General features: G+C 39.1%; 25 protein-coding genes, 3 long non-coding RNA genes and 2 other non-coding genes across 54 annotated transcripts; 17 read left to right on the forward strand and 13 right to left on the reverse strand.

Annotated features, from left to right (window-relative positions):
• Positions 1 to 16,652: 16,652 nt before the first annotated feature.
• Positions 16,653 to 39,894, reverse strand: LOC105692174. The gene is made up of 3 exons (XM_048657637.1): positions 39,764 to 39,894; positions 39,022 to 39,232; positions 16,653 to 20,324 (listed from the first exon to the last, which is right to left on the reverse strand). The coding sequence occupies exons 2-3, from the start codon at positions 39,091 to 39,093 to the stop codon at positions 18,639 to 18,641; spliced, it is 1,758 nt and encodes a 585-aa protein (XP_048513594.1). The 5' UTR covers positions 39,094 to 39,232; positions 39,764 to 39,894; the 3' UTR covers positions 16,653 to 18,638.
• LOC125501487 lies at positions 24,690 to 45,697 on the forward strand. Of its 6 annotated transcripts, none has more exons than XR_007279075.1 (5): positions 24,690 to 24,812; positions 33,953 to 34,154; positions 44,391 to 44,508; positions 45,084 to 45,211; positions 45,552 to 45,697. It is a non-coding gene; the product is annotated as an uncharacterized LOC125501487 (long non-coding RNA). The 6 variants fall into 6 exon arrangements; XR_007279074.1 differs by lacking the exon at positions 24,690 to 24,812 and adding an exon at positions 28,228 to 29,710; XR_007279076.1 differs by lacking the exon at positions 24,690 to 24,812 and adding an exon at positions 32,824 to 33,454.
• Positions 45,698 to 52,892: 7,195 nt separating this feature from the next.
• LOC105692138 (putative gustatory receptor 28a) lies at positions 52,893 to 68,971 on the reverse strand. 2 transcript variants are annotated; one of them, XM_048657641.1, is made up of 9 exons: positions 68,796 to 68,971; positions 56,970 to 58,119; positions 56,599 to 56,883; positions 56,450 to 56,512; positions 56,281 to 56,370; positions 54,447 to 56,122; positions 54,285 to 54,347; positions 54,138 to 54,227; positions 52,893 to 54,025 (listed from the first exon to the last, which is right to left on the reverse strand). In XM_048657641.1, the coding sequence occupies exons 2-6, from the start codon at positions 57,654 to 57,656 to the stop codon at positions 56,054 to 56,056; spliced, it is 1,194 nt and encodes a 397-aa protein (XP_048513598.1). In that variant the 5' UTR covers positions 57,657 to 58,119; positions 68,796 to 68,971; the 3' UTR covers positions 52,893 to 54,025; positions 54,138 to 54,227; positions 54,285 to 54,347; positions 54,447 to 56,053. The 2 variants fall into 2 exon arrangements, with proteins under 2 accessions (XP_048513598.1, XP_012266576.3); XM_012411153.3 differs by lacking the exon at positions 68,796 to 68,971 and having other exon boundaries at positions 56,970 to 60,421.
• LOC105692183 (RNA polymerase II degradation factor 1-like) lies at positions 59,906 to 61,422 on the forward strand. The gene is made up of 4 exons (XM_012411218.3): positions 59,906 to 60,024; positions 60,397 to 60,506; positions 60,582 to 60,929; positions 61,019 to 61,422. Exons 1-4 carry the CDS (start codon positions 60,010 to 60,012, stop codon positions 61,248 to 61,250), a joined length of 705 nt encoding a protein of 234 aa, XP_012266641.2. The 5' UTR covers positions 59,906 to 60,009; the 3' UTR covers positions 61,251 to 61,422.
• On the forward strand, positions 68,533 to 71,495 carry LOC105692180 (WAS/WASL-interacting protein family member 1-like). The gene is made up of 2 exons (XM_012411211.4): positions 68,533 to 68,692; positions 70,222 to 71,495. Exons 1-2 carry the CDS (start codon positions 68,675 to 68,677, stop codon positions 71,230 to 71,232), a joined length of 1,029 nt encoding a protein of 342 aa, XP_012266634.2. The 5' UTR covers positions 68,533 to 68,674; the 3' UTR covers positions 71,233 to 71,495.
• Positions 71,496 to 76,777: 5,282 nt separating this feature from the next.
• LOC105692179 (proteoglycan 4-like) lies at positions 76,778 to 85,011 on the forward strand. 2 transcript variants are annotated; one of them, XM_048657638.1, is made up of 3 exons: positions 76,778 to 76,922; positions 81,277 to 82,495; positions 82,585 to 85,011. In XM_048657638.1, exons 1-3 carry the CDS (start codon positions 76,905 to 76,907, stop codon positions 82,875 to 82,877), a joined length of 1,530 nt encoding a protein of 509 aa, XP_048513595.1. In that variant the 5' UTR covers positions 76,778 to 76,904; the 3' UTR covers positions 82,878 to 85,011. The 2 variants fall into 2 exon arrangements, with proteins under 2 accessions (XP_048513595.1, XP_012266633.2); XM_012411210.3 differs by having other exon boundaries at positions 81,277 to 85,011.
• A 6,924-nt stretch (positions 85,012 to 91,935) lies between these two features.
• LOC105692178 lies at positions 91,936 to 95,365 on the forward strand. Its single transcript, XM_020855944.2, has 3 exons — positions 91,936 to 92,080; positions 92,449 to 92,628; positions 92,711 to 95,365. The coding sequence occupies exons 1-3, from the start codon at positions 92,063 to 92,065 to the stop codon at positions 94,778 to 94,780; spliced, it is 2,268 nt and encodes a 755-aa protein (XP_020711603.2). The 5' UTR covers positions 91,936 to 92,062; the 3' UTR covers positions 94,781 to 95,365.
• A 1,193-nt stretch (positions 95,366 to 96,558) lies between these two features.
• LOC105692182 (carbonic anhydrase 1) lies at positions 96,559 to 104,897 on the forward strand. Of its 4 annotated transcripts, XM_012411217.4 has the most exons (6): positions 99,021 to 100,117; positions 102,551 to 102,601; positions 102,692 to 102,847; positions 103,410 to 103,633; positions 103,736 to 103,972; positions 104,063 to 104,897. In XM_012411217.4, the coding sequence occupies exons 1-6, from the start codon at positions 100,072 to 100,074 to the stop codon at positions 104,243 to 104,245; spliced, it is 897 nt and encodes a 298-aa protein (XP_012266640.2). In that variant the 5' UTR covers positions 99,021 to 100,071; the 3' UTR covers positions 104,246 to 104,897. The 4 variants fall into 4 exon arrangements, 1 of the variants encoding a protein (XP_012266640.2); XR_007279071.1 differs by lacking the exons at positions 99,021 to 100,117; positions 103,410 to 103,633; positions 103,736 to 103,972; positions 104,063 to 104,897 and adding exons at positions 96,559 to 97,463; positions 97,527 to 98,319; positions 98,865 to 98,961 and having other exon boundaries at positions 102,692 to 102,778; XR_007279069.1 differs by lacking the exons at positions 99,021 to 100,117; positions 103,410 to 103,633; positions 103,736 to 103,972; positions 104,063 to 104,897 and adding exons at positions 96,563 to 98,319; positions 98,865 to 98,961 and having other exon boundaries at positions 102,692 to 102,778.
• Positions 104,898 to 105,011: 114 nt separating this feature from the next.
• LOC105692139 (odorant receptor 4-like) lies at positions 105,012 to 108,336 on the forward strand. 2 transcript variants are annotated; one of them, XM_025746150.2, is made up of 7 exons: positions 105,012 to 105,286; positions 105,701 to 105,937; positions 106,020 to 106,083; positions 106,183 to 106,282; positions 106,350 to 106,454; positions 106,944 to 107,099; positions 107,186 to 108,336. In XM_025746150.2, the coding sequence occupies exons 1-7, from the start codon at positions 105,235 to 105,237 to the stop codon at positions 107,234 to 107,236; spliced, it is 765 nt and encodes a 254-aa protein (XP_025601935.2). In that variant the 5' UTR covers positions 105,012 to 105,234; the 3' UTR covers positions 107,237 to 108,336. The 2 variants fall into 2 exon arrangements, with proteins under 2 accessions (XP_025601935.2, XP_012266577.3); XM_012411154.3 differs by having other exon boundaries at positions 105,012 to 105,937.
• A 2,463-nt stretch (positions 108,337 to 110,799) lies between these two features.
• LOC105692140 (opsin-2-like) lies at positions 110,800 to 124,966 on the reverse strand. Of its 2 annotated transcripts, none has more exons than XM_020855945.2 (7): positions 124,403 to 124,961; positions 117,496 to 118,290; positions 116,831 to 117,004; positions 115,499 to 115,708; positions 114,562 to 114,933; positions 114,073 to 114,403; positions 110,800 to 112,363 (listed from the first exon to the last, which is right to left on the reverse strand). In XM_020855945.2, the coding sequence occupies exons 2-7, from the start codon at positions 118,194 to 118,196 to the stop codon at positions 112,172 to 112,174; spliced, it is 1,980 nt and encodes a 659-aa protein (XP_020711604.2). In that variant the 5' UTR covers positions 118,197 to 118,290; positions 124,403 to 124,961; the 3' UTR covers positions 110,800 to 112,171. The 2 variants fall into 2 exon arrangements, with proteins under 2 accessions (XP_020711604.2, XP_020711605.2); XM_020855946.2 differs by having other exon boundaries at positions 112,193 to 112,363; positions 114,050 to 114,403; positions 124,403 to 124,966.
• A 6,273-nt stretch (positions 124,967 to 131,239) lies between these two features.
• LOC105692148 (protein regulator of cytokinesis 1-like) lies at positions 131,240 to 134,585 on the reverse strand. Its single transcript, XM_012411164.4, has 7 exons — positions 134,449 to 134,585; positions 133,834 to 133,966; positions 133,634 to 133,732; positions 133,385 to 133,525; positions 133,133 to 133,249; positions 131,913 to 132,986; positions 131,240 to 131,798 (listed from the first exon to the last, which is right to left on the reverse strand). The coding sequence occupies exons 1-7, from the start codon at positions 134,466 to 134,468 to the stop codon at positions 131,409 to 131,411; spliced, it is 1,974 nt and encodes a 657-aa protein (XP_012266587.2). The 5' UTR covers positions 134,469 to 134,585; the 3' UTR covers positions 131,240 to 131,408.
• Positions 134,586 to 135,543: 958 nt separating this feature from the next.
• Positions 135,544 to 145,631, reverse strand: LOC105692186 (protein Lilipod). The gene is made up of 10 exons (XM_012411227.4): positions 145,266 to 145,631; positions 140,192 to 140,456; positions 139,866 to 139,969; positions 139,614 to 139,740; positions 139,288 to 139,356; positions 139,073 to 139,202; positions 138,598 to 138,949; positions 138,253 to 138,484; positions 137,872 to 138,028; positions 135,544 to 137,795 (listed from the first exon to the last, which is right to left on the reverse strand). The coding sequence occupies exons 1-10, from the start codon at positions 145,323 to 145,325 to the stop codon at positions 137,714 to 137,716; spliced, it is 1,578 nt and encodes a 525-aa protein (XP_012266650.1). The 5' UTR covers positions 145,326 to 145,631; the 3' UTR covers positions 135,544 to 137,713.
• A 41-nt stretch (positions 145,632 to 145,672) lies between these two features.
• Positions 145,673 to 148,203, forward strand: LOC105692192 (5-methylcytosine rRNA methyltransferase NSUN4). Of its 2 annotated transcripts, XM_012411237.3 has the most exons (9): positions 145,673 to 145,807; positions 145,934 to 146,116; positions 146,191 to 146,373; positions 146,440 to 146,797; positions 146,975 to 147,157; positions 147,225 to 147,511; positions 147,599 to 147,723; positions 147,799 to 147,936; positions 148,020 to 148,203. In XM_012411237.3, the coding sequence occupies exons 2-9, from the start codon at positions 146,030 to 146,032 to the stop codon at positions 148,159 to 148,161; spliced, it is 1,503 nt and encodes a 500-aa protein (XP_012266660.2). In that variant the 5' UTR covers positions 145,673 to 145,807; positions 145,934 to 146,029; the 3' UTR covers positions 148,162 to 148,203. The 2 variants fall into 2 exon arrangements, with proteins under 2 accessions (XP_012266660.2, XP_012266662.2); XM_012411239.3 differs by lacking the exon at positions 145,673 to 145,807 and having other exon boundaries at positions 145,982 to 146,116; positions 146,202 to 146,373.
• Positions 148,204 to 150,234: 2,031 nt separating this feature from the next.
• On the reverse strand, positions 150,235 to 156,823 carry LOC105692191 (putative inorganic phosphate cotransporter). 2 transcript variants are annotated; one of them, XM_048657639.1, is made up of 9 exons: positions 156,417 to 156,823; positions 153,375 to 153,637; positions 152,232 to 152,465; positions 152,077 to 152,164; positions 151,695 to 151,927; positions 151,453 to 151,602; positions 151,121 to 151,253; positions 150,748 to 150,989; positions 150,235 to 150,656 (listed from the first exon to the last, which is right to left on the reverse strand). In XM_048657639.1, the coding sequence occupies exons 1-9, from the start codon at positions 156,496 to 156,498 to the stop codon at positions 150,480 to 150,482; spliced, it is 1,602 nt and encodes a 533-aa protein (XP_048513596.1). In that variant the 5' UTR covers positions 156,499 to 156,823; the 3' UTR covers positions 150,235 to 150,479. The 2 variants fall into 2 exon arrangements, with proteins under 2 accessions (XP_048513596.1, XP_012266659.2); XM_012411236.3 differs by lacking the exon at positions 156,417 to 156,823 and adding an exon at positions 155,377 to 156,390.
• Positions 156,824 to 157,728: 905 nt separating this feature from the next.
• Positions 157,729 to 162,894, forward strand: LOC105692154 (xaa-Pro aminopeptidase ApepP-like). 2 transcript variants are annotated; one of them, XM_012411171.3, is made up of 13 exons: positions 157,729 to 158,020; positions 158,438 to 158,598; positions 159,558 to 159,737; positions 159,811 to 159,922; positions 159,986 to 160,099; positions 160,215 to 160,470; positions 160,539 to 160,659; positions 160,753 to 160,899; positions 161,090 to 161,303; positions 161,374 to 161,607; positions 161,725 to 161,843; positions 162,256 to 162,351; positions 162,679 to 162,894. In XM_012411171.3, exons 1-13 carry the CDS (start codon positions 157,972 to 157,974, stop codon positions 162,838 to 162,840), a joined length of 1,965 nt encoding a protein of 654 aa, XP_012266594.2. In that variant the 5' UTR covers positions 157,729 to 157,971; the 3' UTR covers positions 162,841 to 162,894. The 2 variants fall into 2 exon arrangements, with proteins under 2 accessions (XP_012266594.2, XP_048513593.1); XM_048657636.1 differs by lacking the exons at positions 157,729 to 158,020; positions 158,438 to 158,598 and adding an exon at positions 158,969 to 159,412.
• Positions 162,895 to 164,241: 1,347 nt separating this feature from the next.
• LOC105692151 (G-protein coupled receptor Mth2-like) lies at positions 164,242 to 166,593 on the forward strand. Its single transcript, XM_012411168.3, has 5 exons — positions 164,242 to 165,052; positions 165,334 to 165,412; positions 165,515 to 165,651; positions 165,756 to 165,927; positions 166,096 to 166,593. The coding sequence occupies exons 1-5, from the start codon at positions 164,317 to 164,319 to the stop codon at positions 166,340 to 166,342; spliced, it is 1,371 nt and encodes a 456-aa protein (XP_012266591.2). The 5' UTR covers positions 164,242 to 164,316; the 3' UTR covers positions 166,343 to 166,593.
• A 502-nt stretch (positions 166,594 to 167,095) lies between these two features.
• On the reverse strand, positions 167,096 to 167,279 carry LOC112694950. Its single transcript, XR_007279194.1, has one exon. It is a non-coding gene; the product is annotated as a U2 spliceosomal RNA (small nuclear RNA).
• Positions 167,280 to 174,019: 6,740 nt separating this feature from the next.
• On the reverse strand, positions 174,020 to 174,212 carry LOC125501614. Its single transcript, XR_007279193.1, has one exon. It is a non-coding gene; the product is annotated as a U2 spliceosomal RNA (small nuclear RNA).
• Positions 174,213 to 174,251: 39 nt separating this feature from the next.
• On the forward strand, positions 174,252 to 176,587 carry LOC105692162 (leukocyte receptor cluster member 1 homolog). The gene is made up of 3 exons (XM_012411186.4): positions 174,252 to 174,865; positions 175,124 to 175,223; positions 175,450 to 176,587. The coding sequence occupies exons 1-3, from the start codon at positions 174,843 to 174,845 to the stop codon at positions 176,251 to 176,253; spliced, it is 927 nt and encodes a 308-aa protein (XP_012266609.2). The 5' UTR covers positions 174,252 to 174,842; the 3' UTR covers positions 176,254 to 176,587.
• LOC105692160 (U3 small nucleolar RNA-associated protein 4 homolog) lies at positions 176,259 to 179,194 on the reverse strand. Its single transcript, XM_012411182.4, has 4 exons — positions 178,727 to 179,194; positions 177,048 to 178,584; positions 176,541 to 176,843; positions 176,259 to 176,449 (listed from the first exon to the last, which is right to left on the reverse strand). Exons 1-4 carry the CDS (start codon positions 178,828 to 178,830, stop codon positions 176,333 to 176,335), a joined length of 2,061 nt encoding a protein of 686 aa, XP_012266605.2. The 5' UTR covers positions 178,831 to 179,194; the 3' UTR covers positions 176,259 to 176,332.
• Positions 179,007 to 179,944, forward strand: LOC105692164 (chromosome transmission fidelity protein 8 homolog). The gene is made up of 2 exons (XM_012411188.4): positions 179,007 to 179,171; positions 179,557 to 179,944. The coding sequence occupies exons 1-2, from the start codon at positions 179,152 to 179,154 to the stop codon at positions 179,897 to 179,899; spliced, it is 363 nt and encodes a 120-aa protein (XP_012266611.1). The 5' UTR covers positions 179,007 to 179,151; the 3' UTR covers positions 179,900 to 179,944.
• A 201-nt stretch (positions 179,945 to 180,145) lies between these two features.
• Positions 180,146 to 181,117, reverse strand: LOC105692165 (small nuclear ribonucleoprotein F). Of its 2 annotated transcripts, XM_012411190.4 has the most exons (3): positions 180,980 to 181,117; positions 180,468 to 180,553; positions 180,146 to 180,404 (listed from the first exon to the last, which is right to left on the reverse strand). In XM_012411190.4, the coding sequence occupies exons 2-3, from the start codon at positions 180,517 to 180,519 to the stop codon at positions 180,253 to 180,255; spliced, it is 204 nt and encodes a 67-aa protein (XP_012266613.1). In that variant the 5' UTR covers positions 180,520 to 180,553; positions 180,980 to 181,117; the 3' UTR covers positions 180,146 to 180,252. The 2 variants fall into 2 exon arrangements, with proteins under 2 accessions (XP_012266613.1, XP_012266612.1); XM_012411189.4 differs by having other exon boundaries at positions 180,146 to 180,553.
• Positions 181,118 to 181,195: 78 nt separating this feature from the next.
• Positions 181,196 to 183,723, forward strand: LOC105692161 (tRNA (guanine(10)-N2)-methyltransferase homolog). Of its 2 annotated transcripts, none has more exons than XM_012411185.4 (9): positions 181,196 to 181,337; positions 181,429 to 181,494; positions 181,627 to 181,872; positions 181,968 to 182,102; positions 182,220 to 182,483; positions 182,622 to 182,760; positions 182,929 to 183,127; positions 183,295 to 183,421; positions 183,520 to 183,723. In XM_012411185.4, the coding sequence occupies exons 2-9, from the start codon at positions 181,450 to 181,452 to the stop codon at positions 183,679 to 183,681; spliced, it is 1,317 nt and encodes a 438-aa protein (XP_012266608.2). In that variant the 5' UTR covers positions 181,196 to 181,337; positions 181,429 to 181,449; the 3' UTR covers positions 183,682 to 183,723. The 2 variants fall into 2 exon arrangements, with proteins under 2 accessions (XP_012266608.2, XP_012266606.2); XM_012411183.4 differs by having other exon boundaries at positions 181,209 to 181,344.
• Positions 183,693 to 186,643, reverse strand: LOC105692163 (ER membrane protein complex subunit 2-A-like). Its single transcript, XM_012411187.4, has 7 exons — positions 186,458 to 186,643; positions 185,879 to 185,992; positions 185,531 to 185,681; positions 185,261 to 185,404; positions 185,013 to 185,169; positions 184,752 to 184,847; positions 183,693 to 184,668 (listed from the first exon to the last, which is right to left on the reverse strand). Exons 1-7 carry the CDS (start codon positions 186,489 to 186,491, stop codon positions 184,495 to 184,497), a joined length of 870 nt encoding a protein of 289 aa, XP_012266610.1. The 5' UTR covers positions 186,492 to 186,643; the 3' UTR covers positions 183,693 to 184,494.
• Positions 185,310 to 185,868, forward strand: LOC125501488. The gene is made up of 2 exons (XR_007279078.1): positions 185,310 to 185,451; positions 185,541 to 185,868. It is a non-coding gene; the product is annotated as an uncharacterized LOC125501488 (long non-coding RNA).
• A 535-nt stretch (positions 186,644 to 187,178) lies between the features above and the next one.
• On the forward strand, positions 187,179 to 195,095 carry LOC105692156. 2 transcript variants are annotated; one of them, XM_012411173.4, is made up of 2 exons: positions 187,179 to 190,230; positions 190,890 to 195,095. In XM_012411173.4, exons 1-2 carry the CDS (start codon positions 187,738 to 187,740, stop codon positions 192,540 to 192,542), a joined length of 4,146 nt encoding a protein of 1,381 aa, XP_012266596.2. In that variant the 5' UTR covers positions 187,179 to 187,737; the 3' UTR covers positions 192,543 to 195,095. The 2 variants fall into 2 exon arrangements, with proteins under 2 accessions (XP_012266596.2, XP_012266597.2); XM_012411174.4 differs by having other exon boundaries at positions 190,893 to 195,095.
• Positions 195,096 to 195,719: 624 nt separating this feature from the next.
• LOC105692158 (S-adenosylmethionine synthase-like) lies at positions 195,720 to 198,257 on the reverse strand. 2 transcript variants are annotated; one of them, XM_012411180.4, is made up of 3 exons: positions 198,038 to 198,257; positions 197,104 to 197,762; positions 195,720 to 197,028 (listed from the first exon to the last, which is right to left on the reverse strand). In XM_012411180.4, the coding sequence occupies exons 2-3, from the start codon at positions 197,671 to 197,673 to the stop codon at positions 196,462 to 196,464; spliced, it is 1,137 nt and encodes a 378-aa protein (XP_012266603.2). In that variant the 5' UTR covers positions 197,674 to 197,762; positions 198,038 to 198,257; the 3' UTR covers positions 195,720 to 196,461. The 2 variants fall into 2 exon arrangements, with proteins under 2 accessions (XP_012266603.2, XP_020711612.2); XM_020855953.2 differs by having other exon boundaries at positions 195,720 to 197,762; positions 198,038 to 198,254.
• An 87-nt stretch (positions 198,258 to 198,344) lies between these two features.
• Positions 198,345 to 202,408, forward strand: LOC105692157 (trans-Golgi network integral membrane protein 2-like). Of its 3 annotated transcripts, XM_012411177.3 has the most exons (5): positions 198,346 to 199,669; positions 199,746 to 199,778; positions 199,886 to 200,067; positions 200,549 to 200,711; positions 200,814 to 202,408. In XM_012411177.3, the coding sequence occupies exons 1-4, from the start codon at positions 198,559 to 198,561 to the stop codon at positions 200,696 to 200,698; spliced, it is 1,476 nt and encodes a 491-aa protein (XP_012266600.2). In that variant the 5' UTR covers positions 198,346 to 198,558; the 3' UTR covers positions 200,699 to 200,711; positions 200,814 to 202,408. The 3 variants fall into 3 exon arrangements, with proteins under 3 accessions (XP_012266601.2, XP_012266600.2, XP_025602322.2); XM_012411178.3 differs by having other exon boundaries at positions 198,345 to 199,651; positions 200,549 to 202,408; XM_025746537.2 differs by having other exon boundaries at positions 198,347 to 199,669; positions 200,549 to 202,408.
• LOC105692159 (all trans-polyprenyl-diphosphate synthase PDSS1) lies at positions 201,714 to 243,349 on the reverse strand. Of its 2 annotated transcripts, XM_048657640.1 has the most exons (9): positions 243,140 to 243,264; positions 224,497 to 224,559; positions 212,707 to 212,862; positions 210,462 to 210,595; positions 210,026 to 210,167; positions 206,898 to 206,987; positions 206,639 to 206,770; positions 206,310 to 206,504; positions 201,714 to 206,159 (listed from the first exon to the last, which is right to left on the reverse strand). In XM_048657640.1, the coding sequence occupies exons 3-9, from the start codon at positions 212,803 to 212,805 to the stop codon at positions 205,938 to 205,940; spliced, it is 1,014 nt and encodes a 337-aa protein (XP_048513597.1). In that variant the 5' UTR covers positions 212,806 to 212,862; positions 224,497 to 224,559; positions 243,140 to 243,264; the 3' UTR covers positions 201,714 to 205,937. The 2 variants fall into 2 exon arrangements, with proteins under 2 accessions (XP_048513597.1, XP_012266604.2); XM_012411181.4 differs by lacking the exon at positions 224,497 to 224,559 and having other exon boundaries at positions 243,140 to 243,349.
• LOC125501489 lies at positions 212,793 to 236,910 on the forward strand. Of its 3 annotated transcripts, none has more exons than XR_007279080.1 (6): positions 212,793 to 213,873; positions 216,055 to 216,125; positions 218,609 to 218,880; positions 228,724 to 229,518; positions 229,597 to 229,762; positions 229,874 to 233,874. It is a non-coding gene; the product is annotated as an uncharacterized LOC125501489 (long non-coding RNA). The 3 variants fall into 3 exon arrangements; XR_007279081.1 differs by lacking the exon at positions 229,874 to 233,874 and adding an exon at positions 234,091 to 236,910 and having other exon boundaries at positions 212,805 to 213,873; positions 229,438 to 229,518; XR_007279079.1 differs by having other exon boundaries at positions 212,807 to 213,873; positions 229,438 to 229,518.
• Positions 243,350 to 247,673: the final 4,324 nt, after the last annotated feature.

A 247,673-nucleotide genomic window follows, 5' to 3' on the forward strand; every position in this document is an offset into this window, starting at 1 on the left:
AAAAAAAATTTGGCCCAGAAATCCCCAAAGGGATTTGAACCCGTGACTTTTATCGATTTTTGGGTCAAAAATCAACATTTTATTTTCTCGGGTTTCCCATGCTATTCTCATGTATTTCGATCTCAGAAATTCGAATCTGAAAGCCAAATTGATCTATCTCTGAAATTGACCGAGTTATCCCAATTTTTTCGCATTTTTTGGCTCAAATTTGAGGATATCTCGGAGGGAAAAAATCGTAGCTCAATTTGGACAACGGATTCGTGTTCCTGAGGTCAAAATACATGAGAAAAGTGCCGTACGATCAATTCTCATCCTCTCAGATTGAAATTCCTGGGTAGGAACTACATTAAAATAGACGATAAAATGAACTTTTTATTCTTGATCCCGAAAAGCTGGAAATTGGCGATCACTCGGTCAATTTCAGAGATAGATCAATTTTTCTTTCAGAATCGGATTCCTGAGGTCAAAATACATGAGAACAGTGTCACACGATCAATTCGCAAAAAAAAAAAAATTTGGCCCAGAAATCCCCAAAGGGATTTGAACCCGTGACTTTTATCGATTTTTGGGTCAAAAATCAACATTCAATTTTCTCGGGTTTCCCATGCTATTCTCATGTATTTCGATCTCAGAAATTCGAATCTGAAAGCCAAATTGATCTATCTCTGAAATTGACCGAGTTATCCCAATTTTTTCGCATTTTTTGGCTCAAATTTGAGGATATCTCGGAGGGAAAAAATCGTAGCTCAATTTTGACAACGGATTCGTGTTTCTGAGATCGAAATACATGAGAAAAGTGCCATACGATCAATTCTTATCCTCTCAGATTGAAATTCCTGGGTAGGAACTACATTAAAATAGACGATAAAATGAACTTTTTATTCTTGATCCCGAAAAGCTGGAAATTGGCGATCACTCGGTCAATTTCAGAGATAGATCAATTTTTCTTTCAGAATCGGATTCCTGAGGTCAAAATACATGAGAACAGTGTCACACGATCAATTCGCAAGAAAAAAAAAATTTGGCCCAGAAATCCCCAAAGGGATTTGAACCCGTGACTTTTATCGATTTTTGGGTCAAAAATCAACATTTTATTTTCTCGGGTTTCCCATGCTATTCTCATGTATTTCGATCTCAGAAATTCGAATCTGAAAGCCAAATTGATCTATCTCTGAAATTGACCGAGTTATCCCAATTTTTTCGCATTTTTTGGCTCAAATTTGAGGATATCTCGGAGGGAAAAAATCGTAGCTCAATTTGGACAACGGATTCGTGTTCCTGAGGTCAAAATACATGAGAAAAGTGCCATACGATCAATTCTTATTCTCTCAGATTGAAATTCCTGGATAGGAACTACATTAAAATAGACGATAAAATGGACTTTTTATTCTTGATCCCGAAAAGCTGGAAATTGGCGATCACTCGGTCAATTTCAGAGATAGATCAATTTTTCTTTCAGAATCGGATTCCTGAGGTCAAAATACATGAGAACAGTGTCACACGATCAATTCGCAAGAAAAAAAAAATTTGGCCCAGAAATCCCCAAAGGGATTTGAACCCGTGACTTTTATCGATTTTGGGGTCAAAAATCAACATTCAATTTTCTCGGGTTTCCCATGCTATTCTCATGTATTTCGATCTCAGAAATTCGAATCTGAAAGCCAAATTGATCTATCTCTGAAATTGACCGAGTTATCCCAATTTTTTCGCATTTTTTGGCTCAAATTTGAGGATATCTCGGAGGGAAAAAATCGTAGCTCAATTTTGACAACGGATTCGTGTTTCTGAGGTCAAAATACATAAGAAAAGTGCCATACGATCAATTCTTATCCTCTCAGATTGAAATTCCTGGGTAGGAACTACATTAAAATAGACGATAAAATGAACTTTTTATTCTTGATCCCGAAAAGCTGGAAATTGGCGATCACTCGGTCAATTTCAGAGATAGATCAATTTTTCTTTCAGAATCGGATTCCTGAGGTCAAAATACATGAGAACAGTGTCACACGATCAATTCGCAAGAAAAAAAAAATTTGGCCCAGAAATCCCCAAAGGGATTTGAACCCGTGACTTTTATCGATTTTTGGGTCAAAAATCAACATTTTATTTTCTCGGGTTTCCCATGCTATTCTCATGTATTTCGATCTCAGAGATTCGAATCTGAAAGCCAAATTGATCTATCTCTGAAATTGACCGAGTTATCCCAATTTTTTCGCATTTTTTGGCTCAAATTTGAGGATATCTCGGAGGGAAAAAATCGTAGCTCAATTTGGACAACGGATTCGTGTTCCTGAGGTCAAAATACATAAGAAAAGTGCCGTACGATCAATTCTTATCCTCTCAGATTGAAATTCCTGGGTAGGAACTACATTAAAATAGACGATAAAATGAACTTTTTATTCTTGATCCCGAAAAGCTGGAAATTGGCGATCACTCGGTCAATTTCAGAGATAGATCAATTTTTCTTTCAGAATCGGATTCCTGAGGTCGAAATACATGAGAACAGTGTCACACGATCAATTCGCAAGAAAAAAAAAATTTGGCCCAGAAATCCCCAAAGGGATTTGAACCCGTGACTTTTATCGATTTTGGGGTCAAAAATCAACATTCAATTTTCTCGGGTTTCCCATGCTATTCTCATGTATTTCGATCTCAGAAATTCGAATCTGAAAGCCAAATTGATCTATCTCTGAAATTGACCGAGTTATCCCAATTTTTTCGCATTTTTCGGCTCAAATTTGAGGATATCTCGGAGGGAAAAAATCGTAGCTCAATTTTGACAACGGATTCGTGTTTCTGAGGTCAAAATACATAAGAAAAGTGCCATACGATCAATTCTTATCCTCTCAGATTGAAATTCCTGGGTAGGAACTACATTAAAATAGACGATAAAATGAACTTTTTATTCTTGATCCCGAAAAGCTGGAAATTGGCGATCACTCGGTCAATTTCAGAGATAGATCAATTTTTCTTTCAGAATCGGATTCCTGAGGTCAAAATACATGAGAACAGTGTCACACGATCAATTCGCAAGAAAAAAAAAATTTGGCCCAGAAATCCCCAAAGGGATTTGAACCCGTGACTTTTATCGATTTTTGGGTCAAAAATCAACATTTTATTTTCTCGGGTTTCCCATGCTATTCTCATGTATTTCGATCTCAGAAATTCGAATCTGAAAGCCAAATTGATCTATCTCTGAAATTGACCGAGTTATCCCAATTTTTTCGCATTTTTTGGCTCAAATTTGAGGATATCTCGGAGGGAAAAAATCGTAGCTCAATTTGGACAACGGATTCGTGTTCCTGAGGTCAAAATACATAAGAAAAGTGCCATACGATCAATTCTTATCCTCTCAGATTGAAATTCCCGGGTAGGAACTACATTAAAATAGACGATAAAATGAACTTTTTATTCTTGATCCCGAAAAGCTGGAAATTGGCGATCACTCGGTCAATTTCAGAGATAGATCAATTTTTCTTTCAGAATCGGATTCCTGAGGTCAAAATACATGAGAACAGTGTCACACGATCAATTCGCAAGAAAAAAAAAATTTGGCCCAGAAATCCCCAAAGGGATTTGAACCCGTGACTTTTATCGATTTTTGGGTCAAAAATCAACATTTTATTTTCTCGGGTTTCCCATGCTATTCTCATGTATTTCGATCTCAGAAATTCGAATCTGAAAGCCAAATTGATCTATCTCTGAAATTGACCGAGTTATCCCAATTTTTTCGCATTTTTTGGCTCAAATTTGAGGATATCTCGAAGGGAAAAAATCGTAGCTCAATTTTGACAACGGATTCGTGTTTCTGAGGTCAAAATACATAAGAAAAGTGCCATACGATCAATTCTTATCCTCTCAGATTGAAATTCCTGGATAGGAACTACATTAAAATAGACGATAAAATGGACTTTTTATTCTTGATCCCGAAAAGCTGGAAATTGGCGATCACTCGGTCAATTTCAGAGATAGATCAATTTTTCTTTCAGAATCGGATTCCTGAGGTCAAAATACATGAGAACAGTGTCACACGATCAATTCGCAAGAAAAAAAAAAATTGGCCCAGAAATCCCCAAAGGGATTTGAACCCGTGACTTTTATCGATTTTTGGGTCAAAAATCAACATTTTATTTTCTCGGGTTTCCCATGCTATTCTCATGTATTTCGATCTCAGAAATTCGAATCTGAAAGCCAAATTGATCTATCTCTGAAATTGACCGAGTTATCCCAATTTTTTCGCATTTTTTGGCTCAAATTTGAGGATATCTCGGAGGGAAAAAATCGTAGCTCAATTTGGACAACGGATTCGTGTTCCTGAGGTCAAAATACATAAGAAAAGTGCCATACGATCAATTCTTATCCTCTCAGATTGAAATTCCTGGGTAGGAACTACATTAAAATAGACGATAAAATGAACTTTTTATTCTTGATCCCGAAAAGCTGGAAATTGGCGATCACTCGGTCAATTTCAGAGATAGATCAATTTTTCTTTCAGAATCGGATTCCTGAGGTCAAAATACATGAGAACAGTGTCACACGATCAATTCGCAAGAAAAAAAAAATTTGGCCCAGAAATCCCCAAAGGGATTTGAACCCGTGACTTTTATCGATTTTTGGGTCAAAAATCAACATTTTATTTTCTCGGGTTTCCCATGCTATTCTCATGTATTTCGATCTCAGAAATTCGAATCTGAAAGCCAAATTGATCTATCTCTGAAATTGACCGAGTTATCCCAATTTTTTCGCATTTTTTGGCTCAAATTTGAGGATATCTCGGAGGGAAAAAATCGTAGCTCAATTTGGACAACGGATTCGTGTTCCTGAGGTCAAAATACATAAGAAAAGTGCCATACGATCAATTCTTATCCTCTCAGATTGAAATTCCCGGGTAGGAACTACATTAAAATAGACGATAAAATGAACTTTTTATTCTTGATCCCGAAAAGCTGGAAATTGGCGATCACTCGGTCAATTTCAGAGATAGATCAATTTTTCTTTCAGAATCGGATTCCTGAGGTCAAAATACATGAGAACAGTGTCACACGATCAATTCGCAAGAAAAAAAAAATTTGGCCCAGAAATCCCCAAAGGGATTTGAACCCGTGACTTTTATCGATTTTTGGGTCAAAAATCAACATTTTATTTTCTCGGGTTTCCCATGCTATTCTCATGTATTTCGATCTCAGAAATTCGAATCTGAAAGCCAAATTGATCTATCTCTGAAATTGACCGAGTTATCCCAATTTTTTCGCATTTTTTGGCTCAAATTTGAGGATATCTCGGAGGGAAAAAATCGTAGCTCAATTTTGACAACAGATTCGTGTTCCTGAGGTCAAAATACATAAAAAAAGTGCCATACGATCAATTCTTATCCTCTCAGATTGAAATTCCTGGGTAGGAACTACATTAAAATAGACGATAAAATGAACTTTTTATTCATGATCCCGAAAAGCTGGAAATTGGCGATCACTCGGTCAATTTCAGAGATAGATCAATTTTTCTTTCAGAATCGGATTCCTGAGGTCAAAATACATGAGAACAGTGTCACACGATCAATTCGCAAGAAAAAAAAAATTTGGCCCAGAAATCCCCAAAGGGATTTGAACCCGTGACTTTTATCGATTTTTGGGTCAAAAATCAACATTTTATTTTCTCGGGTTTCCCATGCTATTCTCATGTATTTCGATCTCAGAAATTCGAATCTGAAAGCCAAATTGATCTATCTCTGAAATTGACCGAGTTATCCCAATTTTTTCGCATTTTTTGGCTCAAATTTGAGGATATCTCGAAGGGAAAAAATCGTAGCTCAATTTTGACAACGGATTCGTGTTTCTGAGGTCAAAATACATAAGAAAAGTGCCATACGATCAATTCTTATCCTCTCAGATTGAAATTCCTGGATAGGAACTACATTAAAATAGACGATAAAATGGACTTTTTATTCTTGATCCCGAAAAGCTGGAAATTGGCGATCACTCGGTCAATTTCAGAGATAAGTCAATTTTTCTTTCAGAATCGGATTCCTGAGGTCAAAATACATGAGAACAGTGTCACACGATCAATTCGCAAGAAAAAAAAAATTTGGCCCAGAAATCCCCAAAGGGATTTGAACCCGTGACTTTTATCGATTTTTGGGTCAAAAATCAACATTTTATTTTCTCGGGTTTCCCATGCTATTCTCATGTATTTCGATCTCAGAAATTCGAATCTGAAAGCCAAATTGATCTATCTCTGAAATTGACCGAGTTATCCCAATTTTTTCGCATTTTTTGGCTCAAATTTGAGGATATCTCGGAGGAAAAAAATCGTAGCTCAATTTTGACAACGGATTCGTGTTCCTGAGGTCAAAATACATAAGAAAAGTGCCATACGATCAATTCTTATCCTCTCAGATTGAAATTCCTGGGTAGGAACTACATTAAAATAGACGATAAAATGAACTTTTTATTCTTGATCCCGAAAAGCTGGAAATTGGCGATCACTCGGTCAATTTCAGAGATAGATCAATTTTTCTTTCAGAATCGGATTCCTGAGGTCAAAATACATGAGAACAGTGTCACACGATCAATTCGCAAGAAAAAAAAAATTTGGCCCAGAAATCCCCAAAGGGATTTGAACCCGTGACTTTTATCGATTTTTGGGTCAAAAATCAACATTTTATTTTCTCGGGTTTCCCATGCTATTCTCATGTATTTCGATCTCAGAAATTCGAATCTGAAAGCCAAATTGATCTATCTCTGAAATTGACCGAGTTATCCCAATTTTTTCGCATTTTTTGGCTCAAATTTGAGGATATCTCGGAGGGAAAAAATCGTAGCTCAATTTGGACAACGGATTCGTGTTCCTGAGGTCAAAATACATAAGAAAAGTGCCATACGATCAATTCTTATTCTCTCAGATTGAAATTCCTGGATAGGAACTACATTAAAATAGACGATAAAATGGACTTTTTATTCTTGATCCCGAAAAGCTGGAAATTGGCGATCACTCGGTCAATTTCAGAGATAGATCAATTTTTCTTTCAGAATCGGATTCCTGAGGTCAAAATACATGAGAACAGTGTCACACCATCAATTCGCAAGAAAAAAAAAATTTGGCCCAGAAATCCCCAAAGGGATTTGAACCCGTGACTTTTATCGATTTTGGGGTCAAAAATCAACATTCAATTTTCTCGGGTTTCCCATGCTATTCTCATGTATTTCGATCTCAGAAATTCGAATCTGAAAGCCAAATTGATCTATCTCTGAAATTGACCGAGTTATCCCAATTTTTTCGCATTTTTTGGCTCAAATTTGAGGATATCTCGGAGGGAAAAAATCGTAGCTCAATTTTGACAACGGATTCGTGTTTCTGAGGTCAAAATACATAAGAAAAGTGCCATACGATCAATTCTTATCCTCTCAGATTGAAATTCCTGGGTAGGAACTACATTAAAATAGACGATAAAATGAACTTTTTATTCTTGATCCCGAAAAGCTGGAAATTGGCGATCACTCGGTCAATTTCAGAGATAGATCAATTTTTCTTTCAGAATCGGATTCCTGAGGTCAAAATACATGAGAACAGTGTCACACGATCAATTCGCAAGAAAAAAAAAATTTGGCCCAGAAATCCCCAAAGGGATTTGAACCCGTGACTTTTATCGATTTTTGGGTCAAAAATCAACATTTTATTTTCTCGGGTTTCCCATGCTATTCTCATGTATTTCGATCTCAGAAATTCGAATCTGAAAGCCAAATTGATCTATCTCTGAAATTGACCGAGTTATCCCAATTTTTTCGCATTTTTTGGCTCAAATTTGAGGATATCTCGGAGGGAAAAAATCGTAGCTCAATTTGGACAACGGATTCGTGTTCCTCAGGTCAAAATACATAAGAAAAGTGCCATACGATCAATTCTTATTCTCTCAGATTGAAATTCCTGGATAGGAACTACATTAAAATAGACGATAAAATGGACTTTTTATTCTTGATCCCGAAAAGCTGGAAATTGGCGATCACTCGGTCAATTTCAGAGATAGATCAATTTTTCTTTCAGAATCGGATTCCTGAGGTCAAAATACATGAGAACAGTGTCACACGATCAATTCGCAAGAAAAAAAAAATTTGGCCCAGAAATCCCCAAAGGGATTTGAACCCGTGACTTTTATCGATTTTGGGGTCAAAAATCAACATTCAATTTTCTCGGGTTTCCCATGCTATTCTCATGTATTTCGATCTCAGAAATTCGAATCTGAAAGCCAAATTGATCTATCTCTGAAATTGACCGAGTTATCCCAATTTTTTCGCATTTTTTGGCTCAAATTTGAGGATATCTCGGAGGGAAAAAATCGTAGCTCAATTTTGACAACGGATTCGTGTTTCTGAGGTCAAAATACATAAGAAAAGTGCCGTACGATCAATTCTTATCCTCTCAGATTGAAATTCCTGGGTAGGAACTACATTAAAATAGACGATAAAATGAACTTTTTATTCTTGATCCCGAAAAGCTGGAAATTGGCGATCACTCGGTCAATTTCAGAGATAGATCAATTTTTCTTTCAGAATCGGATTCCTGAGGTCGAAATACATGAGAACAGTGTCACACGATCAATTCGCAAGAAAAAAAAAATTTGGCCCAGAAATCCCCAAAGGGATTTGAACCCGTGACTTTTATCGATTTTTGGGTCAAAAATCAACATTTTATTTTCTCGGGTTTCCCATGCTATTCTCATGTATTTCGATCTCAGAAATTCGAATCTGAAAGCCAAATTGATCTATCTCTGAAATTGACCGAGTTATCCCAATTTTTTCGCATTTTTTGGCTCAAATTTGAGGATATCTCGGAGGGAAAAAATCGTAGCTCAATTTGGACAACGGATTCGTGTTCCTGAGGTCAAAATACATAAGAAGAGTGCCATACGATCAATTCTTATTCTCTCAGATTGAAATTCCTGGATAGGAACTACATTAAAATAGACGATAAAATGGACTTTTTATTCTTGATCCCGAAAAGCTGGAAATTGGCGATCACTCGGTCAATTTCAGAGATAGATCAATTTTTCTTTCAGAATCGGATTCCTGAGGTCAAAATACATGAGAACAGTGTCACACGATCAATTCGCAAGAAAAAAAAAATTTGGCCCAGAAATCCCCAAAGGGATTTGAACCCGTGACTTTTATCGATTTTGGGGTCAAAAATCAACATTCAATTTTCTCGGGTTTCCCATGCTATTCTCATGTATTTCGATCTCAGAAATTCGAATCTGAAAGCCAAATTGATCTATCTCTGAAATTGACCGAGTTATCCCAATTTTTTCGCATTTTTTGGCTCAAATTTGAGGATATCTCGGAGGGAAAAAATCGTAGCTCAATTTTGACAACGGATTCGTGTTTCTGAGGTCAAAATACATAAGAAAAGTGCCATACGATCAATTCTTATCCTCTCAGATTGAAATTCCTGGGTAGGAACTACATTAAAATAGACGATAAAATGGACTTTTTATTCTTGATCCCGAAAAGCTGGAAATTGGCGATCACTCGGTCAATTTCAGAGATAGATCAATTTTTCTTTCAGAATCGGATTCCTGAGGTCAAAATACATGAGAACAGTGTCACACGATCAATTCGCAAGAAAAAAAAAATTTGGCCCAGAAATCCCCAAAGGGATTTGAACCCGTGACTTTTATCGATTTTTGGGTCAAAAATCAACATTTTATTTTCTCGGGTTTCCCATGCTATTCTCATGTATTTCGATCTCAGAAATTCGAATCTGAAAGCCAAATTGATCTATCTCTGAAATTGACCGAGTTATCCCAATTTTTTCGCATTTTTTGGCTCAAATTTGAGGATATCTCGGAGGGAAAAAATCGTAGCTCAATTTTGACAACGGATTCGTGTTCCTGAGGTCAAAATACATGAGAAAAGTGCCATACGATCAATTCTTATCCTCTCAGATTGAAATTCCTGGGTAGGAACTACATTAAAATAGACGATAAAATGAACTTTTTACTCATGATCCCGAAAAGCTGGAAATTGGCGATCACTCGGTCAATTTCAGAGATAGATCAATTTTTCTTTCAGAATCGGATTCCTGAGGTCAAAATACATGAGAACAGTGTCACACGATCAATTCGCAAGAAAAAAAAAATTTGGCCCAGAAATCCCCAAAGGGATTTGAACCCGTGACTTTTATCGATTTTTGGGTCAAAAATCAACATTTTATTTTCTTGGGTTTCCCATGCTATTCTCATGTATTTCGATCTCAGAAATTCGAATCTGAAAGCCAAATTGATCTATCTCTGGAATTGACCGAGTTATCCCAATTTTTTCGCATTTTTTGGCTCAAATTTGAGGATATCTCGGAGGGAAAAAATCGTAGCTCAATTTTGACAACGGATTCGTGTTCCTGAGGTCAAAATACATAAGAAAAGTGCCACACGATCAATTCTTATCCTCTCAGATTGAAATTCCTGGGTAGGAACTACATTAAAATAGACGATAAAATGAACTTTTTATTCTTGATCCCGAAAAGCTGGAAATTGGCGATCACTCGGTCAATTTCAGAGATAGATCAATTTTTCTTTCAGAATCGGATTCCTGAGGTCAAAATACATGAGAACAGTGTCACACGATCAATTCGCAAGAAAAAAAAAATTTGGCCCAGAAATCCCCAAAGGGATTTGAACCCGTGACTTTTATCGATTTTTGGGTCAAAAATCAACATTTTATTTTCTCGGGTTTCCCATGCTATTCTCATGTATTTCGATCTCAGAAATTCGAATCTGAAAGCCAAATTGATCTATCTCTGAAATTGACCGAGTTATCCCAATTTTTTCGCATTTTTTGGCTCAAATTTGAGGATATCTCGGAGGGAAAAAATCGTAGCTCAATTTTGACAACGGATTCGTGTTCCTGAGGTCAAAATACATAAGAAAAGTGCCATACGATCAATTCTTATCCTCTCAGATTGAAATTCCTGGATAGGAACTACATTAAAATAGACGATAAAATGGACTTTTTATTCTTGATCCCGAAAAGCTGGAAATTGGCGATCACTCGGTCAATTTCAGAGATAGATCAATTTTTCTTTCAGAATCGGATTCCTGAGGTCAAAATACATGAAAACAGTGTCACACGATCAATTCGCAAGAAAAAAAAAAATTGGCCCAGAAATCCCCAAAGGGATTTGAACCCGTGACTTTTATCGATTTTTGGGTCAAAAATCAACATTTTATTTTCTCGGGTTTCCCATGCTATTCTCATGTATTTCGATCTCAGAAATTCGAATCTGAAAGCCAAATTGATCTATCTCTGAAATTGACCGAGTTATCCCAATTTTTTCGCATTTTTTGGCTCAAATTTGAGGATATCTCGGAGGGAAAAAATCGTAGCTCAATTTTGACAACGGATTCGTGTTCCTGAGGTCAAAATACATGAGAAAAGTGCCATACGATCAATTCTTATCCTCTCAGATTGAAATTCCTGGGTAGGAACTACATTAAAATAGACGATAAAATGAACTTTTTACTCATGATCCCGAAAAGCTGGAAATTGGCGATCACTCGGTCAATTTCAGAGATAGATCAATTTTTCTTTCAGAATCGGATTCCTGAGGTCAAAATACATGAGAACAGTGTCACACGATCAATTCGCAAGAAAAAAAAAAATTGGCCCAGAAATCCCCAAAGGGATTTGAACCCGTGACTTTTATCGATTTTTGGGTCAAAAATCAACATTTTATTTTCTCGGGTTTCCCATGCTATTCTCATGTATTTCGATCTCAGAAATTCGAATCTGAAAGCCAAATCGATCTATCTCTGAAATTGACCGAGTTATCCCAATTTTTTCGCATTTTTTGGCTCAAATTTGAGGATATCTCGGAGGGAAAAAATCGTAGCTCAATTTTGACAACGGATTCGTGTTCCTGAGGTCAAAATACATAAGAAAAGTGCCATACGATCAATTCTTATCCTTTCAGATTGAAATTCCTGGGTAGGAACTACATCAAAATAGACGATAAAATGAACTTTTTATTCTTGATCCCGAAAAGCTGGAAATTCGCGATCACTCGGTCAATTTCAGAGATAGATCAATTTTTCTTTCAGAATCGGATTCCTGAGGTCAAAATACATGAGAACAGTGTCACACGATCAATTCGCAAGAAAAAAAAAATTTGGCCCAGAAATCCCCAAAGGGATTTGAACCCGTGACTTTTATCGATTTTTGGGTCAAAAATCAACATTTTATTTTCTCGGGTTTCCCATGCTATTCTCATGTATTTCGATCTCAGAAATTCGAATCTGAAAGCCAAATCGATCTATCTCTGAAATTGACCGAGTTATCCCAATTTTTTCGCATTTTTTGGCTCAAATTTGAGGATATCTCGGAGGGAAAAAATCGTAGCTCAATTTTGACAACGGATTCGTGTTCCTGAGGTCAAAATACATAAGAAAAGTGCCATACGATCAATTCTTATCCTCTCAGATTGAAATTCCTGGGTAGGAACTACATTAAAATAGACGATAAAATGAACTTTTTATTCTTGATCCCGAAAAGCTGGAAATTCGCGATCACTCGGTCAATTTCAGAGATAGATCAATTTTTCTTTCAGAATCGGATTCCTGAGGTCAAAATACATGAGAACAGTGTCACACGATCAATTCGCAAGAAAAAAAAAAATTGGCCCAGAAATCCCCAAAGGGATTTGAACCCGTGACTTTTATCGATTTTTGGGTCAAAAATCAACATTTTATTTTCTCGGGTTTCCCATGCTATTCTCATGTATTTCGATCTCAGAAATTCGAATCTGAAAGCCAAATCGATCTATCTCTGAAATTGACCGAGTTATCCCAATTTTTTCGCATTTTTTGGCTCAAATTTGAGGATATCTCGGAGGGAAAAAATCGTAGCTCAATTTTGACAACGGATTCGTGTTCCTGAGGTCAAAATACATAAGAAAAGTGCCATACGATCAATTCTTATCCTCTCAGATTGAAATTCCTGGGTAGGAACTACATCAAAATAGACGATAAAATGAACTTTTTATTCTTGATCCCGAAAAGCTGGAAATTCGCGATCACTCGGTCAATTTCAGAGATAGATCAATTTTTCTTTCAGAATCGGATTCCTGAGGTCAAAATACATGAGAACAGTGTCACACGATCAATTCGCAAGAAAAAAAAAATTTGGCCCAGAAATCCCCAAAGGGATTTGAACCCGTGACTTTTATCGATTTTTGGGTCAAAAATCAACATTTTATTTTCTCGGGTTTCCCATGCTATTCTCATGTATTTCGATCTCAGAAATTCGAATCTGAAAGCCAAATCGATCTATCTCTGAAATTGACCGAGTTATCCCAATTTTTTCGCATTTTTTGGCTCAAATTTGAGGATATCTCGGAGGGAAAAAATCGTAGCTCAATTTTGACAACGGATTCGTGTTCCTGAGGTCAAAATACATAAGAAAAGTGCCATACGATCAATTCTTATCCTCTCAGATTGAAATTCCTGGGTAGGAACTACATTAAAATAGACGATAAAATGAACTTTTTATTCTTGATCCCGAAAAGCTGGAAATTCGCGATCACTCGGTCAATTTCAGAGATAGATCAATTTTTCTTTCAGAATCGGATTCCTGAGGTTAAATTACGTAAGAAACGCATAATCAACCCAATTGAAACCGTGATTCATTTTTTGCTCAAAAATCGAATTTTTTTTCGCTTCTTCAAGAGTAATTTCACGTATAATCAGCTCAGGAATCCAAATCCGAAAGCCAAAATCATCCACTCATGCAATCGATCGAGTAATTATTAAGTGGACAAAATTTTTCACTTGACATTCTGATGTAGTCCACTCGTTTTTTGAATAAATAATCAATCAAGTGGGCTACTTTCAGCTATAAAATTCTTTTCCAACCCACCCTAATAGGTAGACTTGATATTACTGGAAACACGTGCATAGCTATTCATGCGACGATAAGTGGTTAAATCCTTCTGCAGATCATTGATTAATCATCAACGATTATAAAGGTCAAACTGCAGAACAGCTTTCGCTCTCATATATTTATCTCATCGCCTCGCGCGTTATTCACCTTGATGATAAAGACGTTCGAATGCGTTTGAGAGAAATAAATAAAGATGTTTGTTTCATCGGTAATTATTATACCGACTACATACTCGATTCGTCTGAACGAAATCATCGATTATATCGTCACGCGTGATTCGATTTGAGAAACTACAATCAAAACTTTACCGATAATTTTTTTGGACGAGATTTTTTCTCTCTTCTCTTCATCGTTTCTGTAGGATACTGCGTCGAAGAGCTTCGATAAAATTGTAGTAGAATCTCGTTCGGAAGACTATCGATCCTGAGGAAAACAAAAAAAAAATTCAAAACGTACGGCGATAAAAATTGATAGTGAAAAAACAATGTAATCCAAGAGGATAATAGCGAACGTACAACATAAAAAAAGGCACAAAGGTACATGCAATTCCTGATGCGGTCAGATTACACGTAGGTGTAATATATTTATTTTTCTTTCAAACACACAATTGCGGTGCATTAGGTACAGTAATTTTATATAAAATCAATCAAATCACATATCCAATTATTTGAGATTATTATACTTCGAATGCGCTGCAGGGGGATATTCGGAAGCTGATTGTGAATCTACTTCGCTCAGATCGATTCGTATCATTATATCAACTTCGTATACGGGATCAATTTTATTTCCCGCATCCGTATCCCGCGTCCACGTATTCCTAAACAGAAAAAAAGAAATCTTCCATGTCTGATTCAATTTTTTTTTTTTTTCGGTATTTCCTAAAAATAGTTTATGATTTCCACCATTGACAAAAAAACTCTATCTCGATGTATCAAAATTTATGGACGGGCAGCTCAAATGTTACAAATTCCTGTCCAACGAATGATAGATCACGTGTGCGATTCAGAGGTGCCGAACGATCGCGATCGTATGAAATCTTCGAGTAGCGATCGGACTTCGTGAGTTCTGGTGCAGCGACTCCGACGTATCTGTATAACTGCGGGCGTCCGTCGTTCCACATAAAACGAAGAAGCGTAGGTATGGGCATTTATTTTCTATGTTTACGTCGTTTCTCGGTGATTTCAACGGGTGTGTATCGCACTCCGAAGACATCACGTACATAGGTGTATCGGTACGCGACGCGTATGTAGGTAGAAAACGCCTCGCAGCTATTGTCTACAAGATATATGTAGGTATGTGCGTACACGTACATCGTATACGTACGTAGTTTATGTACGATGTATACGTATACCTGCAGCGGTATAACAAGAATCTTTGTTAAAGCTACGTTGTGCAATCGACAATGATCGTTTCAGACTACTTTTTTAAATAGACGTGTGAAATCCTCCGAAATGGGATGATGCTCGGGCCACACACCACCGTACGTTGTGTGCTACGATATAGAAAGATGAGAGTAATCTCTGGCTGAGAATGTAACGATTGCGTAACAATAAAAACGAAAAGACTCGCTCATGAAAAATATTCTTCAACTTCCTTTCACGCCTCGCTGCCTTCCGAGATTATTATTACCTCTAGAAAAAAAAGAGAGAAAAAAGAAAACGAAAAAACAAAACTGTAACAAAATACCAAAACGAGACAAACAAAAAAGTCGTTCCCGCGTGCTGGTGGGCAATTCGTACGCAGTGGTCTAAACAAATTTGAAAAGTAGTGTGAGAAACTGGTGAAAATTTCATCTCGTTATTGTTTGTTCCCGAGGCAAAGTGTCGCTTGAAGTAACGTTAATTTTACCGAATTGCAATTGCAGTACCAGCAATGAAGTGTTATTTTCCTCATTCGGTTGTCGTGGATAAAATAATTATTCGTCCTATATGTATGTACACCGCACTCAGTCGCAATTATACGACGATAAAGTTTGAACTTTCGGAACGATAATAATTTTCACCGGGAAATTCGATTTGATAACGATATATTAAAAAGTCCGAACTTCTGGATTTCCTTGACCAAATTAAAACCCATACTATTATTTTTACTCAATTCTTATCGTAAAGATTATTCTAGTGTCATTATTTTCTTATTGAATATTATCGCGTTGATTTTTAAACGAAGGCCTGCGAAAACCGTGGCCTGATTGGGGTCGATCTGAATAATTAATATTTGACCGTGAATATGTATGATATTTATTTATGTACTTATTAATTACTCGATTCAATTCTGGACGACGATAATTACATCGCGTTCGTTAAGAAACCGCGTGTGTGCACACCTCGGTATGTCTCTGCGTTGTAAAGGTGCTCGCTTTTATCTGAAGATATTGAGACGACGCCCCGCGTATCGCAGCGGCAGGTAAAGCACTTTATATTCCTTATTCTTTCGCCGGATATAATTAATTCAAATTTATTGTTCAGCCAATTATTTAATTGATCTTTCGGCTTATCCTGTACGGGGAAAAAAAATCAGACGTTACCCACCGGCGGTGTGGAGATACGGGAAAAATTTCAATTAAGGTATAGTTTTGTTGAGCGATGCCGAGGTGATATTCGGATTGTTAAATTTGTTAATTTATCGTCGTACTGTGTGATTCTCGTTATTTTATTTTCACCTCAAAACTCTTCGTTTCATAATTATCTCACTCGGACTTTGGAAGGTCGATATAAATAATTGATCATTCGGTGTTGTCGTAATTGTTCCTTATTTTTTTATACATATATATTTTAATAAATTCATTATAAAACGGCATTTGAATAATGGCGAAGGCACAGCACTACATACCTTATGTATTAACACAGTAAATATTACTTACACTGCAGTACGTCTTATTTTTATGAGAATCAAAAAAAAAAGAACAGATTTCTTAAAATTTATGCGTGTTTAACATACAACATCGTCGGAATACCGTACATACATATAAAGGGTGATACCGCGTTCAGAGAAGAAAACACCGTTACGGGTACATGGGAGAATATTATGTGAGCATTATTCAGTTTATTTTTTTCGCAGCGATAAAAATGTGCGCAGCGCGACGATAATTATTAATTTCAATTATATTTTCCTTCGAAACGCCTCGCAACAGATTCGATGTACGAAAAGAAAAAAATCGTGCGAGGCAGGAAGTAGTCTTCGTTTATTTATTTTATTTCAATTAGTTATATTTTTTTCTTAATTTACCGAACAAACAAGCATCACGCCGAGCACAAGGTTATCCGAACTGCAGGAGGAACTATCTCAACGAATGAGGTAATTACGATGTAATAAACTAACTAGATACTAATTATGAAAATGCTAGGAGCTCTTTCAATAAAATATATAATTGAATCAGAGACTTTTCGTTAAACGATATATTTCCATGGCGTTTTATAAGTTGATGATGATACGTCTTAATAAACTAATTAACCTTGACCTAGGGAGGATCGCGGAATTGCTGCCGTGACAAGGAGGTTCCGCGGATAAGCGGCAGCGAAGCCCCGCTAATTATTATCATCGTTTACATGTTATTCATTCGTCCATTTATTCTTTATACTAATTAACCGAACAAGTTCAATTAGAGGCTTTGGCTACCGATTATCGATCGATCGAACCGCTTCTCTTCGTCACAGAAGCATATAAACCGCCTGTACGAATTCCGAGAGGAAAATAAACCAATCATCAATTGCGTCTCGTGCATGATATTCGGGATGATTTTCAGCGATTCGTGAAAAATATAAAAACTAGCCATCCGTGCATTTCCATTGCCGATCATCTACCTCTTTGAAAAATGAAATGAGATTGAATTAAATTAAATTCGAAAATTCCCGATACATCATTATAAGATACGATAACAACTGATGATCTCTCGAATATCGAATTTATTCGTACGTTTTCATAAATAACGAACCAATTAAATAATCATACCACTTCGACTATACGAAATACGTTTTTAACATATAGTTTCATAATTATATAGGTATTCGTTTATTACTCTAAATTTATAATTATGCCTAGTACAATAGATAAATAGAATGTGATAATGATTTCCTACCATCAGTACAAAGAAACTATAAGAAACCACGTCGTATTGTTCATTATACGTATTTTTTTTCATGATACAGGAAAAAAAAAATTCTCTTTTCTTCAAAAATGATCGAGAGGCACGCTGAATTTTCCGTATCTCCTCGAACGGATTCGCGAACAATTTCACCGGTATGAATTTTGAAAACAGCTTATCGGTTTCAGATTCATCATAGATCGACCAAAGGCGTGGTACATAAATATTTCTAACAGCTAATCAAAAATTATCGTTATTATTACAGTTATATATAACATCAAATAAAAAAAGACCCTCGATCGCTAATAATCACAAAAAGCAAAAAGACTTTGATCCTAATATTCGCCGTGTATAATTTTATACCTATACACGCGATAGGATCTTACTTAAAATTAGAGTGAGGCAGTTGAGTTGGCAAGAGCAGATGAAACTCGTTATGTTTTTTTTTTTTTTTTTTACCTATTTCTTATTTCTTATTTCTCTTTTTTTTTTTTCGAAATTCGATTTAGTTCTCCAGCTTGTTTCGACCTTGATACGGATAGACCCGTTATCATAATATAAAAATCATCGAACGACCATTCATACCGTGGAAAAACAAACGGATCGTTTTGTATCCAGAAACGCGTACTCTTCGCCTAAAGTGCGAGGAATTTCATAAGAGTGTCGTGAATTAATCGCGGATTGATGTTCCCGTCGGCCGTGTATCGTACACCGCGTAACAAACCATCGTCGTGACTCACGACTCCGTATTCACCGACGATAAATCCATCGGGGGTCCGCTCCTCGACTCTGTATTTCCGGAAGTTTCTTCCTTCTTCGACGTAGACCCGGTGCCTGTCGTCGGAATCGTGATGCGTATCGGGTGATTCGGTTATCGTTTGCGGCCCGTGAACGTTCCCGTTGGAGCTGACGCTCACCGCTTCGTCCACCTCGTAATTCTCCTCCTGCGGTTCTTCGGGAGCAACGGATTTCTGTATTTTAACGGGTCGACCATCGGCACCGTAAATCTTCGCAGGTTCCGAATAAATTTTCGCTGGTTCGGAATAAACCTTGGACGGTTCGCCGTAGATCTTCGCCGGTTCGCCGTAGACCTTCGACGGTTCGGAATAAATTTTTTCCGGTTCACCGTAGACCTCGGCCGGTTCACCGTAAACCTTGGAAGGTTCGCTGTAGACCTTTGCCGGTTCGCCGTACATCCTCGCCGGTTCCGAATAGACCTTTGCCGGTTCGCTGTAGACCTTTTCAGGCTCACCGTACACCTTGGCTGGTTCACCGTAGATCCTCGCCTGATTTCCGTACCCCTTTCCCGACTGACCGAAACCTCGGGAACCCGGTTGAGTGTACAATATGGTTTCGTAATGTCTCCCCGCTTTGCGACCTTGGTGAAGGTGTTCCGCGGGCTCGGTCGGTTCGACGTGCGTTTCGCTTACTTCGGAATTCACCTCGGGAATCTCGTGGCTCTTTTCGGCGGTTTCCGTTTCGGTAACTTCGACGGAATCGCTCATCTCCTTTCGGTGGTGTCTGTGAATCAACGGATGCGAAACGTGCCAGCTGTTCATCGGTCTGAGAGTAGTTCTTCCGCGATGCTTCCAGCTGGTCCTCGGTGATCCTTCGTCGACGGTGAACTCGCTCCTGTTGGATTCCGAGACGATATTGCTGAGTTCCTCCGTGACCAGAAGCGCCGGAAGTGGCGTGACAAAAGTGACGGAAGTCGACGTAGCGGGGGTCGTTGACGTCGTTGACGTCGTACTCGAGACGGGCAACGTAGCCGGCCTCTTTGACGCTGTCGTCATTTCGTCGCCGTCGTAATGTTCGACCCTGACTTTGTACGGCGTGGCCTCTACGGTCGATGTGACGCTGATACCGATTACCTTTTGATTTATCGGCTCCCTCGATCGACCGGATGCAGGCGGCGGTGGCTCGCTACGAGTCGTTAACACCGAACCGATTTCGCCAACGGTGGTGCTCACGTCGTCGACGGTTGAGCTCGCGCCGGCTGAATTTTCGAACGATTTTTGACTTATGGGATAAAACCGAACCCCCTCGTCGCGCGTCGCGACCGCCGGGCCCTTCGGTTTCGCGTTCGCCGTCTTCGAAGTCCTCGATATCCTGTAGATGGAAGCTTCCTGATGCTGAGATTCGGAGGCGACGTGGTCCACCGGCGGTTGCGAACCTCGTCTCGAACCCCTTCGCCTTATCGGAGGTTGCGCCATCGCTCCGTTGATGAAAACTGACAGGAATTCGGTACCGGCCAATATGTCGTTCTGTCTCGCTGGCGCCGCGCTTGTCTCCTTCCAGAGTAACGTCGACTGGAGCAAACTCTGGAAACAAAAATTTCAGCCAGGAATGAAACGATATTTTCGGAACATAAGTTTCTCCCGAACACCGCTCTGCATAGTGTCGGATCAATTCCACCGATACGAAAAAATACATTTCGAATAATCTGCTGGGGTTACATGTGCGTCGTCTCGATACCGGTTACAATGACGCCAAAAAAAATTTTCTTACGTAACGCGTGGGCGTGTGACACGTAAATACTGTACGCGATTTCCTTTGCGGGAATCACTCGCGGAAATGATTCTGTTTTTTCCCCAATTCAAGGTAACCGGGTGGAAAAATAAGAGTCAAGCTCTTCGCGCGTATGAGCTCGAAAATATTTTTTAACGATCGTACGTGCTTTTCACATTCCACTTTAAAACCGCAAAATTCATAAACCCGAGCGGGATAATCGCCTAGCGCTGTTCTTCAGCGACGAAGGTGTACCTGCGTGTAACGTATTTACAAGGATACCAAGTTGAACGCACTTGCAACAGGATGTAGCTGTGGAACTTGCGACAATCGGGCGTCAACCGATGATAATAGGCAAAGGTAGTGGTTGGTGGTCCCGTACGGTACAGTGGGACAAGATTTATTGCCAATTGGTCGACCAACCGAGACGCGAACGAGCGGCTGCCTGAACTTGATCCGAGATACTCGTCGTCGAACAAAAACTTTGTAGTTAATTGAATTTACCATCGTCAAACAATCGAACGATCCGATCCTTTCAAAGAAGTTTCGATAACAGTTGTTTCTACTCGACAATTTTTCGGACAATCGATAACGTCGTAAGAAATAGTAAGAAGGAGTTCTTTTGCAATTTTTCAATTGAAAATTCCAGAGGCGGAAAATTGGCCACGATTGGTCGAAAAATCATCTCAATCACTCATCCCGACAGGATATCCTTTTACGGTTATAACAGTTGCAGCGGAATGCGCGATGCCCACGCTGTTTCGAACCATGTCACCGTGCTATCTGCATTACGACGTTGCAGACAATCGCCTAATTAGCTCAAATTACCTCAACGAAAACTCGTTAGAAGCTAACAAATTATCTCTCGACATCTGAACGTTGTCGGTGCCAAAGAAGACAAGAAAACTCGACGTTAATCAGGGGTCTAAATGTTTTGGGCGTGACGTCTTTGACGACCACATTTGGCAGTAGGTGGTCGTTGTCCCGTGATGGAGATACGTCAGAGGCCGTCAAACGTCGAGAAGCGAAGAATCGAGTAGTGAAAAAAAATTGGCTCGTCATTTTTGTCACGGTTGAAAGATCGCTCCCGTTGAGAGTAGCGAAGATAAGATCGTCACATAATTGAATATCAATTCGGAGGCAACCTTGGCCTCCGGCAAATCGGCCTAATCCTTTTCAATTTTTTTTTTTTGTCCAACGAGCGCACGTCTATCCTACGGTCATACGGGACGGCGACAATTTTTATCCGACTTTTTTTTTGTTGTTGTCCCATCCGCTTTTTGCTCTACTTAACCAATCAGCATAGATCGAAGAGGAATAGTTTATAGCGGAATAATGATTTCGTCGAGCCGTCGAAGTAGGATCATTAGCGAAGCTTACGTTACTTTGCCCGATCGATCCAAACTGGTTGGTTAACTTCCCCGCGGTTATCCGTACGATCCAAGACAACGCACGCACGTACGTACCCATACTCGACGGTTAAATATCAATCACCGCGCGGTGATACTTCTCCGCTGCGAAATCCCCAAGCGGATGATTCTTTATCGCGGAACGCAAATTCGCCGCAAGAAAATCGAGTGTTAAAATAAAGTCCCGCCGTTCTTCTGCGCGACACACGTAGAGGATTTCAAGGTCTTGGCGCCGCGTAGGTTGCAGAAGCGGAACTCGACCGTACATAATATGAACTGATAATTTCGTCACATTTGAATACAAGAAATATGACAGAATAATAATACGAGAGCGACGGTTCCTCGAACGATCGCGCGCCCTCCCGAGTACAACGAACGGTTGGATCGGCCGAAGCGTTTCTCATTTCCGCCATGTGTTTACAACGGCCCACGAAACGATAATTTTCCATTTCGTCGCAGCGTGGACCGACGATGACTACTATAACGCGGTGTCGGAAAGTCGGAATTTTATAATCTAGACACGTCGGTGGAGCTCGATCCGTTTTATACCTGCGATCGCTATTAATAGAAGATCGCACAACGATCGGTGGTACGTACAAAGGGTACTAAAATGCCACACCGATTCAGACCACCTCCAGCGTCACCTGCATTGCAGCGAACGGCATAATTCTGGGTACCAGATCGAGAACTAGCTGCCTATCCTTTCTCTATTTCTCTATCCTTGGCCTAACTGCTGCAGCGGCAACACAATCCTGTCAGCGACAAAACGGAGAGCAGACAGCGGTCACGTATTCGCATGTATTGAGGTACAATGCCAAATGGATCTGACTTAATTTTGAATAAAGGATATCGAAGGATACCCTTTTCCACAAATTCGAGAAAACTCGCTTTCTCCGCTTTCATTTCTTCCAATCGCGTCTTTTCGTTCGAATTTTTCAGTTTTATTTATTTATTTGTTTATTTTTTTCTTTCTCTGGTCCAAGGTTAGCCGGATTACGCGTGTGAGTGTAACAACCATACATGTACTTACGAGGCGTGTATTATCATTTGATTGAACAACATAATATCCCGTAATCATATACATGTATATCAGGTTCTCAAGAATTTATAATAAAGAGAGCGAAGGGTAGAGAATGTGAAAGAAAAGATGGAGGGCGGTTGGAAAAAATTGATAATCAAGAGGGAGAGCAAGGTCAACTCGGGGTGTGGCAGGATACGTCTGTACGATTCTATGTATAATAAAGTATTTATTACCGTATGTAAAATTATTTGATAAACTTCGAACTGTCAATTACATGTACACATCGGTTTGCTGCAAGGTTACGGATCGCGGATCATTTCACACCTAATCATCATTACGATCGACAACCGCGACGTCGATTTCCATGAATTCCGGGGGTTTACGAACTTGAAAATATTTGAAAACGGGATGAGAAAAAGGCAAAACTGAAAAAACGCCAACGGAGTCGAGAATTGAATCAACGCTCGTCAATTGACCGGCTAACTTTCATTGCTTATATATACGTACTTTTATTACACAGCGGCAGCTTGCATATTACGAAGTCAGGAAAGAACCCCGTTACGCAATTATCGACTTCACTTGTGTTTCGTTGGTATGTACATCGAACACACGAACAACACGTTCGTTTGTGTCCGTGTAAAAACGGGATGTGCATTTTCACGTAACTTGAGCTTAAGAAACTGTTGGGTAACTGCAACAATTGTACGTATGCAACCGCGCAGCGAAAGGAGAAAGAAATGAAAGAGAAAAAAAGTATCGAGTAAAAGAAGAAGACGAAATTTTGGTCGAAAAATTCCACGCGTAAATCGGGTCAGTCGAGAAAAAGTATTTGGAATCTCCGTTGTCCGTCGAAGATTGTTATTTATTTATTTATTTTTTTTTTTTTCTCGTCTTCTTTTCCCGTTCGCACATCGCGAGTGTTTGTATCATACTATACGTAAATGATATCCGTGCGTGTGCGTGTGTGTTTTGCGCATTGCGTGCGGCATATGATAATGTTTTCGGTTATTTAAAATACTTTATTCGATCCGGTGGTAACGACCTGCGCAACGGTAGGAGGACCCTCCGCTTGTATCCGGACGAGGAATGAGCGTCAATTTCACTTTCGATCACCTTGTTAGAGTCGAAGACGAACACCGGTGAATATTCGACACCCGATGGAAAAGTGAGATGTTCAATTCAGCTCGTAATTGGCGATTACATTCGAAAATTATTCGTCATGAATGAGTCGCTTCGGAGTAATGATTGTGATAAATTTTCTGCGCATAGATATTATAATTGGAAAAATAATCGTTCAAGGTTCGTTTTTGTACCACGTAACGTAGAATCTGTACGTATATGCCACGGCGTCGGAACCGACCGCAAAAACGTCGCTTTTAATTACAGCGTTTTAATTTTCTCTAAGTCGTTATCTCGCGCAATTAATGTCGTTGCGAATCGATCATCCGGTCGAATGAATTATTCGCCCTTGGTGTCGTTGAATTATGTATTGTCATTTTACACGTCGCGTAATAATCGTATGGTTTAAAAATAATAGTGGAACATTCTTAGGAGGTAAATTTTGCGAAACTAGATATTCAATGTATCGTAGGGGAAAAATTATCACCTTAATTTATACACCGTGCTCGATAAATTTTACCAAAATGACAGAGATCGACCGGCGATTTCTACATTTTATAATGTAAACCAATTTCAGTGCAAATTTATTGATTTTTTTTGTTTTTTTCGTACGCTTGTTGTTTGTTTCAGAGTTGATATTCAGTGGTCTAGGACGAAATACCATAAAATTCCTTTTTCGTCGTGAGTGATCCCGGTGGAGATCCCGCGGTAGATAAGATCCTGAGGAATTTCGATTTCGTCCTTGTCCGAAGGTATGTAAAACGCAAGCAGGCGAGCAATGAAAAATAAATAAATAACTGCAATATGTATGATGTTGTCCGGCTGACGCAGCTTTTTTACGATTATCTCTCGATTACGCCTGAGCTAGTTTATTCGAGGCGGGTGAAGAGCGCGCAGCGATAGAAAAATAGTCGGTAAACAGGTGAGAAGGAGGAACTTTCGGCTTCTAAAAGTTAGATCGTACATTCGTGCGCTCGTGTATACAGACGATCCCCGCACCAACACCAATTCGCCTTTTTGCCCGCGATAATTACCTAACTTTCTCCTAAGCTCCGTTTCTTTGGTGCAGCGGTAACCGCATGCGGTAGGAGACCCGACCAGGAGCACGAAACTTTTGAAGGTTGCGTGCCTCTCGAGGCCTCGCGATCAACAAACAATTCACAACGGTTGTCCGGTCGTTGATTCGGCGTTGCCCGATGCGGACCGTACCGATTTTCAACCTTAGAACATTCGTTGGGCAATCAAACGTTACGTATTTTATCACAACGCGAGATTTTACGCAGGCTCACGTGCCTCCACGTTGTCGTTTTCTACGAAATGAAGAAAACGACGAAAAATTTATCAACATTTGCATACCGCGTGCGTGCGTACTTCGAAGACTGAAAATTTATTTTTGCAACGTGAAAGAAGTCAGCCGCAGCCGCGGCTGCGTTAACCGCCGGCTGACGTTGAAGCTTGTGCGATTGAAAAGTCAATTGAATTAAATGAGAATCGATTCGGTTTTCCACTTAGCACCGCCTCTGCAGCGGCGATTTTGAGGAGAGTGAAAATAAAATGGATATCGATATACGGAGGAAAGAAACGCCACTGTTTCCCCGTAACGAGGAGATTCGTTCGAAAGATCGATGGGTTTTCGACGCTTTGGTACGTAAAACCGTTAAGTGTGTTACCGTGTAGTTAGCACGGCTTCTGTTTCTTGTGGTACGGCGCGAATTCCCGAATAACGACTAAAATCTTTGCCGCGATCCGACGTATCGGTACTTCAATTGAGATTGAAAAAGTATAAAGAAGATCGTTCGACGATCCCGCTATGAAATATTATCGAGCACAGTTTTGTCGTCGTCCGCGTAACTCACCGGTTATAACCGTATTCCGCAACAATTGATTTCAGAAATAATGAAATTTGCTTTTAAAATCGAGAGAAAAAAAACAAACAAACAAAATTAACGGTTACTCAACCACTCGGCAGATTATAAAACTAATTCGGCGCGTATCGCGTGTATATATGTAAAACCGATCAAGTGGGCAATATCGAGTGTCCGAAAAAAACGAGATCACGGGGGCGATATCCGAAGGCCGTTGCGCAAATAATATAAATCTGTGCCCGTACACCTCGGATAAATGCCGTTCTTTTATCATTTTTTTTTTTTTAACTGTACGACAACGGAGGATAAATAAATTAATAATCGAAAAAAATCGAAAAAACGCACCACTAGCAACAACGGAGGAGCAGGATCGGGAGGATCCGCGTAAAGCCCGCGCTCGGATCTACAAAGATTCTTGAGCAACCTTTCAGCTCGGTCAAAAGGTTTCAGGATCGTGGGAGAAAGCCAGTTGGTGTACGTGCGTCGTCGTCGTGGCTTGGCGCGGCAAAGGAACGTCCACGGTCTGAGAATCCTTGAAAGAAGTTTTAATACTTCGCCACAAAATATAATGATCGACGCGAGACGACCGGCCACACGTATACCGCACAGTGTCGATCCCTCCGTATACATATTTTCATCTGACATTTTACCAGACGTTATACAATTATCAATCGGATATTTTTGTAATTTCTCGAAAATTAGCCGCCGTTTTTATTTTTATTTTTTTTTTTTTCGAACGACCGTATAAGACACCCTTGGCATAAATGTTTCGAAAAAAAAAAAAAATATAAATTATTCATTCGTCGGATGAATTTAGACCGGATACCTGGACTGCAGTCATTATTTATATTTCTACATTCGAGCTGTCGTCTTATTTTTTTTTTTTTTTTTTCAGTTTTTGCTTGTTTTCAGATTGAAACGAAGGTTTTTCAAAGATCCGAGATATCCAGATAACTAATCGATTCCACCTCAACCGATCGGGCGACTCGATCGACGATACCTACTTTATTACAGATCTTACGGTAGCCGGCGCGATTCGCCTATCTTTTATACACAGGCATAGCGAATAGCGAGGTTCGATATTACCGCGTTGTCTTGGCTGGCTAACAGCGGCAGCGTGATGGGGTTTAGTTGAATAAAAGGCCTTGTTGAAAAGCGCGAGGACTCTTCTCGAGAGAGCGATCAAGCTGTACCGAGTTGGCATTTACGTTCAGTTATGTGAAAGGCGCATATTCGTCGACGAAACACACATCCACCATGCAGAACTTACGTGCATTATTATCTCGGTGAACATCTGCTGACGCGCGTTTATCGCCGCGATATCGTACTGCGACGAGTTTGACAAAAGAGGTAAAAGAAAAAAACGAAAAAAAAAGAAAACAACAACAACACATTGCCGAGAAAAACGAAAGATATCGGAAGAAGAAAAAATAACAACGTTACGGTCGACGGTATTGTCCACCGTCTCGAGCAAATTTTCTGAAATTTTCGAGCGTTCCAAAAAAAGTCTAAATAAATCGAGTGAATAAATTCGCGAGGATCCGATAAATTTCACGTCGTTTTTGGAGGGGGGATCGAGAGAACGAAAAGAAAGAGAAAAAAAAAAATTTACGTCAAGCGGTGGGTACGTGGTATAACGATCGTATAATATCGGCGTCTGAAAAAGCGTCGCGACGCGTCGTCGCGCGGAATGTTGATAAATCATAATTAACACACCGGCGCCCAGAAACGGGGCGCGGAAAACAGGTAGTTGTACGGATATAAGTAGGTGTGCTGCGAATACGTGTTGCATCGGAGGAGAAGCCCTTATCTTTCTTCGATGCACGCTTCGGGGTGGGGCGGATCCGCAACGACGACGACGGTGCCGCCGACGACCCGGACGTGCCGGAGTCGACGCGACGATTCGAACCCCCGGCAAATTCTTTCACGGTATTTCAGACTCCCGCGGAATCGTGTAATGAAAGAGATAAGTTTGTTTTTTTTGTGTTTTTTTCTACTTCGCTTTTCTTTCTTCTTTTTTTCAGCTACCGATCGCGTTCGATTATTTTGAAATTTGAGGAACGCGCGAATATTCACAAGCTATAATCATCGAACTATGGATGCATAAAATTTTTTTGCGCCTCTTACGGTTTAATTAACCGTGATCTTACGTTCTTAGAAAGACGACGACGTCGTACGCATAGTCGAATTAACTCTTTTTCCAGACGGTCGAAGGCCGAAGATGAATAATACATGGCTCGCGTTATATGTGTACCGCATTTTTCAGCGATCTTCATCTTCGCATACGCTCCGTAGAGTTTAAGTTTAATGAGTCTCGGTAATTTATTAAGGAAACCTAAGAGCGTGATTTTTAATGTGTTTTACACGGAGTTTCGAACACTCGATTACGGCGGAATGACCAGTCCGGGTCGCGATTTTCGGCGGTGAAAATGAACGCCGCTGCGCATTAGCTGAAATCGCACGTACGTGTTCACCGCTCAATTTTCAGCAGTCTCTTTTCCCCTCATTTTTCTTCTTCTTCTTTTTTTTTTTTTTTGTTTTCCACATTTTTGACTTTTATCTCTTGTTTATACCAGACGATAAAACGTGAATAAATTATTCATCTCGTGGCGCCAGCGGCCACGCGAAGCTCATAAGTCAGTTGCGGTTTGTCCCGTCCCTCGATCCTGCGAAATCCGGATCGCCGTCTGTCGCTTCTGCATCAGGAAACCGATGTGAAAAAAAATTCACTCCGCTCGTAGCAAACCCCGCTAAAGGAAATTTTCTCAAAACGAACGCCACTAATTAACTGATTGGCTCACGGCGATTGCCGACACGTTTCGTACGTACGTACGTACCTTCGTTCTTCTATCTGCTAAATAGTCTTACGCAGTACGCGGTGTTACCAGCCACGCGATCTCCGGTTAAAACGCGGAGACCGCATTCCGACTGCATTTCGAATCGCCAGTGGATCGGCAGGAAACGTAATTTCGAAAAATTCACCACGATTCCCGTCTCCTTATTCGCCGTGTTAAATTACGTCTATTATATTTCATAACGTAGAATCGGTAGTGGATAACGAATTCCCATTTCGTTCCTTTTGTTTTTTTTTTTCTTTTTTTTCTCTCTCATTTTTTTCGTTCATTTTCTTCTTTCGGTCAAGATTCATTAATTACGCGTCGTTGAATCAGCTCGGGCATAATAATATCAGTCCGCGAAATACGTAGACTCGTATATATATATACGAGTTCGCGTGTTTCACTCTTCCTGGTACAACGCGCGCGCTGTGCACGGTGCAGAGACCCGATGCGTGAAGGTCGTTCAATGCCGTCAATCCCCGTGGCGGCGAGCTCCGCCAACGGCCAAAGCAGCGGCAGCAGCTGGCGATAGTTTCTTCATTGGACAAGTTCTCAGAGGTCCGAGCGTAAAAGCGAGTTGATTTAAAATTGCGATCTTACGCACACCCCGGGAGGGGGGGGGAAGCGTATTTAAAAGAAGAGAGAGAAATTTCACTGGACAACTTGGACTCGACGATTCTCGTAAAGTTTTCGCACCGCTGATTTACATCCGTTTCTCGATGCACGCGGTGGCGCGATGCCCGGTGCTCGACGGAAAAAACTTGCGAAAAATTAAATATCAAAAATAACAATGACGACAATAAACCAAAAACGCAATCAGCCGCACCCGTCTGAAGTTCGCGCGTGGTTTATTGCTCGGGAACGATGCAGTTCGGCTAATCCTTTTTGGGCTGTGAGTGAAAGAACCGGGATGGGAAGAAGAAGAAAAAAATAATCCACTGATTTAAGGTAAAAACCTCGGGCGGCAACATTAATCGTCGTCGCTGAAAGCGGAGGCAATTCGACGGTTCGGTTCCCCTCGTAATATGGGACCTCTTTAAAATTAATGCCGGGTACTCGCATAATTATACCTATAGTATATCCTTAACGCCGTGCAATTAAATCCGCACGGGTCTCCGGACCACGTCGGAAAATGAGGAGTGAGAAGAACGAGAAGAAACGGAAGGGAAGAACAAAATAACAACTCGAATAAATAACTACATTTTAATCTTCTCTTATATATATACATATCTACACGTACGTTATATGGGATATAATATATTATAATATACCTAAAGTTCTCGCAGAGAAGCAACGCGTAGGGGAATACGGAGGCGAATAACTCCTTTGCGTCACCAACATCTCATCTATAATAAGAATTATAATAACATATCCCGGAGTGCAACTTGGTGTACGTAACCCAGCCTAAGCCATAAACACTATGGTCAAGGCCTATAAGATTTCGCAAAGCTTCGGCAAGGATATACTCCCGATGACGGTAGAGGGTGTCTGGTACGGATAACTACACACGTACATATATATGTTCATCTCATTTTTCTTTCCTTTTCTGTTTTCCTCTCATTTTTTTCCAAACATTTCAACTACGACCTTGGCGACCTTCTCGGTATGAGAAACCGAAGCCATTATTATAGTTACCCCGGGCTTTTATTTCACCCACACGTACCGTACGAAGCGAAGGAGGCACGATCGGGATCGAGATCGGGATCGGAATTACACCTACTAGCTCTCGTCGGTTGGTGTAAAAATAGTGTGCGGGTGCAGCGCGGAGAAGAACCGCGGCATCTGAATATAAGGTAGGTGCGTGCGTGCAGCCGCCGCCGCCGCCGCGTTGCAACGTACGTACCTAGTTTATTTGATTTTATTATTCACTTTTCGTTACTCCCTTTTTCGCGATGCAGCCGGATTATAAGCGAGCGCGGTTAACCGCGAATTTATCGTCCGAGATTCGACCGGCGAGTTTTACGATCGCGAGAGTCAATCTTTCCAGAAGTCCGCACTCTCTCGCCACGTATAATATAACGTCAGCGAGAACTACTTCCACGAGGAGATACGAAGCGACCGACCTACGGACGCCGTAAAGCCCCTTGCGTCATATATTCTCGACGCCGATGACGTCCCGGCGAACATCTCGGAAGACCTCGACAAGGACGCCGATCCCCGGGTCACATCCCTCCGCGATCTCTGAACCGAACACCGCGACATCGGAAATATCCCGTTCTCTTACCAAGTTCTACATACCACGCCATTAAATTCCCCCCCCTTATCTCTTACGGCGGTCCATAATTTCAAGGAGCTACTTTGCGGACGATGAAAGAAAAAAAAAAAAAGAAAAAAAAAAAGAAACGGTCTGTTCTTTTTTATTTCATTTTAGTGATCTTTTTTCTCTTGTTCCTTCTTTGCGGAGAACGTCATCCTCCGTGCAAATCGATTTCCTATAGTCTAACCGCATGTACACATATTTTATTTATTATTCGTCGTCGCGGTTATTTTCGAACGGGGGATTTCGGTGTCCAAAGTTTCCAAGGTTTTTAATTGATTTTTCTTTTTCTTTCAATTTCTTTTTCCCCCACGATTTATTTTACTCGATTTCATTGTCTCTTTCTTTTTACTCATTCGAACGGACGATGGAATGACGTCGAGGGCAGAGCGCAAGGGCCGAGGACCATTTGTCAGCCGAGGAGCGTCCTTTTTTCGAAAATCCTCCGCAAGGGTGATTATGACGGGGACGACGACGGCGGTGGTGGTGGTGGTGGTATTTTTATTGGACGTATATATTTACGGGAGGCTCCGTTGAACGGAGGATACGGCATAACGCATGCCATTCCAGAAACCGGTAGAAATATCCCCCTTTTCCCTCCACCCCGAATCAGCCCCTTCCGAAGAAAAACGATACGCTATACATAGACTACGGGGAGATAAGCTCAGTCCTATTTATAGCGAGGGTCTTCTTTTCTTTTACCGGTGAATATGTTCGTCCACCGGACTCCTCGTATCCCCGTGCGCCACTCGATTCGTTCGGGTCCCGAGAAAAGACCTCCCCGGCGATCGCCGTTTTATCACCGACAAGATTTCAGGACTCTTTCGCGAATCTTTATTCTCGTACGTAGCAAAATGTTAAAATTCATTCAAATACCGACTACTATACTATATCGGCGAACGGTATATTTATCGCCGGTCATTACCTTCTTCCTTTTTTTTTTCATACTCCTTTTTTTGTAAACCATTTTATATTATTAGATGCGAAAGGTATATGAAAAAGAATTCGAGGGAATTCTTCGACCGTAAGGGGGTTACGAACCGCTTCTGTGGTAAAATAGAAAAATTACCTCGCCAAATCTCGTTGGAATTTTTTTTTTTTTCTTTTTTTTCAACAGATTTATGTACCCTTACATGGAGATCCATCGAGAGACGCGAATGAGAATAATTATTTTTTTCTGAGCCATGATCCCGACGATACGATCTCGTCTATCAACGAGAACAATTACGATTCTCTCCTTGTTGTAGGTATATTATATAGTCGTCTAGTCGCCGCGTGTACGCTCGGATGATTGGATCAATTTGTTTCAGTGACAAGCTAATTGTTCAATGACGGGAAACCAACCGCGTGAAGTGGGACGCCCGATAGTATTAAACGGGAAATGGCTTGTTGCCTGCGACCGGAAGTTATCATCGATTTTGGTAAACACTTCACCGTATCCCTGCTATGAAAATCAACCGTACAGAGGGTGCGACCTGATATCAATTTCTCAACCCCGGTAATCCTGACGTTTCTCGATACGGATTTTTTAATTTTTTTTTTAAGTTTCCTGAGACTTGTTTGAAAATTTTACTCCACTTTTTCGCCTCTCCCGGATGATTTACGCGCGTTTAAGATTTACGGAGATGAATAACGCCCGATCGTTGATCATCCCACCGTTCCGTTCCACACACCTGATCGATTGAATCGCATAACGGAAGATAATGACGAAGAGCTTTTGTCGGATTTACGTGAGCGATGTGGGTACAGGTAGACGTGTGCTGCGTACACAGGTATGTCCCCGAGTGGTCTTTTACACGTGTGCGTGTGTGCATATGTATATGGTTTAATATATGCGCACCGGGGAACGAGAGACGTGCGAGGTTCCTAATATGACTTTAATGATCGGTTTGCATTACGGTGCGTACGCGTTATAACATCTCGACGTGAATGGTATACCCGACCGCCGGAGATTATGTAAAGCGGAACATTCCATTTCCTAACAAAAAAATATCATCATTATTACGCCCGTCAGCTTTTGCGGTGGGCGCCAGGACTTATTTACGCTATTTTTAATAAATACCCTACTCCCTTTTTAATCGATTCACGAAACCTTGACGCCTCTTATTTTATCACTCCCGAACCGCCGCTCGCGATCATCCGCGTGACGGTACTAGGTATTGAATAATTTTCAACGTCCGTAAACACGTACATATATCACAATCGAAATTTGAATTTCAATAAAATCGCGACGCTTGCTACACATCCGTACAGCGTCCTTCGAAATAGTTTCTTCATTTTTTTTCCCCTTCGTCATTGTAATCGTCGCGTCTACCCGTGATCGATATTCACAACATCGGTTAACTCGTAATCATACGTATGTATGTACGTATGGAATAATTGACACATCGTTGACACCCGGAATCATTGTGATCCGCAAATTGCTCACGACGATGGTATTTCGGGGTATAACCGTTATTACGTCACTGCAGTTATAGTTTCGCTCGTGGGATTGGTGGAAGCAACTCAGAACCGTTGGGGGCTCGCATTTTTTGCGACATTCATTTTATACCCTTCTCTTTTCTTTTTTTTTTTTTTTTTTTTGACCCGATCGCGAGTGCGTGCGGAGAGTGTTTTCTATATTTAGATTTGAGAATCTGCGGTTCTCGGCGAAAAGGAGAAATAAAAAGATACCTAAAACGCGCCCGAGGATTATATATCCATCCCTTTGATCGCTTCATTAGAATATAACGATATATCCTTTTCTGATTTCCAGCCAAAAATAGATTTTAAAAATAGCAGAAGCGCGACTTGAATTTCTATTCTAATCGCGTTCGCGACTAATTCTAACAAATCGTCGTACGAAAAGAAAAAAATGAGAAAAAAAAATGATGGCGTGAAACTAGCGAGCGTTTTCAGTTCCCTTTTTTTTATTTTTTCTTCTTCTTCTGCAGAAACGATGTTCGTCCGTCGAGGTGTTGCCATGACGAATGGAGGATGTCCAGTTCGAGGGTATTATATATGTCGCGCTGATTTTTCTTTTGGTCCCCAACGCAAAGTCTACGCGGCTCAGTTTTATTTTCTACCGAAACATCTTTCATCCCTTTCATGCCTATGCTGCACCAGCCTCGCCACCGGCATCCTCCTATGTCCTGGGTAAGTTATACCTGAATATAACCCACATTAGACGTAGTATAATACCTGTGCGCGTTTATTGCTAGCGAAAATTTTGCGAAAAAAAAAAAAAAAAAAAAAAAACGTTGCACGTTTAAGAGAAATTCTGAAGGCGTGAATATTAATATTATTACGTTATTATAATTTTTTTAATTCATTCAACCGCGAATAACTATAAGATAAAAAAATTTGGCTGTACATCATCCTCGCACCAAATTTATCACATTTTTCATATCACTTTATCGAATTATAATTTTGGAAAATGATCGGTAGTGATGAGAATAAAATACGATCTCTTTTTTTTTTTTTTTTTTGGTTGAATGTGGATCATGATTTCACAGTCGTTGACAAGTGTAAGATTTTTTTTTTTTCCAAGTCCTGTAACGGAACGCGGTGCGGATATCGATCAGATTTGACAAAAGGTTAAACGAGTAACACTCCCCATTATATTATATCGACCGTACGCGGTATGATCGGACGGCGGGGTATTTCCGTTCGTTTGTCGAATATAATGTCATTCGCGAGTAGCGTGAGTAATCCGAGAATCATTAAGGACGTAGAATCGAATCTTGTACCCCCACGCGATTTATTAAAAATTGTCATCCACCAATGGGAACGCGACTAGTCGTCGTAGCGTTTCAAAACTACGCAGATAACTATGCGAGATTAAATTACGCGGTTCACAACACGTTGAATCCATTACATTTGTCGTAAGGGCATCGAGAGATGATCTCTGAAGAGAGAGAGAGAGAAAAAACGAGTTGGAATGAACGAGTGAACGCGAGGGAAAAGAATTGGATAGAAAAAAAAAAAAAAAGAACGAAAAGTTCGATCCCAAAAAAAAAAAAAAGGTTTTGGTGCACACGGTAGATAGGTGTAGGGCGAAATATCAGCTGAGGCAAGAGCGATCCGGAGGAGAGAGCTAAAGATGTAACGTGTAAACGATTATTACGTACACATAGGTATACGCAGAGCACCCACGCTAAATCGCTGACGCCAACGACGACGAGAAGAACGCCTGCAAGAAAATTGCGCCGGGAGCTCGGTTATATTATAATACGAATGTAGCTCCTTGTCTATTAGGTGTGGTCGCGGACTCGTAACACGAAATTATCTCGCGGACCCGCTGATGTTGAGTGCGTTCGGCCCTCCGATCGAAATTTCGTATCGTCGCGATTGCTCATTTTTCTTTCCCTACCGAATCGACAACGATTTGCGAACGACGTTGGAGAAAAATGAGAAAAATAATAGCGGTTGGTTTTTTTTTTTTTTTTTTTTTTTCTTTGGATCGGCGTATGAATTTTAAACGATCGATTCCGATTTCGCGCCACCGGCGAGTTATTATACATTTCGCGCACAGATCTTATCAAAAAAAGTTGCAACAGGTAGCTGAAAATATATACAAGCGTATGAAATGTACGGGTGATCGTTCGGATACATATCACACACGCGATACGGTTATACAGTACCAATCTGTACCTATACACCGACGTATATACCTGTAACTACCTACCTATAACCGGGTGAATGTACCCCGGAGGCAGTTTGGCGAAGGTCATCCATCCCCGAGCAATTAGAAGTCAAAAGAACGCAACGTGCGTACGTTACACGTATAATACGTGTATAGATATACGCGTACGGGAACGTGGCGGTTCAAAATTCATGCAAGGACGCGACTTTGAGTACTCACGTTTTCAGATCTATATATACATACGTACAGTCGAAGACATTCTTTTGTTCTCGTGGGACGCAAACGTACACGGTACAGATATTTTTCTTTTTTTTTTGCTCGTCAAAACTGCAAGGATCGAGCTTTTAATTACCTCGCGATCGAAGGCGCAAAAAATCGCCGTCCTTCACTGAGAGAAAAAAAAAAGAGAAAAAAAATGGTGGAAAAGTCGCGATTCGTCCGACAATTCGTTGCTCCTTCGAAGAGTTTTTCCACCCCCTGTGATGTTTCGACTTTTAAACTCACTTTTTAAGATTACCCAATTTTTTTTTTATTCACGGTCCAACCTGTGCAGCTTAAAATGGTCAAGTTCTAATTATTAGCCTCATTAAAATCATACGGGTACCTTGTACAGGAAATTCTCGCATAGACAACTCATATTTGCACGTACAATCGATCAGTAATTACGACTCGCTCGTAATTATTACCCCGATTCAGTTGTGTGTATACGAAATTATAACGATATCGGCGTCGTTCGAACGACATTCGCCGTAAATCGAAACGTGTAGGCGAGGTGGAAGCGATACCGCATATCGTGTAGTGTGCGGTATAAAGTTGTACAGATTGTCGAAGCTAAAAACTGACTTAGAGCGACTATTTTTCTTTGTTTTCTCTCACACGTCGTATGAACGTAAATTAATTCCCATTAAACGTAATAGGCGCCCGATTTAGCTGTTGGTAGTGAATGTGTACGTACCTGCCTACCTACACTAAGGTAAATTCAACGAGGAACGCACGTGCATGAGTCTTTATATTTAATTGAGCGGTAATTGCGTGTAAACGATCGAAGTATTCGCGTGTATTTTATCGTCCTACCAATAGCGATTTTTCGAAACTCTTCTCGTATGTTCAAATTAGGAAGCGTATGGAGTGCAAGGCCGCGAAGACCGGTATGTCTTCTCGAACTCTTAATTAACCTACTCGAGTTCGAGTCCCGCGTATATATATACAAGCTGCGGATCGCGCAACTTCCTCATTTTTCCAACAACGTTACCGTCGTACAGCAGGACGAACACGTTGTTATATTCCGCAGCGATTTGCACGAGACTCGTACGTACGTCGAATTTACCGATCGATCGGCAGGTGTCTGAATCAATTGAAAACGGCGTTTGAAATATGCGAAGTTTATTTCACGTCTGGTTTAAATGTTCGAATCGGCTGAAGAATGCGCAAAAAATGAACGAGTCGGTAAAAAATAGATGGAATTTCTTGATCTGCAACCGAGATAATCAAAAATTGGACCCTGCAAATTCACGGTGTACGTTTATTTCGCGCCTTCTTCTTTGGATCGGGTTTTTATGTTTTCGGGTGTCAATTTAGTCAGGGATTAGTAAAATGTTCGTACGTGCTTTAAATTAATCCGCGTGAAGTTTGTAATCAGATAAGAAACTTCATTGCCGTCGTTCCATTTCGAATGTCGACTCTCGTCGCAAATGTAACGCATTTGTAACGTCTCTGTGTTTCGCAGGAGTTGTTACAGTTACGAATTTAATCAAGTAATTATCGTCGGTGAAGAACTTTAAAATTCGGTATAATACATGGAAACGGGATAACGTCGGACGTCCAGTGTATATATAGATGTTATATATATCCTCATCCGCGATCGTTAAATTTTCAAACTATCTCTATATATGCCCATTTATTTCGTAAAAAATCGATAAAATTCCCGCATGTGTTACATTCAGAAAAAAATCTCTACTCTCTCGATTTTATTACACCTGTACATAAGATATTCGATTCCATGTGGTATTAACTCAGCTCTATTAAAAAATCCCCTCTTATCTACAATAAGTTATAAATATTCATTTTATTATAATTATAAGCGTGGATTATAATATACGTACACACGTACCCTGTCATCGTTGACACGAAATATTTTTGCGACTATCTTTGATAATTTTTTCTTTTTTTTTTCTACTTCTCGACAAAAGAGCGAATGAGATACCCGGTCCTAATCACGTTTAGTTTACTTAAAATTTCGGAAAAAAGAAAAACATTAAAAAAGGGTAGCAGCTCAATTCGATCGTTGTAATTGAAATACCGGTGAACTATGCTACCTTTTCACGTTGTACAGAAAACCGCTGCGGGTTATAACGCGGAGTAGTGTGACGGTTCGTACTTATCCACAACTTTTGCATTCGCTGGTCGTACGCTGTTCATGCTGCTGCTGCCGCTGCCGCCGCTGTCATGTGAATCGATATCTGCAAAAGTTGTCTCTAGTGTCTGTAGAATAATCTTTCGCAACGTAAGTACGATAATAAAACGTACAACGCCTGTGTTGGGTGCAGTTTAATAATCGATATATCCAACGGTGTTGGGATAGAATGTTTTATCAAACGTATAGTTTGTTTTTTCGATTTATCAAAAAATCAGCTAAAACGCATGATGTCAATTTCGGAGGCGCTGAAACTTCGATCAGCTAAATACAAGTACGGTGGTTTTTGACGATGATAACGTGGTCTGACAAAACTCGTAGATTTATTTACGGAATAATCAACGCCGCTCGAAAACCTGCTGGATAACTATCACCGACATCTGGTTCTATATATATAATTAGTTTTACGATAATGTTAAAGGGTATATAACGTAGCTATATTGTTAGATCGGTGCTTTCATTGAACCGTGAACGAGTTACGCTTATATGGTTATCACAACGACCCACCTCTGGTGAACGGAACCGCCATTTATTATATCTTGTTATTGAGTTGACTTTGACGAATAACGAGTAGTCCGATGTACGTGATATTTCGATATTTTGGAAAATCCAAAATTTTTAAATCCTCAAAATTTACACGCGACACGTACCATAAATTGAACCAGAGCACACTCTTGGTCTTCCAGATCCGATACCCAATATGTTACGTGTAATTCATACGTGGGTAATTAGCCTCCACAGCAAAAGCGCCCTAGGCTATTTTCCTGGGTGATTTTCATTGATTTATAACGATACTCTATTATTCTCGTCAAGCAAATTACGCGAATAAATTTTATCCGGACAGGCTGCAATCGTAATCGGTGCAGTCTGCGGTGCAATTAATGAATATGTATGAATTGGTTGTACACTATATAATTTAACCGAGTCAAAATCGAAATAGCTTTTAAGTATGATATAAAACTTACCGAAATAAAAAACGCCGCGATAACAGTAGTCCCCAAAGGAGTTTTACCGGAAAAAACTCCACCCGATGCCATTTCTCCAACACTACGTCACTAATCACCGCCTTTCTTTCTCTCTTTCTCTCTATTCTTCTCTCTGTCTCTCTCCGTTTTTCTCAACAGTCTTCAGATCATCTTGACCTTTAATTTTTTCGCACCTGCTGGTGATTTGCACCTATCCAAAGTGAACGATATGTTTTTTAAAGAAATACAGAAAAAAAAAAAACACTTGTCACTCGGCTCAACCGGAAAGAAAAAACGAAAACCCACGATACAAGTTTCGAATACTTTTGATACTCGATTTCTTTTTATTCCTTCAATATTAAAAAAGTACGTCAATCACCGCAATGATAATTGAAAAATTCATCTCGTTTCCATAACTTTGAAATTAATGGAATATTGGCACTTATCGAAGATTTCAAAAAATTATTGAAATAAAAAGCAAATAAATAAATTCACTGAATCGCGTGGACGCTGTTGCACAGTGGAGATACGTTGCATGTGTTTTGGAAGAAAGACTAGAGAAATACGAGGCAATAGTAATGGTAATTAATAATAACAACGATAACGATAACGTAAAACAATTAAATGGCGAGCGTTGAAATTGCAATGTAATATTTATTATTCTTGATTTTTTTTTTATTTATTTTCAAAATTCTCGAGAGAGCAAAATATTGATTGGAAATTGTGTGTTTGCGGTCCTAACCGTAGCACAGGGCTCGGACAACTGACAGCGGGTCACAGCGGAGGCACACGGTGCCGCGATATTCCCGGGCGCGTTCCCAGCTCCTGCAGAGCACGTCGTTTTCTACACGTCGTCGTCGGCCGCACAGCTGATCCACCTTGGTAACTCTTTTCTATCACTCTCCCTCTCCTTCACCTCCTCCTCCTCCTCCTCCTTCTCCGCCTCTTATTTTTTTTTTTTACAGTTTTGCTTCGTTTTCAATCTTCAAATTTGTCGATAACAGGCGGAATTCGATGAGCGAAAATCGGACGAACAGGTGTTCGCGCGGATCGTCACTAAAAATAACGACTCGAAATATCACGTGCGAAAATTTATGCGAAAATGTATATACTTGTTATCGCATCAGAGGAGTAAAAAAAGGTAGTAATAATTTTTTCCTCTCGTTCAAAACGTAATAAATTATCAAACGATTTATTTATTCGTACGTCGCGTCGTATGCGATTTGCACTCCGCACGGTTGGCGGTCTAACCGCTAGTGAACGACGCTTGAAGTTTTACGCGCGGACTAGAGGTTACGATCTTTTCACGGAGTATATATAAGTGTGCATCCTATACGGTTGTTGTACAACACACGGATGAAATTCAACGTGTTGCACATTACACGAACACGAATTCATCATCGCCGTACGTGTACCGAAGTAGCGGCAGCGAATCGCATCGTCATCTTTTGATCGTGAGTATTGCGGTTCGATTTCTCATCTCCGCCGAACCGCCGATCGCGTCTCGCCAAGTGGAAAAGTGTTGTTCTCTTCTTCTTCTTTTTTTTCGTTGCCATTCGACGCGGAGGGTCGCAACAATTTATCGACTTGTCGATTAAACCGTTTAGCAATAATTCGATGAGTCACTCAAAATTTTGTTAACTGATTTATGCTTGCGGTTATTTATTTTATCATTTTGTTTGTTCATTCGTTATTTTTTGCTTTTTTTTTTCAATTTTTCTCGTTTTCTGCTCCAACACTCGAGTCGCAGGCGTTCAGATTTTACTGAATTCATTTTCTACCCCCGGGATAATAATAGGATGCAAATGATTTCATAATGGGAAAATCGCGACTGCATACGATCCTCGTCATTTTATCCTCTGGGTATGTGGGATGCTGGGTTTTTCCAATCCGTAGAATATAATTCGCGCCCAGAGGCGAGATGAAATTATGAAATAACTTGATCTTGGACTACCGAAGATGTCATCGAACCGAAATGAGTCTCTGACATTGAAAACGGCGCCAACTGCCATAACGCTACTGATGACGTTCAGAAAAAAAGAGATCGAAGAAATCGACGAGATCTTGGAGAGAACGAGGAAAAAAAAAAAAACAAAGTTAACGAGATAAAATTTTTTGGTGTATAATATGACCGGAAATACTCGCGCGTGATTCAGTCTAACACCGCGGTGTAACGCCAAGCTCAAATTAATCGTCTGAATCGAGCGTGCGGGTGCCGAAAAATCGGTACTGTGGATCCCCCCCCAATAAATATGATCGCATTAACTGATAACGTTAACACAGCGAATTGATAAGGAGCCCCGGCAATTGGAATCCGTCGGGGGTACATCCGGTAATTGGCAACGCGACTCGCAGGTTTCGCAGCATCGATTAAGTAGGCAGTTTTTAGGGGGAGAGTCCCGTACACGAGTACGTGTATTTCTAGGTGCATCGTTGTACTTGTACGCGTTGTACAGTGGAGTACGTTCGCCGCAGGACGGTCCGGGCTCTTAATGTCCGTTCTTTTTGTTTCTCATTTTTGTTAACTTCGATTTTCTTTATTGTTAAATCGCGTCTCTTAGGGTATTCTCGTGTAAGGTACTCCCGGAGGAATTCATGATGTGCGGCGGAGGATCAGCCGCGGGCATCCCGAGCGTAGCAGCTGGGAAGAAAAATATATATATATATATACACGTATGTGCGTATAAATAAATACATGGGTGTATATTCCGTTGGCTCGAGAGGGAGAAAACCGCCGTTGAGCGTCGTCCCGCTGCCGATGCCGCTGCCGCTGGCTGCATCCCATACCGCGTTATCTTAGGGTCATTGTAAAGTTCAGCGGACACAAATCGCGTGCAAAATATAAGGAGGATACGATCGTTGAATGCAGCCGTTGATTACCATAACGAAACCTCCTGTACCGCGAGTAGAGAGATTTTTCTAGTATCCCATTCGTTCGTTTTTCTCTCATCTCTCTTTTTGGTTTGTAAGAAATTTAATCCCGCGTGCGAATAACGACGCGACGTCTCTTGAGTGCTTTTGCTTATTCTAAAAACGTACGCGAGGCTGCGTGTCGAATATTATTTCCTCGTACTCGCGGAAGATTAAGTTAGATTTTTCAGGCCTGGGAATACTCGAATTGATAAATATTATGAAAAATTTTCCACATCGTACGGATGAATTTGTTTGCGGATTTCGTTCCCTCGGTGCTGCGGGTACCGGTGAATTATTACCTCTGCAATACACGTAAATCAAGTTCATGGCGCGCTGCAGATTCTTGAAAGTTGATTAATCGCTGTCCAATTACTCGGACGAGGGGTAGTGCAATTGATGTGTGTCACAAAGTCGTATATAATTTCTTCTTTTTTTTTTTCCACTTCGTCTCTTCGGCGGAGAATTTATGCGAACTCTTAAAATATACGTATACGCCTGTAACGGTTTTCGGTGTAACTATAAACGTTACATCGATATCAAAGAATGAAAACAACAAATTATGCACGAAACGAAGAGGAAAAAAAAAAATAAAAAAAAAATAAGGAGCGTTTGCAATGATTTATTACTTACATGCAAATGACTCGAGACATGAAACGGTATTATACGTGTACCTATTGAAAAGGAAGAAGGAAGATGTAAAATAAAAAATTGACAAACTGTAGAAAAAAAAAAAAAAAAACAGAAAGAATTCATTCTCGCGACTACCTCAGTTTAGCGAAGGAATTATTATCGAAGCGAAACGCGTGCGTGGAAAGCGGTATGGGTTTATAAAGTAATAAAAAAAAAAAAAGGTAGAGGGAGCTGAAAAGGTATGCGAAGGCTATACCCGTTGCTCGATAAATATACGAGTCATTCCCGACTGAGAATTTCGTGGGGGATGACAGACAAATTACCCAGGTGGACTCTGGCTTATTTTATTACCACCCATTTAATTGCTTACCTTCATTGTACGCGGTGAAATTGCGACTATCATCGCCGTTCCGTAATGCATCTTCCCGCTGCGACAGTGCCTCGTGTATTTATTTTTCAATTGTGCGTCAATGATTCATGATGATTTTTTCACGAGCGTATGAAAAAAAAAGAAAAGCGAGGAGAAAATTGTCGGAGTTGTGAGTAGAAACGAAACGTTGAAGTTTCGTAACGGCGGGACGACAATCGAGCGAACGAGAATCGTATAGAGAAATGATAATTACATCTGTCGTTCCGTAGAAGCGGAAGGTCGGTCGACGACCCACTGAAAAAAAATGGGGGAATTCACGAAGATCGGTAACGAATGATTCTCTATCTCCGGTTCTACGAACGAGTTTTATTCTTTAATTAATCTTACATAGTGACGACGATTCGTGTCAAGGTTGTACCGAAACCGTTGGATGATTTGCCACTACCGGGAAAGTAGCAGCGTCGTCTTCCGAAATATGTATATTTCCGTTAATAACGTCAGACAGCGAGTCAGAGAAAACTACGTCCTTGTCCAAGGTCGATTACATCGATTCACTTCTCTGTAATCAAGGAATGTGGCGAACCGTTACTACTCGAGATCGTATCCGATAATAATTTATAAAGAACCGCGTTGATTGTAATCGGGGAGATTCGAAGTATTTATTTTTATTCAAATCCTGCTCGTGGGACGACACCTCCGATATGAGGAATGAAATTTACGTATGAATTAAAGTGACATTTGAATTACGACGGTGCAGCGCGATGCTCGAGACAGGAAATGACCGCAGACGTGCACCGGCAGCGGCATCAGGCTACGCCACGCGATCATTCCGATCAACGAGCTGAATCCGTGACCAATTAATCCGAGTGGCACCCCAAGCTACCGAGCGTAGGATTGGAGATTAAAATTTGAATTGCATATCATAATCACAATTAATTCATACCAAGTATATACATGTATGTAAAGCATATATGACGGCGGCGTGTCTGACTAGCGACCCCCCGAGACCCTTGACCCTTGCATGACCAACTATATGCCTTCCCGTGCATGCGATCATTCGATCATGCTTCGATACGATGTAAAATGTGCGAAGTCTGTAGTCTTTGGTGTTTTTCACCCCGAAATCCAAAAGAATCGCCCCAAAAATCAGCGAAGCCTTTGAAAAATGAAGCTCCCACACCGCCGTTCAGTTTTTCATAAAAAAAAGTTCACGGAAAATTCCGAGTAATCGCGAAATAGAAAAATCTTCGACCGATTAGTCGTCGTAATATGACACAAAGATCCGTAAACTTATCGGAGTTCAATTATTCGATCGATGATGATTAATTAACAAGTGCATTAATTCAGGCACAAAGCGGTATACGTATACTGATCGAACGAATTGCAGCCAATCACGAAACGTCCGATCGAGGCGTTTAATTTGGCACATGGTTAACAGAGTACATATGTGTTACAGGTCTTCCGTCTTGAGTTCGACGGCAGTTCGGCTTCGGCGTCAGAAGCGGCGACATCGGGAGCGACATCAAAATAAACAACGCAGGTTCCTCAGAGCGACGATGGAGAGAGAGAGAACGGTGAGCAGAACTTCACATAGAATTTAGTTGAATATGCAAACTTTCCTATATGTATTTCGATCACTTGCTCTCGACTATATCATACTAAAAACAGTCGTTAGAAATATACTAGCCCGGTATTCTGAACAGTCCTTTAAAATTCTGAGAGATGACTTTTCAATTAAATTACGCGTTTCATTCTGTTTTCCGGAATTCGAAGATAATCAATTGATCTATCTGACTGATACAAATTAGATATAGCCATTATTCGTAATCAGCTTTCTATACAAAATTTTTCTGATTTTTCGGACCGTCCATGAAATAGTTTTCAAATCGCTCGAGCGTCGGTTTTCCATTGTAGTTTGATTACGTTATTACGAGCTTCGCTGACGGATGTATTGCAAATGCACTGAATGCAGCTCCAGGAAAAATTCGTAGGGATGATTTTACAATGATTCACTCAATTTCTTTTCTCAATGAAACTTGGAATGATTTATTCATCATTTTCGTGGATACAAATACAGGATAAATATAAGCGATTGTTATATCGTGACTTTAATTGTACATGTGATATTTTTTTTCTTCCTTTCTGGTAGATGGCCATTGCGCGATGCAAGCATATCAGGACATCAACGAGTCTCTCCAAAGATCCACTCCTCTCCATCCCGTTCCGGTAGAGATGGATCTGCAACACATGAGACGTACAACTCCTTTTTTTGCGGAGGTATGTTTCATTTAATTTATTCCTTTCGAGAGTCCCTAGTACAATTCAACGTTCAAAGTCTGAGTATATAAATTGCAACCCCTTGGAAAATATTTTCAAAATCCTCATAAAATCAGATCACCCAGCTCTACCCAATAGACTCGGTAGATTCATGCACCCCCATAATAAAATTCATCAGACAAGCCAATAAGGCAAGACAATAATTTATTATCATATAACTTGGTACAATTTCTTTATAATTCAAATGTCTTATACTTATATACTGATCATAAAATAAGTCATACATTAGGTAAGTTATGTAATCAGTTGACTAATTGTATATTTGTTATTTATGTTACAGGTCGCATATCTTCCAACGTCGCAGTTATGACCCCCTGGACTTCCCCTGTTCATCAGGGGGAGTCCAGGGACCCGTCCCCTGGGACTGCGCGGCCTCCCACCGCCCCCGGGGTCCCAGGGGACCCAGTCCCCGAGGACTTGTCTCCGGGGATTCGGTATCCCCGCTGGAGGGGATGCCAAATCCCGAGGGACATGTCCTCGGGACTGGTCTTCGGGGACGCAAGTTCCCCCAGGGACACGTCCCCGGAGATGCGGTATCCCCGCTGGAGGGGATGCCGTGTCTTTGGGGGCGTGGCCTTGGGGGAATAAGCGTCCTCGAAAATCCCGGGAAAAGGAGGTCCCAAGCGGTCACTCGTTTTCTTGATTTCTCTAGAGAAACGAAAAACAAAGTGTCCGCTTGGGACCTCCTTTTCCCGGGATTTTCGAGGACGCTTATTCCCCCAAGGCCACGCCCCCAAAGACACGGCATCCCCTCCAGCGGGGATACCGCATCTCCGGGGACGTGTCCCTGGGGGAACTTGCGTCCCCGAAGACCAGTCCCGAGGACATGTCTCTCGGGATTTGGCATCCCCTACAGCGGGGATACCGAATCCCCGGAGACAAGTCCTCGGGGACTGGGTCCCCTGGGACCCCGGGGGCGGTGGGAGGCCGCGCAGTCCCAGGGGACGGGTCCCTGGACTCCCCCTGATAAACAGGGGAAGTCCAGGGGGTCATAACTGCGGCGACCGCATCTCAGAGTACCTGAAATATACGAAAAGTGCATTAATAATGAAGTAATATAAGAATATGTTATTACCAATATGATATTGTATGTCAATATATTAGTTTAATGTTATATTATATTATCTGTTAATATATTACTGCCAATGTAACGAATTAATATATTACATTGAATATATTTTTATAATGTACTCTAACTTATATATCATACTGATTTTTATGTCGTACCTGTAAACGAATTGTGCAATGCCATGCAACGCCTGCCCTTCGTGGTTGGAAGTTGAATAAGTACTGCGATGAACTAGGCACAGTGATGACTGATTGAAAGCCTGAAAGAAATGTCATACATGAAATAAAGTAGAATTGTATACCTAAACCTAAGATTTATTAATAAATTTGTTCACGATATAACGGCGAAGATTATTTCTAAACCTTTGATAAATTCCCAAATCCTATGGATAGACGAATTATGGTGTTTGAACGCGAGGACCACTATTCCGCACTTGATAACATGATGATGGAATAAGTACTAAGATGAGAGTTCATTAACGTGTGATTAGGTACACCTAATTGTTCGAAATTTGGACGACAAACAATATTCTTAGTATAAAGTTACGGCGTCAACTCCCTCCATTCTGTATATGACTGAATTTGGACACCAGATCCAGATTCCCGAGATTGCAGAATATGAGTAATCTTTCTCACCTCGAAAAAAAGGTAAGCCTATAGCCTTAGGATTTTCTCAAAATTTGAGACAAAATTCAATAATTTTTTTTATGGAGTTTCCTATGCTATTTCTATGTATTTCGATCTCAGGAATCCGAATTTAAAAGTTAAAACGATCTATCTTTAAAATTGACCGAGTTATCGCCAATTTATCGGTCAAAAATGTGAAAAATCGAGGATATCTCGATGGGATTTATTCCTAACTCAATTTAATCGACGTATTCGTATTCCTCGTGCAAAAATACACAAGAAAAGTGTCCTGCAATTGATTTTAGAAACACTTCACATTTTGACCCGAAAAAATGGTAAGCCTATAGCCTTAGGATTTTCTCAAAATTTGAGACAAAATTCAATAATTTTTTTTATGGAGTTTCCTATGCTATTCCTATGTATTTTGATCTCAGGAATCCGAATTTGAAAGTTCAAACGATCTATCTTCAAAATTGACCGAGTTATCGCCAATTTATCGGTCAAAAATGTAAAAAATCAAGAATATTTTCACGAGAGTTAGCGATCGAAGTAATTACTTATAAACTGCAGACGTACAAATTATAATTTGCTTCACATGTGAGATCATATAGAAATTAGGTACATTTCAGAATTCGATAAATAAAAGAATACATGAATGACTGAATAAATAAATGAATGAACACATCAAGTCAGAACCATCGAAATCATACAGTATCATTAATTTGATTAATTAATTCAGTTATTTATCCATTTATTCAATTGATTGAATAGTGAAAAGGGCTTCCGAAATACTAATGGATTAATCAACTGTTGAAAATACTGTCGTCAAAAATTAATTGTTTGGTTACCAAAACAGTCTGCAATTATAGACGCGAAGATTGCTTTACATCAAGACTACAAAGGCATCAGGTATCAATTTATAATTCAATGAATGAATGAATAGTTAATCAACTGAATCAATAGATGAATGAATAAATGAACACATCAATTTAGAAGTATCGTCATCATGAGAATTAATAATTATTGAGAAATATCTAAGGCTTAGCGTTTTTTCGAGGCAGCAGGCAAAGTCTTATAGAATGTCAATTCTAGTACGCTCATTGAATGCATTCTGACTCCAGAAATGCAAAGCAGACAAACCACTTCTGATCTTATTACAAGTCAAAGAATACACGATAACAATCATTTCTTACCTTATACGAATTTTTCAGCATAACGAAGGGATGGTAGTTGAAAGTTGAACCGTATCGCGAAGAACTAGGCAACTTCAATGTTTGTCCAGTATGAATCTGAAATGCGAAAATATTATGTCAGAAACCAAGTGAAATTGTAAAATTGAACCACAAATATATCAATAAAGCCGTTCATGAAATAGCAATGAAGCAGAATTTTAAACCGAAATCCCGAACATACGATGGTCACGGTAAAAAAATTATGCTCACCAGTGCTTATGGAAAAATCTCCGAGTTACGGAATTCGCGAAATTTCCAATGATATAGGTCTTTCAGTAGCTACCGATTGTCAAGCAATTTTTTAAAATACGTAGATCGAACGGAACACTCCTTCCCGAGCGAATGCGCAATTAAAACTGGACTCTGGACTCATTGTCAACAAAATATATGGCGCTGTAGTAACCGCGTACTAATCCGTTGCTAAACCTTACCCAAAAATATGTCTCTCTCTCCTCGCTAGCTTCTTCTATCTCTTTTCCAAGGATGTACGCGCTACCATCGACGTCCCTCCTGATGACCACGTCGCTTCGACTGCCGAGGCCATACTGCCGTTGCCTCGAAAAAGGAGGATCTACGTACGAGACGCTGCAATGGTCGAATACCGAATTGCACGTACGCAATTGACTTTATTGCAATCTGTTTTTCTCTAGTGCTTTCATCGAATACAAGACCTTTCAACGTCTCGTATTGCAGGCCTGGTCCAAATGTCCGATTCATACGACAACGATAATCCGCCATACACGTATGTCAATTCATTTGCAAATCAAAAACTAGCGGACGTGAATACATTCTCCGTCGAAGGTAAGAGGATGCTCGTTAGCGAGTGCAACGTCATCATTTTCGATCTGGTCCCTTTCAGTGAGTGAATGCGTCTGTCAACTCCGTGGAACGTCAGACGCTCCGAGAGTACTGAAAAAATTGAGATATCTCAATCAGCATTAGTTCGAGCTTCGTTCATCCGACTGGTTTGGGTTCCCCGCCCGTGAAATCACGTCAGAATTCACCCGATCTTAGCCTCACAGATTTTTTCCGATGTGTCGGAGTAGAAATTGAAAATTGTTCGCGTGTTCGCTGTTAAAGTAGCATTTTCCAATGAAATCACACGTTCTCATCGCACGGACATAGAATAATGATCGTCCCGTACGTTCAAACTCATAATGCGTACGAGCGACATGTTTCTCTGGTTAAAAAAACAAAAAAAAAAAATTACGATCGTTTCAGATTCCGGTATGCAAGGGTAACTGCTTCGATCCATCTCTCGAACCGTATCAAATTCTACAATAAGAATATAACGGAAGAAAAGTGTAAACCTGAATAAATTTATCAGCTATCCACTTATACATCACGCACATACCGATAAATGTATATGTATATAATATCGTACTTAAGGCGAGGAGAATTTCCACCGCGCTACACATTTTATAAATCGTAGATCGATACAAACGGACTGCAGATATCGATGGTACACGTGAATTCGTAGGTAATTTTATTCGCTGTATTTTTTCGTAGTCCTTCGACGTTCGGCGGAATCGGTGAATCAACCACAAGATATAAAACCGAAAGAGATTCTCGTATCTCGACAGTCCGCGGAATTAAAATCGCCCGGTGGAACGTGGTAGCGCTGTATTTATTGCGGAATTTTTCAAATTTCCATTCAACTTGTCAGCAACTCCCTAAGAAATAGCGATAAATAATTGTACAATATCATTTAATAAAGAATACTTGATCATTCGCGTGGACGTTCCAACCGGCGTACACCGTAGTCATTGGCGCTTTGACCAGATATTTAATTTACATATTAACGTCAATACTCGATGATAAAACCGAGCGGGTGGGCGCCGCACTTTTTACAAGGTGGGCTGGATAATCTCGCAAGGACCCGGGAATCGGATATGGGATTTTAATTCGCTCCGAGTATGCGTTCAGTTTTTTCCCCGTCACGTTTTACCAGCCTGTTCGTATGAAATCTGCAGGGATCTCCGATCATCGTCATTTTTAATGATCGACTAAAAACGAGTTAGGGAAAAGAAAAAATTTCTATGTTCAGGAAATTCTTTGCTCTCAATAACGCGCAATTCGAATATGGCGCGGATAGGGTCGAAAAGTAAGAAGAAAACCAAAGCACTGAGATCCGAAGAGGAATTTAAGAGAAGAAAAAAGTCAGGCAAAAAGAAAAAAACAAAAACTAAGGTATACAGAAGAATAAGAAGAAACCTTTGGCTCCGCACTTCGTAGCTTTATCCCTTCTTGAAAGGATATAATCCTCCCGCAATATCCACGACGTGTATGAGTCGTACTTATACGCTTGGTCGTACGGCAAAGTACAGAGATATGATTTATTAAAGCCTTGACGTTACCGCAGTGGTTTTTTAATACAAACTTAATAAAATATACTTGAGGTCAGTGGTTCAAACGTGATAATGTAATAAGTAAATTCTTCGTTACGACTGATGCGCTATCGAAATCTCATTACAATTTTATAAAAAACTTCACGACAATGTCATACGACATTGGTATTATCGAATTAATGTCAATGCTGCCGGTTAACCCGCGTTGCAATACCTACCGTGTACCTTCGAGAGAGAGAGAAAAAAAATTTCTATGTATGTCAGTGCTGGACGTTGACGTTTCATTTTTCGCATCACGGAAGTTTTCCACCAGTTTCACGAACACTGTAAGGATATAAGAAGAAAAATAAAGCAACGCGAAAGAGGATACGAAATATCAACGCATCGGAATTCATCGTAACTATAGTAGTATAATTGAAGACAGACAAAAGAAAAAAAAGGAAATTGAAGAAAATAATTTTCAATTTATTTATCGCAAGGGTGAGAGATAACGATACTTGAACAGGGCAGACAAAGCATCGGGATTATTTATATCAGGTGTATTATAATGCGTACAAGGTATTCAATTACAGGTGCAGCTTAATTGTTACAACAATATTTAAGTGGGCAACGACAGCGGAGTACAGCGATTACCATTCGATTTTGATATACGACGTATATTATACTTGTACATATTGTTATAATATACCAGTTTGATTGCGATGCTAACCATCTGAATTGAACCGGTTCAATAAAATAACGTCGACGTTAATTTTTCTATTTCTTTTCATTTCTTTCTTCACTCGTCACCTTCTACTCGTACTTTCGATCGAATCGAATTAAAGACAAAAAAATAAAATAATAATAACCACGACAATTTCCAGACGTACGCTGAAACTTCGTACCGCAAAGTGGACAATAGGATCTCAAGCTCCGCTGGCACGACAGCCGGAATGAATCGCGAGACAACAAGCTGCAAGTTTTCAGCTCGGTAGTTGAAGAGGTTGAAACGTTACGCGAGAAATGAACATGGCAACAAAATAAATTGCTGCTGCGGACCATCGTGCAGGGTCACAAATTCCGGACTCTTTGTCCGAGTAAATAATCCGGAGACGATTAATAAACGAGACCCGTTAGCCGAGGCGCCAGGCAGCCAACCGACTCGGGCTGCGTCGAAGCGACCGTCGAAAAAAGATTGTCGTCGTGAAGACGCGTTTATGTGTCATCGTGTCAAATAGCTTATGGCGCCCGTGTAAATCTTTTGGCGCGTGAATTATCGCGCGTACCTATACGCGGCGTATAGGTACCGGCGATCCGATAGAAACGATTTCATTATTTTATTTCTATACTTTTACTTTTTATTTTTCTCCCCTTCAATCGGTGTCCGTTATACATTCCAGAGGCGAACGTGCGGGCATTCTCGATGAAGAATTTTTCATCTCCACCGACGAACAAAATCGAACTCCGAAAGCGATGAAAACGATATCGAAATCTCTCGCGCAAGCAGATATACGCGATACGGAAATTTTGCGGCGAACAGGCGGAGCGCGTATAATACGACTTGAAAAAATGATAATCGATGATCCGTTAATCGATCGAATCAATTACCTGTAGATTCCGCGTTGTTCTTTTCGCTTTTCCCCCAAAGTTCTGCGCCGAAGAACATGTAGGTGGTGACGTAGGATATTAACTGCATGATTTGAAGAAAATGAAATGAAATTATATCACTCTTGTTTCATAACGTTCAAAGATTTGTGGAAAACGCTACTTACGGTGGTGACCAGACCCGAATCGATAGAAAAAAAATCACCCACTGTAAACTTGAGCCTCCTGTGGCAAAGGCGAATCGAGTAGTCGTGCAACTGTAAAAAGTATTATTATTTTTGACGTATGTATTTTTTTTTTTTTCTAAATTTATTTATCTGAATACCATTCTATGAAAATCCTTGCTGTTTATCTCGATCGCGTGCAGATACGTAGCGAATTTGTTCGCCTGGAAACGAATAAGCGTGAGTGTGAAGAGAAAATAATTTCTATCGTCATTATTTTTACTTGAATCTGATAAAATTACCGGTCGACTCACCTCTGTAGCGGCGTAATCGCAATTGATGGTGAGTATCCAAAATTTGACGATGTAGAATCCGAGATTGAGAATCGATAGCGCAATTCTCACTCCGAGTAAACTGGATAGAAGAAAAGCCATCGAATATGCACCGACGAATGCGTAAATGAAGAATATCACATTCACCAAAACCGACCAATACAACAACCACGAAAAATTGGCGTTAACATTCTCCGTTATTTCGCAAAATTCCTGATGTACGTCGTATAGGTTTTTGATTTTTGACATCGTTAAAAGTTCCCCAGAATCCTGCCCGACCTGCAATGCAATTTCAAGTGAGCCACGTTCGATTTATCCCATCTGTCTGAAAATTTCAAAATCGAACTTCGTTACACGGAATGCCTCTTCGGTGTCCCTCGCTGCGGAAACGACACGCGAAATTCCTTCGTCGTTCAAGAATTCTTGATTCCTCGATATATTTTTCAAAAGTTTATTTATCCATAAAAATCTTTGATAAAGTGTAAACATTATCGTCGAAAGAACAATCTCGCCGATCAGGAGAATTATACCAGGTAGACATTTACTCGCCACACTGCATAATATCATGTAAAACGGTTTACCCACGTTCGAACCCATCGATTCTGTTATCAATTCGGTGAGAACAATAGCTGCGAACGACGAACCGAGAAACAATAAGAGCAGTACAATCTGCCGGCGAAATACGACGTGATTTTCAATATTAACACCTAAATTTTTCAATTTCACGTCCAACCTTGCCGTTTCGTTTATCGCGTCGTCCAGCGCCTTGGCGCCGGCTGCCACCCAGAAAATATTCGTTCCTACGCAAGCACCGAATGCAACGCCGTAAGCTATGATGTAAAACGCAACAAAGGAACCGCTGTAATCCACAACCATCGCCAACCGGTCGTGGATCGATATCGAGAACATCGATAGGAAAATAATCAAACTACCCGAAGAGTATAAAATGCGATAAGTATATTTCCAACTGACGTTTGGCACGCCAACAATCCAAGATGACAAGAGAATGGGACGAAGGGATCTCCTCAGTGCTCCCGATTCGACCGATTTTACAGCCATGTTTTTTTAAACTAAATACGCTCGTCGACTGAAGCGATAGCGGCCTTTTAACGGGTACCTGTGCGGCCCATGGAACACCCCTTTTTGATTGACAAATGCTGATGTACGCTAATGGTTCGGCCGATGATTGTTAACGTTAATTTGGTGCGACGGTTCGTGCCGATATCGATTGCAAGACTTTGTTCAATATCGTAATCATGGGCACATCAATCTCGCGTGAACGGGGTGAGAGAAAAATAAAAAATATCGCGATAAAACGATCGCCGGGTGCAAACTATTTTCCAGTTGTTTGAGGTAACTGCAACATAACTGCAACGTATTTCGCAACGGTGCTGAATAGCTGTGGAAAGAAAAAATATTCAATAACGATATTGAATCGATAAATTAACGAGATCGTTGTTGTTCCGCTCATTTGAATTATCATTTCGTTACAATAGTTTTATTTCACTCACCAAAATTACCAAGGATTGATCGACGGTCAACATATTGCCGACAGTGATACGCAATTTTCGCAGTAAATTATGCACAGATTGTTCCTGCAACTATCGAAATAATGTTTCAATCGTCGTTCGAACGCGATTATTTGATTCGTCGAGTACCTGACTGTGGTGTACAGCGTCGAAGATCGGTATACGATACAGTAAAGTGCCTAGTTTGTTTGCCTGTAATTACAGAATCGAATAAATGAATTCAAAAATAACGAAAAACGAAAAATCTGGTTATGCGAATACGTATAAAATCGGCGAACTTTATGCGCTTACTTCGTTGCATGTGTTGCAGCATGATAAGATGATAAACAGAAAGGTCACGGTGTTTTGGATTGGCCCCAAAACCGAAAACACCAAGCATCTGAAACATTGGCCCTGCAATAACTTGAGAATTTGGAAGGAGTGGAGCAAGAAAAACGAGGCAATTATTGGCAGCGACATGCATAAATGCAACGAAAATATGAAGTTGAATTCTTCAGCCGCTGTCATCAGTCGTTTGTGAATTCGGCAAACTCGATCAATTTTTTCAAATAAAAAGTGCGCTGACAAATTCTGCAAAAAATATGTACGTATGAGGATTGCTCATTTCGGTTGAAAAATTTACGAGTATAATTCATGAATCGATCGTCTCAACTAACATCTCGTCGAGTTTTCGCTCGTTGATATTGAACATCCTCTTGTACTCCGATTTTACGAGCACCCCGGTAAGTAGTGCGAACGTTTCTTCGCGTCTTGTATTCCGGATTTGAAATTCGCCGCAATACTTCATTTATATTCTCAAATCTCATACGAAGCGCGTGAAGTAAATTTAGGTACACGAGATCGGAAGATAGTAATTGAAACTGTTGCAGCACCATAATAATCGGCAAATTAACAATTGGAACGTGTTTCGAACTTTCTTCGGCGGAATCTCGAATTTCCAACCATTGACCTTTCTCGTCATAAGCAATTCCATAGGTAATCACAACACTAAGAGACAACATCGTAAAACCGACAACGGAAATCAACTGTCGCCGTACAAATTTTGAATGATCAGCTTCTACACCAAAATTTTTCAACTCTTCGTCCAGTTTGGTCAATTCAATGATCATCTTTTCCCTTAGTCGAGCTCCTTTGAATTCCCATAAGAAGACAGAGCCTGAACGCATTATCATTCGTTCGTACCAAATAATCGTTGCGGTGGTAAAGAATATCTTTTCAAAAATTCCTGTTACAGGTATTGTCTCGTTCGCTGACTCGAAGAAAAATAAATATAAATCAGCGATCACGATTATCGTTTGTACTAGAATTCTCCATCGACGTTTCACCGTCAGAGGAAATCCTCCGAAAAAGCAACACAGCACTGAAATTGGCCAAAAAGATTCGCGAACTGTTTTCGGTTTAAAAAGACTCATGGCGACTCGACAGCTACGATTGACCTTTCACTCCGTCATCCCTAAGCTTTTCAGGCACTGGTTTCCATTTTCCGATCGACTCCGCAAATATTATTTGTTCCAGCGACTGCGTACGAGTCGAGAAATTGATCGATGGACATTAAACAAATATGGTGAAATGAACTAATGAGTATGTTCGGAAACACCGCGGCATTTATGTAGCGATATATCGTCAAATCATCTGGAACAGAACGAACAATCCTGTATGCATTTGGAAAATTTTTATTAAGAATTTCCAAAATGAAAATTAAATGTTCTACTTTTTTGCGTGGTTTTTCGTTTGTCACGCATTGAAGTGGCCCCGAATGCGATAATACTTAATCCTGGTCAGGATTCAAGAATGTTCAATCAATTTATTGATTCAGAAACATTTATTTGATCGAATTCACTCTGTACAGTTGCTGGACTTCGTTGAGAGTATTGGAACGTGATATAACGGAGACGCTTTTAAGCTGCATTTTCGGCATCGTTAAACTGGATCAAGACTATCGCGAATTGGATGGAGTTGTAAAGAATCTGTGTACAGAAGAGATGAAAAAATATCACAATTCATCACGATTATTTTCGTGTTCAAGAGAATTGAAAAAATAATCTCATTTCATAAATTTCGCCAATTTACCATAGTTACAATTGACATTCTCAATTTTGTTTTTTCCCCTCATATTTTTGCTTACCGTACTAGCCAATGCGCGATCCATGGTAAAAATTCCGCAAGCAGTGAGTCTCAATCGTGTTTGCATAAAGTAAATGGAACGTCGGTGAAACTAAAAAGGGCATAAAAATGACGTGTCATTGCGATTTTTGATGACATTCATAGTAATTACTATATTGGAATGCTCAAACCTGTTCAAGCACCACAGGATCGTGAGTCGGAACTTTAAACAATGACGAGCCTATTTTATTCGCCTGTAATCAAGGTGAAAATAAAAATGATAATCAAAGAAATCAGACTTGGGGGAAATATACCTACGCTGGTAGAAAAAAGAACGAACCTCTTCGCAAACTTTTGAACATTGCCTAATGATGTACCAAAGTTTGGAAGCTGTGAAAATGGCCCCCATCATTGTCGAAGTTAAATCGACATAATTTTTATCTCGAGAAGTTGTGATCGAGGAGAACTTTGCACGATCCAGCATCAATTGAAACAAATCAATGATGACAGTTCCCAATAAGATCAGGGAAAATGTTTTGTTCAAATCGTTGGTGATTTTCGTCAATCTCCGATGAATTCTGCAAACTCCGTCAACCTTATCCATCAGAATGCGGCTCGACAAGTGCTAAAAGTAGGGAATATAAATCGAACGAAAAAAAACGAATTTCACATATCAATGTAGTATCATGTTCACGGAACATGTGTACTCACTTTTGTTCGATTCCCCAAATTATTTGCAACCCGAAAACTGCTACGAGTTGTGATGAATATGTATTCCTCGTTTTTCTTGTCAGATTTCTCAATGTCTTCAAAAATTTCATTGGCAAATTTAAATCTGTCGAACAATGCTTCCAACATGGACGTTACGACCAGGATATTCATCAGGATGAACATATGCTGCAGGCTACGTAAGAAGGAAATAATTTCACCCCAGTTGAGTACCGGTGAAACACTCAGGTCCGCAAATAACCAGATTATGAACTTGACATTCCTTATGAAGAAGAATAAAATCAAGCACGTCAAAATCGTCGTCAACTGTCCGAACATAAATTTTCGATACGTCAATTTTACGCCGTATCGTTTCAACTCTTCGTCAATTTCCGTAACTTCGAGTATCATTTTTTCTATGAAATTAGCGCCTTTCAACTCCCATGTCCAGATCGATAACAACGACATAACAGTCATACGATCAATCCAAAAAACTGGAATATAGTCCGACAAGATCGTCTGTACCGAGGCGCGGCAGACATAGGTACACAAAGTAAAAAAGCTCAGCATCAGTGCGTTTAAAATTCTCCGCACGGGATTCGCCTTTAAATTTGTCAACGGAGTTATTCGAATCATTGCCAAAATCGGCCACATGCTAATCCGGAACGTACTCGGCTGGAGCACACCCATCACCGAAAACTGATCTTTACGCCTTGGTTTTCAACGCTGGAATGTTCCCCCAAATATCACCTTATTCCTACAATACTTCAGCCGAACTAAATCGATTGACGCAAAACTTTCACGATTATTTCTTCAACGGTTTTTTTTTTCTTTTTTTATTTCCTTCGCACACACAATTAATTCCACCTACCTACTGTAATGTTATCAATTTTCCGAAAGGCCGAAAAAAATGTTGAATTTCGAAGACCGAATGTTTCCTTTTATTTATTCTTATTGCGAATATTCGAAACACTGTACATGATCTTGAATCCTAGCAGGCGCCTTACTGCAGACAGCCGAACATTCAAAAGTGACGGGCTGTAAGCATATTAATAACTTACGTTATACGATATTTTGACGTTGTCATCCTGATTCTCGCGTCGACTTATTTTATGAATCGTTAGCAGGTCGATGTTTGAAATGCAGATTTTACCTGCAACAAGATACAAGGTCAGAAAAACTTAGGAAGAATTGAGGTATCTCGAGGGCACGAGATTCTACAGATCACACGATTCAATGACGGAACTTTATTGCGACAATCCAAAAGACTTATTATACGGAAGAGTGAATATCATTGAGATACGAAATGATGATCTCATCTGCTGATCTAAAACCATTAAATTAAACTCGTTAATCCAATGAGTCTTTTTTAAATCATTCGATACTCAATCTGGCATGTTCTTCATTTTTATGTTTCTCATTCTATTCTCGGTGTAAACCAGGCGGACATGTGTTCAATTATTCAAAGTGATTGTACGAAATTTCGAACCCAAGTTTTGGACGAACGATACGCACCTGTTTTTCGCGATGACTGTAAGTTTTACTTTAAATTCAAAAAGCGATCTTCAAAAGATCTCAAATCTTTTACCTCGGATCAGTAATACCTTAAATAGCTTATACTGAACTGTTGTAATAAAACTAGGTTTTTGGATTTGATTTTTTTACTTTTTCTTTCTGTTATAATGCACGTCTTTGAAATACGCACATCTAGATTTCTGAGTAACGAAAAACAGAAGGAAAAGAAGAAGAAAAAATAGAGGAAGTGAGGCAAACATATACGTAATGAAAAATGAATGATAAATATTGTTCGAAAACTGTACAAACAAAATGGACCTAATTTCCCCGAATTCCATTTTTCATGGGTAGAAGGGTCTTGTTATTTACTCAATAAATCCATACTTCACGAAAAATCAAAGTATTTCTATTTCCCTCCGAAAACGAACATAAAATCAATTAGTCGCGGGCCTCATGTATTCATCAGAGTATCTCTAACGATGCGGGTAACGAACAAAAAAAAAAAAAAAAATGAATAAATAAAAACGACGCTATGTTATAAAAACTGGGACGTTACCAATGTCATGCGGATGGCAGTGACCGAATCGGGAGCGATTTCGCTTTCAATGGATTGTCTTCAAGGCCGAAATCTCCTGCAAAGTCACCGCGAAGTAATTTCCAGGATAAATCGAGCTAGTATGCAAAAAGTAGAAAAAAGGGTAAAAAGAATCCAATTTACGATGTCTGAAAAAATTCTGTTTGCCAAATGTTTTGCACAATCCATCCGTAACGGGAAATAACGTTATTAGTAAATCAGAACGCCTCGAGTCGTTGGATTTTTCTCAAGAGTGCAGCGCGGCCTTGCTAAGAATGTAAATGTTCTGTGTACTATACCGTGTTATACGTCATGCCATGTATTACACGCCATAGAAATTCGGTCGTGTTTCAACTTATGTAATTTAACTTGAGGCAGGAACCGCGGACTCGTTGCCACCTACCTCCGATCTTATGTGATTAAATATTCAAATCTCACGCGGGACATAAAGCCACCAAAGTTTCGGCTACTTCAATTGCAATGTACCGCCTGTTTTCAAAGAGAGAAAATGAAAGTCCCGAATTCGCGTGCGCACATTACAAGTTCTCGGATCGTTCGATCGTTCAATAATCCGGGATATCTTCCGCACCGCGAATTCCCACCCTGTGAAAATTACGAAAACCAAAAAAAAAAAAGGAATTCGATTTCAGCTTCGAACCCCGTTCGTTGTTCGAACTTCAAGGGATTCCGCAGTCCCTTCTAGCCGCTGGATTTACAAAATCTCGGCAAATATTTTCATGCGGTGTTAAAAATTGAGAGGAGAAAAATCTCCGTTGGTGCCGCCGTGAATCGATGGTGTTTTGAAATCCTACGCCGTGAATTGCTGAAGAAGAGGTGGCGAAGAGGTGGACGCTACATGATGGGTGTGACCGAATGGCAGAGCTACCAGTATATAAGCAGAGCCGCGGAACGCGCGCCGAGAACAACTGACGAGAAGTGAACCTGAACGCAGACATGGATCATTTTTTAGTGAGTGATTTTGATTCAGAGAAAACTTCAATTAAAAATTAAATTCAGAAAAATCGGTTACACCTCACACTCTGCACTGGTTAAAAAAATAAATATCATTATCTATCTATCGCGTCTGGATATCATTGAAGGGATATTGAAATTTGGGCTTTCACTTTTTTTTCTTATTCTCCAAAAATCAGGCATTAATTTTTTTTTTATTCACAGTGATTTGTACCGCGCTTTCCGATCTCCCGTATAATTTTATTCCTTTGTCTTAGCCAAGGACTATACGATCAACGCCCACTTTCCTATGCGGTATAAAAAAAATAATAGATGTACGTATAACATTCACCTTGTCGATTGACGATTTTTTTTTCATTCTTCGCACAGGTACCGTTCCTCCTGTTCCTCCTGTGTTCCGTGGCACGTGCAGTCAATGGCCAACACGATCAAAATTACCAGAAAACGACACCTGTGCCGATACTCAAACAGATCGACAGGTTTGACGAAAATCTTTTTAATTTTACCTGTAGCTCGATTGAAAGGGTATCCTCATCATTTTTTTTCCTCCTCAGGCACAACGAAGACGGAAGTTACAGTTACGGCTACGAGGCAGCGGATGGCTCGTTTAAAATAGAGTCGAAATATCCGACCGGAGAAGTTTACGGGAAATACGGATTCGTCGATGACACCGGAAAAATTAGGGAAGTCGAATACGGCGCTTCTCACCGGGGTTTCGAACCCGCCGGTACCGACATCAACGTACCTCCGTCGACCGTTCAGGGGAACAGCGTGGCCAATCCCAATGATCCGGAGGACGACGGTCAGTACAGAGAAGATCCATCGATTTATCACACCGATCCGAAATACACGAACGGAGAATATTACAGACCGATATCCAAACGACCGAGTAACCAAATAAGGTACGCGTCATGTTCTTCCATATTGTAATTCGGTATTTCTTTATTTTTCGAACCAATTTCGACGCTCACTCGCTTCTCTGATCCTCCAGACCGAACAGCGCACCTGCTACACCCTACGATTTATCGGCACTTCCGGTACCAATGCGATCGCAGTATCAACCGACTTACCAACAGCAATACCAGCCCCAGTATCAGCCCCAGCAATATCAGCAGGAATATCGATATCAGGATCAAGTACGGTACCAACAACCGCTTCAGTATCAAACACCCCAATCCCAACCCCAAATTCAAAGGAATTACGTTAATAACTACGGGCAGTAAAATTGCTCCGTCGAATATACCGTTGTACATATATTTGAATAATTTTTACATTCACGAGTTTCTGTGATCTTTTTTCATTTCACGATATATAAATATTTGTTTTTTTTCTTTTTTCAACCGCATTATCGTATTTGAAATAAATAATCTCAAAGGGACTCCGAGCCTCATTCTTTATTTCACATGGACGAAAAAAAGAGGAAGTTTATTTCCGAAAAAACAGCAAAAAAAAAATTGATCGTTCGACGATCAATATTCGATTACAGATCGATGGACGACGGATGGACGAAATGCGATTACGCAAGGGATACACGGCCGGTGGAAAGAACATCGTTTATTTCCACCCAGAGAAACGAGATCTCGGCTCTCGAAGATTTCACAAAAATACATAGCCTTGCTCGGCGCACTGCACTATACCTTTGTGTCTAGCACCGCGAAGAAACCAGAAATAAGCAAGGCCAGGATTCGCGTGCCGCGCCCTGGAATTCCGCTGTGGTTATAGGTACATTGCGAATGTAATACACATCCGAGTGAAACGTGGGGTAGGTACGAACTTTGCGCGTTTTACACGAATTATTGCACGCGTGAATATTCATTGATTCACCTCGACAGTTTTCCCCTTTTTCCATCGGCCATCCAAACCCAAGAAAATTCGGGCAACGACGACGCGGTGTTACCTCGTTATCAAACGACGGAACTTAAGTTTTCCAGTCTCACGAGACGCGAGGGAAAAAAAAAAGGTAGAAGAAAATGCGGAACGTGAATCCTTTTAATTTCGTTCTTCCGAATACGCAAAATATACGTTAGACGTGTACAAGTACGGTATAATATTCAGAACGCATTATTACATATTACATGGTTAAAGTCACGGGCCACCGCCCTTACCTTTCACTCTGTATATCGTGTAGGTAATACGTATCTACCTAGATGCACATAATATGGTGATCGCATTGTCGCCTGAGGTAGAGCAGACAATTTCCCAACTTTCTCGAAGGTCGCGATCGGTGAATTTAAGGGCAAATCTGTACGCAGGTGAAAATTAGCTGCTAATTTCCACCGAGGATTTCGCTGTAACTGTCGCACCCGATGAGACGCGAATCGATGTTCTCGAACGAAAACGCGTAACGTTCAACGAAATACGCTCTTGGAGAAAAAGAAATATGTACATATAAATCGCTTTCAGAATCTGGAGCGCAACCGCCAACTACTGACAAAAATCGTGATGTAAAGCTGCTTTCATTTAATTCACTCGCTTATTGTTAGTCTCGCAATAACAAGCGCGATGACTTTCCTATTTTATTATTCCCCTATGAATAACCTGTGCTTGACGGAGCGATTAGATGTACACAGGTATTTAGGTATAACGCATGACTGTGCACAAGATCCTTATTCGCATCGACCGAAAGCAGGTTACAACGAATATAGGAAGTGAACGAATGAGAAATAAGAAATTAAAAAAAAATAAAGGTAGAAAAAATTATGTAACGTAATTTCGGTAATTGTATCGCGTCGCCCGGTATCCCAAATTTGAAACAAAAAAATCTTCAATTCACCGTTGACGTAAGTATACCTGAACCTACCACCCTGCATACCTTTATGACAGCTGCCATGATTTCTTGCGCAATTAATATACAGACATATTTACGTGACATCGAACTTTGGGACCCGGGGAATTTCGTCGGGACTCAAGATACGAAGAACAAAATAAATGATGCTCAACATATAGCCGCGTCACGTGAGAATTCGCTCGGTTATAATCGATATTCGTTATACCGATTGACGGGTGTACGAAGATGAAAAATTTATCGGCACATTTATACGCGTGTAATAGAATTCTCTATGACCGTGTTATATCGTACTGTACGATGTTGTTGGATTTTCTCATTTCCCTCATTTTCCTTTATTCGGTATGAAATAGTATCTTGCGCACGGTTCGGGAATTCCAAATGTTATTTTTGAATCAACGGCCGGTGAACCGAGAAGCTCCGTGTCACGTCCTAGGAGGAATCACGTAACGGTATAGTCAGAGGGTGGCATTTCGTGTGAACCTGATACAAAAATATAGATACATATCTCCGCTTATACATATATATATATATATATATACATATGTATAAAATACATAACGCGTATTACATAAAAATAGAAAGTGGAGTAACGCGACGGTTATGAGGAGGCCCAGACCGACCCATAGAGAACCTATATCGTCGTGTATCGCGATGAATATATACGTGTCTACGTTATATGGATACGCGAGCACATAGACGTAAATAATTTCAAGCGAGTAGATCTATATGAGTAAATGTCAGGGTTGCCGATACTCGGGCTTTCCAGAGCAATTCCGTGCGTAGTCCCGGTCGTTGATGGAAAGGCGTAAGAAATTACGAAGAATCGGAAAGGCTGTATGTTTCAAATTTTTCGAAAAACCAGAAGACCCGAAATTCGGTGCTTAACGTGGACCCGAAATACGGCAGCTGGGAGGCAGCAGACGGCACTTGACGTTGCGAACGCGCGACACTTTTGGAAAAGAAAAAAAGGAACGAATCCTTCCCACTCCGGATATGACCAAAGGCGTGGCAACACACGTCCTTGCTAGACTCGATTATGGAGAAGTCTCTCTAGGAAGTAAATCCGAGTTTAGTTATTGCTAATAAGAGTAAAGATCATTCCCTTTCATTCCTCTCGTCTCAATGTCATTGCGAGGTCCGCCTTACACTGGAATTATTACGTGTATACTTAGGTACATGTAACATGCGGCATTAATGTATACGAAACATTCCATGTGTTCATTCCGTCAGGTTATCTGACTCCCGACTATTTTTCCTCTGGCTTATTTTCTCTTTCAAATTTCATCTCGATTTTTAGGTCTCACACGTCTACGCGGCAGAACCTTAGAATGGCTCAACGAATTTTCAGGTGTCCGTTAGGATATGGTGAGGAAATTTTTTTTTTATTCTCTTAGCATGGGGGCAGAATTTATACCTTTCAAAAAAAGAAAATTTTTATAATGTGAAAAAGATTTTTTACTTGATATTTTGAGATAGCCCACTCGTTTTGTGAATAAATAAGTAATCCAGTGGGGTACTTCCAGCAAAGAAAATTTTTCCACCTAATGATTACTCGATCAATTGCATGAGTAGATGATTTTGGCTTTCAGATTTGGATTCCTGAGCTGATTATACGTGAAATTACTCTTGAAGAACCAAAAATAAATTCGATTTTTGAGCATGAAATAAATCATCATTTTAATTGAGTTTAATATGCTTTTCTCACGTATTTTGATCTCAGGAATCCGAATCTGAAAGAAAAATTGATCTATCTCTAAAATTGACCGAGTTATCGCCAATTTTCAGCTTTTTGGGGTCAAAAATAAAAAATTGATTTTTTGGTGTATCTGAATGTAATTTGAGCTCAGGAATACGAATCCGGAAGAAAAATTAATCTATCTTCAAGAATAATCGAGTTATCCTCAATTTTCCGCATTTTTTGGCATAAATTTGAGGATATCTCGAAGGGAAAAAATCGTAGCTCAATTTGGACAACGGATTCGTGTTCCTGAGGTCAAAATACATAAGAAAAGTGCCATACGATCAATTTTAAAAAATAAAAATTTTCGGCCAAAATTTGAGATTTTTCCAAGGGGTACCCCTTACGATTTTTTCAAATTTTGACCAAAAATTTTTATTTTTCAAAATTGATCGTATGGCACTTTTCTTATGTATTTTGACCTCAGGAACACGAATCCGTTGTCCAAATTGAGCTACGATTTTTTCCCTTCGAGAGATCCTCAAATTTATGCCAAAAAATGCGATAATTCGACGATAACTCGGTCATTTTTGCAGATAGATCAATTTCTCTTCCAGATTCAGATTCCTGAGCTCAAATTCCATTTAAATAGACTAGAAAATCAATTTTTTATTTTTGACCCCAAAAAGCTGAAAATTGGCGATAACTCGGTCAATTTTAGAGATAGATCAATTTTTCTTCCAGGTTCGGATTCCTGAGATCAAAATACGTGAGAAAAGCATATTAAATTCAATTAAAATAATGATTTATATTTTGCTCAAAAATCGAATTTATTTTTGGTTCTTCAAGAGTAATTTCACGTATAATCAGCTCAGGAATCCAAATCTGAAAGCCAAAATCATCTACTCATGCAATCGATCGAGTAATCATCATTTATTCGCTGTTGGGAGCAGAAAAATTATAAGACATATCGATTGGTTTTAGTCGTAGACCCACTTTGATTTATCGCAATTCCTGCGTGGGTCGAAATATTCGAATTTTTCGGTCTACAAGAACGGAGTATCCAGCCCGAGCTTATCTGGAGTCAGGTAGCCACGGGCACGCGGTTTGTTGTGGGGCGTCACCTCTGCACAGCCCCCAAGGTGACGTCTCACAACAAAGCGCTACACTGCTGGCTACCTGACTCCAGCAAAGCTCGGGCTCCCCGACTCAACTTCAATTTCAAGTCAAAAGAAGAGCATGTAATTTTTTGATTTTATACTTGAAACACAAAAATAATAGGAAAAGAATTTTGAACAGTGAACGAGTAAAAAACAATCACAATCGACAATTTGTAGATAATAGAAAATATCAAGTCAAAAATATTTTCCACATCTGAAAAATTTTCTTTTTTTACAAGGTACAAATACTGCCCCCATGCTAAGAGAATAAAAAAAAAAAATTCTTCAACCCACCCTAGTGTCCGTTCCTTGTTTCTCAAGACGGACGTGAAAAATCGCTAATTTTCAAAATACCCCCCAGAAAAAAAGTTCCAGTCAAGTCGGTTGCTGCAGATCATCACAAAGATCGCAAGACGACTACACGCTTTTTACCAGATGATCCAGTTTCACCTTCGTTCACCAAACTGAATATCGTTCGATACGTACCTACGTGTAAAGTATAGATACGTTCGTGTGAGCGATTCTATTTATTTATAGCCTCGCCGCAAATGAACCTGCTATGGAATCTGCTGTACACTATCCCTTTTCCTATACATCATTAGCCATTATAGAGGCCACCCGGAAAAAAGGAACGGGTTATGAGCTGCATCGTGAGATTTCTTTTTTTATTTTTCTGTCAACATACACTCGACAAGATCTGTATTCATGATAATTTGAAAAGAGAGAAGAAGAAAAGAAAAAAATTGATTTCCTTAGAATTAAAATCAAAGTATGATTTTATTGAGATTAACGTTACGTATAGTTACGAATATACGGCGTGATCTGAATACCTGGCGATCGACTTAATTTTTCTGCGTCAACTTTCATTTTTCTGATCGGCGTATATAATATTCATATGTACGTACGTACAGGCTATGTATTTTCATACCCGCGGCCGTACGCGTAACGTGTGATTTTATAAAGTGGGGTTTAATTTACCCCCCCGAGTATGTGTGTACGTTACATGTATCTTTATAAACCCGGCGTGGTTTCATTCGGCGGGCGCGCCTCTATACGATAAACTGTATCCCGCAGCAGACTGACCGAGCGAATATAAGTATACTTTGAGACTCTTGTTTCTGCAAACCGGAATAATTCGGATCAAGGTCGCCCACGTTATGTGTTCCTTGCTCGACGAAACACTCGTGTTGGACACGTGATTGAAAAGTGTATAGTTTGATTGAAATTTATCTATTCAATAATAAGTTACGTATTATCTTATATAATTTGCGACGATTAATTTTCAATTTCTACCCCGAGGTTTCAGCTGTTATCCGATGACAATTTCACCTCCTCATCGGCGATCGACTCGAGCCAGCGATAATCCTTTGAAATCCCACGCGCGGTATGATGAATAAAAAAATGATGACACGCTCCGCATTGATTAACCGATACGAATCAATCGGATTTGTGTACACGTGGGTGAGAATTTCGGAAGAATATAGGAAATAAATTTCTGGACCGAATGCAGAGTTTAAAATTCACAGCGCGAAGCCGCACTTGTTCGTCGCGAGGGTTCCAGAACCTGACCTAGCGACCTTTGCCGGTTATAAAGTTAAGTTACTCTGCCCGTAAGCTGGACCGTGCTGCAAAGCGGAGTCTGGAATAACGCCCGTTCGTTTTTATCAGTATCCTTTCTCTTTCTTGGGTCCGCTTATTACAGATCCACGGTAGCGGCACAATCAAAGTCGTTTTTCACACAGATATAGGTACACCGGCGGGGCTCCGACTCGATAAAAAATACCCCGTACAAATGTGTATGTATTCTCGTCGAAATGGAAAGAAGAAAAAATAATTAAACAAGTGTTTCTAAAGCGAACAAAAACCGCCAACGGAGATGCTTTTTTCGATCAGGGTACGCAGCACAGGCTTCGCGGAAATTTAAGTTTTCACCGATCCAAATGGGACGGTAAAACGGAAACGTTTGAGAATATGAAATTGACGATAACGACGCGAAATGTCAATTAGCCAGGTGCTCTCGTTCGGTGTGCGTAAAACCGGAAGCGATTCTTCTTATGGAGCAGTTGTAGCGAGCCGAAGAACAAACGCGGTGAATCGAACGGTTCAAAATCAAGTTTGTTATATCACTAGGCAAATGCGGCAACGCCTACCCGCACCGAACCAATTGACTTCCGCTTAGGAGCCGATGACCTTTGCTGTTGAAATGGTACCCGACACGCTGATAAAGACGTGCGGAGAACGACTTTGATCCCGTTTCCCCTCAACTTTTTCTCCAATCCATCGCCCCACGAGATCATCCTCGGCGTTTTAACGAGAAAACTATCTTAACGACGTGAACACGCTCCAGAAAATTCAATCGATGATTAACTACCTTATTTTCCTCGGGGATTAATTGTCGGTGTAATTATGCAGTTTTAATTAAGGGCTCGACTTCGAGCGCACGGTGAAGCACCGTCGTCGGAGAAACCCGGAAGAAATTAGACGGGTTCATCCCAGCCAGGTAGAAACCAAAAAAAAAAAAGAAGCTCATTGAAGATACCACATCGGAAAAAGATCAATCTTGGTTCCTTTAGGTTTTTCTTTTTTTTTTGCAGGAATTTCCCCCGACATCGTTTTGTCCTTTTTTATGGTGTAAAATCCGAAGGAATTATTTCTGCGTTATAAAATACCGAGGGGGGGGGGAGGGGAAATTTTGCCGAGGGGAAAAAACAGATCAAGTAGGACCTCGGGTTGTTACGAGGTGACAAGGTAACCGGCGCTGCAAAATCAGGAGTCGTTCGAACAGACAGTGAAAGTCCCCGGGCCCGTCGGGGATGGCGGGAATGGCGGGGGTCGAGGGAACCAGCTAGGGTATATATGAGGAGACCCCGACCGATTGTAGGCTGATATAACTTCGGCCTGGCTGCCGATAAACGGAAATAGAGAAGAAAAAAAAATAAAAAACAATTGGAAAATATTCATAATAATTAACGAATTGACGAGGTTACGATAAAACTTAACAGACGTAACACCGGACACAAGATGCGGGCCCTTTTGACGGTACGTATTTCGAGTGATATCCGTCTCTCCCGCACATGGAATCAGAACGAAAAATCGTGATCTGCATAGTGACAATTATATCGATGTGCAAATGTTTCGTTACCGTATAAATTATATACAGTGAATAAATTGTGATGCAGTGCACCACATGCAGTGTGGAATACACGCGGACGATAAGCAGTTCCGGTGATGAAACTGGATTTTCGATAACGTCGATGACTTAGCTCTCGAAATCCAAATTGGTTTTTTCTTCTTCCCTCGCCTCGTTCTCTCTCATTTTCACGGTGGTAGAGGTTTTCGGAATTCTTCGACCGGGCGATACCACGCAGTTCCGAATACAAACTGAAAAGTAATGAAAATAAATTGTACCTAAGGTATTTCATTTCCAATTTGTCGCGGTCTTGCGCACGGACTTGCGTAACGTAATTCACTTTTACATTTTACTGCACGCGCGCGATTCTTACACACCGAGATATTTTCTCCTTCGTTAATACGTGCTCGGGAGAAAATGCCGTTTTTGTCTATTTAATTATTTCGCGTTTTTCTATTTCTACCGAACAGGGCACAGTCTATCGTGTAACAATTCGTGGTCCGCCCGTCTACCATTTTGTGCAGGTTTAATACGTACAAGATTTTTCAAAATGAGGTGAATTGCGGTAAATCGTCTTCGGGATGCTGGTAAAATGATCGATCGTCGAGTGAATCTTCATCGTGTGACCTTTGAAATTGAGGACGCGAAGTACTACTCGATATAGGAAGAAATAGTTTTTACCCACCGTACTTCTATTATTTCAATGGAGGTTGGAACAAAAGAAAATATCGACATTTCAAATGAACGGGGTAAATTTTCAATTAATTCTTTCGCGTAACCTGTAAAAAAAAAATTTTCAAGTGTCGAGCGATTGAAAAAGGAAATTTCAACAAACGTCGATATGTTGACGCGTTTGTGCTGTCCGAAAAATGTCAGCATCGCGTCTTTTCTCTGGGAATTTTTATCCCCGACGTCAACGATCGTCTACAGCGCCGAACTTCTGCTATTTTACCTCATCCTCAAAGGTGTCAGAAATTTTTGGTTCGAAGACTTGACGAACGAACGTCGTAAAATCGCCGCAGCTTGCCCGAGGTCTCAACAAGGTCGGGAAGATTGCGGGGTCCCGATAGCGCCAAAAATTTGCTGCAGAACGTCGCTGCAGGAACCAACTACCCTTGGGATTCATCCCTCGAACGCGATCAACTCTACAACGACCTATAAAACTCCCCTCCAATCGTCCGTCTACTCCGGTACTCCCGGAAGCGCTCGGGGACCGCTGTCGATGGCTTCCTCTCAGGGTCACGCGTTGGCCAACGGTTTAACGAGAAATCGCGATTGACGCGGGGTTGTTTTAGATTTGCGTAAATATTATATAATAGGATAAGTCGAGGAACACTGGTTGTCCCGAGAATCCTTGGATATTCAGCATATTATGCAACAGGCCTATGAATAAGCGGTGACTCTGATTCGATGAAATTTAACAATAACGAACTTTCAGATACTGGCGGTGACCTTGGCTGTTACGGTATCCGGGCAGCAGTACCAACAATCAGCAAACTCGGGTTACAGTGATGCGGAATACGCCGATTACGAATCCCCGAGACCGGTCCACCCGTCTCCGAGGAGCTACGCGACTTCTCAAGCTCCGGCTCAACGCGCACCGGCTCCTTCCGCCCCGAAGCCGACACCTGTTGCCATTCTCAAGCAAATAAACAGGCACAACGAAGACGGCTCTTACACCTACGGTTTCGAAGGTGGCGACGGATCGTTCAAAATCGAAACGAAATTGCCCACCGGCGAGGTCAAGGGTAAATACGGTTTCGTGGACGACACCGGAAAAGTTCGCGTCGTCGAATACGGCGCGAACAAATACGGTTTCCAACCGTCCGGCGAGGGTATAACCGTCGCACCGCCGACTCTGGTCGACGAAACCACCAACAAAGATGGACTTCACAACACCAATACCAACTACCAGGACTACGGAGACTACCAACAACCGGCCCCTGCTCCGCCTCGTCCTCAGCACAGACCGGCGCCACCCGCGCCCGCGCCCCTGCGCCCCCAAGAAAATTACGAACGTGCTCAGTACGCACCTCAATCTCAACCCGAATACCACAGAGCCGCGCAAACCCAGGCGATCTACACCCCGCAGCAGAACATAAGGGCCAGGATTCCCGCCGGACCTCCGGCCCAGAGTCCCATTTTTTCACCGGCGGCGCAATCCGCCCCCCCGCTCAACATTCCCCATAGTCGTCAGGAGCTCGGTTACGCCGGTCAGAGACCTGCGCCCGTACATCAATCACAGGCTTACGACGAACCCGAACCGATACGTCCCCAATACAATCAGCAAGGACCCGTTCAGTTTTCGCCGGCGCCGCAAAATCCACCAAGACCGCAATTGCAGGCGAGAAGTCAGGGCGGAGGTATTCTCGATCAGTTGGCCAGAGATTACGCACTTCCTCAGGGCGGAGCCGCCCCTCTCCACGACATCAGTTTTGGTTACTATTAAATAAGAGAAAATTTCAAACTATTTGCGTGATAAAATTAATGTTATCGAGAGTTTGTCGAAGGTCTGACGATGAGATGCTAAGCTATGGTTATACCTTTCGTTGAAGAACGGTTTTCGGGAGATTTTTAAGTCAGACTCACATCACTCAGCTGACGATCACTTTTGTATTCCTAATGTCAAAGCCACGATCGCTACAATTCGTCGTTACGGGTTATCGTAGCGATGAAAATAAATCTAAATAAAATGGAAAATATACAATTAAATAACCGTATCGTTGTACATCACCCGCTCAATTATTGGCCAAGAGAGAAAAATTTGAAACGGATCACCTGCGTACCGAAACATTCGAGGTGCGAAATTTTCTTCAAGCGTTTCACGATCGGCAACGCCGAAAAAAAATTCCTTCCTTTCGTCGTGGAGTTTCGACGAAGAGAATCGGAGCGTTGAATATCATCTGCGACGTTATCTCTGATCCTCGAAATTATATTTTTTTGTTTCTGTACATCTCAATGAAAATTTCAACGTACTTCCAAGAATGGAACGAGGAGAGAAATTACGTAAGTTCAACTCTCGGGGGATTAATTAAAAGTTGTGTTTGATCTAAATATGCGGTCTAACATATGTTGCGTTTCAGTATTTACACATGAGATAGCAGCGAAAGCTGTTCGTTATATGTGTACGTACGACACTCGCATGGTTTCGCTATTATCTTATAAGAGCATTTCTATACTGCCTATATTCCACTAAATCTCCTCTCTATTTTATTCGATCGCTTCTAAGTCCGACCCGAAACGTGTGGAGAGGGTAAAAACAATTCCACACACATCCCACATCTCGGTACTTTCGATTTCCGATAGAATTTTACTCGGCGGCTGATCATCGAGGAAAATTTAAGTACAAGTTACGCGCTATCTCGATGTGATTTATAAGCGGCCACGGATCACCTCGTAACTCATTCCAGGCTTTGCGAACACCTATACAGTTCGAAGAGATTTTTTTTACCTAGGAAAATAGTGGGGTCTGAATATGTTACGAATACGAGAAAGGTCTTTGCATGGGTGTGGCCAGACGGCTGAGAGTCGAGTAGCGACTCGAGTCGAGAAATACAAATGCAATAATCCGAACCACATACCGTAAATTAAATAAAAGATAACACTTCGGGCCAAGCCAGATTTCGCCTACGCGTCAGTGGATAAAATTTTAGGAAATTTTTTGCCGGGCGAATAAAAATTTCGTACACGAGGAATCTTACTTCTTGAAAAATTATATGTATATCACGTTCGACGCCAGAGCTCCTGAAGAACAACTACCGTGTTTGCAAGAACGTATCGTCGGTTGCCCGTTTTTAAACAATGCTGGACTTGTCCTTAATTTTTCACAAAGGCGAAACAGAAATCTAAGAGATTTTTAAGTCTCGGTGACGCAAGTTGATTCGTTAACGTGTTCGTGAAACAATACGAGTGTGTATAAATGTAGAATAAGAGCTGTGACGTACGGTTTCCCACGAATAAAATGTCGTTGCACCATGACGAAGGTAATGCGACCTCGCGTTGCAGGATATTTCTCTAGACGTTTACTTTTCGAGTAGATTGTTACAACCTAGGTACCTAAAACCTGAATAACGAAGAGTTAAAATCTCTCACGCTTTACATCGTAAAAATAATAAAAGTTTCAAGTTCTCATTGGTGGGATAAATTAGTTAATTAAGAATTTTAAGCAGACTGCATATCGTTGCGACATCATTTTTACGAATAGAAATGTTTTTTTATTTTTCTACTCCCAAACATCCAACGTGGCTCCTCGATCGCAACGATTCTGCGTTATTATTGCATGAAATGAAAGAAGAAGAAAAAAAATCTCTCAATTTTCAAATCAAAAGTTTTCGAATTGCTAGGAACGTTCGAGTACGATAAACAGATTTTCTGAAGCGGCAGACGACGCGGTCGTCAATCTTCTTTCTCCTTATCACTTTACTTTTTCACTCTCACGTTCATTTTCTCGAATCCGCAAAATCCGCGGGGGGATTCCAAGTTTTCCCGACGGTGTGACGAGGTATACGCAACGTGTCAAAAATTTGTTGACACTTTGCTTTGGTTTGCTTCGCCAGCCGTACACACAGAGGGGTACGTTCCACAGACGTGTTCAGTGTGAGAAATTCTGTCGCAGTTCGGTAACGGATTTATATGATTTATATAGATAGCATACATAATATGCCGATCTCGTACGCTCCAAGGATCACGTCTTCTCAATATCTTCTCCAGGGGAGATTTATACCGTGTAATAAATTACGTGTAACAATCGGTAAATCTAGTTCCGGTATATTGTTCGAAACAAATTCGCCAACTTCATTACACGTCGTTCAAAAATATCACGTACTCTACGTACGATTGATAACGGGGTAAATTTTACGAAAAAAAATTTCCATCGATGTCCGCCGCTGCTCAAACTGTAATTTCAACGATGCAACGTAATAGAATTCTTGGCGTCGGCCGTTCGCGCTTACACAGGTATGTACGCGTATATCCCGGAACAATTAGTCTTGGCAGTAGATTTTTTTCGATGCAAATGGCGTGAATTTAAATTATCAAATTTGCAATAACGCTTCGAGTTGCTATCCGGAAATGAATGCGAACGAAGAAAAAATGGTCAACGCAAGCGTTCTGATTCTTGCCCTCTGACCGGTTGCAGTTTATCGAGATTCCTTTTTTTTGTTCCCCACGATTACCGAATCGGTTACATAAATTATTGCAACGATTTATTTCCTTGAAAATATAAACGTTCGATAGAGTGTTTGAAATAGAATATCCGGGTCGCGGTGAAAAAAAAAAAATTAGACAAATTTTTACAGAGCGTTCTTCACAGGTACATACGAGGAGATCGACTACATCTTGTTCAACCTTGACCTCGAATTAGCTAGTGACTGTAATAAATTATTGACTATGTATGGGCGAGAAGAGTGAAAAAAATTACGTGCAAAGATGGAGTACAAGTACGGGGTCAAAATTTATGGCCGAGGCCGAAAACTGAAATTAAAATCTAGCCAATTAGTATAGTAATTATATCAAGAGCTGATTAAGCTATAAATGATGAATTCGAACGTGGTTGACTTTATGGCGATATTTCACACACCCGTTCACCGCAATGTGAACCTGAGAATGGGTGTGATATAAAATTCCGTAACAAAAATTTTCAGTTTTTTGTATTAACAGGAAACGTGTAACGCGCATGTGATTTATACATTTTACTTTCTCATTAAAAATAAGAGAAAGAATAATGATATTAACGCCTTCTATTAATAATCTCGTTATGTGTAATTCTCACGTAATGTCGAATGTTTCTCCTCTTTTGAAAAAAAAAAATGAAAAAGTTACAACTATCTACAACAAAATGATTAATAGATCATTTCTTACTCCCACAACATGAATTAGATACTGCGAAAGGTCGGGTGTCTCTTCTATTCCATTTTTGCTTCAATTATTCGAGTCATTTATATCTATTTTCCATTTCCACGGCGTTTATATAGGTCAGGAAGACATGTTTCCTCTTCTCACGTACCGTGGAGAAGAGTGAAAAACGTGAATGAAAATGAAAGAAGAAAAGGAAAAAAAATCTATACGCACGTATCTCGTTTTCTTTTATCATCACGTCTTGAGTAATACTTGAAAAATTTCACGACGTTATCGAACGTGATATTCCCGATACCGAATCGATTCGGCGTGTGTGTGCGCGTGTGCACTGAAAGGAAATGTGTGTACGCTGTCGTGAATTTTCTATGGGATATACACTAGACGCCACATTATGTCACCGGAAGATCGACTAGAGAGACTGTATATAAAATTATACGATCGTGAGAGGAGTTTCCGAGCATCTCCACTTCTGAACCATACATACAGATGTACGTTATAATATACCTTCGTACGTTCATATTATATTATATATATATATATATATATACATAAGTTATAACGTAGGTATGTACGTAGCCGTACAGCAGCCACGGGCGCAACGCAGTAACGGCAGTCCATTCATATCGAATTCCCATTGACGGGATGGCTGGAGTCGTGATTTAAGATGAACCGATCGCTTCGCAGCCGTGAGCTCATAGTGTAGGAGCATCCCAGTGAAAGCATTTGTAATGTAGAAGATAAGATCAGCCTTTTCATCTCCCGCTTATAACGATCCCCCGTACACGTAGTTGATTCTAGTAAATTACAGGATTTACTAATCACTGAACTTACTTACTAATTGACCAACCGACGATGATCCGGCGCACGTTTCTTGTGCAATATCTATTTTCTTCCTGCAACAAAAAGCCAAATGAACAAAAGGACAAACAAAAAAATTGACCCGTAATTGCGGTATATCGTGGAGGTTCGTTATGGGGTTGATCTAACGAGTCGCGAGTAGGGTGAAAAATTGCATTTTTTTCGTTTTCTTTTTATTGCGTGAATTTTTACATCCGCGTCAAAAATCGACGATGGGAGCGAATTTGTCGCGACGTATATATGGGTGTCCGATGAGTGGCAGGAATTATAATCGATCGAAAGTAAAAGCCTCGCGTTCTGTGCGCTAGTACAATGTAAAAACAATGGGCGAAATATGTGTCATGTACGCGTAGACGGGATGGGTGGATGACGGTTTCGCGGTATTTATTCGAATCGTTGCGAAACATGAGACGTTTTTAGCGACACGCCCGTCCCTAATAGAGAGAGAGAGAATATAAAACGAAATGAGAACAATAAAAAAAAAAAAAACGATATTCGCACTCCATAAATAATACGAAAATACACGCGCTATAGGTACGACATAATAAATCTGATCCGGGTTAAACGTGGGCATATAAAACAAGCGCGCGATGGCCACCGCGCGAGATGTAAAGTAATGTATGAGAAAAAACCTTGAAAGGTCGACACGCGTGATATTGTGTATGTACGAGTAAACCCGTGTACGTACACCTCTTATTACCGAGTCGCTAGACGACACACCTATACCATTTTTCTCACGATCCTGACTTCGATTATAATATAGAATATTGACATCCGTTCTCGAATCTTTTTACCATAGTTACACCGCACGAATTATACCTTCGTCGAGACGATGTCGTGTAAAATTACCGTATGATGTATGGACCGCATATTTCATCTGAATCACTGTCCGAATTTTCCGAAGTTTCAATTTTTTTCTCGTTAGAAATTGAATGCCAGAATCAGGAATTATTAATTAAAAATTTTTCAATGCCAGCTTTTCAAAATTGTTCTCCGAAAATCTCTCGGCTCGCAGGACATTCTTTTTCGAACATTCTCGAGGTGAAAAAATGTTCGAACAAATTTTTCTACCTAATTTCTGAAACGAGATGAAATTTGTCCTTTTTTATAAAAAAAAAAAAAAAATCAGCCGTTATCGCGGTTACGATTCCGCGGGGAGTAATGGAAGTGAAATAAGCTGGAGGGCAAAGGAGGGAAGGTGCGACGGCGACTCTGGTCATGGAGGAAGGTAAGACGGAAGGTAAAGGAAGGCACGAGTGCTCGAGTAGTCGTAAACCCCTCCACATGGACCCCACTCGAGGTAAAACTCTCCTGTAAGTTATAAAGGACCAGGTTCGCGACTACCCGCTTGCACTTACTCAGTGAAACTCTCAGATAACCCGCGGTTGCTACACCACATTTTTCACCATGAGGATTATTCTACTGGTGAGTACGACTTTTCCGCTACTTAATTACACGCTCACTTGATAAGGAGAAAAAAAACGAAATTCAATTATCATCATCGTCATCGTAGTCTATCGCCTACGTTGCACACTCACATTTGAATATTATACTTTTCTTCACGCGTTCTTTTCATTCCTCCAAACACATGAAAATCGTTTATTCCATTTTATTAATTCAGTCCATTTGTCCCATCAATGAAGGGACTTTTCTCTCCTACGCCACGTCTTGAATTTATTGGAAAAAATGTGATTTAAGCAATCACGACTGAAAGAAAAGCTCGAGACCTTTACGTTCTGATTCATTTTTATTTTATTTTGTTTGTTTCGTTATCAATAATATTTTATTTCATAAATATCGCACTCGTTGAAAGGTTAATGAGATACTTTTATCGCAGAATTTGAGAAAATAATGATCGATCTCTTTCATTTCTTACACGCTACTCCTGACAACGGATGTCCCATGTATATATATAATATACACACACACATATATACACAGGTATATATACCTCTTCACAATTGAATCGAATAGAAATTGTAACGTTGAAACGGGATCTGGTTGTCCATTGATATATTTATTCACTAGCTTTCGGAACGCGAGGCCTCCGTATCCGGTGGAAAGAAAGTTGTATACAATTATAAATTATTCGACTGTTTATTATAATGTATTAATTAATACGATCGGGATTCGGGTGCGTTGTACGTGGGTTCGAGTCGAAAACTCCAATCATCGTCTGTGTATCATTCCGGCGTGAATTATGCATTAGACGTAAAATTATTATAAAATAAAATCTGTGACAATGACGTAATTTCAAAACACGGCGACATCGTCAACGCTGAACCGACTCGTTGAATACATCAAAATCGACTCGATAATTCTGATACGAGGTGAACGCGATCCGAACGATAACGGATCGTAGAAACGCGCGTCGCTCGCGGGCAACGCTCTTGGAAATCGTCGCGTCGTACCGATAAATCGCGGAAAAATTGAAGTCACCGTTGTACGTGGTATACGTTATACTCACGGTACGTCGTTTGTTCATAGAAGGCCTAGTTTCATCTTAGAAACCAACGGACGGAGAAAAGTGAAACATTCCCTGCGAAAGCGACTCTAATATCACGAAGAGTGGCTACCTTCTGGCGTATACCTGTATCGAAGGATCGGACTCCGCTCGAATATGATCGCGTTTAACTCGTATTTTTTGTTCGCTCATGACTCTACCCTACATACCTCGACTTATTCGGCTGGTCCTGCCGCTTTCTTCGAAATTTCTCATCACTCGCACTCGAAAATTTTGCATAAACTACACGAGAACGCTTGGCGATACACGATCGACCTACCGCCTTCGCGATTTTACTTTGAAATTTTTACGTTCGGTAAACGATTAATGTTTATATTTATATTATGTCAGTTGCATAGTATTTCGATACAGTTACTCACTACGGTTGATCTTATACTAGATCTTTATGCCCAGGGCAAGATTGGGTCAATGAATAGCCGGTAATGATCCATTATCATTACACCATTGTAACAGAGATAGTGATCGATGATCGCTCGTTAAAAAAATGAGAAAGGATTTTGTAATTATTTTTCATTCCTCTGACCCACGATCGAATTCCCACTGCTCAAAGATTCATGGAAATAATTGTATCGATGTGGGCTTAAAAATTATTCGATTGAGGAAGGTATTTTATACCGTTCGAAATCGATCCCTACGAACAGGTGATTCTGTTACAAGATGGAATGTCATACAGCGATGCGTGCATAGGAATGCGAATTTTTACGGTATCTCGCCGCCATCGGTGATGCGGAATCTGGTATCGAAGTCGGTCGCGAATCACCTTGATCTCGATTTAAGTTTACCTCCGCAGATCGACGCGACGCTTAATTATTATTTTTAAATAAAATTCTCGGCTTCACGCTTCATAAGTAAATAAATCCACACGGTTGTTTCGAACGGCTCCCTGCGGTTTGTCGGAAGAATAAACAATCCGCGTACAGCCGCGATTATTTCCATCGTAACAATCACTTTCTTCGCTGAAAACCTCATAGAACGCATTCCAGTTTCTCTCATCTTCGCGGTTTTCATCACTTTCCATCACGTTGTTTTTTTTTTTTTTTCTCTTTTTCTTTTTGCATTTCTTTTCAGTTTTTTTTTTTTTCTTCTACTCGCTTCGTTGGGTACCGTTGTATCGATTATTGAACCCACCGTCTCATTTGTATGGAAATAAAAATCGCCAAGCCGAACGTGCTGATTGAATCATATAATCACTCATTCATTCCGCTGGCTATTTTTTTCCTTCTACAATATGCATAGATTTTTTCATAGAAAAAAAAAAAAAAAAAAAAAGAGTGGAAAAAAAAAATTACCTCACCGAAGGCTGTGATCGACCATCGCTTGCGCACGAAATAAAATTGAACTTCGTTAGAAGCGTGATGATTTAGCGGGGGCGGAGAAATGTTTTGGAAAGTCAAAGCCGAGGCGTACCGGTTGATTAATTTTATACGTTGTGGATAATTGAAGTAACGATGAATTAAAAGTTTCCGTGAAATATTATGAGCGGGATAATTGCGATGCGGACGAGCGAACGATCTCGACCCTATAAAACCCAAAGCACGTGGGGTGTTACTACAGCGGCGAACGTGTTATACTAACGTCATGACAACAAAACCCACGATCCGCGGTGTTTCGTAACACGTAATACCGATCTGACTCACAACTAGACTCTCGCTTGTAATTCCTTTGCATACCTCCGCGGTCTAAATAACAACGAGCATAACCGCGAGCCTTGAATACATAAATATTCATTGAAATTTCACTGCCCCGAAACATTTGTCGATCAGCTGATCGATTTATAACGCGCCGGTATATCTATCTAGGAAAATCGGCACAACGATAACTCTGACTGATATTTTTGAGCCGGTGTTACGATCGATCGATTCCATTGGTCCGGACCACCCGGGTCGTGAAATAATTCAAATGATCGATTGGATCGTCGTCGTAGTGGGCGTAGAGATGGGTAGTTCATTACCAATCTGACGTAGGGGGAAACTTTTGGTATTAGCTGATTTTTCGATCGACTCGATTAATTTTCAAGGCTGATCTCATCCGCGGTTCATATCCTCTCTCTACTTTTGCTCGATGGGACTGTGAGCCGGCCGATCGGGTCAGTTTCGGAGGGCCGATCTGCTTCAAGGCGTGCTCGGTTCCGTCTTACTTTCATTTCTCCGTCCTTGCAGTCGACCTGCACAGACTTCCAAGTGTTACTTCCAGAGAATATTCCAGAACCAATTCTTCATCGGCTGGATTATACGGTTGCGAACGTTGTTTTTTCCTTTTTTTTTAATCTTAAAAGTGCGCAGTGGCAATCAACTGCTCAGCTTTTACAATTCTACGCTCGTTCGACCCGATCGCGGTACAATTGTGGTGCAATTACGATCGCAATGGAATAACCGATGCTTTTTCTACTTTTGTAACAACGCGATAGCCGCGGCGATTAATTTCAACGGGAGATTTACGGCGTATCTTAGAAATTTACGGGCGGAATATTCGTCCGAATAAAAAACTGTGTACAGATAACCGAAAAGTAATCGCTCACGTGACAAAACTTGGAATCATCTCGAAGTGATTGAATTTTTTTTCAGGCGTTAGCGCGATCCCGGATATCAGATTTGATTGATTAGACTCGGTTTGCCCGCTCGCAATGACTCGCCGATGTTAAAAAGCTCGCGAAGGACAAACGCGAGTGTCAAGATCTCCTCCAGAGGCAACAACCGAATAGTTGGGAATAATTTGTTTGAGGTAAAAATGCTACCGGCCGATTGCGAGCGTGAGGCGAATCGGAGTAGGTGAAATTATCATGAATATAAATCGACGGCGGAATAATCGCTGAATTATTCGATTGGCCCACCGTGTTGCGGGTAATTGTGTAGAATATAATACGTCGTTTAAGCGATTCGCAGGAGTTTACGGTTCAAGGCGAGCAGCTAGTGCGCTGAATCCAAATCTCACGCCAACTTCGTGCCCTGCCCGGATTCGGGTCAGCCGAGCAACTTTGTTACGTAATTCTTAGAACTAGCGCAGGGCGTTCCCACCGCAGGAAGTACACCGGTCTACGGAGTTGCAAGTATAAGTCCGTTCCGTCGGTCGTGTTGGTATTTATTGGCGAGGTTCGAATCCATTCAATCATATCGGCACGTATGCAAAACTTTGGACGAAAATTGAAACTCTCTTACATGGACGTGATTCAAACGCGCCGGAAGCAGCTCACGTTATTCCTTCTCTCCTTTCCGTAACTCTGCGTCCGAAAATAACAAACTTTTGAAATTTCTCCAGGTGATACCGGTCTGCCTTTTCGTTTTGGCGGAAGCCAGAAGAGCCCAGCAAATACGTCCACGCGTAGAGCAGCCTCAAGTCTACTACGTTGACGAGGACGATCAAGGAGCCGAAGAGGAGGAATCCCCCGTCGTTTATCAACCGAGAACTCGAGCGCTTCCCTCCCCACGTTCGAAGGATACGAACGCCTCGAAACCTCCGCCGGTTCAAACGATCCGCAACTACAACAAGGTGAACGACGACGGTTCGTTTACATTCGGTTACGAAGCGGCGGACGGTTCCTTCAAGGAAGAAACTCGGGGAACGGATTGCGTAGTTCGAGGAAAGTACGGCTACGTGGATCCGGACGGTAACAAAAGGGAGTTCACGTACGTTTCCGGCAATCCGTGCGACCCGAATGCGCCGAAAGAGGACGACGACGAACCGGCCCGCGCTCAACAAGAAGAAGATGTATCCGGACCGGCGAATTACCCCTCGGTGCGACCGGTGCCTCGTCCCGTCAGACCGACTTACACCGCGCCCACCACCAGAGCCCCGACGACGGTATTTCAATCGCAGTACGAAATCGCTGACGATGACGAGAGCCAGGAACTGGCGGACGTTCGCCCCCGACCTGCCCAACCGCATCGTCGTCCTTCGGTAGTGACGATTCCCAGGCGTCAGCAGTACAATTCGCAAACTCCCGCAACTCCGAGCCAAAGTAGCGCATCTGTTTATCAGTCGGCCGCTTCCAGATATCCGACCCAAACCACTCCGTCGCCGGCTTACAGGACGTCACCTGCCTCTCCGTCGACTATTTATAGAGCATTCGAAGCCTCGACCACCCCGAGTCCTCGACCTCAGACGTATCGTCCTCCTTTTGTTCCATCGGTTTCCATAACTCCGCGACCTCACGCCGCTCAGGTTGCCGCGCAGTACGCGCCGCCAAGCCAGACGGAACGACCCGGTGTTATTTTCGCCTCGGCGAGTCCTTCGCACTTGGTCAATCATCGTACAACGAGCACGGTCTCACCGTCGCCGGTTTCAGCCTCGCCTTCAGCGACGAGTCTCGATTTTGCGGCTGAATTAGAGCGGTACGTTAACACCGTCGGCATTAGCCCGAGGCCGGTCAGACCTACGAGACCGTCTCCTCCCCCTCAACAAGCGGCGAAAGTAAAGACGTCCGCACCGGCGACCGACCCGATCTATCAATCGGAACTCGTTTATGACCCGTCAACCGGTCAGTACAATACACAACTTTATCAGACTTTACCTCAAACGCTAGGCGACTTTAGTTTGAGTCACAAACTACAACCGTTCGTATCTCAGCCCGCACACGTCCAAAGACAGCAACAACATCATCTCCAACAGCTTCAGCAAGAACAGGATCCGCGTCAGTCGGCGGCTTCCGTTTACAGACAACAAACGCCCGCAAGTTCCGCCGCCCCCCAGCCCCAAGAGGCAATTTTCAGACAGCAGCAGTCGCAGATCTTTCAACAGTCCCAGCAACTTTACGCCCAACAGCAACGAAGACAGCAGCAACCCCATCGGTTTCAACTTCTAGAATCCCAGCAAGGTTCTCAACCCTTCTATTACATCTCGCCGTCCCGGTCGTCGAGTAACGACAACTCGTCACCTCTGTCCGTAGGACAAATCGATCAGTTCTTACGCGGGGCCAGCAACTCCTTTTAGTCGATATTTCGTGAACTCAGCTTTTTGTCACGCGACAAAAATTATTACGGAGAGTCAGAGCCAACCTTCGTCTTTCGATCCAGTTGTCGATTCGTCATCGCAATTTCAAACACCCTAAATAGCGTGAACAAAAAAAAAAAAGAAAAAGGAAAAAAAAAAAGGGAAAATTCGTTCGACGCGTTCTTCCGCGAACCTTAATTCGAAATATCTCACATTAGAACATATAACGGTGAAAGCTTACCTGACGCAATATCATCGCGGGTTGGCGTTCGAACTCGTATTTCCTTATAATACCTATACCATTAGAACGATTAAATTATCTCGTCTAACGAGTCCCCCTTGTCTTCGCGTCGTCAACACTTTGCCTACGACTCACCCCGTCCGAGCTGACGTAATTTCATGCGTGATTGAAAATACTGAGAATGAGAAAAAAAAAATGGAGTCAGAAGAAAGAAGAATGAAAAACGTTTTGTAATTCTCGCACGGAATTCATCCCCTCGTGCGGTGGAAACCGAGTCCGCTGACCGTTGTCCGCGCGTTTGCGGTACGCGATCTGCGGTTACCGCGTTAGCTTCCCCGCGGAAATTCTTGCGCGCCGATGAATGGGAGAAAAAATGAAAGAAAGAAAAAAAAAAAATTGTATAAATAAAGAAATAAAAATTTACACACGACGAGATGAATGAATAATCGAATGCATTACGAAGCAGAGTCACGCTTGTTAAACTCCCGACAAAGTCCGTTTAATTACTGCGTTAATATGAATTTTAACTGTTTTTCTTTTTTTTAATTTTTTACCAAAAATATCACGATCAACCGAATTGATAAACTTTGCAACGCGCGTCGAAATTCAGATGCAGTCGTACCCACGTCCGTAATAATTTTATTCGAAACAAGCGAAATTTCAAAATAAAAAAATTGAATGTAATAAAATTGGAGAAAAGAGTTGCTAGAATAGTAATCGTCGTTATTGTATAATTATTCTAAAGATACCGTAAGGTACACGGGTGTACGGATGTAGGTCACGGTTGTTGCCTCAGGATCACACCTACGAATGAAAAACTTCTTTGAAAAGAATAACGATGATATTACAAAAGCACACTCCAACTTTTGCACACCTCCGACTTCGATTTAATCTCACCGTATTAACTTCCAAAGTCTCGTAAAACAAAAAAAAAAAAAACTCGCGCGGTGCGCGATACAACGTACGTTACGCAACAATTTGCAAATGATCAAAGTCTTTATATTTGAGTGAACAAACGCACGGTTATAAAGAACCACCGCCTATAATACCCACGGTAAATTGCAATCACTTTCATTGGCGTGGCTCGGCCAAGTCTACTCGTGAAACAACATTCTAATATATCGCTATTTCAACTCGTGGTACCGTACGTAGTACATAGATATGTGCATATTTTTAAATACACAACTGCACGCGTTGCATCGAGTCACTTTCCTGACCGGGGCCGAGTTTTCCTCCGATAAAATGTATCGGCTATTTATGCGGAATGGATGTAGTCGCAGTAGAGTTATACGAGATCACTTTCCGTTACGTTAGTTTTCACCCGTAGCTGATCGATCGGGTGGAAAGTTTTTTCTTCCGCTTTGCCTCAGTTTTTCTTTTCTTGTCTTCTCTGTTCTTTTTTTTTTTTTTTTTGGTTTTTTTCCCCCCCGCTTCGTATCAAATTTGCAATAATTATCCGGACTTTTTGATCACATTTACTTTACGTGGTATACCGATAGAATTTATTCGACGATTGTCGATGAAAAGAAAAAAAAAAATGTTGTAAATATTATACCTACGTGTAAAATGATAAAGTGTACGTAATAATTAAGTTAGTTGTATGGATATTATATTATCGATCGTAACGTAGCGACAACGAAACTCAATTAATTTTAACCTTTTGAGAAAAAAACGAAAACGAACACGTCTTAATGATAACGATAAAATAAATACGAACGATATTTTTACGTATGAAACATTTAGTTATTATTTTTATACCGTTTATATAAAATATATATATATTGAATATTGTATACGATCGATGAATAAAGTGTTATCAAAAATTTGGCGAACGTTTAATAAATACAAGGTATATTGTCATGTATACTATACATCATGCATTGTTTGTGATTCGTTTTAATTTGCATGTTTAATGTACCGGAAAACATCAATAATCCGTTATAAAGTTCCGTAGATAATTATGGATATTTTAAAAATGGCCCGGTGGCGAACCGCCGTCCGAGACAAATATTGTAAATTCCATATGCTTCGGCTTAATGATGAATGAACGGATAAAAAAAAGCGGACGAAAATCACATGTGCGTGCGGACTATGGGCAGCCGGAGTTGAAAAAGGTAAGACGGGGCTTACGAGTGCAGGAAGTTACTTCCGTGTATAATAGTAAATTAAAAAAATAAGAAAGTTGAACGGTATAATGTTTGTGCCTGCATACCTATAGTTACTTAAGACTAACGAGCCGGAGAGCCTACGGTCAGCTGATAATCGGACACCTTGTAATTTCTTATTAGGGACGGGCGTTGCCCTGATTATTAACCGCACTACTTTCCTCGAGCTCGTTCAAAATAAAAGTGAAACTCTTCCTCCGATACGTAGAATACCAAACGTACAATGTGTGTATACGACAAGGTTCACCGACGTCTCTCAAGTGTAATAAAATTGAAGAAAAAGAAACGAAAGGAAACGAATGAGACGAGAAAAAAGAAAATTTTCAAATAAATTTACAGGCCTAAATTTCGTACGTAAATATTTGTATGAAATTTTCTTTTTCTTCAATCAACAATTTTCGATATTCATAAAACAAGACGTCAGCTGTTTCGTGACAAAAAAAAAAATTCTCGGGGATCTATACGCGTGTAGTGGGGTGATAGATAATTAGTGATATATAATTGTTCGAGAGAAATATATCGTCTGGAAAAAATTGACGTCACCTGAACCGTGCAGGTTGAAAGCAAGAGAAAACAAAGGACGAAAAAAAAGGGAAAGAATGTTTCTGAATAAATAAATAAATAAATAAATAAATAGATCAAAATGGTAATGATTAAACTCCTCGTGTAGTTGAGATGAAGTTAATTTATGCGGTGAAAATATTCAAATTTATTCTACTCCAGTTCGTGTCAAGCCAGAGCAAAAGATACGAGTGAAAAGAATTAAAACTAGTCAAACGGCGCGACAAAATAAGCAGATCGTAGTAGCTACTTGATATGCATACCTCCGTAAATACATACGTGTATATAGATAAGTAGAATATCGAGTTCAGACACACTGTCAGACACGTCCACTAAATCTTTAATTTCATAAAATTATCAATATGAGGAAATAGAAATCGAGACAAAAATAAATGAAGTACGAGTTCGCTGAAATCTAAAAACTTTCATCCCCAACTGACCCCGACCTTGCGAAAATTTGCTAAAGCGGATGTACCAAAATTTATATCGCACAGACACAGCGGTCGGATCAATCGCAGACTCCGCATAAAAATGCCTGTCCTATATGGATGTTAGAATTTAAAATATCGCGGCGTTTTTTTATCGTGAAAAATGACTCGATCGTTTCGAGAAACTTTCGACAGGTTATTCTTTTGTAGGGATACACATTTTTTCATCTCCATCGAATATAATATTCAAACGGAGAATTCAATCATCTCTGACAGCGTTCAACGGCGCTCGTCGAATAGATTCGCATAGAAGTGATTCAAGTATAATAAATAAACCTTGACATTGAAGAAGATACGTGTACATAAAATATATATGTATACATAGCTTGTGCATCAAATGTAGGCCAATATGCATCGCGGCATGCGCTGGTATCTTTCAGACCCGCTCTACGGCAGACATCGCATAATTTCTGTTGAACCTCATCCACTTTGCGCAATTTCATTTACAAGCGAAAGCTGCATATATGTACGTACAGCGGAGGTGGCTTAGGTAGGTACGTATATATATATATATATAAAACGTCAGCTTTCTAAACTTCTGTCCCATTCCGTCAGCTGATATTATAAACTCTCAACCGAACCGATCGTCAAGTGCCATTCGTCTTCACACAGCCATCGGCACTGCACGCGTATATTTTTTTTCGTACATCTATCCAGACAAAATCGAGTTCGCTCCGCGTCACATCCCTTTGAAAGATCATGAAAGCTGATAGTTGATTTCAGATTAACTTCGCGAAGCATTTATCGCGAGGTTCTCGAGTACGCCCTCTTTCCTCCACCGGAAGACACATACCGTACCGAAGCATCTTATCGTTGATCACGTTCACCGCGACCGAATCGATACTCTCTCTCTATTGTCACGGAATATATATACACCGAACCGAGGAAGTCGAGGAACAATTTTTGAACCACCGGATACCGACGTTTCAAAAAAAAAAATCCACCCTCGTACCTACGGACGATTTCCTTCAGAACACACGCGGAGTAGGAGAGTAAAATTTTCTCTCCAAAGTTTCGACGAGATTGGAAATTACGGAGACGGTTTATCGCACCTCGGTGTAAAATTTTGCTCACTTTTTTTTTTCGTCTCTCTCTTTTTAAATTATGGACATATTCACGGGAATGATATCCATGGAGTTTTTTCCCAACGGTCTTAAATAACTCTTGATAAATTGGCTGCTGCAGTTGGTTTGGGGCACGAGATGAGTTTCCGTTGTATGAGGAGGATGTCTTTTTCGCGGGCTAGGTTCATTCGACGGTATTAAACGGTGCCTATATCGGGTGAAATTGTCGCGACGTAAGGATACCTTGTATATTGCTGAAGTTAATACCGGGTACAGTGCGGACAGTTCTCTACGCAATATCCTCCGTCGCTCTGCTCATTTTTGCTATTTCTGCAGCCACCGTTAGTTATGTTACATCCACTGTAGGTCCGTAGGTAAATGTTGTAACGGAAGTGAACGCTACTTTTCACCAAGACCGAGAGAGAAATAAAACATCTGCGTGCATTCGCATGTGATTTGTGAATGTATGACCTGAATATAACATATTCGTATAAAGTTACTCACACGCATTTATGAGATGAAAACATTTTTTGCACCAAGACCTCGATAAAATATTCCTGAAATCCCTGCAGCGGAGAATCTATTAATAGTTCAAGTTAGTTAAACTCCGCCGTTCACGGGTAGTAGATGTATTGGAAATTAAGTTGTTACCGAGCAGTCGATGCTAGCAGAACTAATTGCAAGTTAATTAATTAGTGTCCTCCATCAGCCGGCAAACAACCCTGAGAAAATAAATGGAAGAGTATCAAACGCTGAATTTGAGGAAATGGATTGGAGTGCATCTGTCTTAAAAAATTGTGCGGAAATGGATTCTCGAATTAAGTCCCTTCCTCGTAACTTGAAAGAATAAGAGAAAAAAAAAACGAAAGACTAATTTAGAATCCTGAGAATTATCGGGACACAATTTTTCCGAGACGAAAATCTGTATAAACCCGAAAAGACAGAGTTCTTTAAACATTTACACAACAATTTATCGTTCGCCGCACTCTAGGCAACTTAATTTTCAACGATGAAATGCGGTATAGCGTATCTCTGGTTCGCTCTACTTACAATTAATTAGGTAAATAATTTCGACCGCCTCTCCGTAACTTGTTCATCGGAGATGCTTGTAAACAGAGTAATGATATTTCCCGAAGAGTAATCAAAGCCGTTCGAAGCAATAAGTATAAGTTTTAATCAGGAAACCGGTCAAATAGACCTGGCAATTAGGTGTTCGAATCAAACGTACGTTGAAAAAATTTCAACCGTGTGAATCGAATCATTATTATCCAAAGATAGACCCTGACGAACGTGAGGTTTGAAACGGTCGTTTGAATATAAAAATCCCCGTCTCTGATAACGAAGACTACTTCAAAGGTCCCCACTTCGACTATTTCAATCAGAAATCCGACAAACTATCGAGAATAGTTCTCACTATTAATCAATGATAATAATCGAACGCCCTCGAGGCGTCAAATGATAATTCGGCGAAGGTTCGAAGCGTTAAAATTTTTATCGAGTGGCAAATTCCGGGCGCTGCAGCGAGATGGTTCATTTTTTGTGGGCCGAGGTGTTTCTCACGAGATGCAAATTTTCGAGTCTACTATCTCAAGCGGAGATCGGTAACCTTAGAAGACTTTTGTCTCGATTATTTGGTTTTATCTTTTACGTATCATACTCAATCGGTATAGAAGGTGTAAAGTCCTTCTCACGCAACTTCGTAACTTGAAACATACCTATGTATGTACTATATACATATATTTCATAGCGTACCTTCATTTAAGACCTTCGTACAAAATTTTGTTGCAAATAAACACTTGTTCGGATAAAAATAAAAAAAAAAATATTACGTAAATCTCATCAGCCTGGCGCGGTCCACCTTTTACTGAAACATTTACACGTTTCTTTTTTCCTTTTTTTTTTAATTCTTCTCTTTTCCTGAAATGAAAATGAAGACATTATAATGACACGCAGTATGGTATACGTTTATGCCTTCTATGCACTACGTACGTACGTACGTACGTAGGTAAATTATACCCATTGGTACATCGCAGATTTGGAGAACCCTGGAAATGTAGTAATATACGAGTTACATGAAACGTGAAGAGAAGTATTCCAGTTCCCATGCAAAAGAACGAGAATGTCGGTCGCTGTCGTATTTTATGAGTACTCCGTGTACGTATACGTATATGAACAAACGAATGTACGTAATTAAATAGGTGTGCCGCCTTAGCTCTGCTCCAGTAATAATAATGCATCATATTTTGCGGTTCACGATAAACGAAATCGAGATCGTAGTGGGAGATGAAGAAAAAAGGGATCACAATATTCAAACGCGACGATTGAAGTACCTCGCCAACAAATATTTGCTAAATTATATAATTGACTAATTTTCACTCGGGCTCGATGTCTCACACCGACGCGAAAGAAGAAAGGAAAAATAATTGAATCGTATAAATTACTAATTAGCAGAAAAATTCATCGCCCTTCCACAACGCCTCCGATCGTAATATTCTGCCCACTTTCGAGAACGCTCCAAGTTGAAGTAGTGTAAATAATTCGTTCTCAAGAACCGACAAAGAAAAGATCTCTCAATTCTTTTTGTACCATAAAAATACGCGTTTCCCCACCACCTGTTTACTGCACACAACGCAAAACTTACGACTAAATAATACCCGTAATGACAGAGCACAGAAAACGCGACGCGAATTTCTCTCCTATACGTGTACAGGAAGGACGTAGACCTAGGAAGTGAATAAAAAGTAGAAATGGAGGAAAACATACGAGGAAAAAAACAAGGAGTTGAATCCCGCCTCATTCCGAATATATCAAACGACAATTGAATCGTGTGAACTTTGTTTCATAATTGAAAATAATATACACAAACGAAATTAAAATCTCGCTTGCGCGTATGATGTTTTCCTTTCTTCCACTTTTAACGAATAAGAGTACGAAAATTTTCCTATTCAACCGGATACCAGAAATTATTCCAGCGATTGCAATGATACGACACTCGATACGAAAATCCCAACTTGGTTCGCAGTTACCAAAATGTCGAAAACAAATCTCCTCGTTTCCCGGTGAGTTAAGTCGTAAAATTAACGATGTTTTTTTTTTTTTTTTTTGTTCGAAAACAATCGTCGGTTAAGAATCGAAAGACGAATCCTTGGACACAATACCGGCCGCAAACAGGAAGTTGGAACAAGAGCAGTGTGCGACTAGATTGAACGATGGCACCGGCGTAACTTATTAGTCGAAGAAGAAAAACTTAACGTACATTATAAAAGGACAATGGTCTCAAAATGTACGTTATACCTGGATTACTGACGTGCGGATGGTACCGTGTAATATGTATCGAGTATCAGGTATCAGACGAGATGCTGCACAGGTGGTGTGCGGCACGCGGTAAGCGGGTACGCACATGCATACCCGTACAGTTGATGTATCTGCCATAGGCGAGATCAAAACAGATAATGAAATGCGAAGGAAATTGCGTGATATAATAATTGTCCTGTGGGAGTACCACCACCGCTTAGGGGGCTCACTCGGTTCGAAGTTTCTTAGTACATACTTTATGCCACAATAAGATTGTTGCACACTATGGGAACTATTGTTACAGATTTTACAGTCTACTACTGTTCTACTACTCAACTTCTTTCGTTCACTCCCACGTGTGGCTTTCACTTGTACCCGCAAAACCGTACGAACTTTTATACGCGCTGTACACATCTCGATACCGACAAAAATATCGTACGTACGTATGTTTTTTTTTTTTCAAAATACGGTTTTACGCTCTCTGATCGAATAGAAAATAGCGGGGAAAAGTATGCCCGGCCAGGGACGATCATTATGCGATAAAAATCTAGGGGTGCTGAAAAATAATTGGAGAACAGCTTCCTTTGCCCTTAAAAATAAGGCACCTGATAAGATGTTCGTCGCCGGTGCTCGCCGATATGCAAATCATAGTATTGAAGCGCGATCTCTTGACCTATCGGTAAAGAGAGCGGCCACGTTTCTCTGAGGAATAATGGGTCACACGCGTACACCTGGTTTCGGGGTTGCTCGCGAAAAACGAGTATTCGAATTTTTAACGCCGTTGCGTTTTCCGAAACGTAATCCCTTCCTCGAGCTTCCGAGGTGAGAACGTGCCGAATAAGGTCTTTGGACCACATCCCTTGGAAAGTGAGTATTCTTTGGTACCGCCGAGCGTTCGAGTCGGAGCCGCCCTTCGAAGGCTGGTTGACTTTCATTGAAGAATTTCTGTGCCGTTGGGAATTAAACCGCACCCTATACGTTTGAGAACGCAATTCGAGAAGCTCATTTAGCCCGAGTCAGATTACTCATTAGCGGTTAAAAATAATGAAGGTAAATCTGAAAGGGCGAATTCCATTATTCTGCACTTTCCTTAGAACACACGTTTTAGGTCAACGGTTCCCCGGGCGTTTCGTCTTAATTGGCAACTGTTTGGGGGTCATCAAGGTCGCGCTTCTCGAACTGAGGGGGGAAACCCGTCTTTGTCTACGCAGGGTGAGTGGCGGAAACCATTGTGTCACTCTATATAACCAGCTACGAGAGACTCGGCACGCCATTGTCAACACCAGCCGCTTTCGCGGTAACATGGGTTCTATTTGCAAGGTGGGTTCAGCCGATCAGGTTCTCATTTTTTCATTCCCATTCGATTCGATTCGATTCGATCTCGTTTTCTAATTTTTCCACAATTTGAAAAAATATCATCGCGTGTGTCCGCGCGCCAGTGCTCGACTTCAAGTTTTGTTATGCTTCGGCGGACAGCTGACCACCACCTGGAATAATTTTGATGGCCCAGAAAAATGTGATTTACCGCATTCCCAAAAAAATGTTCTGAACCGAAATCGTCGTCTCGAGATGGTCAGATCGAACATACACATGTGTCGAGTGTGCGAATACACGTTTTGCTGATCGATCGAATCGGTGATCGAAATTCAATTGTAAGGAAGAAAGTGAAATTTCTATTTTTATTTAAGATGACACCATGGCTGGTGGCAATTTTTTGCCTGGTAACCGCTGGCTGCACAAACCCAATGGATCAGCAAACATCCGAGACTACGCACGACCAACAAGTTGCTATCCTCAAGCAGATCAGAAAAGTTAACGACGACGGATCTTACACTTTTGGTTACGAGGCTGGCGACGGTTCCTTCAAGGTATGTTCTTCGACGCGATTTTTCCTACCCGTCACCTTTTGTCGATCGATCACTGTAACCGCTCGGATCCGACATTCCTCAGGTCGAGAGTCGCGACGTTTTAGGTAACATCAAGGGCACCTTCGGCTTCGTCGACGCCGAAGGAGAAATCAAGAGGGTGTCTTACTCTTCGTCGAACGGGACCGGCTTCAAGGCCACCACCGTATCGCCCCTTCAAGAGCAGATCTCGGTCGTCCAAAGCATCCCGAGATCCGAGGAAACTTCCACCACGAGAAAACCAAGCGTAGTGTACGCGACGGAAGCGAGCGCCAGATCCTCGGTGGTCCAGTCCATACCCAGGTTGAGAAAAACCACGACAACTTCGACCACCACGACGAGTACGACCACCACGACCGAGGCACCGTCCTCGAAACCTACCGCTTACTACGGACACTTCATAAAATCGTCGCAGACCAAAAGCAGACCTCGTTTCGGTATTCACGCTCCGCATCAACGAGCTTCGCCACTCGTCGTCGAAGAGGATCCACCGGAGGACGAGGACTCGCAGATCAACAGTCCGGTGAGCGAGGAAAAAAATCCATCGACCTATCGTAGGCTGATTCATGTGAAACGGCCCACCGAATCCGAGCGTTCTCTGAGACCGATAACCGAGGAATTCGACGACAACGACGAACGCGTAAAGATCACCACCGGGAATACATTGCGCCGTCAGTTGAACGAGGACACCACGAAATCGGAAAGCGCTTCGGAGGCGGTCGACGAACACGCGGACGTTTACGGAGGCGCTCTGTCGAGTTCCCGGCCACTTTTTACCAGCAGCGTACCACCCAGAGTGATCCAAAGGGTGGCGGGACTCCGCGTGGAGCGGCCAAAAACGATCTACGTGAATCAGGATAATTTGGGACCCGCCAGATTCGAGCAAGGTCAAAAATTCGAAAGTCACAGGGCGTACGAAGCGGACGCGAAGACTTCCCAAGAGGAGAGAAACGCCCAGGAACAGCAGATACTCTTCAGGTCGTCGCAACGCGGTCAAGTGTCCGGCGCTCAATCCACTCGCGACTTTGCCAGACCGAGTCCCGAGCCGATCTACTTGAGGGAGAATTCGGACGGGCAGCAATTCCTGAGGGAGGTGCCGCCCGAAGGAATAATCGTCGAGGCGAGACGCGCGGGCGACGACGAGGATCCCTCGAATTCCTTCAGACCGGTTCCTCTCGGGAGAATCGTTTTTCGCCCCCTGCCGCGGGAGCATCCCCTTTACCAGGCGGCCTCGGAGGTCGCCCAAAATAGATACCTCTCCGAGTCGACGGCTCCGGAACACCTGACCGCGCAACGCAATCAGGTGAATCCGAATTACATCAGAGCGCATCCGCCGAGGCCCGTGCCTCGTCCGATTCCCTACCCCGAAGACGACGCTCGGGGCGATCAAGTGCTCGATCACGTGAACCAACGAGTACCGGAAGATGCCGATTATCCGTCCGCTCAAGATTACCCCTACAGAACGTCGAATATCGCGTTGCCACCGGAACCGGCGAACCCGATCTCTCCACCTCTGAGCCGAAGAGATTTCCAAATTCTTTTACGCCGTTTATTAATCAGCCAGTACGGCGCCAGGGCTCTCGCCTATCCGCGAACTTACCTCGAAGACGCTCTTTACGATCAGCAGTCGTATCCGACTTATCAAAACGATTATCAAACGCCGGCGCCCGTAAGGCAGAGCGTTCACAGAGGTGGGTATGATTCGTCGTTACCGGTTCAATACGGAGAACGTTTGGCTATGCAATCGGCGCCTCTGAGACGTCCGGCTTATTCGCGGACACTGAATCCAATTTACCAGCAAAATCGTTACGAGGATTACCAGGAGCCCGCGGGTTATGCGAAACGTGTTTACAGGCAAAAGTTTTACCCTCAGGAACCGAGCGCTCCCGACAGCGAAGAAGTACTACCACCGCCCGTGAGAGAAGCACTTCTTCTGCGAATGCTGCAACTCGCCATTAATCCGGATCGTCATCTGATGACACCGGCGATCATGAGCGCAACCGCTGCGACCGCCCCGGGATCTTACAGATACAGGAAAATGGGACCGGTCAGAAGTGTTCAGATAATCAGCGACGAAGGGGACGAAGAAAAAGAGATTGTCGGAAAAAAGGTATGACGGGGCGGGAATCCTTCAATGGGATCTCGTGTTTGCGTGAACTCATCATCCCGAGGACAACGATACAGAGGTGATCAACCGATTGATCGATTGACCGGAGTATACCTATGCTTCGAAAGTACCACCAAAGTATTTCGAAATACACACACGCCCGTTATTTTCAGATGATTTTTCTCAGCCCCAAATCATCCTTTCGTTAAAGAGTTGAAGCGTATTTTCTCGTTTTCTTTGGCCACCGTTCATTTATTGCTAAATCTATTCATATTTATCGTATAGTTCACGTGTAATGATAAAAGAAAATGTAACATTTTTTTGTTTTTTTACAACTCTGTAGTAAGTAGGTCTCGCGGTAAATCTACATCAAACCAACAATTATTGACTCTGCATTGGCAATGACGAATGATAGATACGATAATATCACTGAATCTTTTTTAAAAGTAATTGGTAAGAATGTTAATTAATACAATTACCGCTGATACACTGTAATATAGGTATATAAGAGCGTTTCCTGCATTCACAATAACGAAATCAGATCCATGTAAATAATACGTTGTGAAGCGTTATGTAAACTAGCTCATGTTTGAAATAAAAAAAAAAATGAGAGAGATGCTAGAATGAGGAATAAAGAGTGAAGTAAAAAAAAAAAGAAAAAAAAAAAAACCAACGAACAATTTATATATAATAAAATAAAAGTAAGATGAAAGATAACTGGGTTGTGCTGTGAGAATTAATTTCATAATACCGCAACTTACGTATGGTTTCGCTCACGCTCTCAGCTGCATTATATACACGTAGAAATATGTATAGCGAAACTGACAATCAGGGGAGAGAATAATAATTAGGTTCGCATGCGTATGTGTACATTGTACGTACACGGGTACATGCGGTACGGCGTTGATTCTTACAGGTGAATTACGAAATACCTGGTAAAATTAACACCGGACAGTTCATGCTCCTGTACACTGCGCACGTCGTTGTGAAAAGTGCTAGTATAGAATGAGTCCGATGAAAATGTAAGTAAAGTGATATTGAAGAGAGAAAAACGACGGAGACCGTGAGATTTTTACCCGCCCGCATTGTATGAGGTACGAAGACAAATAACCGATTGTTCTCGTCATGTCACCTGCATAATTGAACCACCGGGACGCGGAGAAATAGAGAAGAATAAAAATATTCTATCACACTTTGTGCAACACGTCGGTTTCGTTCGAACTGAATTTTTTTTTTTTTTTTTAGTTGTTTTTTTGAATCACGAATTTAAAAACCTGGGAAATATCGTTCGAAATCGAAGATCGAAGTGTCAAATTACTTGAGGAATTATCGCGAAACCGCATTGGTTTGTTCGCGGCCCAACGGGAATATTTTTTTATTCATCTATTTTGTTTTTTTTTATACGTTGCCCAATAATCGGACCTATTTGAATACGGCAGAATTGATTAGTCGAATTCATCGTGGCGAAATATAGTTACGGTATACCCTTCGCGATTTCAGACGCGTCGAATTGCGACAGATTTTTATCAGATTCGTCGGTACGAGTAAAACGATTGTATTGACATCGTTTAACCCTGTAATAGGATAAAAGGATTTGAAATAATCGCCGAATGAAACCCTGTAGACTTTGAAATTATATACCAATTACAAGACTCGTCTGTACGAATATCCCTCTGGTCCGGGTCTCGCTACGACTTTATTACGAGTTGCCGTGTAATCATCTTAAAGATTCAAAAATAGAACGGCTAGGACGAGGAGAATAAAGTCGAAACTCCGTGAATTTCGTATTTCGTCTGTATTCGCGGCTACTCGCGAAATATTTCCATCATTTTCGCGAGTGTCTTATCTCGGATGTTCGGGGCAACGAAATGTCGAGAGTACGAATCGCTCCGCGATTTGATAAAATCGTGAAGGGTTTTGAAGATCAGTGAAGCGGTCTCGTCGAACGTACATAAGGAAGTCGACGAGAGGGGAAGAGAACTCTACGGCAATATCAAGCGTGGACAGAAATAGAAAAGCGTTGAACGCTGCTAGAAATCTCGTTGTCCGACCTGCACCAGTTTTCGAGTGGCCTGGAACCGAGAACGGGGCGCGCGTTCTCTTATCACGTCCTCCTTCACGGAGTTTCGTAATCCCGATTGATAATCCGGTGGTCAAAAATGACTCGCGGTGCGACGAGATCGTCGTTGAGGAGTCGAGATTCATCGAGCACTTCGACGGGTCCAGATCCCAGAGAACAAGTGAAGGACTGTTGCCGAAAATTGGTAGCTTTCATGTGTACGCAAGTTGGAGTCGGCGGACTTGTCGTCGGTTACGCGGTTGTCGGCGCGGTCGGTTTCATACAAATTGAAACCAAAGAGGAATACCCACATTACACGAAAGCGAAAGCTGCTATCAAAGAATGCGCCGATCATCTGTGGACGAGAACCGCCGGCGACATGCGAATTAATATCCTCAACCGTACGGCGTTTATTCAAGAAACGGAAGCGGTCCTCGTGGATTATCAACGAAAACTGGTCGACATCGTCAAAGAAGGTTACGACGGGCGGAGGGTCGAAGACGTGTGGACGTTTTCGGCGGCCCTGATGTTCTGTCTGTCGATATTCACAATGATCGGATACGGTAACACCGTCCCGAGAAGCACGTGGGGTAGATGGGCAACGGTGATGTACGCCGTTCTCGGTATACCTTTGTACGTTCTCTACTTTATGAATATGGGCAAAGTTTTGGCTCAAACGTTCCGATGGTTGTACAGATGGATACACGAGTGTACCGGAAGACAGAGACCGGGAGGTCAGAGAATAATCGTCCCATCAACGGCGTGCCTCTGGGTAATTTGCGGTTACGTTTTAGCGGGGGCGATTACATTTGCGGAATGGGAAAATTGGGGGTATCTCGACAGTATTTACTTCTGTGTTACCTCGTTGTGCAAGATCGGAATAGGAGATTTCGTACCTGGAGCTAAAGGGTTCGAGTCAAAGGACGGTAGCCAAACAAAACTCGTCATTAATTTCGTCTATCTTCTGCTGGGCATGGGACTTATCGCTATGTGTTACAACCTCATGCGCGAAGACGTTAGGGAGAAGGCCATCGAACTCAAAGTATTCCTTGCCAGGATCGTGGAGGACATTAGAATACGATTTTTGGCCTGTTGCCACGTACCCGTAGCCGACCGCGAATTAAACTGACCAACGATATCGATTCGTTAATCGTTCTGGTCATCACAAGCTTCCTGAATTCCACGAGACGTTCGTTTATTCTCATCGTTTCTATCGAACTGCCGAAATTGAACAATGTACTTTTGTGAACTCTGAAAAGTGACGAACCGTGCCTCTGCTCGATAAAATACCTCGAGAGAGTATATTTCTCAATCCTCTATTCGTCAGATCTCGCATTTTGTATTAACTTTCAGCAATTACAGACTCGTCATCGATCACCGAATCAACGCGATGATAGGTGACGTCGAGGTACTCTATCTGGAGTTGCCTTGACCCGACGCAAGCTCACAATCTCATCTACTCCAAATTACCTCAACGGAAAAAACTCAAGTTCGTATAAACAGGCTAAGTTGGATTAGTTCGAGGGGGTGAAAAAATTAACCCTCTAACAAGATGATTAGTCCCGCTCGGCGCTCTTCAACATCGCGATACGTGTCGCGCTAATTATTTTTTAACTCGGTAACAAACTTTTTATCATTCGTTGCTGACAAATGAAATAATAACAACAACGATAATGATCCTCACCCCGTTATTCGTTTAATTAATTAATCGAATAACGGGCCCCTTGGAATTCATATGGTTGGGCCACGTAATCGCAGGTGAATTTCTAACATCACCACCCCGATTTCTTATTCCACATCTCTCGCGCGACCCCGTTCGGCTATATTGAAATATATTTATAGCTCAAACGTAAGCTTCGGTTCCACCGACAACGCGAAAAGCAGTCGGTCTCTTTCGTTCGTTCCACGTGGGACGAATAAAATGACATCTGTCGGTGGTCCGAGAATCGATGGGGATATAAATTGGAATAATCAGTTATCGAAGTATATGAAATATGAAATTTATTCTCCCTGTACACCGAACATATTTTCCAGGTTCGAGCGAATTGGAAATCAAGAGAAAAATCGGATCTGCGATGATATTTCCGCAACGGATTACTACCGTGCAATTCAAAACATGATTCTTCACTCCGTAAGTATCTTACACGCGTACTTCGTATATTTAATAACGTAAAACAAACTCACAACTGTATCGTCGAGGGTTTTAGAGTTCGAATAATCACTCGCGGTGGAGAATGAAGAACGCGCGATGGTACGTGCTCTGAATGTCAAATATAACGGTGTCAATGTCAAACTATTAACCCAGAACGAACGAGGGAGGGAAGTACCTGCAGCTTTAAAGCGGGGACGTCCATGCAGAGCGCAGCCCACCGCCTGAAGCAACCGTTCGATGTATAATACGGTCCTCGGAACGAGTAAATATTTGCGAACCTGTGGGCGACGTCGCAAGCAAAATCATTTGTTAAAAATTTTTCGCAACGGATGACACCTATGTTGCAAACTACTCGTATAGATTTCAGACCGTTATTCGGCGAAGATCTCGTTCGGAAGATTGGAGGAGACAAAAAAAAAAAACAATCAAAAAAATCCGACACCATATTTTTATCGTTTGATTTATATCACGTGGCGGATGGAAACGAAGGAGCTCGATTTGTCGTCGGATGAATAGCGATTTTCGGCGGTGAATTTTGAATTTATTTATTTTTATTTTTATCGTTATATCTGGCACAACGCGGCATATTCGACCACTCGGCTGTTGCAACGATTATAAACTTCTTAAAGTTCACGTACCGTGACTGTTGCAGATAAAATTATCGCAAAGTGGAGGTTTTTTTGTTTTTTTTTTCTCTTTTTCTTTTCGAGTGTTGTCATGACGGGGACCAACGTTTAAATGAGATCGAGGTAGCAATTTATAAACCTGCAGGGTAGGAGTTTACACTACTTGCACGTACGGCTCACACCAACGTTAATGAATATTTCTATGTAGATTGCCAATGGACGAGGCAATTGGTCGGTCTATACTCTATAGTAACTTTATAAACCGTCGGAACCGGGGTACGAGTTAAATCCAGAGCGAGGAAGTGATCTTCTGTAATCTCTGTAGCGGCCAACATTATTTGTGGGAGTATCAGTCGCGAACTCGTCGTCGCCCCGGTGGCATCACATCATTACTTCCATAATAACACCTTGGCGAAGTAATTAACGTTCAAGTTCATTAAAAGTCTTGTATATAACTAACAACATGAAGCTCTTCGTTTTCGCCGCAATGTGCTCTCTACTCGACGGAGGTAAATCTACGAATATTTATCATCCCTTGATAATCCTCGATCGCCTTTGCTTTTTTCCCATCTTTTCTTATTTTCTTATTATTAGCGACAAAAATTTTCACACGTTCGTCAATCGTTCGGTCGATTGTTAAATTTTTATTCTCAAACGTTCGGTTGGCTGCACTCGACAGTTTTTCTTTTTTCTCTCAAATTTGTCGCGATTGCGGTGCAAAGAATTTTTACGTCTAGCTGCAGGTATAAATAACTTATTTTTCTTTCTTCATCTCGTCGCGTACTCGACTTTTCAAGATGTACGAGTGCAGTGCTCCGACAATTTTTTCATTTTCTCGTGGCATTTTTCTTCAGTTTTACTTTGCGAAATTTGGATCGTTCAGCAACGGGCCAAGGTATTCGAACCGTGTGAATTACTAACCGGATCGTTTGGATGATCGAGTGTTAAAATTTCTTTTGAAATCCCCAGACGTCCATCTTCATTCATATGGTATAATGATGTAACGAGTGGAATAGGGGATCGTCTAATACCACCATGAAAGTACGGGTGTAACTGGTGACCGCCCGATCGGAACAACGTGCCCGCCTAATTATATTATACCCGTAGAAATTAGGGCTGGGAACGGAATGAAAGGAAGAACGGCTACTCGTGTTATACGCGTGATTCGATTTTGGAAAATACTAATATCTGTTTGTTTCAACGCTGACGACGATTGCAAAAATAACACAACATCCGCACTCGAGATTCGTTCGACAAAGTTTTGACGAAAGTCACGTACGCGCAGTGGTGTCTCCTACAACTTCTCGAGATAATGAAACGTATCGTGTTTCCTCCGTGTGAAGCAAAAAGTCACGAGAATGGAAAAAAAGTGAACGAATGAACAGAAATCTGGATTTTGCGAGGGCGCCTAGATGATTTTTGCGGACCTCGTTATGTCAATTTTCAAATTTTGAAACAAAGAAAGAGTAGTGAACTCTATTTTTTCTCCAATTAGACCGATAAAACAATAGCGCGGTTCGCACACCGGCGTACTCTTCGCATACGTAACGTCCACTCTCGGTACATAAAAAAAAAAAAAAAAAAAAAAACGAAAAGAAAAACAATTATCCTCAAACGTGCCGAAAAGCCGTTATCTGCAGGCTCGCAATAGTTTCGCAAGTTCAAACAATCAACGGCCATCATTTCCTGAACGATAAATGTTTCTTTTTGAAGCTAATCTGTGTACACGTTCGTGACCAGAAGGGCGCGTAATTGTTACAACAATAAATCATACGAATGTCTACGCAGGACGCGTAACGAGCAATAATCAATTGGTGTGTGCAAAAATAAATTGTCGAGTATCTCACCTACTTGAAATAATAAATGGCAACCATCTGCAGAGGCCGAATGTACTAGCGCACTCGCTCGTGTACGATGCTATAACTTAAACGATTCCGATTACTGAACGATAAAGATTTTTCGAATAAATAGCTCGAAACACATTGATCGAATTATAGTCTTAAAAACGTGAAAAACTTAATCTATGAACCCGGAAATCTTTATCCTCCTGCTGTGAATACTATTCAACAGGTGGTTCGCGCATTCGTCGTATAAACGTGGATGTAACAATTCATCTAATTTCCGTTTATTTCGTTATCGCAGTAATTTTTTCAGCTACGAGAAAAGAGCAGACTTCGTCTAGAAAACGACAAAATGACAAGTCGATGATAAAAAAGAAACCATAACAGTTTCATCGGATCACAATCGTTGAAACTGTTCGAGCGAACCGACGGACGGCTTTCAAAGAGCAGATTAAACTCGATTGCCTTTCTTCAAAGGCGAGCGTCGATTTTAGCAGCAAGCCAAACTTGCGAGTACGATAATTGCAGCTGTTTAATCCGAGAGCCAAAAACCGACACGCTCATATTTCACGAATCAAGTTGGCATGGAATCCGCTAGTCTAATTGGAGAATCAATCACTAAATTCAGTTCACTTCAAAATCATAAATGAACGAGTATCGTAACGACGAGACCGGCATTTAGGAAATTAATCGTGGGTAGAGAGATGGAAAATTTCAAGCCGCAGACAATCGAGCACCTGAAAATTGAATAAAAGCCGCGACCGAGCTACCCAGTAACGCTGGTCTTCGATCGGTCGTCGATTAAACTCGGATCCTAATCGCCGTTTGATTTTTAAACGACGATCGAATGCTACAAGCTGAGATTATTCGTGGTATTGAGTTACATCGAGTATCATCTGTTAGCCCGAGGGTCGAAAAAGTGCGCCTGAGTGACCGGAAATATACACGAGAAGGGGAATGTCTGAATATAATGCCTCGACGCCACATAAATCGATCCGACGGAATATCATTCAATTACAGGAGAATTAATCGTTGATTAAATTTCATTTATTTATTTATTTGTTTTTTTTTTCTCTCACCGCAGTGATATTTATTTTGCAGCAAGATTCGCGGCACATGCGGCTGACGTTTGGGGCTACGAGGGTAAATACGGTAAAGCGTTTTCCTCACTTTGAATTATCCCTATGCTTCGTTTGCGGTGATATCGATGTTTTCTATTTGCGTTATTTTTTTCATTCATAGGTCCTGATTCGTGGGAGGGATTGTGCAACACGGGGGAATACCAATCGCCGATCGACATTGTTACCGATGACGCTGTAAAAACGGATTTGTCATCCTTGAAATTCACCAAATATGATTTCGCATTCAGAGCGGACGTTATAAACACGGGCCACGGAAGTGAGTGAAAAAAAGTTGATGCTATATCATTTTCGTTATCTGAGATTAACGATGAGAAAATATTTGGACGATATTCGATTCGTCTCAAACTAATCGATCGCCTGATAAGAAAATTGTCCCGCGTCAGATGCATAAAATATGGGGATAAATTTGGTTGCTCGAGATATAGCCCCGCCCGCGGTCCACAATCTAGTGGATCTACAGTGGCTATTATCCCGACCAGCGTAATCCTTATTATCCTCTACTACACAGATATACATTCGGAATACCCCATCACGTTTATGGGTCCCAGATGCCGTCCTATCGCTGCTAAAACGCCGTTGAAAATCCCCCCGTTTTACACCTACGTATCACGCATCTGTATCTCCAGCATTTTCGCGCGTGGATGTAAAAAATTAAGTTAAAAATAATGCCACAATTATACGACGGAAGGATTAGCCGGAGCTACATTCGAGATACACGTCGTTAACTCACCCTCTACCCCACAGTAAAACCTCTACGCGACACTGACGTTGCTTCGTATTATTTTCATCGAAGATTTAATTCCGGGATTTTTTTTCAGTTCAAATCGTGACGGTAGGGATACCGATTCCTTTGAAAGGGGGCAGTTTGCCGTACACCTATTACCTCGAACAAATGCACTTTCACTGGGGTGCCGAGCACACGATAAACGGGGAACAAGATGCACTCGAACTTCATTTCGTTCACTACGCGAGACAATACGACAACGTCACTTACGCCTCGGAATTTAAAAACGGGGTTGCTGTGGTCGCTGTACTTTTCGAGGTGAGATTAATGTACGTTAAAATTATTCAACGAATTTATCGAACCAGTTGGGATTTATTATGGGTAGTTTTTATTTTGTTCCGAATTTCAATGTCCTTCCAGATCAGCAACGAGGACAACGATTATTTGGAACAAATAATCGACGCGGTACAAGATGTTTCTTTAATAAATTCTAACGTGACGAGAAGAACGTTGGCCAGTAAATTGATACCATCTTTATTGCTGCCAAAAGATCACACTTCGTATTACAGATATTACGGCTCACTGACGACACCGAGTTGTCAAGAAGCTGTGATATGGACGATATTGAGCAACAAATTGTCGATCTCCGTATCACAGGTAACAATAACTGAGAATTCGTTCTTCTTCTTTCGCGCAGTCGCAACGTTTCTATTCACAATTAACGGGGATTTATTTCTCCTTTCGCAGATTGAAATTTTCAAAAAAGTCAGAAGCTTCAACGAGACCCTCGCTTACAACAACAGGCCTATTCAGAAACTTGGACATCGAACGGTTTACCATCACTTGGAGGGATATTCGTCGGCTCAAAATCCCCTGCCGGGATCGTTTCTTATGTTCCTAACCGTCCTGTCGATACTCACGCAAATATAAAATAAGAACCACGGTTCGAGCAACACGTTACTCCGGAGATAAATCGTCGCCGGTAAAATAATCGCGTTCTTGGATACACCGCGGTGTTCGCGAACCATTGAACATTGGGGACTTGCCCATAAAAGACGGAATTTCTAGTCGGGCGTGAATTATTTTTACAAGAAATTTATACGTAGGATATTTTAGGAAGGCGGGAGAAAAAGATACACCCCTTTTACCAGGGACGAGTGAGACTGCTTTTCGAATAAATTTAAAATTAGATTAAACGATTTTTGAGAATAATAAATGGCATTGATCATTCGACATTCATGAAAAGCAGCATGTGGACACGATTACTTTGCACATAGTGTAAGTACATAGATGCGAATATATAGATATAATATAAACAGTAGCAATACCATTAAAATATTGTGAAAGATCTGAAAGTAATTTCAATCGCGTATCGTTAGATTTTAGAATTGAAAAATTAGGAGAAAAAAAATTGAACTAATTTCCTCCGTGCCATGTAATTATGTATGATGAAATTTCTTTGCATTTACAGATGTAAAAGTATTGTATCATAATTAGCGTTATTTTTATTGTTACTGTTATTTTTTTTGTTACACCACACCGTGTAGAAATTGAAAAAATAAACTTACATTTGTTGAAAAAACTTCAGCTGGGTATATTTTTATCGATCAAGGTACGCAGGTATAAAGTGCAGACAGCTGGATGTAAATCTGTACGACAAAGAAGTCTAAAAAATGCATAAACAGTGTATTTTTCCTACGTAGAATTATTTGCGGCAGTTACAAGCAATATTAAAAGGACTCCATTCACGAGACGATTAATATTTCAATATTCTGTTTGTAAATGGAATTACCAATGAAAGAGGAAAAAAGCTTTATAGGAATGACGATGAGAGAAAAAAAAAATAGCGAGTAGGTATATAAAAGATATTTTGCACGCTACAAATCACAGCTGCTGTTCTGAAAATCATCGGTCCGATCATGCGTTCTTACGGTCTTGGTGAAACTAACAGTGTCATGAATTTTCTCTCCGGTAATTTTTTCCCCATGAAATTGAACGGTGACATTAATCCGGTTTTGAAATATATTTCCATGTGTTTCTCATGGATTATCATGATAATCTATACCACCTCGAGTATCGTCGCGGTTATTTTACTACCGCGTAAAATCGTGATGCAAAGTAACACCGTAGCATTAACGGTGGACATCGAAGCGATTTTGATCGTGGTCTATATAAATATAAGACTGTCATTTCTGAAACGTTTGGTAAATAAAATGCAGGAAATTCTAATCGAAAATTATAAAATGGAAGACGCTATTTCGCGTACTTTAGATCCGATAAGTAAACCCATTAATATTTATTTAGTGTGCAGTACAGTTTCCGTAATTGTTTGGTCCGGTAAATCTATTCTGAAATTATTTAATCAGGAGCGATTCACCTACACAGATTTTGTCGTACCGGGCTACTACCCGTTCGAACCTTTCACGAAAACTTCGTTCGCCCTTTACACCGTAATTTCCGCAATGGGTGGCTTTTATACGGTCGTTAAAAAATCCGCTATCGATGTCTACGTTATTTACATTATTGCCATACTGACTTCTCACTACAAATATTTGAAAGATGATCTGGCTGACATATTGGATATCACCGAAACCAAAGGTGGAGAAAATCCGACGAATCACGGTGAGAATATTGCATACCCGATAAATATTTAAAGTACCTTGGATACCCACGATAAGCAATTGTTGTTCGAAAAATTTGACAGAACAGGAAAAAATGGTTAAAAAACGACTAGTCGTGTGGATACGACAACATCAAGCTGTCCAGGAGTGAGTATGAGAAAGGAAGACACATTTCGGATTACGATATGCCTGATCATTGCTCGATTTTTAATTTTTTTCATTCCACTTATTTATTTTACTTTTTAGGGTCGGTCGGATGTTCAGAAACCTTGTTTCCCTCAACGTACTTTTGACCTACGTGAATTGCAGTTTTCGATTCTGTTTTTTGGGATACATGATAATCAAGGTGATTTTTCGTGATTGAAACTGAAAATTTTTCTACGTAATTTTTTAATTTCGTAAGAATTTTTCAGATGCAATTAGAGTTTTTTGAAAAATTGCTCCTCATGATGTACACCGGAGGAGTGTTGATTCAGCTGTACTTACTCTGCTACTGCGTCCAGGAGTTATTAGACGCGGTATTATAATTACGATGCAAAAATAAATAGATAACTAAATAAGTGCAATTAATTGTATGCGATTACCTAATACCCATGTGAGTGGGCGGGCGGCGCGCGATGCACTCTGCAAATGTACTCCTAAAATGCGGTTTGATCGGCGCACTGATGAATGAAAACTTCACGAGTGAAGTAAATATTGATAATTAGCGATAATTAAACTTATACTAGCCGACACTCTACTTCGGTTCATTAATTATTAAACGGAAGCGACATGCCCTTCTGTCAATAGAAATTAATTCCCCTGCATTTAATCAGGTCCACCACTGCGAACAGGATGTAGGGGGTGATCTGACGTAAGGTTCGGAAAATTGTTCAAAGAAAATATCAAACAACCATTTTATGCCGTACGGTTTTCGGTAACCGCATCTCAGTTAATTGCGCATTCCATACGAATACCGTGAGTGAAACTTGGCGATTTTAATGAAAAAAGATTTTCAATTTCAACAGAGCTGCTCGGTTACTTCCAAAGCATTCCGCGGACAGTGGTACACGCATGGTACGTCGACTAAAAAAATCTTCAGCATCATCATCATGGCGGATAATATTGAAAAAAGATTTTCCGCATTCGGAACGTTCGACTTGTCATTGTCAACGATCACGCAGGTACGTTATTATCTGCATTCGACGAACTTCGATATCAAATTTTTCATGTAACTTGACTGTAATTCAATTCTTCATTTTCTCCACAGGTTATCAACAACGGTTACTCCGCCTGTTTGTTTCTACTGAATGTAGAATAGCGAAAGAATTAATGATGTTTCAATTGAAATTTTAGCAATAAAATAGATCCGATACACCCAACTGTATGTAGACATCATCAGATGTGATTAGAGTAACATGTAAGGGAGATAGAATGACAGAAAAAGATAACGTTTCGTTTCGTCTCCGTCAGAATTTTCCGTTAGCACAATCTCGATAGAAATATTTCCGAAATCTTTTGCGAATAAAGACCGTGCACGGTAGAATCACCCTGAATGGAAAAAGTTAAAGATTTGTATATATCAAAGTACAGTCGCGGCGATACAGGTATAATAAGCGGGCACGATGAAGTATCACGACTTGGTTACTATTACGTAAAATTCAACGTTTCCGATATACCTGTATCGGAGTATCTCGAGCTGAACCTCGACGAGTTTTCTCGGGTTCCAAAGGAAATGAAGAACTGAACGTGGGGGAAGTTTCCCTCACAAAGATAAAATTGCTTTCTTCAGCTCTCTCTGTTTCTCTACGTTACAACACGTTATGAGTATACATATACGCGCGGACCTACTCCAAATATATCTTTCGTTATAATCGTTAAACCTCATCCCCCCAAGAAACTTTTCTTCAAATATTTTACTACCACAGAACTTTCGGAGTTTAACCTTAACCGACCAGTATCTCTGTATGATCGGAAGCTCCGAATAAGACGACCGTGTTCAACTTGAAAAGCGATTATCCTGTTTGCTAAATAGGTCAAATAATTTCCGAATCCATCGATATAATGGTTGTCCGATAAATTATACCGGTAATATTTTAGCATCAATTTTTTGATGGAAATGATTGTTTGTCACAATTATCATCAATTCCAATTACCTTTATTATCGGGTATGATTATTCTCGTCAGCGAAGTTACTTACACCAAATTATACGACACGATTATCGAAATGAAGAATTAATTGATTTTCATATGTGATACATACTTTTTTTTTTTTAATAATTATTTCTCTTCTTTTCTTCGTTCCAGAAGTTTTACCTCATTTACTGCACATTTATAACATTAACGTACACGAAAATTATAAATACACATTTCAATGATTCAATTACTAAAAATTGTTTTCATTTTTTTTTTTTTTCGTCACATAATTAATATTAGATCACATCAACGCTATTTACTGTAAATATATGTATATATATATATTGGGGTAGGTTGGAAAAAAAATGTTTTTCTTTATTTTCTTAGCATGGGGGCAGAATTTGTATCTTATAAAAGAAGAAAATTTTTTCCACCTAATGATTACTCGATCGATTGCATGAGTAGATGATTTTGGCTTTCAGATTTGGATTCCTGAGCTGATTATACGTGAGATTACTCTTGAAGAACCAAAAATAAATTCGATTTTCGAGCAAAAAATAAATCATTATTTTGATTGAGTTTAATATGCTTTTCTTACGTATTTTGACCTCAGGAATCCGAAATTGAAAGAAAAATTGATCTATCTCCAAAATTGACCGAGTTATCGCCAATTTTCAGCTTTTTGGGGTCAAAAATAAAAAATTGATTTTTTGGTGTATCTGAATGTAATTTGAGCTCAGGAATACGAATCCGAAAGAAAAATTGGTCTATCATCAAAAATGACCGTGTTATTGCCGAATTATCGCATTTTTTGGCATAAATTTGAGGATATCTCGAAGGGAAAAAATCGTAGCTCAATTTGGACACCGGATTCGTGTTCCTGAGGTCAAAATACGTAAGAAAAGTGCCATACGATCAATTTTAAAAAATAAAAATTTTAGGTCAAAATTTGAAAAAATCGTAAGGGGTACCCCTTGGAAAAATCTCAAATTTTGACCAAAAATTTTTATTTTTTAAAATTGATCGTATGGCACTTTTCTTATGTATTTTGACCTCAGGAACACGAATCCGTTGTCCAAATTGAGCTGCGATTTTTTCCCTTCAAGATATCCTCAAATTTATGCCAAAAAATGCGATAATTCGGTAATAACTCGGTCATTTTCGAAGATAGACCAATTTTTCTTTCGGATTCGTATTTCTGAGCTCAAATTACATTTAGATACACCAAAAAATCAATTTTTTATTTTTGACCCCAAAAAGCTGAAAATTGGCGATAACTCGGTCAATTTTAGAGATAGATCAATTTTTCTTCCAGATTCGGATTCCTGAGATCAAAATACGTAAGAAAAGCATAATAAACCCAATTAAAACAATGATTTATGTTTTGCTCAAAAATCGAATGTTTTTTTGGTTTTTCAAGAGTAATCTCACGTATAATCAGCTCAGGAATCCAAATCTGAAAGCCAAAATCATCTACTCATGCAATCGATCGAGTAATAATCAATTATTCGCTGTTGGGAGCAGAAAAATTATAAGACATATTGATTGGTTTTACTCGTATACTCACTTTGATGCGTCGCAATTCCTGCATGCGTCGAAATATTCGAATTTCTCGGTGTATGAGGGAGCCCGAGTTTTGCTGGAGTCAGGTAGCCACGGGCACGCGGTTTGTTGTGGGGCGTCACCTCTGCTCAGCCCCCAAGGTGACGTCTCACAACAAAGCGCTACGCTGCTGGCTACCCGACTCCACCAAAGCTCGGGCTCCCCGACTCAACTTCAATTTTAAGTCAAAAGAAAAGCATGTAATTTTTTAATTTTATACTTGAATTACAAAAATAATAGGAAACAATTTTTGAACAGTGAACGAGTAAAAAACAATCACAATGGACAATTTTTAGATATTTTCTATGATTTTTGTCCAAAAAAAGAATTTTTTAGTTCGAAGTACCTCACTTGATTAATTATTTATTTAAAAAACGAGTGGGCTACCTCAAAATATCAAGTAAAAAATGTTTTCCACATTTGAAATTTTTTTTTTATAAGGTACAAATTCTGCCCCTATGCTAAGAAAATAAAGAAAAATAAATTTTTTTAACCCACCCTAATGTATATATATATATTATATATATATTTATGTATGTAACTACATATATATAATATAAATCTCTCTTTTTTGCATTCATTGATTATAATAATATATAATTTGTTCTGCGAGGGGAAAAAATATATCAATATAATATATATATATTTACTGTATTTTTATCTATATTTTAATAATTTTTCGTTAAAATTTGAATTCACATTTTGATCACGACTAGATACACGACTTAACACTTCATATCTAATAAAGAGACCGTAATTTGCTCAATTCTTTTACGACGCACATATTTTTCTATTTATGTTCCATATTTACCGTATAATATACCTCCAATCAAACGCAATTTTGTTTAGTCGTTATTAATAAAGCAATAAATTTTCACTTTGCATATTCTTTTAAATAACCAACACTGATGGATATTTTGACGAGGTTTTCGTTCCTTTTCTTTTCTTCTAATATTGGTCCTTCATTCAGCATTTTTTATTACACGAGAGAAAAAAATTAAATCAAGAAAAATTGATTGCAAAATATTTTATTCGTTCTCTAAAGGAGTATTTTTTTTTTTTCAAACCTTTTTCCGTATATGGTACTCTGTTTCTGTTTTCTCTTCATATTTATTATTCAATATTCAAATAAAATACCAAAATCTTTGAACGAAATATTTATTACGGACTAGTACGCTGCAGCGAGATCGTTGACGTAATAAATTTACTTCTAGCATCACTTTTAGAAGTAATGAAAAATAATTCTATCATATAAAATACTCATCACGATTGTACGTACGTATACATAATATTGAACTGCAGCTAACTATATCTATGTTACAACAACGGAAACGCGAAAGAAAATGGCGAAGTCACACTACAGATACGATAATAATTATACGTTACATATCAGACTACGTAAACTACCATCGATATCATAGATTTTACATATAAAAATATATCCCTGTAACCCGGGTACAAACGAAACAAGGTGTCACATTCGCAAAATACGCATTAGAATATTTTTTCAAACCCCACACATCCCGCAGCCATTGAGAAAAGTGTTAACAACAAATTATATTCTATAAAAATATTTTCGACATCATTTCGTTAAGGTTTTTACATTAACAAAACATACCTGAACAACAACTGCGCTTCCAAAGCCGAGAAAAATCCGAACACATCGCCCCATGTCTGACAACGCTTGAAAATTCTCCAGGTACGCCCGAAATATAGACGAGATCCTCGACGTATTCCGGCACATCGCGACCACTACGGTCTAACTCTTAGAGAGGTATGAGCGAGGGTATGAGGCATCGGCTCAGAACACTGTTTACATTTTCGCCTGGAACAAAGGGAAACGACAGAAAAGCAAAACAATCAACGGTACAGGTCACAGATTCATTCGCCACCATTCCTAATCCGCACAAATATTCCAATGCGTCTTTTTTCTAAATGGACACCCCGTACAATACACGATATATTAATACACCGAGGGCATAGTCTGCACGATAATTATTATTTCTTAATTAGGTATCTGTTTCTTTTGTTAGTTACTCTTCTCTTCTACGAATTAAATTATACATTCATTGAAACTTACATTCGTACGCGTTGCGTTTTGAATCATTTTTTTTTTTTTTTTTAATATTATTACTTTTCTCGCGTCATCGAGATTGCGACCGACTTATTATATTTATTATACACCTGGTTTCAGGGCGAGGAAAAAATAATTTGGACTTATTCTTATCGGTAATAAACAAAAAAAAATGATCGACCAACGATAAGATCAATTATCGAATTATAATGAGGTACTTCGCAGCAGGAAATCTATGTACATGAATGTACGCCATTTCAATAACCCTTATTTGTGCAATAAAATGGGGAGGATAGGAGGAGGAGGAGGAGGAGGTAGGAGGGGTATACTTGCTGATAAAATGACGTAAGTTGAAAGCAGATTCGGAATAGAAGTTGAGAATGATCGTCGTCGTGTTACGTTGCAGTATGTCTGAACGGTTTTTGCAGGGAATTGATTCAGCGATCAGTAACAGACCACGTCGGCTACCCCCCCTGTTTCTTCTCTGCTTACTCCTCCTATTCTTTCTCCTCCTCTGGATTGATATGAGCAGCTCGTTGTCTTCACGGATGAACAATTAGTCGTGTCCCTCCACATCGATATGGAACGACGCGAAGCCGTTGATATTATTTCGATCCTCTCCAGGCACTGAATTTCCTGACGATGAAAAAAATACAAAATACTCGATCATATATACGAGAATTTTTCATCTCGTTATACCTATGATATCATTATTATTAATTTCTATTTTTTTGTAATGGACATATTAGCTCACTTTCAACGGTTTAATTATTTCCTGATTTCATTTACACGTCGGATACTGTTGAGGTGAAATAAAAATTATCGGCGAAGGTGTCTCGAAAAAGTATGGAGAATTCATCCGTTCGCCTTGTGATCTTTTAGTTCCAAAATTTAAGGATGCTGTCTCTACGTACGATATGTATAAGTGCATTTTCATACGACGGTCAGTATGACCGAAATATTTTCAGTTTGATATTATTTTACACGAGATGATCAATCAATTATATGCTGTTACAAAAAGGTTATACTATTGACAGAAATGATGCAACTGTTTCAAAAATTGATGCATACGCGACTATATGAGATGAAGTTTAGCAGATGTTTGAAAGCTGGGTTATTTCAACAATTTTTTAAGCGGGTATGACAAGTAGTGATCACAATGATTAATTTTATGGTATTCAGTTGATAGGGATGATAACATTCAGATGTTATATCGCTTACAAACCAATGCGTGCAAAATTATAATTTATAAAGGAAGTGCTAAAAAGGCGCGTTAAAAATTCATTATATATACAGCTACGAGCTGGGTTTCTTCTATCGCATTATATAGTATAATAGCGTCGTTTAAGTAAATATGGAATTATAATTAAGGAAATAATTGCGAACTTATGTATACATATATACAAAAATATCGAACGTTCACGTGCAATATTAGATAATCAGATTAGATCGAGATCGCATTATAAATTTAATATGTATACGTATACACGAATTTTGCAACAGAATTTACTATCGAAATTATCAGAGATGAAAAAACATTGCAACAAAAAATTTCACTACAAAAATTACACTCTGTTTTACAAATTACGTTCCTTTGGCGATCGAAGAATTTGAATAAAAAGAGCAGAAAAAAAGGCAAATTGTTTTTTTTTTTTACAAAATTTTGATGTCATTTCCTCGATAATACGAGACTTACTTTAACGAGGATGCACGACACGTCCCAATGATATCCAGTGCTGCGTGATATCGATTACAGTTTTAAAGTGATTCCATATTTATATTTTGTATACGATTAAAAAAATGTATTTCTAATCAAATTCTGCCCGTCCGTCCGTGAGTATACCGTACGCGTGAAAAATTTAGAAAAAGTAAATTACCCATGTCGTTTAAAAACTGTTTCTAGATTTTCTAGTTATTGATTGATTATCAATTATGCGAGTATGTGTATCGATCATTACGTACTATACTGTATGATTCTATGTATAATGTATACGAATATTTAATTTTTGGATTTAATTTCTGTGCAAACCTAATCTAACACAGATACACACCACTGGCAAACTTACATACAAGGAAATGCCGAAAGAAGAGAAACCAACAAAAAAAGAAAAAGAAAAGTGTAAAGTCGTTCTATAAATGATCAGTTTTTTTTTTTTTCGACTGCACATGTAAATCGGAGTGAGAATAACTGAAATAAGAAAATGATTAATAAAGGGGGAAATATCTCGAGGTATTTCGGATCGAATAAATAACGAGAGAAAATTAAAAAATTCAGTAATAACACGAAGATATTTTCATTTTGTCAAGTTGGAAGCGAGCTACCGGCTATTTATCGTTAAGACAACCTCTTCGACGCCGTTGTCCAGGTCGTCCTGCACCCGAGAAACTCGTGGGCCAACGATAGGGCGCCGATGTTGAGGACTCCACTGCCTGGCGGAACGTTTGCGACGACTCCGTTTTGTCAGGTGATGGAGTTCGCTCCTGAAGCGTGGATGAGTTACGGCGTAAACGTACGGATCCAGACAGGATGCAGTCTTGCAGAATAACGCCGGTACCATACTAGCGAGCGGCGTGACCAAGTGACTCTGACCCGAGACCCCGAGGAGAGCGACTACCGCGTAAGGAGACCACGAAACGAACCACATACCGATAATACCGATCACAACGAACGCCAATCTGCGAACAAACACAACGATTTGATGCACAGGGGTTTATCGCCTTTGCTTCCCCCTCTTTTTTTCTTTTTTTTTTTCTCTATTATCTTCCGTCGCAGGTGCGGGGTAACGATTATTCGATTTCTCTGTAATTCTATGTGAATGACAAAACGCACCCACCTAAGTTCCGTACGTCTTTTCTCCTCCTCCCGACAGTGCTTGTTCGAAGTTTCGGCAACTTGATCGCCAATGTTCATGTGACGCGCGGCCATCACAACGCGGAGGATACCGAGGTAGCAAAACGATATGAGACAAAACGGCAGGACCCAAGCGGCAACGAAGAAACACAAAATGAAGGCTTTCACCCTTGGGTCGTGTGTGAGATAGTCAAAGCTGCAACTGGTCAAATAACCTTCGGGCTTGTAACCTCCTAGGCTCGGAATTAACAGAGGTAGTCCCGCAAATGTTGCCCCGTAAACCCAGGTCAAGGCGACCGTAATTCGTGCCCTGGCGTATGTCGTACGTCTGAATGGCTCGGCTACCACGTTGTACCTGATAAAAAGGGATTTAATTTATCTGAAAATTTTATCGCCACGTTCCGCCACGTGGAAAAGTTTTTCAACAATGGAAAAATAACCCACGGAGAATCGTGATGAATTTCCCAAAACTTTGCTCACGGGCATTCAAACTATTTTACTTCATCTTTTATCTTTTTATTCTCTCCTCCGTATCTACTTATCATTTGATTTACAATAGACATCGCAAAGTTATTGTCTCGATTGGTCCGATGTTTGTTCGATCATTTGTTCGTTCGATTATTTATTTTCCTTTGGGAATCTTTTTTTTTTTTTTAACTATAAATAAAAAGAAAAAATGGAAGATCCTGAGGTTCTTATCAATTTTGAGACTTTCTTTGCAGTTATCAAAGGAATATAAATGTTTTCGACTGATTGGAAATTTTTCTACGACGCGGATACTCAAACGAAATTCGTGATGAAATGATCATTGAAATTGCGTACAGATAAAAACGAATGGAAGTCAGAATTTCCTCCGATTAGATTTTTCAATACTCCATTTTAAACAATAATATCTTGAGAGGAAATGAATTTTATTTCACCTGTCGGCTGCTATGCTGGCTAGAGTTACTATAGATACGGTGCCAGTCATACCTCCCAGGAAGCCATAGACTTGACAAGCAAAATTTCCGAGTGCTGGACCCATGTAGATACTGTTGTATATAAATACTGGCATTTTACATAGTAGAATGAGATCGCTTATCGCCAAATTCATTACCAGAATATTGGCGGGAGTTCGCAGAGGACGGCACCTGATGATATCCAAAATATGCATAAATTTTTAGGACTTCGTGTACATTGAAATTAAGTATACGTATAACGACTTAAACGCAATGTGCATGTCCATGTATATTGTACAGATTCACCGCTGTGTATATAAATTGAAACGGGTATAACACATCCCATACTACACAATACACAATTGGAACGTTTCGGTTATTGGAGGATCGATTTGATAATAATTGAATCGCTGATAATATCAGATTCAAACTCAGCGAACGCGAGCGTTAATTGTGCCGCGAATTTAAGACGGCGATACAGATGAAATACATATTTTGAACTGGCAGGTAACGGACATAATCGTACTTTGTTATCGATAAAATTTCAATCTCGAGATGAATGGACAACTAATTTCCCCCGATGGAAACGTTATACGAGGGTACAGAATAACAATAACTGCACAACCATTCGCTTGAACATTTATTCGGCAATTCATTAAAATTTATCAAATTATTTCGGCGCAACTCGTTCGACGAATATAACAGCGTGTTTCGAAAATCGCGAGGTTTTATTGTCACAGCCCGAGAGGATGGAATAAATGAAATCAATGAAAATCGTACACGAGCGAGATTCGCGTCGCCGTTGCATTATAATACTTATCGGAGAATTTTCAATGACATTATAAAAAAAAAAAAAACTAAGGTCTTTTACCGTTCGAACATACTTCCGCAATAAACTGTATCATACCTAAATCTTCTTCAACAGAAACGTCTGGAGTTTTTCACGAGTTTAAAAGGCGCCTCGCAGATCCCATGTAAAATATACGAGAAAAATCCCGCAATCCCATGGGTTTCGTATAGATATCTATGTCGTATTTGCTGCAACGGACCTTGCCGAATATATATATCTATAAATCCTAAACTGTGCATATAGAGATTTCGCGTACGTGTCGCCCGGGTTTATCCGTATATTGTCATACGACATCTGCACCTATACACGTATTGATTGGACGGAATCCATTGCTTTTCTTCTTTTACGGGTTTTTTTTTTTTTTTTTTTTTTTTTTTCTGGATCTTCTCCTACACCCATACAATTTACATACCCATACGTATACCTAGGTAATCTCATTTGTATAGTAAGCTCTGAAAACTCACCGCAAAAACATGTAAATGGCAAAAGTATTGCCGAACACACCGAATACCATTATGACAGCGTAAAGGACCGCCAGGGTGTAATGTGCGGCTGGAGACGGCGGCGGAAATTTTAACCAGTGGGCGTTGAATGTGGCGAAATTTTGAGGCAGCCAAAGATGAACGGGCCACGATAATCTGATCGAATGGATTCAATAATCTAATTTACAAAATTGGAAAATCCATGATCGATGAGCAGAGAGAATATATGAAATAAGTAAAGTCTAGTGTACGTCCGTGTTTTTCTCTTTTTCTTTTTTGGATTCGCGGATATTTCACGTAGGGTAGATATTTGATGATTTAGTTCTCTGGGAGAACGAGTTTTGAGATAATAAAGCCTTGCGATTTCTATGCTGATTCCTTCAGGCAAGAACGACATTCTGCGGTATACGGGGAACCGTATGACCTTCTTTTGACCAATGTGATTCGTTTTGAGCGGAGATTTTGATCCGCGTATATACGCCCGTGGCGTATGCTTTACAATTCAAAAAGTTGAAAAAATATTTTTTGTAACAAGTGGCTCGTTTAACGTGGAGTGTCCCACGTGCACAATTTGATGTGAAGTTTATCGTGATGAAATATTGGGAATAATGAATTTAAATTATAATAAGATTGATCGAATTCCTTACCTGAACTGGGCGATGACGTCGTCGAGACAGTTAAGAGTATCGATAGATTGGTAAGTACAATTTTCGTTGACAATCGTCTGCGATTGATTGTCGCGAGTTTCGATATTATTTGTATTCTCCAAGTTCAATGCTCCGCTTGATTTTGACTCGTTAGATTCCCGCGACTGAATGGAAAGATCGTCGCGATCCCAGGAGCACAAATCCTGACTGGGATCGATATTGTGACGATGATAAATGCCGATTTGCAGTCTTTTTTCTATCCTCTGATTTTTCCTTCGATTTTTCACGTCCAGCTGAGCGTGTCTCGCAACACCGGGAACGTTCAGATTGACCGATTCCGGCAGCAATCGCGTTATCTTGCTGATAAATTCTTCGGTCTTCGAATATATACTTGTTTTTTCCAACGATATGTTTTTCGGCAGTATCTTCACGGCGTTGAAACATGGCGATGAGTTTCTAACGCCACCCGACCACACGCACGAAAAATTCAGATTGAAATGCATCTCCTGATAACTACGACCCGATGAGGACGACGACGACGACGAAGAAGAAGAAGAAGAAGAAGAAGATTGCAGGTTGTCCTCCATCAGAAAGGGTTGCCTCTTTTCCGTCACATGTTTTTGACATAACGCCGGCGCAATTAATGTCATTTGCATTATTGGCGCCAAAATTATCATCAAAAGCAACCAAAGCGAAGGCATATGGATACTTATTGACCAAGGCAGGCTACATTCACTTTTCCGGTATTCTACATCGAATCTTGATCAGCGCTGCAGTCTCCGGTGCCCGAGTTATCTGAAAAAGAAAAAAACAGACGCACAAAAAGCATGAAAAAAAAAGGAACGAACTATCATTTTCCTCGGTGGAAACATCGATTTTGTACGTATTTAACGGTGGGGCGAAAATTTTCAAAGAAAATTCGCCTGGTTGAAACTAACGTGTAACTTGATTAAAATCAGTAATATTCAAAGCGGTGACAGCAGCGCTTTGCGATTTCGTGATAATAGCTGACGAGCGCCAAATTTTATCTACCACCCGAAACTACGGTGCAGGGAAATTCAGTTTCACGTAGAGTGTGTGTACACACGAGTATGTGTACCGAACAACCGACAATGCGACCAAAAGGACGTCTCCTTTGACACCGAATAATCGTTGAGAAAATTGAAACCACCCATCAGTGATTGTACTAATCACCTGCGCCGTCAGCGGTGGCAGCAGCGAAAGATCGAATACTGCAAAATTGGAACGATGAAGAATGTTCGACGTTAGTCGAAGAAGTGACGACAAAAAATCCTGTTGCAGAAATGACGCGCGTGTCGAAACTAGAGAGAAAAAAAAAAAAGGAAAATGAATTGAACGTAATAGAAGAGAGAAAGAAGAAACAATAAATGGAAATAGGTACACCGAACTTTTCGCAACGTCGACAAAATCTGATTCACATGCCGCATTTTAAATCAACTTCATCTGATTCAGGCATCTACGCCATGGTACTTTGCATGATAAATTTCTCGTACGTTTTGTTTCCTCAAAAGTTTATCTCGACGCAGCTTAGGTATTTCTCGTTTCGTTTCTAATTTTTTTTCACCGTAATCGACCGCGAGAAAACTCTGTCCAGATCTACAATGAGGTTTCAATAATAAATGTTATTGAAATTACAAGGAATAGGTAAATTGAAAAGTTCTAGTCTACGAGCGTGAAAACAAAGACACGAAAATCCGGACGAAAGTGAAATTTATCTGCAATAAATAGGGGGAAGATTGGACGAAAGGGATGTTGAGTTCGTGCGAGGATAAAAAATGATATCTAGCCGCCCGGAGGTGTCAAAGACACCGGTTACCTTATACGGGAAGTATATTTATGCTCGCCGATTTCATACGCAATTTATTTCGTATTGGATAAAAATAATTAACGAAATGTTAGATATCAATTACTTGAAAAAATAATTCCCTCAAAGAGTGAAATTGGTGTACGATCGTTTATGTGCAACAGCAGTTTAGTTATAGTCACAGTTATTGTACCGTACGCGAATAGAATAGACGCAGTAAAATTTGCTGCAGGTGCGGAAGTGAGAGAAATAAACAATTATAAAGCGTTGTTAAATGAGAAATAATGAATAACGTCGCAGTTGTTCAAACCCTATGTAATACCTAGAATCTCCTCCAGTTCTTTCTCAAATATTTACATAGCATTGAATTTCGAATCACGAATTTCATTTGGCGTATCGTATTCTGCAACCAAATGGAAGGATCGCGAATTGTTATTCGCATTTTCCTACCATAGAATTTTCGGAAAGACGGAGAAAGATCGATTACCCGACGAATTTTTTTCTCAAAAGCAGAAAAAGGAAATACGCGGAGCCTAGATTTCATCCAAATTAATTAGAAGAAAACAAAAAATAAACAATTTTTCTCAAACTTGACAAAGATTATTTTTAATTCTGACAAGCTACGCAAATCCGATTCCCTCGTACGCAACGATCACGATGCCGCTGACGTTGTTTCATTTCTCGTTGATATCTGCCATCGCTCGGAGCAGAGAAGAGAAATAAAACACATATGATACGCAAAGGTACATTCGTGTAACGAAATGCTGGAATAATGGCCTGGCATTTCACGACTGCGAAAAATGGAGGAAAGGTCGAAGGGTAAGAAAAAGAGAGGAATCTGGTCCGGTAATACTTCAAGGTACACATATTAGTACGTAAAAAGAATTCACCGCGGAGTTCTTCTCGTCGATAAATAAATTCGAATAATATTTGCTGTACATTAAAGTTGAACATTGAAGCACGCCTACGTCGTTACGTTTCGTGCACACCCACTATTGGAATAGTTGAAAGATATGCAAAGTTTGTGATATTTCCGAAAGGAATATTGATACAGGCGAGAGATTCGAATAGAGGCGACGTATTTATGAATGATAAATCAGAAACTCATCGAATCTCCGACTGCCGAAGATTCAGGTTGTTGGAAAAAAAATCATCCACAAGAAACCCGTTCACATGATTTGGAAGATGAAATAACAATGGACCCTGTTCAATTTTCCGATTTCTGAATAGGTATTTCTCATAGGGTGTTCACTCGCGAATCCCTTTCTGTTTTGCTCCTTAATACTCCACCACGTGTCCCTCCAGATATAATAAAAGTTTGCCAATTTTGTCACCGTAATGGGGCTGTACTGATTTTGTAAAAGTATATCGTACCTATGTGAGGGGTGGTATGTGCGTTGAAATTTCCACTTCGATGTCGTTTTACCAGATATTGTGAGGCATCGAATCGGGTAAATTGTGCAATTCAGGGAGATTTGATCATTTTTTTTTTCTTCTATTTTTTGTTTCAAGAGAATACCGAACACTGTGAAAGAATTTCCTTTATAGTTTATGTATGCAAAAACCCCTTGAACGATAAATGTAAAATTTAGTCATCCAGCTATACATCGAACTGTTGAAATTGAATTGTGTGTGATATGCTTTCAAGTTCTCATCACGCTGATTCTTTTTTTTTCGAATAAAATTCCACACCTGCTCCTTCTACTCAAATTAAAGTGGGCATTTTATGTCTGGTTATAGTTGCGCTGGACAAATTCCACATCAGATGTTTGTAATATTACACCCCGCCTCAGTCTTTTAATTGTTCTCGTTTGAAAATTAACAATTGCTGATAAATTTAATTATGCTTCTTTTCGATTCTTTTTTTTGTCAATGTCTAGATCAAAGAACGACACTCGCAATTACAATTTCTATCCCGATTTACAGCGCGAAATTATAAACATTATAAATCTTCGTGTATCACAATTAATTATACATCAATTTATCGAGAAACGTACATCTTTGTCGCGAATTAATTGGAAGACATTAATTAATATCGTACGAAGTATATCTAAACATATTCAAATTTGATGAGGTTGCGTAAGAAATTTTTTTTGAAAAAAAAAAAAAAAAGAAAAAAAAATTCTCCCAGAGTAAAGATGTTTTTTTATTTTCGTCGATTTATTTCAAGCATCTTTGCATTTCATCGGTAACTGATAATACGTGATAAAAATTGGAACATGGTACATCCTGTGACTACTAATTTATCGATAATTGTGAAATCCATCTGGTCGCATGGAAAATCATCCAATATCCCTTACAATTTATAGTTGTATACCTATATGCATGGAGCATCGTAGCAAAGAAAATGAAGAAGGGAATATCTGCAGGATATGTATTTCTACGAGAATAGAAAGAAAAGGATGTCGTTAGTCGAGGGAACTGAACAAATAGATGTGAGCCGGTAGTCGCGTAGTCGCGCAGTCTTCGACAGCAAAACTACTCTTGACCCAAATATCGTCAGTCCCTGCACAGATCAAAATTAGAAGAGGAAGTCCTCCGATTAAAACGAGAATGAATTAAGCCTCATGATTCATAATTAAAAACGGAAGCTCCACGAGTTCCATTTCCTTGATTCTAATTTACGCACAGAAATTACTTCATTTAGTCATCTACTTTTCTTCATTCTTATTCGGTTACCCCGAGCAAAATCAGCATGACTACCGTGCAAGAATCCTTCCGCACTTGAGGACGCCGATGAGAACACGCGCCATAACATCTTCTCCTCAATTTATAATTCATAATCATCGTCAGGAGTTCAGGGTCGCTCGCTAACAAATATTGAAAAATAACAGCTTAGAACAGAAGAGAGCTTCGGATCACGTGTAATACAATTAATATTCCCGTTTCTCTCGAAGCAGCAGAAAAAAAAAATTCAAATGTCAAACACCTGCCACTTGAATATATCAGGGAACTTTTTTAATTCAAAAAAAAAGCGAGTGTCTTCAAAACCGCGTTGGTACAGAAAAATTATGCTGATCACCCGGCGGAAGAATATCTGAAATCAGGAGCTGCGAAGCACTCAACTTTTAAATGACAAAAGCTGTCCTCAACCTCGTAGGACGAGCGGTTCTAAGGCTCTTAAATATTTCGACCGTCAAAACGGACCTTAAGTTCTCGAAATAAGTGTTACGTGAAATTGAATTAGAACACACAAAAGAATAAATAGACAACTCTCCGCAGGTGTTGTTTCGTTCGTCTCCATTTTGAGGGAAATGTAAGAGGAAAGCGAAAAGAAAACTGGAAAAGGTATTATGGCAAATCTACTAGATGCAATTCAGTTTTTTTTTTTTTTTACTCGCTCAAAGATGTGGAGACGAGTCGTAATGGGCTTTAGATCTCATCTCGTCGTTGTATTGTGGTCATTAATGGGATAACTGGGCAGTTTCGTAACCGATAACGTCTGCAAGCTCTCTGCCGCTGTACAACTATATATCTCGTAAATCAGTTCAGCTAATGTAACAAACATACCATTACCATGTAATTGCATATATGTATACGTATATGTATATGGAAGGCAAATAGTTCTTACGTATTTGCATGTATTCCCTTTAAGTTTTTCTATCATACACAAGTAACGTTGCCATCCAACTGTATTTGTTTCCAAGATTTCTAATCTTCGTAAAAGTTGAGAAAGCCTCAAGAAAAAAGCTGAGAAATAAACGAAAAAGAGAAAAAAAAAAAAAAAAAAAAGGACGAAGGATATTCGTAAGTATATGGTTCTGAATGAAAGAAATAAACGAGAATGAGGTTTTTTCCTCAGAAATGAACGACTGTCGGCATTCGCGTTGTACGTTCTATTTTTGCGTTTTTCATTTGGATATATATCATGCAAAATGCTGCGAATAAAAATCCAAAAATATACAGCTCTATTCTTCCAAGCAATTATAGCTGCATCAAACGTTGGAAGAAAAAAAAAAATCATTAAAAAATAGAAATCGGCGAGGGATTACGTTTGGCATTTCGCGACACCCTCTACGTCCCTCCTATCGCGAATCGTAACGTGTGCCCACTATATTACAACCTTACGTAATATTGGAACCAATGAATTATAGGCACCGTAGAATTCGTTGATTCGAACGGCCCCTATATGTATATGAGGATACCGGCTATAGGCCCGTATACGATTTCATCACGACGTCTGCAAATACCAGAGTATCGTCGGTAAATTAATTTGAAAAAAAATATTATCGATCCCCAGGTGAAAATGTATGTGAAAAGTGAACAATTATGAAAAATTGTATAATTGGGATGTACTTGGACCTGCGGGAATGACGAATAAATGAATAAATGAATAAATAAAATCACACGCAAAACGAAATCTACATATATATAGGAGATAAAATCGGACTAGGGATGCTGCAGTAGCCATTGGCAGTAGCGTCGCGTCGTGTGATTCGCGCGGGAATACTAGATATCTAGGGCAGGCGTCAATGACAGTTCCGATTGATCTGGAGCACCTATAGAGCGTAAACTGGTGAAAAACGTTTGAAGACTCGTAAAGCAAAAAGGGAAAAATGTGCTGATTCAGTTCAACCCTGAATCGGAGCAATCAAAACCATTCAGTCTTCAGAAATTCAGAAATGAAGAGACTTACTTTATAAGTACCCACTTTAGTTCTGAGCGACTGTATACTATCTACTTTCAGTTTCTCTGAAACCCACTCTCGAGCAGCCGAGTGATTGGTTCTTTTAATTTCAATTATTCTTTATTTCATTTTCGTTTCTGTTTTTCGTGCACTTGTGTGCTCCTCTTCGTCATACGACACACTCGTAAAAGACAATCGGTTACGAACAGCGGCTGATATTTCATATTTTATCGACTGATATAATTCGAGATGAATGTGGATCTTGTGATTATCGTTCAACATTTTTCATCGATCAGAAGTTGTTTGTTCGAAGGACGTTATATTGCAACACGAGCTGCAGCGACAGAATCTGTCTGTAGCGATGCAACAGCGTCCGCGAGACAATCCGTACTTCTTCAGCCTTGCACTACAAGTCGATAACTATACTTACAATATAACGATTATCGGAAACGTACCTCAGCGTATAATTGCATTCCTGAGAATTGACCCAATCAACACACGATTAATTAAATACGTATATTGCGTATATACGTAATATCACAATACTTTAATACTCGGAAGAACAAATATACCGTCTCTCTGTACATATGAATATTTATTCATCAATCTATTTATTTGTTTAATTTTATCCTCGTCCGTTGAGCCCGATTTCCTTTCTTTTTCTTATCAATTTTTATTCGAATTTTCCCCTTATCAATTTCTAATAAATTGTATCACCCTCTGTGCACATGCGATTAGAAAATTCACTGAATAATATCGCGATGTCGTTGTAGCGAATCGTGATTTAGTTACAGAATATACGATTCAGTCATCAGATTGTCATCGTAGCTTATTATCAATGAATGAATGAATGTGACTCTACTTTGGAGCACGTGATAAAAGCTCGACGCGGCGAGGATACGGCGCGGCAGCAACTGACTGCTTTTGAACCAAAGAGCGAACTGATTCTCCCCGTTGGGCGCTCGCTTCTCCTCAGAAGGGTGGTGGTGGTGAACTAGGCTTTGGAGAATAAAGTTTACTGGTGGGAGTTACACACGTCCAAGTCCACCTGAGAGAACAAAAAATGAAAGGAAAAATGAGAGAAAAGAATTAAAAAGAAAAAATGTATATATATATCAACGGTAGTTAGGCCCGGAAAAAGGGAGAATAAAGGAGATTTTTTTGCCTTATTTTCTTATTTTTTCCTCAATGTGCAACCCTAGACCGCCACTGCCCTAGATTTCCCTGTTCATAAATATGAATGTGAAATATTAGATGTGCAATTCTTCATCTGTGCTCGTATAGGTATATCCTAACGTATATACAGTATGCGTAGTTTGTTGATGCGCGTCATCGTAAACCATGGAATGGAAAATGTCCAGCGATTGTTCGCGATTAGGTACCACCTACCTTTGGGACCCTCAGGGTTTTCAGCTTTTCAATCGCACGTTACATCATATGCGATGCCATTATTTTTTTTCATACATGAAACTCAACGGTGAGGATATATTCTTCTCTATTATAATTGTTGCGAACGTTGATTATTCAACTACTCGTGAGTCGCGTTCGACGAGAGATAGATGATTGAGAAAAAATAAACACTCACGAGGCTTAATTCAAAATTTTGATTGGTGGGAGAAAATCATCGTCTGCTTCCCTGTGTAAGCTTTTCAAAGGGCAATGGAATGGAGAGGAAGAATCTGGGGGTAGGGATAAAAAAAATAAATTGAAGAAGATTGCGAAACAAACCCTTCGGGCTTATGAGTTGTGTATCTGTGGATGTATACGAGGTAACGGGGCACGGTATGGTTACAGGTAAACAGAAAAAATAAAAACGGGGCAATACCGTGAATTTATATGACTGAATCAACAACGTCGAATCGAAGTACGAAATTCAGTTTTTGAAAATTTTCAAAAGCTCTGTTCACTTCATCTACCCTATTCTCGACTGATTTTAAGAAAAAATCTCATTTCATTCTCATCTAGTATAGATCAACCTACGACATTATTATGGAATTTTGTAGTTATTTGTTGAAACAAGCAAAAGTGCTTTTAATCCCAATAACTCTGTTATTTTCTCATCTTCATCGTTCTGCCCTAGTCTCCCCTAGGCCCTAAATTCAAACCTCTCCTAATTGACGTTCATGTTGAATACTTACTCGTTTCACGCGCTACTGCTGCAGAAAAAACGGACCTTATGTCCGTAAATTCGGGAGCAAATGTGACACGAGATTGACAATTTTCTTACGTTTTTTTTGTTCATAATAAATAATTTAAGACCGACGGTTTTGCTTTTCTCTTTACTTTCAGAACGCGAAACATAAATTCTGGTAAACGAGAGACTTTTTCGTTTTCACTTCAAATGTAAGAGAACAATTTGAAATAAAATTACATAACACCGAGTGTTAGATCGATTGATGCTGAATTTCAAACTTCGAATGTGTTACTCGTATTAATGTAGCGGAAGTTGAAGAGGAAAAAAAAAGGAAATAAAAATGTGGTTTGATTGAATTGAACGATGATAAAAAAGAAGGCAAAAAAGTAAGGAAGGAAGGAAGTGAAAAAAAACGGGTGGATGTAGAGATACGTATACCTGCAGATTCATGTATCTCTCTTTAAGAGCTTCGTACGGAACGATGTAATTCCAAATTTTATATCTGCATCTTAAATTTGAAAGGAATTATTCAAGTGCATCGATAAAATGGGTGCTGTCAAAATATTCATGTCCTGCAAAGGACGAGTTTCATATGCTCCACGAAATCAGAATTACTTTTAGTAACCATTGAACATCTACCATCTGACAGCGGCAGCTATGTATTCGCATAATAAGGTATATAATTCGAGGGCCAACAACCATAAGAGCGTATCCCGCCTAAATCAACAGATTAAATTTTTTCTCAAACCCCATTACTCTGAACGAAATCTGTTGTGAATTAACAGTTTTAGATTATTTTTTATTTCACTATTCGTTCATTAATCTGTTTTCAATTTTAATACGCCTCTCCGACAAATATTACCTACGCAGAAGTTCCGTACGGCAATCGTCCTAGAAATCAATGCAGATAAAATAAAAAAGTATTTTTGACAGTATTCCCTATTTTTGTCTTAGACGGACACACGCCGTTCGAAATCGCGTATAGGAAAGTGATAGGTGTATTACCTGGCGAATCATTTCTGATCGAGTAATTCTTTTTTTTTTTTGTTCTCGCAACTTCGGCCTTCTACTTTAATCCGCAATATACCCTATCATACATGGTTTCTGTTGAAGATAATTGAATTATTTTTACTTTTTTGATTCGATCCGATTGTAACCCCTTTGGCATGTAGAGCTCGTTAATATGTATATCAGGGCCATCGCCATTGTCCGGTATTCTGTTCAAGGGTATTACAGATATAATTATTACTGATTAAAACCGTATACGAGCCTGATACGCATAAATATATACTTGAACGAAAAATTAATCATCCCCGAACGTGGGGTATCGAGAAAATTGAAAAAGAAAATGTAACGATACGGGAGGGTTGCGATAAATATGTAGGGATACGCTATATGCCTAAAGATTTTTACGTATGTACGTACAATGTACATGATACATATATTGAACGAAGTTAAATTCTCAACTGTAATCGAATTTGAACTACAAATTCGAATAGGTATCGACTACGTATATACGAGTCGTAGAATTATGTACGGTAACCTTGCATAGTACATAATAGGTATATAATATCAATAGGAAAACTAATACCCTGCGAACTTCATGCGCAGATCACGTTATAAAGTTGAACACGAATACCTGTGTACATGAAATGAACGAATTCTATAACTCTATAGGCTTCCTTCAGGCATATTCTCGGATGAAGGTCTTCCCCAATATTCATGATAAATTTTCATACTTACTAATGGAAACATTTCCCATTCCGCATATCACATCGAATTCTGTACCTACAGCAGCTACATAGGTAGTTCAAAATTTTCATTTTGTCGTTAAAAAAGGAGAAACATCGCTAATAGTTACCTAGGATCCCAATCAATCTGTTGCGATTAGTTTTTATCGTAACGTTGGGAGTTTTATTTATTTGGCAACTATAGAATTACTTTGAACCCGTTGGGGAATTTCAAAAAGAAGAATATCCGAATAAAATCACTTTTCATATTCCTCAATAGACCTGTAAAATCTAACCACCCGTTATTATCGGTACTCCACGAAGTTGCAAGTATATTAGAAATATGAAATTGCTCTTACGTAATCTAAAATATTGATTTAGCTTCTTTTTTTTATATCGGGTACTATACCCTATTGACGAGAGCTTGAAATCTTTTTAAGTGTGCCGTACAACCATGGGCTCTCGTATTATACAATCAAATATAATAATAGCTCTCCTGTGCTTTATTCTACATATCATGCATATTCGAATAAATGGGGTACTTTCATAGTTAGATTCAATTCCATTGAGTATATTCTTAATAAATCCCAGGTGGAGTAAAATAAATTATACAAGAAAATATTTTAACGAAATGGAAATTAATAGCTGTTCAATGTTAGGAACGATTTTTTCAAAGCATCCGCATATATACACATTTATTGAAAAAAGTGTGAATTACTATGATAAATAATTAAAAAAAAAAAAAGTTCATTTATGATTTTTATGTTCTGACCTGAATCGGAAGAGTAAAGTTCTCACCTCGTCGTCGGACATTTTAAGATCGCCATTTAGCGACGGAATAAATAACGAGACAAAGCGAATGACCCTTGACCTCTGGTCAAGATATTCTCTAGCGTCGCTTTATTAAAACGAGAATCTAGCTGCAGCTAAAAATTCCCGCGCTTCTCTACATACCTATACAATGTTCTTTTTTTATGAAGAGGCTTTAGCTGCCAATTAAAGTTCATCCTCAAAATTGCGGAAAAAAAGTTATTATCTGCAGGATGAATTTTTTTTTTTTAGCCTCTGATTGTGGGATTAAAATCTTGCTTTAAATTTTACGAACCTGTAGCAGAATCAGCGGCAGCAGCAGCGGCAGCGGCAACAACGATAAATGGAAGGTATCGGATGAACGGAGTTTTCGGAGATTATTTGAACAATTAGCATTCACACAAGGGATATTGAAACTTGGCATGAATTGTGAGTCACGAATTTTGGCTGAAATTGAGGGTAACAAATTCCGGGAAAAGATTTTCATGACATTTCCAGGTTTCCCAGGTGTTTACCCCCTCCCCCAGGATTGACGTCAATCAGGAGTGAAGGGTAATAATGAAAGGCAACAAAACATTCAAAATTAATTAATCGAAAATGCCAGGTGCCTTTGCTGACGCTGGCCTTTGTTCCACTTACAATTAAATTTTGTTACGGCCGAGATGACGAATGTTCTGAATACCTCTCAGAGAACAATAAAGTTTTTAACTATAATCATAATCTATGTCCACAATCCAAAAACAAAAATTCAGGTCCGAATTGATCATCGAAATCATTCACATTCGAGGATTCGAGGACTTTATGCTGTTGAAACCTAAAGGAATTGAATATAAATATCATATAACATAAATTGAAATGTAAGTTGCGAATTGGATTTACATTTATTCTAAAACTCGCAATAATCAACTGCACTTGTAATGCGCAATTCGATATCGGCGATCCTTATATCGTTGGAGTTCGATGATGGTCCTTCCACTAAAAAGTCACTTGACCTCGAAAAGCCGGATGTTAGATAATTTTAACCTGCTGACACTTATAGCCTTGGAAGGCTACACAGCAAAATATGCGGAGGCGAATGTTCCGAAGGGAAATCACGAGATGCATTTAGTTCTGAGGGGAGAGAGGTTGTAGTTGAGTAAGGCTTTCGCAAAGTATCCAAATTGTTACGTAACTTGCTGGCTCTGTGAACATGAACGAACGTCTTCACCGACTCTCCATCTGCGGATCCATACTCATTTGTATCCACTTGATCTACTCACTTCCGCGGAGCATTCTGGGGTGTGCTCGTAGGAGTTGTTATTGAAAGATCGATAGTATTATAGTTAAAACAATGAGCAATTTTTACATCTCTTATTTGAACGATTTACAAACAGAAAAAAAAAGTTATCATGGAACCTTTTAATGATGAATTTCCGGATTCTCGAACGGCAGTTAATTCTCAAAAAAGTCAAAAATAATTCAATCGATAATTGCTTTTCAAACTTGTCTTCAACGCTCAGCGAAAATAGAAACCAATTGTGAAATCGTTTCGTAAAGTTCACCCCGCAAGAATCTAACTACCCGTGCAAAAAATTTATTCACACAAAATTCTAAAAATTTGTAACGGACCGGAATATTCAAGGATTCCTCTAGTTATTAATAAATCCATGCTAATTGGTCCCATATATTTTATGATTACGTGCACATTATGTATAACATGTGACAGCAAACCCCGAAGATACACTACTTTCCTTTGATGAATGGGGGATTAGAATAAAAAAAAAAAAAACCAACGGCAGTGTACGTCGAAAATAAAAACGTTTGATCCCCGATCCTAATATAGTTGCGTAATGAAGGTTTTTTTTTTCGTTTCTGGTTCTGTTACAAGGATGTTCGATGAAGTTATCTAACATGGACTTATCAATAATTCGCGGTAGTTGGGTAAGTTTATAGTATAGTAAGGGCTATAATCTATTGCCTAAGGAATCCCGTATAAACTGTTGTACGCAGCAAAATAATTTCGGGATTTCCTGGCATCTCCGTTTTATCACGAAACAACGGAGATTAGAATGAACTCGACCGTTTCCATTTTACCTATACACCTATTAAGGGAAAGTATCGAAATAAAAGACGCAAATAGAGTATACGAGGTGCTTTTGTGTTTGGTAACAAAAGGACCGCTTTTCACTTCGCCTTTTGCTTTGAAAATATATAAAGTAGATTCGCGAGTCAAGTAGTTTTTAACAATGTGAGGTTTCCTTTCTCCGCCAAAATCAGTATATCGAAAGATATGTTCCGAACATTTAAGAAAAAGTATGCCAGAAAATATTTTGACCTCTTGACCCAATATTTGCAGAGTTCTGAGTTTTCAGGTCACATAAATGTGCCGAATGGTAAAAGACCCATTAACGAAACTCATCATCTAAAAGCCGACGATAGTATAAAAAATATTGTCTCATCTCGGGAATACGTACAACGTGCTCATCGCACTGGAAAAAAATGAATCATATCCAGCAGGATCTGAAACGGTGTCGTATGTACACCATAGCTATGAACAGCAACAACTCTTTGTCGGAACAGTTGCATCTTGGGACAGGAATAATTGTGAAATGATCTACAACTGAAAATGTAAGCCATATTTCAGTTTTGTACCACATTTAATGTAACGTTAATAATAAGAAATACAAGAAATATAATATATTATAGAGATACGTGGCGTACGCTATTTACTATGATACATCAGAAATTAAGTTAGTATTGGTTCGAAGATAAAAATATTCTGTTCAGCGTATGAAGTTTTCAGGGTTATCAAAATATGACGGGCAAAGTGCCCGGGGTTACAGGTACGAGACGTGACCCCGGTACTGCTCTAGGGCTACGCGATGACGCGCGGGGAGTTTGTGCTAATTTATTGGGTGAAGCCCTACGGGGGGTATTAGCTGCCGAAAGATTTTTTCTTAATGGTTTCATTGGCGTTTTTATACGATTAGCTGTTGTTCTGACCTTGTGGCTTTGACTTTTGATTCCTTGCTGAGGAAGTACCGAGCTGCGCAACTCATCTCTGTTTTCCAGGTGCTCCTGAAATTCTCCATATGATGTAACACTCGTGCTAGAACTTGCAGGCGCTTGCTCGTTAGCTTCATTATCCTGATCCGAGCTTCGGTTTTTCGATGACTGTGTAATTATTCTTCTGGGAAGCTGTGAATGAAATTCATTGACTCTTAGCTACTATTATTTCATTCGGAATGTGAAGAAATATCTAATAAAAAGAACTCCCTAAAATCTATTAATTAATTGAATGAAATTTCATACCCTGCCATTGCCTCGTTTTATTTTTGATCCACTAACGGTTGGACGGTTCGATTCGCTGCTTCCATTACGTCTCTTTCTTGAACGATTGAATGGTGTGAGTTCAGTCTGTTGGTTTCGTTGGATAGAGTTTCCTGGAGATGGACGTCTTATGCTCATTGCCGATGGTGTTCGCTTAGATACACTCAACGGTGTTCGTTTACCAGTTATAGACCGGTCCCTCGCTTGCTTCCTAGCCATAACCATAGACTGCTTAGCCGCAGCGTACTCGGTCCACGAGCGTTTCAAGGCTTCAGCCAATGGGACTCCATGAGTCATGAAAGTTTTACCATTTTTCATAGCATAGGCTTCCAGCATGTCTTGTAACTGTTCCTCAATTTTCGGCAGCTTTTTTTGTATAACTTTGCGCTCTTTTTCTTCAGCGAGAAGCTGACCACCACGATTGTGAAAACGGTTTGGGTCAGTAGCGCGCTCGTCTAAGCTGCTCATTTTCTGCCATAAGAGATCTCGCTCCTCCAGTAGTTGAAATATTGCTTTGTTTTCATCGTAGTATTTTTGCAGCTTGTCAGCCTCCATTTCATGAAGGGTTAGCAGATCCTCTGTGAAAGTTTGATGCTGCATAAGCTGAAAAGCACGACGTTCCTCTGCACCTAGTTGACATTGATCCCACAATGCCTCTATTCGACAACGAATCTTTTTAACATATTTGGCAATATTTTCACTTCTTTTCTGTTTGCACCTTTTAATTTCCTCATCAAAAGCCTTCAATGTATTGACATTATACCCTGTGTAAGTTTCAAGAAAGCGTTGGCATTTTTCTGACGATTCCTCCAAATATATCCACAAATCTTGTAGCTGTTTTTTCTTCTCCTCAGCCTCTTGTTGCGAATCAAGAATTTGCTGTTTCAGATGATCGTGCAATTCTCTAAGCCTCGTCATATTCGCGTTGTTTAGAATAAAATTTTCCCCATTGTTGTAGACAAGATTCTCAAAATCTGTCAATGGCTGCAGACGCAGTTCATCCATCATCTCAATGATTATTCTTTGAGACTCTTTAAATGTTAGATGCAGACGCGTCTGATCAAGAAAAATATAAATCACAATCAGCACACTTTGCAGAGTAAATGACAAATTTCCTCAGACCATACAGACAAGATTAATTAATGTTACTATAGACTCTAGTTCATTCAATAAAAGCAACAGCATTGACTACCACTTCTTACCTTTTCAGCCTCTTGTATATCCAAATATAATTTGAAATTCTTCAGTTCCACTTCGCTGGGAATTTCATCTTTGAAACCAAAGGGTTGTTTACCAAGAACCTTGCAAAGTTTATATTCCTGCAAAATATTTGAAAACAAAGATTCTAAGTAACAAATAATTACCAAGTTAAAAATAGTTACTTCACTATAACAGTATTCATCAGATATCTGGAATAAAGTGGTTATGATAATAAAATATTGAGTACTGCTTACTTTGTCCAGAAGTTCTTCAGCAAAACTCAAACGTTGTTGTTTTAATAACCGCAGCTTCTGTAAGTGATTTAGAATGGTCGCTTTTGCTTCAAGGTAGGGCATTTCTTCATTCCCTATCTTTAGCTTCTCAGCATTCAAAATCTGAAATCATATGGATATAAAACGACTAGAACAATGTAAAATATTAGATGAGATGATAAATGTCATCACTACATTATATAAATATTAAAAATAAAATAAGGAACGAACCTCTGCAAGATCAGCCGCCTCTTTCATCAACTCCTGTACTTCCTGCAGTAATTCATTTCTGGAGTCCTGTGCTTCAGTTTTCATTTCACGAATCAAGTCCTGAGAAAGTATACAACAATTGTTCAATGAAAATTCAAATAAGTCCCTAATACTTTTTAGTTTGAATACATTGATGATAGCTCAAAAATATGAAAAATTACCTGGACGTGAATAGCAACCTGTTCAAAGCGGGATGCTTTGGATTCTGGACTGAGGCCCATCTGATCCCAAATTTTATAGACTTCAGACATGAATTCTTTGACAGATTCATTTATCTTTTCAGCCACAGGCAACCTACAAATTTAAGGCAATGTGACGCGATCATACATTATGCCATTGACTGCTATTTATGTTTTCAATCTAAAAGAAAGTTGGTCCCACAAAAAAATCCAACCCTCTAAGAGTACAACATATCGATACGTATATTAGCAAATCAGATTCTTTCTTCTCAATTATTTTCTAACTTTTTTCAGAGAAATTGGATTTTTCATAATGGCAATTTTACTATTGGTCGCCACAGGTGGTTTAACGATTATTATCCTTTGATCCCTACTTTGTAAGACGTCAAGGACAGCCGCATAGCGTCCACAAAATCATTTTAAGAAATACTGATATTTTATTTTAGATATTTCAGTAATTAGAGGTAGAATTGATGAAAATATGTGAAGCATCAAGAAGATGGATGATAATGACGCCCTAATGTTAGAGAGGACGTCTCCAGTCCAGGAGATTTTTATTGAAAAATAACAAGCATGCATGTGGAGGCTTGATCTTACCAGCATTGGGAATCAGCCATCGTACTATCTCAGTGAAGGATAAATTTAAAACAATAACATAGAATAATAAAATATCTCTTTCACAATATAAACACTATAAACACTGTAAAACCTTTGAACAAACTTCTCGTAAAGTCTTCGACATTCACTTATATTTTGACAACCATCTAACTCACATTACATTCGCACCGTTACTGTCTGACATCGTTGACATGGCCGCGTAGGTACAAACGTATTTCTTTTGAATTAAGAGACCATACCCATTGGCCGTACTACCAATTCGACAGCCAACCCTGACTGATCACAACTATTTTCAGCGCTGAAATTAGTCGTACGCTTCTGCCATCTAGCGCCTCTGCCTAAATTTCCTGCTTTCGAAAATGTTAACAATTGTTTTATCTGCCTTGTTCCTCATGTATGTATAACGTATTTACACTACGAAACGCCTACGAACAGTTGGAAATACGACTCAAAAGTGTATGTCAGAGGTATCGAGTTGTACAAATAAATTCACTAGTTCAAACAGTTGTAAGTATTATTATATCTTTTCAATGTTAATAAGCACATTATAATACACCTGTAGACAGGATACACTTCACATCAAAATATCAAACTGTAAGGCTCCTTAAATTCCGTCGATATACATAGGTATATTTAAGGCTTTATGAGTATGCTACATTCAAAAACTATGTTGAAAGATAACTTACTTCCAACAACTGATAGGTATTGTCATGCCTGGCAAAGATAGTATGGTGTCTGCTTACTTACATGTATACGGTACATAGTTAATTTATGTTTAACAATATAACTGAACAATATATGCATAAACTCAAAGCAATATGTGTTGATGTCTTTATAGCCTACTCAATACAATACAGGATATAGAAATCTTTCATTCATTCTTCACGTGCAAGGATGCCAGTAATTGCATCAGTTCAACAAAAGCTTGTCAACTTGGCCGTCAGCAATCTATTGTAGTTTGATCAAGATTTGATTACGCAGATAATATTGCGAAAAATCATTAATACAAGACAAATAAGCGCGATGTTCTTGTTACTATTTAATTCGATACGTTTTTTCTCATGTTTGTTTTTCTTATTGAATCGTATTTTTCGAACTTAGAACTAATGAATCAGACTTTTCAATAACATTTTGAATGGGCAGAAAAGTACCAATCAATATATCTATCGCCAAATGAAATACACATGCAAATGGATATCAGGGTTATAGATAAAAAATGCGTAAAAATGCTAATATAACTTACACCAAAAGACAAGTATTACTTACTTGTCTTTTGTTAACACTAGTGATAACAAGCAGCCATAAATTTGCTCATCTCACAGACTCGATGCGTTTCATAATCCCAACTACTTTATGCCTAAAAAGTATTTTACCCTTCACAAAACTAGGTTTGGAAATTTAAATTTTTTATAACAGACTTAGCTAAAGCCTGAACCAGATTGAATCGTAATCCCTTTAAGTATATTACATAATCTAAGTCACAGCCCGTTCCAACGTATATCGTTTCAAAATTATTATCAACTGTTTTCGTATCCAGAATATTATTTCTTTCATAGATTCAAACAATTATTATGTTTACGGAAAAAAGTATCTAAGATTCGAAATATCAACTAAAATTCAATGTATACAATCCAACAAATTCTTCACGAATCATTAAAGTTAGTAGATTGATGAGTCTTCGCTGCATGAGCGCCTGATGTATCATTGTCTTGACAAGATACTTATCACATAAAATGTTGCCAAATCCTATACAAAATGTACATAACTTAAATAATCTCAGAACTTATAAAGCCGGCATCAGAAGGTCTCTTCAAAAAGTAAGAGTCGCAGTAACGCTATGTTTCTGAGTTCAGTGTAAATTCAATTAAAGTCGTTTATGTTAAAACATATTTATTTAATAAATAAGTGATTCCAAAATGGCAATACTCATCATTTATGTACAAATTAGTTTTACATAGCATTCGTACTTCTTGAATCATCAAAGAGAAACCCTCTGGAATCGAGCTGCTATATTATAGTAGTCATATCTGCATTTAATATGTCGTGCAGTAAACTCGATAACTCTCGTTACATCCAAATATACAAAATCGGCCCCATAACAGCAGGGCTTTAGATTGTTCAAATAAAATCATACATCGCATAAGATCATGTTAGTGCCAAAGTTGCAAAACGAAAATTGGGAAGTGAAATACCACTCTAGCGAGAGTTAAAAACTTTGTCGTGATTTAGGAATCAACAGAATAAGAGTGTAGTTATGCATTACTAGAAATGATGTTAAAACTTAACAACGTGGCAATGAAAATGACGTAGAATATAACCGACTCGAACTTATCACAATTATAACTAAGTGCCCGTGATAACGAACTGCTTTGGATGAAAAATAAACCAATTTTCAACATGAATGTACCATACTTGAATGTCAGGATATTATCCACACTCGACATGTTGGATTGAGTATAATTTTATAATGCATATAACGCACAATTATTTCGATCTTTTCTTTTTTTGTCCAAGTACGGGTATTGATGTTGATATCGAGCTGGTTTACTTTCGAAAACACAAAGATGATTGGCCGATAACTTGTAGCTGAAAATTGTAATTTTCTGCTAAATAACAATCCCTGTTGATAGTTTGTCTTTTTTTGGTCTCATTGTATCTACATACCTATGGTATGAAAAAATAAATAAACGAGTTTATCAATTAGTTATGATAATTTCTGTGACACAAATGAATAATAAATATCAAGATGTCACTTTAAAAACCTATAAATATAAATACTTATATATTTATGTTTATTCATAAATTAGATCTACTTGAATAGGTTTAATATTTGATGGTTCTTTTTATTCAACAAGTCTCTGACACGACAAATAGATTAACCTGCACTCAAATCGAATGTAGAATGACAGAATTTTTCGACAGTACGAATATGATTTTGAAATTACTCTCTCATTCTCTGCTCTTAAAAGGTTCCTGAGCACATACATGTAAACTAATTTGAGTGCTTGATCAAATATTCATCGTGGTTGAACATGAACTGAATGAATACCTAACTATTCGATATGATAGCTCAAAATAGTATACATATATTCGCGATGATATAGAGGATGGAAAAAGTCAAATAGAATAGCGAAAGACCAATAGAGCAGGAGATAAATCTGCTGCTTCAAAAGAGGTGCGTGACTTCATCTGTTAGCTATTCAGAGTATACCTAGCCTTTCGATTTCTTATAAATAATATCAGTCTAGTCCTCCTTAGTAGAAAACATGCTCAAAACTCCTTTTCTTCCTTCACGTTTGAATATTCCTAGAAAACTGCTACGTAGTCTACAAGAAAGAAGAAAAATTAATTAAAACAAAGTGGCTTGAATATGGGGTAATATAGAAAAAGGATACTACTTGCCTTGTGTATATCTCCTTACGTACAGTTGCTGTGAACTTGGTGGCAAGGCAAGCAATTGCAGCTATTGCAAATATCAAGTTGTAAAACAACACTAATTTGAAATTTCCCAGCCACTCAATCCGCCCAAAATCTCCAAGTAGATCAAAGTTAGTCATTCCTGTGTAAAATTACAATCTCTTTAAATATTTTTCCATATTGCAAATGTAGTATTGCTATTGAAAAAAGTAAGAATAAAAATTATAAATTGGAAATTTCGGGTTGTCAAAAAAAAGGAGCAGTAGAAAGATAGATTAGGTACTGGAGAGACTCAGATAAACAAATGGAAGAATGCTAAACTTGATGAAAAAAAGATTGCTGATATTTCAAGTACCATAAACTCACCAAGAATTCTTGACAGTAGCGGTAGCGCAGAGCTTAGTACAAGTAGCAGCGCACAATTTGCAATGAGGTGAGTCAATGGGGTGGAATGAAAATGTGGTCGAACTCTTCGAACTCCCGGAAGAGAGTAAAGTCCTATAGCACTTGTAGCAGCTAAATATAGGATCACTGCCACTTCCACCGTGGCTCCTATGGGGCCTAACTTTGACAGAGAACTGATCCCTAGCGTAAATTGCTGTAAACAATCGACCAAAATTTTCGTACTCGCAATCAATTATCACTACTCACTGTAAGAGTGGTTGAAATATCAGCGATTTTAGACTGAGAAATTATCATCTTTCAACTTACCCTCGTGCTCAGAGGTAAGGCCTTGATGCCGATAAGTAGTTCTAAAGTATTTTGAACAGCAAGTAAAGCTGTTGCAGTAGATAGTAGCAACAGTGCGAGCATTGCTAGTGGATACAACAAGGTTCTGCGGACCCACCACGTTCGCCTCTGTTCATCTAATAGTTTTCTTCTCTGTTGAATGTATTCCAATCTCTGTGTAAGTCCGCGTTGTAACGCTCCATTCTTAAGACACATAAGTCCTGGATTTGCTATCGGTAATTCTTCTTCGTCTTCAACAATCGTCCCGCAAGTTGGCGGAGACATCGGTGCAGGCGAAACATAGGATTTACCCGTCGCTGTTGCGTGTTGCAGTCTGGAAGTATGAATAAATTTTTGTCGTAATTTTACTAGATAATCGAATATTTGAATCCACTTTAGATTTGAGTAATCACGAGGAAAAAAGGTCTGAAAACGGAAGCTACAGTTCAATACTGACCTTCGTTTGATACAATCTTCTTCTAACTTGTAGGCGAAAAATTCTTCATCCAAATTCTTAAGGAACTGAGGTTTAACGAGAAACGAACCAACAACTCCAAATAATTGGACGAATCCCACTGGGGTGCACACTATAGAAATAGGTAAAATACAATTAATAAATGACCTAATACTAGAATAAAATCGTTACGTTAATTTCGCACTTAAAATACTCACGCAAGAGCATAACCACTCCAACAAAAGACACGCAGGAGTACAAAAACGGTAAGTAATAACTCCATAAATCTGTAAAGACCACAGTTCATGTATTAAATCTATAAAATCTATAATTGATATTACGTGTGATATTCAATTGCTTGTCAAATTCAATTGACATAGATATTGCAAATTAGTATCTACTTCAAAATTTGTGAAATAAAAATTGAGGTCAACAGCTGCATTAACTTTTCGGTGTATCCGTAGACATGTAAACAGAATTGTGGACAGTCTAGTGGAAGACATAGTTCGATAATTGGTTGGCTTATTTTATAGAATATGCTTACTGAGCAGCGTGTGAAGACTTGACTTGTCATGGTCAATGAGAGCAGACAAGACATAGGTCATCCCGAGAACCAGTGCCCCAAGCAGGCACAATACTGTTACTGTTTCATAAACTCTAGCCATCACCCCCTGTAGAAAATTGAAACAAATATAAATACGTTCGTTACTCGAATGGAAAAATACGTCTAGAAGATTAAATCAAATCTGTTTGTTAATGGCGATATATTAAATAACTAGATCCAACCATACATTACCTTTCTATGCCCGACAAATCCTTCGGATTCTGTGAAGAGATAAGCAAAGGGCAGGAACACGAACAGAGATAGATTCGAAAAAAGGAACACATGGTTCCAAAGTCCTGCAACACGAAAAAATATCATTGCAAGAACCAAACAGAGCTGTAACATGTTAAAGAAATACCCAACACGACAAACAATACTTTATTTACTTGCAAATATGGTTTCGAAATATCTCTGCGATAATTGAACAACGTGGTATTCTTAAATTTCTGAATTGATCGACATGCTGTGATTGACGACTCTCATTCGTATATGATAGAACGTATGATCGGTAATTTTACCTTGTATCAGAGAGCTATTGAGCCATTTAACGTAATAGCTATTTGGATAAAGTATGAGGACTTCATTGCTAGCAATGGAGACGGGCAAAAGCAGCGTTGCTCCGACTGAAACCGCCAATGCGACCGTACATAGCCATAGACTGATCCTATAGACCGTTGCCTCATCTTCGTCAACCAGAAAATAATCTTCTCGATCCCTCCGCCTGAACCTCGCTATCAGTGCATAGCTCGAAATATATAGCAAAAGAAAGAGCAGGAGGAATATCTGTAAAATGAGAAAATTTTGTTAACAAAAAAACAAATATACTTTTACTTCCCTGAAAATGAAATTGAACATGGATCAGCACGGACGATAATTTTCATCGCACATTTCACGCGCAGCAATCAAATAAATTTTCAAATGCAAAAAAGGAGTTTTTTAACTGTACTTCGTATACGCACCTAACTTTTGGTTTACAACTACGCTTACGTGTTCGTGCAAGACGTGGTTAAAGGATAAGCAATAACCGAAAACAAACTGTACATTATACTCCGTTTACTCGTATGACGTAGATGTGTCTTGAGCAACCTACCTGGCGGTTGCGAGCTCATGATAAAGTAATGTAAACTGCAGCCGTATGAGCATCCAATCCGATATGCTATACACCGTTATATTTACGTATACATACGTAGGCGACAGAAACTTAAATCAATCTAACAACCGCAGAATCGTAGAAATTAACTAACGTTCAAACAATCACGAAATTCATGTATAATTGATGAGTTAAAACTGACGCTAAACCGAAAGAATATCATTTTAATTTTTTTGGCTGTACGAAAATTTCAATAGAGCTCAGTTAACAATTGTTCATACAACAAAATGATAGCCCGTAATTGAATCTTGAAAAATTATCTTGTTTATTTGGCAAACGCTTGTGTCGCCTTCCCGATAATAATATTCTCTTATTATCATTATAAATACTTGTTTTGTCTCCTTTTCTTGCGACAAATTATTTCTCTGGCTGATATAAGGATTCATCCGTTTGCGCCGATATTGCTTCAAGATATTTTTGAAGGTTGAAAGAACATTCATGCCAGTGACGTGGTTAATTGATATGGTCCGTTTAGGAGATATGCACGACCGAGCGAATCCTCTCTTACATTAAACTATTACGTATGCGAATTCTAATACACCATGCACTATAATACAAATGCGCTGATCGCATCACGGTTCTGCTCTTTCGTGTGCATTGAAAAAAGATGAAAGAAAGAACAGGGTAAATTAAGTTACAAAAAAAACAAACCCAGCACCACCTCACATTGCATAATTTCAAGGGCGAAACTTTCGTATGTTGAACGATTATTGGATTTCGGTATTAAAATTTACTCTAACAGCAGTGCACGCGCGCGCGGCATTGCGTTGTGGCATTACTTTGAGATTTTCTAAAGGCTTTGATTTTTTTCAATTTTGAGGTAAAAAATGGAAATATTTTTCTTCGGTGTATTCTAATGTAATTTGAGCTCAAGACTCTGAACCTGCTATCTAACTATCGAAATGCTCGAATTATTGCCAATCTTTCGCTTTTCGGAGAGGAAAAACTGAGATATCTCAATTGGTTTTTGTCGTAGTCTAATTCAGTCGATAGATTTGTGGAGCTGAGTCTGTTCTTGAAGGTTTGAATATCTAGAGATCGAGTATTTTTCATTTAAAAATAGAACTTTTCTTAACCCTCCTACGAATTATAAAACCACTGAACTTTTTTGATTTCAACATTCATTGCTGCCAAAATAGCATTCCTGGTAGATAGAAGCATTTCTATCATTTCCTAGTTTTACGTTTCGCATGCTTCTCTGATCTACTACAAGCTGTAGTCTCGTTTATTGTCTGTGGAAAATGGTAAAAAGAGTGATCTTTGCAGCCGATCTCTCGGTCCAGTCATCAATTACCAGGCCTTCGATAATAAGTAAAGTAAAGTAGATCGCCGATGTAGTGTGCGTATTTAATAGGACTTCTGCCAAGTAGCAATGTCAGTAACATTGAATACTTGAACTCAATCGCTGTGTACAGGTTGCAGAGTACGAAACTATTATAAATGCAGCGAAAATGCCAGCTCAGGTCATCCGCACGCCACCATCCAAAGTATTCTGTCTTTAGCTTTGCCAAGTTCTTCGACGAGATAAATCCTAGAAAGCGCATTGGAGTCAAAATAAAAAAACAACTTCGGGTCGCCATACCCTTTCAGACTGTTCTAACGACGTTCAGCAGAGATCAAGTCGAAAATAGATTCGACGAAGCTTCTTAATTCAATCTTCGAATCCGTTGTATGTACAAGCATAATTATATTGCTGTAACACGAAGGGTTCGACTACACAATGATTTTTTTTTTACAGTTGTAGGCAGAAAATAATCGAACATACGATGCGACCAAAAATATAATTTCGATCGTTATTTCAGCATGGCATCGAGGGCGTTCAGGTATATCGGCCATATGTGGGTTTCATTATCAACAATCGGAGAGCAATTTGTGTTATCAGCATTATGATATCCCATTTTCCTACACGTGTTTCGATAGCCGTTAAATGCGTTGGACGATCTATAAATATATACACATACAAATATGCATATTCGTGTATAACGCCGCTTGCAGCTGCATGTGCCAATTAAATATTACCTTATCAGAATCACTGAGAGAGGGGACCATTACGGGGATTTCCTGAAGTTCAAACGCAGTAATTTTAACACCTAATTGCTTGAATTGCAATCTATCCGAATTATTTATCGATACGAACTCTCCTAAATTTCTTTTGAATTAGAGGGGGAATCAGTAAAAATGCGAACCCCTGCGACCTCCACAGCTTTTAACTTTTTCATCAAGTGCGACATCCTCTGCTTGAATTAGATACATGTATGCAACACGCTCGTATCTGTAGAAGACTCTATTCCATACCATTTCACCAAACCGTGAACTAAAATAATATTATAATATGTATACTAAACTGTTAGCAATTTATCTGATACACTAAAACGATGGAATAACATGCGAAGGTGAAGGCTAATAAAGCAGAAATACCGTTATAAATTGGAGAGCTACGAAATTGCAATAATAGTAATAACAACCTAATCGATTCAAGGTGATAGTACGATTACAATTAAAAAAAAAGGAAAAAACTATCACAGGTTCATCGCTCCATAAACATTTTGATAATTTGCCAAAAGTTGCCTGACTGAATCTATTCTCGGAACAATCGGCAGAATTCAAGATAGAATTTCAAATTGATCAACGCTAATTTCGAACTTTGAAAAAGTTGTTCGCAATGGACTACGAACTGACCAACCTTTCGATTACGCAGACGGAAATGGTTTGACAGTAGTCTGAAGATGTGTTGGGTTCATTTTATCTTATTTTTTTTTTTTTTGTTACATATTAGCATCATACGGTTTCGAGTCTACGTGTTATCGTAATGTCAAACAATAAATATTTTACACAAAAGCGATATGTCAGTGACGAAAGCAAAGATAGTCGTTATAAAGTGCGTCGCGATTATTTTTTTCGATCATTTGAATGGTGAAATGCACTGTAACTGATGAGACTCCCAAATTTCTTAAAATCCGAGGACGTCTATTTTTTTCAATGTGAAAGGACAAGCACACTTTTCTTCGACCTCAGTATACGTAAATATAAAAGTGCATTGTTTCAGGCAAGGTGTGACATTCGCTTTACAGTTACGTGTAAAAATTCGTAGCACAGAAAAAGAGGTATGCACAACGGTGAAAGAAATGCAGATGAAAACATTGCCTGAAGAAAAGGAAAAGCGATGAATAATAGCGATATAAGATATATCTGACATTTTTCTCTTTCTGTATGATGTTCTACTTGATAGAATAAATGTGATAAGGATTTTGAACGTGTCTTATCACGAAACTATTTGCTACCTAAAGTTGTACCTCAATATGAGTATTTTAAGGTCAGTTATGTAGAACAACAGATTGAAGAATAAGTCAGTTTTTGATTAGCAAAGTCATGCCCTTGATCTGACTAATGGCTGTCTCATAAAATCCACGTGGCAAAAGTATTGGTTGCAGGAAAAAAAGATCTTCGGTTCCTTAAAAGTGTAAATTCCAATAATAAACTGGTAAAGATGCATACTGTGTTTCATCGTCGACAAACTCCTTTAGCAAGACTCAATGGCAACTGTTAAAGAATTAACAACTGTTTCAAGGATGAGATATTGATTTCATACAACAATCATACACGATATAGGTACTTTTTTATGATGGAACACGTTGAAATTTCACTTGTAAAAATAAATAAGTTGGATATGTATTGCACTAGAATGTGTATACAAATTTATAAAACTATCTTGTATCATTACACATGTCTCTTTCATACGCTTATCTAGATTTTAGCTTTCACAGTAGTGAGGTTTTGCAGAGACAAATAATATGTCGGGTCACCTCACACTCAGAAATAAATTTTTTTTTGCGACTGTCATCCAGAAGAACGCAAGACTTATTTGTGATAATGAAATACAAATTTTCTCTCACTATATCAAACATTAGATACCAAGTTTTTTCTTTGTCGAATTGAATTGGGAATGTTTCTGGAGTCAACAAGTGATGTCTTTGCATGTTTAATTAGTTGCGAACTTTTTAGTATGTATTTTCTGGTAGAATTTGTAATGCATAATGGCACAAACTTTTGGGCATTTCATGTGAGACCCGAACAGCCCAAAAACACAGAAGACATTGCTAGATCTACTACAATTGGTAGTTCACAGAATTTATAAAGAGAACTACTTCTTGCAGCAGGAAATGTCATACAAACTATTTAGTGTTGAACATCTTTAATAAGATTTCTGACTTATTGAAGAGAAAAAGAGGGCGACGACCCTTTTAGAATCTCAATGCCCTGTTTCCTCTTCAGAGGGTAAGAACCTAGGGGCATTGTGCAGCGACAGTGACAGATGTATTTTAATTTTTCTAAATCTCATCGTCCAACGATCTTTCTACTACAAAATTCTAGAATTGTCTACTTTTCAGTAAATCCATGAAAGCACACGCGAGTTGAAAGTTATAATAACTAATTGCCCTTACGATATTTTCTCGTACTGTGTTGTGGAATAACTGTTCCCTCAGGTCCGCCTCATCTTCCATTTTCACCTGTTTGTCAGTATATTTATTTCGGTTGAATTTACGGCCATAGGAGACACAGACATTGTAAACCTAAATATTTCTTGGAGACAGCACGCACCATGCGAGCTTCTGGAGAGCCGAACTCATTTAATTTTTATATATTCAATTGATTGAGCTACACTTTATCATAAACACATAGCTGATATAGTATCAGTATAGTTTTAACTGTTGTTTCTATCATGTAAATTAAATAACTGCGTTCCAACACGGTTCTGTTTATGCGAAATGACGACGTGACAAATACAGACCAAACCCAGAAGCCTTCGCGCGACGAACTGCCAGACCATTGCCGCTGTCAGCGCCAAAGTGTCCGAATGTGGTAATCGACAAGTCAATAATTCTCTTTATTCTGATTGGTCAAGGACAACCAAAATAGCAGCCTACCAGTAGCGAAATAATATACCATCGATACCATTCCAATTCCGATATTTGCTAGTAGCGCTGTGAGTAATATTGTGTCTCTATCACACTATTGGACTTACTGCAAGCTCTGTCTCTTTCCCTCTAGATTTTCAGCGCTTGCAGCTGATACCAGAATAAGGAATAATTGAATTTTTGTTGCGTTTCAGGTTATGAAGCCTGAAGCCGCAGGGGAAGACGTAGCCAAACAATAAAGTTTTGATGTCTTGAATTAATTGCAGTAGTAATTCGACGTGTCAGTTAAAATGTTGATTACACAGATTACCAAGCGATTAAAATTACAGGCAATCGTCAGGATACCTGTAAGATGCAAACACGCAGACGATCATTGGGTAGGTATCGCTGGTGAATAACCTCATAACTTGAAAATCTTATTGCTACTAGTAATAGGTAATTCATATCTCAGTCCGTAATTAGAAATAAAAAAACGTCAACGGGAAAAGCTTTGGAGCATTTCGACGATTTCTACCAAACTGTCTATGGAAATACTTGGCATGATATTAGGACTGCATTGCTGGCTCCAGATAGAAAGTATATGGCGTTGGTTAATAACTTCAGTGATACAGAAAAAATCAGCGAAACTTTACAGGTTCGTCTTTGAGGCTTGTCAAATCTATAAAATCTATAGTTCTACTAAAATCTTTCTCTCCATTAGAACACAGGCGCTATTAACTTAAGGACTCTTTACTATGCTCAACAAAAGTTATTAAAACCACGACATACACGGAATAGAGAAAGACGAAAGGCTGTTGTTTCAAAAGAGGAAACTGAGGACTTGACTATCTGTGAAGACCAGTCTCAGAATCAGTCCTTAGCACAAGTTTCAGATTCAGATTCTGATGATGAAACTAATAATGGTGATGGAACCCCCAACACAAAGCAGCAGATGAACTTATTGTCAATAGCAGACAGCAAAAGTGAAAAAGACTTGGATGAAGATCGAATTATTGATCCCAATAAGGATCTAGTTTTCAGTTCCTTATACCAATATATTCCTGCTACCAAATTGAAAGGTGAGTTACGACCACTACTCTTACCTACCTGAAACTTGAAATTGTTTCACTAGTAATGCCTTAAGTAATTCACTTGTACTTCATGTAGAACTGGCTTTCAATATTTGTAGAATGATCTAAAGTTACTGCAAATTAGTAGTTATAATGATGGATCACTTCATTATGTTTCGAATTTAGGTATGGAGGATTATATCCTGGAGTCGGAACAATTCGACCGATTCAGGGATAGTTCCAATCTTACAGTAAAAGTAGAAAAAGAACGGAAGTTGAGGTTCCCAAAATTCCTAAATATCTACACTTATGAAGAAGAAAACGATACCAGATTCAAATCTCCAAGAAAAGGGAGCACGGGTGTTCTGGGTAAGCCATTATTGTTATTAATCGTGAAACTGACACTGCCACCACTTGATCATTCACTTTTTTCTAGACTACTATCTGCTAGACGGTGGCTCCATTCTGCCGGTGTTGGCATTGGATCTCCAGGCCCATGATGACGTTTTAGACATGTGTGCTGCACCCGGTGGAAAAACTCTAGCAGTATTACAAACTCTTCTGCCATCCACAGTGGTCGCTAATGACAATAAACAATCCCGAACTTCCAGATTACAGAGCGTGTTCGATCAGTATCTGAATGGGATGGCTTTCTCACCAGCTCAGTTGTCAATATCTTTGGCTGATGCGAGAGATATTACTGACCAAGATGTGTACAATAAGGTGAGTTACAAAGAACTAGACAACTTTCGATCCTTGTTTCACATCATCACTGAATGAATGAAATCTATGATTTTCTTTCACTTACAGATTTTAGTCGATGTACCTTGTACAACAGACAGACACTCTTTGCATGAAGATGACAACAACATCTTCAAAAGCTCTAGGATTAAAGAAAGATTACAGCTCCCAGAATTACAAGCGGAGATTCTTTTGTACGTTTAATTGCTTTGCGAACAAAGTCAAAAAATTCACGTGTATTGGATTCATATAAAAATTTTTGCTAACAGAAATGCTCTGAAGATCGTACGGCCGGGTGGTACAGTCGTTTACTCAACTTGTTCTTTGAGTCCCATACAAAACGATGGTGTTGTACAGATGGCTCTCAAAAAATCTTATGAAGAAACAAATTCCACCTTTGTAGTCAGGTAAGATACATTCCATTATCCTGACTATTCATTCTTAATAGTCTTGGAGATATGTCTTAAACCTGATTGATTTGTTGTTGTAGAAACATGTCCGCATCGCTGCAACCACTGAAGTATATTTTTAATTTCTCCAAACTTGGTCTGAAATATGGGCAAGTCGTCGTACCTTCTCTCGGCAACAATTTTGGACCCATGTATTTTTGTAAAATAATAAAGGTAGAATAATAAAGGTGAGGGAACTCGGTTACGACTCACATTATTTATTGACAAGACTCATTCAAATATGAACCCTACCACAACTTATAGAACAAATAAAGACAGTACTTGTAGTATGTCCGAATTAAAACTGACGGAGTTTGTAATTTGCTATGTTATGCATACAACTAAACAGGTCGAGTAGGATCATGTGTCAACAATGACTTATGAACAGATAGTTAATTAGTCTCTTGATTGAATGAACTATAAAACTAACGATTAGTAGAATAAATATAAACTTGGACATTAGGGTGGGTCGGAAATTTTTTTTTTTATTTTCTTAGCATGGGGGCAGAATTTGTACGTGATAAAAAAAGACAATTTTTCAAATGTGGAAAATATTTTTGACTTGATATTTTCTATTATCTGAAAATTGTCGATTGTGATTGTTTTTTACTCGTTCACTGTTCAAAATTTTCTTCCTATTATTTTTCTAATTCAAGTATAAAATCAAAAAATTACATGCTCTTTTTCTGACTTGAAATTAAAGTCGAGTCGGGGAGCCCGAGCTTTGCTGGAGTCAGGTAGCCAGCAGGGTAGCGCTTTGTTGTGAGACGTCACCTTCGGGGTTGAGCAGAGGTGACGCCCCACAACAAACCGCGCGCCCGTGGCTACCTGACTCCAGTTTAGCTCTCTTGTAGACCGAGTAATTCGAATATTTCGACCCATGCATGGATTGCGACGAATCAAAGTGGGTCTACGACTAAAACCAAGCGATATGTCTTAATTTTTCTGCTCCCAACAGCGAATAATTGATGATCACTCGATTGATTTTCGAGCAAAAAATAAATCATTGTTTTAATTGAGTTTAATATGCTTTTCTTACGTATTTTGGCCTCAGGAATCCGAATTTGAAAGAAAAATTGATCTGTCTCTAAAATTGACCGAGTTATCGCCGATTTTCAGCTTTTTGGGGTCAAAAATTAAAAATTGATTTTTTAGTCTATCCTAATGTAATTTGAGCTCAGGAATCCGAATCCGGAAGAAAAATTGATCTATCTTTAAAAATGACCGAGTTATCCCCATTTTTTCGCGATTTTTGGTACAAATTCGAGGATATCTCGAAGGGAAAAAATCGTAGCTCAATTTGGACAACGGATTCGTGTTCCTGAGGTCAAAATACATAAGAAAAGTGCCATACGATCAATTTTAAAAAATAAAAATTTTTGGCCAAAATTTGAGATTTTTCCAAGGGGTACCCCTTACGATTTTTTCAAATTTTGACCAAAAATTTTTATTCTTTAAAATTGATCGTATGGCACTTTTCTTATGTATTTTGACCTCAGGAACACGAATCCGTTGTCCAAATTGAGCTACGATTTTTTTCCTTCGAGATATCCTCGAATTTGTACCAAAAATCGCGAAAAAATGGGGATAACTCGGTCATTTTTAAAGATAGATCAATTTTTCTTCCGGATTCGGATTCCTGAGCTCAAATTACATTAGGATAGACTAAAAAATCAATTTTTAATTTTTGACCCCAAAAAGCTGAAAATCGGCGATAACTCGGTCAATTTTAGAGACAGATCAATTTTTCTTTCAAATTCGGATTCCTGAGGCCAAAATACGTAAGAAAAGCATATTAAACTCAATTAAAACAATGATTTATTTTTTGCTCGAAAATCAATCGAGTGATCATCAATTATTCGCTGTTGGGAGCAGAAAAATTAAGACATATCGCTTGGTTTTAGTCGTAGACCCACTTTGATTCGTCGCAATCCATGCATGGGTCGAAATATTCGAATTACTCGGTCTACAAGAGAGCTAAACTGGAGTCAGGTAGCCACGGGCGCGCGGTTTGTTGTGGGGCGTCACCTCTGCTCAACCCCGAAGGTGACGTCTCACAACAAAGCGCTACCCTGCTGGCTACCTGACTCCAGCAAAGCTCGGGCTCCCCGACTCGACTTTAATTTCAAGTCAGAAAAAGAGCATGTAATTTTTTGATTTTATACTTGAATTAGAAAAATAATAGGAAGAAAATTTTGAACAGTGAACGAGTAAAAAACAATCACAATCGACAATTTTTAGATAATAGAAAATATCAAGTCAAAAATATTTTCCACATTTGAAAAATTGTCTTTTTTTATCACGTACAAATTCTGCCCCCATGCTAAGAAAATAAAAAAAAAAAATTCCGACCCATCCTACTACTTATAAAAATATTTGATTCGGCTAAACTGTGTTCAATAAACATCTGTTAACTTAAAGCTAAGATCAGTTCGCAGGCTACTATACCTATTGATACATGTGATTTTTGTTTGACTCACAGCATTTTTACCATGACTCAATCATTCAGCATGTCTTTCTTTTAGTGGAACAGTTTGATCCGGTGATTCTTCATCGATTACTCCCGATTCATTCCAAGGCTGTTCCTCCGCGCTTCCAAATATCGTGTAAGCCAAAATCTCCACTATATACAGTCCTACCGTCACAAAAAAGATAATTCTCCATGCTTCGATGGTTTGCTGGAAATATAAATATGTATATAGTTTTACTACGCTCAATTACTGTCCGAATTGACAATGTTGATAATAAAAAATTGATACAAATACTCACGTTGCCTTCAGTCAATTTCCCAACAAATATCGGAACTATAAATCCTGGTATGGTCGCGAATGTATTTGTGATAGCGACCAGAGTTCCAGCAAAGTTTGGAGCAATATCAATATGATTAGAAAGAAAACCGCAGTACATTCCACCTATGCAAGTTACCCCAATCGTCATCAAAACGACGGCCAAGTTCCGGTTGCATCCAACGTAACAGACGCCAATCAAACATATCATAGGAACAAATGATGCTGTAAAATAAACATCATGATTAAGTGACAAAACGTATAAATTTTTGACACTATCATAGAATTTTTCAAGCTTCTCAGATCACCGCAAGACCTGAATAGAAATTCGATTATTTATGGCAATCGGTGCTCACCGAACAGTGTCGCTATTTTTCGCGATACGGAAATCGAAATCCAATGTTTGGACTGCATAATGGCCAGAGTTTTACTGAGTATCATTGTAAAGAACCACATACAGAGGAACGGCATTGCAGAAAGAGCAGCATTCTGTAAGACGAATATTACAATAAAATAGAAGAGAATTTCACAATTATTCAGCTTTAAAAAATCAGAAATCAATTGATTTATGAATAATTGTGGGAGACCGAAGGAGCGGTAAATTCCATCAACAATTTAGGCACCCTTTCAAGTTTCTCTCAACAAGTGATAATTCAACAACAGAAATACTCATTACTATTACAATTACCTCATTCATATTAAATTTGAGAATCTGATTCATAAAAGTTGGTAACTCCGTTAACAACATATACCATCCAAAGTTGCTGCAAACGTGTGATACCAAGATCGCCAAAAACGGAAGTGACGTTATAACTTGTCTCCAAGGTACTGGTGGTTTCTGTAAGCCAAACACGTTATGCATACGAACATGGTTGAAAAAAAAAACCTACAGATTCGTTTGGTCCAAGTTCACTACGAAATCTACTCCACCTTTTTGGTCCCTGCTTTGCTCTGACTCTGACCCAATGAGGTGGCTATATAATCCTTTTCCCCTTGAGTGATAAATCTGGTCTGCGATTCCGGAGAGTCCTGTACAATAAACGCCCAGCCGATGCACCAAATAAGAGATAGAGCTCCTTCTATATAAAATACCGAAGCCCATCCAAGATTGGCAGCCAGTACGCCAGACAGAAGGATCGAAATGACAGTGCCTAGGGCAGTACCTATGAAGAAATTATGGATGCATTAGTAGCTTTTTTACTTCGGAACTCGGCCGAAGAAAGAATTCTTGTACCGATCTCTTAAGATTCTAGATCGTAATTTGCCAGCGCGCGGGTATCTATCTTTCGACGTCGCAGCATTAGGTATGTACCTGCGTAAACGATTGACGAAAGAATGCTCCTTTCCTCAGGAGGTGCCCATTTCGAAATCATCACGTGCATCGCGGGAAATGTGACACCCTGAAATCAAGAGATTATAATAACGTTGCAGGGGAAATATTGAATAATTTTCCATATGATTATTCACCCCTCCAAGGCCTTGGGCAAATCGCATTATGATGAATAACGAAACGTGTAGTTGTGCGGCCAGCGGGGAAAGAACGGACGCCACGGCGTTGAGGATGACCGATCCATTCATGACCCATCTTGCTGAGAAAAGTTCGGCAACTCGACCACCGGGTAACTGCGTAATGATATAGCCCCAAAAGTACGCGGATAGAATGAGGCCTTGCAGTGATTCGTTCCAGGGAAAAGGACCATCCTGTGATCAATGAGCCAATCGTTCTGATTAGGTGGTTTCTATTTAGAGAATGCGGTCTCCCAATCAGTCGAAGATTTGGGGTTTCGCCAATCTCTGTCTCCTTTATTGATCATTTCGACAATAACAATATGTTCGTACACGCGTTTCCAAATATAAAGTAGTAGCCACTTGCTCAACGAACCAACATAAGAAAGTACATAAGATAATTTTAAGACTCCTGGAAATCACAAAATAAGCTCTTGGATAAAATTATAGCTGTATAAATTTTTCGCCGGTGAAAATTTATTAATCTAGGTCGGTATTCTCATTTTACGATTTACGGTATTAAAAATAGGATCACTCAGAAAAACGATAAGCACGAGCTAATGTTATCTCCCACGCATCAGAATCGTTTGAAAATAATTTTTATCACCATTCGAATTTTTTTGGCAACCGTACCCTTTGTGTCGCATATGCAGCACATTCGATTGAATTTGATTTTTTTTATGACAGTGAAAATATTTAGGCTTCAATTTTGAAACCCTGTATGCTGTACGTCATATGAAAGTTTATCTCATGACTACGTATTATACGATTTTATATAATTATCATCTTGGTGTCACGCACGGATAACCCGCGAGATGAGCACAAAAAAAGAAAAATGATCAGAGCGACACAGAATCCAAGTCAATGCACATAAATATCCGAGGAATACGACGATACATGTAGCTACAGATCGTAGGTATTCTTGTACCGCACGTTGTATGCAACATTTGTCCAAAAAAGCTAAGGCAATGTGCCAAATTGTAGTATTTCATTTGGAAAAATTGGTTGAAAAAAAATTCAAGTATCACGAGAACTGTATTGAGTCGAAAGAAATGATCAGCTCTTTCAAATTTTTACCAATGAATGGTATAAAAATATACTTACGACATTCGTCTCTGCGGTATGCTTGCTGGTAACTCCTTCGGTATCACAAACGGGTGGTGCAGGGGTAGCAAATATCAGGGTCCCATTTGTTAGATGAGTCGTGAGTTTGGAGGGAGCAATTTTGATAGCTGTATGATTGACCATCGCTACGATAGCGACGCTCACGTTGACCTTAAACCCATAGACGATAGCTAGGCCGACCGATCCCATTATCGCCATCAAGTATCGGGCCGGCAGAAGACACTTTGCAGCCGCGCCATTTGCTAGAGAGATTTTCAATGGATTCGATCATTAAATCAGAACGAAAAGTTTGATGTAATATTTACTCATCGAAAAAAGTGCCAATAAATGAAATATTTATATCATTGACTGATAAAAATATTCACAAATCTTGAACCGATTCGGAGATGGTCAACATTTTGGTCAAGTCGATTTCAGTATGAGTATGATCCAAGATGTACATGTATAATTGTATACTATATCTTTCAGCCAATTATAATACCCGCGGTCAATGCCTTGCAATGGAATAGATTTTATTTCTAGGACCGCCCTGGTACTCGACACGTTTTTATAGCTGCTGTTGAATTAAACTATCGACCTGTCTCCGTCAAATTGTTGCTACGTATTCACAGAAGATTTATGGCCCGGTTCCACTTTTGTGATCATTCATTCGACGTCATTGGGTGATTTGAAAATAAAAAAACTGCTACTTTTTCACGAGTTTTTTCGATGAACTCACGTACCCGTTGCTGATTTTCAAGTGTCACTTAGTCTTAGGGGAAAACTAGCTAAATTTGCATGTTCATGTGCTGTTGCATGTACAATTATCTCAACCAGATACGTATAAGTGTACGTATCATTTACACAGCTCGCTGGAGCCTGAGCTAATTCTCCATTTCTTCGGCAACCAACGTTAACACAGGTACGCATCTGCTGATGAAATCAAAGGATGAGTGAACAAACTATGAGCAATATAACGAGTGACAGTGAAACGTGTGCGTGCATTAGCATTCATAGAATTATAAATGACTCGGAGAGCTGGCAATCTACATGTATGCAAAGAGTAATGAGACGTATTATCATTAATTACGTTATTTAAATGATAAGATTATCGCATTATATCGAGAGTTCCGATTCGTATTCGCGTTTTTTTTTGCATAAACGTTCTAATTTGGTAGCGAGGATATATCTATCGTCGTGAAGCATTTGGAACTTTTTCGTATTGGGACGTTGCATTAAAATTGAAAGATTTCCCAGCTAATGGTACGAATGTCACGTGCGTATACAACATAAGGTGCGGCATTTTATATCACAATCGTAACTTTCACAAATACTTGCAACTCGATAATCAGAGAAACAGCGTGCAAGTAAATTAGCTAATATATTTACTTGCTTTCAAGTGACCGTATAGGTTCACGAACCCACTTACTGGATCCTCTCACTCTTTAGATCATCCTATATTATTGTGGCTCGCTTCGTGAATGAGTACAGAGAATCCCGCGGTTCATTTTTGACGAAATGCAAGAACGTCCTTGACCCAAGGTCGGAGTTCTTGAACCCATATCGGAACAGTAGGAAGTATAATATTTTTGACTCTGCATTTCGCGCTTTTACAGACGAAGACATCAATTAACGTGTTTGGGTTGATAGGTGCTCAAAAAAATTTTCAACGTTTCGTGGACCGAGGCATCCCCAAGGACGAACGAGGTCAAAGTCGATGGGCGTGGGTCAGAGTGGCGGGAAAATGTCCTATGCATAACTTCATCGATTCGTACAGTATTTACCAATTAAATGTTTTTTTTGCACAACGTTAAGATTGTCAAAAAAAACCCTCACCACCATGACACGTTGTGCGTTTCTGATTGATGTTTAAAAAACTTTCGGTTCTAAGGAATCACAAGGACACCCAAGGTCGACGCTTATATGAACTCGAACGGATCAGATTATCCCTTCAAAATTTGATTAAAAAAAAAAAAATAATAAAAAAAAATCGTGGACTTACCACTACGATCAACCGCTTCCACTGCCATGGTTGATTTAATCCACAGGTTAATTTTAAGCCGTTGGGCACGAACTGGATTCGTTTCACCCACGTACCGGACTAATAATAAACAGCGCGTGAATTCGAAAGATATGCAAAAAATCAAGATCTAGAGGCGATTGCACCGATAGTTTTTTAACATAATAGTCGCGAGATGATCCACGCAGCTTCCGAACACGTGTACGCGCCAAGGCAGACTGACAGATTCTGCAACAGCGGAGTTCAGATCAGCTCCAGAGTTGAAAAGCTCGCGCGATTCCTCAAGGGTTGACGCTCCTCGCGAAACTGTGGATGTGTCGGCGTTTGTACGGGGTTTGCATCAGCAAAACTTGAACGCTCGCTTCTATCTATAAATGCGCTGCCACCACCATCGTCCGCGAATCTCGGTTGCCTGATCTCCGGTTGATTTTCATGTACATGTACCTGTTGGAGGATGCGGGTTACAAGTGCACGTACAAGACCGTATGTCAACCCCGTAAAGTTTAGCCGAATCTGCGCCGAAGCAGGCATCGATCTTCACAATCCTTTGAACCCATTCTCAGTGGCTCTCAGTTTATTGTTTCCCAGAACTATTTTTCACCACGTGCTCTACATACAACCGCAAGCTCACGGTTGGATCCATTTATAAATCATTACACGGGAAAATGTGCGTTCGATACGGACATAGGCGTTCGTTTATTATAGATGGTTTGATTTCTTGCGAACTCTCGTTACATCACCGCTCCAAATAAAACGATAGAATTATTAATAACTATGTTGGTTTGAAATTATTTCGTTATCGCTTCTCGATGCAAAATTTGATATTGAAGTATTTACATTTGCTGTCTTGTTAAGCGATGTTAATTTACTTCTGCTAAATTTTAATCGGAGCTAAACATTTATCACGTTTCTAAAAATCATCCGACGAGATAACCGGCGGTCTTTTTAGATTAGACATACGTAAGCAATGTTTCTTCTTCGTGAATATTGTTGCAGTCTTATCGCTAAAAAAGTATACGTACAGAGGCATTGATCTTTTTCGATCAACGAAAATCGTGCTCCTCGAAACGATGGAGATTCACTTTTTCTTTTTGTCGAAGACATAATCACCGTTGAATTTTTCCAAATTTCTTTTCATTCACTTCGTTTTTTTTTAATCGTCCATACGACAAACTTCCGCACACTGTGACAACAACACCCGGTACTTGCGATATCAGAAATGTTGTAATCATGGCGGAGGATATTTGCTATCTTTTCTCATCGTTCGAGGATGGAGAACATTCTCGCCCATCGGTTAACAATTTCACAAGCTCTGCAAGGAGATCATCGGCCGCGTAATGTAAAAATTTTAACTGAATTATCACCGTCATCGTCGTTCTTAGCTGCGTTTGACTAGTCTGCCGAAAATATCTGTAGCTACGTGAATTTGAGAACAACTAATCGACCGTTACGTTCTTTCGGGTGCGCATGACTTTCCTCACGTATGTGGGAAGCGGTCGAGGTACCGAGCCAAGTCTGCTCACGTGCACCGCAAAACCGCGAAAAGGTCGAAATGCATGTGTATACTTGTACGTGGAGAACAAGTCCGGAAGTGGCTCAGCGAGACTAATTGAGAGTAGAGTATAGCGTGTACACACGTTCGTTTGACAAGCATTTTGAAGAATTACCTATCGAAACTTCATTGATACGGATGTAAAGAATTCATGAATGGGGACCAGAACACCGCATAGTCCGATGATTTTTATCGACCACTATGTCATTTCAGAAATACGTAATTGGGAGTGCAGAAATCGTTACGAGATGTTGCAAAATTTTACGCGCAAGTTGGGAACAATTTCATCAGACACCTGATGCAACGACATCGACCGACGACCTTTCCGCCTGCGAGCAACTTATCTACATCACAGTAAAGTCAATTGGAACAACTGTTTCCAGGGTCTAAACAATAGTAAATGACTTGTGGCGCTAAACTTTACAGATAATAGGGGGTAGCCATACAGAGCTGCATTTTAATTCAATTCGACCATGAAGAGAGTTGAAAAGAAAGCGACGTACTTGAAACGGAGGTGATCTTTATAAACGTTGAAATCCAAAACTTTATGCATGTGATGACATCAACGGCCGACAGTGCTCTCATTCAAAAAGTAACGATCACGATTAAAACAAAATCGAGTTTGAATCGATATTTTTTTTCTCGGTTTTTCTATTTGAACGTCATTGAGTTCGGACGATGACTTGGAGACTGCAATATCTCGTCACCCATAATGAATAGATAGAAAATCTAATGACGGGGATCCAGCGCGAGCGTCCACAAAGTCTATTCGCGTTATACGCGGAGGTTTACGGTGGTGCTATAATAGCCCACCGCCTGACATTTCCGACATAGATTTCAGACGGCTTCTCGCGATGATGAGATTGCATTGGTGTCCAAGTATTAACCGGCGGTTTATTTAGAAGTTGATTGTCGTCGCGGACGGGTGCGGCTCTCAAATTTCAACGGAAATCGGCCGCAACACGTACGGCATTTGATGTCATAAAAATAGTGTTCACCTTAGGAAGAGGTAGAAATCGAACACCATGGAACGGGTCATCCTCGTCTTCGGGATCATCTCTACTTTTCTAGCTGGTACGTCAACGTCGAGTGTTAACGAGAATCATTTTTAATAGCCCGTAGTGTTCAATAATAGTTGGGTATACAAATAATCGTGACATGTTATCGCGCTCGTTCATCCCACACCGACGATGCACGGGTGCCAATTAATTCGTTCATTTAATACAATGATAGAAATAAAAATAACAACTCCATCGCGATTATGCTTCATACGAGATCACTCCCCCTTCTTCCACCATAACGTAGACAAATTATTTCGCTACACTCACTTTCCTTCATTCCTATGATAGTAAAAAATCCCAAGTTCCCTGATATTTGTCGTTGTCATACCATCGAACAAAGAATAGTAATCAACCAGCAGCGAAATTGCAATCGATATTACTGTAATAACATTAAATTTGAGGTGAACTACAGCCGTATTGTGATCGTCAGGTGTCCCTGTGGAAACCCACCCCGTCAAACATCAAAGTTCCGCCGAATCGAATGGTCGAATCACTCCAGACGTTGCGAGTCGAAGACTCGAGCTGCTTAGGGAGCAAATGGTTTTGCATGAGGTGGATGCCTACATAGTCCCCACAGCTGATGTTCATCAGGTATTTGACAGATGTTATATAGCAGGGGAGTAGTAATGATGATTATTCTATCGATCAACGTGATCAATAACTATTCGTTCGACCTTGTATCACGACTTTATGTCGACTAATGAATAATTGACAACGCTAGATCGCAATCGGCGCTCGAGCGATTCCATTGCTATTGCAATGCAGTTGTCGATTTTGATCAACCGAACGGAATTTCGTATTTCTTATCAAAGAGTTCAAGATCTGTACATACCTGCTCTAGTTTCACTGACCAATGACTAGTTACTCTTCACTACAGATAAGATACGCCTTGGAGATATGGTGGATCAACGATTATTCGATTTAAGTAACCCGCTGATACGTGTCCGGCGTAGGATTAACATGTTATCCAGAGAAACTCGAGAAGACCTTTGTGCACATTCCTCAAAAACTGTCTAATTATTAACTATCAATGAAAAAAAAATATCATCTGATCATTCTCGTTGAATTCACCTCAGGGGTGAATCCGCAGTTGTGGATGCGTTACGCCCGTCTGATTTTGAGCAGTTGAGATGAAACTCAACCGTAGCATTGAACATGTCATAAACCATATTGAAACAATGTCAAGGCTTCGCTCGGTGACGTAGGGTGTTCAAAGTTAACGAACCATAATGCGTTTCGCATAAACAATTCGGGCTATTATATCTAGCTGTTCATTGTCATCGCACTGATAGTTCCGAAAAGTCTTTACACCTCTAATTGATTTAGTACCGCGTTTGCGGACGTAACTTGACTCGTTGATCGCGAAGACGTCCTTCAAAATTTGTACAAAGGTCGTCGTTCGAAGGTTCGAAAAATGCAAGACATGCACCTTATTCTTAAATATGAAAATCTTCGATAAAATCATACTTACATCATCTTTGTCAGCATGCTTGAAAAAATTCGAGTAGATCAACTGGACCAAATCTTTCACGTCTAATAATTTTCCGTAGACCGAGTACATCGCGGAAAGAGACGAGCGTAGAAGATGGATAACTGGATTCACTGGAAGTGCAGGTACGGCTGTGGTAACCTTGCAAAGTGCGGCTTTATGGACGGATAGTAGATACTTCGAAGAAGCTACTTTACAGCTCTCCGACGATTGGATACTAATGCGAAGCGGGCAGCCCTCTGTACGATAACTATACCTCCGTCTCGTCATTAAAAATTCTTGAGCACTACTTAAGGACCTGCTTTGACTTTCAGACGCCTACACTGCAGGTCTGGTTGACGACCGTTTTAGCGGCAAATGCAAGGGTCGGAGTTGATCCTGAAATCATAACGTATTCTCAGTGGACTTCGTGGTCTACGCTACTTAGTAAGCCGTACTTCGTATATTATAGGATTGGATCCGTGTAGATATCATCCTTTTTTCTTTCAGACGCCAGCAGTATTAATTTAGTCGCTTTGGATATCAACTTGATCGATGTTATCTGGGATGATCAGCCCGAATATCTGAGCGGACCGGTGTTTGAGCATCCCATAGAATTTGCTGGTCAGTGAGTTGAGGGTTTTCGTGATAAAACGACTGTAGCTTGATTTTTTATACAAATCGATGAATCAATGGCTAAATTATCTAATTGATTAGCATCTATCTATTCATTCCTTAGGTATGACACGTGTGGAGAAACTTGCGATGGCAAGAGCGGCTATGGTAACTGCCGGCGTTGATCTTTACGTGGTAACGGCTCTGGATGAAGTCGCATGGGTGACGAATTTAAGGAGTTCCGATATCCCTTGTACCCCCGTATTTCGTTCCTACCTTCTAATCACAAATGAAACGGCTACTGTTTACATTCCGTCGCCTGAGACCAGACTGAAGGTCGATAACGCTTCCTCCGACGGAGAAGACAGCTTCCCAATAACGTGAGTAAAGTATCATGATTAAAGCAGCTCGAGTCTTATGCGCTTTCGACGAACAATTTGTAATGCAGGGTGGCAAATTACGAGGACTTTTGGACCGACTTGGCGGCTGCCGGTGAACTTGCTGAAAGCATTTTACTACCTGGACCGTACAGCTACGCGTTAGGGATCAGTTACAGAGTGCACAGTACGGTTAGTTGCTCGTTTTGAGTTTGTTGGATTTTTCGGCCCCCAAATTCTGTAAATAACCGATTAATATCAACACGCCATTCCTGCTCGTTCAAGGTACCTTCGAACAAGATAAAAATCCTCACATCACCGATACTGTTGGTCAAAGATCGCAAAACTCAAGTCGAAGCGGATGGTTTGCGGAATGCACATCTCAAAGACGCCGTGGCACTTTGTCAATTTTTGGCCAATTTGGAGGCAGCGGTAAGTTTTCCAAACCGTAATAAAAAATAATCCTTCAAATCACAACAGTTTCCATTGAAAAAAAAAACAACCGAAAGCTGTAGCTTGTCGCATCCTCCGACTCCTTCGTCTAATTTTCCACGTTTTCGGCTCTCTACCATCGCCACGAATTCTAAAAAAAATTGAACCCCCTCACCTTACCGCTAAACAGATAAAACGTTCTGAAGAATACGATGAGCTGAGGGCCGTCGAGGAGCTTTCATCCCTGAGGGCAGCCCAAGAATACAATTTTGGAGACAGCTTCACAACCATTGCCGCTTACGGAGCAAACTCCGCTCTTCCTCACTACTCTCCTACTAACGAAACGAACGCAATTATTGGTACCAACGGTACCTTCATGTTGGACTCTGGAGGACAGTATTACGGTATGCAATTTGAGACGAAATGAAAATCTGATAAAAATTCTTAGACTAACGTCGAAATCGTACGGTACAGATGGAACGACAGACGTGACGAGGACGATGCATTATGGCGTACCGACGCAAGAGCATCGTGACACTTACACGGCTCTTTTGGCCGGTTGCATCGAGTTGGCTCGGCTGATATTTCCCGTTGGTGCAAGTTATACCACAACCGATCTCTTGGTACGCTCGCAGCTTCATAGACTCGGAAGGAACTACGGGCACGGAAGTACGCACGGGATAGGTCACTTCCTATCGGTACACGAAGGTACGAAGTTTCCACTAGATTCCTGTCTGCGAATGTGTCATATTTATCAATTGATGCCGGTCAAATGCACTCTCGCAATACATGAATTGCTGTCATTTATGTATGTTTTTTGCACAGCTTGGAATACGACTTACGATGTGAATTTCTTCGGATCCCAAGAACCAGGATACTACAAGGAGGGTTCCTGGGGAATGCGGCTGGAGAACATCGTCGCCGTAGTCAACGCCAACACTACGGTATGACTGAAACTTGGTTGGTTGCACGTTTGTCGGCATCATTTTCTTGCTCCAATAGTTGGTCAATGAGTGTTAAAAACTTCTACATTTCGCAAGATGAGAGGAGGTTTGAAATAAAATTCTCAATCCGTTTCAAAGCGTATAATCTTGAGATATCACGGCGATTTCAAATATTATGGGGGATTTTATGAAAGAAAAAGAAATTCTGAACCATATCCACAGATGACGTTATTAATTCCTGTATTGTTCATTGAACGTGACGCCAATCGTCAATCGCGGTTGAAGTTATGAATGTGCAGGAAGCACTTATAATCATTCGCGACCTTGACTAGTTCCGTTGCGTAATAATCCTTTCTTGATACACTCAGTGCTTCCCTCTTTACTGATTTTCTATGATTTTCTCACGTTGCAGTATGAGGCCGAAGACACATTCCTAACGTTCGAAACGGTAACTCTGGTACCTTACGCTAGAAATTTGATCGATGAAACGAAGCTAAGTGACGACCAGGTAAATGCAGGAGATTATGCCTTTTTTCTAAAGATATGTTGCTTTAACTTCGTTCAAGTTTGATTGCAATAATTGATAATCTCAAGCAATATCGATCTATCCTCACATTTTCTGCGTAAGAACAAAAATATTAGCGAAAATATACGATCCCCTGAAGTCTTCTAAAGAAGTCTTCGGATATCGGTAACGTAATATAATGCAGTGAAACATGCTGTATTTAAACTCACGTGAGAACACGAATGCATGGTTGAACGTACTGTGATTACGATCAATTGATTATCTGTCTTTCCGGTTCTCAAGATAATTAATGAAGACGAATTCTTGCAGTTATCATGGCTGAACCAATACCACGCAAAAGTAAGGGAAAAGGTGGGTGCAGAGCTCCTGCGACAAGGCCACACCTCCACTTACGACTGGCTGATAGAACAGACGACACCAATTAAGCGCAGGGTAGTCCATCGAAGGGTCAATATCGTTGCGGTTCCGTGATGGAAAAAAATACGAAAACAATAAAACGAAAAAAAATTGTGAAGTATTACCTCATCCGCTCGTTCTACACCAATTTTCCAAAGTTTTGCAACCTTCACGTTTTATTCCAATAAAATCCTCGATTCTTCGGGACACACATTCTCTGCGTAGTCGTGGAAATTTTTCCCAGAACACTTCGTCGACCTCACAATCAGATGGCAGGAAGTTTTTTTCACGCGAACAGGTAGAGATACACGTCTCATTGCGGAGACTTCCCTGGTTTTCGTCGGGACATAGATATATGGTCTGGATAAACGCATCGAGGATTAGGATTTTTCATTCCGTCAAACGTGGAAAAATTGAATCAATTCGACTCATGCATAGCATGTGATATTAGTACCCGTTGGTGCCTTTCACTACAAAAAAAAAGAGATAATTATTCGTTATTCAATCCCCACACCTTGAAGAGGCGAAGAGGTCTGGGGGGAGCACGTCGCCCTTCCCGTAGTTAAACCGGTTAAACTACAAAAATTATCATAGCACAGATATATTGATCGAAGTAATTATATGAGCAGAGTATCAAGTAAAGTTAAAACAGGCGATACTTCAACAATAACTTTACTAAATGAGGATTGTGCATATCCTCTGAAAAATCCGTGATGCATTTGCTATAATTTGCGTACATACCGGTAACCCCTGATATTTATGCACGCACAATCGTCAACTAAGATTCTCAATGACCAGCTGGTACCCGTATCGAGTTGGTTTGCTTCGAAGAAGTCGCACGCATCGTGAAACCCCGATCTGCTATGACACCGACATGTCAAGGATTAGAAATTACTTGTTATTGCGAACTCACAACCAGTGACAGACTCCAACGGTCAATGACTTCGCGGTAGATGATTATAAGCCGAAGTGCGATTGATTTCACGAAGCGCAAAAATTTTATACACCTCTGAATTCGAATTTGAAATACAATTCACCGAATATTTCGGAGTGCCGAAAAACTGTAGAGAAAGTCGACAGTTGGTCTCGGACGGCCTTACCCTCGAGCTCTTTGACCCCCGCAGAGGGGCTATTTTAAGGCGAAAGCGTTAGTATCTGCAATTCGCATTCTGACAACGCCTCAACGGGATAAGTTCATGCCGATTGGATGTTTAAAAATAATATGAAGAAAACCCACGATCCGAATGATTCTAAAAACCGGTTCCAGAATGTAACGTAAATCTCATTATAATAACAAAGCAGTTGTGTTCCTTATCTTTTTTTTCGAAACGACCAGGAATCCCCCACGATTACATGTACGACAAGTTGTACCTATAGCCTCGTATCCAAGAATAGCGGAATGAATTTTCTTTTTTTTTTTTCGTGATTCATAAAACCACAGTCGCTCATCTGCCGCAAAATCACGAATACAAATACAATCTAGCAAAGGCGGGGAAAGGAAGCGTTCGCTCCATACAATTTCCTTCAGTTCAATAGCGAAGATCGTTGAAAATGGTTGCACCTGAGGGTTTAGTGGTACTCATTCACGTCTATACTCTGTTGTCGTCAAAACTGATGGTCGACAACTCCGACGGAAAATGTCCAGTTGGTGCCGCGGTAAACATCACGGGAACGACAGGAGAGAACGGATCCGATCAGAGGCACGATACCGTGTGGTCTGAAAACGGCTCAACCTTTGAATGTCCCTGCGATTTCAAAACGTGTCTACCCCTATGTTGTCCCTTCGGTTTTGCGGGCCATGGGCAATACTGTGTAAAGGACAATACGACGGCGTTGATGTCAAGCCCCGAGGATTCTATGGGTCTGAGTGAACAAGGGGTGGACAAAGTTCACCCTTTTCTCCACGACCCTTGCGAATCGAATGCGGCCGATCACATAGCGGTGCAGTTATTCAACGTCTCTAAAAACGGATCGATTTACCTGCCACTATGGGATCAGCAGGTCGGGCCTGGAATCTCTTGCCTATTCCGGGAATCTGGAGCGCCAACGTATTCGGCAAAAGTTTGCGTTACGATATACCCGGTCGTATGGAAACTAGTTTGCTTCAACATTGCTTTTTTATTCGCACTGGCCACCTTCATCGTCTATTCCATAGTGCCAGAGCTAAGAAACGCACGGGGGTTGATCTTCCGACATTATTTAGCCGCGTTCTTCGGGTGCATGATTGCTCCGCAAATTGGAGTTAGATTCGTACTGAGGCTCAGCGCCGTCTGGAGCATTGTATATGGTAATTTGATTAATACTTGTCATTAGTATAATTATGTGCACTAGCATTTACCCAGTTACTGGTATATACTAGTTACTAGTAAACACTAGTATACTAACTAGGCGACGAAATGAGCTGTTATATCCGCTGCTTTTATAGATGCCCTGCCTAGATCAAATAGACAAAATCGAAATTTGTACACGTATGAAAATTCAGTCAACGTTAGGTATAGACAAACCATTGCTGCGGTCGAACGACTCGAACGCGCTCAAGGTGATCAACGTTATTTAACTGTGTTTCAGGAACTGTGGCAATTTATAGTTGTTTAACTTGTGCTTTCTGGATGAATGTCATGAGTTTCGATATCTGGTGGACGTTCCGGTGAGTTCAAACTTAATATTCTTTGAACAATTGATTGTGCGGTGAAGACGCACGTAAATAGGTCGTGTAATTAATGTCCATTTCTCACCTTCTCATTTCCAGGGGCTTCAAACCCGTTCAGGCAAATACTAAAGAAGACGACCGGAAAAAAATGCGATGGTATATGGTCTACGCTTGGATAGGGCCAGCAGTTCTAGCAGCAATGTTTTGCATCGTCGCGTCCCTCGCGGATTTACATGGCAAGTTCTGCATATGAAAACCATGATTAGAAAACCATGGTTAATTCGTGATCAATAGTTGTGGGACCTAAAATCTTTTGATTATCAATTTTTTTTACTTCTAGGTGAAACGGAGAGAGTTGTCACCCTGTGGTTCATATTTGGGCCGATTGCTGTTATCGCCACTATAAACTCTATCTTGTACATCACGACAGCCATATCAATAAAAAATCGTAAAAAGGACACGAAGCAATTTCAGGATGGCGTGAATAAACATCACCGGGAAAATGAACAATGGTACATTTGATATCATTAAAATATGATTAAAGCACGAGTCATTAGGAAATGCTTCCTGGAAAGCTCGTTGAATTTTCATTGAAAAAAATGATTGATATAGCTGTTTTCGAAACGCTATTGCTCATCAGCACTGCAGTATACTGAATTATCATAACATTTTTATTTCAGGTTCAACTTGTACCTTAAATTGTTCATCATAATGGGAAGTCAAATGATTTTATTGGCAACTTCGATAATAGCAAACAGTCACAAGTTGGCTTCGTTTAGTGTCGTTCTGCAGGTGATACAGTGCATATGCATATTTATAATATTCGTATGGAAAGACGATGTAAAACGTTCGCTCCACAAACGGTTCGTTGCAATTTTTGACAAACTTCGTTTGTGTCTTCGATGTGGACCGGCGGCGACTACATGAATACAGTGAACACCATGAACAAGTATTCAAGGGATTTCATTCGCTCACTGATCCACATCATGGAAGCATGTAATTTTAACGAGGTATTAGACTAATAACAATGATGTAATACAGGCTATCTAACTATAGAATTACATCTGACTTAACACTCGATTTTATTTTGTAAACTAAATATTAGCATGAACATGTTGAACAAGGCAGATTCAATGCACGAATCAAAAATATTTGAATAAAACATTTTTTAAATTGTATTCCAGATGAATCGTTCACCTGAAGTCGTTTGCACCGTGCGCAACGCTACACATCATTTTTCTAACTTTATGCGGAATGAAGCTAGATAATGATGAATGCGAACGAATTAAAAAGTATTGATGATGTGTCATACTCATACGTGACTTGTCAAATAGTTTTTATTATTGAGCCTAATTGCAGAAAGCTTCTCCCTATTTCCCAGTTCGCGAGTATACGAAAGTTTTCCAACCTTTCGATATAATCGGATTTCGGTTAATCGCCGCTCAATAGGGTAATTCTCCGAATAATTGAACTGAATTTAAGATGTCCAGAGTACAGGAGCTATAATTAGGGGTTGGGGGCCCCGAAGGAATGGGATGGGTGATATATCACACGCTCGACGTACGTGTTCAGGTGACTCGGTGGAATCGCATCAGGCTGAACGTACGGTCACATTTTCCTTAGCTCTTTGGTTCAAAATGTTGTATTTCGATACTTATTTAATTAATTATGATTGATTAAGATTATTGGGCCGTACACGGCGGCACTGCAATGCCGAGACAACCCGTGACAGAGCCGGAGCAAGCCCCTGACACTCCGTCGACTTCCAAAAATCAGATTAATATTCTGGCTCCCCAATGGGGAGCGTATCAGATATTAAGCTGATAAGAACAGATAAAAGGCGTTTATTTCTCTCAACAAATGTTCCCCCGGGCGTACACTGCATGCCCGGGGGTATCAGTACAGTCTGTGTCGCCTTTTTGGCGAGGGCTAATTAAGTCTATATAAAAAGATATTTTCGGGGGCCAGATCCGGTTGGGTACTTTGGCTTTTGAAGCGTCATTTTTAAAATTGTCAAATGTTAAAAAAAACCAGATCTGGACCCTCGCCTCAATTGAATAATTTCTAAAAATAATAGTGTAGGGCCGCAATGGCCCTAAGTCGAAAGTTTAAAATAGGTTTAAAAGTAAATAAATAGATAAATAAATAAAAATATAAATAAAAAAATGGATAAATAGACAAATATACATAAAACACGTTAAAATAATGCCGAGGGAGGCTGCTCAGGTGCGTTTGCAGGGGCTTCGTCATTAATTCTGTATTGTCGCACACCTGAAACGTGTTCTACGTATATATCGCGGCTCCACTTGATGGTTTCCGACACGATTAATCTTCTCATCAGTCCAGCATATTTTTTCCCTATTCTAAGCATGTTTAAAACCATCTCGTTCTTTGGATCCCACGAGCCGAGAGCGCCGACGACGATCGCAGAGACCGCCACCTTGTAGCCGTCACCGTGCAGGGCGTCGGCGAGGGGCTTATATTTTTCTATCTTTCTGCCCCTCGCCTCCTCGAATGCTTTATATGTATTTTCAAATGGCACGGTGACGTCTACGATGACGATGCTCTTTGAGGGCTCGTGCCTGACCACAATGTCAGGGCGGAGAGCCCCCAGATCGCCGTCGACCCCCTCGACTCTCTTGTTAATCCTCATAGTCCCTGGGAGACGGCAAGCCTTAGCTACTCGTTCGACAACGGCATCGTGTCTCAGTTGCCAAGCCGCCGAGTGCGGCCGGCAGTGGCAAAGGACATGAGGAAGGGATTCCAGGCCCCCCCCGCAGCGCCGGCAACGCTTATCACCGTCTCCCCAGCGTCTCGCCCCGTTAAGGGGGAGAACGTCCAGGCGGGCGCGGTGGATGAAGCGCCAATCGGCGAAGCGGGTAAAGTTGCCGCCGCGAAGAAAGTGATTTGACACATTCGTCAGCGACGACACCCGGAATACCTTCCCCTGGTCCGGTTTTCGTTTTAGTTTTAGTGAGTAATATTCGACCGCTGCCAGCCGCAATCGGCGGATGACCTGGTCACGTGAGTCCGGAGATACCGTTGTCTCCCTTTCGCGCGAGCCCCTCATCGTCACCACCAGCTCTTGTCGGGTTTCTAAAAATTTCCATTTCACGGCGAGCCTGTCCTCGGACCGCCGCGCCGCGTTTCTCGCTCTTGACCAGAGCGAGGCGATGTCCCCCCCGTCTCTGGCGAACTCTCCCTCCAGCGAACCGGAGAGATAGGTCGCCAGATCCGCGGCGGAAGGGTTTCGCCCGATCTTCCTGGCGACCGCCGCCTCCAGGGAAGACCAGGCTAGACCCCGCACCACCTCGTCCTCTACGGTCAGGAGGCGGAAGGCGTGCCCTATTGTTAGTATATCCCCCAGATCGGCGAGCGGGAGAAGCCCACATCCCCCCCGGCTGGGAGGGAGGAAGACAATCTCCGCGCTCGCCCTCTGGGGTAGGTGCATCCATTTTTTTGCTAATCTTTTAATAAGCCTATCCGCCTCCTTGAGCGGTCCCTTCTCAACGTGTGCTCCCCTCAGCAGAAAGCCCAGTCGCGGCAACAAGAATGTCGCGACTGTTTCGGCTTTCTGCCAAGGGGTGAGAAGGGACTCGTCGACGGCCCGGAGATCCCGGACAAGCTCGTCGATCGTCAAAAGCGGTGTTTGTTTAATTTGGAAGCCGGTGGGGACTCCGAGGTGCTGATAAGACTCACCGGCTGCCAGGGCTCTTATCTCTGTGTCTTGTATTTTGAATCGTGTCGGAACCACCCTGCGCGTTCCCCTGCAATCTTGGTGTAATGTCGCGCATTTTGCAGGGTTGAAGTGGAGCCCGATGCCGTTCGCTGCTGATTCCACTCGTCTCAAAAGCTCTTCCATTCCTTCAGCAGCGTCGGCAATGAGAACGAGGTCGTCGGCGTAAGCTAATATGTTGTGCCGATGGCCCTGCAGTGTATAACCTGCATCACTGGAAGCGGCCGCCCGAAGGACCGGTTCCTCCGCAAGGTTAAACACTACAGGGCTCATCGGACACCCTTGCTTAACCCCCGCATTCATTATTATAGGGTCGGTGAGGCCATCGACGGTGCGCACCCGGGTGGAGCAGCCATCGTACATGCTCTCCACTATGTTGCGTATGGCGAGTGGGAGCCCGGCCTCCTCCAGAGCACGGTGGATGGATGCGTGGGGGACCGAACCAAACGCGTTGGTCAGGTCCAACCACGCCACCACCACCTGACGGCCCCTCCTGCGAGCGTCGTTCAGGACTTCCTGCAGCACGAAGTTGTGTTCAAAACACCCCTCACATGGCAGGAAGCCCTTCTGAGCCGTACTAAGACGCTTATTGCGGATCGTCCACTTGAGCAGACGGTCAGCAAGAACAGCGGCAAAGAGTTTCGGAGTCGTGTCACCTAGGGCCAGCGGACGCCAGTTCGAGAGATCGTCCCGATCGCCTTTCTTATGAATCAGGACCGTGTTGGACGACTTCCAGATATCCGGGATCGCCTCCAGACGTCTACAGGCGTTGAATAGAGAGGTGAGCAACCGACAGTCTGGGTCAGCCCCCCTCAGATCACGGTAGGTCAGACCGTCCGGCCCCGGCGCAGTGTTGGACATGCGCCTGAGCCGGAGGCCGACCTCCATCACCGAGAACGGCTGAAGCAGACTGCCGGTGCTACCCTCGTCTGGAGCCCCGTAACGGGGAGGCGGAGGTCGCACTCCCAGGTTCCCCGCCGGACTGTACATTGCCACGAAGTGCTCCATGATCCGCCCCTTCGACACTTGACAGTGCTGGGACGGACCCTGAAGCACCTCCTGGACTGCACGCCGGCGGTTCCCCCTGTAGAGTTTTTGCAGTCTTGCGGCCTCCGCCACGCGATCCCGTATATCCGGAAGAGTCCTCTCCGGTCCCTCTTGTTGCGGTAGTTGTTGTTGCCTTTGATGTTGTTGCTGGCGATCGGGGCGATCCCTCGAACCACGCCCGGGTCCAGCTCCACGACCCCTACGCTCTCCACCGCCACCCCCACCTCCCGATCTACCCCCCTCACCGCGCACCCGTTCCGCCCCAAGGCCTTGGAGGAAAGCTGCAGCTTGCGCCGCAGCCTCCTCCAGCTCTTCAATACAAACAACCGCCTCCGCCATACCAATCAGTAACTCCCGCTCGTCCGGCAGCACTTCCGTAGTTTGCCGGGTGGCAGGCTGCCGGCGGCGGGACTGATCGGCAGGCGTCAGCGGTTGTTGCCTTGGGGTCGGTGAACGGCGAGAGACAGCAGACGATCCGTGACTACTCGCAGGTTGGGTCGCCCGCTCCGCGGAGGCAAGACTCCCACCCCCCACAGCTTGTCCGGGTGCGCCCCGTCGATGCCCTCGACCTCCCCTAATTCCCTTCCCTCGCAAGTTGAAAAACCCTCCCCTTGAATTGCTCTTATTTCCCCCGGATGATGATCGACGACCTCGTTCTCCCGTAGAACACGCTTCAGGCGGATCTGAAATTACATTGTTCTCATTAAGCGTGCCGTCTAATGTTAAAATACTAAATCTATTATTTTCAATTATACTACTATTATTACTGTCGATACTATTGTTATTGTTCTGGCAGTTGTCAGTAAATAAAAATCGGCTCCCTGCGAACCGCCCTGAGCTTCGCCGCGACGTCGTGGGAGACTCTCTGTTTGTGTTGTTACTCCTCCGGAGCGCCCGGGCGGTGTCGGGAGACAGTCGAGGCCTCGCTGGTGCTTGAGGAGGCGGCGGCGGCGTCCCCTCGTCTTCCGAGTCCTCGGCCGGCGACGCGGGCCCGCTGGGATGTCGTCTGCGGACCCGCCCGTTGACTTCCTGCCACGGCGTGCTGCTGTTGGTGTTGCTGCTGCTGGTCTGCTGTTGCTGAGGAGGGGCCGCCCTGGATGGCCCCGCTACGCCGACGACCGCCGGAGGGGGGAGGACTCGCGCCGCTGGTGGTGATGGTGGTGACGCGGCGCTCCTCTCGTTGCCTCCCCCCTGGACCCTGGAGGTGGTAATGGGTCCCCGTGATGTCGTTGTCGTGACGGTCGTCGTTGTGAGGGTCACAGGCAAAGTTGGGGATCCGAGCAGTCCGCTCGCCGGGGCCCTCAGCTCTTCGCTGATGGTTAGCAGGATGGCTGGGCCCCGGCTCTCCCTCGTAGGAGGGCTGTGGGGGCCTCCCGCCATCCCCGGCGGGAGCGACGCTGCTCTTAATGCCGGCCACAGCCCTCTGCGTGCTGCTGCGGCATCCCCGTCGGCCTGCGACGGCCTCGTGGCACCCATCGTGACGGCGGCATAGGATGGTGGGGCCGCCGTCTCTTCTGACCCCGGCACTAGTCCCCTGGTGGTGTTGGTGGGTGTTGTCGTCTTCGGTGCCGGGGTCTCCCTCGCTGAAGTGGAGCCAGGCGTTGGCACCGCTGTCCCTCTGCTCATCGCTGCCCGGCGGGTGGTCGGCCGGGCATCCACCGGCACGCTGCTGGCGCGTCTGCTCCTCGTCATGGGGCCCTCGTAGATGTTATTTGGGCCCCTCGCCGGTGGATCGGGGTTCCTCTCCGCGGTGCTCGTCGGCCCGGCTGCTGAGGTGGTGATGGTGGGTGCCACCGTAGCGGGTGCTGCTGATGTTGTTGCTGCTGTCTGCGTGGGGGCGGCCCTCCTGGGCCGTGGCAGAAGTTCCTCCGTCGCTGGGGGTGTTGGTTGCGACGGAGTTGTCGCCGGCGTCGTCGTCGGGGTCCTGGTTGTTGGCGCGGAGCTTGAGGTGTTGGTCGCTCCGCGCCTGGCTGCTGCTGTCGGTGGTGGTGGTATTGTGGCAGCAGCCCTTCTCCTGGTAACCGCCGCCCCTGTTGCGCTGGTGGTCGGCTGCTCTCTCTGGGCCTCGACTGTTCCTCGACCCCGTCCCTGCGTCGCGGCTTCGTTATTTGTGTTTCTAGAATTAATAAAATTATCGAGCCTCCCTCGGCCCGAAGTATTAGCACCAGCCACACTTGCCCCCGTTCTCCTCGCACTCAGACCTGCTCCCGGGGCGCATGGAGGGTTATTATTATTGTTTTCATGCGCGGCGGCGTGATGTGTCTTCACCGCCTTCAGAGGATACCTCCCATCGCCGGTGAAGCCACACACGCCGCACTGGTGTTTAACTGTATGCCCCGGGTGATGTTTCTTAGCGTGTTTTAGCAGGTCCGAGTGCGATTTGAATACTCCGCCCGTCCTTCGCCCTTGATTATTTTCAAAACATTCTGGGCACCTGAATTCCTGCGGGAACGGAAATTTAATTATTATTTGAATAGTCATTTTGTACGTTTGTTTTTGTCAGGGACCTACTGAACTGGTCTAATTACCTAGTCTAAATTAATAAATAAAATAATAAATAAATAAATAAATACCTAACACTAAAGGGTGTAAAAAGCCCTGTAATTATCAATAAATAAAAATAAGGGTGTAAAATGCCCAGTCAGTCGAATACCTAAATCTACGCCTTATATACTAAAGTAAATAGTAAAATAGGGTGTAGAAAGCCCAGTCAACAATACCAATTAATTAAATAAAAAGAAAAAAGTGAGGTGTAAAAAGCCTACTAAATTATCAATCAATTAAAACTTACTAACTAAACGATGAAGGTAACGTAACAGGATTTTAAATAAACGAATAAATAAATAAATGAATAGAATAAGTCAAATAAATATCACAATAAAACTGTCGAGACTGGCATCGAATCAGCATATGGTGAGTAGCGCATTAGCAGAAGTAAGAAAATGAAAATTTGAAAAATAGCGGAGACAGCTGTAGTGGGCATTTAAAGCGGGCATTTAAAAAAGAGAGAGAAGATAGAGAAGAGAGACAGCGATAGTAGGTGTCACCTCTGCCGCCTTCGGGCGACGACAGAGGGGGCGGAGGGCTCGCGGACTGCCGCACCTCGGCTCGCAACTCGCGCCACTTGCTTCGGCCGCAGCCCGCGAGGGGGCGCATCGAGTCCGCCGCTCCGGACGGCTGATTTGCACGCAGATGCTTTTCAACCGCCTTCGCGAGCGGACGCGCTGACGGATGGATCCCGCGACATCAGGTATAATAAATTATCCTTCAGACCGCGGGACTTACGCTCCCCCAGCTCATCGATCCACCGCGCTATGTAGAGCGGCTCCCCCCAATCAACGAATTGATTGGCGAGAGTCGCTCCGGTTCACGCGGCTTCACAAATCCTCAAGGTCACGCGTTCGGGATGGGAAAACGTGGCCATAATTTCAGACCACGCTGCTACGGGGGGGGGGGGTGCATGCTTTTCCTTTGACAGGTGACCACGTGACGCCTCCGAAAGAAGATGGCGACGACACGCTAACGGGCACCTGTCGCCGGGGGTGACAGCGCTAGGTGAAGAAAGAAAGATGGCGCTGACTCACCGCTTCATCTCCGCACAGTCTCCTATCCTGTTACCAGTCAGTAAGTCCCTCTGTCAGTAATTGTTGTGGGGGTCTCGTGAGTGTGGCTGGGCGTCGGTACTAAAATCGCTCCTCGGTCCGTTTTTCGTCGTTTGTCGTCGGTCGGTAAAAGTCTGATTTTCGGAAGTTTCGGGTCGTCTCGGCTGGAAAAATTAAAAAGAAGAAAAATAAATAAATGTTGTATTATGTTTAATTAGAGATTATTGGGCCGTACACGGCGGCACTGCAATGCCGAGACAACCCGTGACAGAGCCGGAGCAAGCCCCCGACACTCCGTCGACTTCCAAAAATCAGATTAATATTCTGGCTCCCCAATGGGGAGCGTATCAGATATTAAGCTGATAAGAACAGATACTACACTTTGATCTTAGCCAAAAGGCCGAGAAGCGATGCTAAACGTCGCTTTTAATGCAGTACTTAAAGTCTTAAAAACGCAATTTCACTTGCGAGAAACACCTACCGCGTAGCGGTGAAAATTCGGACTTTCGGTGTCACGCGTGCGCCTCTTGCAGTACTGCCGTGCATTCTTCACTAGCTGCTCGATCAGCTGTTGTATTCTTTAATAAACTGATAGCACAGAATAAGTACCAGTAGACTTTGAATGATGACAAATTAACGTTTACGAATCGCTTATTGAAAAACCGAATCGCAACCAACGGTTACTTGCAAAATAGCATGAAATTTTCTACTCTTCGTACGACATATTGAACTCTAAAGCTAGATAACAGTAATAGCATATTGCAATTCTACTAATAAATCTAATTGTAAGGTCTAATGTGAAGTGTATCTGATGTAACCTGAGAGCGAGAAGAGTAGCTGGAAAAACGTACGAAATCGAAAAAACCAGAGTACCTTACTTTTATCAATAAATAAAAATCGAATCTGCAGAATCAAACAAGAAATATACAAACAGTAAAACAGTTTATAAAAGAAAAAGTCGCCTCCAGTGAGTAATCACCTGGGAACTTAGCTCCAACTAAGTGGCACCAAATAAAAAGAAGAATATTTAGTCTTTATTAAGATGAATATCTTACCTAAAAAGCGGTGAGTAAACTAACAATTATCTTAAACCACTAGATTGTTATCAAGTTCAATTTGAAAGCTCAATGTGAGATGAGCATATTCTCAATCAGTGCAAGAGATTTCTCAAAAAAAGTGTCTCATACTCTATTTCTAAAATCTCATATGGAATTTGTGTTTTAAAAGAATAGCAGAAACAAAAAAAAATTAAACACTATGGTCTTATATTTATATCATGTCAACTCCAATGGCAAATCTAAATTGAACTGCTATCTATTTTAGGTGGCACGTGCGCACCAAAGATAACATTGCAAGAGTACGCCGAGATGAAGCCAAAGCTGCAGAAGAAGAAAAAGCTATAAAAGCCAGAATACAAAAAGCGGTGAGAAACTCCTAGTTCAATATTCCTCATGTAAACCAGTTTATGTGTGATGATCCGAATTCATAGCACTGAATGACCAAACACTTAACTACAGCTGATTACCATATTATTAGCAAATGTGGTTTTTTTGGCCATAATTCATAATATTCAGTGTATGAGACCATAGCTCATTTCCTTAGTCTCAAACAGATGAGAGCTTCATATTCCTTCTGAATTTTTTTTTTAGGAGACTGAAGCTAGAACAAATCTCTTGAGAAATCGTGCCCGACTGAAGTACGATGGTAGAGAATTGTCCACTGGTGACAATGAAACAGCAGATGAAAGATTATCTAGCTCAGAGGTTCCCTTGGAGCATGTCAATTTTTTTATTGATGTCCAAGATGGAAAAACTGATTACAGTAAACCAAATGCTGACCATGAGGTTGAAAAGAAGGCTGAACAGGAGAAGTATGAAAAGCAAATTGGGTATTTGACTTATTTAGGACAAGACACCAATGAAGCAACAGGAAACAAAAGTTGGTACAATGAACTTCCCAAGAGGCTCACAGACTCGGATACATATGTCGAGGCTACAGCTAAAACGAAATTTTTGAACGATCCACTTAACGATGTTAGGAAATATTTAAAAATCATTGGTTCAACTTCATCGACATCATCTACAAAAAACAGTCAATCAATAATCAAAGGGCCAGAATCTGCAAAACGAAAATATGATACCAGTGGTCAAGAGCCTTCTGATATCAAAGAACCAAAGAAGCGTAAAAAACGTAGGGAAAAATTAAGAAAACAAAAAAAGTCTAGAATTGAACACCTTGATACAAGCATGAATTTGGAAAAACTAAGATCAGAGAGATTAAAACGAGAAACCAATGAAAGATTCAAGGAACAAGCATTACTCGCTAAGTTGAATAAGGATCCTATTAAAAAGCCTACAGAGAGAGTTCAAGTGCCTACTATACGACAAAAATATAATTCACAGTTCAATCCTGAAATCGCTAGGCAAAATGCAGAACGGATACACAAATGGTAAAAAAATTTCACTTGATTTCATTTTTATTGTGATTCTTAAATGTTTACAGGAATTTCTGGAATTTCATTTAATAAAAATATTACATTCCAAATCGCTTCCGTTTGAGCGATGGTGGTAGTTTTTCCACCAGTGCAACTGGGTTTACCTCTACTGCTACCATTTCATCATCAACCAGCCAGTCCAAGAGTAGCAAATTCTAAAAAAAACATCAGAATAAGAATATGGTATCTTTCGCAATAATTTTGACATCTATTTTATATTTGCATGAGTTGGGTCATGAAATTCACCTTGTACTTTTTAATAATGTGGAATCCCTCTTGGGATGAATAATGCATTTCTGGGTAACTGTTTTCCAAAGAGTCCCCACTTTCCAACTTTGGTATTTTGGTTTCCGCCGTGGGCAATGTCTTTCTCTTATCAATGACACAAATAACAGTGTTGTCATGCATTATGATAATATTTTCATTTCTTGGGTCAAACGTTACGTGACTGACAGGAATGGCGCGTGATAGCCACTGCTTTGGTAAGCGTTCTTCCAAGTTCAATGAGAATGGGGTGTATCTCCTTTTCACTATATCATATTCGACGATCTGCAACAACATGATATTAAGGAATATAATTGCTTAAGGCGTCAGAATGTTTTCTGCCCAATTCCATTGGTTTTTCATGATTGTAATACCGATACCTGTATTGGCTCATTGCCTTGTGCTGAAGTATTGTTCATGTCTCTTGACATACAATATTTTACTGTCATGCTAATGTTGTGAACTTTCACTTAATGAGATCAGACTTACCTTATGATCACAATATACGATAACGACATTCAAAGTTTTTTCTTGTACAGCAATAGCAGTTGGAGGACAATGATATTTCGGTAGTACTATCATTTTAGTTTTCTCCAGATTCTTGTCAATGCTATATACAACAATATTTCCTCTGTAGTCAGCGCATACCAGATATTTGCCATTTGGGGAGTAGCAGATCAAGTTGACATTATCAACGAGTTCTTTTTCAACTGATATGACTCCTTCATAACTCAAATTTCCATTCTCATTCTTCATAAATATAATCCTCATTGTATCGTCTTCCGTTTTGTTACCATCCACAAGCACAAGACGTGAATCATCTGGACTGAATAACATTTTATGTGCTTTCTGCAGAGGCAGAGCTACCTCATATCTGGTGAGGATAGGTTCATTGTCTTTGATTTGAAAACCAAATATCTTGATACAAGAATTTGTCGAGTAAGCTATAATTCTGGAATCGCTAGTAACAGCATAAGAAATGATACTGTCACTAGCTTTAGTTTTCAATTGCAGCAAACTGACTGGCTCTTCATGGAGCTGGTGTATTGTTCCTGGACGACAGTTCGTCTGCGTTTTCTTATTGACTGACCCCAGTTTCCACAGTTCGAGGTAATTGCGATATCTTAAAAGTATGCATTTGGATCTCCTGCTCACTAGTACACAAGGGAACTGCAGAAAAGGTGGATATTTGACAACGGTTTTTGGCGGATAAGATGACATTACCAAATGTCCATCGACTCCTGCAGAGTATAACTTGCCATTAGCTTCTACCAGTGCTCTAACATCGTGCTCGTGCAATCTCCTTTCTATACCTTTCACCCACTTACAGTTAAACTTGACTGTGATTTTTGAGTAGCTGCAAATTGTGGGGTCAACTCCAGAACAATATACAGTATTCATGTCATCACTCATACTAACTGCAAGAATATCAGCTTCATGGCTTTCATGGGATTCAATCAAGGTCCCCATTGCAGGGTCCCAAAAAGAGAGAATCCCTCTTGAATCTCCAGATACAACAATGTTCTCATCGGTCACTGCTAAACACCAGACTATTGTTTCTTTGCTTGTCACTTTTCTAGATGTAGTCATTCTGTGAACGGCGTGTCCTGAAATAGCATTCCAAACACGAATTGTGTCAATTGATCCAGTGAATATCATCTGCTCAGTGATGTCCCATCGTATGCATAATATTCGCCCTTCTTGTTTATCAAAAATTTTGTCATATATCAGATAATCGTCTGAGATGCTAAAGGTATTTATGTAACCATCTTCTGTACCAACTGCTATATAGGTCTTTGATTTATTCACATCCATACACCATGCCGCTCCGCCAGTCACAGGAACTTCATATTTTGGCACCAAACTTCCCAAGTCATACTCTATCACCATTCCTACAAGCCCAGTAGAAAATAATCGCTCGTTCACCCATAGTACAGACTCCACAGAACTCTCTGGGTGTGCAACTATCGTCCTTTCGAGAAACGGTGCCTCTTGTACATTCCATATCTCGATTGAGTTGTCATTTCTGAAACATGACAAGGCATAATGGAATTGACAAAGTTTCAGTCGCGTAGTGCAACAATTTTTATTTACTTTAGGCATGATTGATTTACAAGAACTCTTTAATAATATTCGATAATTTCAAATGAAAGGTTTAACGAGCTAACCTGCAAAGGACAAGGCGAGCGCTCTTCCGCTCATAGGACAAGCAGATAATGGCCTTTGGCTCAATATTGTACAGCTTGAAATTGTGAATTCTACATGTCGACATGATTCCTCAGTAGTCAGTCAAAGTAACTGATTAATTATTCCAGATATAGATAACAAAATCAACAATTCGTCGGCAACATGTTGCACTACTCTACTCCTAGCAGTTAGCACGTGCTTGTCACCACATGGTTTGTCAGTATTAACGCTACCTATCGACCGATCTGTCACCAATTGGGATGTTTGGTTTCCATTGGAATTAATCATGAATTGGTTAAATTAGTTAGCGAAGAGGCGAACGGCAAACCTGCTCTTTATTGTCAGAATTCAACAGTTGATAGAAAGTTGTTATTGTATACATAGTTCTAGCAATCGGAAAAGAAGAATGATCATACGCATTAAAAAGTTAGAAAAACTGCTGGGTAATATCATCTAGCCTGAGTTTAGATTCAGTAGACCTACGATTAGGCGTTTTTCGGTCAAACTATTCTTGGAATAATAGAATCGTTCAACCCTTAGGAGAAAATAGGGCATCTGCTCTAACTTCTGACTGCATGGAGGGTCCAATTAAAATTAGCAGAATGATAGATTTATAGCATTCTTAACAGCAACAAACTTGTGCAGTGCAGATGTTTACTTTTCTCCAACTTTGCAGTGAAAAAAAACAGGGAAAACTACGCTTTGCAGTGCAGCCCTAGTTGGCAACACTATCATTTATCGCATACAAATCATTCAGATTTTGAACTATATTAAACAAATTATACAACATTTTTTCTTTTTTTTTTTTCAGAAATGGTTTTGACTCAAACGAGTGGGCAATTATTGAGCTCCAAGGTGAGCTGCAATCTCGCTCCAATCAAGCACTCAATGACCAATTCATTGGTGACTTGCATTTTAAAAAAAATGGGACACCTATTCTGATGATTGGCCACCACATTCTATATGGGAAGGAGGTGAATCTAGAAAAGCCTTACGCAGTGTTACAAAAAGTCTTTGACACTGACACCTACAAGGTTGAGAATTCAGGCTTACCAAGTCCTCCAAAACAGGTGTGTTACATCGCAAAAGCTATGGTAACAAAGAAATTAGTATTCCGGGTAAGGCCCAAGCCGATTATAGATGGATTGGAATAGTGTTATAAGAAATTGCGGCAAATAAATTGAACCTTGCTGTAATAAGTATGTCTAGCGATATTTGTCAAATTGTTCCTCTTGAAGATTCTTTCTTACGATCACAAACTGCAATGTCATAAATATGATACCCTATGTGCAATGCTAAGCATGACAATAAGTCTGCGTGAGAATTTGGATTAAAAGTGTGATGATGGAAAAAAAAATATTACGTATGATCGAGGTAGGTACAAGGCAATGGGCTAGATATTTTTTTTAAAAATTCGATTTAATGATGAAGAGACAGAGGTCATAGTTACTTATTCTATGAAGACAGAAAATGGTTCAGGTAGGGAGATAAATTACAGGAAAATATATTAATCCTTCATTTCTCCTTCTTCATCTTCCTCTTCGACACCTCTGATGTACATGACATTATTGCACCGGATGAGAACTTCTCCAAGGCTTCCTGTGCAATTACCATCAACGTGTTCCTCTGTGTTCGCTAGCTGTAGATTCATGTAACCATCTACCGATACCAAATAGCCTTTGTATTCGTGTCCCCATTTCAGTTTAACTATAACTGGCTTACCAGTCAATCCATTGAGGAATGGTTTTGGGTTTATTGGCATTGCTGCAGCCATTGTTCAGGTATGATGGTAACAGTAAGTGCAGAACCTAGAATCACAAAACATGTAACCGAAAACTTATAGGAACTTCATCAAATAAGGATGATTCAAATAGCTGCTTGTTGCATTGAGATGACAGTTGAGAAAATATTATAAATTATTTTAATACATTAACACAATTGTTGATTATTATTACTTGACGGTTAATTTTTAGCATTAATGTAAAAAACTTTATTGTTTCTGTAATTGAACAGAAAAAAAAATGGGAATCTGTTCAATTACAGAAATAAAAACATGCAAATAATAAACCAATATCAACGTGCCAGAAACCGTTTTTGTGCTACATATTATTGCCACAAACGTTAGGGCTGCATAAGTTAGGTTACCAAGAAAATTGTTTTCAATGCTAATAAGCAATACCGAAAGATCAATGCACAGATATAATTGCGTTATTCTCAGTCCACTCGAATTTTACCTGTAAATTATGTATAGTTGGGTATCTCTGGAAATCTTAGTGGTTTTATTTTAAGCTTTTTCTGCTTGATTCAATTCAAATTCACGATGCCAACAAATTACCATGGCCGACAAACCACCCTACTACCAGTATTTTAATGCCCTTCACCATCTGCGTCTTTGCGTCTGCCTGTAAACTAGATTGGATACAAAGTAGACGACTCTTTGGTTTTCTCATCACTTATTTGCGGGAAGGAATGGCGTTTTTTAGACTTCATGAATCGTAGGCTGTGTCGTAGGGCTATAATGAACGTGTTTAAAATGAGTAGAAAGTGTAAAAAGTATTTATTATGGTTCGCCCACGAGCACGTAGATTTTAGGTTAGCGGTAAGAAGTGTATTACACTTTATGATGCATGAAACAAATTTTCAACTTGAAATTATAATTTTAATTTCACACTATGTTTGACAGGAAATCGAGTCTATTCTTGACATGTATGATATTAGTTTAAAGACTATTGTCAGACCTGAAAACAACGTAAGTAGATAAATTCATGATTGGGATTACATACCTTTCTAATAATTTGCAGCTGAATGAAATACTCGTGGTATGTTCTTTTGGTTCGCTGATTTACTATTTATCCAGCTTTCTTATATCTGGTTGATTTAGCCATATTGGATTGTCGAGTCAATTTCTGAAGCAGCTATAAAGAAGATTGCTAGCAGATCGATATCGCTTCGCTCGTGCATAGAATTATGGGGAAACGGTGGTAATCAACAAGATTTTCATAAATCTGTCAAATTGTATCCTCAGGAAAACATGACGCCATATCTTAATCCTGAGAAATCATTCAAAGTTATTGTCGAAACGTTTTGCAAACACTTCACACAAGATGAAAAAATTAAGAAAATTGAGGTAATGCGTTACATTAGGAGAGTTATATCTTAAGTGATTTGCGCATGAATCTTTGAGTCCATAAGTTTTCATTTAAAATTATCATTGTTTTACAGTCCTTTAGCTATCTTCCAACAGAGGGTCCTGTGAATTTAAAGAATCCCGACACTACATTGATGTATATTGAATATTATGGACTTGATCCAAATACGATTCCAGAGAAGCCTTATCAATATTTCTTTGGCAGACTGGTATGGTTCCGAGTTGCCACTTGCATATACTTACATAAGGAATATATAGTATAACAATTAATAAATAATAAAATTAAGGAATCATTATATTTTTCACCTCCAATTGTTTTTGTTCAGATTGCAGATGGTCAGAGACAATTAATACGTAAATTATCATTGAAAACGAGAACCTTTATAGGTAATACTTCAATGGACCCCCAATTGTCATTATTAATGGCTAATCAAGCACAGGTACAAGATGGAGATCTGATTCTGGATCCATTTGTTGGATCTGGGTCCTTATTAGTCGCAGCATCCCAATTTGGAGGGTATGCGCTAGGTACAGACATCGATTACCTTATGCTCCATGCACGTACTCGGCCCTCACGAATTTCACAAAAGGTAATTTTAGGAATTCATCTTCCATATTTACAAAAATGATTCATCATGAGTATGCCTCAAAACCCAAAATAGAAAATCCGTGTGAGGTATCGTGTACACAGTTTTTAACATACCTGATATTTCTTTCTGTTCGTTAAGACTAGAGGAAAGGATGAAAGCATCGCATCAAACATGAAGCAGTATGGTACAAGTTCATATTATCTAGATGTCCTTGTTTCTGACTTCTCCCTACCTGTTTGGCGGTCAGACATGAGAGTTGATGCAATTATTACAGATCGTAAGTTTATTTTAATGCGAATACAACGTAACAATATATTTAAAAGAAGAAATTATGAGCTGAAGCAATGATCTATCTGCGTCGCATCTATTGATAACGCACTGTTTTGAATTTTTTTACGATTGCATCATGAATGAACACTTTATAATATATTTAAAATTCATCTAGCCCCATACGGTATAAGAGAAGCAACGGAACGCGTAGGAACGGCAAAAAGACAGCCAGTAATTGAGCCGCACCGAATAGCCACCCACATTCCTTCAAAAATTGACTATGGCTTACCCCAAATTTTTGGAGATCTTCTCACTTTCGCGGCCAATCACTTAAAGATTAACGGTAGACTGGTATGCTGGTTTCCATTGTTCAGGTGCGATTATTGCAGATTAGTAGATATTTTATGTATGTATTATTTATTTCGAGATTCTATAGCGATGCTAGATTGTATGATCTTATTTGCTTCAAAGGCGGCAGTCCACATTCGCTTCATCTAGGTCATGCACTCTCATAATTATGAACTATTCTTCACTTTGACAGAGAACATTATGCAGATGACCAAATTCCATTGCATCCATGCTTGAAAGTAATTGCTAATTCGGAACAGATTCTCAGTAGATATACCAGCCGGCGATTATTGACTTACAAAAAGATCCGAGACCCACAGGTATGTGAAAGTGTTGTCGGCGCAAATATTATATAGGGAATCCCATTATAAGTGATTTCGGGGAAAATGTACTTGAATAGGCTTTTTTTTGTTTACAGGAAGATGACACAATTAATGATTCGAATATCTTAGACTTTAGAGAACAATATTTTGGGCAACGCGATGAATCCAGAAAAGAAAGGAGAATGCAGCGAGCTGAGAAGAGAGCAAAAAATAAAGAGAACTGGGAAAAAGGCATCCGAGAAAAAACTGACAGATGACTAGACTTTTGTTACATATAAAAAATTTTATTGACCTATTAATAATTGCTTCCGATTTTTTATTCACTTAAACCAATTGAATTATTAGGATTCACCACTCCAAACGTGGAATATCGAATGCATTTTCGAAGCCCAAATTTGGTTATCTGATGAACATTCAATCAATTCAGAAACAAAATTCGTTTAATTCCACAGCAAGATGAAATGTCTAACAAATACTAAGCGATGGATGCTTCAATTTTGTGGCTCCACGTAAAGGTGCATGCATATCTACGTAGCAAAAGTGATATTGGTGAGTACTCGGTGAGCTTAAGGGTCCAAACAAATTCGAAATAGCCTGGACATATTTTGAAGCAATGGGGTGCACTTTAAACATAGACGTGACAATCATATTTCCTTTACCTACCACGCCGTACGAAACAAAACATTTTTTGCGTAGTCAATAAGTTCAATAGTTATGACGCAGACCCCTAACGAACAACAATGTGAACAATAATCTTCACATTCACAAATAGTAAAACAATATTACTGAGAATAGCTTTTTTTTGCCTATTCTTCTATTAACATTCTATTAACATCATTGTATACAGAATACACTTGACTTACGTACAATATGGAATTCAAATAATCTGCACATCATTGTTGGGTATTATACCAACGACGTATACTCAATTACATAACTAAAAATAACGCCACGTTTACCAAGGTGGTTTTATGTTTGATACATTGGGATTATTTCAAAATTTCACCATACACCTGCCCCATGTAAATTCCTGGACGTCCATAATACATAAACATTTACAGAATTGTTTCCTATGACTCCAATTGTAGTTGCCCTAATACCTCTGCTACATTCGCAACTTCTTTTTCGTTTGTTTTGATAGCATACCTCTTTTGAATTTGACTAGCAGCCCAATTGCAAAGTTTGATAGCATCTTTTTTTTTTGAAGCAGGACACTTTGCTGATGAAGCTATGTTATTACCTACCTGTTGAAATGAACGTGTAGATTATTGAATGTGTTATAGCACAATAATTTCATGATATAAAATTCAATAAAGTCAATACCTACCAATAATAGTCCATAAAGTGCACGAATGTTATTGGGATTCAACTTGATCGCTTGGGAGAAATACACTTTTGCCAACTCCATGTTATCAAATCCACCCTAAGTGACAAAATATTGGATGAGGTACTATAATATGTTAATCGTAAGTTTCATTAATATAAATCACACAGGAAACATGAAACTAAGCAATAAGCACTGTCATCTAGTAACCCGACGTATTCTAGAAGATAATGCATATACAAGAATTTTGGCAATTCAAATCACCTGTGTATACTTGATTTCAGCATATCTTTGGTAAATCAGATGACTGTGTGGGTTGTGCAAGATCAGTTCTTCCATGCAGAATGCCGCTTTGGCGTATTCTTGTTCTTGAAGATATAAATCACACAATTCGTGCCAAGCTTCTTGATCACTCATGAACCTATAAAATGATTTATAGAATAGTTAATCAACAATTAGTTCCGCCTGACATAACGCGAGCCAAGTTTGTGACTCGATATCACAAATCTCACTTTTTTAGGTACTCTGTGAGTTCTCTTATTGTTTCTGGTATCCAACCACGAGCCTTCAAGATTGCCAGTCGCCTCTTTCTTGGCGCTGCATTGGTCTCATCACGCTTGATAATGGAGTCTAGAACCTTCAGAGCATCATCGTATCTGAAAAAGTATCCAAAGTAGTGTATTGCAATCACTGTCATTACCAGGTGACAAGAATGTTTCGTCATGACTAATGATCCTATAGATAAGTGTTTCAAATCAGCAGAAAAAATATATTCGTATTACTTTTCCAAAGCTTCCATATGCATAGCATGATATTTGAGGACCCTCAAACTGCCTGGAAATTCTTGCTCCAATAAATCTATGCATTCCTTGGCAACTGATAAGCGGTTGCAGTCTAGAGCAGCTACGCATACTTGTTCCAGAACTAAATACTCTAAAAAAATAATTGAATATTATGTAAGTACCTCAGATCAGTATACCTTTATGAAAGTATGATATTTTCCTATTGATTAAAGTCTCTAGATTTCAGAAAATTCTAACTCATTAATTGCAAAAAGTAGGTATACGCAGGAATTACTTGCATCTTAGTCATTATACAATTAAAAATTACGTGAAGCATGGAATATGTACTTTCATTTCCTAGCTTATGGATCTTATCGGCTAATATTGATTCCCAAAGTTCTACCACATCTTCACTTTTGCGTTCCGAATCTTCTCGCCAAGTTCGGAATAAATCTCGTACATCTGTGGGTTTAGATATTAGATCATTATTGTTCCAAATAAGATACTTGTGAGAACTTATATGCCAATAATTCAAAATTCCAGAAAATAATGCAAAACCTAAATTGAGAGATGCTGACTATTGAAATTTAATTTGGTTTCGGCTAATTTGAAGGCAAACAAGCATATAAAGAACTACGAAGAATAATTGAAAGAAACTATTCTTATTTACCAAAAGTGTCGAACTTCTATAGTATAACGTGTACTCATTCAAATATTACGCGTTATATTGTGAAAAAATAATCGTGCGATTTGACAGATTTTTTGGCTGAAATTGGAGTTTCAAATTAATGGATGGACACGAATTAAGTATGCATCCGCATATTGACTTACTTGACAAGTATGTAGGGCTATACAAAGTAACTGAGTATATTGACTTGAATTTCGTTGGTAATAGTAATTTTGAATTGATTACTCGTAAGCACTTACCTGTCCAAGACAGACTATCATAGTTCCATGCCATTTTTGTACGACGAACTATCTACCGATAAATATTATTTGGTTAATTGATTTAATAAAAGTTGATTATACGTCAGTATCGAGGTTATATGATGTGGTTTGGGTTAGGGGAAAGTTTACACAGTCGAACTAACGCAATCACGATCCACATGTAATCGAAATCCAGAAGGCTGCGGCTTTTTATTCAAATGACAACATAACGTTGTAACTGGATAATAGTTTTCATTCAAAACTGAATACATTTGGGAGAGAGTACATTATACCTTTCTGTTTAAAAAACAAAAGTCTAACTCAGAAATATTCAAAAACGTTCTTTGATTCTGATGAACAGAATATTAGGGATGAAATTTGATGCAGATGTTAACAAATGGTGAATGAATGATTTATGAAGAGAAATGAGAAATTAGGCGTAGAATTTAATGTGGTACGTACAATTCGAATCTTCCATTAATGAATTGTCGATTGCGATTGAAAAAAGGAGAAAAGAGAGGATAGAACAGGTATAGAAATGGAACAGGTGTTTGAATATGAGGATGTAGACGGCAGTGGTAAATAGTCGTCAGGGTGGCGCTCAGCTCGTGGAATAATTTTCTTGTCGCTCTCATTCCTGGTTGGAATATTGCTAGTAGCTGTTATCTGTTGTGTTTTTGGGCCGTAACTGTACGAAAAACATGTCCCTTTGATAATAAATGTTTAAAAAACAAGTCAAATTATTATGATAAAACAAAGTGTTCAACCGTGTAATATAAAGTAAAGAATCAAGTTAAAGGCAGGTGTAGTTTAACGAGTAGCAGGGAGGCTGGTGAATTAATAGGATATCGATTTGCCCGCACAAGTGCTGTGCTGGCTGTAACGCACACGACCGAGCAACTAGGCAGCCATGGACGTCGATATTTTTGGGGCACAGTCCGTACGGACATCGAAAAATAATCATATAATATTATCAAAAGCCTGATGAAAGGCAATATGTTGATAGTATTAATCGCGATCATAGAAAAGTAGTTTAAATATTAAGAGAACGGGAGGTAAAAACTCTCGTTACGACGGTGGTTCGTAGCTAGTGTTGTGTTTGTGTGTATGATCGTCCGGTGCGTTGCATTTCGTTCCTTGTTCCCGCAGTTCCTTGTCCGCGACGGAGTTAATCATCCGTCGTACGTTTCGCTGCTCTCTGCCAATAGCAACGTAACGTATATTACCTGAAATAAAACTCACGAACAAAGAGAGGAAAATTATTTATCACTACCTACACAATGGAGCTGGGAAGTAGCATGGGTACAGGGGCTGTTGCCTGCCCCGTTTGCACCTTGTATTTGCGGGAGGGTATCAGCTTGCAAAAGCATTTAGATACACACCCCAAGGAGCAGGTGATAGAAGCTCTGATAAAGGCCAGTTCGCCGCATGCCTCTTCTCATTTAAACATTTCTCAACTACCAGCTACGCCACCGCATAATCCCATTCAAACACCACAGAATCCTGTGGCTTCTCAATCTCCGTACCCTGTGGGACCAGTATTTGAATGTCCTCCAGTTGCCTCGATGATGTCGCCTCAGTTTGCCTCATTTAGTTATCAGCAATTTGTTAACAATGGTACAATGATGATACCACAGTACGCCATGGCACCTCAGGCAAATCAAATGATGCAGATGTTATACAACCCCTACAGCATGTATCAGCAACAACAAATACCTGCTGTTCAAATGATTGCACCTATATCAAACCTTCCTTCTACTCCGAGAAGTAGACCGATGGTCTCTGTTGCCAGCGATACCAACGGCCGAAGTAATATTGTTCCTCCCAGTTTAACTACCGCCGATCTGGAACCTAAACAAATTCTACCGGAAATCGAAACAGAAGCAGAGCCAGATCAAGTTTTACCTAACATGGAGATGCCAATGGTGTCAATGCCAATGTTGCAAGAATCAGGAGTAGGCATAAACCAAACTGAGCCAACCCAAGACAATCAAAACCAGGTTCAACATCAAACACAACAGATTCAGCAGGATTCCATCACTCAGGATGACTGTGGTGGTAGAATTGAATACCAACATATTGTACAAAATATATCTATGAATGAAGACTGCGGTGAAGTTGATGATCATAAGTCTGAAAGTGTATTACCAGACATTGTGGATGAAGAACCAACCATCGCACAACAAGTACCTATGCAGTATGAACACATGCAAACTCAACACAGTGAGCAGTTTGATAGAAACTTTGATGTAAATGCTAAGAGAGAACGAGACAGTGAATCTGTGACGCAAAAAATCAGTGCAGCAAGAGAAACCTGTGAAGTGGATAACAGAAAATTACCTGAAAAAGATCATCAAGACACTCTTCCAGTTGTTGGACAAAACATACCAGCTGAGCGACCAAAGAATTGTGATGAACAACCAGAAGTCGAACAGTTAGAACGTTTTTTAATTACTATAATGGAAACAGAATTCAATGTTGATAGCTTGAAAAACAAAGAAGCAAGGTCTGAAGAGCTGATACAGAAAAGCTGCGATCAAGAAGCAGCTAAAGGTGACAGAGAGATGAGCGTGATTCAAGAAACCTCAGCCACTAGTTTAGACTTGCAGAGGTGCAGCCAGAAAACTCTAGAGGTGGAGGGAAGTGTTGAAGAAGATGATAACACAGACAATGAAGATGACAACAAATCAGTACATGTAGATTCTGGTATGGCTCTTGGTCAAGAAGAAGATACATATTTTTTGTATATTTACAAAAATAGTATATCTGCACCTGCTTCGCCGGCTACCCGGAGAGGTTTGAGTAGATACAGAACTTATTCTGTACGTTCGGAAATGGGGTCCAATGAAAACCTCAGTTCTTATCCCATTGGATTTGAGGCGACAACACTGTTGGATGAGGACGAAGAAGATTTCAATGAAAAGCGTGAAAATGAGGACAATTTTGATGAAGAAGACATGGAAATAGAAGAAATTACTAGCCCTCATACTCCATTTACGAAAAACAACGAAGGTACCGAATGTGTAAGATCTCATACTCCTTTGTCTACCATAAGTGGAATCTCTGGTCTTAGAGTCCGCACGGATCTCAGTAAACCCTGTTCACCTGCTTCAATGCATTCATTTCATCGCATGGACACAAATAGCCTTTGCGCGGAGGAAGATGCAGATGAGACAATAGACCCAGAGACTGAAAAAGATCCCATTGATTGTTCGCAACTCCAGAGGGAAGCAGAGCTAATTGAAAATTTAAAAAATATTTCTCAAAAACTACAACCAAATCATGTTTACCACCAATCTGTGATTACGGAAAATTTAGCCTCCTTTTCCATTAATCATCATTCACAGAAATCTGTGACGATTCATGAATCCTATCCAATAACCAACCACCAGCATACCGACCGTCTTCTAAACTTGTCTGAGCCATCGGAACCCACAACAAGTACAGAATCTAAAAATTTCCAATCAGTCAAATCCGTTGTGCAGAAACCAAGTACAGAGTTATTAAATATCAATGAAGATGCACATCCAGGACCCATGAACATACTTGAATTTGACGGACTCCAGATTTTAGTTCCAAGCACATTTATCAGTGAATCTTCTCAGAAAGCTGTAAGTGCAACCAGTCGTCAGTCAATGGCTAGCAGTGAGGGTGGGTTAGAGGCAGACGAAGAGATCAAAAGCGTCAATATGAGGGCAGACGAGATTATGCCTCCCAGGGGAGAGTTGTCCGAACAGGAAAGTAATGGATGCCATGAACCTTCTGCCTGGCAGGTTAGTAAAAATCAGAGTTCGGTGATGTATTTATCATTTTTTACTCAAGCTTTTATGTAATATCGAATTAGTTGACATTTCCATATCATCAACAAGTATGAAGGTAGTCAAAATTGAGTGCAGCTCAATGAAAATTAGAGTCCTGGTGAAAATCTTTCTTTTCACTTAATGTCCTGGAATTTTATTTGGGTCCAGGGAATGTATAAAATATTTTTATAAGCAATAGTAGTAGATATGCTTGATTGTTACTACACAAATGTATTATTCACTTCGTACTAATGTTATTTCTACAAAAACTTGGGGGATCCTCAGTTATTGAGCACAAGATTATAATTGGAAGAATTGTGTCGTTCCATAAAGCATTTTGAAGAACATTGCACAGCAGATTTTATTTATGAAGCTTCGAAGCGATTTACTAATTATTGCGATTGTTATTAAACTATCTTTTTGATACTAATTCTGCAAGTAATAATAATATGGTGTCGTTCAAGTTAATGCAATTTACGTTTAATGACTTGCCTTTTTAATATATCTGTTCATTTTGTTTATGGAAGAACAGGTGACTTGTGTATTTTTTAAATATGATTTTGACTTACTGATCAGTAAAATTGTCGTATGTTAATTTTTTTCAAAATTTTCTAGTAAGTATGTTTTGTTAGCAGTTATACATGGGTCAGGAGTCATCCCGGATGTCTACGTCTTATGATCTAATGGCTCGTGAGAGTTGGGAAGAATCAGAAGGATCTGACAATGAAATTGGAGGACCTCTCTTGGACAGTCGATCATTGGCAACTCACTTCACTTCCAGCCTGTTTCTGGACCGTGACAGAAAGACTCCGACTAAGCGATACTTCAAATGTCCGCATTGTTCAGAAATTTTTGATTGTCCAAAAGAGCGCCGAGTACACACCAGCACTGTCCATAAAGAAGCAGGCCCAAGTAGCAGTAGAGACCCAATGGAACAGCCTGAAGTTAAAGATATAAAGTTATTAGATGGACGAATGAATGTATTCGACGATCTTTTTGTTCCTGGATTGCATGGGCAACAGCCTCTTCTGCACCAGCTGCAACCAGCGCATCATCCCCCTGATCTAACAAAGTTGGAGGTTGATAGAAAAATGGATAACTTAATTGTTCCCACATCCATTGAAATCTCCTGTCCAATTTGTGGGCAACTATTTAGTAGTGAGAAATCACTTCAGATTCATCATAGACGGGTACATGTTTCGGAAAGTAATAAGAGAGTAAGGGAAACCGCTAAGTGTCAAACGTGCCATGAAGAATTTGCATCTGTTGTTTTGTATAATTCACACTTGAAGATTCATCCATTAGAATGTGGGCAATGCGGCAAATATTTTTACAGAAAACAAAACTTCAAACTACACATGAAACGACATCTGGGAATCAAGCCTTTTCCCTGCACAGTCTGTGACAAGGCATTCCTTACCAAGCAAAAGCTGGATGAACATACGAACGGGCATACCGGTAATGCCCCAGTGAAATGCAACTTATGTAACGAAACTTTCCGACGCTATTCTAACTTGACTCAACACAAAAATCGTCACCATCTCAACATCAAGAAAAAATTAAAGGATTACATATGTCACTGCGGGGAAGTATTCCACACAAAGAAAAAATTAGCTTGGCATAAAGAAACTCATGATGAAAAACCTAAAGCGTGCACTTATTGTAACGAAAGATTTATTCATATGGCCAGTCTGACGAGACACATGAGAAGAGCTCATAACAGGAGATTTGTTCCTGATGCGCAGAGAGAAAACGAAAATGTCGAGTGCCCTATTTGTAAGTGTATTTATTTACGCTCATCTTTGGCGGTTCATATGCGCGTTCACAATGGAGAGAGACCTTACGAGTGCCAAGTTTGTTCAAAAGCGTTTAGCACAAAATGGAATTTACAGTTGCACAAATGGACTCATGCTGCACGTAGTACCAAACCTTTCAAATGCAATCAGTGCAGCGCTGCATTTTATCGTCACAGCGACTATACGGCACATATGAACTCTCACAGAAACGTTCGACCTTATACGTGTAACTACTGTGGGGCACAATTCATTCGGAAATACAACTGCCTACGACATGTCAAAGAACACGAAGAAAATAAGTCGTACACATGTGACATTTGCAACAAGACTTTTCACCGATCTTATTACCTCAAAGAACATTTACGAGTACATTCAGGTGCCAGACCCTACACATGTCATATCTGTGGTAAGTCGAGTAGTACCAAGTCAAATCACAATAAACACGTAAGAATTCATCACGCAAGGGAACCTGTAAATACAGAAAATTAAAGGACCCAAGGTCCAACTTTGAAACGATGTTACGCTACGTCTGATGGTCTAAAGCGCTGGGTCTATTTTATTTATTTAACGTTTGGATCAACGTATAGTTTGTGAGAGTTATTGAACGTAATTAGTTTACGTTTTGGCATTCGCTAGGGCTATTTAGTGTGAGTTCCTGGTATAACAAGATATTTGTTTCTTTGTGCACCATCAACTGAGTTCCATGAACTTTGATTTGACAACCCTGTAGTGTGGCTGCCCAGTGCACGTTTCGTTATTCCAGTTTTGGATGTGACAAAATGCAAATCATTTCCAATTTTGTAATCATTCCAAACTTTGTGACTTCAAGTTACAAGTTGATGATGAATTGCTGTTTACGTTTTTACTGTGACTATCTAATTTTTTGGGCAAAGAAACAAATTTCAAAGTAAATATGTTGGACCCTGCCAAGAAACAGTCTTAATGTACATTCAAAACTTAGGTGATTTTTATCAGATGAATTTAATCGACTTTCAAAACTTAAAACTTAAAGGCAATATCCTTCTAGTAAATTGGTTTTGTTTTTGTTTTAATAATCTGGATTATTGATGTCTTTTGAAATTTTACGAGTTATTTCTTACTGTGAGAAATTTGCATCGCAAGCTAGTAAAGACTAGCAAGCTAGCGTGGATATCTGTGATACATTGCATGAACTTCATTTCAATTCGTCTGACACAACCACATTGAAATTATCAATTCGTTTTAGTAGGAAAAAATTTTGATCAGATTTGTCATTGTTAGCAGAACAGCATTGTCCGGGAGCCTGGGAATACTTTAAAATGATATGACAACTGGGTTTTTTCTCACCAGTGTTTGCTGGTAGTTCAGAGGTTTGCAGGAAATTCGGGTTTTAGTTAACATTAGTTTGTAAAATTTTTTTATAACATTGAACAGACAAACTCGATAATTGATTGTAGTATCCTTATTGTTAGATAGAACAGTTTTATTTGTTATTACGTTATGATCCGACAGTCTAGTTTCGTAGGTCCAGTGACTTAAGACCCTAACTACTTAAAAAAATGAAAATAAAATAATACTTCTTGTTAACAAATGTTAACTATTATCGGTGTCTCAGAGACTCAAGTAGCCCTACAATAGAATGAGGGCTACACAGTGAAACACGTTTGCCAACTAATAGTAATTGATTATTATTCATAAATCTAATTAACCGATTAATATTAAATAATTATTGAAACTCTTTTATGTGTCAATCGTTGTAAGTGGTTTTTTTTTTTTTTTACAAGGAACTATTTTACATAAAGAGTGTATATTGCAAGTTTGCGCGTCAGTGTCCAGTGTACTAAGTGTGAAAGGCCTGTATTCGGTTGTGTACGATCCGTACACAGGGTCTATTATTTACTATTATTAATATTTAACTATTAGACAATAGTTACGAATCTTAGTTGTTATTCTTCTATATTTATATATTTTGCAATGATTAAGATGATTTTTATTGGTAGTTTTTAATACCAAGACTGATCGATGTTGGTGCTTCAACTTACTCCTCGATATAAAAATGTAGGCTTACTTTTGTTTGACGTGAAAATTAGATCGATTTTAAAAGAAAATTAGATTTTCTGTGTGATGCTCTGTAACAACTCCTATAAGGTAATCATGGGATCACCAGCTGAGCTATTACATGTAGGTTTTATATATTGAAGAAGTCATGAAAAGTCTGGCTGCGGAAGCTTTAAAATGTAAGATATCGATCTCAGTTCAACAGGAGGATTGTAGCACATGTGACAAGAAGCAATTTATTATATAGTTTGAATTTGTCAAAAACGGCCTTACTGGGTATGATGAAACAGAAAAATAATTGACAGGAGTAACTTGAAGTTAAATTTCAAACTGCCTGGGTTTAGCGTTGATTGTGCCTTTAAAGGCAAGTCATGTTATAAGCAATTATTGTAGTGAAAGTGTACAAAATAAATCCTGTATAAATTGTGGGACTGTGACTAGGTGCGTGCAATAATTGTACTTATTAATTAGTATGGACAATTCAACAGCATTTTTAACGTTTCAAACTCTGTTTTCAATGGTCATTGGTGATTTTTGAGGTGATTTTGTTCCATTTGAACAGGAACTCAGAAGCATGAGGTATTACTGGAATTTTCATCAAGTTTATCAGTACACACAAACTGTTAAAACCAAGCCCCTGCAATTTTTTACAATTGTCACGTTAGGGGATAAATATTTGATCTTTGTTGCATAGTTTATACTAGTATCACAGGCAGATCATAAGAGAACCCACCTATAACCAACATCATCGTCATCCAAATGTGCAATTGTGTAGCTAAGCAGCATGTGCGTCAGTGATAGACGCAGTACTGTATATATTGTAAATATGTATATCAATTATATTTTATAATAGGGCCAATCAATCATCTGGCAAATGAACATTGTATGGAACTTGAATGATGCTATACGCAGATAAAGATAGGATAATTATTATCATTAAACAAATAATAAATCAGCATGTGTATACCTTAATAAAAGTTATGTATTAAGGTACCTTTTTTTAAATAAGTTTTTTACGTTGATTCTCTATCTGATAAATTTTTTCTTCAACATTAATTGATCTACAAATTAATTCCTTTCTAACATAAGAACAACATTTCACCCAATTGTCATATCATGTAACTGCAATTACAAACATTAACAATTACTCCTAATTTCAATCCATTGATCAAGTATTTCCGAATTAGATCATCTAAACCTTGTCCAAACAAACAAAATTAATCTTGCAAAAAAACTTATAATGTGAAAATTTCAATGTTGGATTACAAGTTTTCGTTTTAGCATTGGCCGATACTACTGCAAAAGTGTCAACTTTAGTATGGCTACAGGATTTGCTACAAAGAATCGGTTGGTCATAATTCTGATTCATTTAATGGCAAACTGTTGCCGATCAATATGCTATGCTGATGATTTCCTTATATGTTCTCTTGCCAAAAATCAGGCACAGCGACCCTGCTACCTTCTGGTAAAGCTTCTGGTCAATGTGAGCATGTGGAAAATGGGAGATACCAAGCTCAATTTTAAAACGAATTGACTTGGATGCTGAATTGAAATTCTCGGGAAGTGGGAAAGTTGTAACTGAATGCCAGTAGAAGGTCACAAAATGTAAATAAATATGAACAAATAATCTGTAGAATATAGTTAATAATCTCTTTATTCGGAATTATAACTATGCAATTTGCGCATGTATTTGGCGCGATAAATTATTTTTTGTTTTATTTTTATAATCAAACGTTAGTTGAGTTTTCCTCGTTGGGTAAACCTAAAGTTCCAATAAAAAAAATCGATTCATCCTGAGTAAAAGAATAAAACTAGAATAAAATTATTACAGTTATACAGTAAAAGTAATTTTACCATTAATCCGGCAAGAGATTGTATTAAAATATTTGTCTTCTTAAACCTAAGCGCAATGACTGAAGCTGCCTGAATATAAAATGTTGTCTATGAAACTAGCATAAATAATATATCTACATTGCTAGTACTATAAATTATAATCAATTATTTTTAGTTCAGATGCCTCGTATTACGTATTTTATACTAACACATAGATCGATTAAAAGAACACTGTATAGCCCATTACTAATTGAAGGCTCATTGGTTTCGACTTCAGACTAATTTTAAATTCAGAGAGTTCCAGAGCTTTTTCTGTGATATTCACCTGATATTCATGAATACTGAGATTCTGAAACTATTCTGATCGAGTTTCCAATACCATATTTCTCATTGTCAGGTGATAGTATCATGCCTATTCACCATGAAAAAGGATCAGCAGACTTCACTTGTTGTTGAGGAAAACACACGGACATGAGACAAGTTATTAAATCTAATGGTTTCACAGTGGTAATCAATAAGTTCTAAGTTCATCAATTTATCAATCTAGGATCAAAGTCTTTGGCTGTTCCCAACTAAAATCCTCTCTACCAAAGTGTCCATAAGTACTAGTCTGTTGATATATTGGATTACGAAGGTTTAGGGCCTTGACTATTTTACCAGGCCGTAAATCGAAATTTTTTTTCACAATAGACAAAAGTTTGTGCTGTGACAGCTTAGATGTGCCATAGTCAAAAACTGTGATAGAGAGAGGCTCTGCAACACCGATTGCATATGAAACTTGCACTAAGCAGCGTCTGCATAGACCAGCTTTCACAAGGGACTTTGCAACCCACCTTGCAGCATATGCGGCAGAGCGATCGACTTTTGTGAAGTCTTTACCAGAGAATGCCCCACCACCATGAGCTCCCCATCCACCATAAGTATCTACAATGATTTTCCGACCAGTTAGACCAGCATCACTTTGTGGTCCACCTATGATGAATAACCCGCATGGATTTATATGGTAAACTGTGCTTTCATCGAGGTACTTAGCAGGAATGACAGTCTTGATGACTTTTTCCATAATGGCCTTACGCAGTTCATCAAGAGTAATTTTCTCACTATGCTGGAGTGATACGACCACTGTATGAACTCTGTTAGGAACACAGGCTCCCTGATCCATAGTATATTCACACGTTACCTGGGTCTTCGAGTCTGGGCGTGCCCACCATAAGTCCTCACTGCGTCTGAGTTCAGCAATTCTCTGATTCAATCGGTGAGCGAGAACAACAGTGAGAGGCATACATTCTTCTGTTTCATCAGTAGCGTAACCGAACATCAAACCCTGATCACCTGCACCAACTTCCTCATCGTTACGATTCTCATGAACCCCTGCTGCAATGTTTGGTGATTGGGCGTCAAGGGCTAATAGTACATTGCAAAGTTTGTAGTCGAAACCTTTTGATGAATCGTCGTACCCAATGTGTTTCACCGTCTCCCTTACAATTTCCTGGTAGTTTACTACTGCCTTTGAGGTGATTTCTCCGCAGAGTAAGATCATTCCAGTTTTAGTAACTGTTTCACAAGCAACTTTGGCATTTGGGTCTTGCCGCAAATGTGCATCTAAAATAGCATCGCTGATCTGGTCGCACATTTTATCCGGATGTCCTTCTCCTACTGACTCTGAGGTGAAAAGAAAGATAGTACCCTGCTGGAGCTCAGGAGGCATGTTCCCAAAAGTGCAGCTGTTCAGGTGAGACGTTTCGGGCATCTTGGTAGGAATTGTGTGTGTCAGCCAACAATCAGCTCTGTAGTATTACACTACACAAGACGTGATTTAACCACACCGCTGAATGTACTCTGGAAAGAAGTTGACGCCATGAGATATAAAAATCCACCTGTTCCGATAATCGTTGAGTTGATTTAATGACATGTAGTTCTAAATTTATGGTTCACGCATAGCCAAATTACAGGTAGATTATGTTACAGGTACAATTATATAACTAGTTGGCTTGAAAAGTCTAAATACATTGGCTTGAAGTTGAAAAAAAATGCGAAAGAACTTCGGCTTGGAGGTAACAAGTGATCTTGTGAAAAAATAGTAATTGTCCTATAGAAGGTAGGTCCAGACATACCTTTATTGATCAGCATGTAGAGTAATGAAATAAAATCTTATATGCCAGGTAAGGACAACACTTTTAGTAGGTAGCTAAGAACTGTTGAATAAAATCTGTTAATTTCTGAGTCTGTAGCACGTACGTTCGATTTTGAACGGGTATCGGTTCACCGTACGTTCACCAAAATAACGAATCAAATCACCGCACAATTACACCATCTTGGGATCCATCAGCGCTTTCGGCGCCTCTGCCGACAGCAGAAGACACATAAGCCAAGGAGAGATGAGGGGGTTTTCACAATTATATTAGTGCTCACGACGCTCACGTATGCTGTTGTTACGGTAGTTCATTTGCCGTTTTCTCAAGCGTTGTCAAAATCAAAAATTTCCAAGTGGTTTTTTCCAAAGAACGTCAGGCTCATGACAAGTTCCAACGAAGCATAGTTTTGTAGATTTATTTGTGTGGGAGCATGATCCAACCTATGAACGATACGGAACGTGATTAAATGGTATCATAATACAAGATCAAATAATTAAAAAATGAACGTAATTACTTACGGATTCTTTATTTACGTTTGCTTAACCACAATTGACGGCATATCAGCCGTATCGGTGAATTCCTCCGATACAAAGATTAATCCAAAACCAAAATGTGACCTACTGAATATTATCAATTCTAAATATGCAGGCACTTGCGAACAATCAAATCATTCAATCTATTTATGTTCAGCAATATACTACACTGCAAATAGAATTTGTCAATCAATCACTACTTCTAACATGGATGTTCTCCCAAAAAATGAGAAAGAATTCGATAGTGAAATAAGCAAATCGCTAGAGCATGACAGTTATGTAGAACAATTTTGTAACCAATTATCTGAGGTTATTAGAAGTTCACAATACAAGTCAGCTATTAGTTCGGGTGAGGCATATCGCAATGTTGGTGAACTAAATGATCGGTTACCCACCATTTGTCCTACCCTATGCTTGTTTATGAAGGGTATGAAGGATTTGAAGATGGAAGTTAAACCGCTGTGCTCCGTGTTATCATGGGTGAATCAACTTCTAGTTAATCTCGCAGTACCTGAAAACCCAGGCAATACTCAGGTAACTTCCGAAATGATAACCAGTGACAAAGCCCAGGCTAATGAACCGCAACCTAAAAATATGGTCGACTCTAGCCACTCAGAAAATTTCAACAATCACCCTAACGCCTCGTTATCTAACAATAAAATGTCAAATGCTGGTGGCGCAACAATAGGTGCAACTGTGCAACTAGCCCCAAAAACTCATGAAGTTTCAATGGCAAATAATAGTAAAACTCAGCATGGCAGTAACATAGCTTCAACATTGAATAATGTCGAGGAGATACCTGTACCTGTGACAAAACCACAGAAATTAGAGGTTTTAGACACAATTCTGCCAAAATCAAAAGGTTCAGGTGCAAATGCACCGAATGATAACAAAGGTTTGAATATAATTAACATAAACAAAGTCATAGATAAACCAACATCTGATGCAAAGTCCCAGACTTCAAGTAGTCCTTTGTCAGTGGATAAAACTATGGAAGCCTCAAAGCCAGGAAATGTAGATACAGACCAGAATTACGATGATGATGGTGCACTGGATGGTAGTAAGGATCAGAATTATGGTAGATCAAAAATACAAATTTTTTTTAGAGATGTTTGTACTGTGTTTCCAATAATATAAATTCATATTTTTAATAGATGGAGATGAGGATCCTAATGAACTTCTGAAAGGTATATTTTTACATTCTTCTATTTCCAGTTGTCACTACTAAGTTTCCTAGATCACTGAAGCTTGCAAAATCAGGCTTACATCAATATTGCATATTTTTGAACCATAGATACTTCGGTCCAGTCAAATCTACCAGAACCACCAGAAATAAAAGACCTTAACGAAAAACACCTCCGATATAGTCCAGGAGGCATGAATTTGGAAGAAGATGAATCTCATTTTTTTGTTTATTTCATGGTTTTATCCCTTGTATGTCTTATGGGATGGGTGGGATACCACAACAAAAAGAAGGTGAGATAATATTCCCAATGTATCACCATGAGTTGATTCTTTTACACCCTGTACCTGAAATTCCAAACATTTATTTGGACAAACATTCGAAAAAACATGGTTCATAATACACCTATTCGTTCACTTCAAATGTAACTAAATTTGAGGCCCAAAATTAAAAGTCTGTTCCGATGATTTCACAATTTGACAATTTATATTGGTTGAACAAGTGTTGTGCCGGTTATTTTGTTCAAAATTTTCCATTGAATAAATGTTCAAAATTTCAGGTCCAGTTAATATCTTCTATTACTTACTATGATGGAAAAACTGAACCCATGAATTTCTAAAAATCGTGAAGTCCCGGTTACATAAGAAACAATTTTCATAAGTTCAAAAAGCATTAACTGGTTAACAGACACGCCTCTTGTGATCTATATAGGCAAATGTAAAACACATTAATGTCACATCTTCTAAATATTGACTAGCGTTGCACAATTTTCAGATAATGGCAATTGTCTTGGAAGGTAGAAAGTCGCGAGGAGAACGAGGCAGAAGAAGGCCAAATACAGCAGGGTACCGGAAGCTTGACTGTACCCTGGAAGAAGCGGTTACTTCACAATGTAATTCCAATGTTACTCATGTCATATACTGATTCTGAAGTGCGTGTGAGTATGCGTAATGATTATGAAACATAATTAGCATCATCCGTCAGATTCTTGTACCATAGTCCCTTGAATCAAGGTTAATTGTCTTGGCTTGACTTGCAGCATCTGACTTTATTGCAACTCAGATAGTCTTTGATTCCGATTTATCTGATGCACATTATTACCCGGCAAAAACACCTCTAAGTAAATGATATTTTGACCGGGAGAGAGTTTATTTTTTGATCCCCGATGATCTGGCTGGAAATTAGTTGTTCCAAAAAGGTAATCATGTTAGCAATCTGTCAAACATTTACCTCCAGTTATATATTCAATTGATATTTTTTATGCCGTTATTTTTTTTCAACCCATACCGAGGCAGTATAATTTTATAGACACGCGATCGCGTATACTTATAAGAATTTATTGTACTAACAACTTTTCGGTTGATTGTGACGGGTTGTGGAATTGCTACAATTTTGAATGTAGCGTTTAAGTCTTCATAATGATATCACTGTCAATATTAGTAAAAAGAAGTAAGCATACAGCGATATTATAGCATTTTTTATGCGGATCTGATCGTCTGACTTTTGCAGTGACAATGAGGTTTTAATTCGCCTATTTGATACCTGGAATTAGACAAATATAATGTTTCCGGTGACATTGCACAACGCTCATGTTGAAAGCCGGGCATCGTTGAGATATTACATTGATATAATCGATGCTTGTTACAACATGAATTACATACATATATAGAAATATAATAATAATAAAAGCGTTATTCGGAATAAATAAATTTTTTCACATTACTTGATATTGAAGAATTGTTTCATTCGATAGAAGAGGACAATGGTCGCATTATTGATCACAGATCAGCAATATTTGGTAATAATAATTTATTTATATTTTTTTAATTAATACATATAGTATCTTGTAGACATTCAACTTGCTGCGCTAATTAGCATCATATCAGAGCTCCGTAATTACAAATATTAGGTATCAAAAATTTCATAATGCGGACAGCGATGAATGTAAATATACATAAAATTTTATTACACTGGATACACCTATTGTTTATTTAACAATCTTTCGGATCATAGTTGAGGACTGTTTTGAACTTCGTGTTATGTCTACGTTATTGTATCGTTTTCGGTTCAATCCATCATTTTACAAGCTGATAAAATAAGCTCACCGATAATTTCTTTTTATTTATCTTCAATTAGGAGAATAATAGAATAGCATCAATACACCGCAATCAATGGCTCGTGTTGAATGCTGTATTTCATAAGCGTCCAAACTTGGCATTTTTTATCTCAGATCCGCGAAGTTCTTAATAAAGTGAGCTGTATCAAAATTAACCGAACTTTCGTCTTATAGCGAATAGGTATTCACTTGATTCCGGTGAAATAAAATTCTCACAGTTAAAAGTGACTCTTTTCAGCTGATTAACTAATCTTGTGTTCATTGTTAATTCGCGGTGTTTTGATGCTACCCCATAGAGACGGATATTCGCTTTTGGAATAATGAATGTCTGAAAGCTTTGTCCATTGAAAAGCACTCGATCATTATTGTTGATCGTCAGAAGTGCTATTAATGTTGATGAATTTAAGGATTGTAATGAAGAGTTGAGAACAGTGATGAAAAATCAGCAATAATGAAGTAAAAACAACACAATGAATGTTTTCTTTTAGTGTTTATATTAAAAAAAAAGTTAATAATTATACAAAGTTGTTTTAATTCCCCAACACAATAATTATAATATTGCATTTTCATCGCATCTTAATAATTGTAATAAAAATGATAAACCCACAACCAAAAGAAAACGGGGGTTCTCCAGCTTTAAAGCTGGGTTACACTTAAGGGCTAATCACTAATATATACAGGACTACAATGTCACAATGTCAATAATTAGTTTACGAACTCGTTATATCCTCTTTGTGGGATTCAGTTAATTGAATATCTGATTTTCTTCTTATTAAATCAGCTCCGGAATCTACAAGCTTAACTTGAATCTTACATATTACAATACGTAATTTGTATAATATTTACATTATTATTACTTTGCTTATGTACTTTAATTCTAGACGTGTAATCTGGGGTACTATGTGACTCCAGCGTGTGTACATTTTTAATGGAGTGCACACGGAGTATGTGTGCAGAGTTAACAAAATAATCCAAACAGAATCAACGTGTCAAGTACAATTTGTTGCACTTCATTTTTCTGAGCATAATTTCACAATCACCATCTTCGATTTCTACCCACTGATAGTTCTCTCTATTCTGGTTTCACTTGCTGACTGAACTGTACGTACGAACATGCATCAAAGGAATATTATGCATCACTGTTAGTGCTCCAGAGTTGAACGATTTCGTTGTATCAAACAGAAAATCCAACCGGATATTAACTTCAAGACAATAATGAAGCGTACTGAATTATCATTGTTGATTTGTTATTCTATCTTACAAAATATAAGCGAAAATTCTCTGTAAAATCCTTCGGAATTAGACGCATCGTGCAAAGTACAATATTTACTTTTCAGAAGCCCAATTTTTTCGATTCTAACAAAACATCTAGCAGACTTTCATAGGCAAATATCATTATCGAAGAGGTGGTGAATTTCACTTGGTGCCACGCTTAACATCATCCTTAGCTGGGTCCTAAGGGATTAAACTACAGCTACGGGCAGATTTCAGCTGTTTGATGGTGAATACTAAACATTTAGATCACTTACTTCTTTTTTTCCCATCATCTGTACGAATATAGGTAGAATTGCATTCGCAGCTACTACCAAGTTTGTTTTTGTTGGTTTTATTTCGTTAAAACTTTTTTATCCCTCCGCTTCATATAATTATTCAGTATTAATAACAAATGATTACACTAAATTTGATCATAATTACATTTTGCGTTCGTTATTGTAATATTTATATATTATATTAATTCTGATATATGCTTGCGCGCAAGTACCATACGTATTTACATGTACAAATATATCAACACGTATTTAAGCGTACGCACGTTAACATATCATAAATATAAGTTACATTTGAGCATTTCTGTGTCCAGCATCTAGTAAACTGCATTATCAGATATTTATTTGAAAAATATTACATACAGTGTTTTCTGCAATAGATAAATATTCATTATTTTTTGCTAAATGTACATTCCACTGATCTTGATTTAGATAGAGATCAGTGGTACCATGTGGTACATTCATTCACATAAGCCCTACTTCTTTGATAAAATAATTATCAGGCAAATGATTAACGTCATTATTGTGTTTAAATGTGGTGGGTTCGCAATGTAACCCACAGGTGAAATTGAGAGCATATGTTTGGTCTTGAAAATTGAATCGATCTTCATAAAAACGTGCCAGCTAGGTAATAATCATTGAACTTTCAGTCAATAAGAGATCGCCAGTGACGATAATTAACTTGTCTAAGAGCCTAGTGCCGAATGGATCTCGAGACTTTACTTGGATGTGTCTAAGCTGATTAAGATCGCGAATTCAAGATTATAAGAGTTGATCGTTCCCAGGCAATTTTCTAAACTTCAGCATCTTAAACAATAGAACTTAGTCGATGCGACAAAAGTCAATACCTTATTACGTTCTCATTTTTACATAACTGTGAATTATGGGCTATTCTAAATTTTACATATATTTACAGTTGGGAGGGTAGCGATATGTACGACAATAAAAATAAGGTAATGCTCCGACGGTCCATAATGGTGGACGATCCCGCTGGTACAATCTTTACAAATAATTATCGTTATTCATTGATTACCATTCGTACATTTGTTACACCAACGAAATAATAGAAAGCGAATCAGGCACTTTGGCCCACGTTTAATCGTGGCAGTTTATTAATTAATTCATTCATAGCTTTCTGATTGTTTGTTATGGGTACGTTTTGCCATTTCTGAATGGCATAGACATAATGGCTATTTGATAACAAAGTAAAAAAAGAAAACACAAAGAAAAATTTTGAATAATACTTTAAGCGTCTGCACTACCCATATTGTACACATATACCTATATTAGGGTGTTTCAGAAAGAACTTTTCTTTTTTTTGGCAATAGACTCGAGAGTTTCTTTTGAATTTGAAGAGATCCCAATTAAGATTTCAGCTCTTAATATTAATATTTACATGTCTCTCATCGCACTTTTTTATTTTCTATAAGATTGACATGGGAAAAATGCTGTTTGTTGGTTTCCAATTTTTTTTACTCACCAACAAATTAATGTCCAGATTTGATGAAGACATATTTTTATAGAGAGTTGAACGCTCTGCAAAAAAGGTCCGTAATCATTTTCGATGACTGCACAGGTTCGAAAGTTATTCGAGGTCAAAGTTGAATGTACGGTAAATTTCATGATTATTGGACTTTTGTGGCCAAACTACTAAGCTCAAAAATGGAAATTGATTTATTTTGAGGACTATTCAATTCTTGAAAGATTTTTTTCAAGAATTACTTTGTTGGTGAGTAATAACATTCAAAAGCAACAAACAATATTTTTCCCATGTTAATCTTATGGAAAACGAAAAAGTGTGATGAGGGAAATGTATTAATATTAAGAGCTGAAATTTTAACCGGCATCTTTTTGAGTCCAAAGAAAACTTCTAAGTCTATTACAAAAAAAAATAGTTCTCTCTGAAACACCGTAATATATGTGTATATTCTTCAATGTATCTTTTAAATTTCCCCAGCAGACGAGTTTCCTGAATCTTGTTACACGATGTACGTTTGCGTTGATCTCAATTTATTATAGCCTAGTAAATAGGAGATTCTACCGTGTATTAAACATCCAGTATAATTATTTTTGGGCTGTGATCCATTTTCAATTGATCAAGTTTTGACGTACTCTAATTCCAAAAATTATCTCATTGGGAATTATTAATAAGCAAAGCCCTATTTTTACCCCTATTGCACGGACTATATTGAGTAAAAAAAGCTCTAGTCGCTTTTTCGTCTGCTCATCAAGTTATCTATTGAAACTCGTCAGTGCACACTTAAAAAATACCATTTACGCAACACACTTACACACAGTTCAACACATACATTCATAAAGACCCGTAGGTCCATTTGTCTAGTCCTATTGATCTTTCTTTCCGAAAGAAATTTTCGGGATTCAAGACTCGATATTGAGTTGAATCCGATTATGTGCCTAAGGGCCACTTTCAAGGTCGTGACTCAGCAGAGTACGACAGCAGTTTTGTACTCGTTTGGTCTCCAAGAAAATTCATTGAGGGCTACTTCATTCGATTGATAACAAGATCACTTACTACCAAGAGACCTTTTTGATAAGGACTTTCTGCCAAAGACTGTGCTAGACGAACTGCTTCAACACAATGCTTTTTTGCAAGGAACCGAGTTTGTTCAAGACCCTGTGATTTATGGACAAACTCAAAGGCCTTTTCAACATCTCCAGGCTCTTGGAAACGTCGCATAATCATTGGATTCAATTCTGGATACTAGAAAAAAGGAATCAAGTTATGCACAGATTACTGAAAATTATATTAGAAACCATCAAATTTAGAGAGTGAAAAATGGCAATTGAACTATTTGAGATTATGCCATTCTGTCACAAAATGGTGTTTTGAATATATTTGAACATTTCTTACCCGTTCACAAGCAAATAAAACTGGTGCTGTGGCAAGTCCTAATTTGAGATCAGCTGCTGTTGGTTTTCCCATAGCTGCTGATGATGACACAAAGTCCAGGAGATCGTCTACCAGCTGAAAGGCAAGTCCAATGTTTCTTCCATATTGGAAGGCTACGTCCGCCAGTTGATCATCAGCACCAGCTAACATCGCGACCTTCAGAGAAGAGCAAAATTTGAACAATGCCATCGAAAAATTTCTTCCACTCATGCCTCGACCGCAGTCGAGTTAACTATTGTTCAACGAATATTTATCTGACAGCAATAAAAGCTGAAAGAAATGGCACTCACGGCTTTTGCGGAATTCGCAAGGAGGCTGGCTGTTTTTCTATAAGTTTTCGTCAAATAATGGGCAAATCTTTCATTCTCTGTTTCCTTGGAACCGAGTTGCATGAATTCACCTTGCACTAGGTCTGTGACGACCTGAAATTAATGAGAGATAAGAATGAGACAATAAATCAAACCAAGTGAATTTTTTTTCAATTATTACATAACATCGATGTGTGCTGTATGTGTGTAGAAATATTAGCTGATGTAATTTACTAATTACCTGGCTTAGGGTGAGCGTGACATCATCGTTGCGAACTCGTGCTACCATCATTGATGCAACGGCGAGAATAAAGTCACCAGCCATCGTGACCTGAAAGTTAGGAGAAAAATGAGGTGTTTGAACATAAATGAAAAAATAAAAATAAACAATCACCGCGAAGAACAGAGGGTAATTCATTATTTGTTTGAATTTGAATATTGTGAAATCTGTTCACAGCTCCCATGAGAAGATGTTTTACGATCTGATGTAAAATCAACGTAGCCCGTAACAAGTTATAGGATTGTACGGCATTTTATTTCATTCTTGCAAATTTGAATATTTATAAACTAGCATAAAGTTTATTGTCTATTGGCATGGTGGTTTTTTGCTGCATGGAACAACTTAGGTGGTCATGAGAGTATCTCGTCGAAGTTTGAAGTAATTCGAATATCGCTATCACGCATAAATCTATGTAGCGAGAATTCAACATTTCATGTGTTATTAAAATACTATAAGATTCCATAAAATCTGAGAATATTCTTGTGACTGGAAGTAACCACGCATTCATTAAAAAAAGTGGGTATTTATGAAAAAATATTCTGAGAAGAACAAGGTCACGCAATCATCATTGAAGTAATATATCATTCAAATTCTGGCGAAATAATCTCTGCAGAATAACGAACAAGTTTAGTAACAATGGAAAGCTAGCAGAAATAAACGTTGTAAGGTTCGAGAGAAACTTGGTGTTGAATCAACGACCAGGGACAGAGAGATTGAAAAGTCTTTGAAGTCATATCCGTCAGCGTATCAACTGCAGATGACAGAGGAGGAGAACCCTTGAGCGGATGACGAGCAGTAAGAGAATTAACAGGATTGATTTCTTGAGGGAAGTGCCGAGATTATGATAAGTGAAAACATCAGTCAAAAGGCAATTAACATTGCTGAGTATCAATACATATCATCATTGATTTCGTGGTGGAACAGATTTCGAGATTTTAAAAGAAAACTTGGGATATTCAATGTCAAGAGTAAATTGATCAAAGACTCAAACTCAGCACGGCCTTTATAAGTATTTCTAATATCGATATTGGTCCGAAAAAATGTTATGAAAAAGTAGAAAGCGAACTGTGGGCATTCTTGAAATAATTATGTGTAAGAGTTCATAGGTAGGCATGTGTAACAGGTGGTTTAAAAACCTTGCGGCATTTGGCAAACTATAAAGCTGCGGAATCATGTAGTGAAAGGAGATAATTTGCCAAGAGTATATACAACATTGTAACTGACCACCAAAGTCTAGGAAAATGATGCTGTCGTACCAGATAAGTGAATGTTTGGTGCATATACCTTTGTATTCATCTATATCCTTCACTATAATTTTTGATTGGGTAGTGAGTTGACCGGGGAAAGAAAAACAGTGCGGATATTGCAGACTAGTTATCAAATTGGGTGTGAAGTACTTGCATGGCAGTATGAAGGAACATGAACATTAAAGATTGCGAAACTCTTGTTTTCCTTGCAAATTATAAAACGACTAATTCATAGACTCATTAATTGAAATGGAGTTAAGAGCCATGTGAATTTCACAATGCATCGAAAAGTATGGGTCATTGATCAGAAAATTCTCCAAAATCACAAGACCTCAATTTGCGCCTGTTGCATCAATAACTCAGCGAGTAATGGTCGTAAACTTTGACTCTATTACAATTGAAAATACTAACAATTGACAGAAGGTATTACTGCTAACTAAATGGTCGGTCAACCTTGAGAAGCAATTAACGTCAAGTTCCTTTCACTCTTCAGCCACAACAGATATGTCCGAAGTGTCACAAATTTTTTTCACGATGACAGTGTTACAATTATCCAATAAATACACGCATGGGATATTGAAATACTCTAAAAAACAACCCAAGAAGACCGGTGCTTCGAAAAAACTAGCACTTGCAAATAAAACTTAAATCGACAGCTCATTGATACCGAATTGATACTATGCAATCAGTCGAGCAGCAGCAGCGTGACGTTAATAAGTGAGTACGAGTACCAGCATTTTGACCGCTGCTCGCGATGAAGGAATGTTGTGGACATTGAACTGGTATTGCTGATTCATTGAATTAACTGTATGTCTTCTGGTAATCGTTACACCCTCAATTTGAATAATGATCAGTGCATTAGACATTTAGACTCCTTCTGATTTTTATCGTCTGATACTTCAATTAAAATTATGAAATAAGACCGAATTCGAATAAGAGTTTAGCAGCTGGAATCGTTCAGCTAACCGTAAGATTTAGTTTGAAAAAATCCGTTATCTAACAGTCATTAGGTATTCGTGGATTCGAATTCCGCATGTTCCTGTTTCGATCAATTTCGAAGATTTTTGCCAAAGGACCGCATAAAATATACGATTTTACCTGTGTCTTATGTGACCAGTTTTAGTCCAGCCATGTGAAAATACTGTTATAAGCGATCGAATTAACATCTCGCAAGGACGTTGCGGTTCCCGAATATATGTTAATTGACAGCCTGAAGTAAAGGTGAAATTAACTTTCGGTCTCGTATTAACCGAGCACCGGTATTCATAGATTTCAAAGAAAGGAAAAAAAAATCTATAACAAACTACCGAGTGCAAACTCGGTCAGTTCAAATTAAAATGCGATAATGTATTGCGTAACTTCACCGCCGCAGAACTTGTGTATTTAGCATTTATATCTGAAAAATCCAAACCACCTTAATGTGTAGTTCAACCAAGCATTTGGCAATTCCAGACCTTGACGGTATAACAAAAAAGAAAGACGAAATAAAGTTGATTAATTTTTTCCTCCTTTTTCCTAGAACGTGTCTAATTATTTGAGAAATTTCAAATCGATCGAGGATCGTCTGTATTCGATGAGCCATAGTCACTCATCACGTACGTAATTCGAGAGTTACTTGTCAATCGGCACACTTCCGGATCCGAAAGAAAGTGTCGCCGCACACGCATTGAATTGACCTCCTTAACGTCTAAATTCCATATGCATTTTTGATTCAAGACGTTGCAGTGTGAAGTGCTCATTGCCTGATAGACTTCTTGTAATTCGTCCAGACACCAGGCAGATTCGTTTTTTTTGTGAATAAATTTTCGAAATACATAAAATATCCATGCAATGAAATTTTACCTTTTTGTGATTCCACAGCACATTTGCGGACGGTTTTCCACGTCTACAATCTGATTGATCGATAACATCATCGTGAATTAGAGAAGCGTTGTGGACCATCTCTGCAAACATCGCTACTTGCCTTTGCGATTCCAATAGATGGCTGAATATAGATATAAAAAAAAAAAAATCAATCAAATTCAATAATCACCGAAGACGTAATAATAAAACTCTGATTAAAAATACGCGTCAAATTAAATATAATCTACCAAAATAACGTTCATCGTTAATTAATCAGCTATAAACCAATGGTCTGACAACTTTCCCAATTTTTACAGATAAGTGAAAAGTTCGAATACTTCAATTTCTTTTGTTCTTTCGTTCTCGACTATTTCCGATCCATTTTTCGATAAATATTTAGAACTTAATGTGAAAAAATATCGCAAAGATGACAAACCTTCTTTCCTTATGATAATTTATAGCTCTAGCCATGAGAATAGCCACCATTGGTCGTAGGGCTTTTCCTTGCCCATCGAAGTAATATGTTGCTATTGTTTTCAGCTCATCTTGCGACGTGTTTTGGATGAGTTGCTGAAACACAATTAATAAATTTTCATGCAATTACTTACTCATTAATGCAAAATTACTATTCGTACCCGATTGCAAAATATATCGTAATATATATATTTTTTCTTGTAATATATATTTTTATCCGAGTAGGAAGATCATTATTACGTCATCTATACTTTTCTCACAATCAAATCGATTCGTATACCGTGATTCGGTATTTATTCACGTCCGATTTCTTAATCGCAAAAACCAAAAGTGATGAACGTCACTCTGTTTGCTTTCCAATTCACCAGCGAGTACATTATTAGCGTTAATTTTTTTGCCCTACTTCGATAGATGAAGAACCAGATCCTCTTGTACGCACGGTTCACCTGAACTTACAACTACGCCTACGTAATACGTATCTATACTTGCATTAAATAACTAACAAAAATGAGAGTACGCTTCTGTACAAATGTATCGTTTTCTCAACAAAGAAAATTGTAAGACATGTATTTGAAAACTGTCATTTATATTCATTTATTTTTTTTAACGTCCTAATGCGTGAAGAACAAAATAGCTTGTGGGAATATTTTCAACGTCAAAACTTCGAGCAAGAAAAACTCCATTGAAATTTTCATTTAGGAATGTTTTATTCATTCTATGACGTTGAATTTTTTTTCAAAACCTAAGCACTTACGTTGAAATGTTAGAATTCCAATCACACGAATGTGGTAACTACGCGTGGTATGGACAGAAAATTTTACTGGAAAGAAGCCAATCCCGATGAACTTCATTCCGTGACTTCATATACCAATCGTACGTAATAATCTAAACTAATATTATCAATGCCGAAACACTCACGGGTATTTCTACATCTGCAGATCGAAAAAAAAAATCTTATTATCACAGTTAACGGAAAAATCAGGCCTAATTATGGCTTTGGCATTGAGATTCTATAGGATGTTGCGAGATTTGATTTGGCAATATAACATTCATATGTAAATTCGATGGAAATGGAAAAACCTTTCGGTGTGCGCGTAGGACAATAATTCGTCGCAGAGCGAGAATTCTTAGGCAACAATAATTAATATCGGTAAATTTGAAGGACAAATATTTTAGTTACCTATACAATGTGGGTACACCTATAATCGTTACAGCTATTTTCAATTTCTGTGTAGGTTCATAATCATACGTGTAATATACATAGTATAAAAAAAACTGCAGTAACCGTACGATGACGGATGCTTTCGCTAAAGCACCTATATACACATTTATTGAATAATTAACTACATTTAAAGTTCTTTTTTCTGTTTCTCAATTTTCTGCAATTTCAATTACACAATTATAAGCACGGTGCAAGTATGGTGCAAAACTGACGAAATAGATATGCAACGATTAAAAATCGTACTAGATAGTCACATGAATAAAAAGAAAAAGATTAATTTTTTCAACGACCAATGCATATATCTATATAATATACGAGAACCGAAATTACCGGTGCAGATTAATTATTTCTTCACAAACATTATCAAAATTTGGAGAAAATGTCCCAACGATGATATGAAGTTTTGTGATTTGTTGTTCCTTTCCTTTTTTTTCTTTTGCTTTTTACTTCTATGCTAAAAGACTATAAAAATTGGATGGTCTAATGCAGCTGCGGCCTGTTAAATCGAACGGTGAGAGTTACACGTATAAATATATATGTATACATATACTATGTATATTCTTTTCTTTATATTATATACTCAGAGGGAACTGGGCCAATAGAGAATGTCGAATAACAGCATATATCGGTAAAAACAAAAATAAATTATGAAAACCAAATCTCATATATCTATTCGATTGAAATGTATTTAAAACAGAGTTTAAAAGATTATTAATGAGAATAATATTAATAGCGAAAAATCTTAGGATTATAATGAACTTTATAATTATAAGATCAAACCTGAATCTCGCGATAGAATTTCCGCACAATTGACTGATGACAATAGTGATAATGAAAGCTGTTAAAAATCAGGATGCATGACTATATTTATTCGTATTTTTATCTGTATGAGGAAATACAAATTCTGTATAATATGAAGTGCAATGCATCGAATATAGTATAAGTAATAGAGTCGGGATTGTGAAAGTTAAAGGTTGCTGCTCACCAGCCGTATGTCATCATAGACGTCCTTGAGATCGTCGTCAAGAAGGCGGTAAGGGTCGACCTGATATTCGGGTAAAGAACCTGGTTGCTGCGTTTGCATGGAACTGGCAGCTCTCGTACCTGGCGTTGTTCCTCTGACACGTGACCTTGCCCCATTCTGAAGATCAACAAAAAAAGAAACACACGTCAAATTACATTCCCATATACACGCGTATACACAGATGAGAGAAAATTTTCGGCATCTAATTATGTCGAGAGCAAGTCACTGACTCGAAAATTTTACGGGGCCATAATAATATTGCGAAATTACTTTAATCAAATACCATCCGCCGTATGTTATACGTATATGTATATATTTATTACTGACATAAGCGAAATTTCCAAATTTATGCGATGATGGTTCCGTTTTTAGATATGATCAAACACGTCTGTTGTAAAAGATTGATTTTTTTGTTTCAAACCACCAATCGAAGAAAAAAAGGTTTGAAAAAAATTTAACTTCAACGAAAACTCTTGCGTCTGATTTGACGATTAACGTTTTCGAATCAGGCGTGTACTTATGAAATTAAACATTTTACAAAAGCCGCCACTTTGGAACGTCTGAAAAATATCTTAGATATTGTGTATTTCATTTCTGGCACGTTGAAAAAATATTCGAAAGTGAATAATTTAATTCCGATTGTTCTTTGGGAACTCGTAATACAGATGACAAGTCTTTTTCAATTACCAAAACATACTGAGAAATTTTAGTGTGATAATAATTGAGAGAAAAAAGAAATTACTCGATCGAGGAACAACTACTCATTTAGTACCTCGGTCGTCCGACCAGTGAGGCAGCTTACTACTAGCTCCGCGTTCACGGCTGACACGTGATTTGCTTTACTACTTGCCGTTCTGCCACAGTATAGGGAATACTGTGGTTCTGTGCCGTGTCGTTTTATTACCTGCACAAACTTGAACCCGTATTTTGGTCTTCCGATGATTTATTATCGGTTTGTTATACTTTTGACCATACACAAAAGTCGATTCTTCTAATTAACAATCACTTGCCGCATTTGAAATAACCATTCAACTCGTTTTGCGACACTTATAGCTTTTATTTTTTATCTTTCTGTTCTTTCGTTTTATAAAAAAATTACGATGAATGGGGAACGTTGGTCGATCAGAGGTACGTAGAAGTATGTGTAGTTTTATATATTATATAACACGATCGTTTCTACTGTAAAAATAATTATAAGTATTGTTCGGGTGGGTTAGAGAGAATTAAGTATCTGGCGTTGTTGTTATAAATGGATCGATAAATTCCTTTGACTTTGGTTTTCTTCAGTTTCTCTTTAATTTGACAAAGTTCCAACTCGCAGATCAGGGTAACGCGATATTGTGCGATACGAGAATGGAACGTGGCACGCATGATTGTTATATAACATGTAGCAGACAGTCGGTAGACCAGTTTCTTTTTCTATTTGGAATTTTTATAGTCTTATTCTATGACATATAAAAAAGTATATCATAACGTTTATGATGTTCGCTTAACAAGTACCGTGAAGTACCTCATATAACCATGATTGCAGACGTTTCATACGTTAACGTTATTATAACATATGAGCAGTTAGAAATTGTATAACCGTGAGCAATTTTTATGAATCCGTCAACCCCGGGTTATGAAATAACGACACATGTCAAACCACACAATTCATTTAGACCTGTATTATATATTAGGGTGGGTTCACTTTCAGATTTGGATTCCTGAGCTGATTATACGTGAAATTACTGTTAAAGAACCAAAAATAAATTCAATTTTTGAGCAAAAAATAAATCATTGTTTCAATTGGGTTTATTATGCTTTTCTGACGTATTTTGACCTCAAGAATCCGAATCTCGAAGAAAAATTGATCAATCTCTAAAATTGACCGAGTTATCGCCAATTTTCAGCTTTTTGGGGTCAAAAATTAAAAATTGATGTTTTAGTCTATCTTGATGTAATTTGAGCTCAGGAATCCGAATCCGGAAGAGAAATTGATCTATCTTCAGAAATGACCGAGTTATCCCCATTTTTTCGCATTTTTTGGCATAAATTTGAGGATATCTCGAAGGGAAAAAATCGTAGCTCATTTTGGACGACGGATTCGTGTTCCTGAGGTCAAAATACATAAGAAAAGTGCCATACGATCAATTTTGAAAAATAAAAATTTTTGGCCAAAATTTGAGATTTTTCCAAGGGGTACCCCTTACGATTTTTTCAAATTTTGACCAAAAATTTTTATTTTTCAAAATTGATCGTATGGCACTTTTCTTATGTATTTTGACCTCAGGAACACGAATCCGTCGTCCAAATTGAGCTGCGATTTTTTCCCTTCGAGATATCCTCAAATTTATGCCAAAAAATGCGGAAAATTGAGGATAACTCGGTTATTTCTGAAGATAGATCAATTTTTCCTTCGGATTCGGATTCCTGAGCTCAAATTACATTAAGATAGACTAAAACATCAATTTTTTATTTTTGAGCCCAAAAAGCTGAAAATTGGCGATAACTCGGTCAATTTTAGAGATAGATCAATTTTTCTTCAAGATTCGGATTCCTGAGGTCAAAGTACGTAAGAAAAGCATAATAAACCCAATTGAAACAATGATTTATTTTTTGCTCAAAAATCGAATTTATTTTTGGTTCTTCAAGAGTAATTTCACGTATAATTAGCTCAGGAATCCAAATCTGAAAGCCAAAATCATCTACTCATGCAATCGATCGAGTAATCATCAATTATCCGCTGTTGGGAGCAGAAAAATTATAAGACATATCGATTGGTTTTAGTCGTAGACCCACTTTGATTCGTCGCAATCCATGCATGGGTCGAAATATTCGAATTTCTCAATTCACCAGCAAGCCCGAGTTTATCTGGAGTCAGGTAGCCACGGGCGCGCGGTTTGTTGTGGGGCGTCACCTCTGCTCAACCCCCAAGGTGACGTCTCACAACAAAGCGCTACGCTGCTGGTTACCTGACTCCAGCAAAGCTCGGGCTCTCCGACTCAACTTCAATTTCAAGTAAAAAAAAAGAGCATGTAATTTTTAGATTTTATACTTGAATTACAAAAATAATAGGAAAAAAATTTTGAACAGTGAACGAGTAAAAAACAATCACAATCGACAATTTTTAGATAATAGAAAATATCAAGTCAAAAATATTTTCCACATTTGAAAAATTGTCTTTTTTATAAGGTACAAATTCTGCCCCCATGCTAAGAAAATAAAAAAATTTTTTTTTTCAACCCACCCTATTATATATTTTATGGGATATTTTTTTTCGACTCAACCGGATTTCGATCTACGCTATTTTTTGTTAAAATATTTCAGATTCCAATGGATTTGCCAAAATGAACGACACCTGGTCGCGTTGACGTGAAATTCGACGTGCCGTAACGTAGGTATGTAACTGGACAAAAAAAGGGAGAAAACCGTTCAAAAAAAAAATAGAATGGGGACACCTGCATGAAATCTACTATAGAATTGCATTCGCGAAAACGAGTTTACCGATCGTTACTATTCGCTACTCGCGCTGCCGCACTCAATAGCGATGAAACCTTGCCCTGATCTAGAAAATCTATTAGCAGCATCAATTACACCACGCCCTCCCTACGTGGGTTCATTGGGATGCCTGTAAATTTGTGAAAATGATCCTTTCTCACCATGTGTTTGATTCGTACTATTTTGCACTTACAAACGAGATGTATAACGTACCTTTAAAAAAGAAAAAAAAAAAAGAAAATTGAACCAGCGGCGATAAGAGAATATTTTTTTGTATTTCCTAACTTTGTGTAGATCGGGCACACGAAACACCTATGTACGTACATAAAAATGAACTGTTATATTCTTCGAGAAACTTACGAAATCTTTTGGACCGCGGTCAGCTGCTGCAGGGCTGTGCTCGATTATACCTGAACACCTATTCCTATACGGATACACGTATACGTAGGTATACCTACTTACATCTCTGCATTACAACCCACAGACACTAGCTGTCTGCACTAATCGTTCAGTAGTTATACCCATATACACACACGTCCTAGCATACATCCAGTAGATGTGGTATAGGTGTATAAAATACCGGTCGACACGTTACAACTTACGCAATACTTGATATACTATATTATATTATATTACATTATGTTACCGACAACCTGTAACCATCGTTGCAGCATCGACTCTACAACTCAGAATACTGAAACATCGTCTGTTTTATTGTATTGGCTGTATCAATCGCGTACAGATGCAGTCATTAGTTACTCGTCGTCTCCGCAAGTACATTGAAAGGAAGTTTGTTGACGGGTACACAAATTTGACATGATAAGTCAACGACTGATGCCGAAACTCGATATTTCTCGAATTTCCAAAAAATTGACTGGATACGATCTGTTCGGAATCGTAGGAAGGATATAGGTGTACAACCTCATGTCAAGTTATATTATGCATATAGTGTATGCCTATATATATTCTATATACTTGTACGGAGGAATGACAAGTTGAAAAACTTTCTCCTCATCGCTGATGGTACGCCGTAACCCGGGTCGCTATAGGTGTACGAATACCTGTACATCTATATTCCAATTTCGAACTTGAATTCAAATTAAAATTTCGATTTTACGATTACAATTCAATTTACATCTGAATTACTGTAATGCGTATATCATCTCCAATCCTGATCGTGTATGTCGATATACAATAAATATAAATGGAAAATAGGTGGGTCGTATACGGCCAAAACTAAAATAATGAATTTTTTCAAAAATCTTAACATGCCACGTTACCCGAATCAAAAATTTTGACTGTAATAATAAACCATATCGACACATAGTTTTTGAACTTCGAAAAATGGAAAAATTTCAATATAAATTCCTATAAAATTCTCGTTTGGTATACCGAACTCTACTTGACGTACTAAAATTTCGGGATCATATCGAAAGGGTGGGGGTTCGATGGCATAATTACCGATAATCGTCGATTTGCAAAAAGAAATTTATAATTTTTTTTATTTCACCATGAATAAACCGTACCGTTGTGATCGCGTGGAAAAAAATGTCTTTTACGGCAATGAAACAAAAAAAAAAAGTAAAATGGAAAAAGGGAAAAAGAGGCCCGCGGACTCGAAGTCATCGACCGTTTGAAAGATATATATATATACAAAAAGGAGAAAAAATGATAAAAAAAAAAAAGAACTCGTTCAATTAAATCGCGCGCGACTCTCTCTCTATGAAGAGGTATTCTCCGTCCTTGGATTCGCGATTTATAGAAAGTAAGAGGAAACGACGAAAGATATACACATCGTGAGTCCATATATATGTTTATCGTACATATCTCTGTGTAGATATAAACGTATTGTATAATGATTTTAGAACTTGAACTATGTGAAGTCATGCAGTTGATGCATAATTTATTCATGTACGTTTGATAATTATAGTATTCTTTCGCATCCTTAATAATTTTTTCAGCAAAGTCATTATTCGGTAGCATCCTGCGGTGCGACACCTGTGATGCTACGTGTATGGCGTAGTGCATATATGATTGATTTTTTTTCATTCGCTGCGTCGAGGCGATTGATTTGCCTAATCGTGTAATCGAATCATTAATTTACGTACCCTACGAACTGAGAAACAAAATGGGATGTAGATATAGCGCATCCGTTATTGGAATGCTCAAATTGTATGCGCTTTTCCATTGATTTCCAAATTTCGCGTAACATTAATATTAATATTGATATTAATAAGAGGGTCGAGTCAGGGCAAATGTGGAGAAGAGAAACTGCAGTACGATTGCGGGACTATAGGCTATGTACTCGCACGTGTAATGAACTGTTTGAATTTTTAATAATAATTGATATATGAATATATATATATACACGCGCATGTTTCAGAATATTTCATCTTGTGCTTGAGGACGACGTGCTCGAAAGCACGAGCGTCGTACCCATAGAGATACACGTACGTACCCACAGACATCTGTATTCTTCAAGATTCATGTTTATCGAAAGAACTTCACGTTCTGATAATAAGGAGGAGGGGAGAAGAATGTGAAAGTGGTCTACCCCGGGGCAATCTCCTTACCCACCTTGCCCATCAATGGATACTCAGGGGTTCTCACATCTCTTTTATACATATAGGGCGTCCCGTGTGAACTCTACCGACTGTAAGTAGCTTCTAGCCCTCGTTGTTATAGATTTATTCTCCTCTTTTTTTAAATCTTCCGTCTGACAACAACGCTTCAATCGGGCTAAAAAATCTGTCGTCATTTATCGATTAATCAACGTTAGTTGATGGTTGATTATTTCGAAAGGTATTCGTCAAAATGAAAATCAGGTCAGACCAGAGTCAAAAAAGACACGAAGAACGGTGAAATTAGCCGAGGACCAGTCGGTACTTACGTTTTACTAAAATTCGAGTGGAGACCTTTTTTGACGGTAGAATTCCAGGTTTTTTCATTCTTTGACATTAAAACTGTAGCCGGGTTCAATCCGAATAGAATAAGGAATAAAAAAGGGGAAAAAAGTAAAAGATCCTATCTTCAAGGATACGGGAGTTGTGACGATTCAAAATTGCACAAATCAAGCACAGGCCAAAATTAAAGTTGCGTCAAGTCGCACTTGTGCTGTCGCTTCGAGGTTTGAATCTTCATGACTCATGACTCCCTGGAGTTAGTGAAATATTTTTCTTCAGTTAGATCCGGATTGAAATCGGTTAGAAATTTGACGTCGGAAAAAAAATAAAATTCGATGGACAAAAATGATTTTCTAATAATAATCGATTCCCTCTGATCTGAAACAGCATCCCTGTATGTATACGTGTGTTACATACGTATGTAATTTTTACGTATTCGTTGTGTATATGGTTTTTTGACGCATGTGCACGCGCGATGAGTATGACATGAGATTTTTCGAAAGTGGTTGAATTATGTTATGCGGTATACGTATAAAAGTTGTCAGGCAAGTTTTTCGGTAATATCATATACTAATGTTATACTATATGGGAAATCAAAATATTCAAACTTATTTGTAAGTACATATATAAGATGAGTCATTCCAAACTTCGAAAACGGGAAGAGCTGCGTCATTCGGCTTTCTTGCGTCCAGTCGACGCGCCGCACACGGAAAAATGTTGGAAGTCGATTGAAAAAAATATAGGATGCTCAGTGAACTAGGAAGTCGAGTGACCGTCGAGCGCACGTCCGCCGAATCAAGGTCCTATCGATCTCCGAGTTTTTCAAGAACTCACCCCGTATGTAAGTACACAGGTGGTATTTCGGAGGAGAAATCTTCAAACGGAAAAAGTGCACGGTGCACATGGTGCAACAGAAAACGGTAAATTTCCGAGTCATAAATTCATAAATGGAGGCCAACGAGTATTTCAAAGGCATACCGCATACCTGCACAGTACACCGAACCGTTAGAAAGATTTTAGGGTCAAAAATAAATTGGAATCTTGATTCCCATCGTACGGAAAAACTAGCAGCAACGATATCATAAATTCGATAGCCAATAGAGTGAATATTTTTCAATATATTCTCATTGCCGAAGGACAAATTTGATACATGTTTATTGTATAAGTACACAACATCCACATTGGTATATCAAATACAATACGCCCACTTGCCGATCGTACAGATACTATATACGTGACAAAAAATCTAAGTTTCTTCACCCTTGATGTGATAATTCTTAAAGAATTCTCGCAAATTACGTAACTAACAAACTCCATAAAATATTATAAATGTTAGCAAACATATGTACCACGTACGTACACGCGAGTCGTTCAATGCCAACTCGAGTCCATTGATTTTCTTTCGCTTGCATTTCTGATCGGCTTATCAATTTGGTTTACAAATGTGATTGTTCTTTTCGATCATCCGTTAATTAGTTCAATTTACAGTATTCGATTTTTTATTCTCCTTTGAAAAATAGCTAAGAAAAAGTCTAGGGAATATGCGAATGGATAATACGTGAATATTAGTTTCCACATATAGTTGTACGCACACACTGTGCATGTGATATAGAATGAAGTTGATCAAGTGGAAATAATGATCGTGCATAATGCTGCTGCATATACATATGATTAATAAAATAATAATGAAATTGTGCTAATTGTTCGTCCTTGATATATGCGCGAATTACTTTGGCTGGTGAAACGCGTGTGCATAAACGTCAACTTAGCTTAGGTCTAAGTCGCGGTACCTGATAAGTATGTAGACATTCGAGCGTGTCATAATATTTAAACACCGTACAACGTTCATTGAAAATTATATACATCGTATGGATAGAGGTATACCCAGATAAAGCTGGAGATTCCGCAGATAATATTGATATGATATACAGAGATCCGATATTTTAGATATTTTTAAAACCGTATGTATATATAGATACCTAGGTACGTTTTATTGGTTTATCTATTTACGATTTTCGATTGTCAAATCACGACGAACATTTTTTTTTTGTAATCTACATAACCGGTTTTCGTTTGATTTTTTTTTCCTGGTGCTCGTAGAGACATTTGAATTTCTTTCTGATGTTCGATATCTTTCTTTTCGGTACTCAGATCGCCATTTTAAATTTGAGTTTCTTTAATTTCTTTATTGTCAATTCGGTTTGATTTTGATAGTCGTAAGAATATCATGTCAATCAATTTTCGTTGCATCGATTTTCAAGTCCATAAGAAGCCCTGCAGCAGTATACTTATATTGCATATACTATATCGAACGTTTACTCGGTTCTTCCGTGTATTTGATCGACTATTACCTACATCCTCAGGTTTAGGTTCAGGTATTACAGTTCTTTAATTAACACAAAATTTATTCAACGTCCATTAGGATGACATCGAAAAAGCTAACGGTTCAGAAAACGCAGCGGCGTATGCCAGTTGATTTGAGAATATAAATTGTCGCCGCGCCCAGTTGAAACAGATTTCATTAATCAAATACATGCCTATTTACCTACAAAATAACGATAATCACGGCGAGAGAGAAAAAAAAAAAAAAAAGTATGCTCCATTGAGCATTATATTATATCCAAACATCCGCGAGCGCATCCTGTTTCACTAGCCCAAACGTGTATAAATATGAGTATATAATAATGATAAATCTGTCGAAATTTGGGACCAAACTATTTATGTAAAATAAAAAATTCAAATTTCCAAGGTTACATGTATGCATAGTATAGTAGCTCGTGTGATTCGCTTGTTCCTATATACCTATAGATACATGGTAATCCGTTTGAAAATTGTGCAATTTCATTGTAATCGTTTTCACAGATAATATATAGAACACACCTATCTCGTGATCTTGCAACCTGATGTTTGATTTAGAAAAATTTCAACGATATGGTTAATCATATATATAATAATATAGATGAAAATGGTGCCCAACTATCTATACGTATCAATAAGTATTCACCTATATCGTACCCGCAATTGAAAACTCGCCAAAATTCGTTACTGGAATTTTAATTCACAGCATTAACCGTATTTGTAATGACAACCAGCTACCTATGTGTACATACGTATAGCTTCAGCCTCAGGTATGCATATACGTAATTGTACACATACTACGTTTTTTTATTCAAAGATTTATAATATAAAACAAAAAGAAAAGTGTTCAAGATTTCTTTGATAATTATATAATTTTAATGGACATGTACCTGTCTATACACATTGGTACATCTTCAAGATGAACTTCCTTTTCAATTTTTAGTTCCCTCAACAAGTTTCGTCGAAATGAGTGAAAAAAATCAACAAAGATTTATCGCTATTAAAATATTTTCATCTTCGTGATCAACAATTTTTTTTCTGCAATCAATGACGAGTTTCTTTGGTTATTTTCTATAAATGAAATTTATGAACGTATGCATTAGATGACGCTGTGTCGTTATGGGTTGAATGGGCACATATCGAGACAGATGGCATGACACGTGCACGTAAAATATGCAAAAACGTGACATTATAATAATACAGAATAAACGAAAAAGAAGGAAATGACGAAATTGAAAAAAATCCATATGCATCAGCCAATTACCTGTATGTCTGACCATGAGAGCGTCAGAACTCGGAATTCTGACTCGCTAAAAGTTCAATACCTTCTACCATACGAATACCTGTACTCGTGTTATATTTTACGCTAAATCTCAGCTTGTTTTTTTTTGGCAATAAGTGAAAATATTATAACGAAAAGAAAGGTTAATGAAAAAATGTACACAGGTACGTACACAAGTATATAAAGCGAATGATAAATTTCGGCGACCACCAAAATCATAAATTACACAGGTATCACGTAATTAATTGTTGTATGTATATTTGTAAAGTAATCGACCGAAGACATCACCACTATAGGTCTCGAATCAACAGATTTTTTCGTCATCATTTTTTACAAGGGATTTCAGCACTTGACCTCGATGATTTTCAACGAAATTTTCGATCGACTGTAACGATAGAAAATGAAGCTGACATTGGTATACCCTTTGCTCATTGGATAGGATCGGTGTAATAACCGAGTTCAGAGAAAAGTATTATAAAGCCTCTGCAATGGAATTGCCCTGCTTTCGCCAAGCAAAAGTAAATGGCGTACGATATACCTATATACCTGTACACCTATATACATACATATATAATGTATACAGATGTACAACACGTACGTATATAAGCTTGGCTCGTTGCAAATGTAAATCGTGAATTCCTTCGGCTGTCCAATAATTCGATGAAAAACGTACGTTTCGTCATGATCGAGGAGCTTTCTTCGCGCGCGTGTCAAACACACCGGTTTTATAAAGTATAAATCGAACCGATCTACGTGACAATCACATTTACATTACACTTTCGCATCCAATGAACATCAGGAATGTGGTGGCAGTGAGCGATTGAATCATGGAAAAATTAAAAATAGATTAATTTTTGAAATCGAGCTTGCAGGCTCGGAGGTATAATTTATGGAAAGATTTACGACTAGAAAAACCAAATTCGGACCGTCGACAACCTATACACCTGCGTAATTGTCATCTCAGGTGTGCTAATTAGAGGAAAAAAAAAAAACAAAAAAAAAACCACCGAAGTCGCACGTAGACCAGACCGTGAACTGTGGGACGTATTGTAGCTATGAATGGATGTAATTTTAATTAGACGTGTGTGAGATTAAAACTATGATAATAATTAATATTGTATAATATATAAAATATATATACACAGTATAAATGGACCCTACGTCCTTGGCCTATACTGCGGATGGCGAAAATTAACGATGATTGATAATATCATTAGATGTGTAAGAAGTAAGTAAATTAGAAAATAATGTAATTTTGCAGTTGTAATATATTTGTATTATAATGAAGAGTGATCGTAACATCGGGGGGGGGGGGGGGGGGAGGGGGGCATCGTACCCTCTCCCGACCCCCACCTCCGGCGCTCCGGGTGCTCGAGGTACGTACAATAATGGATATTATACTCCGTACTCATACATGTACATCTTCGTCGTACTACCTTAGACACCTTGTGGTACTATGTATCGCGAATCGCAAGTGATCGTTAGTCGTGAAATTGCTGAACGATTCCGACGACGAGAGAAAGTCCGCGGAGAATCGAAGCGAGCGCGAATAGAGCGTTTGGTGGAATTCTTCACCGGCGCGGGTTCTAATTCGCGAGGTGTAAGCCGATCGTATACCCGCAACGTGAGTATCTCTACACTGTTCGCCCGTTGCTGCAGCTGATTGTAAAAATGAAATAAAGAACTCGTAATAATTTTACGTCGATTCATCAGAAGCGATTCACTCACCGCGGCGATAGCGTCGGCGCATGCGATTCATGAATTTCCGTTTTCTTATCTTGAATTCCTTACCTGTAACAAAAAGCACGTGAAAATATACGTAAGTAATCGAACGATTCGGAAATAATTCAATGATTTATCACAGCAGACGAGGTGCCTTTGTATCGCGTTTAAATTGTTAGAAAAGAAAGAAAAAAAACCCCATTTGTCTTGGACGTAATTTTTATTGTTTCTGACGCAATGAGTTTTTCGAAAACTTCGAGGAAAGAGAGACGGAACATGTTTTCACATCACCTGGGAAAATTACCATAAAAAAAAAAAAAAAAAAATTGCAGAATAAATAAATAAGTGGACAATAAAAATTCCAGGTGATCAATGCCCGAGAGTTCGTGTACGCATAGGATAGGTTATTCCTACCCATAAAATATGATAGTTTGTAATATTTAATAACTATTCGCAGATAGTATACCCTTTCATGTGCCTCATTGTTCGTATTGGTACGTGAATGTATATAATAATATTATAGTTGCGGCTTCTAGTGACCTTTATAATCGATTACAACATCCACACAGTATATCTACATTCGCCTGAAAGTAAAAACGATTAGTTGGACAACCTGCAGTCATCATAGTCAACGTATGCATATATAGAGGTGATATATCGAATGTACTCAAATCATTTGTAAGTGTCGGACGACTTGGTAAGAGAACGATTTAAATTTATCACCAGAGAATTGGTACAGAAATTATTGATTCAGACACGCATTAGAAATTTAAAAAAAAATAAATCAAAAATCAAAAATTCTTATCCGAACATATCGTTAATCAGAAATTCTAAATTTTCGAAAACGTTTCTATTTGAATATATTTAATAAATCTGTCGTTTGTGTCGGTTAATCAATTAAAAATTAAATAATTATCCGGGTTACGCATTCATTATTATACACACACACCTGCGCCACGCATGCATATTGGTATTCTTTGATAATGAAACTGATACGTAATATGCATAAAGTTTATTAAACTTATTTTCAATTCAGGGTAATGTCATTCATATTTATTTATTTATTTTCACACTTATTTATGTATACCTCGACCGCGGATTGAATAAACGAAGGTAAAAGAAAAAAGACAAAGTCGATAGAGAAAATTCGAAAATCTGAATAAATCACACGACTGCAGACCTTCGTAGGATAACATGAATTTGATTTACCAATCTCAACGCAGAAATATTAACCTCATTTTTGTATATATTTTTTTTTCACATTTTTTCCTCCAACTAATAATTTCTTCGCGACAATGCGTTCTGTTCATAGATTTGTAGAAATAAGCGCAACTACTTATGTCGGTATTTATAGTAGCTTTAACTAAACACACGAGTCGCGATTCGCTCGAAGAGATGCAATTATGTATAATTAGGTATGTAGGTACGAGGTAAAACGAATCGCCGCAATGTATGTAGGTACTTGCAACTTTTTGAATGACCGTATAAAAAGATAATAATGCATGGTGCGTTCTGTGCACGGTTGAACATTATTTAACATTGGGAAATAATGATAGTAAGAGTAATGATGATAAAAATAATTGCGAACGCAGTTACAGAATTTTTAGAATTCAATGATCATCAACCTACGATGCAGGTTCGTGGTATCGTGCAGTACAGTATAAAAGAAACTTAATTACTGTGTAAAAAAAAAAAAAAAAAAAAAAAATCGTCGGAAGACATCTCCTGACGAAAGAAAAAAAATCTACGAAGGAATAAAAACTGAATAGTTTTAAGATTCGAAATTTGCATTCGATTTCCGTGCGATTATAATCATTTTGCACGGATCATACGTATGTGCTTCGTATAAGCATATTAGATATTCATTCGACAGATTACGGAGCGCTTGACTGAAATGCAAATTTAGAAATCGCATCAGGATCTACATATATCAAAGAAAAATTAATACAGATTCGTTGCAAGTATTAGTATCGGTAATCCGACCTATAATCTCCGTCACGTAATTAATGCGCCTAATATAATACACACATTCGTTATTACGCAATTAATTTTTTTCTTCTACATTTCGTAGCATTATAAAATATAATGATCGTCGATCTTTTTTTTTTTTTTTTGATCAGGCGTCAATTTTGAAACTGTCAAAGTTATTGGAAATTGCAAATTGCAATATACATATTTGACAGTTTCAAAAATGACGCTTCATAATCTTTTCAATCAATTTTTTTTCTTCAATTCGATTTGTTTTATTTTATTTTCGGTTTCACGTGAAAGATAATATTACAGATATTCATTAGTATTTATTACTGTCACCGATACACGAGATCGTTGACCAATAAATCATTATACACCGATGGTAGAAAATTTGAACAAATATATAATACGCATACATGTGCTGCACGACCCAAAAAATCTCTGCAGACATTTCAACTGTACGAATGAGCGAATGAATAAATTTTTTTTCCTAGATATCGACGCCTTTAGGTTGCATCTCGTATAAATATATGTATATATTGTTTACAAAATGTGTGTACATCGCCTGTTATATATGTAATGTACATATATACCTAGTCGTCTCGCCAGTTATAATGTGGCATATATACTTTCTGCATATCTGCATCTGATGTAATAATAATAATGATTTTGCAAATGCTTTCGTGAAATCAGTCAATATATGTACAAGTTATATATTCAATAAGTACCTATGAGTAAAAATGCATAAACATTGATTTATGTTGATGCGAAATTGCACGATTTGAACGAGTGATCGTGTACACCTTCATAAATATATATACATATAGATATCATACAATATGTCAAGTCTGGTCGCATTCATTACCGTTGGTAAGCATCTCCACCGTCAGTGGAGAAAGAGCGTAAAGAAAAAGTAAATAAAATTAAATGAACAATGAGAGAAAAACGTATATACAAAAAAAGCGAGACAAAATAGAAATAAGTAAGCAAATAACGATATTGTCAGATGAATTATTCTACCAAAAGTAGTAATAACAATAATCATAATAATCATAATAATACTAATAATGACAGTTTAATTGTATAATCATTATAACATTGACCTAGAATTCAAAAATCTCCGACAATTTTTTTTATTCCTAATTTATTTATTCCAATTGAACATTCGAGAGAAATTTCTCATCCGAACGTGATTATGAAAACATTTTTGTCGTGAAAATTAGAAAAAAAAAAGCAAAAGGAATGAATAAATAAATTTTTCGTCAGTTAAATAGAATGGAATATTCATTCTAATTTGTTATTAAAATATTTGTGCGATTTTACTTAATGTATTTAAGAAAAATTTGCTCAATGTTGCAGAAATTAAATTGTTTCCGTTCATAATTTATGACATATGAGGATATTCATTTTGTGATGTTAAAGTGATAATAGTTCATGAAAAAGTTTCATTGTTCATCTCATTGATAATCTCATGTGCATTTTTGATGGGACGGAAGTTATTCGTTTTACTTTCTTCTTAATTGCTGATTGAAAAATCTGCTAATCTATGACTGCATGATAAAAAAAAACCAGTTTGAATACGTTGATTCGAGAAAACCGATTATCTTCTTCGACCAAACGTTGGTCGTCCGCAGCAAGTTCAATGATTCAGAATCTACGCACGATGTGTAGATTTATCGATACCGGATTTAAAAGAAATGAAAAAAAAAAGGAAAATCAATAATCTATCGCCGAAAAGTCTCACGCGATATCCCCTAAGGTGTATCTCCATTAACATCAGCTGGCGAAAGCCACACCTTCGTCCCGCGAACGATGAAATCGCCCGAAGTGAAAATAAAAAATACTTTCACTCGACGACGACGACGACGACGACGACGACGACGACGACGACGACGACGACGACGACGACGACGATGATGATGATTTCGTGTAATCGTGTAACATTGACACTGACAAAAGTAGGCGCAAGTATATGAATAGGTATGTACGTATACCTACATATACATGAGTGAAAATCAAGGCGTTCCGAATCATCTTGATCATCCACGTGACACCTAACTGTCATTGTACAGAAAATATGCTCGTACTTGTAAAATTCGCACCGACATTCCCAGTGTACATAGAAAAAATAATGCTCATTGATAATTTGGTATCACCATGCGTACTTCCCTCCCCGAACAGCTGTGTCAGTCGTTCTACTTTTCTACAAATTTTTTCCAATTCATTAAATTTTTTCTTCTCTAGTCTTATTTCTCTTCACAGATCGCATGAGCTGGACTTGGGCTAGCTGCCTGGCTAAAAGTAACGTCACTAATACATATGTATGTTACACGAAGGTGACGTTAGACAAAAAGTAAAATCACACCTCCGTGCGTATATATATTTTTACAACCTAATTAACAACGTGTATACAGCAAAACATCGACGTCTATCGATTCCTTCGAATGTGTCACGAATATTAGAGAAAATATGAAAATCGTTTTCTTTCTCTTTTTACCTTACAACCTGTATACTCGAGTTAATGAATTTTTCGAAATTTCCTCTCAACTCTCTTCGAGCGGGTGATATACAAAAATTAGATCTGGTGTCTTGAATTATTCGCACGCATTTGCGTGTTGTATCGAAAAGGGTGTAAAATTCCGAACGATTGGATCGAGGCAAAGCGACTGTACATATAGGTATACACACGCCGCGTTGCTGCGGAATCGAAAGTCGCTTGCAGTTCCAATAATATATATACGATTAGAAAATATCCACCAGTTTGGAAATCGTTTTCCTTCCTCACCACGATGGTGCGCAGCTTACTACTACACACGAACACGGGCAATGTTTAGTCATCTGTGCGGCGTATGAGAAAACGTGCGAGGGTATAAAACGAATGAATGTAAAAAAATCAAATCTACGAACGATGGAAAACCGATAGATAAAGGGGACGTGAATTTCTACATTAATTTTATAGTTTGCATAAAATTGCAGATACATATATATACGAGACGGCGACGACTGCAGCCAGCCAGCTAGCCAACCAGCTGCGCGTTTAACGCATGTGATAAATATGTATGTTCATCAATTCTTTTGCAGTAAAAATTCTCCCCACTTGCATTCCATTCCTTACTTTCAAAAATATAATTTCAGTACGCAAGTCACGACGTACGGACGCTCCTGAGGTCGGCGACGGTCACCTTATTACATGAAAGAACTGTTCGATGCGCGATGACGACGGTGCGTACTTATAAATGAATAAAACTAAAGAAGCGGCTTAAGAAAATAAAAAATAAATTCCATGGGATAATATTTGAATGTGAGTATAACGTAACTGTATTATCATTTTTGTTGATTTTTTTTTTTTAAACGCGTAGTACGACTATCGTATACGGATGGGCACGGTTCAGAACTCTACAGATTTTCACAGGGCCACGAAAGATGACGATAGTTGAAAACCTTAACCCAATTAGTTTGTACGAGATGAAATCGTATCGGAGAAATGGTATTTGGATTGTCGTATACTCGAGAGGAAACCGAAAGAAATTCTAACGATTTATAGCCTCGGACATTATTCAAATCCCAAGTTGAACTCGCATGACTCGGAGTAATAGAGATGATTGTCAGGTGTGCATGTGTAAGTAGAGTAATATAAAGTGAAAATCAGAACATAGAAATGATAATGCGAAAGACACGCTCTCTTCATGTAGTTTTAAATGAATCCTACGTAATGTGTGATTACCATTAATTAATTATTCGCTCTAATTTTTCCTTTTATTTTCTTTCGTATAATTTTGATTCATCGGTTTTACGCTACCTAAAATATTTCGAAAGAAAAGCTCAAAGAAATTACAAAATATCGACCTTTGCGTGCGCACGTGCGTAAAAATGAGTCTGCAATTGAGAAAAAAAAAAAAGAAAAGAGAAAAGAAAGAAAGAAAGAAAGAAAGAATTTGGATAACCCAGATATACGAATTCCGTAGGCAGCACCTCGCCGTGCATCGCGGGTAGCTGGAAGCGATGTGAGAAAAAAAAAAAAACAAATTTTCAATAAATTTGATATACACGTAGACGTGCGTATGCGTAACGCGCGCGTGTACCGGGGTACGTACGTAAGTAGTGTCGAAGCGCTTTGGTTCTAAAAGACAAACAACCTGTAGAAAACTTTCACTCGACGTTACGGCGACCCACATCGGCAACGAGCAGCGGCAGCCGTCCAGCCGGTCGAACAAAGTTATCCCGAAGATGCTGCGTGCCGGAGCGTTGCCGTTGCGGGGTATACCTACCAGCGCCAGTGATAGTGCTGGTGCCGCACGAACTCGAATCATGAAATCAAGGTCATCTCACTCTCTCAAATCTCTCTGTGACAACGGTCGTTGCGCGCGTACCGATCACGTCTGTGTGCAACGACTCTCGTTACAACTATCCTTCGCAGGTGTACCCGGTATACGGTGCGGAGATATACAAGCGACGCCGCATCGTCAACGGGGGAATTTCATCCCGTACGGCTGATCGAAATTTTTCAACACCGTGTACGGGAAGCTGCGGTATACCACCCACCTCCCCACCTTCGCGAGGTACGGGCAGAGTGGTGTTGACCGAGGAGAAATGGGGAGGGTGGATAGGTACGTACACACGTCTATCGGCGAGATGCAGGAACTCCGCGACCTCAGAAACACTACATCTCGCGACTTGACGAGTGAAAAGCTGAATAAGATGCGGGAAGTTGGAAGACGCTGTGAGCGAAGGATTCGACCTTGACCCACGCCGGCCCTTGTATATACGGTCCAGATTCTGTATCCACGCGTTGCCGCGTTCCGCATACAATCGAAAGTAGAATAATAGACTGGGATATGCGACTTGAATTGATCGGACTTTCTGGCGCGGTTCACTTTTAAGGTCACCCTGACGAAGTTCAACATTTTTTTGTTCTTTCTTTTCTCTGTGGTTTTTTTTTTTTTTTTTCATCTCTTTGATTTCTTTATTTTCATCTCGCGCGGTCAGCCAACTTGGAATGGAATATGGGCGCGTTATAAGGATCGTAATTTCTTTCTCTTCGGTACGGTAATGTTTGAATTGTTCGAGAATCTCGTTCCGCTGCCGCAGGCGTTTTCGTCCCGCCTTCCGATATTCAAGCACACAATACATTGAACTCAGCTAATTGATAAAACCTATATAACTAAAATTCATAGAAGTTTCGGTTGTTTGATTGTACGTACATGCGTATATATTTGAGTTTCTCGAGTTTTTCAACTTAGATATACACCAAGTTACGTCCATTCGTGTGTGTGTGTGTGTATAACGGTTATGCTCTATGAAGAAAAAAGCTTCTTAGAAGCCGTAAGTTATGTATAGTAGGTGATTTTTGTTATTTTCTTTTATCATTTTTGCCTCCACCTCTCTAAAATTTTATATGGTCAACCAATTAACTCGATTATACAGTTTGAACTTGAAAGGTTCAGTGGTAATTAGCTTTGGAATTTCTCTCTGCAGTCGGTTCCTCTATTCCTAGGGCGTTATTCATTACGCTGTACTAATTCTTTGACATACTTAAGATACTCAACATACATAGCTTGAAAAATCGTTATTCCAGCTAAGACTTGTGATACTGACGTTTGTTTTTTTGTTGCAGGTGATTCAAAAATTGTCTAAAATTTCCCAATCTCAATTTTAATCACCTGTGTATGTCTTTATAAAAATTCGGAATTGTACTTTTCCCCCCCCCCCCCCCCGTCCCCTTTTTTTTCTACAAATCATACCATCGTGTATGGGGAGCAAAATTTCAAGCAAACGTTGATTTCCCCTACCGTTGCAATAGAAAATAGCTAGATACGAAATTTCGCCAAATAGAATTATAGAAAGTAGTCTCGGATTATAATTAGCCGGTAATTAACGTTCTGGAGTTTTGAGCTCATAACAACTTGAAACGTTGCGTGAGAACAATTATGGGATATACTTTACAGTTTATGGGTTATGGCCAGAAAATCAAAAGGTAAATATATTTTTCAAAAAAGAAAAGTTGAATAGACTATACAAATCTCTGTGGTGGTGAACCTTATTACTAAATAACTAAAAAAAAAAAATAGAAGACATAGAAATTAACCGAACTTTTTCTACGATAAAATCCAATTATAATATTCAATATTGTAAGGTCAATCAGCGCGCGATTACGCCATACATAAATCAATGAAAAACCGCCCATCGATCACGATCACGTTTCAAATTGTAATAGTATAGATTTGCTTCACGTGGGATCTAAGAATTAATGACCTCAAAAACTACATGATAAGAGAAAATAGGTACATGAAGCTTGCGATCATCGATACGTAATTTTTATTATGGTTCGACCTTTGACCTAAAAATGAAACTGAAGATAATCATGACGATCGTTTATAATGGATCCATCGACCGGTTTTCGGTGCGCGTGAATCTAAACTTTCCCACGGCATACCTGTAGGAGAGTTATATATACATAAAAAATTAAATATTCCGACATGAAGAGTCGGTATGGTATGTTATAATGTACGTCCGGAAAGAGCTTTTTGAATATTGAGGAGAAATCTTTCTCTATTTACATATACAGGGTGCTCAATAACTGACGCATTTTCTCTTATGTATATTGGAAGATTCCTTATATTCGAGAAGAAAAAGGAATCAAGTTTTTCAAAATTCGTATCTCATTTTCACGATTTTCGTGCTTACCGTTTGAAAAATTGATCTGTCCTTCTCACAGGCTAACCAGATCGCCAAAAAGAAAAATGCTAGAAATTTTTCGCCACAGTGGAACCGAGAAAATGTTTCTCTCTACGAAATAATGTACATGACAGAATACGGACACGTGCAGTGGTATACACGCGTCTATTATGCCACCTGTTGCGTGTACAAATCAGCCTAAGCTATCCTAGAACGTTTTTTTTAATCCGTTAATTTTTCACACCCACGGGTGTAATAATAATTCATCGACGACAAACCGCAACCGGCAACAAACACATCTAGTTTGCTTCGGGCTGTGGGACAACCAGAGGAAACCCATTCACTGTATGAAATTCATCGGTATTACCTTTTAAATCTTCTATGTACGTGATAAATTATGCGACTAAAAACGAGATACCTCAAGTTGATTCTATTGCGAAAATCACTCGTTAGCCGCATCTATAAATGAACTTCAGATGAATAGCAAAACGACGGTTCAGAAGTTGCGGCACGTAAAGGATCGACGAAATATCCTATCCCTACTCATAGAATCGATAGAAATATCGGATGTTCTGATTGTCTGAATTCGGGGGGGCGAATCTCAAAAATGGTAGAAATAAACTTGTAGAAAATTCGTAGACGTGAAATAAAAAAAAAATATAAACCTATGTAGCATATTCTTAACAATTTTTCACCGCTGACCACACAACGTAGCCTGAAGAAAGTCAGAAAAAAAAACAATAATTAAAAGCGATGGTAATGATAAATACCTAAATATTCCATTAACTGAACCAGCAATATAATGAGTCCCCGAAGCGGTTTTTATTCGCGTCAAAGCGGAAATCTCTGAATTCTCAAGCGGCATGTAAGCATGTAGGAACGGTACGTGAAATTATACCTTTTATTTATTTTTTTTTTTTAACGTGCTTATAATTTTTTTTTTTTTATTTCTAGTTTCATTGAGGCATGAAGAGCTCCAGCTCCCCTCTACGAATTTCCCACCTCTAGTCCGTGGATGGGTCCCCTTGAAACACTTTCGTTGTATCTGAATTGGCGGTGGTTAAGCTTTCGCCTTCGCAAACCGCGCGTTGAGCAGCAGCTTATGTTTCTCGTTGTAATAGCGGTAGACGGATGAAACCCGATTGGCCCCGATACCCAAATCCGAATCACGGTAAAAGTGAGTTGCGTAGATTGGTCGAGGATTGCAACCCGCGGGGGACTATGCGTCTCTCCTCGCGTTCGCTATTCCCAGCTGTTAGTTTATGGGGTGGTCCAACGGGATTCGAGTACAGTACAACCCCCCCCGCTATTTTCCAAATTCTCTCTCGTCGTTGTGCTACGCCGAGAGCACCCCTAGATTTTTCAACCGTTTCTCAGTCGTGATTTTTCAAAATTTAATACACAAAGAATACTGTGAAAATTCTCAACGCATTCACAAAAATTAGCTAGCCCCTTACTTTTGGTTTAGCACTTTGATTTTTTCGAACCTTCGTAAATTATTATTCAATGATGAAAAAAAAATAGAAAAAAAAAATCATTAATATCCGCTTATTCATTAGTACGGTTGTAGATGTATACATATATGTATATGAATAGATACGTATCTACAACTAATAATTTCTAAAGAATCGTATCGCAAATATATACGTACGTGCGTATAACACACCAACGATAGGGTAAAAAATATTATAAGAAAAAAATTTCACCTGTTGCTAATTGTTACCTCGTATATGTGCATAATACGTATAATGTCCGATGATTGTGTAGTGAACGAGAAAGACTTTCTCTCTCATAACCTTATATACGTTATATTCGTACCTAAAGATATATACCTATATTAACGTGCGTGAGATGTACGCATAAATATTTATACGTATATACAATGATCGTTGTAGGTATGTATATACCTTATCGAAACGGGCGCGGGGCGAGGGGGGAAGGTAACCACACCTATACCTGTATAATTATCGAAGCGATTGCATTTTTTCTTTTTCTTCTATTTGAATTTGAACAATGTGTTTCACGGCAAAGATGAGGTTGAAAATAGAAGAGCAATAAAACGGTAATTCCAATTGCTATTATGACGAATCATGTCTGAAAATATTAGAGACGTCCGAAGAATGCGAAGTAGTATAATCGCGTATTTAATTCGTATTTAACCATATGAAATATGAATTGCAAATTTTACCCGTCGATATCGCAGTATCCGTTTTTACGATCGTTGAAACATAAAAGGAGGAAAAAAAAATCCATTCGTTGAAAAAAATTAGGGAAGGGTATTGAATTAACACTGTGTATAATTATTGTGGGTGTGCGGTAAATCCCCCGCGGAATTGAATGAGGAATTGCCATTTGCAGCGGTACCTATTTTTATTTTGTCTACTTATTATTTTATTTTTCATTCATTTTTCTCTGCCGTTTTTCAAAGATCACGTACACCCGAGCGAGCATCCGAGACCTTCGTAGTTGTAATTCCGAAAGAGTCGTGAGAATGACTGCGAACGAAGAATCTCGTCCCTATCATCATTCAGGGGACGTAATCTTCGGGTTTATCCAATTCCTATATACTAAATAATAGATTTTAAACGCGCGCAGGGAATTCCCCGGTAAAAATAATATGTATAACATCCAGAGATGATAATAATATGTTAATTGTACGTAAAACGAAAAGAGTGGATAAAAAAATATTTGCAAGATTGCGCGTTGTCGAAAGAAGAAGGATAAAGTTGACGCAGAGGAAAAAAATGCTGCCGGATTGTATAACATATTTGATTATCATCAGAGATCGCAGAATATTTTTTAATTAGTGATAAAAATAATAGATTTTTTTTCCAAGTTGGCCTTTCTATTTTTTTTTTTTACACGCAGCTAATGCGGTATATGAAATTCTTAGGCTACGCGGATACCTACTGGAGTATAGTATACGTAATGTGATGCGGAACCGTAATAGAAATTTGAAACAGGAAATGAAGTTAAAAAATAATTCATTTAATCACGAGGAGAACGAAGAATTAAAAAAAAAAAATAAGAAAATAAGAAAAAAGTTTCACCCGAGCTTAAAATAGAATTTCGAAAATTATAAGAGAAAAAGAAGCGTGCAATTTTTTAGGTGCTAATATAATGTTTGCGGAAAAAGTAAAAATAGAAGAAAAATTAAACGAACAACAAATTTCGGAACTTGACACGAAAGCTGCCGTAAGGATGTATCGCACAAAGGTGAGCATAAAAATAAATCAATCCTACAATCTGTTCGATGAATTAGACGAACACGCTACATCCCCGATTCGAAGCTAGTTTGCGGTACTAGAGGGTATAATATGTGTTCAAATATTAGTACCAAACATCGCAGAATTTAGAATCTATAAGTTATGGCCACTGACCCGAAGATTTACGTGAATGTAACCAACGCTTTGAAGAGACTCGGTAGAGTCTCGCGCCAGGTACATACAAATTGTTGTATACTCGTCTAATTCTACTCGAATAATTTGAGACACCTGTGCAAACACGGATTCTCAATTCATAAAATTCGTGGTAAATTTTTTGCCAACTACATACATGCGAGTGAGTTCTCTGTCTCATTATAGTCGACGATAAGACCCATACGCAAGCAGATTATTGTAATACTCGATCCTGGAATTTATTTGTTTGTCCAATTTGTTATTTGTCTTTCGTTTAATATGTATAATATACGAACTACACGGAATCGAAAAAGAACTCTCCGATAAACGAATGTATATTATACATCACACCCATGTAATAAATATATTTGATAATTTTACGTGTATAATGTATGTACGTAGCGGCCTTGTACACGTGCGAGGACATCTCGTGCAACTAGTCTTAGTTTATTTTAAAACGTTTTCATTCATTCAGGAAGCGTTCTATCGACGTGAAAAGGAATACACCCCGGTGATTCACGTTTCAAAATAAAACACATCAGTGAAATATCATATGCAATGCTCGTTTCAACGTTTTACTACCTTTTTTTTTTTAATTTAATTTAGTTTCATTTTATTTTTCTTTAGTTTGTCTGTTCTTCGATGTGTATATCAATACAATTTACAATCGTGTACATGATAAGTATATGAACACATATCTTACGTGTATATTCTATACATATGTGAAACTAACACAAAAACTTTAGTCCATTTTTGATCTTTATACAATTTTTCAAAATATGAATCTAAGATAAATTGAAAAGGATAGATTTTTTGAATTTATTTCTCTGTATCGATCAGCTGCAACGATCAAGATATGCGAGGACTGCTGGTGATAATTAAAAGTCTAATATCATAATCGGTGTGGTATAGAAACCTTGACACAACTCCATATCACAGTGCAATTAGTTACGTGGATTTGAATACTGTATGGTGAGTTAATTGAACGTGATATAAACGGCCTTGTGGTTTTTTCATAGGATTTTTCATAGTACGTATGTAGGTACGAAACCGCCCACCTGTCGCGCGTTATATACGCGTAAGTGCGATAGTTATAAATATTTTTATGTATTGCAATATCATACGGTGCGTAACCAACAGTAGCACAGATATTATTATAATAATAGATATGTCATTAACAAACGACGCTGGTATATCCTTGTTGCGGAACTTCCGATCCGTTACAGTCGGTGATGGCAAAGTAAAAAAAAATGACAAGGACTACGTACCCTAAGTTGGAGGTTTTAGTTTAATTCATTTGATTTTTCAAGTTCAGAAAAGAGATATTTCACTGAACATCTCAACAAAATAATTTTGGACTTCCTGGTATGGCGCCGGGCGTAATGGGAAAAATTTTGAACAGTAAACGAGTAAGAAACGCTTTGTTGTGAGACGTCACCTTCAGGGCTGAGTAGAGGTGACGCCCCACAACAAACCCCCTTGCCCGTGGCTACCTGACTCCAGCTAAGCTCGGGTTTGCTGGTGAATTGAGAAATTCGAATATTTCGCTCCATGCATGAATTGCGATAAATCAAAGTGGGTATACGACTAAAACCAATCGATATGTCTTATAATTTTTCTGCTCCCAACAGCGGATAATTGATGATTACTCGATCGATTGCATGAGTAGATGATTTTGGCTTTCAGATTTGGATTCCGGAGCTAATTATACGTGAAATTACTGTTGAAGAACCAAAAATAAATTCGATTTTCGAGCCAAAAATAAATCATTGTTTTAATCGGGTTTATTATGCTTTTCTTACGTATTTTGACCTCAGGAATCCGAATCTCGAAGAAAAATTGATCAATCTTTAAAATTGACCGAGTTATCGCCAATTTTCAGCTTTTTGGGGTCAAAAATAAAAAATTGATTTTTTAGTCTATCTCAATGTAATTTGAGCTCAGGAATCCGAATCCGAAGGAAAAATTGATCTTTCTTCAGAAATAACCGAGTTATCCTCAATTTTCCGCATTTTTTGGCATAAATTTGAGGATATCTCGGAGGGAAAAAATCGTAGCTCAATTTGGACAACGGATTCGTGTTACTGAGGTCAAAATACATAAGAAAAGTGCCATACGATCAATTTTAAAAAATAAAAATTTTTGGTCAAAATTTGAGATTTTTCCAAGGGGTACCCCTTACGATTTTTTCAAATTTTGACCTAAAATTTTTATTTTTTAAAATTGATCGTATGGCACTTTTCTTATGTATTTTGACCTCAGGAACACGAATCCGTCGTCTAAATTGAGCTACGATTTTTTCCCTTCGAGATATCTCCATTTTTATGGTAAAAAATGCGAAAAAATGGGAATAACTCGATCATTTTTGCAGATAGATCAATTTTTCCTTCGGATTCGGATTCCTGAGCTCAAATTACATTAAGATAGACTAAAAAATCAATTTTTTTTTTTTGACCCCAAAAAGCTGAAAATTGGCGATAACTCGGTCAATTTTAGAGATAGGTCAATTTTTCTTCGAGATTCGAATTCCTGAGGTCAAAAAACGTCAGAAAAGCATATTAAACCCAATTAAAACAATGATTTATTTTTGGCTCGAAAATCGAATTTATTTTTGGTTCTTCAACAGTAATTTCACGTATAATCAGCTCAGGAACCCAAATCTGAAAGCTAAATTCATCAACTCATGCAATCGATCGAGTAATCATTGGGTGGAAAAAATGTTTCACTTGATATTTTGAGGTAGCCCACTCGTTTTTTGAATAAATAATTAATCAAGTGGGGTACTTCCAGCAATAAAATTGTTTTTCAACCCACCCTAATATATACGATAAACTTTCTGCGTTCGATTGATGACGTAACAGTTGTCACAACGCGTATTGTGCGATGAATAAATGATGAAATGAAGATGATCGCGTATTGCGCCAGCGGTACGGTGCCAAGAAAAATAGGCTCTCTGGTGGTCTGTAAAAAAATTGTGCGATCGAGTCATCACATAGAAAATAAAAACTAAAGAGATTCGTACAATTTTTAGCCATTTTAGAATCGTGTAAAACAAAGTTACATAGAGATGCACACGGTAGGTGTTGGTAGGGCCACGTTAGACGAAAAAATCGCATCTAATTGACCATAAATTGGAAAAACAAATAATTGCAATAATTGATGCGGTCATGTGAATGCCTTATACCCTATTCATCATAACTGAGGCTCAAATGTCGACGGACGGAAACGCGTTTTTCCACATGTTTCAATATATGTATACATAGCTATATGAATTCGCACTTCCTAGTTAAAATGTGATTTTAACGCTAACGTTAATCAGGAAATTCCTGCACGTCACTTATGCGGTGAGTTGAAAAAAATAAAAGAAAAAAAGGTCATGTGATTTCAACTTGACCGATAGCCAGGGAGATGGGAACAGAGCAAACATACAATATTGCTCGTAGTTTGAACTGTTTCAAATTTTTTTTTTAAACATTTTTTTCGCCTACGGTTGTACGTGTAACATTTTCTTCTTCATTACCTGTTGGTACGCAGTAGCTGTCCTTCGTTAAGTTTTTAACGCCTGATTTCACTTGTTAATTGAAATATAACAGAGATAATTAGATCATAGATATAAACTATGTACCTGAAGGCGTAGATTTATAATACGATTACGGTTCACATTTTTCTAATAACCGAAGGAAAATTTCCAAATTCAATAATAGATCTTATCTATAAGTGCAGGACGCGGAGAATGCGGTTAAAAGTGTGTTAGATAAAAGGATGTTTGACGTGAGTTTCTCCAAAGTAGGTGTTGGTGAAATATGTAGAAAAGAAAATCACGCGATAACTATTGCTACTGCTGCGAGTATATGCAGTGATTTACGAGAACGAGTTGTTATCCTTCGGTTGGGAAATTGTTGAACGATTTTAAATACCGGATATTGTGGAAGTTCGCGAGAACCAACTAGCGTAACGATGGTATTTTTATTATCAACTATAGTGAATCAACTGTCAACTGCCATAATAAGAAACCAAATGGATGCATCGAAATTATTTCTTTGCATAGCGCTACAGTTGCGAATTTTTGTAAATAATTTTCAAATCACTAATCGGTTTTATTTCGTATTATTTCTACGATTGAATTGTATCACGCGTCTTTGGAGGGTAATTAAATTTCATGTGTGATTCACGTAGGCCACGTTTGATTAACTCTCCATTTCAAATCCTGTGATAAATATGTACATGTAACAATTCATTCTTGGCAAACGTCAACGTCAAACGCAGGAAATGACGTCAAGGGAAAGAGGATATCTCTTGGAATAATATTTTCTTTGTAATAAATTTATTTACAATGTTTAAAGACAGGCTGTTCTATTTTGCTTTCTACATTACTGAAGGTACCCATTTGGGCTTAATAGTACTGAACTTTTCCTAATTATAATCTATATTCCAAACACAAATTCGATATTACAAAGACAGAAAAAAAAAAAAAAAATCGAAGTATCAAAGAAAATTATTCAATAAATCAGTGAATTGTGGATAGCATCGAGCACCAGGAACTGACGGGGGAATGTGCGTGATCTTAGTTTGGCGGGAAACCTTGACATCTTCGTGAGCAGGATCAGGAGGATAATTGGTAGAGTAAACATTGCCAAAGTGAAGGCGTTATTGGTCATCCTTTATACGGATCTATGCCAATAAGATCAGTTCAGTCCGTAGCATAGCTGAAAACGGAGTAATTTGTATTTTGTTGCGTTACTAATTGTATTGTGAAAATATTCATGCATTCTCTGGCGTGCAATACGCGGCCACGCGTGCGCTGTGAAAACATGATTTGGAACCCCCACGGCATTAGGTATACCGTACGTACACTGTGTGAAATCGTAAAAGCTTGACGAATGCACTACTTCTGTAGGTTTATACGTACTCGACGGAATATTCAATTACCGATACCAAGGGATACCTAATTGATATTTACTATTTCATAATGGCAAATTTCGAAGCATGAAAAATAACACTGCGTTTTTGTTATGCACGAGCCCCTCGAGCTAATTAGCCCTGTAATTTCTATATTACAATACACGGTTTATAATCGCCGCAGGATGGTAATTATGAACGATTTGGCAATGAAATAATTACCCAAAGGCTAAGCCATGTGATTATAGAACTTATTTTTTCTTTCAAGCAAACAACATTCCGCGGTGTGACGGAGAATTTTCTTTTATGGGGGGTAGTTGTAATGACGTCAACAGTTAATGAACTTCGGTTTAATATAGAAAAGGTATTGGTGTATAGATGTTAAATAGCTATGGGTATATTTATAGCCTGTCACATGTAAGAAAGTGATAGCGAGAAATATACGGTAGAGGAATTTATTTGGTAGGGTGTAACTAAGTTATTCAGATGAGAAAGTGAAGAATGTCGTTGAGAATCTATCCGATATCCGCCTAGCCCACTTGTAGAAAATTAACCGCCACGACTAGTTTTGCTAATTTAGTAATATTATGTACGAATAGGCGAGAGCATTGACTACGACTCTCTCGTGGCTAAACTCTATCCGTATTTATTTAGAGTTTCGTAACATGAATAATAATTAGTTAAGACGTCGTCGTCGTCGTCGTTGTCGTCGTAGCGGAGGACTTTCGCAGTTTAATAATCGAGTGGGGTTGGCCGCCGTCATACGTGCATGCAGAACACACGCGAAAAATCACCTTTACTTTACTAAACAAAGATTTCGAAATAGAAACGAAGACAAACTTTCGCGAATCAGCCAACTATCAGTCTGACAATAAGAAAGCTAATGATTTGAATCGCGCGCCGCGGTATTACAATTTAAATGTAGCTCAAATCGCGTCGGTATCAGCGGATGACGGTCGAAAGAGCAGCCTTGAAATATGTCATAAATCTGAATACGGTATAAATATGAATAATACGATTCAGTTTTCAATTTGAATTTTTGTATAAATAATATAATGTATCAAACGTCATATGTGATGAAAGTTTTTCTAGGAAATTGAAAGTATCATGTGCTCTAGCAGACGCCACCTGCGCGCCATGAAAGAATCGTCTGCTGGTAACAGCTGACGATACGATTGAAAACAAATCAGCCATGCAATAGGGGACATTTAAATTAAGTATTTTGTGTGAAAGTAAGAAAGATTCGATAAGAAAGTTTCATCGATAAATTATTTCCTAATCACTCGATTTCACGTTCGAAATTTAACACGTTCAATACTCGTAAGATACAATAAAAATTGAAATATTTGTCGAGCTCGCTGCGCGCCGAATGCCAATCACATTCTATTTTCTTCGTTCCTTTCGTACTCGGAGTACTCGTTGCAACTAATCCAAATATACGTTACATTATTCGTTATGTAATTAGGAACGATATCAGTATCGTGAGACGGTTTTAAGTTTGAAATGGGCGATTAACATTTCGTAGTTTGTCAATAATAAATTCACATTTCCAAATTTACGTAATGATCAACTTATAGGTATAATTTCAGTCGAATTTCCAAGTCTGCGATCATTTTAATCAGTCGCTGAGTATTAAACAGGACGTTCTCTCTAGGTTAGCTTTCTTTTTACATAATAATTTGTTCATTAAAATATCGAAACAGTACCTGGCAGTGTTGTACCAAGGTCGTACCAGAACGGGGTAGATCTTGTCGAAATCTCACACATGCCGTCGATGAAACTTTTCTTCGAACCTGCGTGAAATGTCCAAACTGGCACAATTTCTCCACACGAGCACAGAGCCTACCGGACCCTATACACGCCATAGCTAAAACTGTAGTGAGTAGACACGGGGAAGACTTTCAAGTTACCACTAGAGGTTCCCCACCTAACGTCAAAATGATCCCCCCATTTGTCGCGCCCCTCCAAAAAACCAATTTTTCCCTGCTGTGCTCCATGCGACCGATCGAAAATACGGTTCTTATATAGCTTTAGGGCTTGTACCATGATGGCGTTGTATGTCGATGTCTGGTTTGCATCTCACATTATGAAATTCCTTAGAAGCGATCTAGACATCTAGTACTTGTACTTGCATCGTTGACTGATTGACTGCAGATTGGTACCAATCAGTACCGATGTTCAGTCATCGCGACTAGTACCCTGCACTGATACATGTTTGTTGACTGATTCAACCACGCAATCGTGGACTGATGATTGGTAACGCAATGGTCAACCTTCATGGTGGCGATCTTTTGTGGAGACTTCGGCGGGAAGCACAGTGACGCCGCCATTTGCAAATAGTTGCCCTGTTACGTCGAGCAAGCCAGCTAAATCCCGTCTTTTTGATCTTCGACTGGCCATAACCCCTTTGAACTTTGAGACGGGGAAAATACCACCATTTCGCAATTATTCAGCTTCTCGAAGACAGTTGAGAATTCAACGTCAAGCTATCTCTGCGAATAAGCTATCCACTATTTCTCAGACTGGGCAATGTCCCCGATGGGTATGATTTACACTTATTTTTCCATCTGATGTATTGACAAGAGCCAAAATGTCTTGTCTTAATTGACTATCATTTCATAGTGTACCTATTTACAGGCCAGTTAATTTGAATCACCTCAGACCAAGATTTTCTCCTGCCAAAAATGGATTGCTGGATATGCTAAAGACAATGTTGAGGTATATACCATGAAATCTCATAACCCACGATTTATAACCCTTGGTCCTGCATCAACTACTTGGAATTATCACTAACTTTCATTCTTCCATGGCTTTCTTTATTTTAGAAACTCATAGTGATTCCATTTGCACATTGAATTGCTCACTCGACGTTTCCACTAATATTTTTTTCTTCATTTGTTACAGGGGTTTAATCATTGATCATTGATCACTGGTGTCAAACTGAGCAATTTACGACATCTGGGTGATCATCAAATCTAATCAACATGTCTTATCATTCGGAGTTTGAATCATTTCTCCAGCAAGATCCTGATGAATTAACAGGAAAAAAAAATGACTCAGGTAAATCGCGGAAAAAAGGGAACGGCAGGAAGCGTAGAAATAGCTCAGTTCATACTGTCAGAGGCACTAAACGGAGCAAGCAAATTATTAAGGATGTTGATGAGAAGGCCAAAAATATTCCTCGCCGTCTTAATCACCGAATTAAAGGATCCAATCACACGTCCAATGTACAAAATAAAATTCCTCAAGCTACTTCGAACTTGGATGATGGAAATCAAAGATTGAGCATGTCAGCAACTAGCGGTGGATGTAAGATTGTTACGAATATGGCATCATGTAAGCCATGTTCTGTTGTATTAGAGCGTCTACCAAAAAAAGAATTGATCAACTCTAGATCAATGAGTCAGATAACTCCACACCTAAGATCAAGAATGAGTGACCGTCTGTCCAGAATATTGAAGATTAAAAAATCATGCGATCCTACACCTGAAGATCACCATATAGCAAGAAGAACTGCAAGCCTGACAGGAGTAGTTGAGCCCAAGAGTCACTCAACTTCGTTTAATAGTAGAAAAGAAACTGCCACATCCGAGCTCTCATTACATGACCAAAATTCTCTAAATTCGATTTTGGATAATGAAAATTCTGAAGAAATGGGTGCTGATGACGATTTTGAAAGCTTTTTTGTTAAAATGTTGAAGTCACAACTTGCCGGGCACTGTAACAATACACGATCAGCCACTAAGGATAATGAAACTACTACACAACAGTTGATTGATTGTGAAGATGAAAGTTTTGCCGGAAACATGGTGGATCTAAAATGCCGTAGCCTGTCTGAACTGATGACAAAATCGACCAGTCCCTTAGATGGCAAAACTGAGCCTCAAGATTTTCTAGCGAATTTGTCAAGTGAAACATCACAGCTAAGAAGTCTTCGTCTCACCCGAAAGAAGAAGGCTAATGCTAACGAAGATAATGAAGTTCCGCAAATATATCCTATATGTCAAAGGTTGCAAACCAAAGTCTTTGATGACACTAAGGATGATGAGATTATGTGCGATAGTTCTGAGAATAAAGTGTCTCAGCCAACATGGTCTTCTGCTCAGTTGACGAACAAAATGCCCACTAATGAAGACTGTGATGTTTCACAGGACTATCCACTCTGTCTGGAGCTGCAAATCAAAGCTCCAGACGATCGAGGAGAAGTTGGGATGGAGTATGTCAGTTCGAAAAATAAAGCATTGCATTCAAGGATCCCATGCCTTGCTTCGAAAAGAAGACTTACTGCCAATGACGTGCAGCTAATACGTACCCGCCTCACCCTCAAGAAGAGAATGAACGCTAATCAAGACTCTAAACTTTCAGAGAAGAAATCTCCCATTGAGAAACAGCAAACTGTTGTTACACCTCGCATCAAAGATGACGAAACTAATTCAGATACTTCTAAGAAAATAACACCAAATTTGTCAGATCTCCGCCTTTCTCTCAAGAAGAAAATAGTTATATTCGAAAAACCTGAAGTTGAGCAAGTACAATCCGAAAATGACGAATCAAGAACTGAAGTTTGTAATGACAACACAGATGGTGAGAGTACGTCAAAGAGTTCTCAGAATGAAGTAAGACAGGTCAAATGCCATAGTCTCTCACTAAGGAAAGACACCACTGATATTGAAGACCATGGAAATTACAAGCATAATCTTTGTAGTGAGACTTTACAACCAGAAAACATCCAAAACCAAAAGCTCTGTGAGGAGTCAAAGAAAAAAAGTCCTCGAATTAGCCCTATCAGAATGAAGACTTCTAAAAGTGATGCTTCCACTTCAGATCTTCACACTGAAATTCCTCAAAATGTAAATTTAGTACAGAGCAGCGACAATAGTTTCAATTCTGACTCTTCTGATGAAATATTTGAGTCGAAAGCTTCACAACACTCACATAAAAGAATAACGATCGTTAGTGAAGACCAGGGAGTATCTTCGATTAAATCCATGAAGTACCATCAGAAAGAAAAGCCTACCTCAAATTCAGAAGTGAAAGATGAACTTGATACTTCTTCCTCCAAACCAAAGATTGGCACAGATTCGAAAAAAAGAGATACATCTACGAGCTTAAGAGTTCTCAATGATACCAACTACAGTGAGAAAGTAAGTGCACGAAATAGTAATAATTCTCCAGTTACTAAAAGCTTAAGAATTTCACTTGATAAAGTCAAGTTTGTGACAAAACCAAGTCGTCCAAAAGTAAAAAAAAATAGGCCTTTAGATCAGAAGAGGGAGGTACATGCCACAGTTCATAGTTCTGAAATCAAAATCCCCGCAACGCCGAACAATTTAGATAATAATCACACTCAAAAAAGTCTAAAGCGAAAAATTACTGATTACTTTTCCAAAATCATTAAAAATCCCACGCCATTAGAGTATGCTGGTCAAAGTTCAACACAAGATAGCCAAGATAAGATACTGAAACGAAAATACGGGATTTCCAAGGAAATTTGTGTCTCTTTGATTGATTTGAAACTGCTGAAACTAACTTCTACGGAATATCACGTACCGAAAATTGAAAAGCTAATTAATCAAATCGCCAAAAAATCTCACAATTCCAATACTGACATGTTGTTAAAAAACCATAATCGATCATTCATAAACTCTTCAAGTTTGGTAGTAAGTAACAATCGGATAGAAGAATCCAATTCTACAATTCCAATGTCCAAAAATCCTATCTCGGACAGTCAGTATCTGGAAAGTCGAATAATTGTTTCATCGCGAAGTACAGAAAGTAATCCACTTTATAGTTCGCTCACACAAAGTAGCACACCTACATCACCGAAGAAGCTTATACCTCCAAGTAATATTGAACATACGGACGTTCTTTCTTCAAATATTGTAGATACACCCCAGCAACAAGAAATTTCAAAAAAAAAATCGCCCTCGCTTTCTCAGTGTAAAAATGTATCTGTAGTTCTGACAAATTATACTACCGGTTCACAAGCCATAACTAGTGTGTCGAAATCGCCGAATAATACCCGTAATACTCTAAGAAGTAGACGCAAGAAGACGTTGGAGAATTTCAGCAATTCCGATACGGACAGAAAAAAGCTACCCACGATAAAAGTATTAACTATTGACAACGATAATGGACTACCAGAAACTTCTAAAAGACAAAACGAAAGTGACGTTGCGACATCCACGGATACCGTAGGATGTTTGGGCACAGATCACCTATCGAATGAAAGTACCATGA

The sequence above is a fragment of the Athalia rosae genome, chromosome 6, assembly GCF_917208135.1.
Source record: "Athalia rosae chromosome 6, iyAthRosa1.1, whole genome shotgun sequence".
NCBI lineage: Eukaryota > Metazoa > Arthropoda > Insecta > Hymenoptera > Athaliidae > Athalia > Athalia rosae.

What these genes read in the sequence shown, in the direction of transcription:
- LOC105692174 (XM_048657637.1), bottom strand. Translation starts at nt 39,093, where the DNA reads ATGGCATCGGGTGGAGTTTTTTCCGGTAAAACTCCTTTGGGGACTACT. An exon ending in TCGCGGCGTTTTTTATTTCG is followed by an intron (nt 20,325 to 39,021) that starts GTAAGTTTTATA and finishes TTTTGTTTCCAG; the next exon opens with AGTTTGCTCCAGTCGACGTT.
- LOC105692138 (XM_048657641.1), bottom strand. Translation starts at nt 57,656, where the DNA reads ATGGGTGTGCTCCAGCCGAGTACGTTCCGGATTAGCATGTGGCCGATT. An exon ending in ATTTGGGGAATCGAACAAAA is followed by an intron (nt 56,884 to 56,969) that starts GTGAGTACACAT and finishes CCCTACTTTTAG; the next exon opens with CACTTGTCGAGCCGCATTCT. An exon ending in ATCCTGTGGTGCTTGAACAG is followed by an intron (nt 56,371 to 56,449) that starts GTTTGAGCATTC and finishes TGCCCTTTTTAG; the next exon opens with TTTCACCGACGTTCCATTTA.
- LOC105692183 (XM_012411218.3), top strand. An exon ending in ATACTCAAACAGATCGACAG is followed by an intron (nt 60,507 to 60,581) that starts GTTTGACGAAAA and finishes TTTCCTCCTCAG; the next exon opens with GCACAACGAAGACGGAAGTT. An exon ending in CGACCGAGTAACCAAATAAG is followed by an intron (nt 60,930 to 61,018) that starts GTACGCGTCATG and finishes CTGATCCTCCAG; the next exon opens with ACCGAACAGCGCACCTGCTA.
- LOC105692178 (XM_020855944.2), top strand. An exon ending in CTGGCGACGGTTCCTTCAAG is followed by an intron (nt 92,629 to 92,710) that starts GTATGTTCTTCG and finishes GACATTCCTCAG; the next exon opens with GTCGAGAGTCGCGACGTTTT.
- LOC105692182 (XM_012411217.4), top strand. Translation starts at nt 100,072, where the DNA reads ATGAAGCTCTTCGTTTTCGCCGCAATGTGCTCTCTACTCGACGGAG. An exon ending in TATAAACACGGGCCACGGAA is followed by an intron (nt 102,848 to 103,409) that starts GTGAGTGAAAAA and finishes ATTTTTTTTCAG; the next exon opens with TTCAAATCGTGACGGTAGGG. An exon ending in TGGTCGCTGTACTTTTCGAG is followed by an intron (nt 103,634 to 103,735) that starts GTGAGATTAATG and finishes ATGTCCTTCCAG; the next exon opens with ATCAGCAACGAGGACAACGA.
- LOC105692139 (XM_012411154.3), top strand. Translation starts at nt 105,235, where the DNA reads ATGCGTTCTTACGGTCTTGGTGAAACTAACAGTGTCATGAATTTTCTC. An exon ending in CAACATCAAGCTGTCCAGGA is followed by an intron (nt 106,084 to 106,182) that starts GTGAGTATGAGA and finishes TTTACTTTTTAG; the next exon opens with GGTCGGTCGGATGTTCAGAA. An exon ending in TCCAGGAGTTATTAGACGCG is followed by an intron (nt 106,455 to 106,943) that starts GTATTATAATTA and finishes CAATTTCAACAG; the next exon opens with AGCTGCTCGGTTACTTCCAA.
- LOC105692140 (XM_020855945.2), bottom strand. Translation starts at nt 118,196, where the DNA reads ATGCCTTCGCTTTGGTTGCTTTTGATGATAATTTTGGCGCCAATAATG. An exon ending in GCCAGCATAGCAGCCGACAG is followed by an intron (nt 114,934 to 115,498) that starts GTGAAATAAAAT and finishes CCTTTTTATCAG; the next exon opens with GTACAACGTGGTAGCCGAGC. An exon ending in AAAAGACGTACGGAACTTAG is followed by an intron (nt 114,404 to 114,561) that starts GTGGGTGCGTTT and finishes GTTTGTTCGCAG; the next exon opens with ATTGGCGTTCGTTGTGATCG.
- LOC105692148 (XM_012411164.4), bottom strand. Translation starts at nt 134,468, where the DNA reads ATGGCTGATTCCCAATGCTG. An exon ending in ATGGCTGATTCCCAATGCTG is followed by an intron (nt 133,967 to 134,448) that starts GTAAGATCAAGC and finishes TTAAATTTGTAG; the next exon opens with GTTGCCTGTGGCTGAAAAGA. An exon ending in TAAAACGAGGCAATGGCAGG is followed by an intron (nt 131,799 to 131,912) that starts GTATGAAATTTC and finishes TTTCATTCACAG; the next exon opens with CTTCCCAGAAGAATAATTAC.
- LOC105692186 (XM_012411227.4), bottom strand. Translation starts at nt 145,325, where the DNA reads ATGGAAGATGAGGCGGACCTGAGGGAACAGTTATTCCACAACACAGTA. An exon ending in ACACAGTACGAGAAAATATC is followed by an intron (nt 140,457 to 145,265) that starts GTAAGGGCAATT and finishes CTCATTTTACAG; the next exon opens with ATATTCCTCCTGCTCTTTCT. An exon ending in GCTACTGTCAAGAATTCTTG is followed by an intron (nt 138,029 to 138,252) that starts GTGAGTTTATGG and finishes AATTTTACACAG; the next exon opens with GAATGACTAACTTTGATCTA.
- LOC105692192 (XM_012411237.3), top strand. Translation starts at nt 146,030, where the DNA reads ATGTTGATTACACAGATTACCAAGCGATTAAAATTACAGGCAATCGTC. An exon ending in AAATCAGCGAAACTTTACAG is followed by an intron (nt 146,374 to 146,439) that starts GTTCGTCTTTGA and finishes TCTCTCCATTAG; the next exon opens with AACACAGGCGCTATTAACTT. An exon ending in TTACAAGCGGAGATTCTTTT is followed by an intron (nt 147,724 to 147,798) that starts GTACGTTTAATT and finishes TTTTGCTAACAG; the next exon opens with AAATGCTCTGAAGATCGTAC.
- LOC105692191 (XM_048657639.1), bottom strand. Translation starts at nt 156,498, where the DNA reads ATGTCTTCGACAAAAAGAAAAAGTGAATCTCCATCGTTTCGAGGAGCA. An exon ending in GCAAAGCAGGGACCAAAAAG is followed by an intron (nt 151,603 to 151,694) that starts GTGGAGTAGATT and finishes TTTGGCTTACAG; the next exon opens with AAACCACCAGTACCTTGGAG. An exon ending in AAAAATAGCGACACTGTTCG is followed by an intron (nt 150,990 to 151,120) that starts GTGAGCACCGAT and finishes TTTATTTTACAG; the next exon opens with CATCATTTGTTCCTATGATA.
- LOC105692154 (XM_012411171.3), top strand. Translation starts at nt 157,972, where the DNA reads ATGGAACGGGTCATCCTCGTCTTCGGGATCATCTCTACTTTTCTAGCT. An exon ending in TTCGTGGTCTACGCTACTTA is followed by an intron (nt 159,923 to 159,985) that starts GTAAGCCGTACT and finishes TTTTTCTTTCAG; the next exon opens with ACGCCAGCAGTATTAATTTA. An exon ending in TAGTCAACGCCAACACTACG is followed by an intron (nt 161,844 to 162,255) that starts GTATGACTGAAA and finishes CTCACGTTGCAG; the next exon opens with TATGAGGCCGAAGACACATT.
- LOC105692151 (XM_012411168.3), top strand. Translation starts at nt 164,317, where the DNA reads ATGGTTGCACCTGAGGGTTTAGTGGTACTCATTCACGTCTATACTCTG. An exon ending in CGTCTGGAGCATTGTATATG is followed by an intron (nt 165,053 to 165,333) that starts GTAATTTGATTA and finishes ACTGTGTTTCAG; the next exon opens with GAACTGTGGCAATTTATAGT. An exon ending in GATATCTGGTGGACGTTCCG is followed by an intron (nt 165,413 to 165,514) that starts GTGAGTTCAAAC and finishes TCTCATTTCCAG; the next exon opens with GGGCTTCAAACCCGTTCAGG.
- LOC105692162 (XM_012411186.4), top strand. Translation starts at nt 174,843, where the DNA reads ATGAATATCTTACCTAAAAAGCG. An exon ending in AATATCTTACCTAAAAAGCG is followed by an intron (nt 174,866 to 175,123) that starts GTGAGTAAACTA and finishes TATCTATTTTAG; the next exon opens with GTGGCACGTGCGCACCAAAG. An exon ending in AAGCCAGAATACAAAAAGCG is followed by an intron (nt 175,224 to 175,449) that starts GTGAGAAACTCC and finishes TTTTTTTTTTAG; the next exon opens with GAGACTGAAGCTAGAACAAA.
- LOC105692160 (XM_012411182.4), bottom strand. Translation starts at nt 178,830, where the DNA reads ATGTCGACATGTAGAATTCACAATTTCAAGCTGTACAATATTGAGCCA. An exon ending in GCTCGCCTTGTCCTTTGCAG is followed by an intron (nt 178,585 to 178,726) that starts GTTAGCTCGTTA and finishes GTCATGTTTCAG; the next exon opens with AAATGACAACTCAATCGAGA. An exon ending in ACATTATTAAAAAGTACAAG is followed by an intron (nt 176,450 to 176,540) that starts GTGAATTTCATG and finishes TGTTTTTTTTAG; the next exon opens with AATTTGCTACTCTTGGACTG.
- LOC105692164 (XM_012411188.4), top strand. Translation starts at nt 179,152, where the DNA reads ATGATCATACGCATTAAAAA. An exon ending in ATGATCATACGCATTAAAAA is followed by an intron (nt 179,172 to 179,556) that starts GTTAGAAAAACT and finishes TTTTTTTTTCAG; the next exon opens with AAATGGTTTTGACTCAAACG.
- LOC105692165 (XM_012411189.4), bottom strand. Translation starts at nt 180,519, where the DNA reads ATGGCTGCAGCAATGCCAATAAACCCAAAACCATTCCTCAATGGATTG.
- LOC105692161 (XM_012411183.4), top strand. Translation starts at nt 181,234, where the DNA reads ATGAATCGTAGGCTGTGTCGTAGGGCTATAATGAACGTGTTTAAAATG. An exon ending in ACGTAGATTTTAGGTTAGCG is followed by an intron (nt 181,345 to 181,428) that starts GTAAGAAGTGTA and finishes TATGTTTGACAG; the next exon opens with GAAATCGAGTCTATTCTTGA. An exon ending in TGCTGGTTTCCATTGTTCAG is followed by an intron (nt 183,128 to 183,294) that starts GTGCGATTATTG and finishes TCACTTTGACAG; the next exon opens with AGAACATTATGCAGATGACC.
- LOC105692163 (XM_012411187.4), bottom strand. Translation starts at nt 186,491, where the DNA reads ATGGCATGGAACTATGATAGTCTGTCTTGGACAG. An exon ending in CCATAAGCTAGGAAATGAAA is followed by an intron (nt 185,682 to 185,878) that starts GTACATATTCCA and finishes TTATTTTTTTAG; the next exon opens with AGTATTTAGTTCTGGAACAA. An exon ending in CACTTTATGGACTATTATTG is followed by an intron (nt 184,669 to 184,751) that starts GTAGGTATTGAC and finishes TCATTTCAACAG; the next exon opens with GTAGGTAATAACATAGCTTC.
- LOC105692156 (XM_012411173.4), top strand. Translation starts at nt 187,738, where the DNA reads ATGGAGCTGGGAAGTAGCATGGGTACAGGGGCTGTTGCCTGCCCCGTT. An exon ending in ATGAACCTTCTGCCTGGCAG is followed by an intron (nt 190,231 to 190,889) that starts GTTAGTAAAAAT and finishes ATGTTTTGTTAG; the next exon opens with CAGTTATACATGGGTCAGGA.
- LOC105692158 (XM_020855953.2), bottom strand. Translation starts at nt 197,673, where the DNA reads ATGCCCGAAACGTCTCACCTGAACAGCTGCACTTTTGGGAACATGCCT.
- LOC105692157 (XM_012411177.3), top strand. Translation starts at nt 198,559, where the DNA reads ATGAACGTAATTACTTACGGATTCTTTATTTACGTTTGCTTAACCACA. An exon ending in TCCTAATGAACTTCTGAAAG is followed by an intron (nt 199,779 to 199,885) that starts GTATATTTTTAC and finishes TTTGAACCATAG; the next exon opens with ATACTTCGGTCCAGTCAAAT. An exon ending in GATACCACAACAAAAAGAAG is followed by an intron (nt 200,068 to 200,548) that starts GTGAGATAATAT and finishes CACAATTTTCAG; the next exon opens with ATAATGGCAATTGTCTTGGA.
- LOC105692159 (XM_012411181.4), bottom strand. Translation starts at nt 243,298, where the DNA reads ATGGCGTGTATAGGGTCCGGTAGGCTCTGTGCTCGTGTGGAGAAATTG. An exon ending in TGCTGTGGAATCACAAAAAG is followed by an intron (nt 206,988 to 210,025) that starts GTAAAATTTCAT and finishes CCTAACTTTCAG; the next exon opens with GTCACGATGGCTGGTGACTT. An exon ending in TCACGCTCACCCTAAGCCAG is followed by an intron (nt 206,771 to 206,897) that starts GTAATTAGTAAA and finishes CATTAATTTCAG; the next exon opens with GTCGTCACAGACCTAGTGCA.